Here is a 288,358-nt window from a genome sequence, read left to right on the forward strand (position 1 = left end):
AAGACTTTGTTTGTAAGTATGTATGTACAGTATGTTTGCTCTCATTAAGTAACACACACTCACAAGCACACATACAGACTCACAAACACACACACACACACACACACACACACACACACGAATGCTGCCTTTGAAAAATGAAAATAGAACTTTAGATCCTTCTGTCATGGAATGTGATATGCAAGTTTCTTTCAAAATTATCAGAGAAAGTCATGATAGAAAGGTGGGAGCTTTCCTATAGCTATCAGTTCATCACTCAGAATGGCATAGAATAGCCTACAACACCTTTCTCTAAACGCTTAGCAGGACGGAGAAAAAATGGTTGAGTATAGTTTTAAGTATAAAATATTAACACTAGTGCCTGTATTGTCCATTTATAGTCTTTAAACAACAGCTTTGCTGCTTAACTAGTGTAATGAAGGCAGGTGAAGGCAGAGGAGGGGTGAGGATCTAAATGCAGTTTATTGGCAAAATAACTAGACAAACAACACTGGAACAAATAAAACGTCCACAATGGGAAAATAAAACAAAAACACAAAAGACATCCAAGGGCTACACAGGCCGGAGAAACATCCACGGAGGGCAAAGGTAACATGATCTACTTTCAAGGATTGACAAGGAATGGAGGAACAGCAGGGTTAAAATACACAGGGGTAATGAGGACTAAACGACAAACAGGTGAGAACAATGAATGAGTGCTGGCAGTGATGAGGACCGGGAATTATGGGAATTGTAGTTTATGACAGGTGATGAGTGAAACACGGGGCAGACAACAGGGGATCGTGACACCTAGTTAAAAACCTGCTAATTTCAAGACGTTGACATCACGTCAGGTCGTAAGACGCTCAAAGCACAAGACGTTCTGTCAGACTTTCGATCGGCCTGTCAGGGTTTTGGCATAGAGTTCCCTCCATACTGAGGGTGCTTGTGACATCTGTAGATGGACGCGCTGGGCTCTAGCACAAGCTGCAGTATTTGACGCCTCAGAAGACAAACAAAAATAGGGCAGATAGACACAAAAATTGGTCATGTGAGAACATTTCTAAAGTCTAACTCGGACTAAATTGCAAAATGCATTGCTGTGGACTGTAGGCAAATGAAAGGCTTATGTTTATTGAGATGGACATAAAAAACGATATGCTTTATTGACATCTAAAGCCACTTTTTTGTACAAAAATAAAAAGAGATAATATACAAAATCACATCTGGTGCTCAAAAATTGCCACAGGTGTTAGATGCATTCAAAATTTTGGATATTTCTCTATATGGTGAAAACATAAATCATAGAACACCAGCAATCTGATGAAGGTTTGTTTGGGGTACTATTGGGTTAGAATAAAGGCTTTTTAATTTTGAAATTCCACATGAGTACCTGGATGTGGATTTAGGTTTCACCATATAGGGAAACATCCACAATTTATTTTTTTTATTTTTTTTTTTTTGCCATTTTTGTATTGTCTAATCAATGTTTTACTCATCTGCCACAATAATGGAATGCCTTTGAATTGTCTGAATTATTATAATAATTATATATATTACTGATGATAAACTGTATATAATATTGATATATGCAATTCATTTCTTACATTTTAATTGATTGATTGCCTTTGTAGTTTAATTACTTTTAAATATAACCCTAACACAAACCCTAAACCTAAGAGTACTAAGACCAAAACAGTGTTCTTACACTTACTTCTTAGTAAATTTAATATTTCTCTTTTTGGAGATCAAAAGGAATGTGACACCAAAGGCACAGTGTGGGTAATTGTCGGCGCATTAATTTTGCCACATAGCACCACTTATCCAGAATTTGGCACATTGGTTCTGGCTTGATCACAACAAGCGTCATCATGTTGCGCACACATCTCACTATGTTTATAAGACCAAAACGCTTAGAATGAGTTGTGACTTGAGTTCATAGCTTGGGGACCTTTGTGAACTAGCATGTCAATTTGTTACTACTATTGTTATTTTATCAGAGCAGCTTAATTCAATAAATAGGCTTATTTTCATACTTCACCATTCATCTAATTCATCTGATCTAAATCAGTCTTTAGTGGATGATGTGACTTTAGCATGGTAATATCATATTTTCACACTTAAATTCCATCTTAAATATGTGTGGGTAAAAAGAAGTCACTGACAAAATGTAACCTTGCTGCCTTTTGAAGAAGAAAAAACATGTATGAATCAATCCACTGTTGTTTCTTTTTCCATGAACTTGGAGGACAAGGTTAGCATGCTTGGAATACTTGGTTTGTCATGGAAATTAGAAGAGAAAAGAGGGTAATTGTTTGTCAAGACTGGAAATCACAATTTAATTTAGTAAATGAGAGTTTTCTTAACTCTTTCCCCGCCAGCGTTTTTAAAAAAAGTTGCCAGCCACCGCCAGGGTTTTTGACGATTTTCGCTAAACTTTAATGGCCCGCAGAATATTTTCTTCCATGAATATATGAAGATGCTATATATCACAATAAAGATCTGAGCCTCTGCTTTTAGGCAAAAAAAAAAACGATTTTATTTTATCTTCATTTGTTCTTAAGGTAATTACAAATGTACACAAGACCAGTGATGTATTGTATAAGACAAAATACTTTTAACTGACCATAATGAGGCCATTCATTCCCTACTCATGGGCAGGGCTAGATTGGTAATCTGGCATACCGTGCATTTTCTCGGTGGGCCGACGCACTTTGGGGGCGATCAGGGGCGGACTGGCCATTGGGAGAACCGGGACTAAGCTGAAATGAGACTCATTATGCAGAACGGGCCACAGTTCGCCACTGATTGTTTTACATACAGTGCGTGGCTGCACCTGCAGAAAGCAAGTGGGCGGGCAAGAGAGAGATTTATTTTTTAAGGACTGCACACGTAAGGTGCTTCTCAAATGGAAGGCTGCAGCCCAGTCAGGCTCTGTCCTTCCTTGACCAGTACTTCAGAGTCTGTAGGTCAGACTCCTCAGCATTCAGTGCTAGTAAGGTGTAGTAAGTGTGCATGATGAACCATAAACTTAGAATCATGTGATATTTTACTTAGTTTAGAAAACCCATATACTTCAGAAAATGAGAAATATGGCCTTAATATTTTAGCAAAATGTTTTATTCTCAAAGCTAGATTCACTCAAAAAAGCTTTTATATAATTCATTTTGCAACACTGATCTTAGAATTTATATTCAAACCCCTTCAAATATGAAAAACCTAACCCTAGATTTATAAACTTATAAATCTTTTTAAATTCATGTAATTGCCCTTTAATTAATTGTATTTATTTATTAATCAATTTGTGTTTTGTATCTTCTGATTTGTTGTATTGTCTAAACTTCTTGCATTTTTCTACATATTGTCTTGGTGCAAATGCGAATAAAAACTTGAAAAGAGAAAGAAAAAAGTAAGCAGCGTCATAAAGGTTTCCACCTACGTGGTTTAGCAACTCGTTTCCACCCTTTTTAAAATAATTTGGGACATGTGCAAAGCATTGTGGGTGATTGAAGTCCACAAAGGTTACACATGATGCATCCTCCTAAATATGGCAAAGAAGGCTGGAAACAAGGCTGCCTGAGGGTGAGTGTCCTCACAATTGAGACAGCCTTCGACGGTGCTTGATGGCGTGGCAGCTGAGATATCCAGCCTACCAAGGCTGCAGCCAAACACCCTTAGTCTGCCGCTCTCTGTCAGAATAATCATGTAAAGACAAGTGAACACAAAAACTGGTGCGAAGTATCAAAATCACAGAATGTATGAGAGTCCTAACTGCACGTCAATATGAAGAAAGACAAATTCTAGACATTTATGTCCAATTTTGAAATCCCTGCCGGATGCATTTTTTCAGGTCCAAAAAAGAGGACATGTCTGGGAAAAAGAGGATGTATGGTCACCCTAGGTTTGCCAGACCTAGTAAGAGTGGGTATGTTAATACTGTAGGCAATCTACTGACTGTATGTATGATATAGAGATATGGAAAGCATCACATTCTCATTAACATCTGCTAAACATCTTAAAAAGATCCATCCTATTTACAAACAATCACATTTATGAATGTCTCAAAGACATCACTGAATGTCTTTTTGACATCCTTTTTACTTGAGTAAAAAATGTAAAAACTAGCCCCAATCTCCCCCATTGCTGACTATTCACGATTGACCCCCCTCCCCACATACACACCTTCACTTCACATCCCACCCCCTCCTGCATAGACTTGTGTTGTTCTGATCTCTGGTCAGACTTGAGTCATTTCAAACACACAGATGCTACAGACAGACTATCAGACTGCAACATTCTAAGAAGAATCTTCATTAAGATAATCCACTAACCAGATAAAACTGAATTATACTGTATTAAATACCAATACTGTATTTAACTTCATCTGATGAAGAAGATGGTGCTGTCTTTGGGAGGCCAGTTTAAAGGCCTTTCCACACCAAATGCAATGCAATTATGAGAGTTGAATCACAGGCGAATGGCCCTTTCCGTTATGCCTGTGATCTGCTAAGTGTTATACTGAAAAGCCATTTTTAGTTTGTTTAATTTAAGTTATACCTTTGAGTTGAAATCCCAAGTTTCCCGTTTCCTCCTTTCCCACCCAACAAACCTTCTCACAGTGAACCACCTGCGCTCTGAAGGGTGTGGTCAGGACCTTGGGTACATAGCCTTTTCTGGGTTTGACAGTGGCTTTTGAAAGTCCAGGGCCAAACTACAAACATGAATTGTCAATTGATAATGCATGGAAGTCACCTGCCCATTTTACTGAGGCCAGAGCCAGCAGTAGTGCGGTCTTAATGGAGAGCATGCGCAAATCAACAGAGTCTAAAGGCTTGAAGGAGGGCCCTGTGTGTGCTTTTAGGACCAATGTTAGGTCCGAAGTTGGGACTGTAGTTAGCAGAGTTGGATCATCTTGCTCATCTAAGGAACTTTATGATTAAATCACGCTTGCCTAAAGTTGTGCTGGCTTCAGGTGCGTGATATGAGAATTTCATGTATAGGGCAGTTTACTGGGTCTTTGCCATGTGAAAGACACCAATCAGTGAACATTTTAGCACATAGAGGCTTCTCATGGACGGGGCTCTGGCCTGTAATATGGTGTTCATGACTGAATGCATCAGTTTGATACATTTAGCATGCTCCGTTCAGGGGCCATACATGCAGGTCCCACAGCTTGGGCTGAGGATGTCAGATTGTGCCTTGTGCCTGACAGAGGAGATCCCTCCTCAGCAGGATTTCTCACGACGAGCTGTTTAACATCTCTATCATTTCTGGAAACCATGGCTGATTGGGCCATTTCTGCGCAATTAACAGAACTGTTTCCATGTCCATTCGGACTTTACCGATGACAGAATGAAGGAGGAGTACCGGGGGAAATCGCATACTTGCGTTTCGCTGGCCATACATGGGCCAGCATGTCATGGCAACATATATACACCACTACTGTTCAAAATATATTGAGCTCTTCGACTGCCCTTGAAAGAACGTAAAGCATCTCCTTGTCTGTGGAACGTACAGCATCATCCACTGACCACATGCCTGATGCATTGAGAGACATGTCATCGTTTTCATCCCCAGCGTCAGAACCGCCATATGGGACGGCGCGTGAGGCAGAGTCATCCCTTAGAACGAGGGCAATTCGTGAGCGCAGCAGCTTGAGACTCAAGCCCTCGAAGTGAGGGCAGTATGTCTCCATGAGAACTGACTCTGCATGGGCACAGCCCTGCTGATCTGATGTCAGGATGTGCCTCTCACACAAGGAACACTTACGGAACAACATCTTTAAAAGACGCGAACATGTAAGCGAGGCTTGTAGATATACACTGGCAGCCAAAAGTTTGGAATTGGTAATTTTATTAACTAAAGTGGCATTCAACTGATCAAAATGTATAGTCAGGACATTAATAACGTAAAAGAAAAAATACTATTAAAATTAGAAAAGAATGTTCAGAACTTCTTAAACTACTTCAATAAGTTCACATCAAAAAATCCTCCATGTGCAGCAACGACAGCTTTGCAAATCTTGGCATTATAGCTGTCAGTTTGTCCAGATATTCAGGTGACATTTCACCTGCACACTTCCTGTAGCACTTGCCATAGATGTGACTGTCTTGTCGGGCACTTCTTACGCACCTTATTTACATTTACATTTATGCATAAATCGACTTACAGTGCACTTATTACAGGGACAATTCCCCTGGAGCAACCTGGAGTTAAGTGCCTTGCTCAAGGTGGTGGTTGTGGGGAACCGACAACCTTCTGCTTAACAGTATAGTGCTTTAGCCCACTACGCCGCCACCACACCTTGTAGTCTAGCTGATCCCACACATACTCAATGGGGTTAAGATCCATAACACACTTTTCCAATTATCTGTTGCCCAATGTCTGTGTTTCTTTGCCCACTCTAACCTTTTCTTTTGGTTTTTCTATTTCAAAAGTGGCTTTTTCTTTGCAATTCTTCCCATAAGGCCTGCACAAGGCCTGTGTTGAGCGGGTAGAATTAAATTAAGCTGTCAGCTGAGAGGCATGTGAGGCATCTATTTCTCAAACTAGAGACTCTGATGTATTTTTCCTCTTGTTTAGTTCAACATCTGGCCTTCCACATCTCATTCTGTCCCTGTTAGAGCCAGTTGTTCTTTATCTTTGAAGACTGTAGTGTCCACCTTTGTATGAAATCTTCAGGTTTTTTTGGGGGGGCAATTTCAAGCATTGTATAGCCTTCATTCCTCAAAACAATGATTAACTGACAAGTGTCTAGAGAAAGCTGTTTCTTTTTTTGCCATTTTTGACCTAATATTGACCTTAAGACATGCCACTCTATTGCATACTGTGGCAACTCAAAAACAAACACAAAGACAATGTTAAGCTTCATTTAATGAACCAAATATCTTTCTACTGTGTTTGATATAATGTCAAGTGATTTTCTAGTACCAAATTAGTAATTTAGCACGATTACTCAAGGATAAGGTGTTGGAGTGATGGCTTCTGGAAATGGGGCCTGTCTAGACTTGATAAAAAAAAAAAATTCAAATTGTGATGGTGCTGTTTTTTACATCAGTAATGTCCCGACTATTGTGATCAGTTGAATGCCACTTTGGTAAATTAAAGTACCAATTTCCTTTCAAAACAGCAAAATCCATACATAATTCCAACTTTTGGGACTTTTTGGACTTCCGGGTTCGACTACAAATTGACGTCACAGCTGAACAGCTCTATTGGTCAGGGCATTACTTCGTTGGACAAAGAAAAAAAATCAAACCATCAGTATGGCAGGCACTTTTATCATTTAATATTCAGATTCGACTATCCATAATTATGTTTTGACTAGTCAAAACTCCAGTTACAGATATCTGTTGTGCATATTTGACTTGTAGTAATTCACATTTAAGATATCTACAATGAATTTCTGACTATTCATAATTTACATTTAAGATATCTGCAATGCATTTTTGACTAGTCATCATTAACATTTACGATATCTGCGATGCAAATTTGACCAGTCAGATATCTACAATTGAGTATTTCCCTAGTAGAAATTGTAATTAATTGTAATTAGGAAGATCTGACTGCGAATAATTTAAAAGAGATATTCTTACTAGTGACAATTCCTTTACAGATATCTAAAGTACTTATGCAAATTGCCTGCTATGCCCCGCCATAAACCAAAAAAAAACAAAAAAAAAAAACGATCCTACCTCGGAAATGTTTGCCGTCCGCCATTTTGTCTTGTGAAGAATTCATCTTTGGTAACACTTTACAATACATGTGCATTAATAAGCATTAATTCATGCTTAACTAATGCACAGTTAATATTGAGTTAATTCATGACTCATGATTAACTAAGCCATTCATTAATGATTGCCACATCAGCAACTAATAAAGAGTCTGATTAATATATTAAGTCATATATGAATTGCTATTAATAAAATGTGTCATCATGGATTCATTTACTGACAACTTATTATATGAACTAATAGTTTTAATGAATGTATTATTTACCACAACAATTACTTAATGATGAGTTAATAGGCATGTGTCTCAACAAGTGACATAACATACATAATTAACATAATTTTGTTAACATAATTATATATTTTCAAACCATTAGTTTATATTTCATTAAAGAAAATGCTGATACAGCCAAAGTACTGCCTAAAAAGTCATGACGTGAGAAGTAATTTATCATTAATGACCATCATTGTACATTGCCTTACTAAAGAAAAAACAGAGGAATGCAGATCTCTGCTTTTATTACTTTGTAAGCAGTACATTGGCTGTATCAGTGTTTGTTTTAATGAATCATTAACTAATGGTTTGCAAAGATATCATTATGTTATGACTTTACTTGTTGAGGCACATGACTGTTAACTCATCATTAAGTAATTGTTGTAATTAACATATGATTTGCAGTAATAATGCAGTAATTAAGCATGTATTAATGTGTATTTGGTGGAAGTTCAAATACATTGCTTAAGTTCATTGTGGTAATTAACACATTAATTAACACTATTAGTTCATAGTGAATTTATCCACAATGACACATTTAATTAATAGCAATTCATATTTGACTTAACATATTAATCAGACTTTATTAGTTGCTGATGTGGCAATCATTAATGAATGGCTTAGCTAATCATGAGTCATGCATTAACTCAATATTATCTGTGCATTAGTTAAGCATGAACTAATGCTTATTAATGCACCTGTATTGTAAAGTGTTACCTGATCTTTTAATGTTAGTATTGCAAGTTTTGTTTATTTTAAACCAAAAAATTTACACATTTTACAATTAAAAAATCCAATAACAAGGAAGAATGAAGATGGAGCACAGTAAAAATGATCTGTATCAGCCATCATTCCCAAATAAACTCAAATAATATCAGAAGGGACCCCGACATTATCTCACAGGTCAATTTCACATTGCATGTCTACAGTGGGCATGTAATTATTAGAACATAACTTTATTGATCCAAGTCTCATCATTCCAACACAGCAGTACTTCTCTCAGTGTTGCTGTTACACACTGCCATCAATAGACTATTAACATTTTCATGTTGTGTGTCTGGACAATCACAAATTAAGCTGTGTCATCATTCAGAGCTTGTGCAGATGCTCTGGAAAAACTGTGCCAGCTGAGCCAGACGGCTGCTCTCGAATCGCTCTCGCGGTACTTTGATGACATAGGTCATGGTGACACAGCAGTGGCACCTTGTCAAGTCAGATAAAAATTCTAACCAACATGCACTGCTTCAATTCCAGCAATGATCGTCTGAGCAGCTCTGCATGAAGTCATAATGTCTCAGCATTTATGTTGTGTCAACATTGATTAAAGGCCTGTAATAAAAGGCATAAGCTAAATGCTGTTTTGGATTGAGTGGGCTAAATGTTAAGTTTGAAAGTGTAATATGTAATATATTTACTGTACTAAAGCATAAAAATTATCATAATATGTTATCAGAGATTTCGGAAACATGGCAAGATGAAATACTGGCTTTTTCTCGTTTCGAAGGCTGTGTGCTTGGTAGGACGTGTCCTTTGAAGGCTGCAGTATACCGAGCGTCCTCCTTTAAACAAATCTTGTTTAAATGAGATGGCCTTTGTAGGACAAACAGAATGTAACATGGTTGCTATGACAGCACGCCACTCTTTAACAAGCGCAAGCGCTTTGAGTGAGAAGGTAACAAAGTCCCATTAGAAGAGAATGTATGAGGTAAATTTATTTTAGAGAGAGAGAGTTATATTAATGTAAAGAGAAAAGAAAATAGATTTTACTGGTGTAATTTTAGTCTAATACTTTATTTGAATTATATGTTAATATAATAGTACATATTATATACTCTGCAACCATCTACTGAGGTACTTCAACTTGGGAATTATCATTACTTGCATTTAAACATCATATTTACAGGCAAATAATAATAATATTTTTTTTTTTTAATTTTATTAAAGCTAATTCATGCAGTGGCCCAATAGCTGTCAAGATTTAGGGCTGTGCTAACTAAATTGTAACCAATAAAATGAAAGCCAGTGTATGCAGTGACCGAATGGTTGTCAAGATTTAAGGGTAGGTTAAATTCAAGGGCAGCCAATCCAGTTTGAGAAAAATGACAAATAGGAGGGACCATTTCCAAAGGTGAGAAATGTACATGTGACTCAGGTGTGATACTTACTGTGGCAACAAATGACCATGACATGGAAAGAATCGTCATTCACTGACTATACATCCGAAATGGTATATAATCAGATGTAAATGGACCTGTGGAGTTTGAGACTCCAGGCCAGTAGATTTCTGAATACGCCAGAAATTCAGCGGTTTATACAGGAGTCTACTGGTCTGAACACAGCTCTTTTCATGCAATGGTATATGCAGTTACTACACCATTATTCTGGCAAAACGCCTGTTAGGTATTGTCGTGCATTTAGAATTAGCTGTGTGTTCTGGCAAAATACAAAACTTTTGCAACCAACATAGCAAATATTGTATTATATTAGTACACATGCTCAATGCTTTTTGAGCTCTTACAAGCAATGGACTGCTTGCTTTTGTTGTCACTGCTCAGGATAGTTGCTAGTTAAGGGCATGGGACTTTACATGTTTTTGTACCATCAGCCAATCTGTGTTGTCGGGGTGTCATTTACTTGAAGCTCCAGAGTAATTAGTCACATGGCATTCATGACTCAAAAGAAAATGGAGAAGGACTGGGAATGCTAACGGATATCTCTCTTCAGGTTATATAGACCTCCTTGGAATCTCCAACTCATTTACTCAAGTTAACAAAAGCACATGGGTAAAGACATTCACTGTTCATAAATCATTTGCGTAAGCTCACAAAGTGGGTTGTGCAGTGTTGAACTGGCTTTAAAAATGAGCTTTGATTTTGAAACAAAAATTGTATTCACTGACTGTGTGTCTTCTTGTTGAAAACTTTGTTGACATTAGTCCATTTAGATGAGCAAGGGCTACAGAAATTGTACTGATATTGTATTGTTGCCCTCTAGTGGAGAAACACTTGGGACCGGTTGCACCAGACATGTGTAAATTTAAAGCATATCAGCATCTGCAAATGTAATCACATTTTTTTAAAAAAAAGGTGGAGGAACGAGTATTGTGTATGTAAATTGATATATTTTTCTAGCATGTATAAATATTTAAAATAAAATGGTACATTTGATTGTTCCAAGTCAAAATTACAATGTTATGAATATATTATAGTTACAGTACATTTAGAATTTAAAGCATCCTTCTACTGGTTTGTCTAAATACAGTGTATTTTATTTTAAGGCAGTGTTAAATGTTCAAAATCATTATTTACATTAGCTTAATATGTTGAACAAATATAATATGGAATGGTGTGAGAGCATAGTTCACACATTTCGAGTATAAACTAAATATTGATCATTAACCTCCTACTAATTAGGGGCGTCTTGCTCCATTTCCTCCCAGCTCTTCCACAGAAACAGGCCCTGACTCTAACCCTTGGTGACCAGAAAGGAGGTAGCTTATAGCCATTAAATTGGCTAACTCCATCAAAATGTCAATTGATGTGAATTGGTATAATCTAGGGCTGTCAGTTTCATTAATTTTACATGTGAATGTGAATATTTCACAAAATACTAACACATTGGGAAAGGTAAAGCCACTGGATTGTAAAGAACACTGATAAAGATAAATCTGAAGCAAAAGCATAGGGTGAAATGGTTTTTACCTGGGTGTTATGAGTTCAAAGCTTTTCCAGACAGACTGTTAATAATATTAGTGGCAGCTACTCCAGCATGAAGTCCGGCATAATACGCCATCTTGTGTTTGTTGACATTGGCACAGTCACCATACACAGCATACATATTGTCAAAGCCTTCCACTTGCAAGTGCTTTTTCACCTTCAGAGCCCCATTGGCTGCTAGAAATGCACCTAAGATTAAAGAGAGTTATGAGTTACGTGAGGGCAAAGCTTGACAAAACAAATTGGTAATCTCAAATTTGACATATCACACAAATAACATTCCCTAAGCGACAGCACAGAGCACAAGTAGGTGATCCACCATCTTGTGAAGGTCAACATTTCAGATTTATAGTTTATACAATATAGTTTGTGCTATTAACAGAGGTCATAAAATCTACTGTTAAATTATACTTGAGATTTTATAGTTTATAGTTATTATGTGCTTAAGTTTATGGTGTGTATTGCTTGTATATTCTGTTATCTGATCATTTTACAATGACATAGGCTTCAATTACTTTTACAGTTAAATTACATTTTAAGCCATACATTGAAACCAATTACTGTGCAAATGATGACTGTTTTATAGTGCATGTTTATTTTTGTTAGTTTTACTCTTAGCTCACTGTATTGGCAACACATCTTTCCATGTATGTCCAAGAAAGAGTACCATGATGCTGTTTCACACTCCTCACAAGAACACATAAATAGAATTAGTAAATTGTGGCAGCTATAATTGTAATCTTAAGTATTTATTAGATTAATTGTGCAGCTAGTATATGATGATATATGATGATATGTAAACTCGGGTGGCACGGTGGTGCAGCGGTTAGCACTGTCGCCTCACAGCAAGAAGGTCGTGGGTTCAAACCCTGGTTGCCCCGGCCTTTCTGTGTGGAGTTTGCATGTTCTCCCCGTGTCTGTGTGGGTCCTCTCCGGGTACTCTGGCTTCCTCCCACCATCCAAAAGACATGCAGGCTAGGTTAATTGGTGTCTCCAAAAAAATTGCCCTAGGTGTGGATGTGGATGTGGATGTGGAGGTGAGTGTGAGTGTATGTCTGTCTATGTGTGGCCCTGCGATGGACTGGCGACCTGTCCAGGGTGTCCCCTGCCTTTCGCCCAATGTTAGCTGGGATAGGCTCCAGCCCCCCGCGACCCTGTACACAGGATAAGCGGTTGACGATGGATGGATGGATGGTATGTAAACTCTGATTTTGGAGTGTAAATCTTGATTCCTGAGGACTGCAAACTTTTCGCTCCATCACAAACCAGTCCGCTAAAGTAAAACCTCGACAATACTATACAACAGGCTTACATGAAACTGGAATTCTCTGCCGAATTGTTTGACCTTTATTTCAAACCAAATTTTACCATGACTGGATATCATAATTTCTACAATCACAAATAATCATTATTCATTATCGATTTACTCACTGAATAAAACACTGACTCAGACTGGAGCTGTATGCTTCAGAGTTGATCCTATTTCCTGTGCAGCAGATGACTAAATAGGCTGTAATCTGCTCATTCTTATTAGTCTTATTAGTAATACAAAAAGGCATGCCATGACCCCTTTAAACATTCAAGTCATTTTTAATCATATACCACTTTTCACAGCACACATCATTTCAAAGCAGCTTTACACAGCAAGCCAAAGGCGACTGTGACAAGGAACACAAAAGTGAAGCATCAAACTTCGACAATTCAGCCCAATCTGCTCAAAATACAGACCCGTTCAAACTTTTTGGAGATCATTTTAGGCTTAGGTGTTCTATGTTTAGGATTGAAATGGGTTAAATTCTGAGAATGCAATTAGTCCTCTTTTCTAAATTTACTGTATTTGCCAACTAAATTGTGATTCGTACACTGTAAAAAATGTCATATTAATGGTAAAATACTGTAAAAATGCTACAGAAATAAAATGTTAATTGATTAACAAATATTAACTGTAAAATATACAGTAAAATGTTTTAATATAGTTGAAAAGACAATACAGCAGTTTTTACAGTACAATTTGGTAAAAATTACATTTTTAGATGTAAAAGTATGATTTTCCTGTATAATTAATGGTAAAATTATTATTACATTATGTTTAACAAGAGAGTACATGTACTTTTTACAGTAAATTATTCCGTAAAAAACGTAAAAACGTAATCGGCCGTTCCCAGAAAGCCCTGCATGACCCATCATATTTCATTATATTTTATTGGAATAATTATGTTTCTTCTTATTTTTTATATCAGTTACTTACATTGGGGTGTTCTGTTAATGAACACGTAAGCGACTCTTTTAGATATACACTGGCAGCCAAAAGTTTGGAATTGGTAATTTTATTAACTAAAGTGGCATTCAACTGATCAAAATGTATAGTCAGGACATTAATAACGTAAAAGAAAAAATACTATTAAAATTAGAAAAGAATGTTCAGAACTTCTTAAACTACTTCAATAAGTTCACATCAAAAAATCCTCCACGTGCAGCAACGACAGCTTTCCAGATCTTGGCTTTATAGCTGTCAGTTTGTCCAGATATTCAGGTGACATTTCACCTGCACACTTCCTGTAGCACTTGCCATAGATGTGACTGTCTTGTCAGGCACTTCTTACAGCTAGACTGTAAGGTGCTTACAGTCTAGCTGTTCCCACACATACTCAATGGGGTTAAGATCCATAACACTCTTTTCCAATTATCTGTTGCCCAATGTCTGTATTTCTTTGCCCACTCTAACCATTTCTTTTTGTTTTTCTGTTTCTAAAGTATTTTCTTTGCAATTCTTCCCATAAGTTGAGCAGGTAGAATTCAATGAAGCTGTCAGCTGAGGACATTTGGGCAATTTCAAGCATTGTATAGCCTTCATTCTCAAAACAATGATTGACAGACAAGTGTCTAGAGAAAGCTGTTTCTTTTTTTGCCATTTTTGACCTAATATTGACCTTAAGACATGCCACTCTATTGCATACTGTGGCAACACAAAACAAACACAAAGACAATGTTAAGCTTCATTTAATGAACCAAATATCTTTCAACTGTGTTTGATATAATGGCAAGTGATTTTCTAGCACCAAATTAGCACAATTTCATTGTGATGAAATGCATCCAGGACGTCAATAAGCATAAAGGGTACCCCATGATTTTTGAGGTGCTAAGCAACTGCAATGCCACCAAAACCACCACCAACAATCACCACATGGACATTATGATCAATGGACAACTGCCCACCCATAATGCTTCCCTACCAAAGAAAAAAAAATTCCCTCTAAAAAATTAAACTGAAGGGATAAAGATTACTAAAAGAATAAAAGTTATTTTCTGACTCTGACTCGTTGGTAAGTTCCCCATTTACATATTCATATTTTTTATTGATCCAAACGTAATCCAAATAGCAATAATTTTTAAACAGACAAATGAGTATCATAATATGGAAATTCATTTTAGTGTATTTATATATTGTGTTGAAATGATCGTAACTCATGAACTCATTGAAACTGATGATAAAATCCATGCGAGCTTGCCGCACTTTCACCAGCAGCTGGCGTGAAAAAAGTAAACGTAATTGTAATTGGTAAAAACATCAAACTCATCAAATAGCCATGTGTCCTTGGAAAGCTTCCAAAGAGTAACCAGCCTAATTGTTTTACTCATAGACAAAAATATAGTGAGTAAAAGCTAAGTATATATCTTTGACATTTATGTTTCGTGTGAACAGGTGTTACTTATGTGCCGCATTTTCGCTTATAACTTCATGATATAAACTGAAATAAACAGAACATAAAATATCACATACCATTAATTAGAGGAGGTGATTATCTTTCAAATGAGCCCACACACAATGTAATCGGATGCATAGATCATTAGATAACTGACACAATGCACAATGTGCACACAACATCTGTCTATCTATCTGGCATCTTGCAATCTGGCTGAAAACAGGTTAGAATTCCTGGATCAGATGACTTCATCTGAAATGATGTAGCATAATTTAATTAATCAGATTGGGTTCAAATCAGTGCAAAAATCATCCATATTTGGACAGAGAGACACGTGATTGGTGACTGTTACATATGGTCACCAGCAGATGGCGCCAAGTATATAACACAAACTCGATGCAGACTCATTGAAGGTACGCATTCTATGAAATCTCATTACTAACATTATGTCTGGATGCTATGAAAACCTTTAGTCATTGTTCAAGGTTATATAAAAAAACAGTCTAAAAACTAGCCCTGCACTTGGTACTAGGTGCAGTACCTACTCCCCTCTCTAAACAATGGAGGCTAGAGTATTTGCACTCTAGCAGTGCTACAACCTTGTCCATGTGCTCAAACAATCATCGTCAAGATCCTCCCCTCCCTCTAGTGGCGGCTGGTTTAAGTACACAATTTTCCAGCCTTTGCTAATTGTAACAAACCATTATTTAAAACAAATTAATCCTCACCTCTCCATTTTTAAATACAAGATCTTTGAATAAATACATAAAAATGAGATAAAATGAGAGTTTAAAATGAATCCAATAAATTCAATAAATAGGACGAATAAAAACATTTGTACTATTTAACCACAATATGTTTTACAAAATTGAGAGTAAAACAATGAATAAGTCCTTTGAACTCATTAGAATTCCATGATGAGACCGATTCACAAACTCACCATCACACATGTGTAATTAGTTCTTATGTACAATTATTATGTTGTATTTGTTTGGAGAGGCTTTTTGACACATGGAGATGTTTTTGGACACTACGATAAATTATTATTTTTAATGCTATAGCTTTTGATTGCTTTGTTGAATCAACAAAATGTTACTCAGTTACAGTTGGCATGATTGGGAACAAAAAAAAGCATTTATTCAGAGCCACCTTATTTACACCCAGAGATATTTAATGTCAAATCAGAAAAATATGAAGAGGTTTCATTTCTCAGCAGCTTCTGCTGAGTCTCAGAATTTATCACAATCTATATCATTAAGAAATATAAAACGATGATATCAAACAATTTTTTGTCAAGTTACAAGCCTTTAATTTTGGACATGCCACTGAAGCAGTAAATCTTAAAATAATAATAAAAGATTTATTTTTTTTAAACTCAGAGCTTAGTAGATGCCATGCTTTAATTTAGTTTAGCTAGTTTAGTTTTTAGTAAAAACAAACAAACAAACAAAAAACAAAACTGTTTGAGCCAGTTTGCAAAACATTGCAATCACAGAATGATGTCTGCCGATGGGTGCCGCTATAATAAAGGCTCTGAATCATCAGACAAAGACACAAATGACCACTGGAGATAAGATGATGTAAACAAACCATGAAAACAAGACCATGTAAACGAAAGTGTCTTATTTTTATGTAAACTTTCATTTGATTAATATATTTGTCCCCTTAGAGCAACTTTAAAAAATGCTAAATGTCGTGTCACATGTTCACATTTAACTGTTCTAAATGTTTTCTTATAGGGGTGCAGTATCGTGCACCAAAATGAAAATGCAACGCCAGTGGAGGTCGTGTTTGACCTGTAGTCCCTTTGAGGGCAGCTCACTGGAGTCGACCGACCGCCTGACCAGCAGGGGCTGCAGAATGGTGCATCTCTGAATGAGCACGAACGCTTGGGACCTCCCAGTACAGACGCTCAGGGCATGAGTGCGAGTGTCTGTCCGGCGACAGTGTGCTTTTACCCGGGACACTTTTCTTGGATGTGTTACTTATGGCCCATTCAAAGAGTAAATGTTTCTGTCTATGGTCGTTAACGATGTGACCATTTTTAGGACGAAACTGCAACTAATACTGAACAGAAAGTGACTGTTACGAAAATGGAGGCAGTGTGAGTTTACAACGGTAAGATGGTTTAAATTGCACTATTGTCTTCCAGGCGTATGTGTTCAGTTGATCGCCAGCGCGTCGATAAGGACATGCAATGCGTGTTTAAATGGAAAGTACCACGATCCAAAGTATTTTTTTTTTTTACTGTGTTTTACACTAGTCTTGTCCCTGTTCCCATGGTGAAGTGATACCAAAACCCGCCGAGTGCTGCATTGTGGGATAGCCAGAGGATTAAATGTGCTGTATGTTTATATCACTATTATGCTTTGATGTTCATTCATAATAATTAAAAGTTTCACGTTGAACGATGTGATTCCTTATAATGTAGCTTTGTTTTTACTTTAGATAAAAGCATCTATATACATTTGACCTTACAGCAGGGGTGTTTAAGATGTTGAAAGGAAGACCAGAAAGGACTATAAGTGTCTATGCTGGCTTAAAAACTCTTACTTAAAGTATGAGATAGGAGCTGTTTTAGGTCTTGCTGACAGCAAAATATGTTTTTTAAAGGAATAGTTCACCCAAAAATTAATATTCTCTCATCATTTTCTTACCCTCATGTCATCCCAGATGTGCTTGACTTTCTTTCTACTGCTGAACACAAATAAAGATTTTTAGAAGAATATCTCAGTTCTGTTGGTCCTCACGATGCAAGTGAATGGTGACCAAAACTTTGAAGCTCTAAAAACCACATAAAGGCATCTTAAAGGTAATCCATAAGACTCCAGTGTTTTAATCCATGTCTTCTGAAGAGATCCAATCAGTTTTGGGTGAGAACAGACCAAAATGTTACAACATTTTCTCTGTAAATCTTGACATCAGCAGTCTCCTTGGCGATTATTATTTCAAGCTTTATTTCTAGCACCATTATCTAGCACTTTCTTATGATGTGTTACATTCATACGAGCAGACAGAGAAGTAAGTTTGAAGTTTGGAGCACAAGATATATATATATATAAATCTTGTGTAAATTGTCAGTTTACGCTAAGCTAAAATGCTATTTCTAGCCATTTTACATACACATGTTACCAGACACGATCATATTTTTTTATCAAGAAAATTCACGTTAGATCAATATTTTTGTTTTTGTAGTAAGACCTTTAATATTAGGGCAAAAATCTTATTTTTATAATAATATTTGTATTGTTCTCTTGTAAAAATATCTAAAAATCCTTAAAACAAGATCAGTTTGATTGATCTTGTTTTAGAAATAACACTGCATAAGATATTTAGGTTTTTCAGAGAATGTATTTTTAACATGTATTTTGTCTTACTGTACTGGCAGAGTCTTTATAGTCAAAACAAGTGAAACAATCTACCAGTGCTGAAGAAGTAATCCAAAGTATTTACAATACGTTACAGACCTTGAGTAATCTAACAGAATACGTTACAAATGACATTTTACAACATGTATTCTGTAATCTGTAGTGGAATACATTTAAAAAGTAACCCTCCCAACCCTGTGTACAGAGATATCAACCTCCGCGCTTTTACTATTGTAGAGAGCTTAATGGTCAACTTGGATCATGTGAATCTTCTCTGGCCATTCATATACGGCTGATGTCAGTTGACCGCATTCAGATTTTTATGACAATTTCGTTGCACTTTTTCTTGTGGTAGATGTTAAGATATATCTATGTTAGTTAACGTATCTTGGTAATTAATGTTTGTGGAATACGTTTCAGTGAGCTTGTTGAGCGCGTTACCGTGGAGACCACGCATAACTCACCACTCACCCCACCGAGAGCGAGAACCACATTATAGCGACCATGAGGAGGTTACCCCATGTGACTCTACCCTCCCTAGCAACCAGGCCAATTTGGTTGTTTAGGAGACATGGCTGGAGTCACTCAGCATGAGCTGGATTAAAATTCATGACTCCAGGGGTGGTAGGGACTCCCAGCCCCCCCATAGACATCTATAAAAAAAAAAAACGGTCTCTTCTCTCCTCGCCAGTGATCCGCTGCATTATGCATTTTGATGCTAACCTTGTAGACTCCCCTTTAGAATGGCTCTGGCTTTGCACATGTGTCAAGAACCAGGAAGTGTAATCAAGCTTAAAATCATGATTGTGCCTAGAGACTGCAATGGCAAGATGTACAGTGAAAAAAGGAATTATATATTGGTCTTTCTCTCCTGAATGGATCCCTTCAGAAGACATGGATTAAACCACTGGAGTCTTATGGAATACTTTTATGCTGACGTTATGTGCTTTATGTACTTGGTCAAAATTCACTTGCATTGTATGGACCTACAGAGCTGTATTTTCATTTTTGGGTGAACTAGCCCATTAAAAGTGCATCTCAGGTCTTTTTTCCCTTTGTCTTTGTCTGGCCTATGCCATTATCAAAAGTCATTTAAAACTACTGATAAATAACCCCAGTATCTCACTGGATCAAAACACTGAAACACTTGGCACCGTGGAGCATTCGACTGTAGTTGTAATAGTAATGGACTTTATTGCCAATTGTGCCGATACAATGGGATTCTTCTTCAGCACACTGATCTCTCTTTGCAAAACAAAAGACACCTCAAAGCTACAGTACAATAGGTACCAGCAAGATAGCAGAAGAAACAAGAAAGATGGTGGAAGTACAGGACAAATGTTGGCTATGTTCAGAGGGGACCAAATGTCTGACCTGGTGAAATTGCTTCTTCTATGCATTTTTCTCATTTAATAAAAATGGAATATTTAAAAAACGTATTTTATTATATTAGCAATAACTTGAGTGACAAATTGAACATCTTACATGAATTACAGAAGTGATAACTTTTTGGTATGTCCATCTTTTACTTTAGTTAATACGCTAAAGTTTGTGCAAAACCTGATGATGCATTTTATATCAACATGATTTGAGAATGTCGAGAAGAGCATCCTGTGTGCTACAATAGAAGCAATGAAATCTGACCTTTTGTACAAAGTAGTGAACATGGTCAATGTTTTAACCAAATTTAACCCCTTAACTCTTCTTTGTTTTAGATTAGTCAAAACATGAATAAATAAATGAGCAAATACATCATATCCTTGTGATTAGATTGTCAGATCAATGAAGGGTATCGATCAAATCAATAACCAGCTATGTAGGGTAGTGTGCATGGTGGTCATACATGCAGTCTGCTGTGATGAGGGATTGACCACTAACTTCTACTGATCATTCTACTTTCATGTCACAGACCTCGCTAGCTGTGCAGTATGTGGTGGGATGGATGAGGAGGAGCAGAACCGCTATGTGGCCCAGTTAAAGGCTGAGTTTGACACCTGTGACACCACTGGCACAGGTTACCTTGACAAAGAAGAGCTTACTGCCTTATGTCACAAGCTGAGCTTAGATGCCCATCTCCCCTTGCTGTTGGACACTCTGCTAGGACCACAGCATTATGCCAGGGTAAGATATTCTCCAGTGTTGGAATTGTGTCCGGGCTCTTAGGAGTCCCCCCAACTAACGAATACTGTTAATGTTACCTTACAATACCTGCTCATATGTTGTAAATGTGACTGTTTGGCACAAAGGTAAATGCATAGAAAATTATAGTAATTTAAGTATACGAAGTGAACAATCTTAAATGAACAAAACATTTTTGTGTTTACTCAGACAATGTAAATATATGTTTTCAAGCTTGTGCCACATTATAGACTTTAAGCTCTCTTGTGTCTTTTTGCAGGTGAATTTTGAGGAGTTTAAGGAGGGCTTTGTGGCTGTGCTTTCAAGATCGTTGGACTTCAGTACTTCAGAGGAAGAGAGCAGCTATCTTGAACCAGGTACTCAAATGACAAATAGAAGACCTCTATATACGTATGCCTACAGGGTTATCAAAGCTTTCAGGCCTGTATCTATCCTTATGATTTTTGATGCTAGTTAGTCTGGATCTTGGCCTCTCTAGGTTTGTTGATGATACATCTTGTGTGTAACTGATGTAACTTTGGTCATCTGAAGGGCTTCTAGGCTGCTGGTGATACTTTATAAAGGCTTAAATGCATTTAGTTAAGTGTGGTTAAGCATCTGCATGGTTAGTTATGCTTAAGGCAGGGTGGTTTTAGTAAACAGTATCATAATGCATGCCTATGGTTATAAGTTCATCACTAGTTTTCACTTCTACTTCAAACATACATTGGCTCCAAAAATTATATGGTCAATTAAAGGTGGAGTAAGTCATTTTAATCCAAAACATTTTTTGTCAAATTCCACAAATATCTCTTCACGGTCCGTTAGCTGTCTGTTCTGAGTGTGCGCTGGAAAAAAAATCTGGTGTTTGTACACAGCCCTGGCTCTGTAAATGGGGAAAATAAACAAAGTGGGTCAGACTGATCCACACAACACTATTGCACGTGCATGTATTTGGGCGGCAGAGCTTCTGAAGGAGCACTAAAGGAAGGGGTGTGTTTGTTTGGCTGTTGAGTTCAAAAACCAACTTACTCCACCTTTAAAGCCACACTTATAAATGTAACGTCATTGCATTAGTTAACAAAAGGTCACACCAAGTAGCATTTATTTTAAACCAAGCAAAACATTTCACGAGAAGTAAATGCAACCTATCTAATGCAACAACATTTATACATTTTCAAGTGTGTGGCTTAAGTGTCCAAAGGCTAAGAAAAATAAAAGAATGTAAAAAGAAGAACATAGGCTCATTTTTGCCCAAACCTACAAAGAATGTTGTTCAATTTAAGGCAGTCTTGGCATTTTTAAGAAGACAAAATACAGACATGTCTTCTTGTGTGTGAAATAATTTACAATAATAGCTCATACTATCTTTAAGCACCTACCAAATGATTGTTATTGGCTTGTTCAGATTTTGAGTGAATAATACCAATGCTGGAAGTATTGCACAGGGCTTCAGTAAACGAAATCCAGGATATCATAGTTAAGGTATTTCATTACATTTTTCAGTGTGTCTGATTATATTTGCAGTTTTTTTCAGAGATAAAAGTGCATTAAATGGGATTGGTCCATTAGTGTATGTTATGAAATCTGCTCACGGCTGAATTTACCTTTGCGAATGGTAAAATTTCGAAACCTGTAATGAGAAATAGATTTTAAGCATTGGGCTTGGGTTTGGAGATGATGCTTTTAGGTTTTCATTTCTTTTCAAAAATAGGAATTATAGGAAAGTTTATGACTTGCATGAACAAATGCAATCAGTATTTTTCCCAGTAAAAGTATCTCAAAGCAAAATTGTAGAAGCTTGTTTTCAGAGAATATGTTTTGAATCAAAATTATGTTTCTTACCCCTTTTGCAATTTGTTTTATCTTGTTTTAAGCATAAATCTCACAAAATGTATATTAATATTAATATTCATTATATATATATATATATATATATATATATATATATATATATATATATATATATATTTGCACAGTGTGAATATTTTAAATCATATCCACAAACTGGGTGGATTCATATTATAATCAGTGTGTATTATTTTATTTTATTTGTCTTTATTATAAATGAAATATTTTCATAATCTGTCTAATGCATCATATCCTGTTTTTCTAGCAGTCCCAGAGGAGGTGAAGCCTAAATATGTGAAGGGAGCCAAAAGGTATGGACGACGATCACGGCCAGACAAGACTGACTTCGAGCTCACAGCAGACTCAGAAGACTCCCCACCATTTGCGACAGACAAAGTAGAAACAAATGGTTTGAGGAGAGCCAAGCTCAGGCGCTCCACCTCACTGGAGAGTGTTGAGGTAAAATTAATGAAATTTACATGATCTTTAGAATTAGTCTGTCCCTGTTGAAAAGACCACCATTGCTGGTCACCAGCATATGTTGTGTTTAGATGCTGTTCCCCTGCATGGGATGCTGGTATTGCTTGATGACTGATTTTATTGTACAAATAGTCTGTCACATTTTATTCAAACTTGAGATTTAAATGTGGATTTGAGTGCAGATAGTTGTCTTCATAGGACTGTATTCAAATGGGTATTGTTAAATGTAAGTAGCACTTGAGGCATTTATCAATTGGTGTTGTATTGTTAGTCAATTGAATACCTGAGTCAGTTTGATTTTGGTGAATGGATCTGGGCTGACCTGCTTTTCAGAGACAGGAAATGTGGTCATTTGGAATGTGCAAGTAGTGCAGCCCCCACCATCACCATACTTTAGTGTTACTTTTGGCTCAGGATCAAACATGGTTCATTTCACATTCCCTCTTATTTTCTCTCGTTCTCTTTCTCCAAAGAGCAAGATTTCTGTATTTTCTGTGTCTGTGCTTTTTTTCTGGAGTCATTTTACTTGTGTGCAGACAGGAGAGCCAAAGCAAACCTGTGCTGCTGGATCTCTTGATCCGTACGCTTGATGATGATGTTGTTATGTTAATTTTAAAAAGTTTTCAGATTCAGTATTGTCTTCCCTTGGTACTATAAACAAAGGATATCACGATAACAGTTGTTTAATGAGGGAAGGAAAGTTCAATTGTTTAAAGATGTATTTTATTTTTTTAAGGAACAGGCAAGCTTCACTATTCATTCTTTGGGGTAGGAATGTAAACAAACCATAAGGTTTAAACTAAACCAAAGTCCCTTTCAAGGCAAGTCAGTCCACTCGCGGCCATCTTTGGAACTCTCCCAGGCAGCATTTTTTATTATGTAAACAAGCGGCATAAAAGTACAGCCTAGTCCTATCAACTTGAATAGGGAAAGACCAAAATCTCAAAAATGGTTGGTCAAGATTATGATCAAAGAACATATTTCAAATCAGCTGCCAAATATGGTATCATGCATTGTGCTTCTTTAGCTCATACCATGCTAAAAAAAAACGCTATTTTTCAGGCTGTTCCAGCTAATGCGCATGTGCGGACTTGAGTTGATTGACAGGCGACGATGTCCTTTTCTAGTTCTGTTGGCCATTGGGTATTCCAATTTCAGTGGAAACTATCCTGCTATGTTTGTGCTACAGATATAAATGATACCTTAATTTTCAGGGCTGTTAAGGAGAATAGTTATATTACAAAAAGTCCAATTAGAAATTAAAGTAGAGACCCGATGCATATCGAAGGAGCAGAATAACATCATAGAGACTTGGGTTGGGCTCTTTTGACTTTGGTCAGTAAGAATTAGCAACCACCCAGAACATCCTAGCAACCACCTATGCCACAGTTCTGGTAAGCCTGCAGGTTTGTTTTGTTTTTTTGTCATTTTCTCTTCCTAGTGTTTCACTAGTGCATTCGACTGGCATGATCTGTGTTTTCATGGGAATGCTCATTGTTCTCAGGGTAATGCCAATCATGCCACTGATTGCTTGTCGAGCAACACCTGTTCCAGCCTGATTGCACTCCTTACATATGCCCTCATGTTTCTTAGCCAGATTATTATGCTAAATTGAATACTAATTAGGGTTGCAAAGTGGTGGAAAATTTCCAGAAACTTTCCATGGGAAGTTAAGCTGGGGAATTTTGGAAATATTGGAAAAAACTTTAGGCCCTTGGCTATATGCTGCTGCATCTTTGTGGCGTTCTTAACAGGTCTTTGCACAGTATTTGCAAATATACACAGCATTTCCTTCTACATTGGTGAAATGTATCCACACATCAGATGGTGCACGTGGCATTGTTCTGTAGAATAAGATTAGAAAGAAGCTTGTAAAAAAAACTAATGCACAGATATATAAATAGTTAACTAAACAATATTTTACAAGTATTTTGTACAAATATTTTACAATCGATGCTGTACAAATGACTAGAAATAGGCTAGATGAACACTCCTCAATCTGCATGCTAAATCAAACTATAACCTACGTTCTTGTATGATAACAGAAAACTGGCTAGCAGAAGAAACTGCATCACAGTTGAGCTAGCTAACACCACGATAGCTAGCCTTTTAAATTGTCAATGAAATAGTGTTAGCTATCTTACATTGCATATCTGATTTACTGGCTAGCTAGCTACTGTATAAACATATTTTGATTTAGAATTTTCTAGTTAAACTTTAATACCGTAGATCAAATATATTTACCCTAGTAATATCATCAAAACTTACTTGACTGGATGTTGACCTTGAGCTTAAATGCAGTAGTGTGCATCAATCGTCCTTCTGTAGTAAGTAGCCTGCAGTAAGTAGTGTGCTGTGTGTATGTGATTGAGGAATGCGCAGGGTAGAAATTCCACTGAATTTGCATTAAATCTGGTTGTTTGGGTTGTTTACTAAATTTAATTTCCCTGTTATTGGCTAACCTGCAAATTTCCAGTTTATTCACGTTAATTCCCATGGAAAGTTTCCAACTTTGAAAATTTTGCAACCCTAGTACTAACCTTGCACTCTTTGTCAAGCTGGCCCTGTCTTGTCACTCTGCTGGTTTGCCCGCATTGCTCAGGTTGTGGTTTGCCTTCCAGTCCTCGCTGAGTTCAGCCTGGTAATCCACAAAGGAATTCCGCTCTATGTCCACGTGCCAGGGATCTACACTACTTTGTTGCTCGCATTGTCCGCTGGACATCTCTCTCATCGGCAAGCTTCTATGGAGGACGCTGCCAAGCTCCTCCTGACTTCCACGATGCACAAATTCCTCTGACGAACACACTACTCTCTACTCTGTGCGGTGGCACATTACTGACTTTATTAATAAATATTTTTGGAACTGTTACCTCTGCTCTTGGGTCATTCTTTCCAGCACCTACAGTATATGCTACAAAATAATCTGGCCACAACATAGACTCCAATCTTTGCTCTGGCCTTTCTCAGCTGGGAGTTCTGCTGGGACGTCTGCAAGTCCAGATCTCTGTCACTAACCAGGCTTTGTATTCTGGACATTTTGAAGCCTGCATTCCGTATCTTACACTGTATTCAGATGAGGCTAAATCCTGCAGCGCATTCATCTCACAGTGTTCCCTGTTCTTTACATTGCAACTCTCCACTTTCGCCTCGGACACCATTAAGGTGGCTTGTGTCATTACACTCCTCACCAGTAGGGCTGGTCAATGGGGCACTGGTTTGTGGGACAACTGACATCCCATCTGCGCTTCATTTCAAACATTTATTTCAGAGCTCCTCCAACTGCTGCCGGTCCCTTCGAGACCCTGGTCACACATAGCCATGGATTTTGTAACTGGTCTCCCTCCCCTCTCATGGCAACCCAGTCATTTTGACTGTAGTGGATCAGTTCTCGAAGGGGGCTCACATTATTCCACTCCCTAAATTACCTTCAGCATGGGAGACAATGGTAGCAGTCATTCCACATTCATGGCCTCCCAGTTGATGTGGTTTCTGATAGAGGCCCCCAATTTATGTCACATTTTTGGGCAGAGTTCTGCCGAAAGCTGGGGGCTTCAGTGAGTTAATCCTCTGGGTTCCATCCCAAACAAATGGACAAGCTGAGCAGGTGAATCAGGAGCAGGAGAAAGTTTTGCGTTGTGTGACATCACATAATCAGTATTCTTTGAGCGATCATTTAGTCTTGTTCGAGTACACCCATAACTCCTTGCAGATGTCATCTACGGGTTTATCGCCTGTATTGTTTCGTAATTTGCTCTCCCTCATGTTTTGCAGGCGCGCTCAACTGGCATGATCTGCGTTTCCATGGGTACGTGCATTGTTCATGCTACTGAATGTAGCCTGAACACCTGTTCCAGCCTGATTGCACACCCTACATATGCCCTCATGTTTCTCTGTTTCTTTGCCAGATTATTATGCTAAGTTGAGTACTAACCTTGCTCTCCTTTTCTAGCTGGTTCTGTTTTTTCACTCTGTTGGTTTGCCCACTTTGTTCGGGTTGTGGTTTGCCTTCCAGTCTTCACTGAGTTCAGCCTGGAAATCCACAAAGAAGTGCCAATTTTTTTTAACTTAATGTTACTGAGTTTATATTACAGCATAAGTAATGACTTTCGTCATGTCGAACTAAAATGAAGTACCTAATTGTTACTGTGTTAATGGTGTGGTTAAATGAATAGTTCACCCAAAAAAGAAAATTCTCTCATCATTTACTCACCCTCACTTTCTTTCTTCTGACCACAAACAAAGATTTTTAGAAGAATATCTCAGCTCTTTAGGTCCATACAATGCAAGTCAACAGGCTCCTAAAAGCACATAAAGGCAGCATAAGCATAACAGTAATCCATAAGACTCTAGTGGTTCAATCCATGTGTTCTGAAGCAATCCAATCAGTTTTGGGAGAGAACAGACCAAAATATAACTTATAATAAATATAAAATATAAATTTTTCACTATGAATCTTGATATCTGCAGTTTCTATGGCAATCATGATTTTAAGCTTGATTACACTTCCTATTGCTTGACACATACACAGACCACTAGATGGTACTATAAGAAGTGTATATTGAGCTTGAAGTCATGTTCACCAAAGAGACTACCGATTCAAAGTTTTGGTCACCATTCAGTTGCATTGTATGGACCTGCAGAGCTGAAATATTCTTCTAAATATATTTGTTTGTGTTCTGCTGAAGAAAGAAAGTCATACACATCTGGGATGGCATGAAGGTGAGTAAATGATGAGAGAATTTTCATTTTTGAGTGAACTTTTCCTTTAAGGCTTGTGAGACTTCAGTCAGATACATTTGAATACATGAATACATTCACTTCACTAGGTCATTGTAAATGGTCCTGTGGTGTAGCTAATTAATTTCTAAAAATGGTCCATTGTTAGATCCAGTATCTTAGTAGATCTCTCTCTCCGTCATAAGATATCCAAATATCAGAGTTTTGTCTGATAACCAAAACCAGTCAACATCAAACCTTGTTATGTTAACTCTTCTACCAGCCCAAGAGGCAGACAGAGTCAGCAGGGGAATATAGCAGAAGGCAGAAGACGATGTGATGGTAAAAATGAGCAGATTTTATTGAATAATCTTAGTTGTGTCTTTTTTAGCGCTCAGTTTGACTTTTGCGTGATCAGCACTAACTCAACAAGTGTTACAATGCCAAGCAAAGACAATGGAAAATGACTGCTTCACAACATCGTCCTGTGACGTGGGAGACCTTGAAATGGAGACAGCTCTTTATCTCTAACTTGCAAAGACAATACAGCACACAACATGAGATTAAACTGTAAAAGAATATAAAATGAAAGGTAATAAGTAAAAATGAATATAAAGTAATGAGTACATATGTAAAAAATGTACAGATGTATATTTGTCCTTTTGAAGCCGCAGACACACAGGTTACCATTATAAAATTAAATTAGATCATTATGTAGTCTCTCATTTAATTTGAGGTCATAAAACTGCATGCATAATAATTAGAAAAGAAAAATCTAAATACTATTTAAAGATCTTTAGATATCTTGTAGCATGTCACACCACAGGACATGTCAACTTTCAGAATTTCATGTCCACTACCTATAAATGTAGTGTAATGGTGCTTTAGGTTGAGAGTTCTTGGGCGAGTATTGTAGGTCACAGTCTGTGGAGGAGTTAACCATCAAATTCCTTTGCTAAGAAAGCATGCTGGTCTATCAGAGTACAGTTTATGTTGGCAGTGACCGGCATTTGGTGTTTTTAAACCAGTCTGCCAAGCTTCATTTGGTCCAGTGTGTTTTAGTGCTTGTGTGTTCAATGTGTTGTATGTGTTCAACCAGGATTAGAGGTCTTTTTAAGTTGGTCTGGGTGGAGCGCAGTGTGCAGAGCATCAGCTGTGGGCAGAAAGCTTGATAATGTGAAGTAAAACAAGGAAAGGGTTTAGCTATAATTTGGCATGGCGTTTCCTTTAACTGTGCCTCTCATTTTAGAAACACATACTTGAATTCCAGAGCTCTCCGTCTCTCTCTTTCTCTCTCTGGATGTCTCTCCTTTTCTGCTCTGTGGCATTCTCTTTCTCCCTCTCCTCTCCCCACTTTTTCATTTCGATGTTTGAAATATTTAGATCATTTATGTAACCCAGTGCAGGCCATTTTTAGCGGTTTCTAAAGCCACTAGCAAATCAGCACAACTGTGTAAAAGCAGGATCCATCTCATCATGTATCCATCAGTAATCTCTCATTTTTCTTCTCCCCTTTTCTTCCCAATTTGGAATGCTCAATTCCCAATGCGCTCCAAGTCCTCGTGGTGGCGTAGAGACTCGCCTGAATCTGGGTGGCGGGGGATGAATCTTAGTTGCCTCCGCATCTGAGACGTCAATCCGCTCATCACGTGGCTTGTTGAGTGCGTTACCGCGGAGACATAACGCGTGTGGAGGCTTCACGCTATTCTCTGCGGCATCCACACACAACTCACCACGTGCCCCACCAAGAGCGATAACCACATTATAAGGAGTTTACCCCATGGTACTGTACCCTCCCTAGCAACTGGGCCAGTTTGGTTGATTAGGAGACCTGGCTGGAGTCACTCATCCACATTTTCTGGATTTGAACTCGCAACTCCAGGGGTGGTAGTCAACATCTTTACTTGCTGCAGTAATCTCTTTTAAATAATTAACTGAAACACAGTTGAAGCATTATGTAAAATACTTTAAGCTTTTTTTAAGCTGTCTCTACTGGGGTGCTTGTAATTGTGATTACATAATGGTTGTCCATGGTATAATTATACAAAATTAGTTTAGCTTTTCCTGAAGGAAATACCAGTGCTGGCATGGCAGCAAAGAAATTGCATTAAAGTTTAGGCATAAAAGTGATAATTTAACCAAAATTTATAATTCTCTCATAATTTATCACCCTCATGTCGTCTCAAACTAGTATGACTTTCTTTCTTCTGCAGAACACGAATGAAGATTTTTAGAAAATAATTTCAGCTCTGTAGGTCCATACAATGCAATTGAATTTTGACCAAGGACATAAAGTCAGCATAAAAGTATTCCATAAAACTCCAGTGGTTTAATCCATGTCTTCTGAATTGATCCATTCAGTTTGGGTGAGAACAGACCAAAATATAATTCCATTTTCACTGTACATCTTGCCATGGCAGTGTTTTTAAAAGGTGTTTTTGTTTTGGTCCAAAACATTCAAGCTCCAAATACATAAAAACAGCATATAAGTAATCCAACATCTCGGTTGGTTTAATCCATGTCTTCTGAAGCGATATGATTGAGAAACAGACCAAAATTGAAATCCTTATATTCACTTTTTAACTTCTATAATCTGAAATATTACCAAGTGAAACAGGAATTAAAGCAAGAAGAAATGTAAAGCAGGATCTGATTTTGTTCATCAGAAATTGATTGTATTATGAAAAGTGGGAGTTCCATACCAGTATGGAGCCAGGTGGTATGAGGGGAGGGGTTGAAAACATAAAAAAAAGTAATGTTTAACCCTTAAATGCATGGGTGTTTGCCAAACATTACTGGGGTCTTTAGGGACCAGCATGGATATCTATCAAAATGGATCTACAAAATGCCCAGAGAGTCTCAAATGTTAATTTTCAAGACAATTAGATAATAATATAATTTAATATATTCTGATATATTTTGCTGTTTTTTCATATATCAATGAAATGATGCAACAAATATAGAAGTTTGTGAAATTTATGCTTAAAACAAGATAAAGTTGTTTGCCAATGGGGTAAGAAAACGAAACTTGTTTTCCTTTTTAAACAAGTTTTTTTTTCTTATTCCATTGGCAAATAGTTGTTTCTTATAATAACCATAAACATTACTACATTATATTAGATCTTATTTTAGATCATTTTTCTTTTCAACTAAATTTAAGAACGGTTCGATATTTTTACTGGGGGGAAAAACTACCTAAAAACCCTAACCAGATTATAGGAATGAGGAATATCAATACAGTACCACTTTACAAGCACTACATCAAATTTGTGAAATATATATGTGAAATGAGGAAGCAAGCTAGATGGAATTGTTTGGGGCTGGACAGAGGGTGATTAGTCCTACTGTGTAGATTCACAGCCATGAGCACATATTCCTGTCCTTGTATCCTTCTGCATTCTTGTGAGCAGAAGTACTGCTTGTTTATGTAAATTATTGAACTGCCTCTTATGAATATTGCACACAAGCCTTTTCACCTTTTCTTGATGCATAAATTATTTAGATTTGGTTATGACATTCAAAACACATTTGTATTTTCACCTGGCAGTCGCTTAGGAATGCTGTTAATAAATTGTAATCATATTTTTAGAAGATATTTCTGTTTCTATATTCTGAAGGTATTTCTGATTGTTTGGTAGTTATTGAGTACACCCCATTTTATACTAGCTACAATCTTCATTTTTGGGTGAACTATTCTTTTAAGTGAATTCTTTTAACTTCATCTACGCTATTGAGTGGGTGAGAAAAAAAGGGGTGGAGATCGGCAATACAGAGATATGACAAAGTGTTCTCTCTGAAAAACAATTTTGGCCTGTTATGTAATGTTGTTTAAAGTTTCAAGCTGATGGTAATGGATTGTGGCTTGTCCTATATTCAGCAGTGTATCTCTTGTTGCTGGAGGCTGAACTGTGTACTGTTTTGATCCGTGTATCCTGTTCTATATGTCCCCTGCATGTGATTTTTGCAATACATTGATTAAACCACTGATATCTTACAGGTCAGTGACTTATTGAATGAAACTATCCACCACTGGATGGCACTAGCATACAAATGGATTATTGATGCACAGTGTAATGCCTACCTGTAAAGGAAATTACATGCACCCTAATACTTTAAATTTTGTATTTAAAGAGACAGTAAATAGCAATCGTAAGCCACATCCTAATACATTCTCTGTGCCAGTATACACAAACACATAGGCTATGTTTTGAATAGCATTTTAGCACGCTACTTTTAGTGTTTCTGCAGTATGCGGTGTGTATACTGTGCATTGTATGCACATTTTCTATGTGACCTACTGCTACATTTTACAACATGTCTAGTGAACAAGAAAGCTGGATATTGCACAGTTGTTTATTGACTTATGCTGCATACATGTGCAATCAGAATAATCCTATATCCCACTTCTGAAGTGGTAATTATGAGTAAGTTGTGTTCAAGTGTTTTGTTGTCGGAAAGAACAGGAAACATGGACGACTCCAGGTTCATGCATACATATTTCTTGAGAAACTTTTATTTTGACACCATAACACATATTTCTCAGCTTGCTGACAATATTGCAACTTTGTTCAAATAAAAGCTATTTTCACGGTGTAAAAATGTACAACATGCATCAAATGGTTGCTGATATGCATAAATGAATATTACCGGAATGGCAAGCGCTAATAATTAGTTGTATTTAGAAACCTTACTCTCCTCCGCCATGTTGGAAGTTTACATCTCTTCCCAATTCAGATTTTAATTAATGATGCATATTGGTAGTTTCATTTTTTTAGATAAAAGTGCAAGCCACTTTCTAAAAGATTCAGTGTATACTGCTCAGTATGCAGTAAGCTTGGGCTAAAAATGTATTCACGATATGATGTAGTGCAAAGCTGCAATTCATTAAATGAGAAAGATTCTCTGCACGCACTTCTCGCTGCACGTTCTGTATATGTGAAGCTCTGTTCTCTGTACTGTTACACATACTCAAAGCATGTGGGAGTGAGGCTAATTTCACATTTGTTTAATTCCAAATAAATATATAAAAAAATATATGCTTGGCCGCTAAAAATTACTATCCAAATCTAAAGTAACCTCATAAATCTGGGTTTTTGTGGACAGGAGTGTGGAGCAGAGTATTTCACTGCATTAAAAGGCCATTGTCAACTCTACAACTTCCTTCAGTGTACTGCCAAAATAAAAGCTTCTGCCAAAATAAAATGCAGGTTAATACAAGCAGCTAGTATTTAGGTTCTGTGTCAGTTTGCTTTTTCTTGTACTACTTGTAAATGTTGTTGTATTATGGCACTTTTCCACTGCACCTTACGGTTCGACTCGCCTCAACTCTACTCGCTTTATTTTCTGAGCTTACATTTCCACTGCAGTTAAGTGCAGCATCAACGTGGTTGGGATTATAGGATGATCGTCATAGTTGCGCCACTTCTACTGCTGTGACATCATCTTAAACAGGACACAAACTGACCAAATCAATAACACAAACGCTAGCTGTTAGCTACTACCTCATTGTGCTGCATAAAGCAGTTGTTGCATGGTGATTTTACACAAGTGTAACAGTTAAATTGGCCTGGTTATTTTAGAAGCAAGCTTCCAGTAGCTGGTCAACTAAATAAAGTGAAGCTTTCAAGCAGAGTATAGAGTTAACTTAACAAAACGTACCATCCACCATCGTGGCTGAGTCCAGCACACTCTCCCTCCCATTGCTCGCCGGTTTAGATAGCGCCAATTTGGTTGAACAAATTCCACTTCTCTTACGAGAGGTTCTTTCGTATTGCGTAAGCTAGCTTACGCTACGGGAAAGATTAATCTTTTCTGAGATATTGAAGCCAAAAAATTATCCTTAATTTTTGTATCCATTGTCAACGCAGTGCGGCAGCTGCAGACCTTGAGCGAGCTAGCTAGCGAGTCTTTCAGATTCAGATAAATCCCCGTCACAGGCCATTCTTGAGATTCGCCTTCGACGGCCAGGTTTATCAATACACCGTCCTTCCGTTCGGCCTGTCCTTAGCACCCCGTACTTTCACGAAGTGCATGGATGCGGCGCTCGCACCCCTGCGGAGTCAGGGTTTGCGAATTCTGAACTATTTGGACGACTGGCTGATTATGGCTCAGTCACATATGGAGCTTCTGTCTCACAGAGCAGTTCTCCTCAGCCATCTGAACAGTTTCGGTCTTGCAGTCAATTGGACCAAGAGCTCACTACAGCCCAGTCAGACCATTTCCTTCCTGGGAATAGAACTAGACTCCGTGGCAATGACGGCTCGCTTATCTACACAGCGCGCGACGCCGTGTTCAGCGACTAGCCGCATCTTTTCAGATGAACAGCCTCACGCCTCTGAAGAAATTCCAGAGAGTGCTAGGTTACATGGCCTCAGCCGCAGCAGTACTTCAGCTGGGTTTACTGCACATGCGCCGCTTCAGCATTGGCTAAACACCGGCGTCTCGCCGGGCTTGGGCCACAGGCCGCCAGCCCATCAAGGTGACTCAGACCTGCATATCAGCTCTGCAGCCCTGGACAGTGGCCGAATGGTATCAGCGGGGAGTGACAATGGGAGCTGTATCTCGCCGAAAAGTCATCTCGACAGACGCGTCCAACACAGGTTGGCGGCGGTCTGCGAGGGCTCTCCGGTTTTCGGCCTATGGTCAGTTCAGGAAAAGCTCCTTCACATAAATTGTCTGGAAATGATAGCGGTCGAGTACGCGCTGCGTGCGCTTTCTCCCAGTCATTCAGGGTCACCACGTCCTGGTCCGTTCGGACAACAGATCTGTGGTATCCTACCTAAACCGTCAGGGCGGTGTCAGATCCAGGAACCTCTTCCATCTGACAAAACGCATACTGAGTTGGTCCCAGTGCCACCTGCGCTCGCTGAGGGCGACGCGCGTGCCAGGCCACCTGAACGACGGCCCGGACAGACTGTCCAGAGACAATATTCCCCAGGGAATGGTCCCTGCACGCTCAAACAGTCCAGACGTTATGGCACCTATTCGGCAGAGCAGAGATAGACCTCTTTAGCGTCCAAAGAGAACTCTCACTGCCCAATATTTTTCTCGAAGCGAGGACGCGCTGGCCCAGGACTGGCCCAGACGCCCGCTTTACGCCTTCCCTCCCGTCTCGCTATTGCCACAGGTAATGCAGAGGATCAGGGAAACGCGTCACTCGGTGCTCCTCATAGCCCCGCGTTGGGAGAATCAGACATGGTTCCCGGAGCTTACGCAGCTGTCACTGACAGCGCCGTGGCCCATCCCAGTGAGAGCAGATCTCCTCTCTCAAGCTCGCGGCACAATCTGGCATCCCCACCCAGAGCGCTGGGCGCTGCATGCGTGGGTGATCAACGACTACCCGTCGCTCTGCCAGAAGGAGTAATAAACACCATCATACATGCTAGAGCCCCTTCCACGAGAAGACTCATGGAAGACTCAAAATGGTCTGTGTTCTCAAAATGGTGCACCGACAGAGACCTGGACCCATGGACATGTGGGGTGTCGTCGCTGCTCGTATTTCTACAAGAGCTGCTGGATAAGGGCAGATCCCCATCCACGCTCAAAGTGTATGTGGCGGCCGTTGCGGCGTTCGCTGAACCCCTGCACGGCCAGTCATGGGGTAAAAACGAGCTGGTCATCCGGCTTCCTCAGGGGAGCTAGAAGGATGAACCCCAGCGCCCCCATCGGTTCCTATCTTGGATCTTTTTATAGTTCTCGAAACTATGAAAGCCCCCTTTCGAACCACTTCAATCCGTGGATTTGAAATACCTTTCACTCAAAACCGCTTTTCTGACTGCCCTGTCATCAGTCAAACGTGTGGGAGACCTTCACGCGCTGTCTGTCAGCGCTGCGTGTCTTGAGTTTGGACCAAGTGACTCCAAGGTCATTTTAAAGCCTAGACACGGCTATGTTCCCAAGGTGATCGGTACTCCTTTCAGAGCACAGGTCATTTCCCTATCGGCGCTGCCAGCACCGGATAGCTGAACGCGACGCCAATCTCCTTTGCCCGGTCAGAGCACTGAGATTGTATACTGCGCGCTCCGCTGCTTTCAGACGCTCCGAGCAGCTTTTCGTTTCGCTCGAGGGCGCACCAAAGGTCTCACCGCCTCGAAACAGACACTATCTAGATGGATAGTGGACGCTATTGCTGCTGCATACGCGTCAAAAGACCTGCCATGCCCGTTGGGCATTAGGGCTCACTCCACTAGAGGCATGGCATCCTCGTGGGCATGGTCCAGCGGAATTTCCATTCACGACATATGTGTGGCAGCGGGATGGACTTCCCCTCCACCTTTGTCAGATTTTACAATATGGAAGTGCCCGCTCTGCAGGCAAAACTACTAGCGGTTTAATACGCTACAGCTCCCCTGGTGAGCTGCACTGATGGGACACATTCCACACAGACCGGCACCGCCGCTCTGTCGTTCCGGTCCTACTATGTGCTTATGTATTACACAATCAATGACCCGCATTCTTGCCGGCCAAATATTATTTCCCCACTCATAAGGGCTCCCCGGGTCCCCCTTAATTCCCTGGGGCTCATACAGTGGATGCTTGGCGCGACGGCGTTGACAATGGGTTCCGTAGCGTAAGCTAGCTTACGCAATACGAGAGAACCTCTCGTAAGAGAACGTATCGGTTACCTAACGTAACCTCGGTTCTCTCTAGATGAGGGAACGAGTATTGCGTAGCCGGCCGTGCTTCGCGCCACGGCGACTTTTCGCTTCAGTCAATGAAAACCAGGGTTCCAGCCTACGAACTACGCTTATATGCACTCTAGTCACGCCCATTTTGGCGGGCTTTGATGCAGTGAGCGCGGACGCCTCTCATTGGATGCGAGTTCGCCCAAGCTCGTCTATAGGTTGCAGCAGTTGCCGCAGAGCAACCTATGAGCTCGCTAGCTAGCTCGCTCAAGGTCTGCAGCTGCCGCACTGCGTTGACAATGGATACAAAAATTAAGGATAATTTTTTGGCTTCAATATCTCAGAAAAGATGAATCTTTCCCGTAGCGTAAGATAGCTTACGCAATACTCGTTCCCTCATCTAGAGAGAACCGAGGTTACGTTAGGTAACCGATACGTTTTCCTTGATGGTTCTGTAGTCACTTTTTTATTTTTTTACTTTTTCCTACACTGTTGGTAGGTCCGGTGGTAGCCGTGTGGGCCAACAGCTGAGACATTTCCTGAGAGACTTTTTTGTTTTGCTCATTGCTAACGAGTGGACCGTCTGCACCTCGTTTATTGACCACAGCGTGGTTTTGCGCACAGACATTTCTTTTTCCACAATTCGAAAGTTGCATAAACAAATGATACTGTTTTCGCTGTTACTAACTTTAAAACTAGTGGGTTGATGTCACGTGTCGGAAATCCAGTGACGCTGGTAGTGACGATTCTCTCTGACCAATCAGTGATCTGCAGGATTTTGACGTCACATTTAGTATCGGCTCAGCTCGCTTGGAACCTTGACCGAGGTGGTACTAAAAAAAGTATCAGGTACCATCCACAGTGGAAACCCCCTAAAAAGCGAGCAGAGTCTAGTTGAGTAGAGTTGTATCGTGCAGTGGAAAAGCCCCATTATTGTTGTTTTAATGGCTAATTTAACATCTGGCCGAGGGACAACAGTTGACAATTAGCCAGTTGGCTAACACTGACACTTTTACAGTGATGTCGATTAATGTGCACTGTCGCTCAAAATAAATGTGGTCAAATAAATGTTAAGAAAATATTACAAAAATGTGGTGCTGTTTTATAATAATAATAATAGTTGTTGTTGTTAATATTATACAATACTATATTTCCATAATAATTTCTTAACTTAATAGTAACTTATTATTGAGTTCCAACATATAATGATGAATGTGGGCTGAGACCCTATCACAAAGTCAACAAACAGGTGTGACTCAAGTGTGAACACCATTTTTTTCTTAACAGTATTTCTATTGGCAGTTGGGCTTGTTTGCCCATAACTTAATTTTGTTCAAAAGGAAACACCTATTCATTGTTTTTTATGTTAATAATCATATTGCAGTTCAAATTGCTATCTCAATATTTTTCAAAATAACCGCAATAAGATATTTATATGCTCAAATCGTTCCACCCTACAGCAAGTATTCCATTCGATTCTAAACACAGCCATACACCCATTTACATTTTGTAGGCTACTGCTACATTTAGTTGTATTACATTTGTCTTTAATGGTGTATTTGTAAAATGCTCACAGTAGTGGAACTGTTAAATATCTATGTTCGACTCTTAACATCTCTTATGTAAGCTCTTTTACATCATTAGAGAAAGATTTAGCAGGGTTTATGTGAACATGGTTTAAGCCCTTTAGTGTGAGTATGCAGTGCCTCTGTGCTGATGTGAAGAATTACATTACTCTTAAACTTTCTCAGTCTGCCAGTTGTTCCTGTCCAGTGTAGCAGAAGTAATGATGGGAGGGTCTTAATACTCAACACATCAGTCTAGAGGCAATACCTAAATTCAAGAAACTAGTTGTGCTTTTTGAAAAATAGTCTTAGTTATTCTTAGTGTCTTCAGTGTCATACTACTTTTACTACAGTATATAGTATGTATAAGGTGCACAGTATATGGACAAAATAACTTGATGACCAATGATGTAATCTGAATTATCCAGATTCTGTAATTAACATCAGCTGATTTAAAGAAGTAAAAAAAAAATAGTTGGCCCTATTATTTGATCAGATTGCCAAATATTAAATATCAAGTGTGTAATTTATGTACCTTAACATCACCAAACAGAATTTGAAAAATAACTTTTTTAAACACTCCCCTTGTCTGCCATTGGTCATACAAATAGATAGTCCTGCCTCAAAGAAATAGAGCAATGTTTGACAATGCTGTAGTGTTTACACTTCAGGAAATCAACTTAAGAATGGCTTACTTATAGTTGTCCCTGCATATTCAGCTGGGAAAGGAGAAAATATCAACTTTAAGATGTTTTTACACAAAATTGGAATAGAATGCAAAATACGCTTTTTTTTTTTACTTTTGAGATGAAAACCGTACATCAATTAAATTGGCAACTTGATGAGGTCATGTGGTAACCATGAAGCATACAACTGTTTGAAACATTTATTGTTGCATAAAGGTTTCACATACTATACAGTTTGAAGAAAAAGTATGTGAACCCTTTGTAATAGCTGGTTTTCTGTATTAATTGGTCATAAAATTTGATCTTATCTTCATTAAAGTCACAGGTTTAGACAAACACAATGTGCTTAAGCTAACAATACAATAACAATTATTATCTTTCATGTCTTTATTAAACACATCCCATTAAACAGTGCTGTGGAAAATGTAAGTGAACCCTTGAATTTAATAACAATTGATCCTCCTTGGGCAGCATTAGCCTCAACCAAGCGTTTCATTTAGCTGAGTATTAGACCTGCTCAACGATGAGAAGGAATTTTGGACCATTCTTCCTTACAGAACTTTTTCAGCACAGCCATATTCTTAGGATGTCTGGTGTGAACGGCTCTCTTGAGGTCATTTTAATGGTCATAATGTCTGGGCTCTGACTTGGCCACATCAAATGGTGGATTGAATATTTTTGATGACATACTATAGTGTATTTACTTGAATGTTTAGGGGCATTGTCTTGCTGCATCACCCAACTGAGCTTCAGCTGGCGCACAGCCACCCTGACATTATCCTGTTGTTTATCTTGATAAACTTGGGAATTTATTTTTCCCTCGATGATGGCAAGCGGTCTAAGGCCCCAAAGCAGCAAATCAGACCCAAATTATGATGCTTCCTCCACAGTACTTTGCCATTGGGATGTTTTTGTGTGTGATACCTTTTTTATGCCATATGTAGTGCTGCGTGTTCTTCACAAACAATTAAACATTGTTTTTATCAGTCCATAAAACATTTTCCCAGTAGCGTTGTTGAGTTTCAAGGTGGTCTTTGGCAAACTTCAGATGCGCAGCTTGGAAAGCAGCGGCTTCCTTTGTGGTGTCCTGCCACGGACATCATATTTGTTTATTGTTTTCCATAGAGTAGACTCATGAACAGAGATGCTAACCAGTTCCAATGATTCCTTCAAGTCTTTAGTGGGCAATCTGGGGTTCTTATTTACCTCATTAGCACATGATGAGCCCTTTGAGACATCTTGGCTGGACGGCCACTTCTAGGTAGAGTAGCCACAGTACTAAGCCATCTCCATTTATAGACAATTTGTCTAACTGTGGACGGATGAATATCTAAGCTCTTCGAGATAACTTTTTAACGCTTTCCAGCTTTATGCAAAGCAACAATTCTTGATCGTAGGTCTTCTGAGATCTCTTTTTTGCAAGGCATGGTCCACACTAGCAGATGCTTCTTGTGAATAGCAAACTCAAAATGATGTATTCAATATGTACAAGAACAATACAATAATTTGTGTGTTATTAGTTAAAACAGATTGTGTTTGTACATTATTTCAATCCAGATTTTAAGACAAAATGATGCATAAATGCAGGTAATTCCAAAGGATTCACATACTTTTTCTTTCCACTCTTTGTGCAGTACATTAGTATTTTGTTCCATAGTGATATTTTAACTGTTAAATACACTATTTACAGACTCTCAAGTCAGATGAGGATACAGGAAGCAACAAGGAGTCCACACACAACTATTTTGTGGCACAAGGTACAAAATATTTCTGTTGTGGAACAGTGCCATTAATTTAGAAGGTTTGTGCAAAAATAAAAATGTGGCTCTATTTCTATAAAATGTAAAACCTGTATACCCAAGGCCAGTTGAATCAAGATGGCACAGGAAGTCCTCAGCATTCCCCCAACCCTCAACAGGAAGTGACAGATGGGCAGGTGAGGACAGTATGGGAGGAGCTGGGGGTTGGAGCCGCAGGATCATTAAACCGTGAGGAGCTGTCACTTGTCTGTGACCACATTGGCCTCAAGGACTTAAAATCAGAGGTACAGTCATATAACATTCTGTACTCTAAAGTACTCGCATCAACCATGTAAAATACCAAGACATTTTCTTTCATTTCTTTCATTTTCTATGTACATAGATTTCTGAAGTACATAGTATGCAAAATATTTTCTACATTTGCCAAAATGAGCCGTATACAGTAGAGCACCCATTTCTAATGTGACAAATAAAGTAATTATAGACACGATTTTTAACATTTATTTTAAATCATTATTTGATAGGGTTGCCAAAAAACATTATGCTAAAAATGTCATTAAAATTGCAAAAGATGAACATGGAATAATACCTATAGTTTCACCCACTTTAAAAAAACAATTGTTGGCCGTATACAGCACATACTGCACAGTATAAAATAGTAAGCTAGTATTCCATTCTGAACTTAGCCACTCTGTGCTGCTTCTTCGCTACTTCTTATACATATACAGAGATTATAGAGACATTTACAGTAGTTCACTGTATCTGTGCACAGGAGTTAGATGTTCTCTTCAGGAAATTGGACAAAGATCAGGACGGGAGAGTCAGTCTCAATGAGTTCCAGAACGGGTTATTCAGACAACACGACCATGCACCCATCTCTACCTCCACCCCTGTCCGACCCAAACCTCAGTGGTCTGTCTCAAAGGTCAGGATCAACTCTCATGGTCATGTTAATATCTGCTTTCTATTGCCAAACCAACCAAAAGGAAACTGTGTATGTGCATATGAAGTTTATGTTCAAATGAAGGCGTTGTTATGTTCAAACTACTACAAACTACTAGTCAAAATTTTGGACACACTTGACTGAATATGTTTTTCATGTTAATCTTAAACACATTTCATCTGAAAGTTTAAGCTTAAATGTTTGATACTAATTTTGTAGAATAATATAAAAAGTATTTATGTACGGATTTCTTGACAATTTTTTATTTTTTATTTTATAAAATAAAAAACCAATTGAGAAAATGGACAGAAGCATCCCAGGTGGCACCTCATGAAAATGGTTGAGAGAATGCCCAGTGTGTGCAGAGCTGTAAAAGTGACTACAAAATAAAATATTTAAATAAAAAAATACATAGATATATACAAATATATTTTAGAATTATTATTTAACACTTTGTGGTCACTATATAATTTCAATACTTTAAATGTGAAAAATAGTAATAAAAATAAAAGAAAGAGCAGGTGTGCCCGAACATCCGGTTATATGTGAGTGAGTATTTACACAAGACTTTTTGCACAAGTAGAGCAAGCACATTATTTTAACATGATCAATTCTGAGAGAAGCTTGAAAATGATTTGTAACAGCCATAAACGCAACATGAATCCCAGACTATTGCTGCCTTCATGTGCTATCAGAATGATCCTACTTCCCACTTCTGAAGGGGTAATTATGAGTACGTCGTGTTCAAGTGCTTTGTTGTCAGAAAGAACAGGAAACATGAACGACACCAGGTTCATGCATACATATTTCTTGAGGAACTTTTATTTTGACACTACAATACTATTCGCATAGCTTGCTGACAATATTGCAATTTTGCTCGAATAAAAGCGATTTTCACGTATAAAAATGTACAACATACATTAAATGGTTGCTGATAATCAGAAATGTATATGACCAAAATGGCAAGCGCTAACAATTAGCTGTAATTAGAAAACAATATTATTTTTCATTTCAGAAACTCTCCCCTGCCATGTTGAAAGTTTACAACTCCTCCCAACTGGGAAACGTGGATATTAAAATTATCTTTGAGTTTCCCAGTCATTCATGTGCAGCTACTGAGAGGGAAAGTCTTATTTGCGATAATACCAATATTTTTAAAGTATACATATTCCAGACATGACATTCAATCTTGAATAGTACCGGCATTAGTCACACTCTTTTAAAGGAAAATAATGGAAATATTGCAAAAATAGCGGTTTTTAATGCATTCCAGACAAGGAAGTTTGTAACAGAGCTGATTTTATACAATAAATAATAGAGTAAAACTTCTGCTACCATTTTTCTCTCAGCTATTGATCAATACTGTTGCTGTTCTCTGAGAAAGAATGAACAACCAAAGCTTCTCCAAGATCTTTTGGAAAGTGTTTTGTGTTTTTATAGCAGACAGACAAAGAGGCAGCTAAATGATTGCCTTCTGCCTGACTTTCAAAAAGGATTCATTTCAGAACTTACACGTTAAGCCAAGTTATTGAGGACTGCAGAGACTGGAACCAATTAACTTAATTGGGAAGGTGGAGCCTCTTTTTTACTCCAGTTCTTAGCAAAGCGCACATCATGTATATCTGTTCCATGGCCAAACCTGTTGGTCGCTCTGAGGAGATGTATTGCACCACAAGCCTCATACCTGCACGCGGTGTTTTTACATGGGAATGTAAAGACAGTTTGGAGTCCTTTAATGATGACATTTCTGAGGTAAATCACCAACAAAGGGATTTTACCCAGTGCAACCAGGCAAACAAATAAAATAAAATAAAACAAAACATTCAGATTTTCACACAAGGTTAGTTCACACACAAGTGAGAATTCTGTCATCATTTACTCACCCTCGTGTCGTTTTGCATCCATATGGCTTTTTAATATTCTTGGAACAGAAGAACATTTTTTGAAGAATGTTGCTGCTCTTTCCTATACAGTGAATGGGAACTGAGGCGGTCTCTGAAATATGGTTTAACATTTCTGTCCCACAAAAGTAAAAAAAAAAATGATGGCAGAATTTAAATTATTCTGTGAACTGTACCTTTTAAGGATTCTGTTTGCCAAATTTAGATTTGAAAGATTCTACAGATTAGTTTAAATGTTCAATGGTTCAACAAATACCGAATTGAAAGAATGTTTTGCAGTGACTGGAACTAAAATGAGGCTAAGCCAGCTTAGGGGTTACGACAGCAGAGGGACGTTTATTAGTGGTCAGTGCAATCATTTTGTTCGTGATTGAGGCTATTGCTCTGGCATTTCAAGGACAGCATTGTGTGGAGGGAGTGTGAGATCAAATTTTTCTGTGGTTTTCTTTACAGATTTTAGAGAACTGACTTTGCTGGATCATTTTGTATTTTTCTCATGTCGTTCCCTCTGCTCTCTCAGGCCCTTGAAGAGCGTGTGGTGCGTTCCACCTCCCCTTCATTACTGTCAGCCACTGTGGGTCAGAGGCTGTTGACCCGGCTGGATGATGGATCGGGATGCACGAGCCCAGAGAAAATCATCTCCCTCTGGACGGAGGAGGGCATTCACAACAGCAGGGATATTCTACAGGTAACCGAGTACTTTGATGTTTCTGCATAGATTAATGTGGATGAATGGCTACCAAATGACTACCCATGAGAAGACGTATTTGGTTTGTCTGAAGGCAAGCATCACTAATATTGTTCAAACTTGGGTTAAGAATTGAAACGCTTAACAAAATTATAACAGTTTTGCTCCTAGATTGTCCTGCACCGTTTGTGTGATTGACATGAATAATACCTCAAATCGGGCAGCTTATTAAGGATCTACATGTTTGCATAAAAATTGGATCATTGTTTTACTATACATTTTTGCATTGTGAACCTGTTTGCAGACTCTGGACTTTTCTCTGGAGGAGCGATTGTGTCTGGCTGAACTCACTCTGGCCCTGGACAATGAGCTTCTGGTCAGTGGAAACGGCATCCACCAGGCTGCTCTGGTCTCCTACAAGAACGAGATCAACTACTTGCAGTGAGTGTCACTTGCTGTGAAGTGAAGAGCATGGCAATTTGAGTGAATGGTTGCACTGTAGTGGATCTGTGTTGTATCTTTGTCTCCACCTGGAGGTGATAAGATGCCATTGTGTCAAAAAGTATTATTTATGTTGTATAGATATCATAGTTGAAACAATTACAAGGTGTCTTTTGATTTCTTGTCCAAACACCTTAAGTATTAAGGATATTTCACCCAGAAAGGAAAATGACATAATTTACTCACCCTGATGTTGTTCCAAATCCATATTGCTATCGCCACTCTTTTACATATAATGAAAGTGAATGGGGACTGGGTCTGTAAAGCTCCAAAATGACAGAAAAGAATAAAAAACAAAAAGTGGTCCGTACAGTACGGCTTATAGAAATGGTTGACCCAAAAATTTCAATTCTGTCATTTACTCACCCTCATGCCATCCCAGATGTGTATGACTGATTTTCTAATGCAGAAAAGATTTTTAGAAGAACATCTCAGCTCTGTTGGTCCTCACAATGCAAATGAATAGTGATGAAAATTTGAAGCTCCAAAATGTAAATAAAGGCAGCATAAAAGTAATCCATACGACTCCAGTGGTTTAATCCGTGTCTTCAGAAGCTGTTCAAGTAGTTTTGGGTGAGAACAAACCAAAATGTAACTACATTTCACTGTAAATATTAAAATTGGTCTCCTTGGCGATCATGATTTCAAGCTCAATTACACTTCCTATAGTACCATCTAGTGCTCTGCGAATGCGTCAAGCACTTGGAATGAAATCATGCTGCGAGACTGCAATGGCAATATGATTGGATCGCTTCAAAAGACATGGATTAAACTTACATTTTACATTTATGCATTTGGCAGACGCTTTTATCCAAAGTGACTTACAGTGCAATTATTACAGGGACAATCCCCCCGGAGCAACCTGGAGTTAAGTGCCTTGCTCAAGGACACAATGGTGGTGGCCATGGGGTTAGAACCTGTGACCTTCTGATTAACAGCCCTGTGCTTTAGCCACTACACCACTACCACTCCCACAAAACTTCATTTTGTTTGTTTACAGCAGAAGATAGTCAATCACATCTGGGATTGCATTTATAGGTGAACTATTCCTTTATATTACTCAAAGCAAACCCTCACATCAAAATATGATTCTATAAAACACATAAAGAGGCATGGTGTCGACGCACCATTTTAGTCCATACATCTTTGGCACTTTATTTTAGAGCTTTGGCAGAGGGCAAGATTATCAGTGAATAATGGCTTCAATTTCAGTTTGTTCCTCAAGCGAAGCTATTGTATGCTGTCAGAAAAATATAATGCGTGAGTCATACAGACTATTATTGTGCTTTTTGACATTTTGTATCTTGAATTGATCGGTCTCTATTCACTTGAATTATATGGAAAAGAACTTCCAGGATATTCTTCAGAAATTCAGAAGAGAAAGTCTTCGAGTAAATGGGTGAACTATCCCTTTTAAGATATTTAACTTGTTACAAAAAATGCATCAGAATGAATTATCTTATGGTGTGCTGGTTTTGTGTTCCAACTTTAGAGTTCTTGCAGACCAGGCCTGTCAGGAGAGGGACAAGGCCAAGGCTGACCTGGAACTGGCTGACCGCCGCAACCTGCAGCTGGTCCGAGAGGTGGATGATCGCCATGCCACCATGGAGTCTCTCAATGAATCTAAAATCAAGTAAGACTATTCTGCTCTTGGATGCACATATCTTCCACAGATGTGACCACATATTGTACAAGTGTTTTACAATGTCCTTGTCTCTTCCGTTGACGCAGGGGTCTGGAGCAGGAGTTCCGGGATAAGCTTACAGCACTGAGGAGTGAGTCGGAGTATGACAGTGAGGTGCTTCTAGAGCAGGTAGAGAAGGAACGGGAGAGACTCCAAGAGGAGATAAAACTGCTCAGGGCTCAGGACGCTAGTCTACAGGAGGACGTTTGCACTGCTGCCAAGGTAACCAAATTTATGTTTGTCATGATTTTAAAAGTCTTTTTGGTCTAAAGGCTTCTGCTTAAATGCTTGACAGTAGTATGTAGATAAATGCAAATGGTGTTTGCATAGGAATTTCTTTACAAACCAAACATTTTAAAAATGTTTTTAATGGCCTGTACAGGATAGAGAATGAAAAGCAGTCAATGATGAATGGCACATTTGGCCAGTACATGACGAAGATAGTATTATTAAAGGTTGAGTAGGTATTGTATGTAGCAGATTGCCTGGGACAATGGTCAGTTATATAAATAGAGAGTTGTATAAATAGAGAGTTGTATAAATAGTCTTATTCATCTAGATACACATACCACACAATTTTCTATTTTGCCATGGAATATTTAACTTGGGAACAATATTGTAATGGTATAAATAAGCCATCATAGTCTTCAGTGCAATTGACAACTGTCCCATTACCTTACAATCTGTAGCTACAGAACAAGACTCGTTGAAGAGGTGATCTGCCGTAGTTAGTGGTGTATATTTCTTTGAGCATGTCCGTGTGGTGTCAGGTTAAATAACTTCAGCTCTGTTACAGGAGAACAGTCATTTGGAGGAGGAGGTCAGTCTTCTGAAGGAAAAGCTGTCTGAAGCTGAGAGCACCGTCTCTAAACTACAGAAACAACTAGACCACCTGTTACAGGACAAGGTGACACATCTGAGTATCCGTTCTGTTTGCTGAAGCTTGTATCCCTTCAACATTAATAATTTCATTCTTTACTGATAATTGATCTGTGCTTGTTTTAATGAACAGTATGGTGGCCTTGATCCAAATGGGACAGGACTGCTAAATCAAGAAGAGCACTTCTCAGAGATCATTAAGGATTATGAGCAGCAGTGCAGGGTATGAGCGAGTCAGAGTATGTGTATGGCATGGTGGTTGGGTATTTTCTTGAAGTGAAGGGTTTTTGTGCTTTGGAGAGTTGTGCTTTGACTTTGACTTGTTAAAAATGGCAATTTATCTGGCTTACAGTTTTTAACTGGTGGACGATAATACAGGCAGGAAACAAAACTCTATAGATTTACATTAAGGGAGGGGCCCAAGTCATTTCTAGGGACCAGATTATCACATAGATTTGGGGTGAAATTTTTGACACTTAGTAAGCAATTACCCATAACACCCTAGCAACTACTTATAAATACACTTGCAACATAGTAACATGCTAGGCACCATTCTGAACACCTTAGCAATACCCTTGCAACAAACCACTTCACTGTAGTATCATTAGAGTTCAAATCTTGATTGAAGTTGCTCTTCGAGCATTATAGAGGAGTGTTTGTGAACCACTTTGAAAGCCTGTCATTATTTTGAGCTGTGAATTAAATGGTTTCGCAAATTCATAACTTTGTCTTTTGCTTTTGTGTGTTTCTAAATGCAGAAAGGTTTACATATGCAAATGACAGTTTCTTTGCCCCACAAAAATGCAGGAGTTGCAAGACAGGAATGACGAGTTACAGTCAGACCTGGAGCTGTTGAAGTCTCAGAGCTCAGGAAGGAGAACCAGACGATCAAGGGACAGTCTCTCTGGTCATACATGGTCAAGCCGAAAAGCTTTAACCACTGAATCAGATTCTGGTAAATTCACCAGTTGTATATTGCATTACATTCAAAGTTTAGTTGGCTGTGAATTTTATTCTGTACCGGTCTTGGTTACTTTTATAGTAGACCGTTTCTCTTTTGAATTAAATGACTCTCCTGTCTGTTTTGTTCTGTAGATGATCCTGAAATGAAGAAAGGTACATCTCCTCAGGTCAGAAAAAAGCTTCAGGTCACTAACAAGAATGGTGAGGAATTATGAAAAACAAAAGTTATTCTTTATATATGAAATACTCTTGCATATTTGTCATGGTTTGCTTTGGTATGTCTTTGCAGCTTTGGGTTTCTTAGAGAGTTTGTCTCCCCCTGTGAGCATCAAGACAGAACTGGCCATGGAGCAGCTGAAAGAAAGATACGAGCAGGAAGTTCAAGACTTAAAAATCCAGCTGGAGACTAAGGTAAAAGCGTAACATGTAACCACTTTGTAAATCCTCCTAGATGTGCACTTGCCACAGGTACTAGTTAACCCCTTAAGTTAGCTCCAAGTCATGGCAAATAATTATCCATTGGAATGGAGCTGAAGTTAACTGATGTTGTAGAGTGAGATGTCTATTTTCTTTCACCATTCAATGTCATTACATATTTTACATGGAAACAGGTGAACTTCTATGAGCGCAGTATGGAGCTGATGCGCCAGAATATGGAGGTTGAGAGAAAGGACATCTCGCAAAGCTTTAAGCTGGAGATCAGTGAATTGGAGGACCAAAAAGCCCAGGCGGAGGAGCGGGCAGACCAGATGCGACAGGCTATAGAAAGACTGGAAGCAGAGAGGGGTAGGACTGCAGGAAGATTCATGGGTCCGGAGCAGGAACGGCGCATTCAGCGTGAGCAGGCTGAATTGGAGCAGAACTATGCTCGTGAGATCAGTAACATTGTATTGCGCCTTACCTCGGAAAAAGAACAGCTGGAGGCAGAACTCAAGCTGAAAATGGACCAGGAAGTGCTGCTTGTTAGGTAGGTAGATTCTTAAACATTTTCCGGATCTTAAATCTGTCAGGTTAAGCTCTGTGAAGAGCTACAGCTCATCCACATTTGATGGTGAACTGATCTACCTTGTGAGAAGCCAGTTGGTCTGTGCAAATGCTGAGACGGTCTTTTAGACTCCTATTCAATGTTGTGATATTATCTCGTGTTTCTATATGGGTGCATCTCATGAAACCTGTCAAGAACAAATCAGGGGGTCATATTTCTCCCATCAATCAAAAAGGAATTAAGAAATATATTTTGCCCCTTCAAATCTTATTTTCATAAGAATTGAGCATAATTCTTATTACCATAGAAATGAAAAGTAATGTTTTTATATTCAAATGATAGTATTTGTTGTATTCATGTATTTTAAATGTATACACTTTCACACACACGCACACGGTACTGTGCAAAAGTCTTGGTCACATAAGATGTTTCACAAACATTTGTCTTAAGATTTTTATTTATATCTTCAGCTTTAGTGTGTCCGTAGTAAATGTACATTTTAGAGACTCAAACATTCCTTTTGCAAATAGAAAATATTAGAATAGAAGAACAGGGAGCCCTGCAACAGATGGTATGGCCCCCAAAGTGACCCCTTCTGAACATCGAGTCAGTCTGGGATTACATGAAGAGACAGAAGCAATTGAGACAGCATAAATGGATAGAAGAACTGTGGAAAATTCTCCAGGAAGCTTGGAAAAATAATTTCACCCAACAACCAAGAAAAACTACGTCGGTGTACTTGGGAGAATTGGGGCTGTTTTAAAGGCAAAGGTGGTCACATCAAATATATAGATGTTTACAGGACTTCATATGATGTTAATTTATCAATGGAAACTATTTATGGCATTATTTGTGTGTGTGTGTGTGTGTTTGCGCGTGTCCGTCCGTCCCCCTTTTGGCTGTCCTTCTGTCGGCTGGTCTTCCCCGCCTCCTGGGAATCTGGTAGTAAGAGAGGGGTGGGCCAGAGAGCGAGTCCAAAGAAAAAGAAACTCTGGTTCCCAAACACGCTGTCGACCGCTGCTCTGCCAGATGTGCAGCGGTTCTCCGTGACGCCAGGTGATGGCACTGGACCTCACCTCCTGGTGGACAGCAGTGTGCTCCTCCCGGCGGATGGCAGTGGGGTCCACCGCCTTGTGGTACTGGAGTGGTTCACCAGTCCTCCTCTGCGTCGTGACCCTCCATCAGCGGCAAGGGCTCTCGGACAGCACATCCCTCCTCCCTCCCGGGTTTTGGCACCAGTGTAACAGATAAGGTCTCTATCTCAAGGGAAAGGAGGCGGGAACCGGATTAAAGACTATTAATAAAACACTGAAGAATTTCAACAAACAATGATGCCAAAACGCACCGCGTTGTGCGTCTCTCTCAAACTGGCATCTCTGGCTCCTCTTTATCCCTCTCCCAGCTGATTGGGAGGATTCAGGCACTGGGTATATACTGTATATATGACCTGTACATGTTCTGGACAGGTTTCATGAGATTTATCCATTTACAATACATTTTTTATACTATTCTCAATGAAGAGTAATACTGTACATCTTGATATGGACCTCACCTTCATTATCTCCAAGAGAGTGTCTCTGGTACAAATCCTAAATTGCACTTGACTTGATGAACAATTTCATGTTTAATTGTATGTTCATTCTCTTAACCAACTTGCCCACACACTAAAATGAAAATTTTCCCATGGGAATTTAGTCATCAAAATGTAGCATATTGCTGTGTCCCAGGGAGAAGGCAGAGCAGCAGTTATTGCACATGAAGGCTCAGCACAACGAGGCTCAGCGCAGCCTACTCCACCAGCTGCAGGAGCAGTCTGAACGGCATCACAGAGAAGTTGGTGCATGGGAGTCCCGAGTACAGGAGCTTGAACAGGAAGCACGCAGGGAGCGTCTCCACAGCACTGAGCGTTGGGGTGAAGAACAAGCTCAGATTTGTAGTAGGGTTGCACAGGAAAGAAAGAAACTGGAGGAGGACCATCAGGAAGAGGTCAGGCAGCTGAGAGAACATATCCAATTCATGGAAGATCAAGCTGAGCTTGCATCCAGAGCTGAGGAGGAGTTGCTCACACTACAGAAACGGCTAGAAGATAAGCTGGAAGAGATGTGCGTACAGCTGGAGGACAACACCGTTTCCATGAAAGCCCAGGATGCCCTCATTCAGCGTTTGACCTCGGAGCTGCATGCCAATGAAAAGGAAATGGAGCTTCGAAATGAGAGAGAACAAAAGCTTGGTGAAAAACTGTCTCTGGTAGAGCAAAAGCTTAAAGTCGAGCGAGATAGGAGGCAAGAGCTTCTAAGGCAAAAGGAGCAATTACAGAAAGATAATGAAAAAATTGTTCAGGATAAGTTATCGCAGCTAGAGGAGAAACTTGTACAGGAAAAAGAGAAGGAACAGGGACTTCTTGATCAAATATCCCATTTGACAAAAGAGATGGAGAACCTGAGGTCCCAATCAGAGTCTTGGCAGAAAGAGATTGAAATGATGCAGGGCAGCAGTAGTCATCTATCTAATGCATTTGTTGAACAGCAAACACAGCTGAGGGAACAAGACAAAGAACTAGTAGAGCTTCAAGAAAACTTGTTAAAAACACATGAGGCATTGAAAAACCGAGATGAAGACCTCTTGAGACAGGCTTCCGAGCTAAACGCCATTGAACTGGAGAGAGACAGACTTCTAGAGGAGCTCAAGGGTCAATGCAGTGTTCTCAAACAGCTACAAATGCAGGTCAATAGTCTCACGGAGGAATGGGATCAAATGAACACGATCGAGCAAAACCTTCGATGCTCCCTTTGTATGGAGCAGGTTAAGGTTGCAGAGCTCCAAACCCTTCTAAACTCTGAGCAAGAAGAGACAAGGCGCCTTGAACAAGAAAACTCTAGTTACCGGCAAATTGCAGACCAGCTGTCATCTCAAATAGTTGAACTGGAGGCTGAGTCAACGAAAGTTAAAGAGAATATTGATAAACTTACACTGGAACTGCAAAACAAAGAGCACCAAATTCAAGAATTCAACTGTCAGCTGGAAGCCAAAGCCGAAGAGATGGATTTGCTCTGGAAAGAGGTTCAGCTAAAGATTAACCTGTTTAAGAACCTCAGTCAACTCTCAAGTCAGGTTCAGCTTTTGACCAACCAATTGGAAGACAAAAACAGAGAGCTGTGCTCTCTGAGGGAAGGGGCTGACAATACCAATAACCAGCTGCAGCAATCGCTGATGGACTCTCAAGCAGAGCTTCAGCAGATGGAGGAGGCATTTGAAAGTGAGAAGATCCAATTTAAAGAACAGCTTCTTGAGATGGAGGGGCTCGTCATGGCTTTAGAACTGGAGATAGACCCAGTCAATCCCCACAGGTTTGTGGATCTCTGGCTGGTAGATGACCGTCGAAATGGACCAAAAACACTAACCATTGCTGCATTGATCAATTCCATTTCTCCCATATGGATGCCAAGAGTTGATTGCCTTAGAGGCAATGTCATCACTCACTACTATTATGTCTTACCAAGAATGTTTGTCACAGAATGAGATTTTATTAACCATAGATGTGTGCTTTTTCAGGCCTCGTGCTGCATCTCACTAACTGAATGATACTTTGCCACTGACAAGCATGATTCAACTTGCTATGATTAACAGTTACATATTCTGACTGAAAGTGTGTTCTTGCATCCTATTAATTTTAAATATTGTTTTGCTTGCCGCCGTATTCTTTCGCAACAGTAATTTTGAATTTGAATGTTTTTCAAAGATCTTTGCTCCTGAAATTATACTTAAAATTAAGCAGGCGCTTGTAATATTGTTTTAGTGAGTCCTGTTCTTACTTTCGGTTCCTGAATCTAGGTTGAAACTCGATGAGGCCAACTCTGAAAATAGTGCACTGAAAGATCGGCTTGCCATCTTACAGCAGGATGTCAAGTTGCTTGAAGAGGAGGTGGACAAAAAGAGGTAATGAATTCATCCACTATGACTTACAATGTACTGCGCGACATACAGCCTAATCGTTTTGCCATTTGATTTCACTGCATATTTGCAGGAGGACACTTGAGGAGATGGAGAGAGATTATATGAAGAATCGAGAAGAGGAGGAAAGGCTGCACAAAGAGGCAAGATTGGCAACAATAAAGTGCTTTGTTTAGTTTAGAAATTTTAATAGCATGGATCTGGGATGTTGGATGTTGCATAAGAAAAATAATTTGCATTTAAGATTATTTTCGGGACACTTGAGCACATTTTAGCCTATAATTATTATTATTATTACTATGTTTTACAGTTTATTCATGTATTTTTTTCAATGATTTTAAAATGTAAAAAAAAAATGGACCATGTTGAACAATATTTACAACAAAACAATCTGAGAAAATAAAAGGTAGTACCAAGGGAGTATTATTATGATGTTTAAATACTTTTAAGTATTTTTTTTTTTTTTTTTTTTAATGTACACATTGCTGTTCTAAAAACAGAATGAGAATGCAGTAATGAGAACTGGGGGGTAAAATGTGCATCTGTCTTGAAAATAATGTAAAATAACTTAATGGTCCTATGAATACGCTTCATTTTCTTTACACAAAATATGTCTTTTTTTTTTATTATTATTATTATTTATTTATTTTTTTTTATGTAAAATTGTACCAGAACATAATTTTTTTTTATTTATTTTTTTATGGGTTTTGTGAGAATAACCCAGTTGCTGCTCCTTTCCTGTCATCCTTTTATAATTATTTTTCTCCATCAAAATAGAATTCCAAATATCGAGAAGAGGTCCTTGATCTCAGTGCAAGAAACCTGAAGCTTAGCAGTGAGAACGCTGAACTGAGCTCCCAGCTCTGTACTGATCAAAGAGCAGTCCAGACGCTGACTGACAGGCTAGCACAGATGTGTCAGGAGAACGATAAGGAAACTGCCTCTCGCAGACAGTTGCAGGAAACTCTACAGAAGAAGGAAAGCGAGACACTAAAGCTCCAGGAACAATGGCAAAAAGAAAGGGAGCTTCTTGAGAGTGAACTTAAAACTGCCAATGAGAAGGTATGGTTGCATTTTTTTTTTTTTTAGTATATATCCGTTTAAGATGAGATATTATTTCAAATTAGTTTGGCAAAGTTGTGCAACAGCGACATGTTTGAATTACTGAAACTGCTGCTTATTTTTTAGCTCCAGCATTTAACAGTTGTTGAGTCTGCATTGACTAGTCAGACTCTAAAAAACCAAGCACTAGAGCAAGACAAGGAACACTTGTTGAAGGATATAGCAGATAGAGATCAGAAGGTGAGATCCTTTAATCTTAATTGAATGGAGCACTTTTCCCTCAAGTGAATATACTGAATATGTCAATGCTAAAAACACCATATGTGCTTATTGTAGCTAGAAAAGCTTCAGGAATCTCTTCGCAACTCTGAAACTCAGATAGAACAGCTCAACTCTCAGCTCTTGACTATGTGGCAAGAAAAGGATTTCCACATCCAGGAGGTAGCTACACATCAAAAGATGCTGCAACAATCTCAGGAAAAGGTAGGTTTTTTTTTTTTTTTTTCACATAATGGTTTTCTTGTTGTTTGTTTGGAATCATTTGATAAAAGGAAGTTATTAACATTGTTGCATAAATCCAGGTCCAGGAGCTTGACGACAGCATGAATCGACTGCGCAGAGAGAAAGACCAGTTACATCAGACCCACAGGCTTCAGGAGGAGAACGCAGTCGATGTTCTACAGAAAGAGTGCAAGAGCTTGCGAGCACAGAATGAGGAGCTTCTTTATAAGGTTTGTCAGAAAGAACTAATTGCTTTGCAATGGCCATATACATTATTATTTTTTTTTTCATATTGGCCTCAATTCATGTAAAATTGGATTTTATTTATAGTTGGCTCAGCTGAAGACTCAGGAGCAGGAACTTCAGAGGCTGACACACGAGTGCCACACTTTGAGGAACACACAGGCAGAGCTAGAGACTGCTAAACACAAGGCAGTTGAACAGGTTTGGAGAATCATGCCTGTCAAAATGCAGTTCTGAACAAAAATGTTCCATTAATTTGTGTAAACAACTAACTAGAGATTTGGTTTAATTTTTGTGTCTTGCATTTCTTCGTTTAGGCACTAAGGGCTGACAGCGCTCTGTTGCTGATCCAGGCTCAACATACACGTGAAGTACATGAGCTGCGAGAACAGGTGGGGTCTGGCACCCGAGAGCACCTGGCCCACCTGCAAACTCAATTGGCCGAGCAGCAGCGCAGGACGCATGATGTAGAAGATCTGCTTCGCTCTCGGGCCAAGCAGGCCAATGTTCAGATGGGTCTTCAGCAGGTACACTTGCACACTGGTCAACTTTAAATGTTAAATCTTTGTGCCATATTATAGGGAATGGATATTAAGAGAGACCAGTTTTACCAATTAATCTGTGCTGATAGTTATCAGTTATCAGGAAAAATCTATGCCAATAGGTTGTTTTTATTAATATTCTTCCGGTGTTCTTCTGGATGACTCTGGAGGATTCTACAGTTAGAACATCTTGGTTTTACATTATAAAAGTGGCCTCCTAAAGGTCAAATAAAAATCACTGACACCTTGTTGGAAATTGCTGAGTTGAAGTCTATCATCCATGACAATATTCATCCATATTTTTATCCTCACTTTAATGCATATTGTGTTATTTTGATTAATCAAGTGTTCTAAATTGAATCAAGGTCATGCAAAGATCATACGGAAACATCCCTTGTTAGCATATACATCTTGTGAATATTTAACCTTATTCCTTATTAAACCTCATCAGATCAATTATAAATGTATAAAACCCTTCATCTATTGAATATATTGTATAGGCTATAAAAATAAAAAGCTTATTTTGATAAATGCTTGCATATAGAGGATTGTAGATGTCTTTGTCATATCAAAATAAGAGTCCGTGGTGTATTTCGGGCTTGTTTATAGTTAAAAGTGCTGTCTTATGCACCAAATTTTCTTTTTCTGGTTAGTATTGAGATTTTGGTTGCCAAATAAACATTAAAATAAATATTATTAATTTTGAACTCTTGTTTACCTCTATGTTTGTGACCGATTAATCTGTTATCTGCCTTTTCCACCACCAACCTCTTGTGTACATAGAAATGCATGCAAGGGCTTATGACACATTTTAACATTGGATCTTTTACATTTTCTCCTTGCTCATATATTTCATGTTAACATTGAAAAAAAAAAAAACAGGAACAGTATGAGAAATTGATGGGGAGCATGCAGGAGCGCATGGATGAAGTTGATGCCAAGCTGAAAATCACCCGCATGATGCTACAGGAGAAAGTCCACCAGCTAAAAGAACAGGTATCCTTAAACAGATTTCAGCCAACTTGAGAAAGCGAGGCTATGTTTGGAATGGAAAACTAGTTGACTACTTAATACTGTACTGTATGCATACACCGATCAGCCACACCATTACAATCACCTGACTAATATTGTGTAGGTCCCCCTCGTGTCGCCAAAACAGCACCAACCCGCATCTCAGAATAGCATTCCGATTCAATTTCTTCATGGGAGTGGCTGCTTTGTTCGCCATGATTATATGATTGGTGGATCGTTTCTGTTTAGGATCATGGGTAGTTTTTAGATTTTAAATGAAATAATGCAGACTAATGGCTTCAACTGAAATATACAGTACACCATCGATAAATCACCTTGGCTTGAAGCTCAGTAGGTCTGTCTTTTAAAGTTTGTACATTTTATTATTAAAAATCTATTTTCCTAAGAAGAAAATGAGTACAGTATGTAGAAATGTAGTAGTATGTTCATATGCTGTTCCAAATGGCATTTATTTTGCCTAGTACTGCAATCTTCCCACTTTGACTTAATCTATTTTATGTTCCCAATAGCTGGCCAAAAATACCAAGTCAGATGTACTGCTGAAGGACCTCTATGTGGAGAACTCTCAGCTCATGAAGGCACTACAGGTGACCGAGCAAAGGCAGAAAAGTGCAGAGATGAAATCCTTCCGCCTGGAGGAGAAAGTGATTGCCCTTAATAAACTGCTGCGCAAAATTGCCCCAGCATCCCTCACTGCTTAGAGCAGTTTCCTTCTACAAGCCTTTACCTGTTGTACTGGACTGCAAAAGACCCACCCTAGGGCACTTTTGTGTTTTGGTGCAAAATAAGTGTTTTTGTAAAAGCAGTAAGCAATCTTTGTTTTGAACTGCAGGTGCAAATAATGCATTCTTGCATTTACATGTTTTACTTCAATCATGTGCTACCTTCAACAGTACCAAATGACAAATTGTAAGTTCATTTACGTGTTATGGTCTCTTCAGAGGCAAACGAATAGCAAAGAACAAAATCTTTGAAATACGATTAGTTTTGATTGTCAAGGACGTTACATTTCTAAGTCCATTTGCTCTTTGCGTTAACCGTGACATAGGGTACGAACTGCAGGTGTTAACTGTTGGATCACGTCAGGCTATTTGGTAAAAACAGAACCATTCTTTTTACATTTTAATGCCTGTTTAGGTGCAATAACCAAAAGCACAGTATTCCTACAATGTACAGTTTTGATACAAATGCTCTCTTGAAATTGCACATTATCAATCATGATGCACTAATGTACACTTATAATTTATATCAAAGTGTTGCAAGAATTGCCTCTTTTGTACACCTTGTTTATACGAGCTGGCTAATCATTGGGAGAATAAAGCATGACACCACTGAGTTGTAAATGCATCATGTATCCACTAATTACTGTACAGAAGTTTTACCTGTGTACACAAGCATTGCTCTCTGTATGCATTCTGATTGATTAATCAGATAATTACATCTAAATCAGATAACTGCAAGAAAAGAAAGAGGACAAGGACATCTTTTTCTTAGGAAATGACATGCTCTAATACACCCTGCCGGATAAGCTGCTCACATTTCCATCTGGGCAAAAAGTGCTGTGAAGTAGAGAAGAAATAAAGGGTGGAATTAATTTAGCAGAGTAGAAAAAAAAACCCATCTAGGCTAATTTATACATTCTTTAAAGAATATAATTACCTGGCTATTTTTCTTCAGGAGAATAACAGTGCCATCATCTATTTCAAATTCTCCATGGTCTTTTAGACAACGCACCTAAACAAAGGAATGAAAAGCTACATCAACCCTGATAATGTTCCCATTTAATTACACAGAAACAAGTCACAATTGAGGTTAAATATATATATTAAATGCTTCAGAAAGAAGCACATTTTGCACAAATTCTCATTATTGTAATGTGTCTAGACGTAAAGTAAAAAGCTAAGTCATAAAATTATTTAAAATTTGAAGGCAGCAAAACAAACTGCAAAAGTATAAAAATACTTAAACAACATTTTCCTATTACACTAATGGGAATTTGACGAGGACATTTTCTTGTCATGAAAATTATAGCGCAATGCAACAATCTTATACTTGATTTTATACAAGCAAAATATTAATGACTGTGTGAATCTTACAAAAATGTGTCAAACACAATCACTGAGCACTTCATTAGGTTCACCAAATTATTCATGCAATTATCTAATCAGCCAATCGTGTGGCAGCAGGGCAATACATAAAATCGTGCAGATACAGGTCAGGAGCTTCAGTTCATGTTCACATCAACCATCAGAATGGGGAAAATCGTGATTTCGATGTGGCACGATTGTTAGTGTCAGACAGGCTGGTTTGAGTATTTCTGCAAATGCTGATCTCCTGGGATTTTCACGTACAACAGTCTCTAGAATTTACTCCGAATGGTGCCAAAAACAAAAAATATCCAGTGAAATATTCTGCGGCCAGATATGCCTTGTTGATGAGGTCAACGGAAAATGGCCAGACTAGTCTGAGCTGACAGAAAGGCTATGGTAACTCAAATAGCCGCTCAGTACGATTGTAGTGAGCAAAATATCATTTAAAAAAAACACATCAAACCTTGGTTGGGCTACAACAGCAGACCATGTTGGGCACTTTATTTGGACCATAGTGTTCCTAATTAAGTGCTCTGTGTGTGTGTGTGTGTGTGTATTTTGTGATTCCATGGGAGATTTAGACATGCTCCTGAGCATTTATTTCACACTTCCATTAGTTTTCAGATCACTCACCTCAATGTATAAACTTTTAGGGGGCTTCGTATCTTGTGTTATGTCCAAGCCTTCCTCTCCCCCAAGTGACCTCATGTAAGTTGCCAGGGACTTTTTGTACTGATTAAACCACTCCATCTGCATGTGATTTATAGATCGGATTACACACATCAGTTCAGTGCTATTGAATTGAATATACATAACAATTGAATGCGTCACAATGAACATTCATTTTACACACTAAATGAATCCCCACCTCTTCAGCACACATATGAAATCTAATGGTTGTGGGCAGTACACTCCCATACTCCCATCTGAGAGCACGGATTCGTAGGAGGCGATCATAACTGTGGGGAGAAGAAGAAACGGCTGTTTGAATGCGTGTACAGGGTGAATATCAGTAAACTACAGTGAACGACTTACAGGTATGCGGCTATACAGCGCTGGTTCCTAAGCAGGCAGCAGTGGCGAAACTTGATGCTTGGAATCAGCTCACTCTTGCCCTCTGATTTTGCTTCATTCCTTCAAGAAATCAAACCACAACCATGCTTTATAAATTAAACACACAATAGAGGCGGGCGCACCCAATTGTTTACTTCTCACAGACACTTACACATCACTCTGATTATGTTCATACAGAGCTTTCATCTCCTCCAGAACTTGTCGAATACCATCTTCCTGTTGGAAACGAAGAGAAACTGGCCTTAAATTGATACGTTACAGAAATCAACGTTACCCATATGTTTATTGTAACTGTTTAAAAGTGCAGGGCTTTACTTACGTTAAACGCGGGTAATTGACCGTCGCCCATCCGATGAAGTTCTCTGATGAGCTCGACTGCCTTTTCGCAAAACATTATATATGTGTTTAAAAGTCAAAAATGTCAATATTGTAACGATGCAGTCTGTGCTAACAAATGTCAAGTCGACGCTTGAGGTGGATTTTCGCGGTAAATTTGTGTTATGATCACGTGAGCTTCCCATACTACGGAGAGTCAGATAGGACATTTTCAGCATTGACCCACTTTGCAAATATACGTATGCATATTGTTGTAGCCGCACATAGAAACATATATTTAAAAAAAACCAATTGACAATTGTTTTTCTTAACTAAAGAAAAATAGTGTCACCTTAAAGAAATGTTGTTTTAGATGAAGCTACTCTTTATAAACAAACGCTCTGCCCCGCACCTGCCGGGTTTTTTGTTGCCCAGAAAAGAAACGCTGTCTATGCTTCGGTCAAATTGTGTTGAAACTGCATGTAAAAGTGCTGTTTGTGGGGTTGGAACACCCAGTTTTACACAGATTATTGGAGAATGGGGCCTCTTTAAATTTCCACCAGATCGTTGCATCAGGAAAAACACAGGATTTTACATAAATTATGATATTTTAAGGGTCATTGTAATTATCACGTCTGCTCTATTAGACACGACCCGCAACAGCTGTTGGTTGATATCAACTTTTTTTTTATGAAGAAATCACGTAAACTGATTGCAAACTGCTTTTTTTTTCCATTTCCAAAGTGCTGTCGCCGTCACAAATATGAGGTAAAATATGATCTAACGATTAGATGATCAATACCACAATATACTATAACAGGAGGAACAGATCCCATCTCCACCACCGCAGAACACGGACTACTGTTTGTGAAAGGATAAGTGAATACAAATAATGTCCTGCTGTGAAAATGATGTCTTTGCATTTATTTTGAATGCAGTAAATTATATTGTTCAATCGAAACGGCTTTTATTAAATTTTGATATGGAATATGATCATAAAGAAGTACGAATATTATTATCATCATTTATTTATCTTCGTAAATTATGATTTCAAAATATACTACAATATATGTAAATATAATAACATATTTAAAATGAAAAGTTTTATACTATACTATATTTTAGGCTAGTTAATGCACTATGACCTATGAACATAAATTTAAAACACATTTTGGAAAAAATACAAATTGAAAAAATATTTCCATAAAGTCTAGAATATTGTTTGTTGTTAGTCCATGATACCTGGTGACAAGGGACATGAAAAATGGTAACAAATAAACCCTTATTGTAAAGTGTTATCTTCAATAACCATCAATATTTTATTATTTGTATTATTTAATTTGTATTGCAATATTTATTTATCATTATTTTCTATCTTATATATATAGGCTATTATTAAATGTTGTTATTATTGTTACTATATTATAATTAATTTAAATAATTAAGCAAACCTGAATGTGTATCAAAAATATAAACAGAACAAATGGAAAACGATTAAGAGATTAATCTGAGAACATTTTTAATTTTTTTTTTTTTAGAAAAAATCTACATCTAATTTATCTACTGTCCACCTAAACTTAATACATTTAAATTCATCCAGTCTGTAGAAGGCAATGCAGTCTGGTGGGGGGAAAACAACTACCACACATACCACTGAAATTACTGTAATTAGCAAGCCATTAGTTTACAGAAAACATTGTGAGAGCTAAATGTGCACACCACTGTGTGAATATACAATCCAGCATATACAAATTTGTTTAAAATGTCATTTAATCCAGTCTTGTCCATGAGTGTACTGTACATGTCTGTTTTGGTGTAGTACATTTATAGGTGGATTACAACCATAAGCATATGTTTGTGTTGCCTTGAACACTTACAGAATAGTATCCACACGCTGATGGATAAAAACAATAAGTTTTCCTTTATGCAATAAACACTTTATTAGCATGAAGAGGATTCTACTGCAATTAGCAAGGAGTCAACGTCTGAAGAATATCCTCATGCACCACTTCATTCCCACAGAACTGGAACCTTCAAGTAATAAATAAATAAACAAATAATTTTGCACACAATTTTGATTACTACACATTCATCTCACACATATTTTTATAACTACTTCAGAAGACAGAAAAGTAGTGTATAGATTGAATGTTCAAGTAATGATGAAGGACATTCTGCCATATAGTGGCAAAAAGGGGGCATGTCTAGCCCCTTGAGCACTTAAAATTTGGTGGCACCAAACTTGGGCAGTAGAGGGTTGATTACACAGTTATTCCACACAAACTTCACATGGGTCACTTCACCTACATCCTTCACTGTGTCAATATAGACCTCATAGGTCTGACCAGGCTTCAGAGTTCCTCTGCAGCAGAAAAGAAGCATAACATTTTTAATAAAAGCAATTCTGGAAATCAAATGGCAATCCTCTAATACAAACTACATTTATTTTGCCGTTACTTCTGAAGGAGAGACAGGACACATACTTGTGTACTTGGTACTGATAGGTGTTTTCTCTCGGACCGTACAACGGCACTTTAATGTATCCAGAGTTGCTGAGGGTGCCATCAGTTGTGACTCTCACTTTACAGCGATAACCTTGAGACAAAATGTTGTTAACATTTATTAAATATGTTGAAGGTCTATTAGATACACAGCCAGACATCAGATACATATGGGAGAATGGTTTAGCGTCACCAGTGTTCAGGTAAAATTTGACCTTTGCTACACCACTAGGCATTGTAAATCTGTCGGCACAATGGCCCATGAAAGGACATTCACCATCAGTCCATGGGAAGCACCATCCCTCAGATACAGATTTAAAGTACAGTATGAAGCTGAACAATATGTAAACAAAACAGTTATCAGTTCCTTTTTAAATCTATGACAGTGCATTCCTTTCCTAGTTCTGTTCATCCATGGGCATAGATTCCGGGGGGGATAATCAACCACAATTATCAAAACTAGCAAAAATTTAAATGAGAATCCTGTTTGTATGAGTCATTTAATGTTAATGGGCCCTGTTGGACCATTTATGGAATAGAACTGTGGATTATCTTTACATAAAATGCAACACTGGGATGGAACTTTTTGGTGGAAACTCATTGGAAATACCCTTTAGAAACTACCCATGTCAATAGCTCCTATGTGACTCCAATGATTACCGTTTGGTCACTCCAATTTAAGTCGGAAAATGTTGTGTTTTAACGCCAACAACACCTTTCTACCTCTTCCCCTGTGCTCACTGAAATGTCTCCTACCGAAGACTATTTAACAGAGATGGGCCACTTCTATTAAACTGGAACAGTCAATGGATGTAGAAAGGAAGCCCCGCCTTACAGGTAAAAGAGCCACATTTTATATAAATACATTGCCTGTCAATCAACTCGAGAACATGCATTCGCATTAGCTATCCAAGCTGGTAAAATTGTGGGTTTTTTTTGGCGTAATATGATGTAAAGAAGCACAATGTATTGTCATATTTTACTGCTGATCTTTGATCGTAATTTTGACCAACCATTTTGGAGATTTTGATCTTTCCCCATTCAAGTAGATAGGAGCTGTACTTGTATGCTGCTTGTTTACATAACAACAAAATTAACAATACATTTTTTTTTTCAAAAATGTACCAATTAATTGCTATGAAAATTAACAATAAATTGCTATAAATAACAATAAATAACTACATACAAAAACATTTTATTTAAAAACAAAAATGACTTTGCTTTGCGGGGCCCCCTAGTGGCTCGGGGCCCTAAGTAGCTGCATATATCGCTTATATCTAGAAATGGCCCTGATTACGGAATAATCCATTTCAGATGAACATGCACCTAAATGGCACATAAAATGCTTCACATGTTGGCCAGTCTCTTCCTGAGTGGTTCTTGGACAGAAAAAGTTGCAATGCAGACGTTAAACCACATGTCAAAATTCTGGCTACACAAGACAACAATCATGCAGACAAGGCAAATCTGGAGTTTGAGGCATTGTTTGAGGCATTGTATGTGTCAGTGTAACATAATAATAATCCAATTGCAACAGACCACCCATCTCTCAAATGTCTTGTTCTGTATCTCTAAGGTATCTTAGATCGGCATAATATAAATTGAAAAGGAAAGGATGGCAACTCTCCGTGCTTTACAGTGTGGGAACAACAGAGTTTATGGTTGTGAGCTAGATGAAGGAATAACACGCAATGGCATTTATGAGAGGAGCAAAAAGGGAAATATCATTCCTTGTGGAGATCAAATGTGAATCAAATTAAGTCATGCTCTGTGCCTTCTCCACAGTTTGATTGGGACGCCTCTCAAACTGGGGATAACAGTATAATTAACAGGGACAGCTGCAGATATGGTCCCTCTGTCAGCAGCCACAGCAGAAACCTGTTCACTGGGCATTTGCCCAGACCGATCTCAGCAAATCAACTTCCAAACCATTGAAACAGTTCACAGCCATATCAGTGTCTTGTGGTACAACAGGTGGTCCTTCAAGTTCTCAGTTCAACCACTCCCATTTAAAGTTCTCTCAAGTTTTTTTTTTTTTTTTTTTACTATAAACTGCCTTCCAGCTTAAAGGGATAGAACACCAAAAAAATAAAATAAAATCATAATAATTTACTCACTCTCATGTTTCTTTAAACCTGTTTGATTTCTTCACTGGAACACAACCGGAAATGAAGAGAAAGACTGACAGCCTTAGTCACCATTCACTTTCATTACAAAAAGATGCTAAGAATCTGCTTAACGACTCCTGTTTTCCACGGAAGAAAGTTGGTAACACTTTACATGAATGTTCCTATTTTAAGGGTTTGTAAAGCTGTTTATTAATGACTAATAAGCCATTTACAAATGCATTATAAATCATTGATATGCTGTTATAATAACATGAATAAAAATAGAGACTTTTGTGCAATACTTGCGAAATAGTGAGACATTTTACTTCACATGTTATAAATGCTTAATAAAAGCACTTATTCAACGTAAATTACCTATGAAAATGTACCATAGTGTGAAGTGAACACATATGAAGGATTTATTTATGAGTTCCCAATTTTAGAAATGTGTACATAACATTTATGATTTGTGGTTATGCTTTATTATATTATCTATGCTATGAATGAACATGAAGACCTGAACAGTGTTTTTGCAAAGGACTATAGAAGACTCAATGTGATAACAAAGTTAGTCAAGACATTACAGTAATACATTTAAACGCAAACCAGACTGTAGCAAAATGGCATAATCCCTCATTTTAATCTCACTATTATAATATATTTTTGCTGCATTGTGATATAAATCATGAATTAGGTCATTTAATTTTTTGATTTAATACAAGAATGAATAACTGTATTTATGAAGCAAATATAACATGCTCACTATTCTGCAAGTATTGCATGAAAGTCACCCCTTTCTTTCATGTTGTTATAACCGCATATAAATTATATATTTTAAAGAACTCACATAATTTCTTCACTGTAAACCATAGATAAACCATATATAATAACTTTTTAAAAAACATTATTACATTCTATAAAGCTTAAAAGATTATTAAAACTGCAGCGCTGCCTATTTCCACCATTGAAATCTGCTGCTCGAAAGAACCCGGAAACACATTTTCCAGCGGTGTGACGTTACAGTAATTTAATCTATTCCTAAACATTAGTTAACATGAACTAACAATGAACAATACTTTTACAGCATTTATTAATTTTCGTAAATGTTGATTTCAAAATATACTACAATATATGTAAATATTATTACATTTTTAAAATGAAAAGGTTTATACAGCCGTGGCCAAAAGTATTGGCAGTGACATCCATTTTGTGTTTCGCAAACTTTTCTGCTTCAGATGTTGTGGTGTTGATTCACATTGTTTCTAGATTATTGTGCAGAGTGATCAGATGCATTTTAAATAATTGCAAAAAGCTTCATTGGCCAAAAAAACTTAATCATAAAAACCAAAATTTCACAGTTTTTTTTGCCCTGGCGCCAAATGACCAGCTAACATCATTTCACTAATCATATTAGTAGCACCTGGGAAAGTGTGAATGAGTTCTAGTCAGGTGAAATCACTCCATCATTCTGATTGGATTAGAAGAGCAGACTGATTTCTATAAAAGGAGGAAAGAATTGCTTCCAATCATTGTGTTCTTGTTTCGCAATGGTTACCTCTAAAGAAAGATGTGCAGCCATCATCGCTTTGCATCAAAATGGCCTCACATGCAAGGAAATTGCTGCAAAGAATATTGCACCTGAAAGAACCATTTACCGGATCATCAAGAACTTCAAGGAGAGAGGTTCAACTGCAGTGAAGAAGGCTTCAGGACATCCCAGAGTCTCCTCCTGGGGAGCCAGCTACGGAATCGTGTCACCACCAGTGCAGAGCTTGCTCAATATTGGTAGCAGGTTGGTGTGAGTGCATCTGCACAGTGAGGCGAAGACTTTTGGACAATGGCCTGGTGTCAAGAAGGGCAGAAAAGAAGCCACTTCTCTCCAAGAAAAATATCAAGGACAGACTGAAATTCTGTAGGAAATACAAGGATTGGACAGCAGAAGACTGGTGCAAAGATATTTTATCTGATGAAGCCCCCTTCTGACTGTTTGGGATATCTGGAAAATCGATAGTCCAGAGAAGAAAAGGTGAACGCTACCATGAGTCCTGTGTCGTGCCAAAAGTGAAGCATCCTGAGACCATCCATGTGTGGGGTTGCTTTTCATCCAAGAGAGTGGGCTCTCTCACAATTCTGCCCAAAATCACTGCCATGAATGAAGAATGGTATCAAAACTTCCTGCAAGGACAACTTCTCCCAACGATCCAGGAGTAATTTGATGATGATCTGTGCATTTTCCAGCATGATGGAGCTACACAAGACAAGAGTGATAATGAAGTGGCTCGGTGATCATTACATTGAAATTTTGGATCCGTGGCCAGACAACTCCCCGGATCTTAATCCCATAGAGAACCTGTGGTCAATCCTCAAAAGGAGAGTAGACAAGCAGAATCCCACAAATTGTGATCAACTACGAGCACTAATAAGGTAAGAATGGATCGCCATCAGTCAGGATTTGGCTCAGAAGCTGATATCCAGAGGTTATGAAGAACATGGGTCAACACAGTAAATATTGACTCTTTGCATATATTGAATGTTTTTTCCAATAAAAGCCTTTAAAACTCAAGAAATGTTTATCATTGTTTTCCAGTATACCATAGAAACATGTGAAAAAATGATCTACAAATACTGAAGCAGCAAACTTTGCAAAACACAAAATGTATGTCACTGCCAATACTTTTGACCACGGCTGTACATTAACATTAGGCTAGTTAATGCACTATGACCTATGAACATTTTGGAAAAAATACAAATTGAACAAATATTTCCATAAAATCGAGCGTATGTTAATGCATTTGTAAATTACTTATTAGTCATTAATGAACCCCTTTATAAACACTTATCAAAGATAATTTAAACACAAAGCAGATTGTAGCAAAATGACATAATCCCTCATTTTAATCTCACTATTTTAATCAAATTTTTTCTGCATTGTGAAATAGATCATGAATTAAGCCTTTTTATGTTTTTGATTAATACAAGATTGAATAAATGTGTTTATTAAGCATTTATAACAGGCTTACTATTTGGCAAGTATTATATGAAAGTCACCCTTTTTATTCATGTTTTTATAACTGTATATCAATTATGATTTATTAGTTGTTAATGAACCCCTTTATACACTTAAAAAAAAGAGTACACGTGTGTAAATTGTTAACAGAAAGTCATATGTGTTTGGAACAAGAGGGCAAGTAAATAACTTTTGGATGAAGGTTTAAGGGAAGCCCTTTAAATCCTCAGTCACATTTAAACCTAAGGACTCTTATATATTATCTTACAACTTACAAACATCCTCTGCTTGGTTTGTACTGTCAAGGCCAAGATAAAATCTCACTTACAGACTCAAACATGTCTTTGTTAGAGCAACGTTATCCCATAAACCCTTTGGGGTTTCGGATACTGTCACTGTAGTACTTATAGGCTCTCAGATGGTTGCAGGCAACAAAGTCGCAAGTACCTGAAAAAGAGCACAAGAGTACAAATAACAGAGTGAGAAAGAGATAAGCAGAATGAAAGGATGAATGAAAATGAGGAAGATGGATCAGAGAATAGGGTCACTGGGATTTGTCTTGGTTTCTCACAGCATGAGTTATCCATCATGTGTCTAAAGAGCTTCAGCCATGTGACTTTGACTCCTTCGATCTTTCTCATCGACTGGATCAAACAGAACAGATTCAGCTGTGGCCTACCATTCAACCCCTGCTGGAATTGCACAAATGTTGCTACTTGAGCCACAATGTCACCCCCCTCCCCCCTCCCCCAACCGCTACACCCCTCCAGCTGATTTAAAAAGAAACCTGCTGTCATGCCCACTGATGTCCTGATGTGTTGGTAAAAATGATTCAGTAAGTCACTGTTACATATATGCATGACAGCAGAATCAGATATTAACTTCTTTATAAAAGGAAAACATTTTCTTACTGGAGCTGATTTTCAGGGTCATATTTTTACTATCCATATAAAAACTCAGTGAAATTAATTGAATTCTGAAACTGATTATTTCAATGGTGCCTATAAAATTAAATTAGTATAACCAACTCATACATTATACAATATGTATAACTAGGCATAAATTAAATATGTTACATTTTTTGAATGTGTAAAATGAGGAATTCATTGAACATTTTGAAATTAAATTTTTGTCACTTTCTGTGGCATTTTTGACTGAAGCTCCATTCATTTCTGACCCAGCATGACAGTGATCTAGTTACAGTGTATGGTAAGTTGCTAAAAAAGTAATCCATTACAAATGATTAAATACTTCTCTAAAATTAATTAATCAAAAAGTAATCACATTACTAGTTACTTTACTTTTAAGTTACTTATCTTATCTTTTAAGTGACCTGGTGTCATAGAATCAAATTACTATACCTACATTTTTCAAAGTGAGTTTTACATTCGCTCAATTACACAATGCTATCTTATAACATTAAAACACTTTTACTATAATGTATCATTTGAAAGGCGGTACATTTTAATGCTTGTATTACATAACCAACAATATTTACAAGCTTACTTCATAGTTACTAAGTTGCACAGTAGCACAGCTGAACGATGAACGGCACACAGAAGAGTCCAGCAAAGCATGTGAGTCGGCACATGAGCTGAAAGTATCATAGAAGCGCCATGAAATGACATGGTTGCTTCTGCTGTTGTGTTTTTCATCTCACATTTGCTTTTATGACAGTATCAGTTTAGGTTTAGGGTTTAGGGTAGGGACATTGGTTTAGCTTACCACACATTTGTCACTATCGGTTTAGGTGTAGGGTTTAAGGTTTAGGGTATAGGGAGGTCAGTTTTGTTTATTTTAAACTCCAAAGAGCATTTACCTTAAAGACCTTTTTGTGAGAACATTTAACTTGCTTTTAGCGCCCCTCAGTGGACATTTGACCTCCAAACTGCAGCAATACATGTAATGAACCATGTCATTTCATTTTGCTAAATGTTGCCACATAATTTTCAGGACATCAGGCTGTTTTAATTCATTAATTGTACTTAATTACCTTAATTTCAAGTAAATTACTATAATCGGAATCTGTTGCACTCCTTTTAACTAAAAAGTAATCATTGATGGCATCAACAAAATTGCCTGAAAACACAACGAGAGAAAAGGCTATAATATATATGGCAGGTTCTCATAATGTAACATAACAAATAACAATTACTGTTTTAATTATTTATTTACTGTAAGAGTAGTACCTTACTAAACAGTATGTGTAATAAAGCTAATGTGAGCTGTGTGTGAGATGGTAGCTGTGACCTTGAATGATGTACTGTTTACCATCTGTGTGAATTTCCACTCCGATGACAGATGTTTTTATATGAAGGGTGTCTGTTGTGAGACTACATTATACATGTTTAAAAACTAGTAAAACTTTTTAGGTATTACTTTATCATTCAATGTTTAGCCAAACATTTATCTGGGGTAAACATGAGGATTTCTTGTTCCTACTTGCCTTAAATATTGAGATCATGTTGGCCACCAACCACTCTGATGTTGTTGGCTGCCTGTGTGTTGAGTGTCTGCCATCATTTTTCCAGTCCACACATATACAGTTCACATCTTCAGCTGTCAGCATGAGCTGTATATCAAAAGAGTGCATTTAAATGAAAAGATTTGAAAGCACTTCTCCCAGTCCATCCCTTTCCAACATGAACCATGAAAAAAGTGCATATACCTTACACATGTCAACAAGCCAGTTCTCATCTCCTTTGTCTAAATATCCTTGGATCATAAATCTGGTGTTTCTGGTTGGCTTGTAATTGGATGTTGCAATAAATTGCCTATTTGAAATCTCCTAAGAATGGAAGGGATGAGACAAACATAACATTTTTAAATTGAATACAGTCTTAATAAAACAGACAGTATTTGAGACGTCTGCTTGCCAGATAGTTGACTGGATTTTCCCGTGTGAAGAGGAGGAAGCATGTGCTGATTTTCTCCGGGCTCCAGTGTAACTTGGAGATAGGTCTTTCATCATCAGAGAATCATCCCAGGTTTCTGTAGCATACCTCACCACCTAATAAAATAAACATGACCAATAATAGATCTATGTGTGGCTTAAATGTCAGAGAGACATTTATAGATCCATGTGTTGCTTACCGTATGCTGCTCCAGCTAAGCAGCTCACAAGTCCTGCAATCTCCAGCAGCCACATCTGAAACAAAATAACTATTTAATCTATCAAAAGCAACTAAAGCTTAAATACTGTCAACATATTACCAAACAAGCACCTACTTCGATGATGCCAAGCTTTATTAGTTTGAGCTCCTTTTAAGTTGTGAGGCCCACTTTGAGAGGTGAGAAAAGCCCAGGTGAGGGCTGAGCAGGTGGTGGCCCATTCTGATATGTAGGGTATAACGGATCTAAAGGCCCAGTTTAAGGAAAATTTTCATTTTTTCTGGTCACAAAGTGTATCAAAATTGAAAATGTTCAGAAATACATTTCTTTTTATGGAATATTGATAAAGCAACATAATTTTCTGTGAAAACAAAAAAATTATAATGGAAGTTTTTTTGATTAAAATTCATTAAATAATAAGGATAAAAGGGCCCTCATGGGGATTATAGTGATATTGTGTAAATGGGGACAATATAGCTTTGTTGAGTAATACATTAAGATAATATTTATTAAAAATAACAATTAATAATAATATTATTTGTATTTGGCATTTCATAACATATCAAGAATTCTATAAAGAAACTAACCTCCATGTGATTGGATCAGTCAATGTGAGCCCACTTTGAACATTTTTCATATCAAATCCACTCCACTTAAAAGAAACTATGTGTTTGATGGTGCCTTTAGTCCATGCAACAGGGGTACTATTTGCCCCAAATATTATCTTTTCACTCATTGGACAGTTGTCAAAGTCTTTTGATTTAATCACCTTGAACAAAACTGAATTTTTTCATAAGCTACGTACACGCATTTTTAAAAATTATTAACTATTTGATCAAACTGCCTCAAAATCAAACTCTAGACATTGCATGCAATGATCTCATGGATCAGGGATGCTTTGCAGTATATAGTCACAAACAGGAAAGTACTGTGTTTGTTTTGTTGTTGTTTTGTGCTTTGGGAGAAAATCTAATCAAATGAGACTTTTAACCGTACTGCATAATTTGCCTAAAAATGAAGTGGAACAAATAAAATCTTAAATGAATGAGAAACTGTAATGTATAGGTAATAATAATAATAATTATTATTAGCCTATTATTATTATTATTATTATAAAATTATGAAATTGAAGCTCCAAACTATTTTAAAAAATAAGTTTAATCCATAATTTAATAAATCGACCATCTTTCTCTATCAATTTCAGAAAAGTTGATATATATTATAATCACAGTCAGTAAGTTTAGATGATAATTGACAGACCTGAGATATTGTTGAATGATCAGGTCAGCTGATCTCTGCAAATGTGCCAAAATTATACAACATTTTATTTTGTGAGATGAATAAAAAGACCCCCCTTTTTTCTCTATCTTTAATTTTATATTTTGGATTTATGTTTTCATTTTCGTTTTGTTACCTTTGTATTGTATTTGTAAGAACTGCGACATTACATACTTTGTTGTATTGTGCTTTGCTTATCGTTTATTTATTCTGCTTGAATTGTCGTTACAAATGCATATTTTATTTTGATCAAAATAAAATAAACAAATAACAAAAATAAAAAAGTGCTCCCTCCAGACAATGACAGTGCCACAGAGGTGCATTAAATACCATTACCAGTAGATGGCAGCAGAGTGCATTAAGCCAACTCGCTCTCTCTGAACATAGTCTTCAGATGTTTATTAGCTAATAAAATCGAGAGCGTCATAATTATGAGAGATGTTCCTGACTCATACCTAAACAAATTATGCTTTTATCACTCATAATTTCTCGAATTGATTATCTCACCATTTGGAATTCTAGAAAATGGGACTCATTCGTATTTGGCGCCAGTATGTTTATATCATTGAAGCCAAACGGGTAAAGTTGTATAGCTTAATTATCTCTCTGGTATTGTAACAATCTGTCGTTATGAAGGTGTACACGCACATACGTTCATTAAATGAAAGTAAAACAATTGAGGCGTAGGCTGTAATTTTTACTAGATGAGGTACCTAAACGGCGACGTAGTAAGTGGTGCTCAAACCCAACATAATCCTATTTGAAAATAACCTCAAGGGATTTTTGTCTGTGAGATGCCTGTGCAAGAGCTGGTTTATAAATGGTGTCTGCTGTATTGTAGGCCAAATGGGTGAGGTCAAATTTCTCTAAAGACTCCAATGGTTTTGCAGGAAGTGCATCTTCTGTAGCTTCACAATAGTGTTTTCATGAGTGAATACTGTAGAACTGTTTCAGACTTGCAAAGTTTATTTGAAATCCATGAGAAATAATCGATGTTGGGTTAGGAAGTGATTTCAGTTCATTTAGGCCATCGCCCGTCTTTGTTTTGCCCTATTTGCTTCAGAGGTAGCTTGAATATGCATCTCACCTGCAACTAAGAGTCTTCAAATCAGGGCCGGTGTTCTTGGATGCGATCTTTGGGGGGCATTTTGAACTTTAGGGTGGGCTATACACCGATCAGCCACAACATTAAAACCACCTGCCTAATTTTGTGTAGGTCACTAAAACAGCCTCAACCCCCATCACAGTATCGCATTCTGAGATGCTATTCTTCTCACCACAATTGCACAGAGGGGTTATCTGAGTTAATGTAATAGACTTTGTCATAGGGATGGGCGATACCCTTATTTTCTTTTCGATACGATATCGATACCAATACCAATACCTGTAATAAATATAATTCTTTGGTTAAAACTAGTAACTTAAATGATTACTAAATTGTTTTATATATTTATAGGCCTAAGCAGAAACATATTAGGCTTCTTTGTTACCTATTAAAAATTGTAAGTATAAGCAACATATAAAACCACCAAATTTAACCAACCATTATATGGTTACCATTACTAAAAACAGTAATGCTGTAGCAAAATCATGGTTAATTGAATCAAAAACTTGGTTACTTCCAAAAAACGAAAAGTAAGAAAACATGGGTCACTACTGTCATGGTTAGTACAATATTACTACAGTAAATCCATGGGTAAGTTTTCAAAAGTGTATCATTTATTAACAAGGATTAAAGATCATTATCAATGTTTTAACACCTCTGAATTTAAATAAGCCTGTAAAAATGGTCACACAATTCCATTATAATACATGTCACGTCTAGGTTTGAATAACTCTGCGCTGACTGAAAGGGTGAGCGCTGTCTGTTGGTGTATTTTAGCATTTCTGTGCGTCAAGATGAGCGGAAGAAAAAAATAGTACCTGTGCTATTCAACAATTTTCCCAAATAATTATTCTTTTCCACTTTAAAGCTTATGAGATGCATTTATATTCATGTTATCTAAATAATAAAATCACTAGTTTAAAAAAATGTTCTTCAGAATTTATATTTTTATGTGAGGATCGATATTATTGATACCACATCAGTACTTTAGTATCGATTCAAAATTGATTGGGGCCTGTCTATCTCAGTGGATCGCTGAGACGGGAGTCTGCGAGCTTGCTTGATTTCCAGTTATGGCCTGTTATGTCAAGCAGACTCGGGAAGAGCCCGTCTAGGAATTTTACCATGTCTCGGCCTTCCTCATGCTCAGGAATTACTACAATTCAGACGTTGTTTCGTCGATTATGATTCTACAAATCCTCCAGTTTTTCCCAAATGCGTTGCAAATCCACCTTGGTCGCTAGCGGGTTAGCAGCTAATTCCCTCTCCGATGACTCCAGATAATCCGTTTTTCGATGTCCCCCATTCTTGTAACCAACTGAGTGAATTTCGTCTCCATGGTCATAACCGATCGACGTATAACAGCAAGATCCTCCAAGTCTGCAATGACCTTCGCCAGCATTGCCAACATACTCGGCAGTTGACACTGGATCTCCCCTACCGCACCATCCAAATTGTGTCCCTGGTCTGCGGCCCTGTCTGGGGTATCAGCTTGAGCACGTATGTGTCTTTTAATACCTCCAGAGCCCGAGGATTTTGAATTCATTTACATATTGTCTTCACAGAACAGTTAAGAATCAGGGTGTATCGAATCTCAATGGTTTATGAAACAAATAGCAATAAATCTAGCAAAGTGCGCAGAGCTCGCGGTTAACACTTCCAATCCTCGCATGGCACCATGCGACTCGCCAGGGTCAGGAGCTTCAGTTAATTTTCACATCAACCATCAGAATGGGGAAGAAATGTGATCTCTTTGATTTGGAGCGTGGCATGATTGTTGATGCTAGATGGGCTGGTTTGAGTATTTCTGTAACTGCTGAACTCTTGGGATTTTAACACACAACAGTCTAGAGTTACCTAGAATGGTTCTAAACACACAAAAAAAACATCCAGTGAGCGTCAGTTCTGTGGAAGGAAATGTCTTGTTGATGAGAGAGGTCAACGGAGAATGGCCAGACTGGTTAGAACTGACAAAGTTTACGGTTACTCATATAACAATGCTTTACAATTGTGGTGAGAAGAATATCATGTCAGAATGCTATACTGAGATGCGGCACAAGGGGGGCCTACACAATATTAGGCAGGTGGTTTAATGTTGTTGCTGATCGGTGTAGGTTCTATCTCTGTCTGACCAGGTGGGTCTCCCTTGATCATCATCTGAGGGGGGTGGGCACAAGAAATATTTAGGGGGGCAATGCCCCACCTTAGACCTAGCCTGAGAGGAATAAAAGGTAAAAAGGCTGAGGGGAAGAGTGCAAGATAACTGTCAGGTTATTCTTTAGGATTACCTCAGGAATTTTAAACCTGTTAATGTATTACAGTTGGGGGTAAGGGCTATGGCATAGACATGATCTTGAGGACAAAAAGGTTTAGAGTGATTAGAACTGTAATTCAGACTTAAATAAAACATATGTGTATGTGTAATCCACACATGATTGAACTAGGACACATCACTGTTCTTTTGTTGTATACTTAAGGTTTGCAAAATAATTTTGTGTTTTTTGTTATCGTCAAGGCAACATCAGTAATGATCCCTATTCAGTTGAGACAGGAGGGAGAGTGAAACTACAAATAATTGTAAGGGAGCAGATATTATCTTGCCTTGTATCCTCCCAGGAGTGAAATGGGTGTGAGACGTTGTGTGGTCTGTGAATTTACACCTGCCTCAGGCTTCAGTGCATGTGGTTACTCAAACCATTTCTATAAGTCTGTCTAATAGGCCACAAATAGGAATCGCGACTAATCACGTAATGGCAGATTATCACCTGTGAACGCCGCCGTTTCTTGGGATAATGTCTTTTGGAAGCTCGTTAGACAAGAGGAATTTGGGCTGTAAGCAGGCTGCAGTTGCCATTTATACAATCTGCTACAGTTTTAAAAATGATGCAATGGAATTTTCTTAAAAGGTTTTAATGTGAATTGTATAATTTGGTGTTTGTTCTCCATCTATTTACCACATATTATCCAATAACAAGAGTCAGGATTATATTAATGCAAAGGATCAAGAAGCAGGGGTGTAAAGTAATTGAGTAAAAATACTTATAATTATTATACTTAAGGATTATATTTACTCGAGTGCAATTTAAACTGAATACTTGTACTTTTACTTAATTACATTTCCAAAGAAAAAATAGTACTTTTTACTTCTTACAATTTTATTTAAACTTGAAATGCACTTTAATTTTTGCAGATCATTTTCTTTCGTCTTACTGGACTGAAGCCACCTTTTCACAGTATCCGATAAATGACAGATGACAGATCAGAAGTCAGTCATTTTCAAACGAAGTGTCACAGAGTCTACTGTGTTGAGTTCCAACCATCTGCAGAAGCAGAATTTCGGATCTGATTTGAGCTTCGGATACGTTGAAATGTTTGTGTGACTAGACCAAATGTGACCGCCCGACTGAGAAACACTGATGGTTTTTCTAAACACCTGCCACTTCTACAGATTTGACAGTTATGAACTCAAAAATAATCATTAACTTTAATATATATATATATATATATATATATATATATATATATATATATATATATATATATGATTATTTATATATATATATATATATATATATATATATATATAAACAAAAGGCTTTTGCAATTAAATGTGTACATGTCATTTATTTCTACACTTGCCTTCATATTTAAATCATATCTATGAATTTCCTATTTGCTGAATTATTATTGTTGTTGTTGGAAATAATAACTATAAAACCAGTAATGATAATGATAATAAAAATAATGGAGTAAAGGTTAATTATTAACTTTATTGAATTCATTCTTCTGCTCAACACCCAGGTTTGGTAGCAAACCTCAGAAAACTATTCACAAAACACGCAACATTACAAACTTTCTTCAAATCTTATTTTGAATTTTTTGTCTCAAGGGGCTGGGTGCTCTTTGCCTGACTGTGGCAATAAATAAAATGATGTGGTTCATTACGTCTCTCAGGGCATTTCTGAAGTGAAATGTCCACTGTGTGGCACTAAAAGCGAGTGAAATGTTCTCCCGAACTTTCGGCTCACACATCGACTCGCGGACTCTTCAAGAATCATATCTCGGTCCTTTTTATATGCAACACACTATCAGTTGAGCTAGAGTGCAATTTGATCACACTTCAACAAGCTTCTAAATGTAGTTGGTTATATAATACAAATGTTAACATTAGTCATGCGCTATAGTAAAAGTGTTTATATGTCACAAGATAGCATTATGTGAGGAACAGAGTGAAAAGTAAGTGTTTATGAACTGATAATCTGCCTTTTTTCTGGTGATTTGAGTGAAAGGGGATAAAAGTCATTGTTGTTTTAGCGCCTCTATTGTTAATTCCACCAGGAATAAAATTCTTTTAGCAAAAATTTAGTTATTGTAATGTGATTTTGTGACCAGGTTATGAATGCTACTGGGGGAGAAATATGACAGAGACAGTAAGAAGGCGACTTAACAAACCAATCGAATTTAACAGCATCCTCTCTCACACAATCTCCTCTTTTGATTTAATTCTATAAAACAAAAGTTACTTTTTACTTTTTAATACTTAATACTTAATAATGTGAATACATTTTACTTTCACTCAAGTATTTTTTTGGCTAGATACTTGGACTTTGAATTAAGTTAAATTTTCACTCAGTATCCACACTGTATATATATATATATATATAAGTATATACAGGCTTTTTATAATGGCAAATAAAAAAACTAAAACAGAAAAATGGCAGTAAAACTTAGGCATATAGTTCAACATTTTGGTTAAAATCTGCCCTGTTTATACCCTGGACCCTTGCCGAAATGTAGTTTTGTTGTGTTCTGGTAAACCAACAGCTTCAGTAAAAAAAATGTGATTCACAGAAATTATACTAATTTAGTTTTGATTTGAACTAAACATGAGTGGTGGTGGCATAGTGGCTAAAACACAGGGCTGTTAATCAGAAGATCGCTGGTTCGAACCCCACGGTCACCACCATTGTATCCTTGAGCAAGGCACTTAACTCCAGGTTGCTCCAGGGGGATTGTCCCTGTAATAATTGCACTGTAAGTCGCTTTGGATAAAAGTGTCTGCCAAATGCATAAATGTAAATGTAACTATGATTTGAAACCAACATACAAAACCACTGCTACTGAAAACAAGCACTTGTGAAATGGTTTTATTTTACTTCGTAAAGAAATGCACATATCAGTAGCACATTGGATCATTTGAAGGGGATGTTAGAAGTGTTTTTCTCATTTTCAAAGTCAAACATTATTGATGAACAATAACAGTAAGATTTCAAACATTCATTAAGTTTACTTATCATTTGCCAAGTCGTGTAAACAGGTCATGAAACAAGGATTATTGAGACTGGAGACGCTCCATCTGCCTTTGATCAATTTGTCTTGTTAATAAGTCTGGAGAATCAGCCAGGCAGACTTCAGTTTCTTTAATCCTCATTTGGAACATAGTATAAAAAGACATGACAGTACTTCAGTGTATCTGTCTGTATTTTTTTATTATTATTATTTTCAATACTAATTATTATTACAAAGGCAACCTGTTCAGGCTTCAATTACATTTATCCAATTTTCAGTTTTAGTTTGATCTTAGTGCCCTTGACATGAATTCACTGTACCATGGATTTAAAAAAGAATTATGAAACCTAATTAAACCATAGTCCTCCAACACTATATGCAATTCCTAAATGGGGGACGCAGTTCTTGATATAAAACGCCATAGCATTTTGGGAGTCTTATGTAAGTGATGAGTTTTAATAATAAGCTTTTCATTATATTAAAATGAGTCAGTCTTTGTGTATCAAGTTTCATAATATCCTATTCTAGTAGTCCTTTAATGGTACTTCACTCAAGAAATATTAGAATAAGTTACAAATTCTGGCTGAAAAGTATTTGATTTGAATGAATAATTATTGATGTTTTGTAAAGCGCTTTTAGAAGGAATGTTTATTTACAATCTGATAAAGAATATTTATGAACTATCAATGAACAATACTTTTAAAGCATTTATTAATCTTGGCTAAGGGTAATTTCTACATTATAGTCATACAGTACATACTAATACATTTATTCAATTAAAAGTTGTATGATTAATAATTAACCAAGATTGATAAATGCTGTAAATGTATTGTTAATTATTGTTTATTTATAGTTCATGAGACTAATGAATAAACTAATCTAAACATAAAGAACTATAATGTAGTGTTACTGAAATACTGTATATTTTGTTGTCTTTCAAAGCTTTTTTAAGATTTTGTTCACACTGATTAAAAATGAATAAAATCAACACCAATGTGAGAATGAGCTGGCCTTTGTGAATGTTAAGCTGAAGAATTAATTGACCAATCAAAATCTTAAAATAAAATCTATTACCTAAGTTTGAAGGTGCATCGATTTCTCTGACCCAGTCAATAACATGTGGTTTCAGGATTTTAGCAGGTCATGCCCATTGTAAATGTGTTTTCTTTTCAGTTCATAGTCTGTTTTGAGAAGTAAACACAGGGGACCAGAGGAGATTTACCCTCCAGTGAGATATTGATTTAGAAAGTCAGGGTGGATCATCAGTGTGACCGCACCTCACCTCCACACACACATCATTCGTTCCCACACAGACAGACTCCACTGCCTTTACTGTGTGACCAATACATTTACAAGAGTGCCTCACCTAAATTCGATTTGAATTGCTAAACGGTTACACCAGAACAACTTTATTGTAATTGTATTTCATTGTCACACTATTGCTTACTTGTATTATGTTGCCTATACTGTATTCCTTTCTACACTTAACATCAAATTTGTGTATTTCAAACTTTGTACTTGCATGATGCCTTATACAGTTATTATAAATCTGGCGACTGAGAAGAATAACTTTTTAGCAGAAAAGAAAAAGTTTTTGTCACATATATTAGATACTGCATGTATATTTTTGCAACACAAATAAATCATAAAATTTATAAATCTTTTCATGTCTGTGATCATCCTATAAAAGCATATCTGGTTTAATGGTTGCACTTTACATTAAGGTTGTCGACATTTGCAAATGCATTAGTATCGAGAATTAATAATGAAGAGCGTTTTTTTTTTCAGCATTTATTAATAGTATTTAAAGTTACGGGGTTTATAAAAAATACAATTGTTTATTGTTAGTTCATGTTAGTTCAAAGTGCATTATTAACTTTCAAACTATCAAACTTTTTGATGCCAAGGACCCCTGAACATGATGACATTTTTACTCTGAAATGTTCCGCGGACACCTAGCACCGCCTTGCGGGTATGCCCGGACCCCAGTTTCAAGACCCCTGCATTAACTAATGTTAACAGATACAAATGTTTCATTTAAAAAATGTATTACTATATGTTGAAATTTTAATTTAACCAAGATTAATAAGTGCTGTAAAAGTTTTGTTCATTGTTAGTTCATGTTAACTAATGTTAACAAATACAACCTTATTGGAAAATGTTACCTTTTTAATAAGGTGAAAATTCTTGGTAAAAATGTACAATACGGTTCTATTCTTTAGCATTAGTTAATGCATTAGGCATCATGAACTAACAATGAACAATATATTATTACATCACTTATTAATCTTTGTTAATGATATATAATAAAAATACAATTATTCATAGTTAGTTCATGTTAGCTAATAATACATAACTTTTGATTTTAGAAATGTATTACTGTATGTTGAAATTAACATTAACCAAATTAATTAATGCTGTATAAGTATTGTTCATTTTTAGATCACGTTAACAATTTTTTTTAACAAATATAACCGTACTGTAAAGTGTTAATTATTATTATTATTTTTTTTTTTCTTCATGAAAGACATGTACATTTAGTCGAAAATAAGCTATTTAGTTGTTTTCTAATGGTAAAAATGCTATGTCATTATGTAATCTTGGCAGAATTCCTTCGGAAATAGAATTCCTCCCATTACAAGACAGTGAGTGGCACTCGATGGAAGCCCCTCCAAGACTGTAGGTCAAACAGATCAGTGACAGGCCAAAAAGAACATCTATATCTCTCTATCTCTTGCTCTCCCGTACCGTCAGTTCTGTTGTATAATGTTGCCATGGATCTGAGGTTGCTATGGTGTCACAAGGACAATGTGTTTTGCGTTTGACCATGTTGGTCTTGGCCAATGTCATAAGCCAATCCTGAAAGTCATTTGGATAGTGACTGAACACTCAGTCAACGGTATTTTCTTTCAAAGCAGGATTATTCATAAAAACAAATAATCGTTTATTTTTATCTTTAATGAGACAAAGCAGGCTACACCAGAAAAAGCTTGTTTTATAACAACTGCACTCTCACATACATTATATTACAGTCATAGACTCCCTTTTTAGAACACCACACAAATCTATTTACTCAATGGCTTTTTAGTTCATTCTTTCCTTAAAAAAGAAAAAGAAAAGAAATGCAAATTTTCTGCTTTTTCTGTACTTCTTTTCTTTTCTTCTGAAACTACTCACTGCTAGGGGTTGTCTTGTCATCTTACAACAACCTTTGACCTTTGACCTCTGACCTTGAGTGAATGGAATTCAAAACAAAGATTAAAATTCCTTGAGGAGGTACATCATGGTACATCAATCTAGGCTTTTCTCTTGAGGAACATGCTCCTCTCATCATTAAAATATTACATTTCAAAGATATCATTGTCACATACAATACAGAGTCCATTATGTACACCCTCTCGCCTGTACCAATATCACCTCATGTGCCTAGAATTGATGGTGATCAGTTATTTGTGACTTGCAAGTTCATTCCATGAGTGCCGTGAAAGTATTTAGGTCCTTTTTGTACTTCACTCTAATCATACAGTGGACAAAAGCTTTTAAACAGTTGGTCGGTTCAGCAACAAAGTCTCTGCATGTTCATGCTTGAGTTCTTTGAGACATGGTCCATTGTGAGGTTAATTCTCTCTTTTCCTCGTGAAGCCTCTTCCTGTAGCGCTCCTCGGTTCTTTCAGAAAACCACATTTTTTTTTAAAAACAAGTCCGCATTGCAGGGTGATGCCTCAGAGTCAGATGTGGAGTTGGCTAGACAAGGGCTTAAAGTTTGGGTTGAGGTTGTGTAGGAACAGACACGGAGACTTCATACTGGCCGGTCCACAGCATACTGGCAGGGGCTTAAGTTGGACACAGGGTTCTGCACGGTCGGGTAAGCAAAGTTGGCGTGCTGCTTGGCCTTGAGCCGGAGGCTGGCCAGACTGGAGTTACAGGTGTCTCTGTACATGTATGGGCTGGCCGTGGTGGCATAAGGGCAGGCAGCTGCTGATACGGCTGCAGAATTGAGGGTGGGGCTGTTCAGGTTGTTCAGGTTTCCCAGGTTATTGAGGCCAGAGCCGGGCACCCCTGCCACCGCCGAGGGCACCATAGAGGAGGCCATGTTCATGGAAGGGATGGAGCTGGGTGTTGAGAACATGGGCTGGGAGGACAGGGGGCTTACATTCATGGAGTTAAAGAAAGGAAAGCTTTTGGCTGACAAGGGGCTGCTAGCCAGGCTCTTAGTTGCCCAGTTGTTGTAGGAATAGCCCGAGTACATGTCATCGTACGGCTGCATGAGTCCATTGAACTGAGCACCAAAGCCATTCTTACAAAGCTCAGCTTGTTGGTTCCTTTCTCTCTTCCTCCATTTGGCGCGGCGGTTTTTAAACCACACCTGTTTGAAAGACAAAGAAGAAAAAGTAAAAATCGGTGTTTACAATGGAGGTGTGACAAATCGGAAAATGTAAAACTGCATTTTAATAAGTAATGCCATTCAGTGTCAATTGTCACAAAATGTTTTTGTTTAGTAAGCACATGCATTCTCCATTTTTAATATAGTACATACAATTTCTGTATCATAGTGTGCTCCTATAACATACTTAAATCTGACACTGTAACTTTAATGTTCTGATTTTTTTTAAACACTTTTTCTTTTCTGCCAGGCAAAATTAAACTGCTTGATTTATTAAACTAATTTATTCATTTATGAGTTTTCTCTGTGAGAAATGTCATTAAAGAGCTTCCCTCACATTTAGTCAATTTGACAGACTATTCTTAGAAGATATTAGGTGGATTAAAGTTTTAATGTAGAAATGTAAATGAATATATTTCATTTAGCTCTCTCTGTGAAATTATAAATCTGTTTCCTTGTCGATCTCTTTCCACTTTAAAAGTTCATAGACACTAATTAGCAAGGAAAATCTAATTAGCATTGTTATCAACTCTAAAATGTGTGCCATTTTAAGTTAGTAAGCACTAAAGACAAATAATAAACTGCATGATGGTTTTTATCTTAACTCATGTCCCAGTGGTTGATATTTATAAAAAAAAAAAAAAACATGAAATATATATTTTTCTTTAATGATAGTATCATTAAAACTGAATTGGAAATTTTTTATCATGACTTCATTATTTAATTTTAGTACTATTCAAATGCCTGTTATGCTTATATTTTACTGTATTAGCATTGTCCCAGACCTAGACCTTGAATATTAAAGAATGAAAGTCCATTATACAAATTATTACATGTTCAAAACTATGATAATCTAAGCAAAGAATGGAATAAATACATTTTTCAAAAAGTACCAGCACACCAAACTTTTCAAATGTTGCCCCAATAATTTTTTTCAAGTTAGTGTACTCGTTTACCTAATCAAGGTACATTACAAACAAGGGATGTTTGTAAAAAAAACAACAACAAAAACTAAATCAAGGTAAATATCACTAATTATGCTAAATTGTGCAAAAAAGTGTGAAAATATGTATGTATTATAATAGATAATGTATTTAATTGTGTATATTTAGGATACATAAAATGTGAATTATGAAATTATCAAAGGAAGCAATTATTTTTTTGAATTATTATTATTTAATTTTTTAATGCCATTTCCACCACATAATTCAATTAAACAGGATACAGAACTTGAGGTGGAAATTACACTTTGTTGGGAATTTTCATGACGTTCAGAAAAAATACATAGACGGTTGGAAATTGCAGACAAATGTAAAGAGATTATGTAAAATATTATTAACATGACTTTAATATCTAATAATCCACAGTGCTGAAAGCGTCCTGCAAAGTTAAAGTAACACCTGTGAACAACATGTGTAACATGTGTAAGTACTGTCAAAGACTTAAAGGAATATTCCGGGTTCAATACAAGTTAAGATCAATCAACAGCATGTGTGGCATAATGTTGCTTACCACAAAAATGTATTTCAACTCATCCCTGCTTTTCTTTAAAAAGGACATAAACAAAGTTACTGTGAGGCACTTACAATGGAAGTGAATGGGGCCATTTTTTTTTAAGTTTAAACAGAAATATGAAGCTTATAATTTTATAAAAGCACTTGCATAAATTTTTCTGTTAAAACTTGTGCATTATTTGAGCTGTAAATTTGTTTAAATTTTGATTTTTACAATCATTTTAGGGTTTGATACTACATTGTCATGGCAACAAAGTTGTCAAACTGGCTATAACTTCACACAGAAAATGTTTGTATGTGATTTTATAACACTAAAATCATGTTAAGTATATCCTTAATGTCTTGTGGCTATACTTTTGAAATTGTGAATATTTTAACATTTACTGATTGGCCCCATTCACTTCCATTGTAAGTGCCTCACTGCAACATCGATTTGTTTTTGTTTTTTTAAAGAAAAGTAAGGGCAAGTCTAAATACATTTTATTTGTAATCAATATTATGCCATAAATGCTGCCAATTGAGCTTAACTTGAATTTAACATGGAATATACCTTTAAATACCTCTGCGAAGGATTGTCTCCACAAATTAAAAAAATAATCTCATATAGTGATTGAATATTGCCATTCTTGTATTTAAATATCAATCAGCCTTTCTGGGGGAATATTTAATGTCATCTGTTATCCAGAATACTGTAAATGATCCCAGTTCATATTAGGAGGGAATACCTTCCTCTGTCAATGTTCCCCTGACACATTGGCAATGGTGTTTAAGCCTTACCCAAATAACTGAATGTCAAATATAGCTAGAAGCTCAGTGTGTTCCTTCCCGTAATTTTGGCATACAGTAGGTAATTCTTAATTCAGTCATTTATGTTGGATTAAATGATGGTGTGCTTCTTGCCCCTCATTATCAAAGTTTTGTCCAAGGATGTGTTTTACCAAAAGAATGGTGTGCAATGACTGTTAAAAAAAACAAACAAACAAGCAATCACAGCATCATATGAAGAAGAAACCTTAATTTAGAAAATGTCCCAGTCATGTGTGGTCCATCGTGGAGGATATTTAAAGCAGCCTGTGTCAGCCTGGCATTAGGTTAGGTGTAATAGAGAATAAATATATCACCCCTATCGCCCAAACTCAGTGAGATTAAAGGATGAATGACCAATTAAAACACATTAAAAGTAAATAGAGCAAAAAAACATTTGTGTCAATAAGTTAGTGTTTGTTGAGAAAACCCCAAGTCCAATGCAACCAAACATTTTACCCTTTGTAGTCTGTACCATTTTTTGTTTTATAATTAAAGTAATTGCAAAATGAATTCAATTATGGTGTGGGCTACAACACTGTATCTCTAACTCTGTTGTTCTTTCAAAATAACAACCAAGACTGTGTGGTATGTGACCTTTCCTCTGTCCAACATGAATTTGATCCATTAGATGAGAGCCAGCCAAAGAGGCAGCAATTGTATTGTCATCCATCAGAATGGGAGCCCACCTGCTCTCTTTTGTGTTGCGTTTCACTGACTAAACTTCTGTTTTTGTGGTTACGGGGGTTTAGAATAATAGCTGATAATAAGCTAAGTTACATCACAAATCTCAATATAGCTGCTTTCTTGTAAAACAGAAAATCCAACAGTCGATACCAAGCTGATCTAGATTTAGTCTAGTGTTTAAGTGTTCCCGAAAATCCTGGAATAGCCCAGACCTATGTTTATGTCCCATGGTTCAAATGGGCACATTTTTATTACACTCAGTATCCAAATTCACCTGATTAGCAGCATGGTGAGCATAACTGCGTCAAAGACAGATTGTCTACCACAACCGTTTTGATCAAAACATCTTTAAAAATGTTTGCTGTATGCTGTGTTTTAGTTGACAAGGACACATACCCGCACTCTTGCTTCCGTGAGGTTGGTCCACACAGCAATCTCCTCTCGTGTGCTCATGTCAGGATAACGGTTTCTCTGAAAGGTGGCTTCTAGTTCCTGGAGCTGCTGGCTAGTGAAGTGTGTTCTTTGCCTCCGCTGCTTTTTCTTTAAAGAGACATCTTCTGGGTTTGACTCATCCGTGTGATTCTGATGGGACTTTTCTGTGTCTGTGCAGATTCACAGGGAAGAGCAATGGTTAAACAACAGACCCACATAGGCTACTTCCCACTTTACTCATGCATCGTGCATTTGAGGTAAAAAGCAAAAAAAAAAAAAAAACCTGCCATACACTGAAAAAGATGAAAACTAGTAAGATTTACTTACTAGTTTTTGCACACAGCTTTTCTAAGTACATTTTAATGGTATAAAATGAACCAAAATCTACATAACATGATTTACTTAAATAATTCCGTTAATACAGTAACTTTTACTTACAAGTATGATGTATGTGATATTTAAATATAATTTTAAAAATGAAGTGATCATTTCTTATAAGCCAGTTATATCATGTTTCATATGATATATGAACGCCTTCCATTGAAACTTATTGTATGCTAACTTATTGTAGTCAACATCACCTGGCATTACAGACAATAGAATCATGATACAGAGCTGTGCATGCAGTCCTCAACACTTGGTGCACAAAACATGATGATGGTGAAAACCAACATGCCATTTTTGTTATCACCAATGGGTGATTTTGAGTTGAAAATGAACTACAGACTTCACAAAATAAGAAGTTTCCAAATAACAACAAAATCAACTATTAAAACAGTGTAAATAAATGTGTAAACAGTGAAACCATGCAAGCTCATTAATTATTCAAGCATGCTGGGAACACCAGCTTCAAAAAGTTACATAAAATTTACTTATTTTATTTACCAGTGAAATTTAATCAAATTAGTGAATTGGCATATAACAAGGTTTTCTACTTTAGGATTACTACATGATGACATATTGTAAAGATAACAAACAATCATAAATAATATTTACTAATAAGCTAGAGCATTCATTTTTACATGTTTGAGTTGAGTATAAATGTACTCAATATTTCCAAGTTCATGCTTAAACTAACATTTTAAATGTAGAAAGTCCTTAATCTTTTTCGCTATATTAACCAACAAAAAAATCTAATAAAAATCTGTGTCCAAGATACTATAAAATAGAAATATGCAAATAGCTATGCATAAACATATATGTGCTTAATACAAAAAAGTTGTTAATTCTGTATGACTTGAAAACAAGAACAAGATAAAATGCAGGGTCAAAATCTTCCTTCTGAGGTGAGAAGTTCTGCAAATTCAAGACACCGAAAAGGCTAAATTAGCAGGCCACATAATCCTGGGATCAGCCATTAGTGGCAGGGCAGGTTTGGGGCTGTTTGGCAAGAGCTTAACTCTCTAGGAGCAGTTCTGACTAATCAGCAAGCTTTCCAGGACTCCACAGGGCCTTCAGGAAAACCAATAAGACATCACGCTGCCATCTGTCAGCAGAAACCCCTTTAACTCTTACTATTTCATCTGATAAGCAGAAACCGCAAATCATCTCTATCATTGTGTGCCAAAGAATTACATTAAATTAAAGAGTAGCATGTATAATTTATTATAACTAGTCAACAGAGATGTAGAACAAATTGCTAAATTAAACGATTGTGTCAGCGAAATCATCAAATCAACGATCCTTTCAATTGTACTCTGAATCCAAAAATCGCTCATTTTTTTCAGTCAATTGCATAACCTCCTTTAAATTACTGATGTATTGTTTAGCTGCAGTTCATTTGATGTTTCATCTGAATATATATGTCAGAAACAATACATGTTTTATGTTAAAGAAAAACAAATCCTGTTGTTTTTACAAAAAAAAAAAAAAAATGAAAAAAAAAAAAAAGGCAGCTATGGTTGCAAGAATAATTATGTAAAAAATACAGTAACAACTTTAAAAACAACCTGTAAATTTGACAGTTTAAAAATGTTGTAATTTACATGATCACGCTGGCACTGCAAAAAAAAAAAAAAAAAATCATTATAGTAAAAATAAGTCTTAAATATTATCCTTCTGAAACTGTAACTATCCGCTTTTCATTTTATAATGTTTTTAATCACCGTAGTGACTACAGAAGTGCACATGATGACATGAAGTTCATCAATAATGGCTCTTCCAGGAGTAACGACCAATAAACATGTAGAGACAGAGCTCAGTATCACTCACACAAACACTAAACACCATCAGTGTAACACATGTGAAATTAAAATAATGCAGTAAACAACTAAACTACATTAACAGAACACCCCAATGTACGTAACTGATATTAAAAATAAGAAGAAACATAATTATTCCCATAAAATATAATGAAATATGATGGGTCATGCAGGGAATTGTGCAATGCCTGATTATTGTTTTTTTTTTTTACTGTAATTTTAACAATAATTTACTGTAAAAAGTACACGTACTCTTGTTAAAATAATGTAAATTTGTACCATTAATTATACAGGAAAATCATACTTTTACATCTAAAAAATGTCATTTTTACAACATTTTATTGTAAAAACTGCTGTATTGTCTGTTAAAATATATTAACATTTTTACTGTATATTTTACATTTAATATTCGTTAATAAATTAATGTTTTATTTCTGTAGCATTTTTACAGTCGTTTAGCGTTAATATGACAGACATTTTTACAGTGTGTTTTTAAGGGCTCATTAGATATGGATTTATGAGTTCCGCCGGAAGCTGCCTGAAATTAAACCGCGTTCATCTTCATTCCTTAAACACTTAAACACTATTTAAGCGATATTAAACACACAGTAGGCTATGTTTAATTAAATGTACAGTTAGATTCATATTTTATTTGGGATTATTTCATCCCTGATGTTCTATGTTTTTATAGCCTTCTGTTTGGGGTCCCATAGACTTATAGCGGGATAGGCTGTGTAAAAGATAATAGTTGCCTAATTTTGGAATGAATAGTCTAAATTATTTTACCTTCAAATACCAAAAAATTAAGAATTAGCCTATTTTTTTTTTAAAAAAGTGGAAAGATAACCTTATGTTGAAACTTTAACCTGTTTAACAATAAAGTATATATAGTTTAGACGTGCACTTAAAAAAGTTATATTTCTATTAAATTATAACCTTAAGCTAAGATATAACTGCAATGTACATTCGTATTCATTCACGTTCATTTAGCTTATCCACTTTACAGATTTACAGTCCCAATGTAAACTCTCAGTGTGATTGAGAAAAGCATCTGCTTTTAATTGTATTTATTTATCTTCAAAAAGGGAACAGATTTTTCGGTAGGCCTAATGGTTAGTCAGGGTGATAATCGTTTATTATAGCATAGTAGGCTACTCAGTGTAATATCAATAATTGTAACCAACCCAAAATAGGTCAACATATAGACACAAATTTTCTCGTTTTTAAGCACTATAAATGATATTGCTTATTTCATATTTTCTTGCATTCTTACAATTGCCTGCGCGTGTTTAAACGCTATTAAACTGTATCGGGATAGGTTAGCCTATATAATTTAACCTACAGATAGGCCTACAGAATGTATTAACAGTAAAAATAAATGTACAGTATTTGCTGAACTTACATTTCCTATTGTTTTTATGACTGTACAACCCTCTGTCGTGCAATGTCGCCGTGCACTTCAGTGCATATGACATACAGACATCCCCTTCTTAGAGCTTTACGATCCACAGGTGTTTAGGTTTTTTCGCCTGCTGACTTAAGTAATTTGGATACCAAATTTGAGGCACAGGAATGAATAATTTATGCAACCTTCCTTTAGCACGTAATTGGGTAGTAGGGATCATCTCCTTCACATGGCGACTCAATAATCAGTGCACTGAGCACCATTGTAGGCTGTCCAACATCTGTAGGCTAAATCGGAGGCCTGGATTCAAATTAGCCCATCTTATTCAAACTATACAGCCAAAGACGTGGGCCTGTTATAAATCGCCCATTTCAGCTTGAACACGAGAATAAACTGAGGGGAAAAATAATAAAGCGTGCCATTAAAAATGCACAATAGCATGTGTCCATGCAAAAGCATTCAATCTTGTCACTAATGCTAACACAAGAAGACGAGAGTTTAAATGGGAAACTGAGGCTATGCATTCTAATAATAATAATAATAATACGCCTGCAAATGAAATAATCATATTTTAGGATATCTCACTTTTAAGAATTTGACCTCATTTTAGCATACTTTTGATTAATGTACACATGAATATAAACTGACCACTGTTGTCTTGGCCTTTGCATCCTGGATCGTGCTGAGGAGTCCCGGAGTCAGAGAGAGACAGTGCCGGGCTACGGGCCTCACCGTCCGCAAGAAGGTTAAAATCCATCACCTCGACCGCCAGGCTCTGCAAACAACAAAGTATCATTTTTACATGCGTGACAATTCATCTCAACGATCCATCATACACACAAGACAAGAGACTTCATTGTTCACTGCAGGTTTACAGAGACACATTTATTACGATTTGTGATAGACACAAAAGCCATATTTTCAAATACACATTATTCAATTAATACATTTGATCTATTTTTCTCAAATATAATTTTTCATGATATTGCATTGTGGCTTAGGAATATCAATAACCCAAAAAGTTGGCTGCATGATAACATTTCCGTGGTCAATACTGTCATATTAGCCTGTTTATGCACATTTTACATGATAGAAAAGAAATATAATAAATCCAAAGTACAAAACAGGCAAGGTGAATTGTTACTTGTCTATACATTAGCTGTTTTAAATAAATAGCACACTATTAGGCCACTTATTAATTATATTGTGGTAATTGTCTTTTTTGTCAGATTTCCTGTGCAAAAGATAGAAAGCGAGACGAGCACGAAAATCGACAGATTAGACATAATTAACCAAACGCAAAATAAGGCTATATATGAATAAATCGAAGCATACATTTCGATTTATGCATACCCAATTTTAAAAATTGAAAAATTCAAATGTTCATATATCAAATGAAATGTAGTAAGATCGACGCATACAGCCTACTTTGTATTGCAAATCTCCAAAATGTCAGGTAGGGTGCATTCGTTTACAACTGTACTTCTCTGTGTCTGAAGACGTTTTGAACTTGGCTTCATGACTCAAAGGCTTTGTTACCAAACAGCTTTTAAATAACAGCCTCCTAATAGAGCCTAGAATAACAGCATGTCTATTCATATAACGACAGTTAACAGCTTACATACGGAGACACAATCACTCTCTTGCTGCGTTTTGAATCTGTGATGAGACTGTTTTAAGCGTTAATGTGGGTCAGAATTCATCAAACGGATACCGAAAACCGGAGCGCCCGAGGGGAGTTTACAGGACTGAACGCAAATAGTCAGTCTCCTCCACATGCTATTTTCTCCTCTTGTTTAAAAGTTGTTCAACATTGTAAAAAGTGTGCTGGCTTGACCGATGAAACTTGTATTTTAAAATAAGATTTTACATTCATATTTTTCTTCGCACGATATTTATCTCATGTCGAAATTCTCATTTTTTAATCACGCCTTGATACATATTTACTCAAACAAAAACAAGCTAGTTCCTGTTCCCCGCCTTCCAACAACTGTCAATCACTTCATATTTTAAAGAACGTTTGTTTTACTGTCTGTCAGTTGGAGCTTACATAAGCTATGTTATGGTATTTCTCATTTTTATATCTAATTTAAAAAAAGACGTTCCTCAAGCATAAGGAAAATACCCTGCCCGGGTTTCCCAAAGCACTGAGCAAAACACTAAAGGCATGTAAATTAAACAAATAGGCACGTTTCCCAAATGCAAGTAGAACATCAAATCGTTTGTAAATGAACAAAGAGAGCCTCGGACCACTCCTAAATCCATTACATGCAACCTAAATCCATTTTTGTCCTTGCTCTCACAGTTTATCACAGACCAAAGTACACAAAATAAATGATGTGAATTCATTTCGAGTAAAGTCAACACAATTTCCGATTAAAAAAAAAATATAATAATCGTCTTAAAATCAGTATGACACTCCATGCCTCGATTTACATCACAGGCAACAGGGTAGGCCTATAACTTTATGTAGTCCAACTTTGATAAGCATAACTTAGCAATAAAAAGAAGACATGCTTGATACTATATTTGTTATTTCAAATCATTGTCATTATGACCATGCAATAATTTCTACACCTAAATGAGTGAATGAATCTTATTAAAAAGAACATTTGAGTGAATCTCACTCTCTCTGGCTCTTCTTCATCACCCTCTTCTTCCCACAATGGCAGATTCAAATCTACTCCAGCCTAGTGTTTAGTCACATAATGGCAGTCACAAGTAGCTATTGTACAGTGCTTTGAGGTGCATCAAATTCAAATGAATGAATGCAACATATGTCTATATGGTGATATGCGTATAGTTCAATATACTGCAATGCTTGTGCGGCTGAGCAATCTGTGTTTAATAAACTAAATGGTAACTTATGGTTCGAGTGTACTTACATTACATGCCTAAGTTTGATTTGGGCACACATTTTTTTAAACCCTATCTTACCAAAGCTGGACCAGTTGTTTTTTTGACTATATCCAGTGATGTTTCTATTTGTCATATTTCCACTGGTATTTCTATTAAAGTGACAAACCTTAATAGAGTTTAAAAGTTTTGGCCTGAGTGCATCACCTGACAACCCCCATAACTATGCACTTATTTCTGCTTAATGATAAGCAATCTACGTGATGATTTGCAATAATATCATTAGTTAGTGGAATAACAGACTATGCCTTACAAGTGAAAAAACAGGAAGAGATCAGTATTCATGAGGCGATAGACCCTCGGGATGTGGGGATTACCAGTGATGATAAATAACAGACGAAGATACATATTAGTATGAATGATTTAGAAAGATTTCAGCCAAAAGATAAGACTAGGGTCTGCCTTATTTCAGGTCCCCAAAATCACATTTGCAATCAAGTATTTAACAATTGATTCTCAGAATCTCTGATATTACACATGCTGACCGATTCTGTGATGCACTATGTTCAATTAATATAGTTCAAAATTTGTATGCATAAGAAATTCGAATATGACCTAAAAACAGTCACACAGTCTTAACCCTAATCTTATTTGGATAACAAATATGTGCTTTGCCAAAGCAGGGTATCCTGTTAAGTTATAATGATTTGTTTTCATGAGCATGCCATTTCTATAACTATTCTGTGGTGCAGTCAATAAATATAATTAAGATACCTACACAATTTAAAAAGATCCCTAATACTAATATTTACTTGTACTTATTAGACTCTTGCCTTTCAATATATTCCTCCATCAAAATGTCACTTTCTAAGCTCGATATAAAGAACACAATCTAAAATCAAATCTCTTTGTTATCTAATAACAATTTGAGTAACTTGCCTTGTAAATGCAGCTGACTTATGAGGAGGGTATCATGAGAATGCTGAATTACAATCAGAACTATAGATATATTTACACACATGCCCAGAGTGACTTTGATAAATGGTTATCTGTCAGGCAGGCTGCTCAGATACTGTTCTCTTTGGCCAGAGCTATAGGTGACGTAAACCGACCCCCAGGGAAGTGTGGCATTATTACATTTCAAACTCTGTCAAGGGTCCTAGAAGGATTGTAGGCTAACAAGGACAGTGATCAAAGACTCTATGCAAATGCCAAAGATGCATTGATTGATATGTTAAATGTAAAAAATCGAGGGACCGAAAGGGAAAGTGATCAGGTTTTTCTGACTTTGGTTCATCTCTAATGGTCATATCTTAACCAATATGATACAAATATAATAATAATAATAATAATAATAATAATAATAAAGACGTTTGCTTGGATGGTAATTGCAATGGTAGATTAAATGTTAGGCTGATTTCTAGAAAGCATGAGAGTGTGGTATTTAATAGGCCGTGATTTCGTTTGGTTTATTTTAATTATTGAAATCTTTTTAATGTGAATTTGGCCAAAGTCTTGTTTTGAAAGCCATGAATGAGTGTCCACCAAACTTTGGTGGCACACATCGTGTGTTGATGTCTCTTGAAAAAAGGCTTTTTAGGCTTTTTTTCCACATGCAGATTCGTACTGACATAGCTCAGGGATTACAGGTCAGTGTGGGGGTCTGTTTATATACGCGACATAGATCGCATTAATATATAGGCCTATATATTTAATAAGAGAAAAGATAATGGAGGTAAAATCCTCTCGTTTTTCGGAAGATAGGTCCATCTGTTGGTTCGACTGAGGAAGACAGCATACATTTCCACAGGCTGCTGCATTATCTCAGGAATTATTCATAAACGCGTTCGGAATTAATTCCTTGGATTAAGAGTTGATTAAGATGTGTGTCACTTTGCTGTCTGAGAACTTATTAAGGGCCCACTCGAGCCGGCGGCAGATGGAATTTTTCTCAGTGTTTGCAGATGTTAATTTCTCCCCTCCTAACAGCCATTTGCATTTGCCTGTCAAAGCGCGGCTTTTCCTACACGCAGAACTCCAAATATCCGTGCACGAGACGCTCATCGCAGAATAAGATCGCTCGTTGTTCGATTACACTCCGCGCGCTGTATTGATCGTTCAACTGAGAAACTAATGCGGAAAAATGTTCAAATGTTTTTGATGAACCTCGCATTTCCTAAAATTCTAATTGACTGTAAGCAAAGTGTATTTATTATTATTAGAATTATTATTATTAGAATTATGATCAAACATAAAACTAATTTTTATGAGAGTATTTTTTACTTAAACGAAATGCCATGAGTTTTATATTTTTATTTAACTTAAAACACACACACACACACACATACATATATATATATATATATATATATATATATAGTTCTGCATGAAAGCAAGCACTGAACATAAAAATATAAATACATATTGAAGCAATAAAAACAAATGACAAATGGGGAAAACATTAAAATTAAACTAATGATCAGCTTTTTTTTTTTTTTTTTTAAATAGGTTTAAAACATTGTAGATATATTATGACAAATAGCTTAACGGTTCGGTAAAGTTTTTTTTTTGGCTATTTTATATGCCGCATTTAAATTAAGATTAGATTTTAGAGTAGCCTATTTTTGCATCATGGTCGCTTTTTACAAAATAAAGGGCCCTAATTACAATAAGAAGGACATTTAGGAAAAGGAATTAAATGATCGCAGAATACTTTTCTATATTTGACTTTTATGAATCGAATTGTTTTAAAATATTCTATGAATCACAAAAAAATTATATATTTTTAAACGTAATAGCTGATGTAGCTAATAATAATAATAATAATAATAATAATAATACATAAATAAATAAAAAAGAAAGAAAGAAATGTAGTATTTTTCTTATAGTCTCTTGCCGTTTCGGTGCACCTGCCACCTTTCAGTTTGGGTATATCACGTAAATGTCCTGACTTATATAACAAACAATCCTTGAAACCCGAGGTCATGTGATGTGCAGCATGTTAGAAAGGGAAATACGATGGAGGAGAAATGCGGAGATATTTGGACTGAGGTTAATTTATTGTTGTTGTTTTTGTAATTCAATATGTAGGTTAAGCACAACTGTAATAAGACAATAGTCAAGACCAGGGAACAAAAGTTGAACTTAACGCAGATAATTCCAGAAATAACCAAATCGCCCTTCTATATCAAAAGGCACAAGTTGGCTTTAACTTACTTTATTCATCTCAGTGGAAAGTTGTTTCATACAACAAATAGGCTACCAGCCATGATCGCATCGCTCCCACAACCATGAAAATCGTTTTCAATGTGTTAAAAGTTTCACCAAGAATCTATTTAAGTAGGTTTTTTAAAATAATAAAATATACAGCATCCTGAACTGATGCAGACATCATGTAGAACTGATCAACAAATACATGTCTATTTTCTTAATGTAGCTAATGAAGCAATGTGACCAAGTATAACAATTGCTCATTTCTGATTGTATGTTGTAATCCATGTTTAGATTTAAATTGTCTAATAAACATGCAGATCAGATTTTTACCTTACCAGCTAATAATGCAAACCGATTCACTTGAAACACATTGGTAACCTGCATTTGTTACCTTAAGGAGCTATTTCTACTGATAAGACTCTTCAAATTTGTTTGGTTGGTGTAATTTATGTATTCTGATTAATTTAGACATGTTCAATAATATTTTTAATTTGAATCAAACCAGAAAATGTACCACGTGAAGCATATTTTTAGATTAAAATTTCCCTATACATAGTTTAAACCTAATAAACAGCTTTCTATTTCTATATAGTGACCCTGGAAATATTGCACTGGAGTTTGAACATTACCACATCAACTTCAGCACGCGGTTTATATCTCGTGTTGCCCAGTGCTCTCTCCTGTCAAAACTCATGTTCATGACCTGTACACGTATAGCTGCGGATCTTTTTGTCTCAAACAACACGTCTGGATTCGGGTAACTTGATTTATGTGAGACTGAAAGGAGACACAATCTCCACAGCTCCTTCATCGAGCACAAATCACCACAATGACTTTTATCTACTTACATGTAATCCCGGTCAAGTGCTGGTAATCCTCGAAAAATATATAACTTTGTCGCGTTTTAGCTGCTTTTCTGAAATGATGCAGACGTCATGTAGAAAGTTCCTTTGGATGAGCACATGAAAAGACACCGTTTCCCTCTCTCTGTGTCTCGGTGTTGTCTGTCATAAGTTTAAGCGGCGAGTGAAGGCTTGATCCCCATGCGGAGGAGGACGGACTTTATGCTAAATATCTTGTGCGACAGGTCCGCGACAGAAAGAATGCCCACCCCTACTCTCTCTCTCTCTCTCTCTCTCTCTCTCTCTCTCTCTCTCTCTCTCTCTCTCTCTCTCTCGCTCTCTCTCTCTCTCTCTCTCTCTCTCTCTCTCTCTCTCTCTCACACACACACACCACTCTACACAGTAAATCAAAGGCTACGGTCAATCGCTTGGACTGCTTTTTCCAAAACGTTAAGACATGATAAAGACATGCTTATTTAGATTTGTAAAATTGGTGTTATTTCATGGCATCATATTTTACAGAGACCGCCTTTTCCTTTCTGTTACAGGAAGTGTTTTGTCTTCTTAGGAATGTATTTCAGTGTATCCATACATAGAAACCCATTGACTTCAGTGAATCATGTTAAAATAAGAAACAAAAAGACAGACTTTCAGTCATTCGTTATTGCCCAGGAAAACCCTTTGTATAAACCCTGGGTATATAGTTTTTCTGAATTGCTAAAGCACTAAACTCCATTCTCTGAACCAACTGCTCAGTGGCCTAAACCCATTTGTCAAATCAATCACCCTTTTTGCAAAACTCCAAACCCATTCTCACTCACTAAAACACTTTCTGCAGTGAGTGTACTGTAATGTGTTTTACATTTTTACAGTATTTAAGTGCTGAATATACAGACATTCAATACTGTATTTCTTGCAGTACTTACAGTATACTATATATTCACTGTACTACTGTAAGTTGTGATTACTGTACTTTTTTGACAGTAATTGCAAAATGCAGTAAACAATTTTTATTCTGTAATTTCATTCCCTGACGCTGTGTTCTCCATTTTTTATGCAGTGTCTAATAAATGCAGTGTTTATATATTGACTGGCTGCGTGTATGATCTGAAAGCTTTGGTTTTGAACACAGATGAAATGCTTTTGAGGCAATTGTTTGATTTAGTCAGAAGAGTCAGGGGTTTTGTGAATGTAGTTTGAAGATTTAGTTTTGTGTTTAAAATTGTGATAAAATTAGCAATTCAGAAAAACTGTAACAAATGTTGACCTTTGGTGACAACATGCCCCATTAGAGAGGTAAGTTGTTAACAATGGGAACCTGCCTTTAAATAACCTTTTATAGGCTTTTCAGTCAAATTTAAACAGTGAAACAATTATCAAACACAAACAATTAATGGAACATCAAAAAATACATTCTGATAAATAACCTGTATTACAACATAAAACACATTTTACATCCTGCCCCTAATAAAAAGTTACTACCTTCCCTGAATTGACTGATGAAAGACTGACTGAAGACAATTGAAAACAAAAAACTGAGAAAATCAACCTTCTTTATATAGTTGAGTCTTGCCCGAATGCATGCTGGTTTGGTTTTATCGTGTTCATTTGTTTACCCTAGAGCTTTAAGTTTGTAGGATAGATGGAGTGCAAAATAAACTATGTATTTAAAACCTAAAAACAAAACCACTAATTGAGAAAACAAGCATTTGTGTAATTGGACTTTTGGCTCAGAACCTTTTTGTCACTGAGATTTAGCCCTTGTGACAACTAACCCCAATCTCCCCTATTCATCCATTAAATAATAAAAGAAAGCTAAAAAAAGGAAAAAAGATTGAACTTAGATGTTTAAATTCATCTCCTACACTGAAGCTGTGGTGTACAGTGTATATGATTATCTTGTAATAGCATTACAGATTCAGTGCTTGTGCTTGATTATTGTGGATTACCTCATACAGAACTCATAATGAAGATACTAACCTATCCTCTTGAGGCCCTGGCAGTTCTATATACTATATTAAAGAAAGAAAATGAATCATAACATTTATAAAACATGTGAACAATGTAAACACCTGTTTTTAAATGTTAAAGGTTACAAGGTCCTTGCAACGCACACAAGAACCATACAATTACAGATGCTTCTGTTCAATTTTAAAGATGCATATGTTAAAGAGTAATGCCTATCAATAGTGTTTGATGCTTTTTGATACACATGACCTTTAATGTATAAAGAATAAAGGTTAAATAGATTTCATGCAGCCAAACTGTACTACCCTCCTTAGGGAATTACTTTTCTGTCACCTGAACTGTAGTCTAGTTTCATGGGAAAGAAGAATCTAGAAAGATTCTGTATTTATTTAAGTACATGTTGCTCAGTGCTGTTGCAAGACATATTGGTAATTGCTAAGGTTCAAACAGTGCGCCTGTCCTTTCAGATGGAAAACATTTATACAGAGAAATGATGTGATCCAAAGTGCATTTGAACAGCGGTGAAACACTTTCTTATGATGTGTTACATTCATACGAGCAGACAGAGAAGTGTGAAGTAAGTTTGAAGCAGAAGAAATAGAAATATACCTTGTGTAAACTGTCAGCTTTATGCTAAGCTAAAATGCTATTTGTATATACACGTTACCAGAAACACAGTCATATTTTTTTATCAAGAGAATTCACTATTTCTGTTTTTCTAGTAAGACCTTTGATATTAGGGCAAAAATCTTATTTTTTCTAATCATTTTTGTATTGTTTTCTTGTAAAAATTTTAAAAATCCTTAAAACAAGATCAGATTTATCTTGTTTTAGAAACAACACTGCATAAGATATTTAGGTTTTTCAGAGAATGTATTTTTAACATGTATTTTGTCTTACTGTACAGGCAGAGTTTTTATAGTCAAAACAAGTGAAACAATCTACTAGTGCTGAAGAAGTAATCCAAAGTATTTAGAGTATGTTACAGACCTTGAGTAATCTAACGGAATATGTTACAAATTACATTTTACAACATGTATTCTGTAATCTGTAGTGGAATACATTTCAAAAGTAAACCTCCCAACCATGCTTGCGGTTATACTTTTGAAAAAATGAGTATTTTAATGTAAAAATGTGGCTCCCATTCACTTCTATTGTAAGTGCTTTACTGGAACCTCGATTTTGGCTTTGTTTTTCTTTAAAGGAAAGAGGGATGTGTCAAAATAAATTTTTGTGGTAATCAACATTATGCCACAAATGCTGTCGATTGATCTTAACTTGTATTGAACACAGAACATTCCTTTAACATAATTTTCAGCCTTTTGAGAGAGCACATATCTGGATAAAATCTATGAATCAGCTTAAATTTGATTTTTTTTCACTTTGTTGACTACAAGACATGTGTGAGGTAAAGGCCATGCTTTCTTCCAAGGAATATCGTTTGCAATACAATCCAATTGGAAATCACACAAGGAATAGAAACCAAGCAAATTATTTTCTTATTATTTTTATTTGAAAGAAAACTGCACTCTGAAATCCTCTCTGCTGAGGACATCCCTCTGTTTCGTCATCAGTGAAACTCAACCAGCCTTGATTGCGTGTGATTTTAACAGAAGACCCGCCCTATTTTGGACGCTTATTTATTTTACCTTATAAGAAACACTGTTAATGACTAACTGAATAACTAAAACATATGAAAACGTTAAACGCACACTTACAGATAAACAAATGTTTTTGACTCTTCAGGAATAACAAGTTAACCTCTTTTAAACACAAGGGAAGTATTGTCCTGTAGTCAAAAGATAATTGGCTAAGAGAGCTGTCAGGTGACAGGAAACATCACTGTTGTGTGCGCGGCACGATTTCCACGTCAGTAAGTTTGCCTGTGGAGGAGATTACCCAGCGGTGGCAGAATATTTATCTACCCATCAGTAAAACAACAGGGCATGACAACACCACGTGGAACTGTCTAAAATGTAAGTTTTAATTCAGCGCAGTTATGGTGTGGTTATTATATAAACACCCTGACTTATCACTTTGGCAGCCTGCTAAGCTATAGGAAATGGATCTAAACGCCATTTTGGATACTCTTGTCATAGTGACAACAACAGTGTTTTCATGGTTTTCTGTGTTGACAGCTGCATTCTTGTAAAAAGAGACGTGGAATCGTATAAAACAAAACGAGAGGTACACGAGGTCGCATTTCACGCATTTTTATGCGGAGTTTTACAGCCGAATTCAGTGTGACAACAGCTTGCTAGCTTGTTGACAGGTTGTTTAGCTGAATATTCTCTTCTGTTGTTTATTTGGAAGTCGTTTGGTTTCGTAATTCACAGTTACATCTTGAAGTGGAAGAACGCTTAAAACTGATGTTCATATTCTGAATTACTGGTCTCTTAACGTGGTCTGGTTTGGTTATGACAAGCAATGCTAGCTGTCACAGGCTAGCAGGCTCGCTGATCGGATCGGCCTACTCATCAATTCAGCTACAATCAACATCAACCTTTGCACATCTCGCGACTCATTGTGAAATATCGCGGAAAGTCTGTTTGTAATCAGAGAAGGGTGGCGTTTTTTGATGGAGTCAGTGCACTTGATGACTGTCATGATGATGCTGTTCTCAGTAGCATCATGATGCTAAATGTTACTACGTGGCCATCAACACTGCTCATTACATGGAACTCATCCAAAGCCCATTTTTGCCTTAAGTTAAATGCTTTTCTTTATGTCTTTGGTAGCTTGATTAAACTAAGCTTCAAGAGCTTATTTTATTGGATGCTGAAGCAAAGCGGTGATACCTTAACATCGTCTTCACACATTGCCATGATGCTTATGAATAATTGAAATGAGACACAGTGTTGCACATTGCACTATGTCCATGTAATGCTAATCATGATCTATGATCTGCTAACAGTATGATTTAGATGGGAATCCAGAATGCTTATTTGAGATAAGCCAAATCTGGCAAAGCTTTCTGCTAGGGCTGCGCGAACATGACAAAAATCATAATTTTGATTGATGTAATTTTCATGAAATTACTGATTTTGCGTGGGGTCCATATGGCAAGCCGTATTCTTTATGTAGCCTACACTTCAATAAACGCTTCTTAGAAATTTGTTTTTTAAAGGGATAGTTCACCCAAAAATGACAATTCTCTCATCATTTACTCACCCTCAATCCTAGATGTGTATGACTTTCTTTCTTCTGCAGAACACAAATTAAGATTTTTATAAGAGTATTTCAGCTCTGTAGGTCCATACAATGCAAGAGAATGGTGACCAGAAATTTGACGCTCCAAACAGCAGATAAAAGCAGCATAAAAGTAATCAATATGACTCCAGTGGATAAATCTATGTTTTCAGAAGCTATACGATAGGTGTGGGTGAGAAACAGATAAATATTTAAGTTCTTTTATTTACTTTAAATCTCCACTTTCACATTCAGACGAAATCTTTCAGATGTCTGGCCACCATTTACTTGTATTGATACTAAGGACCAACAATGCTGAGATATTCTTCAAAAATCTTTCTTTGTGTTTAGCAGAAGAAAGTCATACATCTGGGATGGCACGAGGGTGAGTAAATGATGAGAGAAATTTCACCCAAAAATGAACAATCCCTTTGATGGTAGCGTTGTAGTTTTGTCATATCTGATTGGTGTATGTACACAATGAGCATGTCTATGATTGGTTACAATGCTCAACCTGCTGATAAATAAGTTGTTAATAGAAAATGTTGATGCAAGGGAAAGTAGATCAAAGTTGTATGCAGTAATTTACACTTTTTACGATAAGGTTACTACATTACCTGATGCTTTTCACAGAGATTACCTCCAGCTTTAAGATCTGGTCTGAAAAAAAATGAGATAGTTGAAAGACCACCATGAGCTCTTTCACTGGAATGATCATATACAGTATAATGTGCATGTATCTCTCTCTTGAATCAAACAAAGACACATGATTGGGGCTGAGCTGATAGACTTGTGTGTGTAATCGCATATTTTTATTTCTAATCTAGATTCACTATGGTGGACAAGAATATATATATCGTTCAAGGGGAGATTTCTGTTGTTGTTGCTGCTATCAAGAGGAACTCTAGATGGAGTACCCACACTCCTTTGGTAAGTTGCCCAATTTAGTTAAGTCCCCATGAATCCGTAAAATGTCTTAAATTCAGTTTTCCAAAATTTAAATGATATAACAAAAGTCTTTATATTTATTTAAAGAGGTCTTAAATATGCTGGCAGAACGACAGTAATTGTGATATGACCTAATGTGATTATCAAACTTCAAAAGAATACGATTTAATTAAATAAATGCATGCGCTGCATCCTTCAAAGTGAAAACGCGGCACTGTTGTATTTTCAAGCATGTGGGGGCTTGTGAGTGTTTCCAACTGTTGCAGAGGCATTATTTCCCCCCCACCTGTATTCTGACAGGTCCCGCCATCTCCTTTCGGAATGGCTACTATGAGGTACTTACAAGCTGTCTGCGACTGGGCAGTTGAGAAGTTGTTCATATAGTCTTAGTAATCATAAACAGAGGGACATCATATAAGTTGTAGAAAAAAACCAGACACTATGTTTGAAGTTCTGTGCAAATTTTAAATGGTTATTTTAGACAAGACAAGACAAAACTATCACATGTATTTAAATCAGCTGTTTAAAGCTGTGTCGATTAATATTATAATGGGGACAATGTAACTTCGCAGCTTCCAGTGTATGAATGTGTGTGCGTTTTTACTCTTTTCTGTCTTATACAACTGAAAGAACTATTTAATATACAGTAAATTCCATACAGCTAAATATTATAATAAATGACCTTACAAAATTTTCAGTTCTAATAGTGTCTATGTGCTAACCATCAATTGCTATGTGCTTATCTGATCAATCTCTTTTCCACAGCATTCTCTAAAAGGGCTGAAATAGTTAATTGCAAAAAATACATATTCTCTCATGGGAAGTGAGGGTTAAATTGATATTTCTATATTCTTATATTTGGCATACAGTGAAACCATAAATGTATTGAGCCAGGCAAAATCGGTTTGTCATAAAAAAATCGGATTCATATCACTCATTATTGTTCATGATGAAGTGATGTCACATATAACAGTGTTTTTTTTCCCAGTACATTTATTCAGCCAGTTAATATTAATAAAAATAAAAACACAAACAGTTTTTCTTCTGTCAAAAAGGCAAAGTATAAGAAGGTGGATAAGATAACCATCCAATCAGAAGGCATCGTCAAGCTGGTGACCTAAAGACGACTTTCATCCAATTATTTAACGTCTTATTATATCAATAGCTGGAGTTGACAAAATATGGGTTGGGTTGGGTTGGGTTGGGGAGGGGGGCAATGCGTTTTGGAGCAGTTCACAATCATTAGGCCATATAAAAAATGTATGATAAACTATCACTAAAGATCGCTGTTGATGTTGATATAGTGTTGTTGAAATATGACAACGTTTAATTTTAATTGTTTATATTGTTATACGCTGTAGAGTTTTGTAGGAGTGCACATTTTATTGCAGCTGGAAGCAGTGAAATGCAAACATTTCAAAATTAGACCCCGGTATATTCCAAAGTTAATGTGACTTTAAAGTTAAAAGTTTCATTCTATTAATCATATACCCCCCACCCCTCCCCCAATTTGGACTGTTGTAGCCTCTGTCTGGCCCTCCCCATCACAAGAAGGAAAGACTAGGAATATTTAATATAAGCTAGTAATTTAAAAACAAACTATTGGTAGATTAATTGTCTTTCTTTTAACACATTATCATATCCGCACAATCCAATATCGGTGGACCTCTAATTTGTATTTAATGTGATGTATATGTGGAAAACATGTCTTGAGTATTTTAAATTTGCTTATAGCCTACCCTGTTTTGCTGATGAGCATTGTTAAGACCATGCTGAATGGGTGTCCTGACTGTTTAACTAAGAGTCTGCGATACACAATTTATTTGGCGATTGTGTTGGTTTGTTTTGGTATGGGGTTACAATATTAATTTGATCTGTTCAGGTCTAGAAAAAGGTCTTAAAGTCTTAAATTTGATTTGAAAAACTCTGCAGCAAACTTGCAGTAATAGAATAGAATATGTTCAAAGTTTATATTTATACATATATATATATATATATATATATACACTCACCTAAAGGATTATTAGGAACACCATACTAATACTGTGTTTGACCCCCTTTCGCCTTCAGAACTGTCTTAATTCTACGTGGCATTGATTCAACAAGGTGCTGAAAGCATTCTTTAGAAATGTTGGCCCATATTGATAGGATAGCATCTTGCAGTTGATGGAGATTTGTGGGATGCACATCCAGGGCACGAAGCTCCCGTTCCACCACATCCCAAAGATGCTCTATTGGGTTGAGATCTGGTGACTGTGGGGGCCATTTTAGTACAGTGAACTCATTGTCATGTTCAAGAAACCAATTTGAAATGATTCGAGCTTTGTGACATGGTGCATTATCCTGCTGGAAGTAGCCATCAGAGGATGGGTACATGGTGGCCATAAAGGGATGGACATGGTCAGAAACAATGCTCAGGTAGGCCGTGGCATTTAAACGATGCCCAATTGGCACTAAGGGGCCTAGAGTGTGCCAAGAAAACATCCCCCACACCATTACACCACCACCACCAGCCTGCACAGTGGTAACAAGGCATGATGGATCCATGTTCCCATTCTGTTTATGCCAAATTCTGACTCTACCATCTGAATGTCTCAACAGAAATCGAGACTCATCAGACCAGGCAACATTTTTCCAGTCTTCAACTGTCCAATTTTGGTGAGCTCTTGCAAATTGTAGCCTCTTTTTCCTATTTGTAGTGGAGATGAGAGGTACCCGGTGAGGTCTTCTGCTGTTGTAGCCCATCCGCCTCAAGGTTGTGCGTGTTGTGGCTTCACAAATGCTTTGCTGCATACCTCGGTTGTAACGAGTGGTTATTTCAGGCAAAGTTGCTCTTCTATCAGCTTGAATCAGTCGGCCTTTTCTCCTCTGACCTCTAGCATCAACAAGGCATTTTCGCCCACAGGACTGCCGCATACTGGATGTTTTTCCCTTTTCACACCATTCTTTGTAAACCCTAGAAATGGTTGTGCGTGAAAATCCCAGTAACTGAGCAGATTGTGAAATACTCAGACCGGCCCGTCTGGCACCAACAACCATGCCACACTCAAAATTGCTTAAATCACCTTTCTTTCCCATTCTGACATTCAGTTTGGAGTTCAGGAGATTGTCTTGACCAGGACCACACCCCTAAATGCATTGAAGCAACTGCCATGTGATTGGTTGATTAGATAATTGCATTAATGAGAAATTGAACAGTTGTTCCTAATAATCCTTTAGGTGAGTGTGTGTGTGTGTGTATATATATATATATATATACTGCAGACCTGCATAACATAAATTTAAATTTTTTTTGATGCTGACCATGGAGTCGATTTTTGTTATAAGGGCATATGCAAGGGCTTTATCATTCTCAGAATTCATATTTAAATATTATTTACATTTTAATATTATTTCATTCAGTGAGAAGAAAAGGTATGTGAACCCTTTGGAATTACCTGGTTTTCTGCATTAATTGGTCACAAGATTTGATCTTATCTTTATCAAAGTCACAGGTATAGACAAACACAATGTGCTTAAGCTAACAACACAATAACAATTATTATCTTTCATCTCTTTATTGAACATATACCATAAAACATTCACATTGCTGTGGAAAATTAAATGAACCCTTGGATTTAATTACAGTTGATCCTCCTTTGGCAGCATTAGCCTCAACCAAGTGTTTCATTTAGCTGAGTATTAGACCTGCTCAACGATGAGAAGGAATTTTGGACCATTCTTCCGTACAGAACTTTTTCAGCACAGCCATATTCTTAGGATGTCTGGTGTGAACGGCTCTCTTGAGATCATTATAATGGTCATAATGTCTGGGCTCTAACTGGGCCACATCAAACAGTGGATTAAATTTTTTTGAAAATGTACTGAAGTGTATTTACTTGAATGTTTAGGGGCATTGTGCTATTGCATCACCCAATTTCTACTGATCTTCAGCTGGCGCACAGCCACCCTGACATTATCCTGTAGGATATCTTGATAAACTTGGGAATACATTTTTCCCTCTGATGGCAAGCGGTCTAGGCCCTGAAGCAGCAAATCAGCCTCAAATCATGATGCTCTCTCCACCATACATCACCTTTGGGATTATGTTTTCATGTTGGTATGCAGTTGGTATGTCCACAAGACATTTTCCCAGTTGTGTTGTGGCGTGTCAAGGTGGTCATTGGCAAACTTCAGGTATGCAAGACATTTTTCTGCTGCTGCTTTTGTGGTGTCCTGCCATTGACACCATACCTGCATGTTTTCCATATAGTAGACTCATGAACAGAGATGTTAACCAGATCCAATGATTCCTTCAAGTCTTTAGCTGTCACTCAAGGGTTTTTATTTACCTCATTGAGCATTCTTCATTCAATTCTTGATCGTAGGTTTTCTGAGTTCGCTTTTTTGCAAGGCATGTCTATGTCAACTGATGCTTCTTGTGAATAGCAAACTCAAAATGTTTTGAGTGCTTTTTATTAGTCAAAGTAGGTCTAACCCACACCTCCGATTTCGTTTCATTAATTCGATGCCAGGTTTGACTCTAATTAGCTTTTGTTGACATCATTAGCCTAGGGGTTCACAGACTTTTCCAATGTACAGGGTGAATGTTTGAATGATGTAATCAATATGTACAAGAACAATACTATAATTTCTGTGTTACTAGTTAAAATAGATTGTGTTTGTACATTATTGTAACTTGGATTAATGTCAAACCAGATTTTAAAACAAATTTAATCATAAATACATTTAATTCCAAAGGGTTCACACATACTTTTTCTTGCCACTGTAACTCTTATTTAAATAACCTTAATATATCAAATGATATTGTTTCAGAAATCGTAACCTCCCTAATTGCTACTATCCAAAATGAAAAAATAACTAATATGATTCTTTTATAGGATGAAGAGCAGGACCCACTACTAAATGGCTTCAGCAACTTGAAAGAAGAACTCAATAAGATAAAAGGTTAGACATAATCTAATTCTTCATTACTGTAGATCAGTTTAAATAACTGTGTGTCTATGTCTATTTGGGGTCAGTTATGTTTATCTAATCTGGTAGTTTTGTAATAGTGGCTTTCACAGATGTTTTTTTTTTTTTTTGCTTCAGAACTTTCTTCCTAGTAATAAAGATTTGTTTGATTAAAGTCTTTCACACAAACAAAATATGTAATTGAATAAGTTATCTTTGCATTTCTTCATAGCACCTTTTCATCTTTTCCTTCATACAAGACTTTATGTGAACAAACCACATCCAAACTTAACTGACTCATTTGGCATTCACAAAAGTACTTTTTTCCTGCTACAAAACAAAAGCATATTTAACCAGGTGTATACTAAATTTCCTCTGAGAAAAGAGATGGCCTTTTCAAATGTCAATATTATCTTTCTCAATGTCTTATTATTGGGCTTTTATGCCACCTCGTAATTTTTGGGTCCCATGGAATCTATGTAAGTGTTTGTTCGTTTAGTTAACCAAATGCCTCTTAATGAATAGGACTGCAAAGGTAAATGTTATGCAGTGTTGTGCAATTGTTTCTCTGTTCAAAAAGAATGGAAAATTCCTCTCTTACTATAATGCTTTTGGTTATGAAGGGGTATTGTAATCATGTTATAACACTCCCAAATCGGTCTTGAATTGAAATTGATACTTATTTGTTATTCACCATTACTTTTTATGATATCTCCCATGTCATGACAACTAAATAAGAAGACTTTTAAAGGCTCTAAGTAATTGAGCAAGCGGAGAGAACGCCAAAGGTTTTTTTTTTTCAAGCACTAATTTGTTTCCACAACACGGACATTATAGCTATAGATTGTTTATAAAATTTCAGTAAAATCTTTTGGACTTAACTGTGAAGTGTGTGTTAATTTAATTTTATTGTAACCCATGCTGCTTCACATGCAGAAATAATTAAAAGTAATCCATTTTTAGATAGATGTTCCCAGAAAGCGCTAACATTGTGCTCCTATTCACTATTAAAACATTGCTCTGTTTTTTCTGAAATCCTAGCCAGCCAGAAGATGCAACATTGGCTTAACCAATGGTGTCAATTTGTGGTGAGACTTGTTGGTCAAACAGACAGTGGAAGATGGGAGGAGTGTTCAGGAAACATGTTTGGTAACAATCACTGTTTTTGCAATTCTGTTTGGTTCCGCAAAGGGCGCAGAAATTACACACTTCACCTTTAAGAGTTCAAGGTTCAAGTAAATTTTTTGTAACATTGAACATGATTAAAACAAGCCCTTCAGGCTCTCCGAGTAAGGGTGGCACACATATTCCTGAGTAACATAAATTCCCTTTAGTAACTTCTTGCTGTTTCTGAATATCCTTCTCTGCATGCCTGACCTGAGTCATCATAGTGAATTTCTGTTTTTTCATTAATGGAGGGGTGTGAGATGATGAGATGTGCATTAGCTCTCTGCTCTATCTGCATGTCATCATGCCTCTGTAATGGAAGCCCTGGATGGGGAGTCCTCTCTCTGGAGAACACTGCTGCTCTGAGATCGACAGGAGCGCCTGTGTCTTGACACAGGGTGAAATGTGCCAAACTCCCCCTCTGAGTCTGACCTACAGCAAAGGCCTTGTTAGAACTCTTGCACTGTGAAACAAGTGTTTGTTTTCATTCACCTCTTCATAGTCTTTCATGGAGGATGTTAGCTTGTTCTGCAAGCCTATTGGTAGGATGTAAATGTCATCAATCAAGAGATTTCTAGAAGTATTGAACACATCTTTTCATATTTGTTGATAAGTTGGTCCCACAGTGTATTTAGGAATTTTTTTGATTTGCAGCCATGGCTACATGTTATACCTGTTGCCATATCAAGAAAAATTAGCACTGTTCTCTCTGATTGCCTTTTCTTTACTTATGATTATTTAGTCTGCACACCTATTTGCCTAATATAGGGCCTAAAAAATGCAAGTGCCTAGTAGGTAATGCAGGAATATTGCTCATTCACTTTCAAGAACTCAAGATAGTATACAAGTTGAAGTGGGTAGAAAAGGTTGGATCATGTTATATTGTCAGTGTTTTCTCTTGAATTAAGTTTTATGTGTATCTATTAAATGGTGTTGGGTGGACTTTAGTTGCCCAGCTGTCTTCTTAATGAAAGCCTACTAATTCCATTCACATTGTGGCAATTTTATCTTGGCCAACAAAAAAAGCTACCACCAAAGGAAATGTGGATTAGCCCCAAAGATTTACTGGCCACTTTTGTTTGCTTGATAAAGGTTCCTTTCTCCTTCCTCTGCACCAGCCGTTTGATTGGCAGGAACATGTGTTGTATGGCAGCAGAATGCAGCTGGAAGTATATCATCTGCAGTTTTGGTTGGGTAAATATAGCAGGGAGACTTGTCAACCCAAGAGATAGATTGTTCTGGGAAAGGAAGTGTTGTCTCTCGTTCCACAAAAAAATTTACTCTTGAATGAGACCATTTTAATATTTCTGAGACAACTAGTTTCCAGTCCTGGGTTTAGTACATGTACTCTTTTTCTTCTCCACCTAAACACACCTGACGCAAGCAATGCATGGTAGGCTAGTTTCATGTGCCATACATGAAACAGACAGTTGTTTTCCTCCACAAACTGGTTTGAAACGGCAAAGTAAATGAAAACCAACTTTTTCTTCCAACATACTCTCACTGAGAACTTTATTAGGCACACTATACTAATACTAGGTAGGGCCTCCATTTGGTCGCAGAACAGGAATATGGATTTCACATGATGTTGGAAACATTTCTTTGAGATTCTGGTCCATGTTGACATGATTGCATCACACAATTTCTGCAGTACATTCATGCTGTGAATCTACGTTCTACCACATCCCATAGGTGGTCTACTGAATTCAGATCCAGTAACTGGGAAGACCACTGAAGAACAGTGAACTCATTGTCATGTTCATGAAACCAGTTTGAGACAACTATTGCTTTGTGTCAGAATTAGCCAAGATGGGTAAATTGTGGCCATGAAGGGATGCACATTTGTACAGAGTGGTTATCTGAGTCACCATAGCTTATCTGTCAGTTTGAACCAGTCTGGCCATTCTCTGTTGACCTCTCTCATCAACAAGTCATTTCCGTCCGCAGAACTGCCGCTCACTGGATGTTTTTTGTTTTTGGCATCATTCTGAGTAAACTGTAGATACTGTTGTGTGTGAAAATACCAGGAGATCAGCAGTTACAGAAATACTCAAACCAGCCCATCTGGCACCATCAATCATGACATGGTCAAAATCACTGAGATCACATTTTTTCTCTGTTCTAATGGTTGATCTGAACATGGACTGAGCTCCTGACGCGTATCTGATTTTATGCATTGCACTGCTGCCACACGATTGGCTGATTAGATAATTGCATGAATGAGTAGGTGTTCGGGTGTTCCTAATAAAGTGCTCAGTGAGAGTAGTATATGTTGATGGTTGTCATTAAGTATTTTAAAATATACTGTAAGGACCCATTTGACAATTAACAATACAATGTTTCTGATTTGTGTCCCTTGTCTTGGAATCTCAACCATGAAGGTGGTGACCGATTTATTAATAATTTGTTTTAGCTGGAGTAATTAACACAAGGCTTCTTGAGTGAGCTGCTGTGATATACAAGTAGGTGAATTGCGTTGGTGACCCAGGGCTTTGTCCACATTTTCTGCTCTGATTTTGGGGCAAAATGTGTGGAATAGATTTAAATGCATAAAAATCTATTAAACTAAGCTGAGAGTACTACACTAAAAACATAATCAGAAAAGCCAGAATATCTAATAAAAGAACACAAGGGTCAGAAAATATGTAGAACTTTATGAATTATGGGTGTTCATGGTTGAGTACTGTGTGGCAGATTTAATTGTGATCCTGCTGATAAGTCATTCACACCTTTTAAAGTTTTAATAGAAATAGAATTGCATCTAGAACCATTTTTGAAAATATATAATATTTATATGTTTGCCAGTTTAAATATTGAATGTAAACATTACTCTTCTCTGTTGACAGGAGAAGCCACTCGGATGTTCTTGTTAAGCTTTAGCTACTATAGAATTACAAACAAGCAGTTTGAGGTGACAAATGAATGACAGTGCATACTTGGGTTGGCGTTATTTTGGCGTTGGCATTTAGACTTCTCCCTTTTTCAAATCCACAAACAAACTGGGTTTTGGTGGTATCAGAAAATTAGATTTGGATCGGTTGGCTAGCTTGGTGGACGACTGCTTTATGGATCTATTGGTTTTGTAAGGGAGATATTCAAGCTATGAGATGTTCTGTTTAACACCACATTGAGAACTAGGATTCAATATGGGGTCAAGTAATTCCAGTGGATATTTTTCATATCGGCTGTCTCTACAGCAAATATTGTACTGTTGAGGCAATAGGAAGGGAGATGGAAACAGCGCATTGAATGAAGATGTCTCACCTGCTTGTATTCAATTTTATACACTATTCAGCCCCAGCCTTACCCCTTTAAAGCTTTGAATCTTTCTCTCCCCTCTCCCCTCCCTTTGCATCGAAGGTCAGGTTTTTGACAAGTCTGTAGAGAAAGCTGACGGACTAAATCCTTTCATTTCTATTCATACAAATGCAGGTTTAAAGATGACACCCAGTAGATCCAATGCCAGAGCTTTGTTTGATTGACAACTCTTTCACTTACTCTGTACTACTAGCCTTTTCTCTCATGGGGTTTTCTTACTAAAGAAATTCATAAGTCCATCTTTAATAAGTCAGACCACACAAGTTGATGGTTGTATTGCAACTGAGTTTTATAGTTAACATTATAGTGATACTTTGATCACAGGTCTATTCATTTCCAGAACAAAGAACTGTTGAGGATTTTTTTAATGGTGCCTTGTTGATCAAGAAACTCCTTGTGCCCTTGACAGACCCTTAGGCGTACAGCATTTGAAAATACTATTTGCACGGTCTTGTCTCCATAAATCTGTTCCCAAATTTAGTCTACACTTGACAATGTTGATGTAATATCTGATAATGTTTCTATTATATTCCATTATCAATATCTCAATGTTTTTCTTTTCTAATAATTGGATTGTATGGTTGAAAGTTTTTAAAAGTCTCACATTTTAATAACTTTCAAAATAAGCAACATGGGAGTAAAGCATAGGAGAACCTGGTAATAGTCCTGCATATTTGTTCCTAGACTTTAAGAAAAATTCCGGTTTCAATACAAGGTAAACGTGCTATATGTAATAATTTGACTGTACTAAATCATAAAATGAACATAATATGTCATTAGAGAATTAGGAAACATGCCAAGTTGAAATACTGACTTCTCAGATAACAACGCTACAGCCAGTATATTCTACTTTGAAGTTTCCTTTCCGGGACGGAATTTCTGTTTATTTTTTTGGCCTTTGTGATCCCGCCCGCTAGTATTTCGACACCACCAGGTTGCCACATTTGAACAAGTTTGCAGGCAAACAACACTGCGCGCTGCAGCCTTGGAAGCCAGCAAATGATCTGGATCAGAGATAACAGATTCCACCAGACCTAAAAAGCCTCGACATCCGTCTAAATACCACCATGACCAGAGGCATAGTAAAACAAGGATAAATATTGGAGACTTATTCAGTTTCGCTCGTTCCTGATGCGTGTCCTCATTCGGGCAACCGCATGAGCTTCAAGTGTGGGGCGGGGCAGTCAGCTCTCCAATATTTTGAATTTGGACTGCAATACCCATTTCAAATGCTTGTTGTCAATCATACATATAGCACCTTTAAGCTCAATCGACAGCATTTGTGGCTTAATGTTGATTACCACAAAAAATGATTTTGATTTATCACATTTATTTAAGAAAGCAAAAATTGAGGTTACATTGAGGCAGTGTTATTGTAGTCTTGGATTTTTTATTTAGATTTTATTTCTATTTTATATCAATCTGTTATTACAAATTGGTTTTAGTTTTCTCAGTTTCAGTTTAGTTTATTTTAGTCTTAGTATTTTTCATGGCTGCCAAAGCAGAAGCATTTACTGGTATCATTTAAAAAGTCTAAAATCATTACATTTCTCAGGGCAGTCTTGTGTTACTTCTTGTGGTTTTTTTCATGTTTAATGTGGATTGTAAATGTTGCACATTTTATAATATAGGGTGAATATGGATAAAGTGACAAAGGATATTTAAGCTTGATCCCCATTGTATATCCATGTATATTTCCTTAAATGATTATAAATCATTACTAAACAAATCTTTAGAAGTAAATACTTAAAGGGATTAAAAGTCTCTTATAATTTACTGATCCTCGTGCCATCCCAGATGTGTATGACTTTCTTTCTTCTACTGAACACAATTTAAGATTTTTAGAAGAATTTTTCAGCTCTGTAGTTCCATACAATGCAAGACACCATGGTACAAAACCTTGAAGCTTCCAAAAGCACATAAAGGTAGCATCCTTTTTTACCAGAAATCTTGACATCAGCAGTCTCATTGCCGATCGTTCCTGTAGACTGAAATTGCAAGATTTATAGTGAAAAAGGAGTTACATTTTGGTCTGTTCTCACCCAGACCAAAGATTTCTTTAGAAGACATGAATTAAAAAATGTACAGATTACTTTGTTACTTTTATTTTTTATGGACCTACAGAGCTATATAATACAGATTAATTTCTATAATATCTTTGCTTGTGTTCAGTAGAAGAAAGAAAGTCAAGCACATCTTTGATTGCATGAAGTGAGTAAATAATAAGAGAATTGTCATTTTTGGGCTAAATCTTTATTTATTTATTTATTTTTTATACCTTTTTGAGGTTTTAAATTGATTATTTTACTTTGGGATGTGTGGCAGAGCTAATATCATGACCACCGGTGAGAAAAGCAATGGTAAAGGAAATTACATAAATTTCAGGTGCAATGCTCGTAAAAGTTATATTATGGTTTATGATGTAAAAGTGTTACAAAATATAAAAAAAATATACTAAATACTTAGTAGATATTTTCTAGAGAATCATATTCCCTCTGGGATTTGGTAAAAAGAGGGTCTTCAAAGGTTCTACTTCTCAGTATTAAGAGTTTCTTCATTATGGCTTTTGTCGTAAAAGACATCCTAAGCTTTCTTTTAAAGGTATGTCAGTTTGTGTGTTTGGATCATAATTAAAATGTCCAAAAGTGTCCTACTTTCCCAAAAACTAAAACTAAACCTGAAATGAATCTGAGGTCATTTTTATTTTAGTTAGTTTTGAAGTTAAGAAAAAGTTTTTTTTTTTTTTTAATAATTTCAATTAATTGTATTTTAGTTTTCATTAACTATAATAGAACTGCATTGAGGTACTTACAATGGAGGTGAATGGGGCCAATTCTTTTAGTGTTTAAAGGCAGAAATTCGAAGCTTATTGTTTATAAAAGCACATGTATTCATGTTATATAATGTAACAGGTTTGTATTCATGTTAATTATGTATTATTTTAACAGTTAAATTGTTTAAATCATTGTGTACCGGGATTACAGGATTTACGGCTTTATGTTGTCATGGCAACAAAGTTAGATATAACTTTACACAGAAAAGGTTAACAATATGTTAACATGCTTATTGTTTACGTCTTATGGCTATACTTTTTAAACAGTGGGTATTTGAAACGGTTTTTGGATTTGCCCCATTCACTTCCATTGTAAGTGCCTCACTGTAACCCCCAAATATTTTTTTAGAGACTATGCTTAATTGTCATGAAAATAATGCCACATTGCAAAATGTTTTAACTTGTCCCAAAAACAGGCTTCAATATCTTTTGTTTTGATTTTGTGCTGAAATGTGTTTTCTTCAGATTCACTCATGTAGTATCCTCTGTCTCAATGTTAAAGTGCATGTAAAGTGTACTGGAACTCAAGGTCAAGTGTGAGCTGTCTCGAAATCACAGCTGTGCCTGTGTGCTGCTGGCCCAACAAGGGTTTCACCCGAGGCATGTGGGAATATCCTGCACTCTTGAGGCCCTGTGGACTCCTCTGCCATTTGATATCGGCATATATATCATACCTAAATGAACAGCAAGAATGTGCTTTGGCAAACACAGAAAAAAAAAGCAGTCATAAATCAAAGTAGACAGCCACATATGTAAATATGTTTACTTATGTTGGCATATGTTGCCAAGAAATGTCCCCAAGTGATACTTTGAAATAAGTTAAGTTAATGTGATCTGCAATGATTCAATAATAAAATAACATTTCCCACACTTTATGGATGTATCTTGTGGAAAGATGCTGCTGGCCAGCACAAAGTCCTCCCCTAATCTTTGCATTTCTAAGAATGATGATGTTTCAATCAAGGGTGACACTTGGTAAGCTTGGATGATGATTGCATTTCACAAAACATATGGTGTAAATGGCTTCATTTTTGTTAAAGCTGAAGTTTGTAATTTCTGTGCCAACGAACAAACGAATTGCCCTGTCCCAACTCACTACATTGGTTGAGTCAATGACCACATTTACATGCACTTTACAGGGTTTTTTCAGAAAGTGGCATTCTGAAACGTCATGTAAACGAGAATGCCATTTTCCTTATACTGTTTAAGGGAATACGAGCAAATGGTTTACATCATATCAACAAGTCAACACAGCAGAAATAATTCAACATTTCTGGGAGTACTGTGGGAAAAGGGAAAAGCACATACACCTTCATACACTCCAAATTTAAAATATTGAGTACTGTTCCTCACGTCCATGTGCACGCACTCAAATACATTGGAAGAATCCCTGAGTTAGAGCGAAACTCTACTATTGCAGTACAATTCAGCTTCAGGTCGCAATGAAAAGTTAGGGAAACAAACACATCAACAACGCTGTAATATCTTGAAATAAAGAGAAGCAAAAGAGAACAAAATAGCGAAGTCTTACGATGGATCCCATGTTTGTTATTTACACAAGTTTGCAGGGAAATAACTTGGCTGTGGAGAAAGAGGCTTACTGACTGAACTGCATGTGTATAAACAGGTGCTCCAGAGACTATTGTGTGTTTTTGTGAGAGTGAAGACTTTGACAGCTCTAAAGTATGTATGTATGTACAAATGTACATACGTGCATTCATACATTAAATGTTTGTTGTCTGAGCAATGAAGACTCAGGAGGCAGCGAACTGTCAACTTGAGTATTTTTATTACTGCGCGTTGTTCATAAAAAAAAGGCACTTAAAAAGGCACTCAGTGGCCAAGTAATCGCACACATAAAGGCTTCTATCGAGCACACATAGGTACAGTCTCTCTCTGCCACTCTGACACCTCATATGAATTTTATGTCTCCCTCCGCCATCACTACAACAAAAAACATGTGTTAGAGATAATTACAACCCTGGTGATGAGCCTTATTGCTCTCTCTCCATTCTAATGGTTGATGTAAACATTAACTGAAGCTTCTGACCCGTATCTGAATGATTTTATGCACTGCATTGCTGTCACAGAATTGGCTGATTAAATAATCTCATGGATTATTGTTGGTGCCAGATGGGCTGGTTTGAGTATTTCTGTAACTGCTGATCTCCTAGGATTTTCACATATAACAGACCGTAGAGTTTACTCAGAATGGTGCCAAAAACAAAAATCACTCTCAGATAACCACTGTACAAATGTGGGGAGAAGAATATAATCTCCGAATGAGATTCTAGTTGCCATTACTTTATAATATACTACAAATCAATGCTAGTTTCTGATTTAATGTGGCCAATTAACTTTGTCTCAGAAATAGTCTTCAAGGGAGTGGGAGGCAAAAAAAAACTCCATAGGAGTCGACCACTCGTGACCTTGGTAACATCATCTGAGAAGCCAAACAAGTAGAGCGTGAGTGTTCTCAATATCAAATGTGATGATTACTCCAACTGGGATGTCACCCAAGGTTTTGCATTACAAAATAAAATTGAGTGAACAGAGTAATCACTTCAGCAGTGGACAGGACATACATATATAAGGACATATCATTTCATAATTATTTGAGGTCTTTACTTTTAAATTCAGCTTTTTGTTAGGTTCTGCTTCACACATTGATCCTACTCAATTGTTAAATCTGTAAATAAATCCAAATTACTCAAAGTAGTAGTTACATTTTCACTAGTTTGAATGGTGTGACCGATTTTTGTCTTGGATCTTACAAAGTGAAAACAGTAATTCTCTGAAGAACTCTTAATATTTACCTAATTCAATAACAAGTAAATGACAAGATAAGATTATTCATAACAACTTCACATTATGTAACACTTGAGTGAAAAACAAAAGACTCAAAACAGTAAGACTTATAAAACTGATAGTTCCAGCTCCAAATTTCTAATTGAATGAGCCATGGTTGGAGCAATTGTAAATTATACAATATATGCAAACCTGCCCACCAATTAAATATTGTATATTAATGCAATGAGTTGCAACATTGCTCAGCAACCATAAACATTTAATCTCTGCTTTGCGTTGTGCCTAACAATATAATTCCTTATGAACTGTCATTCCGCCAGCCCTAATATGTTATATCCAAACTATAGAGCTTAGTCGGTGTAGATGGCATATTTAAAATTTCACAACTGAAAAAGAGGCTTTGAGTGATAGACATACATTGGGAATACTATCTAAATATATACTTCACATCTAATAATCAAACCTCATGTTGTCCACATTTGTTTTCCACTAAAATCTTTTAGATGTTTTTTTTTAAATGATTCATCAGCTGAAATATCAACATTAAGGTATTAAACAGTTGAACAGGCTGTACGTCTATCCCTCACATCCTCGTTTTAATTTGCGATAAAATAAATATGGTACCCTGACTAAGGTCTATTATCATTAACCTCTAGTGCTAAGCTGAAGGTTTAAAGGTAAATTAATCTCGATGTGAATGTCAAAGAGATGAGATAGGAGCCTAACCTGTTGAATAGCGAGAGTTTCACTGGAAGGAATTAACAACTGCTGTTCCCTGAGGAGAGAGGCCTCCTTCCATTACGCCAAATCTGGCATCCTAGGTTTCCATCACAAAACAATTATCAACTGTCCCTGGGTCCTCTTCGCCACATTCGCCTGCCTGTCTTAATGAGAGATAAGAAAAGAGCACGGAATACAGTACTTGCTAATGTTTTAACCTTGCAACTGATCCAACACATGGTTGATTTCTGGGAATTGTTGACAAGCCTAAATAATTATGTCATAAGTTAACTGGTACCATTGTTCTTTCTATGGTAGTTCGAGAAACCTTGCTCTTAACACATGTCCATTTTTATCCAAGTTGCTGTGGATGTCATGGGTTGTGTTGTCAGACAAGCGCTCACTGTATGTCTCAGTCGGTGCCTAGCGCATCACCTCAATGCAAAAATGGTGCAAAAGTAACTGTCGGGCTACTACTACTATATGCAAATTAATGGTTATTGAAATTATGTTCCATTAACTAACCTGTTTCACTGGTTTAGCATTTTTTACAAATTCATTTTTAATTACTGAAAATGTTAATATTGACTAGATCAAGACAATATCAAATGTAGCCTGCTGTATTGGAACGATCTTACAAGTGGGAGGGACATATTAGAAACCTTATCAACTTAATAAATATTATTTAAATGATGTAACGGTACAATAAGTTTAGTGTGTGTGTGTGTATATATGTATATATATATATATCTCAAATATGCTGATTATTCATATATCCTGTCATGTAAATACTTTATTACTGAGTCCAATTTATTATCCTTGTAACTCCTGCATAAACATATCGTATTGACTGATGGAGCGTAGTAAATAAATGAATGATTATGGCAATATATGGTTTGTCTCAATTTTCCAAGCAGTCTCTTGTATATTTATGTTTATTATAGAGAAATGAAAAATGTCACTGCAGCTGTCATTTTGTCCATGCTGCATATACAGAATATGCTTTCTGCCTCATTGTTTGAATAGTATCCACATGAGAACACGAAGTAATTTTTGTAACCACTCGATGATGATTGAAAGTTTATATAGTATACTGTATGTAGAAGATTGTGTAATTTGTAATGTTTACATTCTGCATCAATAGCAAAGATTCATGGCTCTAATGCTTATACATGGCCATAATATGCACCTGTTACCCTTTATTGTTGTATTTTGTGATGAATTAGAATTTCTTTATTTATTTTTTGAAAGTATCCACATCAGGATAATGAAAAAGTTTTCCTGTCGATGGCTTGCTCACTGTCACACACACACACACACACACATACACACATCTTTACCACGCCAATGACGGAACAAGTATTGGAAATGTGGGCTGTTTCTATGAAAGATGCTTAAACTGTGGTGTGAGAGTTCTACACCCAAAAGCGATTTATGGGCGATATTTACACGTTTAACTGTGCACTATATAGCAATATCTTCCCTTCTGTTCTTTTTAAAGAAAGTCAAATGATTTCCCTGAACTCTTCTCTTGGCTATTTTAGAAAGTGAGCAAAACTGCTGAAAGATCTGATTGGGGGATTGCCTCTCTTGATGTCTGGCAACCCCGAATGTGTCAAAATATAATTCTGATCAGCTATTGATATTGATGTTATTTAAAGTCTGTTATTTATCAAGTGTAGATAATTATAATATTTTACTTGCGTGATTCGTTTTAAGTAATAAATGTCAGTAACACAATTGATTTAAAGGGATGGTGGTTCTAAAGGGGGATGGTTTTTGCCATTTCTATCAACATGGGAGATGGCATCCCCCATCAACTTGAGCCCTGCTTATAATAAAAAACAAAACAAATAGGTCTATGATAAATTATAACATGACAGATGTTTTCTGTCAGAAATGTTCAGATAGAACAAATGAAATATTTTTTCTTATAAAATTCAAAGGATATGAATCATGTATATCACTTTGAATGTACCTTTTACTGGGCCATTACGTTTCCTAAAGACCATATAATTGGATAAGTTTCACAATCACTACCTGTTTAATTTCAAGTATGAGTGGGTGAAGATAGAGATGTTTTAATTGTTTCTCTGATTTAAATTTGAGTAGCAAAAAGTCCAATTAATTTATATGAATCAGTTTAAACTGTCCGTTTCAGTGAATCGATACCAAACTGATTCAACAATTAATTGGCGTCATCACTCAAAATGTTCACTGAAGTCCCTGTGTAGCTTTGTTCATGTATTAAAATGTTAGTGTGCAAATTCTATAGGTGCAGTAAGTACTTCATTATTAAATAAATATTTTTCTCCAAAACACATTGTACACAATTATTGACTCACCTAGAAATTCTTATGCTTAAAATATATCTGAAGTATATTCCATTCATATTTTAAAGTACCTGGTTGACTAGGAACATGAAACTTCAGCCATGACTTCCTGTTACACAGGGGTATAAATATGAGGTAACACTCAGGCCAAATAACCTTAATCATCAATCACAGTGGGCTAGACTAAAGAATATAGTTCTGATGTGTGGCAAAATGTTGTTGAGCTTCACAAAATAGTAAGTGGCTATAAGAACATAGCCGAAACATTGAAAATGCCCATTTCCTCCATCAGGGCAATAATGAACAAGTTACAATCAACTTGAGATCTTAAGAATCAGCCTGGAAAAAGACGCATGTATATATTGTCTCCATGCAGAGTGAAGAGGATGGAAGTGGCCAAAGAATCTCCAAGAATCACAACTGGAGAATTGCAGAAAATAGTTGGGTCTTGGGGTCAGAATGTCTAAAAAAAAAAAGATCAGACATCACCTACATCACCACAAGTTATTTGGGAGGGTTTAAAGAAAAAAAAAGACTCTGCTCTCATCCAACAACAAAATCAAGCATCTTCAGTTAGCCAGACACTACTGTAACTTCAGATGCGACCGGGTTCTGTGGTCAGATGAAACATAAAGAGTTTTTTGGCAGCAAACACCAAAGATGGGATTGGCACACACAGAGATGAAGTACCCAATGCCTGCAGTTAAATGTGGTGCTGGATCTTTAATGTTTTGGGGCTGTTTTTCTGCCAGAGGTCCTGGACATCTTGTTTGGATACATGGCATCACGTACTCTATCAAATACCAACAGATAAAAAAATCAAAACCTGGCTGCCTTTGCCAGGAAGCTTACAATGGGCCCTGGTTGGACCTTCAAGCAGGAAAATTATCCAAAACAAACATCAAAATCAACACAAAAATGGTTCACTGACCACAAAATCAAGGTTCTCCCATGGCCATCCCAGTCCCCTGACCTCAACCCCATAGAAAATTTGTGGGGTGAACTGAAGAGGAGAGTCCACCTACATGGACCTCAGAATTTGAATGATCTGTGGAGATTATGTATGGAGGAATGGTCTCAGATCCCTTTCCAGGTGTTCTCTAAACTCATTAGGCATTATAGGAGAAGACTCAGAGCTGTTATCTTGGCAAAGGGATATTGCAAAAAGTAATCAATAAAAGGGTGCCAATATTTAGGGCCAATGCATTTTGGAGAAAAGTATTTATTTAAAACAATTGTTTTTCCCCTGTTTCAATATTAAGGTTAGATTTTTATGATTGTTTTTTTTAAATGGAAGGTCAAAAGGATAAATAATGTAGATTGTTTTTTCACAGACTTCTTTGCTCATATTTACCACTGGTGCCAACATTTTTGCCCACAACTGCATTTATGCAATATATAAAGTATTTGATATAGATATACAGCTCTACCAATAAATAGTAACTCCAGAGAAACTGATAATTTTTTCTGAAGTTGAAGTCAGAAGTTTACATACACCTTAGCCAAATACATTTAAACTCAGTTTTTCACAATTCCTGGCATTTAATCATAGAAATCTTTCCCGGTCTTAGGTCAGTTAGGATCACTACTTTATTTTAAGAATGTGAAATTTTATTTCTTTCATCACATTCCCAGTGGGTCAGAAGTTTACATACACTTTGTTAGTATTTGGTAGCATTGCCTTTAAATTGTTTAACTTGGGCTTGTGGGAGGCTTTTGGGTAGCCTCCCACAAGCTTCTCACAATAATTTGTTGGAATTTTGGCCCATTCCTCCAGACAGAACTGGTGTAACCGTGTCAGGTTTGTAGGCCTTCTTGCTCGCACACGCTTTTTCAGTTCTGCCCACAAATTCGGATTGAGTTCAGGGCTTTATGATGGCCATTTCAGTACCTTGAATTTGTTGTCCTTAAGCCATTTTGCCACAACTTTGGAGGTATTCTTGGGGTTCTTGTCCATTTGTAAGACCCATTTGCGACCAAGCTTTAACTTCCTGGCTGATTTCATGAGATGTTGCTTCAATATATCTTCAATATATAATTTTCCTTCCTCCATTATGCCATCTATTTTGTGAATTGCACCAGTCCCTCCTGTAGCAAAGCACATGTTAAAATTTTTTTTTTTAATGACTTCAACCTAAGTGTATGCAAATTTCTGACTTCAACTGTATGTGTTTGAGTAAAATAAACATGTTTCTTTTATTCTATAAAGTACTGATAAAATTCCAAATGCAAATATTTCCATTTAGAGCATTTATTTGCAGAAAATGACAACTAGTCAAAATAACAAAAAAGATGCATTGTTTTCATACCTCGAATATTGCAAAGAAAACAGGTTCATATTCATTTTTAAACAACACAATACTAATGTTTTAACATCGGAAGTGTTCAGAAATCAATATTTGGTGGAATAACTCTGATATCAGCTTTCATGTTTTTTGGCATGCTCTCCAACAGTCTTTCAAATTGCTATTTGCTGACTTTATGCCACTCCTGGCACAAAAATTCAGCTCCGCTTTGTTTGATGGTGTGTGACCATCCATCTTCCTCTTGATCACATTCCAGAGGTTTTCAGTGGGGTTCAGGTCTGGAGGTTGGGCTGGCCATGACAGGGTCTTGATCTGGAGGTCCTCCATCCACACCTTGATTGAAAACCAATCCTCAGAGTTGGGGAACATTGTCAGAAGCAAGTTTTCCTGGATAAACTTGTACATGGCTTGATTCACGTGTCATTCACTAAAACGAATCTCCCCGATTTCAGCCTTGCTGAAGCACCTCCAGATCATAACAGATTTTTCCCTTTTTTATTGTGCCACATCTGCTTTAGATGTCACGTAGAGTGTATAGCCTGTGGACAGACTCCACTACAGTTGCAAAGCTTTGGCATAAATCATGTAATACATTGTTTCAAGTTGTGCTTTTCTGTAGGTGTGCTGAAGTGTTGCTTGAGCACTGTAAATCCAGAGTACATGCTTCATATGTAAGTCATCCGTCCCTGTGGTAAGTTTAACACCCACAGCATTGTACTGGTGTCACTCGGGGTGGCGGCTTGCTCATCATGTCCTCTGTATGCTACAATAAAATGCTCCATAAGTTGCGATGATGGATGCTTGTCTCCTCTTTGACATGTAGCCACCCAGTGCTGGCTAGTAGCTGTAAATCTGGCCAGTTAACAGTGCTCTAACCGGGGACTGACAGTCGGGGCTTAGGCCCGTGTTAGGTGGGGATGCAACTGTTGTCCTGTTTCAGATCCTCTCAACAATGTGCTGAGTGCATAGAGGGGCCCAGCACACCATTAATCATGCTTTAGGCCGTGAAAAGCTCACAGGGCAGGAGTACGTGTTTATGGAAGAGGTGGAGGTGGCATTGCTGACAGGAAAAGAGGACAAGAAGATCGAGCACAATGAGCCGACTGACTCCATCTGGCTTGAACATCCCCAAACATTTAACCCCACGAACCCTTGTGCTGTAAAGAGGAAACTTTTTAAAAAAGGTGTGTGAGCTGCAAGGTTAAAACAATTATATGGACAAGAGAAGCTAAATAATGTAGACCTACCTCTCTTATTACTTATTAGGTGTCTCTTTCACTCACTTATTGTGAGATTTGGAGTGATGTAGCCTTATAGAGTCGGTGTTAATTTTTACAGTTTTTTTATTTTAGTAATAGTTTTAGTCTTTTGACAAAAATGTTCTTTAGAATTTGATAGTATTTCATCATTTCATATTCATACATTTTAGTTACTCTGACTAAAATGTCATATTTTATTCAACGAAAATAATATCTTTTAGTTGATGAGAATGGCAAAATGACAAAAACGAGGGTAAAAATGTAACAGACCAAACTTGAATTTGAGTTAATTAACCCGTTTTAAGCGGTTTGTTTTGCGTTCAGTGTGTTCAATTCAAGCAGTTCAAGTGGGGAAATATCCAACATATTGTATTATTGGATTAGATGAACAATATCTAATATCTTCTATAAACAGATGTTTCTCTAGATGTTTTTTATTCTGTTTTTATCTTGCACTGTTAATATCTTGCAGTGCTGTTTTTCCTTGTCATGTTTTCTTCAACTCTATGCTTTAATAAAATAGTTTATCATCACAGTGCATCTTTTTCATTGCATATTCTTTATAATTAACTAAACCAAAAAACCCTTCGACAAAAGTTTACATCCATAATTTCGTTTATGAGATTAACACTTGAGTAAATCACCCAAAATGAAAATTCTGTCATCATTTACTCACCATCTCATTTCAAACCTATATGACTTTGTTTTGTAACACGAAATGTTGGACAGAATGACAGGTTCAGTTGCCATTCACTTTCATTGTATGGAAAAAAAGATGGTGACATGAGGATAAGTAAATGACAGAATTTTTATTTTTGGGTAAACCATCCCCTTAAGAGGGATGGGATCATACATCATCTCTACATACTTGCACACATAGCTGAAAAAGAACAACAATTATGTCACTTGAGCTTCATACAACTATGATTTTCAAAGACACTATCCGCCCTTGATACAATTTATAACATTCCATCGGGCGATTATATTTAATTTTATCAACAAAACCCATTTGCCAATTTCTTGTTTCGTTGAATGACCCCAGCCGCCATCTGAAAGTACCGTAGTAGTTCTACACGGCACTGAGGAAAAATGTATGTGTACTTGAGGCTGTCAAAATAGTCAAGCTCCTTCTGTAGAGAATGGCGAAGACATGCAAATTGACTCAAGTTACACTGGCAGCTTTTGTTGTGAGGTCTGCAGTAATCCCTCATCAGCGCAGCAGATGATGATTAGCAAACAAGACTGCTTAATTACTTTCTGCCGTCTGAATTAATATCACACTCATGTAAACAGAAGTTCTGCTGGCTGGTTTGAAAGCACTGTTTATATTAAGCATGAAATGTCCTTCAATTGAGCTTTGAGGCATGACAAGCTCATGTAAGGGGTGTTTTTCTTCAGTGTGATGTAGGGCTTTCAACAGGGCTGAGAAACTTAATTCAAAATGTTCACTTAAATGTTACCAAAATATAAAAGTTAGGGGGAAAATTTAGAAGAGATTTTTAAAATCAATGTTTTTTCCTAAGTCCTCAAAAATATAAGCAAAACTGCACTTACATTGTTTATTGCAATGAAAGTGCATTCAATTTGAAATGAAAAAGCATTTCATTTTAAAATCAATATTTAGCTAGTTCATATTCACAAATCTTAACTAAATAAGTAAAATGAGAAATTAAATGTTCCAGTAGCCAGTTGTTAACTTAGTGTTGCGCGGTCAACCTAGTGTCACACAAGGAATGTTACTATAACAAAATTTTTGCAAACTGAGTTTTACGAGCCGCATTCTACTTTTGCTGCAGTTTCTTGGTGAAATAAACACTAGATGCGCTACAATGTGTGTTTTTATTCACTTTTACACAAATCACGGGTACTATGGCTGTTCATGACTTTATAAACTATTATTGTTCGCTCCGTTACACACCATACATTTTATATGTTAACATATCAAAAACCTTTTGACCCACCTTCATTTACACACTTATTATAACATGATTTGCTTTTACTCCTTAAAACATCCATCTAATATTCACCTTAAAAACTATGTCTGATTAAAACATAATTACACTTGCTTCTTGGCTCCCCTTGCTGGACGTTTCACAGGGAAACTGCAGCCAAAAGTGTAATGATGCATGTAATTTTGGTTTGCATAAATGTTGCCTTTGTCAAGGGAATTTCGTGAGATCAGGCTACTTATGGTATACTGGTGCCATGCTGCTACTATGGCACTTAAGCTACAAAATATTGGTGGTACCACAGTGTTTTTTCATGAATTGCTGTCGTATGTCCGGTAGTAAAATGACCAGATAGTAGTGTTCGGTTAAACTCAGCAATGGTAATGGCATGTATCTGAGCCCAGTGCTGTAGTACAGATTGTTAAAAAAGGATGCCATATTAAGCGCAACAAAAGGAATAGAACGTTTAGGACTACAAAAGGAATAGGACTTTTTATTTTAAATTCTTACCTTTTCTCCCCAATTTGGAATGCCCAATTCCCAACCTGCTCGAAGTCCTCATGGTGGCATAGTGACTGGAGGATGAATCTAAGTTGCCTCCGCGTCTGAGACGTCAATCTTATCATGTGGCTTGTTGAATGCACTACTGCGGAGACCTAGTGCATGTGGAGGCGCCCCCATACCGTACAATTGAAATTTGTTTTGTATTACAGTTAATTTTTTTGTGTTTGTTACGGTAATGAGAATAAGGGAATGTATGTGTGTGTGCTTGTCAAGAAAATGTCACTATTCAAATAATGTTAATGGTCATTAATTTAATAATTTAGATTTTGGTTAACCCAAATTGAGATTAACCCAAATATTCTGATATAGCAGGAGATAAAGCAGGACATTTACTGTGTAGTTAAGTGTGTTTAGTATAGAGGTCGACCGATATGGGTTTTTTCAGGCCGATGCCGATCTTTTGAAATCCGGGTCGGCCGATTAATGCTGCCGATTTATTTTGGCCGATATTTGGCCGATATGTGCTTGTTTTTAACCTCTTATTTGAACCTTTTATTTGAAAGATAAAATGTAACACAAATAATTACTTAAGATAGACAAAATTTCTCAACAAATACATTTATTGAACACTTGACCAATCTGCACTTGTACACTTAAATTAAAAATGTATAATGTAAAAACATATTGTATAAATAATGTATAACAAATATATTAAATAAACAAAGCAGGTGTTACGAACTGCTCTGAGAAACGAAGGTTGAGATCCAAATGCAGCTTTAATTAAGGGGCAATCCAGACACGTAATCAATATTCAGAGCATCCAAGAGAAGCACAGGCATAACTAGGGATGGGTATCGTTAAGGTTTTAATGGTATTACTACTCTTACCGATACTGCTTATTGATCCGGTACTTTAACGGTATTCTTAACGGTTCTTTTTGATATATATATATATATATATATAATTACACAAAGATAAACGTTATATAGGCACAGTGATTTAATTTCAGGAAGGTCTACTAACATTACTGTTCAGGTGTGGTCTAAAAAGAAATCAAATAAAGTAATCAATTGTAAAATAACACTGCATAGTTTATCATAGATAGATTAGTGCTTATTAATGCAGAAGTTATTCATTCAAGATCTGTAAGTGATTTTCTCTTTGCCTTTTATTGTTTAATTCGCAGTAATGGCTCAATCGTCAGCATGTTCATTAGACCGCTTCCCCTTTAAGACCGAGTCTAATAGGCTCCTGATGCGCCATATTTTCTCCCAACTATTTCCATAACTACATCCATTTAAGACATAAACTGTGTTTAAGTGAATCTCCAAGCCGGTCGTTTTGATGTTTAGACGCGCACATGAAACCCAAAGTAGTCTATACTTTGCTTGTCTCGTTGCGGTCTGTTTCGGAGCGCGCGCCGCCTTTGGAATGGTATCTCTTGCGCTCTTTTTATTATTAAACGCGTCCCTCAATTTAGCAACAGTAGCTAGACTGCATTTTACAACAATCACCGATCGTGCTGATTCTGACATTAAGTTTGAGTTTTAGGAAGAAATGTCAGTGCACCGCTGTGAAGGGAAGGAAGTTATTCTTTTTATAATCTTTGGAAGGCGAAATCTAAAATAAAATCAGACTAATATCACAGATCTAAAGTGTAAACAGGCTACGTTTGAATGTTTAGTTCTGTCACTCATTAAGCAGGACTCGTGTTGTGCTCGCTGTGGCAGCGCGTGAGAGTGATCTCTTTCTCTGACTGCGAATAGCCAAATTGCATCAAAGACAAATGGTTTCATAGAATTATTATACATAGAAATGGCTGGCGAGATAAAATAACTTTCTCTTTATAGCAATAATAAATGTATTTTCTTAATTTCTCCAGTACCGACAGCAGAACCGATAACGTCCGAGCTTACCAAAGCCAGTCCTTCACTAGCCTATAATGCGTTGGTATCTTTTTTATTACTTATTTCTCTGCATTGAGTGACAACCCTCTCAAATATAAGACACACAAACAGAACAAATAAAAGTCTGTAATTACAAAATTCTTGCTTCCTTATTGTGACATGATAGCAACCCTTCTGCTGTGATAATGCAACTTCAACTACTCTATCAATATCCAAATTGCGTTTGTCGCGTTTTTTCTTGAAGTTGGCAGTAACATATCAAATGTTTTTAATTAAATATAAAGGAGTTATACAAATGTAATCCTTCCTGTTTTCTGTTAATCCCAACTGGAACTTAGCTCCTTTCTTAGGCACTGGATGAGGTCTGCTCACTCTGCTGGAAAATGACTCTCGGCTGACCGATTAATCGGTCGACCTCTAGTTTAGTACAATGTTGTTTAATAAATAATAACTTAAAATCAGATTCAAGATCACTTTTAAATAAATGGTCATCTCAGTGCATCTGGGATGTTACAGGCCAGTCTGTTTCCATGCAGTTGTACTTCCTTAATGTGAAATGTCAGCCACAATCAGTAGAAGGATTAAATTTTTTTGTGTGGCTGTGTTGGATTGTTCTTTAATGTTCTGTTAAGTATATTCTTACAAGGTGGTAATTGGTCCAAGGACCAGACTTGTGATAGGTTGCCTCCTCACTTGTTACCACAGAAGGAGAGGACATTGGCCCCTAATAACTCCACACTGAGAGCTTAGGACATTCATAAAGCGAGATGTATTAAGGTGGGTTTTGAAGAGTTTCAACACCTCTGCCTTTGCCCCTCAGTCCTGATGAGGGTCCACTCTAAACCTACATGCCATTGTGTGGTGACATGTTGATGGGGCAGTCTGCATTTCCAGGATTCACAAAAATGACCAGGTATCTGCAATTTTTGGAAGTGCCATGTGCTAGCCTTCAATGTGCAAATCAGAGTAGTGCTATATTTAACCAACACAAGGCTGGGGTATGTTTAGCAAGGGGTGAGCGGCTCAATTTGAGCTTTTTTATAGGTTGTTGTCATCAGCTGTATTGTCAGCATGGTTTCATATCTGATCAATCATTTGGAGAAAAGCCAGAGTTTGCATTCTTAACAGAATTTCCAGTAAACATGTTTCTCTATCCTCTTGAATCCCAGTAAAGCAGTAAGGTGCCAAGTTAAGAATTAAGTATCATGTCAGATATTGCAGAATGCAACATTTTTAACAGCAAACTATTGCATTTAAGAATCACAGTAGATTGCTGTAGGAATTTGGCTGTAAATGTACAGCAATTTTTGACAGTGTATTTCAGATGTTCTGTTTGCTGAATGCGTGCATCTGGTCAGTTTAAAGCTAAGCAGAACTGCCAAAGAGGAAAGGTGTGCTATTAATGGTGTCCAATTTCTTTTAGGACAAAGGTTCAATGTAACATTAGAGCAAGAGTGGAGATTACTCAGATTTTATTGACAATAGAGAGACTTACTATATGATGCTGAGAGGGTTCTCTTTTTTTGCAAGCCTGTCAGACTGGAGAAATCAAAGTGCACAGCAGACTAGCAGTACACTAAGCCCTGGTAGAGGGGGAATGGTCTGGGATGGGGGTTTGCAGAAATAAGGGCCAATATTAGTATTTCACAGGCAGTGCCTTGCTTGTGTGGCGTTCAGATCTTAAGCCTAGGGCGTCCCTGTGCGAATCCCAGACTGCCTTTATGGACTGAGCTAATAAACCTCTCCACACACACCCCGAACACAGCTGCTTGTTATTTCATGCCCCATAAGGACCTTGTGACCACTAACATTCTAATACACATATCTAATTAAACAGGCATTGCCATGTGCATTCAAGTCCAACTGTCTTGTTTCGCTCCTTGCTCTACACACACACACACACACAGATTGACATGCTTATTGGCGAATAAAATTCAAACTGCACTCGCCATGTCAATGCTAGGACAAACACACTTCCTCAGCATCACCCATACAGCATGCACACAAAGGCTTTAGTTTTATAGGCAGATTACATTTCTTTGAGAATATTGAATGTGTTTTATGTTGCTGTAATTTTCTACACTTTGAGGTTGTTAATCCATGGTATACACTCACTGAGCACTTTATTGGGAACACCTGTACACCTACTTAATCAGGCAATTATCTAATCAGCCAATTATGTGGCAGCAGTGCAATGCATAATATCATTCCGATATGGGTTAAGAGCTTCAGTTAATGTTCACGTCAACCATCTGATTGGGGAAAATAATATATTTGGAGCGTGGCATGATTGTTGGTGCCAGATGGGCTGGTTTGAGTATTTCTGTAGCTGCTGATCTCCTGGGATTTCAACAGCTACAGTTCTGCAGAATGCACAGCACGCCAAAACTTGAGGCAAATGGGCTACAACAGCAGGAGACCACGTCGGGTTTCACTTCTGTTAGCCAAGAACAGAAAGCTCTGAAGCTTATGTTTTTAGCTGACAGAACTGGAACCTGACATGGTCTTCTGCTGTTGTAGCCTATGCACCTCAAGTTTCGACATTGTTGTGCATTCTGAGATGATATTCAGCTCACTACAATCGAGTGGTTATCTGAGTTACCATAGCCTTTCTGTGAACCAGTCTGGCCATTCTCTGTTGACCCCTCTCATCAAGGCATTTACATCTGCAGAACGACTGCTCACTGGATGTTTTTTGTTTTTGGCCTCATTTTGAGTAAATTCTAGAAGCATTAAAATCCCCGGAGATCAGCAGTTACAGAAATACTCAAACCAGCCCATCTGGCACCATCAATCATGCTATGGTCGAAATCACTGAAAATGAAAAGGTTCCCCCATTATGGTGGTTGATGTGAACATTAACTGAAGGTCCTGACCCATATATGTATGATATTATGCATTGCACTGGTGCCACATGATTTGCTGATTAGATCATTGAATAAGTAGATGTACAGGTCTTCCTAATAATGTGGTTGATGAGTGTATGTAACCCTTTATTTTTTGAACAGCAATGGATGATGCAATTAAACAAACTAATTCATTAATCTTGTAACATTGTGCATATAATAACCGAATGTGGGCACATGCACATGAATCCCATGGCCAGTTGATGGCATGTTTGTGATGCAACAGATGGAGATGTTAAAAGAAACAAAAACGATTTTATAACATGCGCTAGTCAAAGTATTAAAAACGAAAACTAAAAATATTTTATGAAAATTTCTATTTCATTTCAGTTAGTCTTGAAGCGATGTATGATAGCTTTTGGAAAAATTTTAGTTTTAGGTTTAATTTGGTTTTTCTAGGTTAATTTTTTGAATTCAGTTTTAGTTTCAGTTAACTATAATAACCTTGGACAATACATTTTAAGGCATGATTTTCAATCGCATTATTAATTTAAACCAAAACAATGAGGACTTTAAGAAATTACTGCATCATTTTCTGTTATAGTATACATTTCTGTAAAGCTGCTTTGTGTGTTGTGAAAAGTGCTATACCAATAAAAATGACTTAACTGGACAAGAGTTGGGAACCGAGAACCAGTTTAAAAACACTTGGGGGCTGTATGATTTCCTGACTTTCAGTTTCGTGAACGGTTCGTAAATGTGCAATTTTCCACCAACAGAGATTGAACATGGTTCTTAAATACTCTGACAATGTTTCCTGAAGCTTAACAAGCATGAACAAAATATGGCACCTCTGTTGGCAGGAGTTTACAAAAAATTGCAGAACAATATTGTGCTGGTTGCTAACGTTTTGCCAAAAATATCTAACACCAAAACGATTAAACTGCTGCCGTCTGTGTTTATTGTTTCAGCCACGAGGCACCAATGTTGCTAGGGGTGTTAGCATGTCAACCATCATTACTTCAGTAATGACTAATGTATTCCTAACAGACACAGAATGATCATTCATACAAACTTTGTAGTGTGTACATGGCCTTTGTAATTTATAGGTTAAGTGTGTAATTTCGGTGCCACTAGAAGCACCAAATTAAATAGTGGTTTGTTTGAGTGGCTCAACTTGGCCTGACAGGTTTGTTGAGTCTGGTGACTACCTGATTTGACAAAACACACCTCAGTAAAACTGACATCATCCAAAAACTAAAGCAAAATATATTGATATTAAACCACCAGTAAAACTGACTGGTCGGTGAATGACAGAGTTTTTATTTTTGGGTGAACTATCCCTTCAGCACTCCCATAGCAATGTACAAATAACTTATTTCTGTACTGTAAGTGTCAGTGGACAAATAGTACAAGTCTGTGGCTTTCGTGCTGAGTTGTCGGCCTGTGGTTTCTCCTGTTAAGCTGTGGCTGTCAGTCATTTCTCAAGCCATCTTCTCATTCTCTTCACCTAATGAAAATGACTGTGGGCTTAATCTGAACAGGAGTGGTCAGATATTTCCTTATGCTTTGCCTTTCAGTTTCTTTAAAGACTCTAGAAGTACTGTAGTAAAATCTATGAGATGTATTTGTTACCACCACTGCATAATTCACACTTTTTTAATGGAAGTTGTCCAATGACTCATGGATGCCAGTCACTTTCAATTACTCTTCACTGAAATGCTATGAAACAGCTCAACTGTACGATTAAGGGCCTTATAACACTGCCCACTGTCGGCAAAGAACAGAACGCTGGCAAAGTCAGTAACATTCAAGTGGTGTGCTGGCATTAAAAAAAGCAGCTCCTATTTTAGAGCAGCAGCTGTGTTTAGAGCAGAGCGCGTCGTAAAGGTGACACGAGTCAAAACGTTCTTGTTGGCGTCGTGGTTGTGGGGGGAGAAACAGACACACTCAGATGATTAAACAACTGCCAGCCTTTAGTTTGGGGGAGGGGTCGGGGCATAAATATTCAATCAAAAGAAGATACATGTGCGGCCGGTCTTTTAAACCTGTTGACGAGCCCTTCTTAAATAGAATCAGATCAACGCCGCCGATTACAAATTTTGACAAAAGCTTTTATGCTGACAGGGACTGGAGACTGCAGCCTGGGCACGGCCCCCACAGCTGACTGGGGGACATGCTAACAACCCAGGACAACAAGGAGGTGATGACTGCTCTGAAAGCAAAATAGACCTGCTTCTGTACCACCATGCCAGCGTCCCTCCCCACGCGCTCATGCTTTTTTTACTGCCTTGCATGGTGCGATCCAGGCTGTACAATTCTGCTTCCACTTACAGACTAAGACTGAAGAGCATTTGAAGATCTTGACATCGCATTATGAGTTTCTTTGGAAAATCTGGAGGAATCTAATTCAACGGTTTAATAGCCAAAAGGATTTCATAAATCAAGAAATCCTAAATGTAACTTTTTTTTTTGTAATGAATTAGAACAATTTTGGGGTTTTGTTAATGTTAGCCAGATCAAGTAATCAGCTAATATCTGACATTATTGGCATCGTCCATTTTGAGGGCATTGGCCCAACAACAGTGTCTGTTTTTCCAAATTACAGGAGTATTACCTCCCCCTTGTAGGCCTGTCATGATACATTATTGCCTCATCACAATTATTTTATCTAACCGTGATTATTTGAGAGATCTGCAATTATTGCACAAATGTTCTTGTTCATTGTGGGTTCATACATGCGGTAGAGGTGTATCGATTCACTCACGATTCGGTTAGGTTCACGATACTGAACTCACAGTTCAGTTCACTATTCTTTAAACTACACCTGCATCAATAATTTTTTTATTATTATTGTTACTGTAAAGACATATGCAAAACAGTTCCTCTCCTTTAAAATGTTGCTGTTTACTGTTCTTAAAGGTGCTAAATCATCCATCAGAAATGTACTGTGACTAAAAGCAGAGACTATTTAGCAGAGATGGTCCGTTTCTATTAAAATGAATGGGAGAAATTGGAATGCTCAATGGTCAACAGATGTAGAAAGGAAGTCCTGCCTTACAGGTAAAAGAGCCAATCACCATTTAGATACAGACATTACCTGTCAATCAACTCGACAGTGCGTCATAATCAGTCATCAGTCTCTCTAAAGCTATATTGGAGAATTTTCTTTGTAGTGTGTTTAGAAACAATTGTTGGTTGCATTTTGGTTTATGTGGCTGTTCTGTCATATCGCCCGCTCTAACATGTACAGGGCAGTCTTAGGGGGCTTTCACACTAGCACTTTTGGTGCACACCCCGGTTCGAATGACGTCAGAGTTCGGTTCGTTTGGATGATGTGAACGCTGTCTTCCGAACTCGGGTGCGCACCCGCGAACCGTACTCTGGTCCGCTTAAAAAGGTGGTCTGGGGTACGGTTCATGTGAACTCCAGTACGGTTCGCTGCTGATATGAACGCAATCGAACCAAACCGCGGAAGTGAACCGCTATTGATGACGTATAATGTGGTCGTCAGTCTCACACGCGTCACTTTCAAAATGAGCGGAAAGGGTTTACTTTGTGCGCGTGTGTGTGTATACACTTACCTTGACGAAAAGCGGGATTGACGCACGCTCACGCACTGCAAGCAGAGAGATGATTTCTGCTTGCCTTCGCAAAAATTGTCTTCGGCGGACAGCCCGCTGTCTTTTGAACGATTTCAGTATTTTTGCGGCAGACAGACGCAAGTGTGTTTCTGTATCTTGATGTTGAAAACAAAACCAAAGGTTAAAAAAAAGAAGAACAAATGTGAACCGAGCAAGTCTGTTCATTGAATTTTGACGCCTTTTCATTTTGCGGTTATCAAGCAACACGATTACGCACCAGCTGCAGCTTGATGACGCAAGCGTACCGCGGTTCAGATACAAATATATAATGTGAACACAGTCCATCGAGGGCAGGGGGGAGCAATCGAACTCTGGGTCGGAACAGGCAATCGAACCAAGTGTGAAAGCCCCCTTAAGCTATTCCAGCTATGCACATAAGCCAGAGTTGGTTTAAAACTGTAGAAATTCCTGCCAAACTGACAGTGCTGGCTGTTGTTATGAGTGATGAAATCTTGACCCTGAATTTATGACCTGGGAACAGGCTCGGAGACTCTGTTTTTCTTGTTTTATTTTTTAAAGTGGGTTGAAGGGGTGGGAGGGGTGAGGTCACAGTGGGTTTAACTTATGAACGAGTCGGATACCCTGTTACTGTTTAGTCAAGTATAGGTTGGGTTAATCCTGGGCTCAATGCGCAGATTCCATCAAACTCAACAGCAAAGATATATAGGTTTGGACTATATAGCAAGCCAACAAACTACACGTCTTTCTACAGTGCTCTGACTATTGGTGGGCTAACTGATGTAGATAGGCAACAGATTACTCATAAAAAGGTTCTTTCAGCCTTTTGATTACCATATAGGCCAAGATCTGAATTGATCTTGATATGATAAACTAAAAAAAAAAAGTTTTGCTGGGGAACTTTTGCAAGAAACTCCTAATTTTCTTTGATCTCATTGTTTATGAATGGTAGAGAATTTCTGGTTCCTTTTTTAGATTGATAACTCTGTCTCTTAAAGAGGCCATATTGTGCCATGTAGTGTCATGCTGTTTTGGACTGTCATTACATGACAAAAGCTTCTTCAGCGGTTTTATTTCATTATGGGAGGCTCTTCAGATTTAGATGAAATTGTTTGATCAAACTTAATGTAAAATTTATCATATGTCAATGGTGAATTGTAAGGAACTGATCAACTATTCCACTTAAGGGTCCCACAATATTCATCACGTCTCAGTGAGGCACCTGATCTTCTGCCTATGATTGGCTATCTCTTCCCCAGCAGACTTTCGGCCATTTTCTTTTAAGGTGACAAAGGGGATAGCCAATTGTTTTTCTGTTTTTCAGAGGTGACATGACCATTGGCGCAAGTGGGCGAGGAGGCCCACTGTTGCCATAGCTAAATATACATCCCTGACAGCTTCATAATAGGTTCCAGGAAGTTCAGTTGAAATTAAAAACAAAGCAACATTTCTAGCTGATTGGTTTTGAAAGGCCATTTTTCCTTGCTGAATGGGAAAAATGTGGACTTCAGCATTCCATGGCAATGATGCCAGTCGGTTTGGATAGACGCAGCCTTGCGTGTGCAGAACGAACGGGCCGAGATGGAGATTCAACAGACTGCATAAACCCAATTTTTGGGAATGTATTTTGTCACAAGGAACATAAGAATAAAAAAAAAACCTAAATATACATTTGTTGACACATTTCATGAGTTTGATGTATTGCGGAAGAAGAAAATAAATGTTGTTTTTTGAAATCCTTTACATGGTTCATCTAAGAGTAAAATTTTTTTTTATAACTGGCTATGAAGGAGTCACTGAATTGTCAGAGTGGGAAAATAAATCTAAATCAATGTCATGTTTTTATCTCTGGACTGACCGGCTACAAAACTGGGCTAGTTGACAAGTGTGAAAGGGAATGAGGGTCTCAATTATGCACTTATAAACTAAGCCTAGCAAAGCCTGTAATGTAAGCAACATTGTGTCAAGTTTAGTCTGAAATCTTCAGAGCATTGTCGGCATGTGTATTCTGACCGCTTTCAAGAGGGTGTTCTGAAAATGTAACATATTTTTTTCTTTTATTTGCTTTGGCAATTTGTACTTTTAAAGAAATTGCATGGTTTTACACACAGACTGCAATTGTGTTTTATTTTATTTTTTGAAAAAGCTTTAATTGAAGAATTACATTTTTATTTTGATTATATTCATAATTAAATTAATTCAAACATTACATTTTTTTTGTTTTGTTATTTAAGTAGAAAATAGACTGTATTTTTCTGTACTGTATAATTTTTAGCAAATCTTTTACATATGTTCGGTATGTGTTTGTCTGGAAAGAATAACAAATCCAATTTACTTGGGTTGTCCATTGTGCAAAAATTTTGCTTGCCAGAATGTACTTGCAACTAGAAGGGTTTGAAAATTTTTTATGCTTTGTACATAGATGTTTCAGCTCGATGTCCATTTGTTTAAGATGTTCTCATGTGAAAACAGAGCTTGAATGTTTACAAACACCTATCTTACTATCTAGGAAGAATTTTGTCATGAATTCATAAAGATAATGCACTCCCTGGCCAGGAGCCCATGTGTTCAGCTGTCCTACATTACTACACAGTATGGTGGAAGAGCCACTTAACGCTGCACGGTTTAAAATTACCGCACTGCTGGCAAATGGCTGTAGTGTTCTAGTCCACCGCCACTTCTGTAAATTGTGTTTGTATTTTTTTGCTTCTCCGGTTTGGGGTAAATTATGTGCTGAGAGATGTTTTATGACAAACAGCAAGCCCCAGGGAAGTGCACTTTAGACATCACTAGAAAAGGTTGAGATGGTATGGGAATTTGGCTTGAGTACTTTTTGCTCTTCAAACTCTCAAACCATGAATGGAAACTAAGAGGGAGTTGAGGCCATGCACAGTCTTGAAGTCATTCTACAATTCCTCTTCCCTGGAACCTCTGTAGTACTGTATCTTTGTGTGTGCGTATCTGTGTAAGTCTGCTTGGTTTTGAGTGTTACAGTAGTTGAACCGAGAATAGCTGATGCTACTCTTGGCTTGCGGAGAGCACATTGTGCTCTCTCACACCCCCATTCCATGGAAGGCTGGTTACAGTATTGCAGACATGCTGACCCACAGGGGAGTAATTTATGACAGTTGTCGCCTTGGTCTGCTAAGCTGCGCTGGGCATTGCCCACCACTCTCAGCGTAGCATTTCAATATCCCGCTGAGAGTAAACTCGATAGGCTTTAATGTTTGCCCACTGTGGAGACCCTATGGTATCACTGCACAGAAATGTTGTCCCGAGCCTGTGTTGTCCAAAGTCACCAGCTGTTACCATAGAGAGAGATACAGAATCACAGTTCTTTTGGTCTGGGTGGATGATTACACTGATTGTTCCTGAGAAATGGTTTTGTTTGCCCAGTATTAAAATGACCGTGCTATGTAGATGAAAAACTGTTTTTGTAAAATGAAAGGCATTTTATTTTGTTATTTTGTTAACTTTGTCTGAACATAACATTAAAACATTAAATTTAATCTCAAATATAACAAAGTTGTAGCCCTGTTCCGAGCTGCCTAGACTCTATTTCAAGGCATCATAGCATTCTCCTGATACATACTCCAGCATAATTATATTGCATTTTTAAAAACCTTTTTTGGCCAAATTCACATCGTTTAAAGGTTTACTCTGTAATTCTTTTAACACGTTTTGCTTATAAAGAAATGAATAGAAATTTTGAAACGTATGTATACAATCAGGAACACTCATGTGAGATGAAGAGTTCAGTCAAATCAGTAACCTTATTAAAGCTCTTTTTATTATACATGTAGAGGGTACCTTCATGGGGGTAGCCATGTTAGCATCATATGACCAGCCAAATACTACATTCTTAAGATCAGTATCTCATTGGACACTTTCATTCATGGATTAAATTAGTCCTGTCTTACTGTTAATAGTGTATTTCTAACTGAAAACGAATCTGTTGAATGATGCAGCATCCAGGCCACTAGGTGTCATTGTAAACCAATGTAAGCCACTTTGTACATCTTTAAGGATAAGGCAATGCCAGAATGTTTTGCAATGAGTGGGAAAAAAATCAAGATGGTGGAAGGAGGCAAAAGAAGTTGTCGATTTAACACTTTAATTTTATGCGAGTAAATACAAAAACACACACAAAAATAACTCCGTTTATCATGCCTCTTGGCCATACATAATTTCAGTAAAAATTACTTTTCCTAGCAAAGGACTTATTCAAGCTTGATGTAACACCATAATGTTTTTGAGTTTCAATCAGCAGCAGACTGTCAACGCAACTCCAGCTGTACAGGCAGCAAACCACACAGCAGCTCAAAGTGCGCCTTAATACAGCAGGACGCATGCTTGCATTCTAAAACTGCTGGGTGGGGCAGCTGGATGGATCGAGATGTGTTTGTCAAAGTTTTAAATTATGTTTAACTTCACACAACGTCCTAAAAATGCAGCCTTTGTGGTGCATTTTCGCAGCTTCGAAAGCGCCCGTCTAACGCAACAAAAAATGAGGGGGGAAAAATAGCAAAAATTGATCCTGTGAGGATTGACCTAAAGTGTAATTCTGAGAGATTGACAGACTCAATTGTAAAATGCAGTACTATGGACTGTAGGCCAGTAAGATTTTTATGGTCAATGAAATGGCAATAAAACAAACACCATTTTGTTTTCTAAAGATTTTGTCCTGTCTAATCAATGTTTTACTCATCTGCCTCAATAATGTAATTGATATATGCAATTAATTGTGATTACTTAGATTAATTAATCGGCACATCATGTAATTCGCTAAAAAACTAATAGATAGACAGTTCTAATTACATTTCATTCAATAATTCAATAAAGTATTGTAAAACAACAATTCAATATTTTTAGCGAATCACATTTTAGCTTAGTAAGATGCAAATTAGATGCTAACGTCTGATGCTTAGCATTGTATTTGTGTGGTGCTTTTAGTTGCTGCGAATGTGAAAAGCATTCCAATCAATCACTTTAATTTTCATTTTAGTTTGGATGCTGGCTTAGAAGAAAGCTGCCTATATCGACTGTAGACATCGACATCTCACTAGATTTTGGAGCTCTTTGTATAAATATTTTGCAAATATTTTATGTAAATTTGTTGACTACAGCTAACACTGACATATTTCCACCAATGAGTGCATTTGGCATGAACTTACGGCCATTATGCATAATGAGCAAACAACATGAAAGGTCATGTAAACACCTTAAACTGTGCTCTTTTATCTGTGAAATGTTAGAAACGTTTTAAGCAAATTGATTGATTGGCACACTTGGATTTAGATTTTTTGTACATGTGTAAACAGTCATTGACTCACATATGAGAGTCCAGACATGAGGGCGGGTCTGCTCAACCCCTTATAGAGCCCTTCATTAATGCTCTTCAGCTCTGTTTTGGCTGTTCCTCACACGGCCCTCTGCCCTCTCACTTACTCTCACACACACACAGCAAACTGAAACAGCTCAGATTAAGATTAATCCTCCTTAATGCACCGGCTCATAATATAGTCATTAGGTGACTTGAGCCTAATCCAGCCTATCTAACCAGCGTGCTTTATAAAACACACACACAGGATTTGCTGTCAATGCTTGGAGGCTGAAAACACAGCATCACATGTAAATACAGGCCAATCTGACACTTAATACTGATTAAGGCTTCACTGAATGGTAAATATAAATGAAGAGCTTGTGTTGAGCTGGAGTGTGGATGGAGGCCTTCTCTGGGGGAGAAAGCATCCACATAACATTAGGTGAGTTTATTTTTAATTATAGGGCCTTTTTCATTTGACTAGCATCCTGTGCAAGTGTACGTTGACATGGTACTGTGAATTAAAAAAAAAAAAGAGGAGATAAAAGGTTATGAACTTCATCGGTTTATGTGGAATGCTGCTGATGACCGGCTTTGAATCCCCTGCGCTCTCGTTTATAGTAGTGTCCATACAGCCTGCAGTAGGAGCAACACAGCTGGCTTCTCTTAAATTGAAGAGGTTGAGTGAAAATTCAGCACCCTAGAGATTAATCATCTATACTGAACAAAGAGCTCTGCTTGACACTGGCCAATGCCAGGCTGCGTTAGATAACTCACACTGACAACTCTGGTGCATAGGACTGACAAAACCTAACTCCTGATTTTGAGGTACTTGTTGTGTAGTTTCGGTTTTCATGAAATGTAAAAAATATTTTCCAACCAAGCATCTTTGTCAGAGATATTTTGAGTGGTAAAGAAAGTGCTAGTCTATTTTTTCAGCACTGTTGTGATTTTCATGTAGTAAAATCGATCAGAATCATGAAATGATGCAAGTTGGATTTGAACACACATCACCAACTCAAGCACCCCAGCTCAATTTGTGAACGAGTAAGTGAACGATTTTGAACAATTTGTGAACGAGTAAGACGCGCATTACTCCAACTTTCTTATTCATCCTTGTTGAGATCAAGGAAGAACTTTTGCAAGATTATTGATGTTTTGCATGAATCAGGATGTTGCAGGTTTTGTGTTAAATTAAGTGTGTTGTTAATGGAAAACAACAACAATTATGCAAAAATAATGACCATTTTCATACAAGTTTCAAGCACTCATTCTCTGACCTTGTTTGGACAAACAAGTAGCCTGCTCCGAACTCGAGCAATAGAGTGCAACAGTGATAACCCCCCCCATAAAAGAGTTCTGAGCCATTAACCAAACCAATCAGATGCTACTATTCTACATATAGAAAAATATACAAATTTTAACGATAACTTATAAACCTTTAAAGACAGACCTACTGTGCTCATAGATGGTATATATTTCTGTTGAAGCCATTCTGCTGCGTTATTTTAAAAACATTTTATAAAAATCGTGTTTGATAGTTATCGAGTTGGTCTCCCTTCACCCTTAATCTACTCTAATATGTTAATAGGTTAAGTACACAGTGTTATGCCTTTGTCTTTATGTCCAACTTTATATACTTTTTTTTTTTTTTTTTTGTGATGGTGAGATTCACCTCGGAGCTGTTTGGTTTAGTTTATGGCTCTTTTAAAGAAAAGTCTGTGTAAGAAATGAATGGAGAAGTATTTCCGGAACCCAGGCAGCTGAAAAAGTGGGCTGGCACTGTTGCGGTCTATTGATTAAAGGTTCCTGATTATAGGTATTGAAAATATATATTTTAAGTTAATGCAATATATTCAGATGTCATTCACAATGTGTCTCGGAAGCGGGCAATCACTGCGTGGCTCTTCTTTTTGAAATGAAGTTAAAATAATGTGAACTGAAGGCTTCAATAGAAGCAAATACTGTACCATTGATTACAGCCTCAGTGTGCATCTGTCTTTAAAGGTTTATTAGTTAGGCTAATATAGTTAGTAATTAGTTAGTTTACTGATTCATTAAAAATCAGTTCCTCTATGGAAACAATGAATAGGATTTTTACTCTTGAAACCCGACTGTTGCGCTCTAGTTCTTGAACCAATGTTATTTTGGGATGTTCATACAAAAACAATTTGCAATTCCATTTGGTGCCACTAGTGGCACAGAAACTAAGAAATTAACTTGTTTTAAATGCAATTATATTACTCTAAGATAGGGTCTAAATATGATTTGGCTACTGTATTCATAGGCATCCAGTACAAAAGCAAATTACAGGATGCACGAAAGCTCATAAATTAATTAAGAGATCCTGATTTATGAAGTTTTGTCAAATTGTTTGAACACAGAAGTGCACCCTTTGAAAGCTGCTTTGCCTTGCCTTTTTTCCTTGTGTATACAGACTCAAACAGCAGTCTAATTGTAGGCAGTGCTTGTTTTAGTATGCGCCTCGATGTCTATGGCTGTTGTGTCTTTCTAACACAGTAGCTAAGGCCTGTTGTCTAAATCTACAGTTAGTGCATGGTTCAGGATATGCTCTCACAACCCATGGGAATGCCATTAGTGTGGAGCTGAAGGAACACAGCAGGTGAAACAAATAAGGCCCAGATTTTTTTTCTCCCTCTCGTCACCTTGCTTTTTTCTCTTTCCTCATTCTGTTCTCTCTCTCTCTCCCTCTCTCTCTCTCTCTCTCTCTCTCTCTCTCTCTCTGTCTCCCTCATTCTTTCCGGTGCAGTTGTGTAGTCATCAGGAGTGGTGTGAAATGTGCTCCGAGCCGGAGCATGTGTGGTGATTTATCCTGCCGAGCTGACCACTCTTCCAGGCTTAACCCCTCACTGTACGCCACCCAAACCCTCGTGGCCCCCCCCCCCCCGTACCTTACTTGAAACACACAGAAGGGCATCCGTATTGGTGCATATTCAAAGGATGCAACAGAAACTGCCAGTCTTGTATTTGCTATTTGTTTTTCCTTAGAGTTGATCATTTGGGGCCCCCTTGGCTTAAGGTCACACATGGGCACAGTCTGCATTTCTAAATAAATAACGAGTGAATCAGAATATCAATGGTGTGAAATAGTTATTGGGAATAAAATGTCTTGTCTCTAAATGACTTGCTAGGTTAGCAGTGATCATGTAGCTGTTTAAAATGTTAAGTCATCGAAGAGATGTCACCACTTTAGTTAAGAGGTGGGGTGTCTTTACACCCATTTTGTTTTCTAAAGAGTTTTTCCTAGTGCGGTTTCCAAATTTGAACTGTAATACACTGAATTGTGTCTACAAACATAACCAGTCAAATGTTTGGACACACCTACTCATTCTTTATTATTGCTATTTTCCACACTTTATAACAGGGATGTTCCGATACTATTTTTTTTGAGAATGAGTATGAGTACCGATACATAGTTTTAGGGTTTTTGGTTCTCACCGATAGCGAATCCCATACAGGTTTTTTTTTAACTTTTTTTCTTCTGTATTCCATTTTAATAGTTAATTTAAATTTTATCATCAAAAAATGGTGCTTAAATGCATTCATTAAAACTTTAAAAAAAAAATTCTGAAAATTCATTTTTAACATAGTTTTGTATAATTTTTATCAAATTATTCTTTTACTGTATACAGAACTTCACAGCAAAATCCAAAATACAGCATTGGAGTTATCGTTGTCAAATAAAGTGCTGCAATACAGAGCATCGCAGATGTGAGATATTGCTTAAATTTAATACAATTACTGTCGAGTTATTATTATTATTATTATTATTAGTAGGCCTAGTATTACAGTGAATATTACATAACTATACAGTAGTGATCTGTATTTCTGTCATACGTTTTCCCCCTTAAATTTAGCTTTTATTTTGACGTGTTTCTATGTTATGACGGTAGCGTTGCAATCTGGAAAAGCCAGTTGCTACTTGACCCACTGTGATTTATTAAATCGTAAAAGGGTACTTTTTAATTAAATAAATATGTAGTCTGTATGTGCCTCACACTAAATAATGAATTAGCTCTCTGCTTGCTATTATCTGCTATAAACAATTTGCGTATTTCTCAAGATGGTGTTTTTCATGTATGAGTCAAGGAACTCTAAAAGTTATTAGCACTTTGTGTCCTCACAACACCGGCTCAACACATTCACAAACACTCACATTTGAAACGTGCAGCACATGCAAACTATATATTTATCTCATTAAATCGCAGCATTTGCGTTTAAATAATCTCACTAGGACATAATGTGTTTTTAATTTGTGTGCTGAATGTTTATGTAATGACATTTGTACGTCATATAGTATCAGTTTTGTAGTATCGGGGCATTTTTATCGGAACATCCTTACTTAAGAATAATAGTAAAGACATCAAAACTATGAAATAACATGACTTAAAGTATGGCAGTTATGCAATGATCATATTTTATATTTTAGCTTTTTTAAATTAGCCATCGTTTGCAACGTAGTCCTGGAATGCTTTTTGGACAGTTTTGAAGGAATTCCCATTTATGACACATTGACTGCTTTCCCTTATCTACTGTATCTGGTCCAATCATTTCCAAGTTTTGTCAAGAAATTCATACATGGGCACAATTTATATTTGTCTACAAAACTAATTCAAAGAATTTCAGCATATGCCTTTTAGATGAAAATTTTTTTTACGATCATGAGAAACATAAATTCCAATCAAGTGTGTTCAAACTCTTTACTGGCAATGCACTTTAAAAAGAAGCAAGTGACATTTTGAAATTTGCTGCAGCTTTGCTTGATTATTCAAGTATCAAAACTGAAACTCTTGCCACATTTCACTGTATCATGCAGTAAATCAAATTTGAACGCTACTGAGATGCACATACATGCTTCCTGAAGACTCCCCACCATGGACTTATGGAGCCCAGGAAGTAACTTTCAGCTACACATTCCTCAGGAAGTGCTTGGTGGAGACACACTCACACATGCACAGCGGAACTGGAATCCGTATGCTTGCCATCTCTCAAATGTTTTAATACAGCATGATAAAACATCCATTATTTATAAGGTGATTGAGCGTAAAGTATTTTGAAGCACAAGATCATCCATCATAAGCAGCCAGCAAGCTGTGAAACACATTACTGTATCGCCAAGCCTGCTCTTCACTGCCCAGCTCTGCTCTGTGGTTGGGCCTAAATAATGTGGCTTCTGTTCAAAGTATGCAGCATAAAAAAAAATACATTTTGTTTGCAGGATAACAGGTGCAAGCAAGGCAGGGAATGTCCACTAATTAAGTCATGGTTAATGCATCATGTTTGGACTGGGGCATGTTTGTTGATTTCATATATTTCCCAATACATTCCCAATAACCAAATCTTTTTTCGGTACTGTTTATTAGTATATTTTACATAAATATCACAAATTACATGTTTTGCAAAAGTTGATGTTTGTGGTTGGCCGATATTTAGACAATTTGTGACCAATATAATGCAATATATTTTATATAATAGTAAAATGTAATGATGACAAATTAGATGCGCACAAACTTTTACTCAATATTTACTAAAAATTCAATGATTTTTTTTTAATCTCAAATACAGTTTATAATCTTTTGACATGGTTGCCAGTAGATTTTGGAGTTACAAGTACACATGGAGCAACTAAAATTTTTGTTAATTGGTCAGCACAATTATTGGCCAGTGCAGATAATCTTAAATTGGCTGATATATCGGTCTGTCATTTATAGTTCCTGTAATGATTTGAGATTTTCTTAAAGCTGAAGTGTGTGATTTCTGTGCCACCAAATTCAATTGCAAAAATAAACATTGTTTTCAAACTGCTTTATGAATAGACCCTTCAGGTGCTATTGTTGGAACTAACAGATAGTCACGCCCCAAACTCATGCTGTTGTTGAGTCAATTTGTTGTATAGGGCTGGACAGCTGCTCAAAACAAAAAGAAGAATGCTGAAAGTGCCACAGAGCCACAGTTTTCTTTTGACAGTTCTTACAGTTTTAGACTGCAATCTAAAAATTAACATATCAAAAAATTACTCTCCTTTTAAAGGATTATTTCTCTCCAAAATGAAAATTCATGTCATGATTTACTCCCCCCTCATTAGTACTTTCACAAAAAGAAACATGATGCAGGAGTCACGTGGACTTCTTTTATGATACTTTTTGGTCCTTTTTTTATTTTTTATTTTTATTTACAAGAAAACATCTCCTTTTGTAGACCACATAAGAAAAAGAGTAAATGTAGGACATCATTTTCATTTGTGGGTGTACTATTCCTTTAAGAGTTTGGCCAAATCAAGAGAAAAAAGCATGTATGTTTTTACTCCAAAACACCATAATGATTTTACTGCCAGACTCTGATAGTTTTATCAACACTTCTTAAATGTCGAAGTCATTTAGAATTTATTTATTTTTTTATAATTAATGCACATGCAGCATCCTCATTTTCTTAATCAACTCTCCCTCTTTTCCTCCCTCCTTTTAATTTTTTTTCTCACTCATACTAGCAGTATTTAACCCCTGTCAAACCTAGCTGCATTTGAATCTGCTTGAAATGACTGGAGGGCAATTTGAACAAAGCCCTGCAGGTCAAAGGTCGCTCCAGCCCTGCTGTTTATTTGTTTGCTTTTGTCACTCAAAATCTCTTTGGCATTTTTTTTATATTAGCCTCAAGGTGCAGCAAACAAAAGCCTCGGCCGCCCCTCGAGTGCAGGAGAGAGTGATGAGGTACAGGAGAGAACAGAGAAGACTAGGATTAGGTCTGAGGGCTAGCTAAACAGGCCAGTTGTTTGTCTTTGGGAAGGGAAGGTATTGCTGTGCTGTCACTTTCTCATAAAAAACACACTCGTGCTGTGTGCTCATGGTTAGTTGTGGTTTAATGTAAGATCACTTCTGCAGACCATCTTCTTCATTAGCTCTTACCCACTTTGCTTTGATCTTAATGAACAGGCTGCATCACACACAATTCATGTTATTTATGATGGCCCACCCTTTTTTTTTTTTTTTTTTTTTTCATATTTTAGGTGTTATAGTGCTGGGAAAACTTTTGTTTTTACAAGGTTTTTTCTAAACTTCTAACTAAGGCCACATCCACACTAATACTTTTTATTTTATTAACAAATGAATATGACTACGTTTATGCCTCTCATTCACACTAGAACGGTGTTTTCCTCACACAAAGTGGAGCATTTTATAAACTCTCTCCAATTGCACATACTTGGTGCATAGTGTGGATGTGACCTAATGTTGCGTTTCATGCCGTGTCTGAATTTTCTGTAATTACGAGATGGCAACTCAGTGATTCTACACAGAGCTGTTCACATCCTCGAATCTCAGAAGTTATTTGTTTCTATGGCAACACTCACAATGCCAAAACGGTGTCATTATTATCACTCATTTATTTTATTCACCTTTATTTTCTTGCAAAATGTTTAGCAAAGAAGTGCATGTTCTATTCACTACCTTTAACTGTTTAGGTCTCTGCCATTTTGGTTCTTTTACATGAGTTTAATAGAAATCTGATTTAACAACTTGTAATTTCGAGTTCTTCAAAAACAAGAATGCTTTTTACAAGTTGTAATATTGTGATTTAAGGTAATTCTGACATACTTGAACACACATAAGTGTTACACTTTTTTAATTAATTCAGCCCAAGCCACTTAGTGTACATAATCCATTCAAACTTATTTTGAAAAGAATTTTAGGCGTCATCTATTTTAGCTGCGATGGACTGGCGACCTGTCCAGGGTGTCCCCTGCCTTTCGCCCAATGTTAGCTGGGATAGGCTCCAGCCCCCCGCGACCCTGTACACAGGATAAGCGGTTGACGATGGATGGATGGATGGATCTATTTTAGTTTTTGTGAACATTTATATTTTTCAGCTAAACTTCAGATTTAGTTTGAAATCTCTATTTGACTTCTATTCAAAAAGCATTCAAAATGTAACATCATAGTAGTATTTTAATACTGAATTGCAGTTGACATTAAATGCATGTTACAGTACTTTATAACAGGGACTAAAATGGCTCAAAGAACAAAAACAGATGAAATTTTTAGCAGAACGTAACTGAAAATCAGAACGAAGTAATTTTCAATTATTCCAGAGTGAAAGCATTATTTTGAAATGCTGATAACCGGTTATAACCAGTTAATTCCGTTACAATAATTTTTTCATGAAAAAGGGTTTATCACAGTATATTTTTGGAACTACACCACTTCATGTTGCCTGAAAAAATGAAACGTGCTTTGATCCAGAAGGAAACTACTGTATCTCACATTTCTTTGCCTAATTGCCCATGTGGATGTCGCATTCTGTGAATGAAGACCTTTCTAACAACTACAGTATGTATAAATGCCACATATACATGATTAGACATTATTAGAGGTAGAAAGTACTTTTTTCAGTCCTCTTCATTTTTTTTTGAAGAGGATTTGATGCTGCCAGGTTTTGACTCCGAAACAGCTCTGTAATAAAAATTATACTTAACCGTTAATTAAATGTATGCTTGTTATGATTTCTGTTGTGGTAAATCAAATTTGTTTTTGTTTATTTTGGGGCAAGTGGCTTATTTTGAGATTGTTTTTCCAGACCAGTACTATTGCTTCTCTTGTGATATCCAGCAATGCTGCAATTGGTATTTCACCCACCCCTTAGTGCAGAGTACTGTCATTTTACAAAGAACATTTTTAACAATTCTTTTGTTTTGTTTTTCTGGTAACCATTTGGGAAGGAGGCTGCGGAACTTTTTAACCAGAACGGAAAAATTCAGTTTTTGCTCCGAACAAACTGAAATGAAATGTTTTGTTTTTAGTCCCTGTTTAAAAGCTCTTTTTTGAGATATATATATTCTAAAGTCTATTTTGTTTTATTATGTTGATGTATTGAAGCTGTTGTGTATGTTTAGAAATGGCAAATGAAATGCCTAAATTAGATGCACCTCAACAGCCTGAGCGCTATAAATGCAAACAATATTTAATTCCCTGACGCTAAAATACTGCTGTGATATCACACTCTAAGGGAGAAACATCTTCAATGAGTTACTTTTAAAGCTCTTGGAAAAGTTTTAATTTCTCTGGGGCTTTCAAATTGCCTGTTTAGATTATGGTGAGCATTGTTCGACACATTTAAAAAAACACCACTGTGGGTTGAACAGAATGACCATTTGGAGTTCCATAACATTGTTGGAAACTAATTGCCCTGTTCGACAAGTGCCAATTTTCTTCAAGAGATGGGAGAGATGAGGCTGGCGAGAGCCGCGTTGGCATGCGTGTTGCGTCAAACACCTCCCTACAGATGGATCAGTCTGTGTTTTGGGCCTGAGATGAGAAGTCTCCCTGGGCTTGCTTTAGCTGTGCTGGCCTTGTTAGTTCGCACCCTCTCCCACAGCATTAGAGCAGGCTGCTGGAAAGACCTGGGTCTAATTCCACCAGCAGATCAATAACCATTAGTGTTTGGTTTTGGGCTGGTCGGTTGGTTACGGGATGACTCATCTTCCCTGCTCGCCCATTTTCGCAACCTTCGTGGTCTGGGGGTCATTTTGTTTGGAGGTAATTTTCACTGCAAGCTTGGGAACTGTCTCAATTGAGTCTCAACTTGTGCTTGTTTGTTTAAAGTGATGAGTTAGAGAATGTATGAAAAGGGTTGATGCACATTTATTTGTTCATTCATTCATTTATTCGAAGAGTACAGAAACGTTAGAGCACAGATTAAAAAAAATTGACAAAACCTACTCAGTTTTGCTAAATAACACAAAACATCTGTTACATACGTAACCTCGGTTCCCTGAGACGAAAGGAGACAATACGTTTGATAATGCATACGTGGGGGAGTGTCCTTCCACATAGCCTTGTTGAATCCTCTCTACAATAATGGCAATATTCTAAAATTGGCTATGGTGTTTGAGTCCCCCTCCCCTGTTTGCTATAAAAGCAGGCGTGCAAACACTATTCTTGAGAATTTTCTGACTAGGGGACAAAGGAGCACATCCCCCATATGCATTATCAAATGCATTGTCAGTCCAGAACGTGTCCATGTGAACAAAGGCAGAGCCGATGCCGTGAATGTTGTGTGACGTTGTGATGATGTAGGTATTTTGCGACAATTTAAGTGGGGGAGCTATAGTGAAGAATAATAAGGAGAAAGTTTGTGTACAGAGTAGAAGCTAAAAGAAGACAACCATGGCTGTGAACTGGAGTGATACTGAGACCAGGGAGTTACTCACAATCCGTGCAGTCAAAGAAATCACCCGTTAGCTCAGTGGTACTGTACGCACACAGTTGTTTATGTGAAAGTAATACTTGCCTGGTGTGGCATGCCAGCACAGAACAATAGCTAATCTGTGCCGTGGTTCAAGGGGTTTTCACCAGTTTGTGGTTTTACATCTCAAGGTTTGCTCAAGTTCCCGGACAACCTCCTTATCGCATGAACACATTGGAAAGAAGTCCTGGTCAAGAAAAACCTTGCCATTTGAGCACAAAACATGTTGTAAATAAACAACATTGTTTAAAAGGTACACCTGATGTCTGATCACCCGCCATGTTGTTCAAAAGAATGTAAACACTTCCGCCGTTGTCTTTGAGGATGCATACATTAGACATTTCTCTTTGTTCTTACGGGACGTTCCTGGGATGTGTGTGAATCCAACCACAGATTACAGGAACATTCTGGCAGCATAAATGAACAAAATACCGCAATGCCAGAACTGTTGCCGGATTGACTTTTACGGCATTTTGTCAGGAATCTCTGTGTGAAAGGGGCTATATTAACGGTATAGCAAAGTCCTTACTGTTTGACACATTTCTATTGACAAGCAGTACATTCTGTTGTACCGTCCAGTCCTAAGGTGCTTCCCAAATCACATACTTCTGCACTATTCTACAGTATTTTGTAGATTAAGTAGTATGTTTAAACAGAAAATGCAATAAAAAGAAGAGTTCTGCGAGTACCCGAATGTTGTACTACAATTGAAAAAAGGAAGATGGAATGCCCGACACTTAATGCACTCAATGGTCATGGCTTGCCTTATGTAGAGGAATGGGTGAAGTACACTGGCCATGATGCTGGCCTAACAAAATAATTTTAATAAATGTTGGATATGGCAACTAGTAACATGTCTGTGAAGACAGCACCTTGCAAATGTGTGTTGAAAACTTTAACATCATCCCACACTAAATATGTATGAATATGAAAAACATTCATTCAGACGTTGAACTGAGTAGTGCTAACACACTGAAGCTAACAGCAACACATTGCATGCGTTTGAAACATCACCATCAGCTAAAAAATAGCCAGTTCTTCCATCTTGTAAAAAAGCATTAGTGTTCCTTTTGGGACTATACTACACTTTGAAAATTCACATACTAGATGGCAGAATACATGGTGTATGGTGCATTATTTGGGAAATAGCTCTAGTGCCACCTTCAATTAAAATTGTGTTAAATCTCACAACTTTGCAAAATATACTGTCAATTATCTGTAACTTATTTAACGTTTTAAGCTCTGTGACATTGAAATACCCATTTGTTCCTCCTCGGGATTCATTTTAATCTATTAGATACAATTTTAATGTACTGTTCTGCTGCTACATTCTTTATGTCTCAGACCCGCAACCGCTAAAACTGTGCTTTGTTTTAAGCCCTTTCTGCACCAATGCCAATTGATGTGCATGTGTAATGTGCACCATCTGAGTCTTCTCCTGAGGTGCTCCCAGGGGCCAGAGGGTCTGGGGCTATTTGCAGTGGTTCCAGCCACATTCGGCTGCTCAGGCCTGCTCTGTTCACTCATCAGTGTTTGAACCTATGGCAAGCAAAACAGAATTGATAGCAAAATGCACCTCAGTCTTAACTCCAGTGGCCAATACTTTAAATATAATTGTGTTTGTTAAATATGTTTAATAGCGGTGCATTATAAATAACGATTTATCATTATAGAGCACCGTGGCCTCTGTTTCACTATTAATACCTCTGCTATTTATGTAGAGGCACAATTGACTCTTAAGGGAGGTTGTTAGGAGCTGGGCCATTTCTCAATTCTCAGAGCATGTTCTCCAAGGACATGAACATTCTTCGAGACTCAAAACCCTTAGCTGGAGCATACATGAATGGGTGACCGACTTTAATCCCTTTTTTATTTTTGGCAATGTCGCATAGAGGTCACCCTAGTTAGTGTGTGATCGTCTCACCATCGTGGTTCAACACCTCGATTTCTTTATTTCCCTGCATGGCCCTGGAGATTGCTCTGAAGTACAGAGTCATATTTAGCCTTTATTTAAGAAGATTGGTGCACGTGAGGGGATGGAGAGGAGATGGGCTGCTGATGAAATGCCTCTGCTTGCCGATTGCTGGCCGGATCAATACAACACAATTGAGTTCTCCAATCTGAGAGACTAGCTGCAGTGAAGGTGGCACTTACTGGGTGATCACCTCTGATGAAGACTTTATTAGCCTCTATTGACAGATTCATCTGAGATCCGTCTCCCTTCATCCACCCCCCACACACTCCAGACTCTCACTTTCACTGTAAAGTAATATAGTCTAAGCCCACCTTTAAAAGATTCTTGGGTTGATGAAATGGTTAGTTATTTTAACCTGTGTTTTGAAACGTGTCTTCAAATAGATTTCAAAGTAACTTTTTGTTATTCTTTTGTGGCCCTCAAATTTTTATGTATTTCATGAACTGAGGTTAAGTTGTAAGCACTTGAGACACTTGTTATCAGATACTGCAGGACTGTCAAGCATTTTCACTGTAGAAACAGAGCATTACTGATCTTTTCCCTTCTGGGAATACAAAGAAAACATCAATTTCCCCAAAGAAAGTTCACAACAAAAGATTTGCTTTTGGAAGCAAGTCTAAAAGCAACCTGGCCGCAGATAAGACAAAGTGTGGAAATTTTCTAATTATTTTGTATTTTATCTCCAAACAAGCCACAGGCATATTAGATATCACAAACTAATACTCGTATATGCGCTCTGTAAAATTGGCTGAGGCTCGTCTTGGGCTTTGAAGTCACAAGTTGTTTTTTTTGCGTCAAAGTAGCTATTCGGGGGAGCCCTAATCCAGTCAGTATTGCTATGGCAAGCAGCGCCTCAGCTCGACACTCGCAGCAGGTTTTCGTGACTCCGCTAAGTTTTCCATTGTTATTTTACCTGGTTTGTATTTTGTTACCCTTCACCCCCCTCTTGGCTGCCATTCTTAGTGGGGCTGTTCCCTGAGCCTGGGTGGATTGGCTCGAGGTGCTTTCCCATCCACAAATAAAGAGCTCTGTGGAGATAATGAAGTTTGTTGCATCCTCGGCCGCAGCTGTGTTTTTTTGGCTATGTTAAAGTTAAGGTTTTATGTGTGGTGGAGTCTGGCTTATTTCCTATGAGAGCTCATCAATAACCTCAGGACTGCAGGCCTAAATTTGTATCGGCATGTGGGCGTTAATTTTTTGTTTTCGGTTTTCTCATACAAAATTATTATATGGGATCGGAAAATGTTGATCAATTTATTTATTTATTTATTTATTTATTTATTTTTACTACAATTTAAGCATGCTTAATCCTCATGTGTGTCCTGCACTACTATTTAGGAGTGGCACTTCGCTGCTGCTGAATCTACAACGCCACAACAATATACACTTATGAGACAAAATATTATGACCACTCGCAGTTGAAGTGAATAACGTTGATCATTTCCTAACAAGCCCACATGTCAAGGTCTGGGTAGATTAGATGGTAAGCAATCAATTAGTTCTTATAGTGAACATGATGAATGCAGGGGAAATGGGCAGAAGACCTGAGCGACTTTGAAAAGGGCCAAATTGTTACGGCCAGACAACTGAGTAAGAGCATCTCTGAAACGGCAAGGATTGTGGGGTGCTCCCGTTCTGCAGTACTGAATATCTACCAACAGAGGTCAACTCAAGCAGGTTTTATTGTCATTTCAACCATATACAGCTAGTACAGTACACTGTGAAATGAAACATTGTTCCTCCAGGATCATGGTGCTACATAAAACAACATAAATCAACATAAAACAAACACAGACCTACACGAGACTACACAGAACTAAATAAGACCTACACATTTTTACATAAAGTGCACGTGTAAACGTGTGCAAACAGTACAAGATGGTTCAATAATTGCTAAAACAAGACAATAGACACAGTAAGAGACAGTGCAGCACCGACCAGTACACAGTTCTGATGTGAAAGTGTTTGATAAAACAGGTAGCGCAGAAAGATATTACAGGAGGGACAAACCACAAACGACAGGGTGTTGGGCACCCAAGGCTCATCGATGCACAAAGGCAACGAAGGTTATCCTGCCTGGTCCGAACCGTCAGAAGGTCTACTTGGAACAAGTCACAGAACATTTTATTGATGGTTGAAAGAGGAATGTGTCACAACATACAGTGCATCCCACCATGCTGCATATGGGTCTGCGTAGCCACAGATCGTCAGAGTGCCCATGATGACCCCTGTCCACTGTCGGAAGCGCTTACAATAGTACCGTTGGAAGCGACAAGCCGGTGGAGGGAGTGTGATGCTCTGGGCAATGTTTTGCTGGGAAACCCTGGGTCCAGCCATACATGCAGACATCAGTTTGACCTGTACCACCTACCTAAACATCGTTGTAGACCAGGAAGACCCCTTCATGGCAATGGTATTGCCATGGTATCCATATGCAATATGATATCCATATTGTGGTGTGGTGGTGGTGTAGTGGGCTAAAGCACATAACTGGTAATCAGAAGGTTGTCGGTTCGATCCCCACTGCCACCACCATTGTGTCCTTGAGCAAGGCACTTAACTCCAGGTTGCTCCAGGGGGATTGTTACTGTAATAAATGCACTGTAAGTCGCTTTGGATAAATGCATAAATGTAAATGTAGTATTCCCAAAGTTCAGTGGCCTCTTTCAGCAGAATAATGCACCCTGCCACACTGCACATATTGTTTGGGAATGGTTTTAGGAACATGATTAAGAGTTCAAGGTGTTGGCCTGGCCTCCAAATTCACCAGATCTCAATTCGATTGGGCATCTTCTCGACAATAATGACTGCCCGATGGTCCGGGACCAGTGTGAGAGAGATTCGGGCCAGTTACTAGAACTGTAATTTGCCCGATAGGGCCAGTACTGCATTTATAACATTAGTTCAAGCAAACAAGTGAGAGAGCACAAAAATTACACTGAGCGAACAAAGTCTTCTAACCGAGGAGTGAGCGCGAGTATATCATTTCCTCCACAAAACTCTTTGCTTAAAAAATTTGTAAATGGCAGGACGGTGGTTAATATGATGTATTTATGAATTTATATCTGTAAAGTGCTTCTATGGGATTGCATAAGGCATAAATCATATCTTGCAAATAATAAATGATATTACATTTTGGGGAACATTGTCTTAAAAACATAATGTATGTAAAAATGTTTTCTCTTCGGACACATTTTTAAAGCCATGATGGTAAAAACATCTATTTGTAATTTTTATGTTTGGGCCAGTGAAAATTTTGGCAGGACCAGGAAAAATCTGAAGCACCAGCCCAACCGGGCCAGTAGAAAAAATCCTTGGTATTGAGCCCTGAATTCTGATCCATTGCGGCTCCACCTCGCATCTTACAGCATATTAGGCAGGTTGTCAAAAATGTTTTGGCTCATCGGTGTATATACAGTACTGTGCAAAAGTGAGATGTTTCACAAAAACCTTTTGTCTTTTTTTTTCTCCCCAACTTGGAATGCCCAGTTCCCATTGCGTTCTAAGGTGGCGTAGTGACTCGCCTTAATCCGGGTGGAATCTCAGTTGCCTACGCGTCTGAGACTTTCAATCCGTGATTTTATCACGTGGCTTGAGCGCTTTTCCATGGAGACATAGCGTGTGTGGAGGCTTCATGCTATTCTCTGCGGCATCCACGCGCAACTCACTATATTCTAATTCTAGGAGAATTTGTGCTGTTGTAGGTAAAGGTGGTCACACCAAATAATGATTTAGATTTTTTTATGTTTACTGGAATTTGTATGATGTTAACTGATAAATGAAAACTATATATGGCATTATTTTTTAAGAAATTTTTACAAGTGCTTAAAATTTTGCACAGAACTATATGTATTTTAGCTGAGTTGTGAGAAAGACATAATGCAGACGACAAGTAGGCAACACAACTCTATTCCATTGTCCTCGCTGACTGCTTGCAACATTGCTCGATTGGCTGCAGTTCTTCTTAATGAATAAGTCGAACCAATTGGTAAATCAGTCTGACTCAAACACTGGCGTTATCGGCCTGAATAGGGATGGGCAATAAACCGGTTAAATTGATATACTGGCAGAAATGTGTCAGCTGGTTGAAATGTTTGAGTATCATTTCGGTCACGGTTATGCAAAATGCTGTCACACGGTTGGGAATTTCTACAACAAACATGGAGAGAGAAGAGATTAAGTAAATTACCTCAGGAATTAATAAATAAAACCTTTTGTCAACCTTGTATTTATATCTAGTAAAAAAGATTTCTGATGCTATCCAATGGAAGACAAAATCCAGCCTACACTTATATCATGGACAGAATCAGTGAGACATCTCACTTTCTCACTGTCATCAAATGACTTTCTCATTTACTAATCCACAGGACAATATGTCTAAATTGTTTACTTTTTTGTTACATTTGTAAGGTTTCTGAAACTTGAATCAGTCTATTTACTGACTGGTTATTTCTATGACAACTTGTAATTGTAATGATATTTTAATAAATAGAAACAATAATATGTTGGATAAAATAGCAAAAATAAATTGGCTATAATAACAAAATCCTGTAGGAGACTCCAGTATGATGAGAAAGAGGCTTTAATTTTTCCAGCAACTGTTACTTCAGTAGGCTAGCAGCAGAGCTCTCCCACCCCAGTGAGTTCAGTCATTTTCATTAATGCTAAATCCTACATCCTACACAGATGCTTTAAAAAAGAGCTCTTGGAAACAGAGTTGTAATAAGATACCCAGCTCTACCAAGGTGAATAGGAAACAGCTCTTGCTTAACCCGCTCTCTTTCTCTCACGTTGCATCTTTTTCGCACATACACACACTGTTCGAATCTACAGTGCATCCAGAAAGTATTCACAGTGCTTCACTTTTTCCACATTTTGTTATGTTACAGCCTTATTCCAAAATTGATTCGATTCAATTCATTATTTTCCTCAAAATTCTACCAACAATACCCCATAATTACAAGGTGCAAGAAGTTTGTTAAATACTTTCCGGGTACACTGTATGTAATGCTGACTCTGTCAGTGATTTACAGTATGAGGTTGTTTGTTCTGACCAATTAAATAATTTGTCTCAGGCACTAATATTATTGAATTTCTAGTATCTCATTTGTTCTTATTGTTATTTGTTTATGCCAGTAGGTTGAGTGGCTCTTGTCTGACCTTGTGGCTTGTCTTTTGTCTTTCCAGATCTTTCTGAAGTAGTGCCCAATGAGTTCCTTAGACCTTTTCTTGAGGTGGTCCGCTCAGAGGACACAACTGGACCAATCACTGGCCTGGCACTCACCTCTGTCAACAAGTTCTTGTCTTATGGCCTTATAGGTAAGTTTCTATAATGCCAGAGAGAAACTGGATATTGAAAATAAGTTATTTTATTCCACCATATTGTCATGAAGCCTCATCAAACATAATTAGCGGTTATTGCTTATGCAAGCATCACTGTTATTATTGCTCATACTTTGGGTTATGGGGACTTTAGGCTAATGATAGGCTTATGTTGAAATCAGTGGAAATATATATATATATTGCATTCTAAAGCCACTTTTATGTATTTCCTTATCAGCACTGTATTTGTCTGTCACAATAATGTAATGTATATTTATTGATCTCAATTATTATATTTATTGTATATATTATATTTAAAAGTGATGATGATTTAACATATTCATTTATTGCCATTAATTATATAACAATCATAGCGGTTAAAAAATATACTCCATTAATCATGCCTCCTGACGTGTACATAAATTCTGTAATAAAAGTGTGGATTTTCCTATCATACAAGCCACAAGTGGGTGGAGCGATCTTCCAATGTTCATCACGTACGTGAGACGGTATTAGAGGTGATGTCAGCAAGCGAAATCAGACTTATTCAATATTGAAGTACATTTGTTTTCGCACTGCATGAATAGGTGGCAATGCTCCTCAACAAACCTCACAAGCAGCACAGCCACGGAATGAGAACCGCTCACTGAGGAAGCACAACAGGTCTACGAAACACAACAGAATACAGGAATCTTGAAACGTGATTTTCCAGTACTTTGATGTAACGACGCAGTGTCCTAAAAATGCGGCACTTATGATGCTGAATACCAGTGACACGCTCCAAACGCATCCATCTGAGGAACGCACATGTAAATGGAGCGACAATTAAAATTAGCGCAGATAGAATGCAAGAACGCATACTATGAGAAGTGGACACATTAACAAAGTATTTTTGTCAACTCTAGGCTTGTTCAAATATGAGATTAAAAAGACCAATATATTGAGTTCTTAAGGCATTTTTTGTATTGTCTAATCAATGCTTTATTAATCCATATTATATTATTATAGGCCCTACATATTATATTTATAAATATTTGAATTATTATGCATTATTTATTTGAATTCTGTTTATTTGGAGGCCTTGCTCAGCAAATAATGATGTATGCGATTAATTGCGATGAATTAATCGGCATGTTACTTAATGAATCTGATTCGAATTTTGAATCGATTGATGGCCCTAATTTAAATATAATTAATTATTATATACTGAATCATTTTTATTCGACAAATATTGATATGAATTTAATTGCGATTTGATTAGATTAATCGGCATATCATGCAATTAATTCAATAAAACATTTTATTTGATTGACAGCTCTAGGAATCAGCCTTGTTGCTACATGTTAACATGTTGCTGACATTCTACACATTCAATAAGTTTAAAGGGGTCATGTCGGCTTCATCCATCTCCACTTGTTTTTCCTCTTCACGCACAGAAAACAATAAACTCCTCACTATAATGTGCTCCACGTTTTAACATCTCTGCTGTACACAAACATCATGGGATGAATTATCTGTATTTGTATATTAACATGTAGTGGTCAAACAAACTTGGAAGTATGCAAAAGTGAAATTAAAGTAAATCCGGAGTGCTTTTAAAATGACGCGCTCAGCAAACGGAACCGAATGAGGCATATTTGTTACTCTGAGCATGAGATGAAGTTGTTGAGCACAGAATCGCTCTGAATACACTGTAATAATGCTTATACACAATACAGAGCAGCATGCATAGACTTCAAAGCAAACAGCTTGATTTATCTATTCATTGAATTAAATTGTTGTAGCCCTTTGCGGTAAAATAATTCCACAATGTTATACAGTGATTTTAATTTAATTAATTGTGCAACCGTAATATATAAATGTGTGTGTGTGTGTTATATGAATATATACTGTATATATGACCGTTAAGAACACTACAGTAGTAAAACAAAATATAAAAATGTGAATATGCATGCGCATTAAAACATCCACTACATCACTAAAATCCAATACGCATGGAATTAGATCCACTATGTCATCGCGCTACAGTCTGCAGCAAGGAGTACTTGGGCAAAATGGAACGGAACCCCTGTTTGTTTACTGTTGGAGTGACGTGCCACAACGGACGCTTCCATGAGAGAGAGCATCATTGATTATAGCATCGGGTGTAGACAGGGTGTGAGTGCTCAGCGATTCCTGAGAAAAACTGTTGATTTTCTAACTTAACTGCCAAACAAACTAGTGTTGTCACGGTACCACAATTTCAGTAGTCGGTACCAATACCATTGAAATCTCACAGTACTCGATACCATTTTCGGTACCAAAGCAAAAACAGGTTACTAAACAACACTCTTTTATTAACAAAGTTAACAAAACATTAGCAGCAGAACTAAGAACAGAAATATGCCATTGAGCAACACTTTAATTTAAATATATTATTTTTGAATTATAACAAAACTGAACAATGTATGCTTAAAGTATTTTTGCTTCAACTTTTAATTTAAGTTTTTACCAAGTACTAAAAAACCCCGAAATAAACAAGCATACAATAGAATGAATAAAAATAAATTTCTAAACTAATGTGCAAAGTGCTCTCTTATTAATAAAGCTGCATTTTGCCATTTTTCTTCACGATAAGTAATGCACAGTGACGTATATTATGATTAAATAAGTCGCGAGCCATCGCGTTCTAATCTAGCTGCATTAAGCGTGCGCTCGAGGGACGAGCGTCCCCGAGGCAGAGTCTCTCTCAGCCGGGTGCAGTTTCAATCTCTCCCCTTAGATCGGGACATTCGCGCAACTCATTGAAGAGGTGCTTATAACACAGAGAAATGCTAGTTTCTGAGTTTAAAGTTATTAACATGACTTGCTTCTGTTTTATTTGAACTTTAATAAAGCTATAACACATTAAATATAACTGCATTTGTAACGCCGGGATGTTTCTTTTAAAGAGCTCCGGCTCCGCTTATTCCACAACGAGACAGCTTCTGAATTTCCTTCTTTTTTTTTCTTTTTTTTATAATTCCCTAATACTTTGGGATCTACATAAAATGAAGCTGTGAAAGTTTAGAGTGCATCTGGACTGTGATCTGTGTAATTCTTCTCCTCAGTCAGGCGTGAACTGCTGCTCTCACGTGTCATTAGTTTAATATGATTTCATGTTACGTTAAATGAGATCAAACGACTATTCGACAATGACATTTTTTCATCATTTTTTTTTCCCGCCGTTGTTGATAATGTCGACTAATCGTTTCAGCCCTAATGCAAATGATAATATGCTTTTAAACTCACCTGCTTTATTTGCTTGAATAAATCTGGGTGTCTGTCTTTCAGGTGCTTTATTATGTTTGATGTGTTTCCTCCTTTCGTCAGAAAATTGCAAAAGCACCGTTTACAAATAGGTTTTTGCTGATCAATGATGTTTCCCTTTTCATTAGCCTCAAATACAAAGAATTTCCAAACCTGGCTTTTTCCACTTTTCTTTTCGACTAGATACTACATTTTTTTTCAGCCCACCCACGGAACTGAGAGCTAGCAGACAGTGAGGAGATATTTCCAGAATTTGACAAAAAGTGTATTGATTAGAATTACTTAGTGCACCTTTAAAGTTGTGCTTGAGATTAATAGTATAATATATTTGGATGCAGTGTGTTGGATTTGCATTATGTGTAAACCGTGAAATGTAAATTTAGAATGTTTTAGTGCTTTTTTTCCTTCTCTTTCGATTGAGTTTCAAAAATGGCTGAATTTGAGGGGCTGCACGCTGTTAGCTAATCATAATAGAGGGCATTTACATTGAAGTTTAAAGGAGGAGCTGAGGCAAAAATCAAGCTTTTCAGAAAGATTGTCAAAGACAGGATGGACAATTATCATATATTACAAAATCATTTGATGGAAGAAAAAAAAAACTTTACTAACATTATCAGTGGACCTCAGGGAAGCTATAAAAAAGAGCATTTCCGGTAACTGTCACAATGTGATTGTTCCTCAGCTCCTAATTTATCTCAGTCTGTTAGTACGACTTTGCAAAAATCAGACTGGTACGAATGCAGTCGGACTAAAGCTTAACATTTAAAAAGGAAACAAATTTGGTTTAATTTGATTTAAAATCAAACTTTTAAAATGCAAGTAAACGTACAGACTGTTCCTGATGGGTGGACCTCACTGACGCAGAAGAGGTTGGTTTTCTACAGTGCTGATAAGTACAGACTGTCCTCATTCTCATCAGAAGAACATGCTGCCTGTGATCTGTAAAACCAGCACACTTTTCCAGATGCCAGGCATCTCTCATTTTTCTTCCTCCTCCCATGAATAGTCGGAGTTGTTGTATAAATGCTATTCCAATACTTGTCAAGCAGCTGTATGGTTTGCACAAGCGAAGGCATGTTTTATAAACCAAAGCGTTAAATGTGGTCAAACTCCCAGCACAATCCCTCGAGTAACGGGCCAGAAATCGCATTCGATTTAGACTGTGTCCATTTTTAACCCTGACTTACATATATGACTCAATAATAGATAGATTAGGTGATAACATAGTTTAACAAACAGTAGGTTTAAATGACTGAGTTCACATTAAAACCCTGGATTCAGAATCTCATTTAACAAACCTTTATGATTTTGCCAAATTTAAAGCAAATAAATGTTTTGACATGAAATGAATAAGAAATATTTAAGACTCTGCACTATTTTCAGGTCACTGATCAAATAAGCAAATATGTGGCAATTAGCCTGTTTACATGCACTGATTTCAATCTAAATTCAGTTTATTTAAATAAATCTGACAAGGGAAGAAATCCACATTTACGGAACATTTGAAATAATCACATGATTCTCTACTTTGGAAGTCCAAACCGCGAAGAGGCACGTGCGCACATTAGAACACCGGGTAAGGTGTTTACATGGCACGGCAAATCGGCACAATTGAGAAAAATCTACCTGTGTCGATCGGGTTTTTCAGTAGCCTTTTATTTATGCCGATAAAGGAACACAGTTCATTACGTTTACATGACCACACACGTTGTCAGCTTATTAAGCATAATCGTGTAAGAACGTGCATACAAACGCTCTCATTGACTATATGAACCACTTTGTACAAAGGTCAGATTTCCTTGGTTTCACTGAAGCACACAAGATGATCTTTGGAACATTCTTAAATCATGCTGGATAATATGAATCATCAGGTTTTGCACAAACTTTTGGAGTTCATATCAGCATGAGTGCAATTCAGCTTTTCACTCAAATTGCTATTCTTGTAATGTAATTTGTATATAAACAAAACACTGAGAAAAATGTCATATTGAAGCATTTTCAAGTGCACTCAACTTTTTGGACCCTACTGTTTAGTTAAATGTTTAACATATACTGTATTAAACATAGATTTCTATATTATTTCTAATTTTGTAATTATATAGAAATAGACACACATATTAAATAAATGAGCCCTGGACATCCTGAGAGCTACTGTCACCCCAGATTCAGCTCTGTTTCTAATGTCCCATAATGCCAGCATTTCATCATGAAGCTCAGGAATGGTTGCAATTGTAATCTGCACCATGGTTCTTCAAACGTTGGCACTCTTTAGCTGTAGGATACAAGATATCGGTCACAAACATGCACGGACTTCCTCTTTTCCATCACTCTGTGTCTTCATATTCTTTCACAGAAATACTGTATAATTTACTGCAAATGCTTATGCTTTATTATAGTGACATGGAAAATGTATTAGTTTTTCAGAGTAGAGCTTTTTGTCCTCCTCTATTTCTCTCACATATGTATTTTTATTTTCTGTCACACACACAGAACACACAGCACTGTGCTAATCCCAGGTGAGCACTCCTGACGAGCATGACATATTAATGCACTCCTATGAGTATGTGATTAAATGACCTTTAGGTTTGAGAGGCAGTGTGCTGACTGATGGGTTATGCTCAGTCAGACTCCACTAATCTGCCATGATGAGTGACATTATCATTACTCCCATTTAGCATTCTATAGACATACAGCCTCACACTATAGTTCTTCCATTTAAAGCTCTGTTTGATTTACAACTCACTGTGGTGAAGGGGTCCTCACTTTGGATGCTGGTTATAGGCTGAACCTGCTACCCCCTCATAGCCGAATTAATTAAAAAAAAAAAAAATAAATTGTAGTATGTGTGGGTGAGATGGCAAAGAATCTCTTTATCCTTTTTTATTTGTTTTTTTAACAATGATGCAGTGTTTGATTCTATTTTTTCTTATTTTATTTTGTTATGTATGTAGAAGGCATTACATTATATTTAACAAATGAAGGCAAGACACTTTTTTTCATGAATTACATTATTTTCTTACTACTTGTCCTCTGTTATATGTAATGGAAATGTTGAAAATGTTTATATAAGTTGTATTTTTGTATCATCAATAGTATTCATATACATTAGCAGTGGCAGCAATCTATCAATCTAATCGAAATTAGTGTTTTTTTCCCCCCAACTTCCACTGAACGTACATTAACCATACATACTTTCTCAACTACTCTTTGAAAGATATATCAGAATGATTTGTTTCTGTTTACTTCCTGATTGTGCAGTTTGCAGTTTTATATATATATATATATAGCAGCTAAAAATATATTCTTTTATGTTTTTTAAAAACAGGGATGCAAACTACTCACTTAATTTTTTTGTTAAACAATTATACATTGTATTTATTAAAATCATTTCAAAGGGTACTTTAACCTTAAACACTTAAAGCATTAAAATCAACAAACTAATCAACTGCAAATATACCCCTTGAACACCTGCTATGACTTTCTCACCTTTTTTTATTCCTCATGAGTGTTTGCATCCCTGTAAAAACAAGAAGAGGATGTTGTCATAGTCAAATCCCCATACACTTGGTATCTCTGAAACGCCGAAGATGTCCTCCTTAAGATTCACTTGGACTTAAAACACTCTTAGTGAAATTGAAAAATGTCAAAAACCCACTGTGTCCCAAACGTTTATTGAAGTGTATTTGGAGAGAGGTGCAACTCACTGCCGTAACATTACAGAGACAGAATACTGCCATCTATTGGCCAGACAAATAAATTCAGCGAACTGTCTTATTTCGAATTCTCAGTCATTTGCCTGCTCCACTTTGAATTTGTGACCAGCACATGTGTCGAATTTTTGGTTTCAGGCCAACCAATCATACCAAACACTCTCCTTGCTATTTTATATATATATTTTTTTTACTGTGTGCAGTGAGACCCGAGACCCTTTTGCACACTGGGGGGTCTCTCTCTGTCACCAAACACACACACACACGCACACACACACACATGCACACACACACACACACACTTGGAGAATTCATTTGGTGAAGGCTAAGTCCCCTCAATCTCAGGCCTGAGGTCGGTGGGCTCGGGGGGATGGCCGTATTGACAGATATGCACAACCCATTTTTCCCACTCTCCCTTTCCCACTCCGCTTTTTCCCAGGCAAGTACTTAAACCAGAGTTTCACTTACAGACTGCCACTTATTGTGCTGAAAACTACATCAGCCGATGCACATGCATCCACAGATATTAGGGTCCAAAATATATATATTTATTTTTTAATTATTAATGGGTATATTTGTCCCCAGAAATGTATTTTCAGTGGCATTTTTATCTTGATTTATTTATTGGAGTTGGACTTGCCATTGCCATTTTCAGAGGTTTTCCATTAGATTTTTTTCTTGAGGAAAAAAACAAAACCTTCCAGAAAAAAAAAAAAACCAACCAGATAGATAAAAAGAGCTATTCACTTCAGGGCCATTTTGGCCCTCACATTTAAAATATCGGGGGCATTTTTGTCACTTTTTGTGGCTTTTTTTGCCCAGAGCTCTGGCTAATATCTGACTGTGCCCAGTTTTGAAATGACAAGTCAATAAAGCAATTAAAAAAAAAAAAAGGAACCAAACGTAATGGAGGAGACCGGGCATATTCTTTTTTTTTTTTCTTGAAGAGCCAGGTTGTTGCCCATGCACGCTTAGTTTCAGGGGAAACACACGCACCCTTTTCCGTGATGAGCAGTTCTTTTACTTAAGGGACACCCTGCTGTGTGAATGTACCTTGTTTATTAACCTTTTAGTACACGACAGCTGTTTGAACCTCTTTGATATACACTCTCATACACATGCACAAAGACCCTCCAGCCCCACCCAGACTTCAGTAATTTTAACAATGACTTTCACGTTTGGCTGCGTAGACTGTGCCAAGTGAGGATTAGTATTTTAAATGACTTCTGATGTTGTGCTAAATAGAATGTGGCTCTTGTTTCCATGGAGATCGGCTGTTTGGATGGGGGTCCTGTGTTTATTGGGGGCCTGCTTCTTTATGGCTGTTCAATTTACTCATGCTCACTCGACAGATTTTCACTCATAATTTATTTAAAAAAAAGGTAAGGGAAGGTCTAATATAGTTTTATTAGAGTAGTCATTACGTACCATGTCTTCAATAGATTGTACTGTTGTTTAAAGTGTTTTAGGAACTTTTCACTGATGAAACATTGAAAAAACATATTTCCAAGATATTTCAGTTTTTTGATTTATCAGTTTTATACAGTGCATGTCATTGAAGAGACGGTAACCCTCACAAGTTTCATTCCCATCAAAAATCAACGATGGCACTTCTGTGTATAAGGTCTAAAGTTTTGTGTAAATTAGTGTTTATATGTAGGGTTTGCAACCGAGATCTGGATCTTATTTAGAACTGGATCCATAATAAAAAAAATACCGTAACAAACAACTTTCAGTTCCGATAATGGTTCTCCAACATGCATTCTTCCATCAATGTGGACAAAAACACCATGCTTAAATATTCTCTCTGTATTTCCTGCGTTACCATTCAGTGGCACTGCAACACTGCTATTAAATCTACAGCAGGACCACCAGTGAAGTCTGATTCCCGAACGAATGACTCTTATGAGCCGTTTCTTTCAAATATACAGCTTAAAACTTAGTACAACCAGTGAAGTCCTATTCCCGAATGAATAACTCTTACGAACTGATTCTTTTGAATCTATAGCGCTGTACATACTGCACAACGAGTATAGGCCGAATCACCAAGAAGTGATTCTTATTAGCTAATTCTTTTGAATCTACACCACACAAAAAACAGCGCTTTGTCCCAAATGAGTGACTCTTATCAGCTGGTTCTTTTTAGTGAATCAACAATGAATCTTACTTGAATGCAAGTCATCAATTTCATCATGTCCAACTTGAAAATGATCAGGTATTGTTACTATATGTGTACGTAATCCGAGCTAAAATATATTATGATTCCAATCCCTATGTACTTGAATAGTAGTGTACATTGAAATGAAAAAAATGTATCTACTATTAATATATTATGATTAAAGAATGCTACTTTATCTGTTATTTTTCGATCCAAACAGGAGGCTTCTCTCTTTTAGTTGAACATAAGCGTTTCCTTCGATTCTGTAGCAAACCTATCCATTACACCTTTTTTGCACAATGTCTTTCATGGTAATATTAGTGAATATATAATTACTATATATAGTACACACATTAGTTCATTAATTAAATCCAGTTTCTTTTCTGTCATCTTATGACAGCAGCAGAATAAATGCACATGGTGGGGCGTGGCTTAGTAGATGGTCCACACTCACTGTTGTATGAGAGATTGGAATGATCAGCCATTTCATACTACTGTACATGATGACGTTATGCATAATCCTTATATACCGGTCGTTTCAAACAATATATTGCCCACACCAATACCTATGCAATGACCAGGCGAATGTTAAAGAGCTGGTTGATTTGAAGCCCTAGACCTTAATAACAATGCGTGCACTCATTCAGTGTTCAGGATAAAGGCTGTCCGTGTCTCAGTCTCTCTCTGTGTGTTATTTGCCTGCTAATAAGTGGAATGCACTCTTATGGCAAGGCTTTACCTGCAGTCACAGCCCCGGCCTCCTCCCCAGGCAGCCTGCACTGAAAGAAAAGCAGCTCTGCTCTAGCCTGCTATCTGGCCCAGCTTGGGTTTCAAAACAACGTTGCCTAGACAGCCAATTTTGCAGGCCATCCACAAAAGCACACATCTGGTGATTAGATGTCAGATGGTTGTTTGGCACTCTTCACACAGAGCGTGGTCAGTTGATAGCGGTGTGGGGGATGAACCGGTAACCAGGTTAATTGTGTAAGATTAATCATGTAACCATGGTCATGTCATTATGACCCACATACAACTTATCTGGCTGAGAATCAGACTCTTTAATGAGATAGTGAGGGGGAATATATTAGGATATGTTTAGTTTGTTTTAAAGTTTGCTGTTCCTGTCCTCTACAGATGCCAATCATGAAGGGGCAGCAGAGGGCATCGAGAACATGGCTGATGCTGTCACACATGCTAGATTCGTGGGTACTGACCCTGCGAGTGATGAGGTGGTGCTGATGAAAATCCTTCAGGTAACATACTTAAATCACACAAACCGTTGTGCTCTGGCATGTTGCACAGTTGTGTTTATGGCGACCCTTTGAAAGTATAAAAAAAGTCACATAAATAAATAAACCAAACAAATACACCACCACTCACACTTGAAGCAGGCCATTTTAGTAAAAAAAAAAACCATGATTGTCTATGTTTGGAGCCACGGTGACTTTTTCCTGTCAAAAGGGGGCAGAAAATCATAACAGACAATTAGCCTACATGTCTTGCCGTGTAACCAACTTAATTTAATTATTGTTATACTGTATAAGTACATTAAACAAATTAAGAAGTTTTCCAATTCAAAGGAATATTCTGGTTTCTATACAGGTTAAGCTCATTCGACATAATTTGTAGCATAATGTTCATTTCGACTCGCCCCTCCTTTTCTTTAAAAACTTTTCTTTAAAAAAAAAAGGAAAGGTTAGTAAGCAATTTTATCAAACTAAAAGCATGTTACCACACATATTGTTTACCTCTTGTGGCTATTCTTTTGAAAGAGTGAGTATTTGATGTTAACAAATTGGCCTCATTCACTTCCATTGTAAGAGTCTCACTGTCAACCAGATTGTTTTAAATAATTATTTTTCTGTGGTAATCAACATTGTCACAAATGCTGTCGAACTTGTATTGAGAACCTGGAATATTCCTTTAATGTGAGCAGAATTCAGTTAATGTGATTAATTGTTAATAATTGACACCATTTTCTCTGCAATGTAGAAAGTAGCATTAAAAGCAGAACCACCAAAGTATAGGTATTTGCAGGTGTTGTTCTAAATAATAACATTTTGGTACTGGTACATCCCTAGTCATCCTATTATTTGCATACTGTGCACAGCAAATAGTAGTGTGATAGTATGCTGTTTTAAACATAGCCATGCAGTTACTTGCATGGAAAAATACATAAATTGTCTTAAGTGTTATCAAGTGGCTTCAGTACAAGTCATTGTTTTTATTTATCCAGGTTTTAAGGACTTTGCTGCTGACTCCAGTAGGAGCCCATCTGACCAATGAGTCTGTTTGTGAAATCATGCAGTCCTGTTTCCGTATATGCTTTGAAATGAGATTAAGCGGTAAGTAAAAAAAAGAGAGAAGAGATTTATACTTTTCACTTTTCTCAACCATTTTGCTGGTCAGTGCTTGAATCTCCCTCCCTCAGTTTGTAGTCCTGTGCTCTCAGGACGATGATAAACCCCTGCTCTAATCCTGACCAAACACAGACTGGACTCTGAGCCCCCAAGGTGCTGCTCTTATCCTCTGGCCTAATATGTCCTTCTCTTTCTCACCATTGCTTTTTTTCTTGTTTTTTTTCCTATTTTCTCATCACAGAGCTGCTGAGAAAGTCAGCTGAACATACACTGGTCGACATGGTGCAGCTGCTCTTCTCCAGGTAACTAAAGAGAGAGAACGAGAAGAAAGGGAAGAGGGGATGGAGGGATGGGGATTAGGAACAGAGTCGTGTTCTTGCTGTTCACATAATCAAACCGAACCCGAGACCAAACACAACAGGAACTGGGTCTGTCTCCGTAACGGGCTCCGGTTTCACTCTCAGGCCTCTCTCAATTACCTCCGGAGGTTTTCAGCTACCCACACACAAACACACAAGAACAGGTGAAGGCTTCGTTCTCTGACAATGCAAAGCAAGGCTAATTACTCTTGAAGGATTAAGCCCAAAGTACACTTCAATTCTGACGTGAATGTTCAGCATCTGGGTACAGTCAAACTTAAGCCTGTCAAAGTATACTCCAAATGACTATGCGCATACACAGGTGGTTTGTCAATACAGGATATGACTGCTGTAAGACATCGGACTATTTCTCTTCAAGTATTTTGAGTTTAGTTTGAATTCAGACCCATAAAGATGCCTTTTTAGTCCTTCAGACTCGTGTTGTACAAATGCAGGTATAGCCTATTCTCCCCACCCATTCACTCTTGACAAGCACATCCACTGTTGTTGTATTTACCTTCGTCTCCTAATGTTTAACGGTGATCATCTTCTAGGGCTTCTTCTTGACACCAATGCCTCAAATGTGAGTGTTGCCACCTTGCGGACCCACTAATTAGTGCAAATAATTCCAGGCGCATGCATTCTGCACGTTTAAAGACTCTCGGTTAGAAAAATCGGGCTAGGTGCGTTTAGTGCTCGAGCAGGATAATGAGATTTGAGTCACATCCTGTGTCTGACTGAAGTAAATTTTGGGCTTTAGAAAACTTAAATATTTTATTTGTATATCGAAATGACACAAGAATATTGCTTTTCAAATACATGATGATATGCAGCAATATTGCATATTCCTATGAAAAAGTTGCACTTTCCAACAAATTCTTAGCCCTAAATGTCTGGTACAGATGAAGCTCGCTGATGTCATTGTTTACATGAAATAGCACTTTGTCTCTTTGGATAGAAATCGGAAGAATTTAATGATCCTGGTTCTGATTTTGATTCCAATTAACTATTACTGTTCCGTAGTGATTCCCAAAATCCCACCACCATTAATTGGTCCTAAAATAAACTAAATTACTAAACAAAAACAATAGTGTTTTTGGTTATTTATATATATATATATATATATATATATATATATATATATATATATATATATATATATATATATATATATATACATATACACTCACCTAAAGGATTATTAGGAACTACCTGTTCAATTTCTCATTAATGCAATTAACTAATCAACCAATCACATGGCAGTTGCTTCAATGCATTTAGGGGTGTGGTCCTGGTCAAGACAATCTCCTGAACTCCAAACTGAATGTCAGAATGGGAAAGAAAGGTGATTTAAGCAATTTTGAGCGTGGCATGGTTGTTGGTGCCAGACGGGCCGGTCTGAGTATTTCACAATCTGCTCAGTTACTGGGATTTTCACGCACAACCATTTCTAGGGTTTACAAAGAATGGTGTGAAAAGGGAAAAACATCCAGTATGCGGCAGTCCTGTGGGCGAAAATGCCTTGTTGATGCTAGAGGTCAGAGGAGAAAAGGCTGACTGATTCAAGCTGATAGAAGAGCAACTTTGCCTGAAATAACCACTTGTTACAACCGAGGTATGCAGCAAAGCATTTGTGAAGCCACAACACACACAACCTTGAGGCGGATGGGCTACAACAGCAGAAGACCCCACCGGGTACCACTCATCTCCACTACAAATAGGAAAAAGAGGCTACAATTTGCAAGAGCTCACCAAAATTGGACAGTTGAAGACTGGAAAAATGTTGCCTGGTCTGATGAGTCTCGATTTCTGTTGAGACATTCAGATGGTAGAGTCATAATTTGGCGTAAACAGAATGAGAACATGGATCCATCATGCCTTGTTACCACTGTGCAGGCTGGTGGTGGTGGTGGTGTAATGGTGTGGGGGATGTATTCTTGGCACACTTTAGGCCCCTTAGTGCCAATTGGGCATCGTTTAAATGCCACGGCCTACCTGAGCATTGTTTCTGACCATGTCCATCCCTTTATGGCCACCATGTACCCATCCTCTGATGGCTACTTCCAGCAGGATAATGCACCATGTCACAAAGCTTGAATCATTTCAAATTGGTTTCTTGAACATGACAGTGAGTTCACTGTACTAAAATGGCCCCCACAGTCACCAGATCTCAACCCAATAGAGCATCTTTGGGATGTGGTGGAGCGGGAGCTTCGTGCCCTGGATGTGCATCCCACAAATCTCCATCAACTGCAAGATGCTATCCTATCAATATGGGTCAACATTTCTAAAGAATGCTTTCAGCACCTTGTTGAATCAATGCCACGTAGAATTAAGGCAGTTCTGAAGGCTGAAAGGGGGTCAAACACAGTATTAGTATGGTGTTCCTAATAATCCTTTAGGTGAGTGTGTGTATATGTATGTATATATATATATATATATATATATATATATATATATATATATATATATATATATATATATATATTTATTTATTTATATTTTTTAATTGTTTTTATTACAACATTAAACATCCAAATGTGTACCTTTAACCGCATGTTGTCAAATTAAATTACAACCAGTCTGTAATTACACTTATTATAAAACGGTAGCAGTTCTCAGTTCATTTTGAGTCAGACATGACAAAAGTAATGACTTGTGGTAAGTCTAAATTTTGGAGTTTAAGTGTCGTTTTGACCAAAGAATTGCTATAAATCATTAGTTCACAAGTCGGACTACATTGATTTCACTGTGTTTTTGTTGTTGCGTAAGAACAGCAAGTACAATGCAATAGAAACCCTGTCTATCTGTCACATCACATTTAATTCAGACTGAAAGCTCACAACACAGCTAAGTTTTTCTTTTGCTGTGGCACTGTAGAGTCGTGTAATTGTGGTACAATAAGCACTGTCTGAATATTTTAGTATGTGTTCCATCTACATTGGCGGTAAAAGTGCAGACTGTTTACAGAACCAAAAGTCTTGAAAGTAATTTGATTTAAAATAAATAAATAAATTCAATTTATTTGTGTTTGTTTTTAAAAACTGAGCCATTTCTGAATATAAACCATTTCTTAATTCCCATCTCTATGTATATTTCACTATATAACAGAAATATTTGATTTCTTAATGTCATGTACATAGTGTTAGTCATATACAATCTAGAAATATATGCATTTTAATTTTAGTTCTGACTTGGCTTTTATATAGGCTAACATATATAGCACAATAATTGTGGTGTAATTGTGAGTGGAAGCCCTTCGTCTTGCTGTGCAGGTCATAGTGTACTGCTGCTGTAATGCAATAACATGATTATGGGGTGGCATTTATCAGAGGTGCGTATCCACTCACATTAGACTTCCAGTCACATCCCGCACAGACGAGGGGATGAGACCACGGAACACATCACACTCTACCATCTGCATTTAGATTAGGGACGTACAGACACGTGTATACACACACACACACACACACACACACACACACACACACACACACACACACACACACACAGAGATATGCAAAACAAAAACTTAATAACAAAATTCAGTATCTTATGAAAGACTAAATGAAAGAGGAACGTATCGTATTTCATTATTGCTTTAAGGAAAAGCATCGGAATAGTATTACAGTATTTTGATCTGAATTTTAAATTATGCAAACATCCTCTGTTTGTTTTTATAATTGTATGCAATATAAACATCGTTTATATGAGTAGCATTGATTTATAATTTTTAATTAAAACTGATGATACCTTTTTATCTGTGATACACACACACACACCAAACGCATACCACCTGAGTTTGCCGCTCCCATTGTGCATGTTCTTATTGCTCAGACCCTCTTGTCCACATCACCTTCACAATGAGGGTGTGAATGGCCTTAATAATGAGTGTGTGTGTTTCTGTGTGTACCTAAGGCTAATAAGCAGTGGATGTAGTGTGTGTGTGTGTGTGTGTGTGTCGAGAGAGCCAGAGTAATGAACAGCAGATCTTATTGAGTGCTCAGAAGGAGGCTTAAGCAGCCTGCTGAAAGCATTTGGGATGTTAATCTGTTGGACTCATAGATCATCCCATAATCAAGCCGGCAAGACAACACTCCATTAATGCAGAGCAGAGTTAACATCAGGACCCGTCTCTCTTCCAGCCTGCCTGTGCAAGCGGTGACATCTCACTCGAGGAAAAGCAGTAGTGTCCACACACATGCACACAATGCCTTTTGCGTCTGAAAACATCTTCCATCTAATTCGGCTAATGAACCAGCACACCGGGTCAAAAGTCATGCCCTGGGAACAAAGATGGTGGCTCTTCGGACATATTAAGTCCCCCGTTTTGTTTTAAGAGAGGTTTCGTGGAATGAAAGTTCATAGGGTATTAATTAAACTGCAGTTTTGAGAACTAGATCTGGCCCCTGAGAAAATGTACTTAAAAGTTTGGAACATGAAAGCAAAAGGAGCATTTTGTTGGTGATTATTAGAGTTTTGCCTCAGAAACCAGGTTTTACATTGGACACCAAGAGGTGACCCAACACAGTACCAAAATCGTTAATATTAGAGCTGTCAGAATGAATGCGTTAACGCATGCAATTAATTTACGCTTTTTCTTAAAACCAGCATAAACTGATTGGTAGGGCGGAACCTTTTTAATATTCACAACACACACATGCAACTGCGCTTCCCTGTCAGTGATAAAAGTATGGAGAATTGTTTGATGTATGTTTTGTATGTATGTTTGTACGCTTGTCATGTGGAGTGCCCTGGCGCGAATAAAGCATTGTGTTGTTACATATTGTTTTGCTTTCCTAAGTTGGAAATAAATCCATTTTGACAGAAAAAGAAGTGTATATATATATAATGTCTAATTTCAGCACTTTCAAAATCAGCGATTAATTGCGCTAAAAACTTTAATCGACTGACAAATATTCGAACTTTGAGATTTATTCATAATACCTTGAACTGCACCGGCCCAACAATATGCAAATTTATTGAGAATTTGGTTTCTAAATGTCTTTTGAATTGCGACAGTTTCATGCTGCACGAAGCATTTTGTTGTCGACACAAACCAAGTTTGTCCTTGTTGCAATGGAACTTTTGTCACCAAGTGACAGATGAATTTGCACCAAAATACTGTAGAGTTTGATTAGATGCACAGCCTTTGACATCAACAACATGAGATATGGAACATGTTTTCTACTGTCTTTTAAAATGGGATCCACCAATTGAGAACCAAAGATATAGTGTTTGAAATCCATCTGGGCCTAATTTTAATGTGGGTTTTTAGAAAAAAAAAATGTTCTGTAGGTTTTTAATAGATTTATGAATAGTTCTAATATTATAAAACTTTCTCTCTGAGACCTCTCTTCATTGACAGCACCACGGCAAAATAAATTCTGTTTTAGTTGAGTTGTGAGTCCGTGTTCTAAATGAAAATGTATGTGGTTGCCACAAAATAATTCAAAGAGATTAAATCCACAACATATCTTTCTGTTGCATTGTCTTTGCAGGTTGTCCTTGAAACTTAGGAGCATGTAGGAAACACGGTTATGCATATATCATAAAAGCACGCAAAGAACTCTAGAGCTGAATTTTTTTGTGCTGTTTCTGCAGATTACCACAGTTCAAAGAGGAGGCCAAGAGTTATGTGGGCACTAACATGAAGAAGGTAAATATGAAATCTCCCTAGATCTCATCTGCCTCTCTTCCAAACCATTTACACCCATTTTCCTCATCTGCACTTTTTTCTAACTTTATTAGCTTTGTTAGCTAGAGGTCTCCATACCTCCAGCCGAGGTGATTGAAATGGTATCTAGTGAGAGGTAAATGTGTTTTTCGGCCACATTGATCATACATTTATTTTAGTGTGGGGTTTGTATTTGAGAGACCCATGCTTCTTTATACCGCAGTTATTCAGGGAGACAAAATCCACTTTCCCTGTGTTCTCATACCTGATTGTTGACATCAAGTTCATCCTTGCCCATTTGCCTGTTCTAACTCGCAGATTCCAGGCTGTATTCTGGACGCACAGGATTTTATTAATGCAGATCAGCCTAGAAACACCAATCAGACGGGCTTAGAGAGGGTATAGCACATTTACATGCATTAAAATGGCGTTTTTTATCGGGTTGCAGCTAGTGCATTTACCTACACTGAAACGCATGGCTTTATGTTTGAGTGCATGGTGGGGAGATTTGCTAAGGAATTCTAGGAATCGCTTGTCATGGCAATGAAACAATCTCATTGCGTTTTCAACTAAGGATGCATAGAAGTAGCTATGGTTTTTGTGTACTGTTAAGCAAAACTATCAATTGTTAGAATGAGAATTTCAGTCTTAAGAAAGACTTTGTATATGATAAGAACAGTGATAGTTGATTAGTGTTAAATGAGCTTATGTAACAATATGGGCCCACATATTTATCCATAATTCTACAGTTTTGTTAAAGTATTTTTTTGTCATTTGTATTTTACTTTCGATATTTCAGTGTATATTCATTTGAATGGGTCTTTTTAAATCTCATTCTCTGAAGACCTGAAATTCTTTTTGACTGCCATTTTGCATGCTCTGTGTTCCTGTTCTGTTAATTGCATCCATTAACTTTATTCTTGGTTAGTCTGCCCAATTAATAGATGTTTGTTTGTAATGTATGCTGAGGTGCAACACCCCCTGTTTCCAAAAAGTCATGCATTGGGTTACGGTCTTTCATTGTGTGTGAGTTACTGATGGTGAATTTGTGTGAGGCCAATTCCTCACGGGAACTGCATGGACGTGGTCTTGGGATACGTGTCATATTATCCAATGTGCATGATGTAGTTGTGTATGTGCTCCCGTGTCATGCGTTTCCTTCTGATCTTGTGACATGTCATCACTAATCTCGGGGCCTGCCCCTTCTCTCCTGAGGCTTACAATATCTTATGGAAAAACAAACGAGTGCAGGTAAGGAGAAGAGATCGCAGTCACCGATCAGACTTACAACCCCTATGTATTTAACCTATCAAAGTGCTTTGCCAGTATTACCAGGTCCAGTTCTTTGTTTTATTTTGTGTCATGTTCATGTTAGAATTGACTTAATACAGTGCTTCAAGATTTGGAAGTTGGTAGAACAAGCTGAGACAAGCATTACTCTGGGAACACTATTATACCTTTCAGTTTGTGGATCAAATGGACCATTCACACTGACAGACATTTTATAGCTTGAAGTCATCAAGTGTTTATCTTTCGAAAGTCTGATCAGAAACATAATGTATTGCCAGTAAACATAAGATTTCATACAAGTTAAACAACCCCCCCCCACACACACACTTTATGGGTATAAGGATAGTCACCTCAGTATACATACAGACCACACATTTTTTTCTACGAAATGACATCTTGATGTATGTGTAATGTGTATCCATCTATTTTTGTGTTGGCATTCTACTTATGATGATTTAAGGTGTCATGAGATTTGCCTTACCCTTCTATATTGGACACTCATTCTTTGTGCAATGAACTGATGAGTTATGCTTAATTTAATGAGACTCATGTTTGTTTTGAAGTTAAAGATGAGAGCCGGTGGAATGAACGAGTCGTCCAAGTGGAAGAAACAGAAACGTTCACCCCGCCCCCCTCGTCACATGGTACGCAGTCCCTCTGGGCAGTTGGATTCAACCCATTCCAGTACCCTCACCAACAACATTACAGGTACAATGAAATGCCAAACACTTAGTTTTGATAGAGATTGTTATGGAATACAGCTTAACCCAGTATAACCCAATGAATGAAGACAAAAGTGTGCATCATAAATAACAGGGTCGGTATCTTAAATCAACCCCTTTACGATCATTCGCAAGGTGTCTTTTCTTTTTTCAAAGCACACTGTCATTGGAACAAGAAAAGTCCAGTCACCCCTATCCTCAACCCAGTGTGTCTTTATTCAGGTGGAGTTCCATTCATTGAGCAGCAGAGTGGAGGTTCTACTACGTTTCCTGGTTCAGACAGTGCAGCTTCCTCCATCTCCAGCCCCACCACTGATAGTGGCCTGGACACTGGTTCTAAAACCACATCTAAGGAAGATCTCACAGACCTGGAGCAGTGCAGCTCATTGGCCACCACTCCCATTACACCTTCAGCAGAGACAGGCAGACTTGAATCACAGGTAACCCCTGGTCTCTCTTGACTGTCGGCATCAAGTCTGATCCATTTCGTAATTTTATGTGGTAAAGAACTGCCCACTTAAAGCTAATTTGTACTTACTGTTTTTTTTTTTTTAGTCCTCCTGAAAAGTACGATGAAATGCACTGACAGTTTTGTTCTATTAAGGTGTTTGGTGATTTTGTGCACATGCCTGAAATTTTTGACCTAGGGTGGAAATGCGTTGATGATTTGTTAAAACTAGTCACGGTGTTGTTTGAACATGACATATTTTATTTTCCTCAACAAACTAAATGTAAAATTACTTTCCGCATAGTATAAATGGCTTCTTTCACCCAGGGTGCTTTAGTTCATTCAGGGGGAAAAAAGTTTGGCTTCTTCCATTGTATAAATTAGGCTTTAGACAGGTAGGGGCCACATCAAACCACAATTTTTAACAGACTAAAAGATTAAATTGTAAAATGTTGTTTAGTTGATGCATAAGGTGTCCGTGGATTATTAATTTTTTTCAATAAAATTTACAAGAATGAAAAAGGAAAAGTGTATTTTAGGTGCTGTCACTGGTCACCATTTTCTTTTAAGTTTTCCATAATTTTGTAATAAAGGTTTTACCTTCACTAGTTCATGTGAAATGGTCCTGTGAGAAAAAAGTCAATTAATATCGTCATAAAAGCTTCATGCATTACAATGATAAAGGACTATAACACGTCATACCACAGGGCATGTACATTTTCCAAAAGTGTTTCATGAAAGCTACCATTAGACTTTGTGGCCACACTTTGGTTAATCCAGCTACCAATACAGAATCTATGGAGGACTTTAAAATGTCCTGCATGCATGTTTAATGAAAAAGCCTTAGTAGGCCTTGATACTTCAGTTCATATTTCAAAAGTACATAGGGGCCTATTTGACATTTTTCACTATAACAAATAACAATGCAATAAATAATGATAAAAGTTATATAGTTAATTATACATAATATACACTCACCTAAAGGATTATTAGGAATACCTGTTCAATTTCTCATTAATGCAATTATCTAATCAACCAATCACATGGCAGTTGCTTCAATGCATTTAGAGGTGTGGTCCTGGTCAAGACAATCTCCTGAAATCCAAACTGAATGTCAGAATGGGAAAGAAAGGTGATTTAAGCAATTTTGAGTGTGGCATGGTTGTTGGTGCCAGACGGGCCGGTCTGAGTATTTCACAATCTGCTCAGTTACTGGGATTTTCTGAGAACATGGATCCATCATGCCTTGTTACCACTGTGCAGGCTGGTGGTGGTGGTGTAATGGTGTGGGGGATGTTTTCTTGGCACACTTTAGGCCCCTTAGTGCCAATTGGGCATCGTTTAAATGCCACGGCCTACCTGAGCATTGTTTCTGACCATGTCCATCCCTTTATGGCCACCATGTACCCATCCTCTGATGGCTACTTCCAGCAGGATAATGCACCATGTCACAAAGCTCGAATCATTTCAAATTGGTTTCTTGAACATGACAATGAGTTCACTGTACTAAAATGGCCCCCACAGTCACCAGATCTCAACCCAATAGAGCATCTTTGGGATGTGGTGGAACGGGAGCTTCGTGCCCTGGATGTGCATCCCACAAATCTCCATCAACTGCAAGATGCTATCCTATCAATATGGGCCAACATTTCTAAAGAATGCTTTCAGCACCTTGTTGAATCAATGCCACGTAGAATTAAGGCAGTTCTGAAGGCGAAAGGGGGTCAAACACAGTATTAGTATGGTGTTCCTAATAATCCTTTAGGTGAGTGTATATACATATAAATATGTATAAATTAATATGCATTACATTATAAAGCACAGAAGTTAAGAATTAAAATATACAATACAAAAAGTGGTTTTAGAATGCAATATAATGTTTATTTGCATAATATTGAACATGAGCAATCATTGGCATACAGTTCACAGCAATCCATTTTGCAATTTAATTCGTCAATCGGTACGAGATTTGTTATAATGGCTTGTCTAAGGATGCGTCAATGTACACATGCATCTGACAGATGCTTTTGTAGCGTCTCGGGTGCTTTGCGTCATAAACATACCGTTTTTTGGTCGCTGTGTCTCGCTTAATGCCCCTTATAGAAAACAGGTGGTACTCCATTCTTGAATTGCTTATATAGAAGCAAAAGTTTTTTATTACGATCCAGAAACAGGATTAATTATGTATTATTTTAAAAGCGTTATTATTTATATAATTAATCACTCTGAATTAACGCATTAAATTGACAGCCCTATAATAATGTTTTCACAAAATGTTGTTCTGTTTAGAAGAAAAATTTGAAATTAGATTTTTTTTAATTAATTCTAATTTCTAAACAGAACAACATTTTGTGAAAACTTTATTGTAGGGCTGTCAATTTAATGCATTAATTCAGAGTGATTAATTATATAAATAATTCCATGGTGTATCTGCCCTATTTTTAGGCATCATAGGCTGTTCCAAAAGGTAGGTATCTTAATTATGCTGTCTCCTAAGATGCCTCATTTTGGCCAAATTCTAAAGTGTCATCATATGTATACTTGGTAGGCGATCCTAGAATGCATCTGATTACAAAGTAATTAGGTACTGTAATCTAATTACGTTTTAGTCAAAAAAGTAATGTAAAACATTACATTTTAAATTCTTGTAATCGGATAACAGCTACAGACTTTCAATGAATGTAATTACTTTTAAGTACATTACTTGCACTAAAGTTTTGCACTAAGTTAATATGTATAATACATTTAAAATATGAATTCATATGCAAGTCTCTTAGTATTTCTGTGACTGCTGAATTTGAGGAAAACCAAAAACTTTTCTAGGAAAAGTGATTTTTGAAAGTAAAATAATTAGTAATGTGATAAGTTTTTAGATTAATTAATCATTAAAGTAATCTGATTACATTTTAGATAATTATTTGTAGTGGATTACTTATTTTTAGTAATTTACCCAAAACTGGTGTTTTGTATATTTAAGCTCTTTAGAGTATTATGTTGTTCCTCTCGCCTCACCTCTATTGAAATCAGTTGTCAAGTATCCTGTGTACTGTGCGTGAGAAGCACTATTTGAATGATGCACAGAGCTGCTGCCTATGTAGAGCATTCCAAATTGGTCACTTATGAGTCTCCATTTCAGACAGCGAGGCAGCTTACTAAGTTTTGGAACAGATCCTAAGAAACTCCTTACAGCTAGCCTCAGAATTGATTGTTGAGTTGTTGTTGGTTGATGGTTTGGTGTATTGTGCCATTAGTCTGAGGGAAGGGAAGTGGAGCGTTCCCAATCGGCCTCAGTGGAGTCCATTCCTGAAGTTCTGGAAGAGCAAGACTTGTTGGCTGACCAGTCTGATTTGGCATCGGTCCACGACATGGACTATGTCAACCCCAGAGGAGTGCGCTTCATGCAGTCCACCCAGAAAGATGGTAGGAGAGCTTCTTAAATCAGGCCCACAATTCTTATCACTTTGGCTACATGGAAATGTGATTTGACTGTTTTTCCAGGTGCTGCTCTAATCCCATACGGTCTTCCGTGCTTGAAAGAGCTCTTCCGGTTCCTCATCTCCCTCACCAACCCACATGACCGCCATAACTCGGATGTTATGATGCACATGGGTCTGCAGCTGTTGAACGTGGCCCTAGAAGCAGCACACATTGCCCCCTACCAGTCACTGCTTTGCCTGGTCAAAGACGAGCTATGTAGGCACCTAATACAGGTGAGTGCTTATAGTTTGATTGGAGTTTTTGGATCTTGGGAGGTTATCTTGGCATGTTTTCAGCTGTCGTAACCATTCACTCTGTGTCTCTTTGCAGTTGTTAAGTGTGGACAGAATGAATCTGTATGCTGCCTCCATACGTGTTTGCTTTCTTCTCTTTGAAAGCATGCGAGAACATCTCAAGTTTCAGCTGGAGGTATGTAACTGAATAATCTATAAATGGGGAAATGAACTCCATCACAGATACATGAAGTCACTCTTTGTACTTATCCCACAGATGTACCTGAAGAAGCTGATGGACATCATTACCTCAGAAAACCCTAAAATGCCCTATGAGATGAAGGAAATGGCCTTGGAGGCCATTGTACAGATCTGGAGAATCCCTAGCTTTGTCACTGAGCTTTACATAAATTATGATTGTGATTTCTACTGCTCCAACCTGTTTGAAGACCTCACCAAACTGCTCTCCAAGGTCAGCCTGCTCTAACCTCAGACGTCTTATAGTTATTTTTCCAGGAGCCCTTTTAATACACTTTCACAAGCATAAAACCCATTATTGCACCATACCTTCCTTAATTTTGAGGCCTTACTGAATGAAAAATTACCTGTGTTTTGTATGGTTTTGCAGAATGCCTTTCCAGTGTCTGGGCAGCTCTATACAACCCATCTTTTGTCACTTGAAGCTCTATTGACTGTGATTGACAGCACAGAGGCTCACTGTCAGGCCAAAGTTCTCAACAGCGCAGCACAGCAGGACCAATCAGAATCAACAACAGCTGAAGGAGAAAGTTTGAGCAACACCATCACAGATTCAACCACAGGTTGTCAGAATTGGAGTCTCAGTATATACAATGACACAATTGATGTTTGTTTATTAGTGATTTTAATGCCTTACCAGCTTCCATGGCTGTTTTTATGGCGATCAGAATTGTTGTAGTGTTTCAAGAAAGAGCTCCATTGTTTATTTCTCAAAATGAAAAACTCTTCTTCGGTTTACTCAATGTAGAGGCTGGCAAATCTGTCCCCAGTTTTAATGGGCAGAATGCTGTTGTGTCTGAGGCGTGGGCTGCCTGTCCTCCAACCAGTGGGTATTTGATGGCAGAGGAAATGAGATTAGGCAGGCAGGACCAGGAGGACACAGACTCAGGTATTTTTCTTTAACCTGTGAAATCCAATAAACAAATAAGGGGCCGTTCACACAGGAAAAGTTCTTGCATGTGTCTTCACAGTTTTTGACCTATTTTTAATGCATCTTTTTTTTTTTTTCTCAATTAATGTAGTATTTTTTTATGTCAAGTTTTAAAAACGCATTTTGAGATGTCTGCATTCTGTTTTATTCCGTTGAGCTGCACCTAGCTGTTTTTAAAATAATATTCTGGGTTCAGTTCAAGTTGAGCTCAATCGTCAGCATTTGTGGTATAATGTTGATTACTACAAAAAATTATTTAAACTTTTCCCTCCTTTTATTTAATAAAGAAAAAAAAAATTTGGTTACAGTGAGGAACTTACAATGGAAGTGATTGGGGCACATTTTTGGAGGGTTTAAAGGCAGAAATGTGAATCTTATAATTTTAAACTCAAAACTTATTTGAGCAGTAAAGTCGTTTAAATCGTTGTTTTTTTTTTTTCAGTCATTTTAGGGTTTGTTAACATAACATCGTCATGGCAATGAAGTTGTAAAATTTTATATAACTTTACACAGAAAAGATTAGTAAGCAATTACACTAAAATAATGTTACACCTAAAATGTTTATGTCTTGTGGCATGTGAGCGATGTTTATGGATTGGCCACATTCACTTCCATTGTAAGTGCCTCATAGGAACCCAGATTTTGCTTCTTTTTTTTTTCTTTTTAAAGAAAAAGAGAGGCAAATAAATTTTTGTGGTTATCAATATTATGTCACAAATACTATCGATTAAGTTGAACTTGTACTGAACCTGGAACTGTCCTTTTAAACACAATAATGAAAGGCCCTTAACACAACCTATTTATTGATTCTCTGTAAACGTTAAAGGAAATAGAGCTACCAAATGCTTCTTTTTCTTAATCAAGCAGAAAAGAAAATCCCTAAGAAGCCACAGCGGTTCACCAGCTGCCTTCCGGACTCTCAAGAACTTCTGGAGATCAAGATCAAGAAAAAGGTGCTCAAACTTTCATCTGATTGTTCTTTAAAATTTTGGTTTAGGGAATATTAATAGCTCATTCGACTTATAAATTTGTCCTTAAATTACATTTTCTTGTTGTTTTTGTACTTTAAAGCTTCTGATCACAGGTACAGAGCAGTTCAATCAGAAGCCGAAGAAGGGCATTCAGTTCCTGCAGGAGAAAGGCCTGCTCAGCATTCCCATGGACAATAATGAGGTGGCTCAATGGCTGAGGGATAACCCCCGATTGGACAAGAAAATGATCGGAGAGTTTATAAGCGATCGCAAGAACACCGACCTACTGGACAGTTTTGTCAAGTAAACCTCCTCTTTATAGCATGTGTCTTGGTGTGAAGGTAAGGCCAGCTGCCCACTAACCAACTTAAAACACCATGATACCAATAGGGGATGTTACAACTATCTAAATGCTATTTCGTGAATCTCATGAAAACTATAAGGGAATGTCAAATTTCATCCCTAATTAAAAAAAATCAATGAAGCTCACGCACCTGAAAATCGGTATCGGTAGGTGCGTAAGACGAGAGCTATTTATGTGTGACCGAAACATCGGCAATAAAAAAAATGTAGTTGATTTTGCAAGCTATGGTAGTGTGCGGGATTTTTTTCTTTTGTCTTTATAATCACTAAATCAAAGAAAAAAACAAGAAATACTTGTAATTGTATTGATTATTTTTATGGCAGTTTAGTACATTTTCCTTCAGTTCTCATAAGTGTTATGTGAAAAGAAATCTCATTCTCATTTATTTTGTGGGGGGAAAAAGTAATGCTATATTTTTTTACATTGTAAGTTATTTCTAAATACATTGTAGTGTTTGTTGTAATAATGTGCGTTCAGAAAGTGTTCAGACCCCTTCATTTTTTCACATTTTGTTATGTTGCATTCTTATGCTAAAATGCTTTAAATTATGTTTTTTCACACCAATCTACACTCCTTACCCCATAATGACAAAGCAAAAAACGGATTTTTTATAACTTTGATATTAAAGAAATATCACATTGACATAAGTATTCAGACACTTTGCTATGACACTTGAAATGTAGCTCAGGTGTATCCCATTTCTCTGGATTATCTTTGAGATGTTTCTATACTTTGATTGGAGTCCACCTGTTGCAATTGATTGGACATAATTAGGAAAGGCGCAAACCTTTCTATATATGGTCTCACAGCTTAAAATGCATATCAGAGCAACAATCATAACGGCAACACTCCACTGATCTGGGCTTTATGTCAAAGTGGCCAGATGGAAGCCCCTCCTCATTGCAAGACACATGAAAAAACATCTAAAGGATTCTGATAAAATGAAGATTAAGCTGTTTGGCCTCAATTCCAAGCATAATGTCAGAAGGAAACCAAGCACCGCTCATCACCTGCGCAATATCATCCCAACGGTGTAGCATGGTGGTGGGGTGTCATGCTGTGGGGGTGTTTTTCAGTGACCGGGACTGGGGGACTGGTCAGCGTTAAAGTGAACACAGCAAAATACAGATATATTCCAAAGCGCTCAGGACCTCAGACTGTGCCGAAGGTTCACTTTTCAACAGGACAATGACCCTTAGCACACAGCCAAGACAACGCAAGAGTGGCTTATGGACAACTCTGTGAATGTCTTTGAGTGGCCCAGCCAGAGCCCGGACTTGTACCCAATCAAACATCTCTTGAGAGATGAAAATGGCTGTCCACCAAATGGTTCTCATCCAACCTGACAGTGCTTGAGAGGATCTGCTGAGAAGAAAGGCTGAAAATCCCCAAATCCAGGTGTGCAAAGCTTGTCGCATCATACCCAAAAAGACTTGAGGCTGTAATCGCTGCCAGAAGTGCTTCAACGAAGTACTGAGTTATGGGTCTGAATACTTATGGCAATGTGAAATGTAAGTTTTTCTTTTTAATAAATTTGCAAAGTTATCAAAAATCTGGTTTTTGGTTTGTCATTATGGGGTATGGAGTGTTCATTGATGTGAAAATAATAATAATGATTTAATACATTTTAGCATAAGGCTGCAACATGACAAAATGTGAAAACAATAAAGGGGTCTGTATTCTTTCTGAATGCATTTTTTACTCATTATAAAAGTTTTGCCCCTAAAACATTTCTAAGTAATTTGTAACATATATAAAAAGTTTGAGCACTCACATCAGGTGAAGACTCAAGTCACAATAGTAACCTTTTAAAGGAGAGGGTCCCCTGATGGGGGCTGCATGTTAGTGTCACTTGACCAGCTGAATACTATTCTCTTAATCTATGTTACCACCCTGTTATTGGACTCTCTTATGCATGGATTAATGAATCATGGTAACTGTGAATATTGGATTTCTACAATGGCATCCATAACTGAAATTATTGCATTTGAATGATACTGCATCCATGCCGCTAAGCATCAGTGTTATTACAAGATGACATATTTAAAACATTACTGCGTGCACCTTCAATTTAGTAATTGTATTACAGTATTTTTAATGGTGTACTGTTAAAATCTTACTGTATTAAAGTTTAAAAAAATCAAATGAGAATCTTTTTCAAAAATAATAGGAATGTGAACAATGACACAGCTGTTTCTGACATTTCTCACTGATTCAGTGTTACAATTCCTGTTCTCTGCCAAGGACATAAGAGCCACCCAAGTGATCTGTTGTTCTCAGAGGCCACAACAAGAATAGACAGTCTAAAAAATTGTCAAACGTTTATGCAAATTTGGCAAATGCCTGAAAGTCGCTGGTAAAATCAGTTGGTGGGCCGCTAGCTTTAGATGCTCTTCTTGCTAATGATTAATTTAAATTATTGAGCTCAAAGTGAATGTCAGTTGTTATTTTAAGGCCGTCTTTCTCTCTCCATTCCCCAGCACATTCGCCTTCCAGGGCCTGCGCATAGACGAGGCGCTCCGTTTGTATCTGGAGGCATTCCGTCTTCCTGGCGAAGCACCTGTCATTCATCGCCTCTTGGAAACCTTCACTGACAACTGGCATGTAAGTCAGCTGCCAGCCAAAAACATACACACAAACATGCTCTCGTATTGGCAGGGACACATATAAATACAATCAAAGGGAACACACAGACATGCTCTTTAAATAGGTTGTAGGTTAGCTGCTGTCACACACACACACACACACACACACACACACACACACACACACACACACACACACACACACACAGGCATTCTTACAGTTCTTCCATTACCAAACTCCAAGGCAATCCTGAACACCAACTGGCCCCGTCATCAAGTAATTAGGGACAGCGAAAGACAGTGTTTTGTTTAGAGATCAAGGAAATGGAGATGGAAATCGCAAGGAATTTACCATTCTTAACTATTCCACTTAACAATTTTTTTTATTACTTATGAAGAAGAAATATTTGGAAAAAGTATGCAGTATTGCATTTGCAGTCTGTGGCCAAATAATGAGAAATAATGATTTTAAATTGATTACAATCCAGTAATTTATGCAAACTATATATTAAATAAAAATACTTTACAAACAAGCAAAACACATCTTATTCATTCTTAATTACTTATCATTTTAATTATATTAGTTCACTGATTACCCTTTTAACCTTTAAAAGAGCAAGAGCATAAAGATACTTCTGAAAATTTTATTAATTTTGTGTTTTCTAACACATTAGGGCCCAAATAAACAAACATTTTCATGTTTTTCTTCAAACTATTACTTTTAATCTTAATTGAACAGCTTGTAGAAATCATGATAGAAAGATTTGCCTCGAGGTCAGCTGCCTTCTCAAAAAAATGCTGCCTCTTTACTTTTAAATTGCGAGTTGATGTCAGTTTATGTACATGTCACATGACATCTGTATTTGCAGGGACACATTTTTAATATTTTCACAAAAATTCTCAAATGTTCACATCTAGTCTAGTATACAACAAACCTTTTAGGTTTTGCTAACACTTTTCGCAGGAAAGTTTTTGTTTTACACTTAACAAATTAAACATTTCTACATTCACTGAGCACTATATTAGGAACACTAATACTGGGTAGGGCCTTCCTTTGCTCTCAAAACAGCCTAAATTCTTTGTGGCATGGATTTCACACAATGTTGGAAACATTCCTCTGAGATTCTGGTCCATGTTGACATGATTGCATCATGAAATTTCTGCACATTTGTCAGCTGTACGTTCATGCTGTGACTCTACATTCTACCACATCCCATAGGTGTTCTACTGGATTCAGATCCAGTAACTGGGAAGGCCACTGAAGAACAGTGAACTCATTGTCATGTTCATGAAACCAGTTTGAGTTTTGTTTTGTGATATGGTGCATTATGTTGGAAGTAGCCATTAGACGATGGGTAAATTGTGGCCATGAATAGATGCACGTATTCAGCATGCAACAATACTCAAATAGGTTGTGGCATTCAAGTGATGATTGATTGTTATGAATGGGCCCAAAGTGTGCAAAGAAAACATTCCCTACACAATTATACCACCGTCACCACCCTGGACTGTTGACCCAAGGTAGTTTGGGTTAATGGATTAATGCGGTTGATGCCAAATTCGGACCCTACCATCTGTGTGCTTGAGCAGAAATCGAGATTCATCAGACCATGCTACGTTTTTCCAGTCTTCAGCTGTCCAGTTTTTGTGAGCCCGTGCCCACTGCAGCTTTCTGTTCTTGGTTGACCGAATTGAAACCCAACGTGGTCTTCTGCTGTTGTTGCCCATTCGCCACAAGATTCGACGTATTGTGCATTCTGAGATTTACAGAGTGATAATCTGAGTTCCCGTAGCCTTTCGGTCAGTTCGAACCAGGCTGGCCATTCTCCATTTGACCTCTCAGAGAACACCACTGCCACTCACTGGGTGTTTTTTGTTTTTGGCATTATTCTGAGTAAATTCTAGATACTGTAGTGTGTGGAGATCCCAGGAGATCAGCAGTTACAGAAATACTCAAACCAGCCCATCTGGCACCATCAATCATGCTACTGTCAAAATCACTGAGATACATTTTCCCCCCTATTCTGATGGTTGATGTGAACATTAACTGAAACTCCTGACCATATCTGCATGATTTTATGCATTGCAATGCTGCCACACAATAGGCTGATTAAAAAAATAGCATGAATATGTAGGTGTACAAGTGTTTCTAAGGCCCCTTTTCCACCTGGTATTAGGATGCGTTTCGGGTGATTTGATCACATGTGGTCAGCCCTAAATACAAGTCTAAAATTGGCCTGAACCGTTTTGGGATCAGATAATAAAAACCAAATACGAATCAAAAACGCCTGTGACCACATTGCTTATGTGGTATAAACACTAATTCGTCCTATATGCGTCCTGGCAGTACTGAAGCACCACCCCTCACCTGTCAATCAACCGATGCACTTAAACAAGAGTTTAAAGTTTGCTGGTTACGAGTGATTTTAAAAGGAAAAAAACATCCATTCTAAAATGTTAAAGCGGATACATACACAGCTTCATGGATCTTCTTTAGTGTTTCTGATATCAACACAGATGACAAGCACGAACACCTGAAGCTACTTTAATACAGGTAATCCACTAAAATAACAGATAATTCTGCTTAACATGTTGTTTGTGCTTAGATTACATTTAAACTGCATCTGGGAGAAACAGCACGCTGGTTTTTTCACGCTTTCTTTGTCTTTACTGACTTTCTTGCTCTTTATTATCATGCAGTAACACTGACATAGTGATTGATGTATGTTGTCATGAAACAGAGACCCTCCAAATCCGAACACAAGGGGTCACAGGAGATGCATTTAAGTGACCAGGTAAACAGCAATGTGTCTCACCTGACCACGTGTGATTGGATAACCCGAGATGCATAGTAATACCAGGTGGAAACAGGGCCTTATAAAGTGCTCAGTTAGTGTATATTTCCTTCATGTACATACACTTACTCAGCACCATAAAGTTCTTCCTTACAATTACTCATGAGCATAATACATTTTTTTAATGCATTCCATGAAATAGTAGCAAAAAAATTACAATAAATGTAATTGTAACATAATTGAAAATCAGTAACTGCAATCCGATTACAATAATTTAAAATGTAATCTGTTACATTACTTTTCTTTCTTTTTTTTATCAAATGCTATTAGATTACAGTAACTAATTACTTTGTAATCCCATTACACATAACACTGGTCATTAGTCATGCAGATAATCAGGGAACAGGAAAATGTTGTGATGATCAGTGAGATATATACATCTGCCTTGCAGACAGCAGCTCAGGCAATGCTAGGACATTTCCAACATGCTCATTTACTCACATGCTAAAAGCAGCTCTCTGAGTGACCTGGAAAGTATTCATAGTACTTTATTTTCTTACTCTCAATCACTACGAATGAGTTCATGATTATTCTGAATTGACATGGGGGGTGTTTGTGCCATTCCCTGATACAGCAATGTATCAAAACTAGAATGGATTCAGTGTCTGACATTTAAACTGGTTGGTGATCCCAGAGGAATTACTGTGCCCTTTCATATTTTTCTTGCAGTAAATGAGTCTGTAAAGATGAGTGTACATATTAGGTGATTTGATGTTGCTATTCTTACAGTCTCAGACAATTTTATGGCCTTGTTCTCTTGTGTACAGAAAGTGAACGGTAATCCTTTCCTGACAAATGACGCTGGCTTCGCCCTGGCGTATGCGGTAATCATGCTGAACACTGATCAACACAACCATAACGTTCGAAAGCAGAACATCCCCATGACATTGGAGGTGAGTGTGGTCGATACAGATTCTGTCTACCAATTGGAACAGCCAGAAGTCATTCACATGTTCAGGGCCACACACAATCTTTCTAAGTGAGATCAGTATCAGCTGTATGACTTAACAGTGTAAGTGTATTAAGTGTTAGACATGTAAGTGGGTTATGAAACCATCTGTCCAGATTTGCCACCCATGCAGGTTGCTGTTATGCAGCCATGCCTAAAAGACATGCTTTTATGTGCATTCAAGAACTGGCCTCAATTTATTGGAGCTTTGAGCTCAGATTAAAAAAAAAACAAAGAAGCTGACCTCAGCAGTTACACATGTACAAACATTGCTATTACCAACTTTAAATATTTTATCTCATAAAACGCATGCTTGTATAGGAACCAAAACTGCAATCTGCTTATTCTCAAAGCTAAAAAAGATAATCAAAAGAGAGAAATAAGAAATTATGTTTTTCTTAAACAAATTAATCCTATTTTTGGGTCTATAAAGATTTTTTGCATTATGATATTATTTTCATAACTTTTTTTTCCAAAACATTTTCCAGTTTCCTCTCTGGACTACAAATATTGTTTATTTATTATTGTTCATTACTGTAATGTTGGAAAAAGTAGTATTATATTATTTTTATTATAGTGTTATTCAGATTGTATTCTTTAGTTATTAATATTATAGTGAGTTTAGTGTATTATGCTTTAATGTAATTAGAATATATTTCTGTATAGTATTTAAATATGAATGCATCTATAAGTTTTCATTATGCTGCCTTTATGTTGATTTTAAAATGTAAAACATTCACTTGCAGTATAGTTTTTGACTGTAGTAAAGAAAAAAAGGACTGTATTGCACCAATGAGAATTGACCCTGAAATGTAAAAGACCATGGATGATGAAATCTTTTAAAAAGAACTGAGACACAGCACCCATGGACTCCCCAAGTTTTCCAAACATTAGCACCAGATCCATTTAAACAGATCATCGCACAATAGTATTGTAAAGGAATACAACAAGCAGTGGGAATGGTAATCAGCAGGTATTCAGCATGAGCACAGAGGGGATAAGTAGCAGCGGAGTGAAAGGCGAGTAGCAGGAGACGAGGCAGGACTGGGCTTTTGGCAGACAACGAGTCCAGCTGTCTTGTCTCTGTGTCAGCTAGCCTGTGTGTCTGTCTGGAAAATGCTGTCCTGGCAAGACCCTCCTCCCTCTGTTCCTCTGTTTACTCCTCTGTTTATTTCTCCTTCTGTTCATCCCTTTCTCAGGGGGAGCTCAGGTTTCCCTTGCGTTACCTGCCATTAAGAAAGTATGCAGTAAAACAGTGGCCTAACGCCATCACTCAGCAGTGGACGTGTGTGTGTTTATTTGAGCTGCGGTTGGCCTTAGACCAGTCCGCTTAACACTAACACCTATTAAGTGACACCAGCAGTAATGAACTGAGGCCAATTATTGAATTTGAAAGGCGATAGTTAGAGGATGTTGCTGTAATTGGTTGGAATGAAAGCATTTTAATTGGTTTCCTCCCCTATTTATTTGTTTTGTCTAGCAATTCAAGAAGAATCTAAAAGGAGTGAATGGAGGGAATGACTTTGATCAAGACATGCTGGAAGATATCTATAATGCTATCAAGTAACTTATTTAATCTATTTAATTTACTGTATTTATTGAATTACATGTGGTATGCTCTTTGTAATGTGTTTTGAGTATCTATCTGTCTATCTGTCTGTCTCTATCTGTCTGTCTGTCTCTGTCTGGCTGTCTCTATCTGTCTGTCTGTATTTCGGCTTATCTGTCTATCTTTTGGCCTGTCTGTCTGTCTGTCTGTCTGTTTGTCTGTCTGTCAGCCTATCCATCCATCTTAATGCTTAAGTTATGTATAGTATTTTGATTTTCTCTTTCATGTTGAGCTTTTGTAATTTTGCATGTGTAATATAATTGGTTGAAATTAAATTGACAATATAAATGTGTGAAAAAAATGTCACCAGTAACACTGTGTTTGCTTTGAACATCAGGCTACTGTTGATAAACCACGAGTATTCATCACAGTTGAAGTCATATGTTTACATACACCTTAGCCAAATACATTTAAACTCAGTTTTTCACAATTCGTAACATTTAATCATAAAAAACTTTCCCTGTCTTAGGTCAGTTAGGATCATACGGAAGAGGATTAGGGCCAAGCAATAATAAAAAAAAATAAAGCCAGCTCGAGATTAAAGTCATTATAATGCGAGATTAAACTCGTTAAATTTCGAGGAAAAAGTCGAAGTACAATCTTGAGAATAAACTCATTAAATATCGAGAATAAAGTCATTATAATGCGAGATTAAACTCGTTAAAGTTCGAGGAAAAAGTCGAAATACAATCTTGAGAATAAACTCATTAAATATCGAGAATAAAGTCGTTGTGTTTCGAGAAAAAACTCATTAAGTTTAATCTCGCATTATAATGACTTTATTCTCGATATTTAAGAATAAAGTCTTAAATATCATATTTAATGAGTTTATTCTCAAGATTGTATTTCAACTTTTTTCTCGAAATTTAACGAGTTTAATCTCGCATTATAATGACTTTATTCTCGAGATGGTTTTATTTTTTTATTATTGCTTGGCCCTAATCCTCTTCCGTAGGATCACTACTTTATTTTAAATGTCAGAATAATAGTAGAGAGAATTATTTATTTCAACTTTTATTTCTTTCATCACATTCCCAGTGGGTCAGAAGATTACATACACTTTGTAAGTATTTGGTAGCATTGCCTTTAAATTGTTGAACATGGGTCAAAACTTTTAGGGTAGTTTTCCACAAGATTCTCAAAATAAGTTGCTGGAATTTTGGCCAATTCCTCCAGACAAAACTGGTGTAACCGACATGGTTTGTAGGCCTCCTTGCTCACACACGCTTTTTCATTTCTGCCCGCAAAGATTCTATCAGATTGAGGTCAGGGCTTTGTGATGCTATTTCAATACCTTGAATTTTTTGTCCTTGCCACAACTTTAGAATTAGGCTTAGGGTCATTGTCCATTTGGAAGTCCCTTTTGTAACTGAGCTTTAACTTCCTGGCTGATGTATTGAGATGTTGCTTCAATATATCCACATAATTTTCTTTCTCATGATTCCTGCTGCAAATCACCCCCACAACATGATGCTGCCACCCCCATGCTTCACGGTTGGGATGGTGTTCTTCAGCTTGCAAGCCTCACCCTTTTTTCTCCAAAAAGTACGATATTTTTCCCCATGTAAACTGTAGTCACGCATTTTTATGGTGGTTTTGGAGCAGTGGATTCTTCCTTGCTAAGCAGCCTTACAGGTTATGTCGATATAGGAGTCATTTTACTGTGGATATAGATACTTGTCTTCCTGTTTCCTCCAGCATCTTCACAAGGTCCTTTGCTGTTGTTCTGGGATTGATTTGCACTTTTTGCACCAAACTACGTTCATCTCTAGGAGACAGAATGGGTCTTCTTCCTGAGTGGTATGAGGGCTGTGTGGTCCCATGGTGTTTATACATGCATACTATTGTTTGTAAAGATGAATGTGGTACCTTCAGCATTTGGAAATTGCTCCCAAGAATGAATCAGACTTGTGGAGGTCCACAATTTTTTTTTCTTGGCTGATTTCTTTTTATTTTCCCATGATGTCAAGCAAAGAGACACTGAGTTTGAAGGTAGGCCTTAAAATACATCCACAGGTACACCTCCAATTGACGCCAATTAGCCTATCAAAAGCTAACTGCCTAAAGGCTTGATATCATTTTCTGGAATTTTCCAAGGTGCTAAAAAGGAACAGTTAACTTAGTGTATGTAAACCTCTGACCCACCGGAATTGTGATATAGTCAATTAAAAGTGAAACAATCTGTCTGTAATCAATAGTTTGAAAAATTACTCATGTCATACACAAAGTAGATGCCCTAAATGACTTGCCAAAACTGTAGTTTGCTAATATGAAATCTGTTGAGTAGTTAAAAAATTATACATGTTGAGTGTATGTAAACTTCTGACTTCAAATGTACCACCTGTTATAAACCACAGTCCCTCATGTCCACAGTCTTTAAGTGCATGGATGTATTGGCTGTCATTAATGATGTATACAGTGGATCAGATGGGATAAGCTGTGTGTTGTCCTGCAGGAATGAAGAGATTGTGATGCCCGATGAGCAGACGGGGCTGGTGAAAGAGAACTATGTGTGGAGCGTTCTCCTGCACAGGGGGGCTACGTCTGAGGGGATATTTGTCCATGTGCCCGGCAGCAGTTATGATCGTGATCTTTTCACCATGACCTGGGGACCCACCATCGCCGCCCTCTCCTACGTTTTTGACAAGAGCTTGGATGATGCCATCATTAGGAAGGCCATCGCTGGGTTCAGGTAAGACCAGCTGGATAACAGTAGTATATTGAAAATTCGATTTCAAGGCCTAGAAACAGTCTGTGGACATGTCCACAGATTCTGCGCTGATTTTGGAGGGAAATCCACTGAGTTCTGTGGAAATGGATTGAAACATGTTACAATGTGTTAAATGGAGCTGAAATATCTTCACACATTTTCATAGCTGAAAGAATAATCAAAATACCTAATTAGCCATAATACTCTATAAATAAACACGGGATGTGTGGAATTTGGTAAATGATTGGAATCTCAGTTCTCTGGAAATCAGCAGAGTTTCTGCCTTGTTGGCAAAATGATCTCTAAGATATTAAAGGGGCCATGACATGAGGAATAACATTTTCCTTGATCTTTTAACATACACTGATCAGCCAAATCATTAAAGCCACCTGCCTAATATTGTGTAGGCCCCCCTTATGCTGCCAAAACAGCGCCAACTTACATCTCAGAATAGCATTCTGACATGATATTCTTCTCACCACAATTGTACAGAGCTGTTATCTGAGTTACCGTAAACTTTGTCAGTTCGAAGCAGTCTGGCCATTATCGGTTGACCTCTCTCATCAACAATACATTTCCTTTTACAGAACTGACGCTCACTGGAAGTTTTTTGTTTTTGGCACCATTCGTAGTATATTCTAGAGAATGTTGTGCATGAATATCCCAGGAGATCAGCAGTTACAGAAATACTCAAACCAGCCCATCTGGCACCAACAATCATGCCATGGTCCAAATCATTGAGATCACAATTTCCCCCCATTCTGATGGTTGATTAACTGAAGGTCCTGACCTGTATTTGCATGATTTTATGCACTGCGCTTCTGCCACACGATTGGCTGACTAGATAATCGCATGGATGATTGGCTGGTTTGAGTATTTCTGTAACTGCTGATCTCCTGGGATTTTCAAAACAATCTCTAGAATTTATCCGAATGGTGCCAAAAACAAAAACTTACACAGGACACCTTCATGTGTTTGTCTGGATTTAAATATTTTGCTACATAGATGTGCACAGACGGATGTCTTTGACTGCTTGATACATATCTCAGGCTGCTTTTATAAGACGTGGCATCAAGTAATTACTCTAAATAGGAGAAGCTCTTTATCATGTAGCTTACCACAAACGTGTTATGGACGCATTCTTTTCTTCCCTTCCATATGCGCTATTTTTAGTTGTTGGTGTATGAAGACATGAAGGAATGATACTGGAAACAGGATGTGGATGTTTCTTCAGCGTCTTTTAGAGTGGATAGTGTGTTCGGCTCATAACAGTCAATTCAAGCTTTGCAAAGGAATTGTTATTGAAGGATGTGGAAGTTAAAAACACTTTCTTCTGTCTACACCGGTCTCCTTCGTTGACTTAGGGGCTGTAGCCTGTCTGCAGAACGCGTCAACACAAACTTTCTAAACCGTTTATTTGTGTTGTTGGCAGTAGTAGTGCCATCGCGTTGAGCGCAAAATGGAATGGGATATTGCTTTTGTAATATCGGATCCACGATAACTGCCGCCATCTGGCATTGCATGCAAGACGACTATTGCAGCATTGCGTTTGAGAGGAAACAATACTGGGGGTTGTCAACAGGTAAAGTAACTTGCTATTAATACATTATAATAAAGTCATTCATGCTCTATTGAGATGTAACAAATGCTTGATGTGTAGTTTAAGAGTTAAGAAACGGAGACAAACCCATGTTAAGACAAATCCTGAAAGACGTAAAATTACTTAACATTAATCAACTCGAAAAGCCTTGGATGATGTTGGAAATATGACGGTTTAATTTAATTCTCTGTTGGCTGTGTTTTTGTAAAGTTGCTGTTCAGGTTGATGCTCATGTTCCAGTGGAATGAATGGCAATATGTCAGAAAGGCATCCGTATACCAGTGCAGCTATTAACAAGATCCCCTTGTTTAAAATCCCCTAAATTATATTAACATTTGCTATTATACTTTATTTTGCTATGAATCAACATTTACGTGATTACTGCTCTGTGTAAATTAATTATCTCTGCGACACCGTTCGAGCAAAAGTTTCATGTAAACACAGACATTCATGTGGCAAAATACTCATGTCACAATGAACATGTCCAAAATAGTTTTGTGTCAGATGACAATTAGAGCATTGTTGAGATTTGCATGTAATTTGCTGCAAGATAAGCTGCAGATGTGCTGCTCTCTGTAAAACAAATAATGTCAGCTCTGTCAGCAGGTGTTTCGTGAGGCAGCTGCTATAATCTAAAGAGTGACGAAACATCATTTATAATTCTGACGACATTCAGGATGGACTCTGAAATCGCAGAGATGTATTTATTGTTTTTCACTTTCCTGAGAATGTATACTTATTCCAGAAAACTATTTGCCTTTTAGCTTATTAAACAATACCTAATCCTTTAAACTGTAGGTCTAGTTTAAAATGGAAGACTTTTGAAATCACATTTGAAATCAGAGGTTGTCAAATTATTTTGCCTATTATATTTGTTGTTGTTGTAATTATAAAAAACCATGGTATGTGATTATTATTGTAATATAAAATGTTTGCAAATTTTTTTTTCTCTGTTTAATATTTTCTCTCCATAATAAAGATGAAATAAAAAATATATTTAATTGAAAAAAAAAAAATCAGCTCTGCATATCGGTTATCGGATATGTAAACATACAAATTATCGTTATCATTTTTAAAACATTACTATCGGTCGATCTCTATTTAATATATTCGGATGCAATGTGTTGGATGTGCATTATGTGTAAAGGCTAACATTTAGTCTTATAATGTTTTGGTGCTTATTCAGTTTCTTCCAGTTGAGTTTCAAAAAAGGCTGTATTCAAGGGGCTGCATGATGTTAGCCAATCATAACAGTGGGCGTTTACATTGGAGTTTTAAGAAGGCACTTAGGTCAAAACTGTGCATTTCAGGCAGAGGGCCAAAAACAGGGTGGAAAATTATAATTTATTACTAATGCAAAAAAAAAAAAAAAAAAACCTTTACTAACATTATCAGTGGACCTCAGGGAAGATAATACAATTATTAAAAAAGAGCATTTCATGACCCCTTTAAGAAACAACTTTAGCTGTGTCCAAAACTGAAGTTAGCTGCAACGCCTTCCAGTCAGTCAATAATAGACAGCATCTTTGTATGGAGGTACCTCCCAAGGAAACTGGCCATCCAAGGCACTGTAATGCTCCATCTAATAAGCTAAAATAAATTAATTTGGGCTTTAGAGATAACAAAACAAATATTTAATTATATCTACAATGCTTCTTTTATTGGTAGAAATTGAATAATACGTTGGGAAAATATGAAATAATATTTCAAGTTTAGACCGTTTGAATCATTAGACCTTAAAGTGCTTCAGAGTTCATGTTCAGATCGCTATGGTATTTATGTACACAAATGTTTACATACATTCTAGATGGTGATTTTATCTCCCGTTTTATTTCAGTAAATGTGCCAAGATCTCTGCACACTATGGCTTCAGTGATGTTTTTGACAACTTGATCATTTCGCTCTGCAAGTTTACTACTCTCAGCTCTGAGGTAAGATCTGAGCCACCCTTAACAGATGTGTTTAGTTCACTACAGTAACTTAAAGTGGCAATTCACCTATCAATTTCCTATTTTACTCACCATCATGTCGTTCCAAACCATATGACTTTCTCCATTCTACAAAACTTCTCTTCTGTTCCACAGAAGGAAGTCTTATGGGTTTGGAACGACACAAGGCTTAGTAACAGTTTAAATTTTTTGGTGAATAACTTAGAACTGAGTGGCCTCTGTGTGTGTGTTTAGTCTGTAGAGAACCTGCCCACTGTATTTGGCAGTAACAGGAAGGCTCAAGCCGCTGCCGACACTGTTTTCAGCCTGGCCCATCGTCACGGCGACATCTTGCGAGAGGGATGGAAGAACATTATGGACTCTATGTTGCAGCTGTTCAGAGCTGAGCTTTTACCCCCATCCATGGTTGAGGTGAGAATGAAAACTTGAAATCTCCTAACAAACACTTCTTGTGTAAGAGAAACCAAATGCATATTGAAGGTACAGTGACAGTGTTCTGACAATGCTCTTATAGAAGGTTAAGTTGTTCTATTTACATCATTCAATACTGCCATCTACTGCCTTACAGGAAGAGTTTGCATGAGTGATCTGCTTTGATATGCCAAAAAATAATTCGTCATTCTTGTTTTAAGGTTGAGGACTTTTTGGACCCGAATGAGAAGATTTCTTTACAGCGTCAAGAGACACCGTCAAACAGGTACCTTTAAGTCTTTGTTAGACACAAACTTGTATATTTGGAAGTGGGACTGGGAAGCTGGGTGATATTCAGTATCTAAAACACACACACACACACACACACACACACACACACACACATAAAATGGAAAAGGTATTAAATCATTTTCAATTACATGCACAAATTAAACAATACAAGTAATTAACACTTCTATTATCCTTTACATATTGTTGCTTTCAAAATGTAATTGTCATTTTAACCACAGACGATGAATTCAAAACTGGCATTATTACAGCCCATGGCTCAAAAATGCAGGTTTTAGGACTACAGCCTGAACCACCCAGTAATGATATGCTTTATAGGAAACACAAAGGCCAAATAAAAAGCACATTAAAATAATTTTGATATTCACTGTTATTATGATATACATCTCAGCTTTTTTGTGCATGACTTTAATTGTTGCGATTCCTTTCTGTCTGTGTGTTTCTCTCAGGGGTGAGTCAACAATGTTGAGTTTAATGAACTGGTTAACATTGAGTGAGCAGTCTGGGCACAGAGGTCCCTCCACTGAGAACCAGGAGGCCAAACAAGCGGCCCAGCTCTGCATTAAGGTACACCTCACACATTTCACTTACAAAAGGTATTTAGGTGTGAAGTCAGAGTGAATCATCTCATGTGAACAAAAGACTGTTCAAAGGCAATTTTCCCACATTTCTCCTTCCTTACTGTCAGCAATGTGACCCGGAGAAGCTGATCACAGAAAGCAAGTTTCTGCAGCTGGAGTCTTTACAGGAGCTCATGAAGGTGAGGTCTGCTTTTCACAAAGCATGTCTATGACATCAGCTCACTAGGTTTTGGAACAAAATCTGAGTGTATATACTAAAGAAATAATTTTCTTTTGATATGTGTCTTGGAGAATTGTTTGTTATGTAACATTTAACATTTCTAGGCTCTCATCTCGGTGACCCCTGATGAGGAAACAATGTATGACGAAGAAGATGCTGCTTTTTGTCTGGAGATGCTGCTGCGTATTATTCTTGAAAACAGGTAATGTATGCATGTCTTGTCAATAGGCCCCTATAGCACTGTGTAAAAACTTTGCATTGCCATTATAACGGAGTAAGATCAGGATGTGGTGTCTTTTAGGTTTTAAAAACAGATGACTGTGTGTTTGCAGGGACAGAGTTTCATGTGTATGGCAAACAGTACGGGATCACCTGTATCAGTTATGTGTGCATGCTACTGAGAGCTGCTTCCTGGTGGAGAGAGCCGTGGTAGGATTGCTCAGACTTGCTATACGTTTACTGCGGAGAGAGGACATTGGCTCACAGGTACAAACATGGACACACAAATTCCCACTTCCTGTTGTTGTGTTGGCTGTGTTACAACCCACTTAAAAGGCTATAACAACAAATTGAAAAAAGGACAAGTAGTACAAATTGCAAGCGATTGGTATTTTATTAATTGCTACAGTTGGGGGTAGCAAACTTAAATTTGCAATGTTACTAACTGAACTGAACACAAACATTTGCTGATTGCCATACAGTTACAGTTGATAGTGACTCACTTTAAAACAAACACATAAATTACTCAAAATCAATCCTGCTTTTGGGAAAAGTTTTATATTCCATTTTATTAACCGTTGGGACCAATTCATTTATACTCTCTTGGATAGGTCACTCAAGATTTAAGAACACACATACATTTTAATTACCAGACGAAGATCCCCCATATGTGCCTCATGACAGTTCACTGTTGATGAAACATATTTTATTGGACTGAGATATTTCTAGTCCTCTGAGAAATATTTTTTATTCTGCTGAAACCCTTGAAAAGGTTTTTAACACAGTCCAGAATCAGTTGTAGAGTTTTTATTAAAAATCTTCTATAGGTATTTAAGTTGTTTAATCTAGTATTTCACAATCTTTTCAAAAGTTTGGAATCACTAGAAATTGATGCTTGTGTTCACCAAGTATGCATTACATTTCCAATAACATAGGGATGCAAAATACACACCTTTCAGCTAAATTCACCTTTTCTGAAGCTAATTTGCCCAAAATGTTGGGTAGAATATTACACATTTTACTTAATAAAATCACTTGAAAGGGTTACTTTAAGCTTAAACACTTGAAAACAGCTTTAAATACAACAAACAAGTCAACTGGAAGTATGCATCTGGAACACCTGCTATGACTTCCTAACCTTTTTGACTTCTCATGAGTTTGCATCCCTCATTAGCAAAGTTGCTAATTATTATTACTGTTAAAATAGCTGTTTTATATCTTTATTCATTTTAAAATGAATGAGTCCCATTTTCAGCAGACATTACTCCAGTCTACTTAGAAAATGCTGTCACCTAATCTTTGAGAAATCATTCCTATGTGCTAATTTGGTACTCAAGAAACTTTTTTGTTTTGTTTTGTTATTTGAACAGTTAAAAAAGTTTGTGTTAGGTAATGGTATCTGAACATTGCAATACAGTGTCATTTTCATGATGTTTAAGTTCTTTTGCATATCCTGCAAGTCACTTTGCACTTCCAAATGAAAATTTGGTTTGAAAAATGGCTGAATGGAAATAAATTAATGGAAAACTTTATCTTGACAGAAGTAGATGGCCCAGAAACACAAAAACAAGAGGAAAAGTACATCAGAGTCTCTAGTTTGAGAAACCATCCCCAAAGAGGTCCTAAACTTGCAGCTTCGATGACCAGTACATGCCAAATGCCAGTTTAATCTGTGACTATAAAGAGTAGACTCTGAGATGCTGGCCTATTAAACAGAGCTTCAAAGCAAGCAACATCTAACACTGGCAAATAAGGAAAGGGTAGAATGGGAAAAGGAACTTAAACGTTGGATCTTAAATTATTAGAATTGAGTATTATGGATGGATGAGTCTGAGTTGTCTGAGTCTAAACAAGTTTGAGGTGTTGAGCTGCTGTTAGAAAAGTCTCATCATAAGATGTGGTATAATTTCCTACAAACCAATTATATCTGTGGGAAGTGCTTCATGGGATTAAACTTCATCTGAATATTTTAATAAACTGACTGCCAAAATTGGTCTCATTGCTTCAATTGGATGATTCATGAATAAACAAAGCTTGAAGAATACATCATTTATTAAATAGAAATAGTCATTTGGAACATTACAATTGTCTTTACTGTAATGCACTGTGATCAATCTTTGGTGAAGAAAAATATAATTTTCCTACAAAAACATAAAGAATATGATCAATCTTAACTTTTGAACTGTAGGATGTATTTTAACCTGGATTTTGTCATGTAAACAAATAGCCCTAGAAGATGACACAGCATTAAAAAACTAAACAAACTTTAAAGCTTATCAATGTTTTAGAAATGTCATTATTAGTCCATGCAACCCATTTGTGTGTGCATGAGAGTGCATGAGAGGAGGTCAATTACAATGACTCTATCTAAAACCTTGCGAGTTCATGTGTTCACTCTGAACACACTCTGTGTTTTTGCTACATCTGGAAAGATGTACAGTTGAAGTCAGATGTTTACATACAGCTTAGCCAAATGCATTTAAACTTAAAAGTTTTTCACAATTCCTGACATTTAATCATAGAAAACTTTCCCTGTCTTAGGTCAGTTAGGATCACTACTTTATTTTAAGAATGTGAAATGTCATAATAATAGTAGAGAGAATTATTTATTTCAGCTTTTATTTCTTTCATCACATTCCCAGTGGGTCAGAAGTTTACATACACTTTGTTAGTATTTGGTAGCATTGCCTTAAAATTGTTTTGCTTGGGTCAAATGTTTTGGGTAGCCTTCCACAATCTTCTCACAATAAGTTGCTGGAATTTTTGCCCATTCCTCCAGACAGAACTGGTGTAACCGAGTCAGGTTTGTAGGCCTCCTCGCTCACACACGGTTTTTCAGTTCTGCCCACAAATTTTCTGTCAGATTGAGGTCAGGGCTTTGTGATGGCCTTTCCAATTCCTTGAATTTGTTGTCCTTATTTTGCCACAACTTTGGAGGTATGCTTGGGGTCATTGTCCATTTGAAAGTCCCATTTGGCTGGCTGATGTCTTGAGATTTTTCTTCAATATATCATTATCCAGATAATTTTCATTACTCATGATGCCATCTAGTTTGTGAAGTGCAACAGTCCCTCTTGCAGCAAAGCACCCCCACAAAATGCTTCATGGTTGGGATGGTGTTCTTCGGCTTGCAAATCTCACCCTTTTTCCTCCAAAAATAACGATGGTCATTATGGCCAAACAGTAACATTTTTGTTTCATCAGACCAGAGGACATGTCTCCAAAAAGTAAGATCTTTTTCCCCATGTGCACTTGTAAACTGTAGTCGTGCTTTTTTTATGGTGGTTTTGGAGCAGTGGCTTCTTACTTGCTGAGCAGCCTTTCAGCTTATATATAGGTTAGATGTCTTGTCTACCTGTTTCCTCCAGCATCTTCACAAGATTCTTTGCTGTTTTTCTGGGATTGATTTGCACTTTTCGTACCAAACTATGTTCATCTCGAAGAGACAGAATGTGTCTTCTTCCTGAGTGGTATGAGGGCTGCGTGGCCCCATGGTGTTTATACTTTCATACTATTGTTTGTACAGATGAAAGTGGTACCTTCAGGCATTTGGAAATTGCTCCCAAGAAGAATCAGACTTGTGGAGGTCCACAATTTTTTTTCTGAGGTCTTGGCTGATTTCTTTTTATTTTCCCATGATGTCAAGCAAAGTGACACTGAGTTTGAAGGTAGTCCTTAAAATACATCAACAGGTACACCTCCAATTAAGTACACCTCCTATCAGAAGCTAATTGTCTAAAGGTTTGACATAATTTTCTGGAATTTTCTAAGCTGCTTAAAGGCACAGTTATCTTAGTATATGTAAATTTCTGACCCACTGGAATTGTGATTATAGTCAATTAAAAGTGAATCAATCTGTCTGTAAACAATTGTTGGAAACATTAGTTGTCATGTACAGTTGACTTCCTAATGACTTGCCAAAACTATAATTTGCTCATATTAAATTTGTTTAATGACTTCAACCTAAGTGTATGTAAACTTCTGACTTCAACTATGTATCAATTTGGAGTGATTACCTCTAGACCAAAGTAAGGAAGTATCGGTGTATTCTGTTATGAATAGCGCTGAGCTTCCAAATGAAGTCAAGTTATTTTATTTACATAGCGCTTTTCAGAACACACATTGTTTCAAACCAGCTTTACAGAAAATTATGCTGTAACATAAAATAAGCTGTAATATCTGAAGTTATCATTGTGCGGTTTAAATTAATAAGGTGATTTGTAGATTATTTAAAAAAATATTTATCTTTAAGCCCCCAGTGAGCAAGTCAGAGCTGACTGTGGCAAGGAAGACAAAACTCCATAAGATGTTAGTTTATGGAGAAAAACAACATTGGGGAAACCAGGCTCAGCTGGGGGAGCCAGTTTCCCTCTGGCTAAACAGCATGAATATAATGCCAATATTAGTTGGCAGTTCTATATGTAATATAAGTCATGGTTTTAATTAGTATACTAAGTAGATGTTGGTGGCCAGTGTTTAAACTAAAGGATTTTGTATGAACTGTAAGATTAATGACAACGTTTTTGAAGTCCATCCTGAATTGACTGTAGAACTGCAAAAGATGCATTCCATGACCAAGATAATGCAGGTAGAGGTCAATGAGGTGCATTGTAGTTTGGCTGGAATCTTGTGGCAGTTCATTTACGGTGAAGTCCTTCCTAAGTCCAAGGTTCAGGCAGTCGCCAGTGAAGTATCACATTTCTAATGGCTGCCGTTGGCAGCAGTTCATTCTCTGTGAAGTCCATCGTAGTAGACTGAAGTGATGTCTGGCTGTCATAGGCTGCAGTTAGTAGTCATCACTAATCAATTTGTAGCTAAGACTACACAAGTTCTTGCAAATAGAAATATTGCTCAAGCAATGAAACCAGATTAGCAGAAAGGAGTGATGCTGAATGGCGCATAGAGAGAAATGATACCCAATGAGACTTATTTTATGCACTCAGAGACCTACTAACCTTTTATTCCCAATTAACCAACCAGCCCAGCAACCACAAACATACAAGTACACAAACATGCACACAAGAGATCCATCACAGCGGCATTAAAACCTTATTGCATTTTCTCCCTCTGTCTGTACAGGTTCTCCTCTCTCTTCGTTTGTTGTTGATGATGAAACCTCACGTTCTGTCCAGAGTCAGCAGAGAGGTGGCTTTCGGCTTGCACGAGCTGCTTAAAACCAACGCTGCCAACATTCACTGCACTGATGACTGGTACACGCTCTTTTCCCTTCTGGAGTGCATTGGGGCTGGGGTCAAGCCTCCGGCTGCCCTGCAGGTTGCCAATACCAACCCTGACAATGACACAGGTGATTCATTCATTCTGACGTTTTTCCAACCATAGTATCTGTCATAGTCATCTATGATGTGAAGTCAGTTTCCAGATGTGTATTCATACAGTGGCTTATCCTTTTGTTTCAGGTGCTCAGTCAGATAGTGAACTGAGTTCATATCATCATAGTGAAGTTAGTCTTAACCGGGGCTACACGTCTGACTCTGAGGTTTATACAGAGCATGGGAAATCTAGAATGCCCCGTTCAGCTACTGATGTCGAGGTGGGCTGGCTAGTGGTGAGTGTTTACGAAACTTTTTTTCCTCCAAAATCTTTCAATTGATCACGTTATACTCTGTTCTGCTTTATTAGTCATCAAAGACCAAAAAGGGCCAGATATTTGTCTGTAATATCTCTTTGAGTAAGCATGTTTTGTTGAGGGTGACCCAGTGGTCATATGGTTTATGAATGTTTTGGGTTCAATACAAGATAAGCTCATCTGTGGCATGCTATTTATTTACCACAAGTTAATTTCAACTCATTGCTTGGTTTGTAAAAGCAAACAAAAATTGTTCAGAATTATGTATTTACAATAGAATAATATTGGGCAAGGATTTCAACTGGAACAAACGTTGTTGCTCCAGGTATTGTCCCTGCTATATGTAGACAATGCATTTGTTTTGGATAGAAGTGTCTGCTAAATAACTGCTTATTGTTTTTTGACAGGTGGGTAAAGATGATCTGGATGTTACTAAGGCAGCAGTGGCACCAGCTTCAAAGCCCCTGACCCATCCTCTCATTAACCAGTACAGTCTGACTGTGGGGCAGGACATGGGACTGCATGACACCAAGTCCCTCATCAAGTGTGTGGATTCGCTTTCATTCATCGTACGCGATGCCGCCCACGTCACTCCAGAAAACTTTGAGCTTTGTGTTAAAGCCATACGAGTGTTTGTGGAGGCTAGCCTTAATGGAGGTATAAAACAATTCAACTATAGCTCATTGCAGCTGTGCATGATTGCGAGATTAGAATTGCTTTTATATAACAGTACTATAAACAAGATGTTCTATAATATTGTGAAACTTATATTTTAGACATATTATGGCCAGATATTTTGTCTATTTGCCCTCCACTTATCAGGATCAACTTGGTTATGCTCCAGTTAACATGCTGCTACTCTTATGAAGCATTCAATGTTACCATTATACAACACAATGATTAAAAGTTACATTTCATTTTGTTTCATTCCAAACAAACCTTCAAAAGTTTAAGAAGCTTGACTCCTTTTGGGATTAGTGTGTCTGCCTTCCTTCCATTGCTCTGTAATTGGATGTGTCAGTGCCTGCAAGCTCTTTAGTGCTGTATCATGAGTTGTGCTCCACTGATGAGTTATTTACCCCCAGGGGCAATTCGACTGAGTGTGCCACATCCATCTATCCGGGGTGGTCGGTTATCTACAGTAGGCTTAGTTGAGACTCTTTCAGCAAATTATTGCTCTTCTTCCACATTTAGCAGGGCCTTTTCATGAGTTAAAGGCCTCTGTTTACTTGAGTAGATACGTGCTGTCAACAGGAGCTTACATGCTCACTTTGTGGGCAACTGATCAAAGCTCAGAGTTTTTAATGTCTAATGGAGACGGCAGATATTTGCTTTAGTCTCCATTCACAGGAAACAGAACACAGTATTTTTGGATGCCATCCCGAAATTGCCCGAGATACGTCTCATCAGAGACAGGTTCTTCCAACAGAGTAAATGAAAGGGTGTGAAGATGAGTTCGGAAAAACATCGGCACCTGTGATTCACTCTCATAGCTTTGTTTGCAGAAATGATCAAGCATCGCTGTCTTTTACTGTGCTTGACAGACACGGGAATGGAGCAGCATGAGCTTTATTTGATTTCCCTTTTTAGTCATTGATTGTTTTCACGCCCTCTGCAGGATACCGCACCCACGAGAAGAAAAAGAGTCACAAATATGACTCCAAATCCAGCCGGCTCCGAAAGAAGCCACGAGAGAAGGAAAGCACATCACGCCGAACCAAAGCATCCAGTCAGCGGCCCACCCGTTCCCATAGTGACGATGAGGAAGATGAGGGCGTGCCGGCCAGTTACCACACGGTGTCTTTTCAGGTTAGTCTGGACGTAAGTACAACAGCCCTTTCCCTAATACCTTTATCTGTCCATCATCATGTTAGCTGATCTGCTTGCTGGGGGATGGGCATGCTGATTTTTCTCTTTTTTTTGCCCCCCCTCCATGTGATTGTTTCACATTGGAAACTCCGTAGGAGTAAAACAAATATTTGTGCTTTATTCCATTTCTGAACTATCAGAATTTCAAGTTTTGATACCACACACACAAAAAAAACACTCCTTTATTTAAAAAGATGAATAATAGAAGTTAAATGTAATGTAGACTTTAAGTGTTTCTCAGTTAATTTACCATGGCTTTAGTCTTTCAAGTAAAAAATAGTGAACAATCAGAAATATAAAGAACAAAGAAACAAATTGCAACAGAACAAATAGCAATAGTAGAAACAAGAACAATAGTACCTGAAGTGCCTAAAGTTTTTCAGGTATCTAATAGCAATATCACATATCCAAGTAAAGATTCAGTAATTGAAAATAAAAATGCGGTAGCACTTGGGTACAGTACCGAATTCAGTTGGTACTACCGATAAGGAGGAAAGTTTTTGTATCAACTCGGTACTGTATGATAGGTACTTTTGATATCGCTATGATTCTAAAATCAGACTAAAGTATTGCTTATTTTTTGTTTTGTCAGTCATATAAGAATCTTCTGGCAAAATAAGCCAATGAATCATCTACTATCTTCACTGATTATATCTTCACTGTTTGACCTGACCATTTTCACTTTAAACTCTCACAGGGACCAGTATTTCATCTTTCTCCTTAGAAAGTATCAAACTTGTGTTTAAAGTACATTTACAATATAAAATATGACATTTAAAAGTAATTTGTGTTTTATATAAAGAAAGTGAAGCCTATTTTTACGCACATTAAAAAAATGTTTTTGCATTGTGACTATTTTCGTGATAATTATGCACATTTTTCCCCCTCCACCTAATTCGCATTAGCATACTGTAATAATAATAATAATAATAATAATAATAATAATAAAATACTGTAATACAATTATGACATTTTAAAGTATAATTGTAAGAATAAATTAGGTATATTGTACTGAATTTAATTTAGGCTTGTTTAAATAATAATAATTAAAAAACTACATTTTGTCTGGAGAGCATTGATTTTTGTTACTGTATTGCGGGGATTTTTTTCATATATTTTTTGTCTCGATGCAAACATTTTTCTATTCACTTGGTGAATTGTTTTTTTTTAAGTGTCTTAGCCTATCTCCATGTGTCTATGTGTTTTGTTTTCCTGTCTTTCTCAGGAAAACAAAATGTTGCCTTGTGAAGAAAAAAGGACATAGGCTCAGGATAGCACTAAAAAATAAATTATAATAGCCTAGTGGTTTTTTTTTTTTCCATTAAGGGCTTCTGTACTAATGTGTAGCGTAAGAGTTTTTTTTTTTTGTTGTCTTTTGTTGTGTTCTCTCCACCTGTTTACATGTTATGTCTCAATAGTGGTTGCGTAACAGTCATTTCTATTGTGCCCATGAATACAGTGAAACTGAGTCTGTTAGAAAAGTAAATATTAATTTAATATACCATTAAACTGATTTGTCCTGAATGTCTAGTGATTATTAAAACATCCTGTCTGCCCATGTAGCTGTTAGACCTGATGCATACACTGCACACAAGAGCAGCCGGCATCTACAGCTCTTGGGCAGAGGAACAGCGCCATCTAGAGTGTGGTGGCAGAAAGATTGAGGCTGACTCTCAAACATTGTGGTCCAGCTGCTGGTGTCCTCTGCTTCAAGGTCAGATAAAAATAATTTAAATTATATTGTCAATTAAACACTTATGGATGCATGTCTCTGATCATTATAGTGAAGAAAAACATAATAAACATTGTGTGATATAATCCTTTTAACATATTTAGAGGGAGCTGGATCATCAGTAACTCTGTGTAATGTATGTTTTTGTCATGTAGGTATGGCTTGGTTGTGCTGTGACGCTCGGAGACAAGTCCGCATGCAAGCTCTCACCTACCTACAGAGGGCACTACTTGTACATGATCTACAAACTCTGGATGCGGTAGAGTGGGAGTCCTGCTTCAACAAGGTAAACTAGTTAAAGGCTAAGATTTTTTGTTAAAACATGCATTCTAGAGCCTTAATGAATAAAGCTGAGAAGTAATGGTGATGGTGTCTCTGTCTCTATTTTCTCAGGTCCTGTTTCCTTTGCTGACTAAGCTGCTAGACAGCATCAGTCCAGCTGATGTGGGCGGCATGGAGGAGACCAGGATGAGGGCCTGCACACTGCTTTCTAAGGTTTGACTTATGACTTCTTCACTCATTGCCTAGTCGCTTACACTTTAATTAATAGCAAAGTCATTATTTTAATATGCGGTGTCATTTTTTTAACTTAAGTTTGATAAGTGTTTTGTGTGTATAAATGTCCTCCTCAGGTGTTCCTTCAGCATCTCTCTCCACTGCTGTCTCTGCCCACGTTTGCTGCTCTCTGGCTCACCATTCTAGACTTCATGGATAAGTACATGCATGCTGGCTCCAGCGACCTGCTGGTGAGAACCTCTCAAATGTCTGTCCAGAGTTAATGACTGATGTTGATATTTCAAGATATATAGTAATTTACCCAAAAATGCTAATTTTGTAATATTTACTCATATCATTCCAAACCTGTATGCTTTTATATTTCCTGAGGAACACAATAGGAGAATTTTTAATGATCTTCACACAGCTCTTTTACATATAAGGACAGTTTGTAGTGACTTTGGCTTTCAAGCTCCATAAATCATAAAAGACACCATTAGAGAACAATAAAAGTAGTTAATGTGACTTGTGTGCAATATTTCAAGTCTCCTAAAGCAATACAATAGCTTTGTGTCAGGAACAGGCTAAAATGCAAGTTGTTATTCACTGAAAATGTTCCCTCCACTGCTGCTCTCAAACCTAATTTTCCACATATTTTAAATGGTGCGCACCAGTTCAGTTTAGTTATGACACGAACCAGTGGCACACACTTTGTGCAACGTGGACGGAAATGACTTGTTGATGAGAGAGGTCAACAGAGAATGGCCAGACTGGTTCCAACTGACAAAGTCTACTGTAACTCAGATAACCGCTCTTTATTCTGAGATGTGGGTTAGCACTGTTTTGGCTGCACGAGGGGGACCTACACAATATTAGGCAGGTGGTTTTAATGTTGTGGCTGATCGGTGTATATACAGTGCATTCAGAAAGTATTCAGACCTCTTTAATTTTCTTTCACATTTTGTCTTATGCTAAAATGCTTAAATAAAAAAAACATTTCCACATCAATGAACACTCCACACCACTTAATGACAAAGCAAAAAACAGATTTTTGATAACTTTGCAAATTTAGTCAAAAGAAATCTGAAATATCACATTGACGTAAGTATTCAGACCCATAACTCAGTACTTCGTTGAAGCACTTCTGGCAGCGATTACAGCCTCAAGTCTTTTTGGGTATGATGCGACAAGCTTTGCACACCTGGATTTGGGGATTTTGTTCCTTCTCTGCAGATCCTCTCAAGCACTGTCAGGTTGGATGAGAACCATTTGGTGGACAGCCATTTTCATCTCTCCAGAGATTTTTGTTTGGGTTCAAGTCCGGGCTCTGGCTGGGCCACTCAAAGACATTCACAGAGATGTCTCTAAGCCACTCTTATGTTGTCGGCCCAGTCTGAGGTCCTGAGCACTCTGGACCAGGTTTTTATTAAGAATATCTCTGTATTTTGCTGTGTTCAACTTTCCTTTAACCTTGACCAGTCCCCCAGTCATTGTCACTGAAAAACACCCCCACAGCATGATGCTACCACCACCATGCTTCACCGTTGGGATGATATTGCGCTGTTGATGAGCGGTGCCTGGATTCTTCCAGAAAAGCTGCTTGGATTTGAGGCCAAACAGCTTAATCTTCATTTCATCAGACCAGATAATCTTGTTTCTCACGGTCTAAGAGTCCCTTAGGTGCTTTTTTTATGTGTCTTGCACTGAGGAGGGGCTTCCATCTGATCATTCTGCCATAAAGCCCAGATCAGTGTAGTGTTGCTGTGATGGTTGTCCTTCTGCAAGTTTGTCCCATCTTCACACATGATCTCTGGAGCTCGAACAGAGTGACAATCAAGTTCTTGGTCACCTCTCTTACCAAGGCCCTTCTCCCCCGATTGCTCAGTTTGGCATGGCGGCCAGCTCTAGGAAGAGTCCTGGTTGTTCCAAACGGCCATTTAAGAATTATGGAGGCCACTGTGCTCTTGGGAAACTTCAATGCAGCCAAAGTGTTTTTGCAGCCTTCCCCAGATCTGTGCCTCGACACAATGCTGTCTCTGAGCTCTGCAGGCAGTACCTTTGACCTCATGGCTTGGTTTTTGCTGTGATATGCATTTTCAGCTGTGAGACCATATATTGAAAGGTTTGTGCCTTTCCAAATCATGTCCAATCAATTGAATTTGCCACAGGTGGACTCCAATCAAAGTGTAGAAACATCTCAAAGATGTTGCACCAGAGCAAAATTTCAAGTGTCATAGCAAAGTGTCTGAATACTTATGTCAATGTGATATTTCAGTTTTTTCTTTTCAATAAATTTGCAAAGATATAAAACATGATTAATGATACATTTGTATCTATTATATAAATCAAGTTTTTTAAAACAAAAAAATATTAGAACTTAAAGGGATAGTTCACTCAAATGAAAAATTAATAATTTATTCAGTATTCCTTTTTAAGCTGAAAATGTGCATCTGTAACTAAACTTTATCTAATGAACAAGTGTAATGACTGACTTAAGTTTCACAAACCTTGAATACAAAACTTGTTTCATTTCGGCATGACTGAGGACAAAGACTTGCATTTCAACAAGCGAATCAGACATTAATTCATCCACACTGACTGATCAAACCCATACCTTGTGAACTGATGAGTCATTTGGAGTGATTCATTAAAAGTACCGGCTCATAAGAGTCATTTGTGAATCAGACTACACAAGTTACGTTGATTGTTTTTAAGGTCACTCAGCGAACAAAATACGATACAAGGCTGTGTGTTTTGCCTCTATTTCATGGTACACCCTTTTTATGTCACCACGTTGAATTCAGACCTTAAGCTCACAGCTTGGCAAAAATAAAATTTCTTATAAAACTGTGATGCTGAGATTCTGCAGCATACGTATTGGGCCCGTGGGACTTATGTTTGAAAAATGTTGCTTTACTAACTGCAATTTGCACCAACTACTAAAAAAATAAGCTTGTTTTAATCTTTTGAACGCAGATGAATCGGTTTTGTTTGTGTTTTTGGTGAACAGCTGGAGGCAATCCCTGAGTCTCTGAAAAACATGCTGTTAGTAATGGACACAGCAGGGATCTTTCACTGTGCAGACTCTCGCACAGGCTACTCAGATTTGTGGGAAATCACCTGGGAGAGAATTGACTGTTTCCTGCCCCGTCTCAAAGAGGAGCTCTTCAAACAGGCTGTCATTCCAGGTACAATTCACACAAACACATTCCTTCCCATACTGAACAAATAAATGCTCATATTTAATCCATATTACATTCATTTGTGCAGTCTTGGGTTAATTGAGGTTTTCTGATTTATGCACAGAACCTGTCTGTAATGTTCCTGTGGAGCCCGTCCCACTCCCTATCGCTGTTACCCCAGCCTCTCCCCCTGTGCCAGCCCCCTCACAAGTGCCAGCAGCCCCTGCAGAGCCAAACATCTCCAGCAGACCTGCGTCACCTCAGGACATGCCCACACCTAGTGCCAATGGTGATCGTAAGCATTATTTAGACATACGGTTATGATGCTGTAACTTTAAATTGAAATGTTATGGAAAACTGATAGTAAATCTTATCATGATACTAAAGCTGAGTGATATGTATGGTGTGGTGGTAGAAATGTCAATGCTGAGTTCCATAGTGTGGTTTTAAAATTCTGACACCAGGCTGAAAAAGTCTACTCCGCAAACTGTCACAAACAAGCACATTAAGATTTTCATCACATTAGTATAGAACTTACTCATACTGTGATAAAATTTGGTCATACCACCCACCCCTAATGGATACAAACTAAGAGGCTTACCTTTCTTATATGATTAGGTATTTAATAGCCTAATGCACAGTGAGATCCATGCTGTAACAGTTCGGGAAAGGAGGATGAGGGAACCAGAGCAACAAACAGCAAAACTCCAATCAAACAGAACATCAAATTGAAAACACAGCAACATGAACTCACACACAGAGCAGCCGCATGTGTCTCTCTCTCCCTCTCTCTGGCGTCCCTTTCCTCCCTCCCCCTGATTAGGCTACTCAGGGCCTGGTGTGTATCCTCATGGCCCTGCCACGCCCTCCTCCTAGTCACACATGTGATTATCTAATCAGCCAATCGTGAGGCTGCAGTGCATTCAATCATGCAGATATGGGTTAGGAGCTTCAGTTAATGTTCACATCAACCATCAGAATGGGGAAAAATGTGACCTCAGTGATTTGGACCATGGCATGATTGATGGTGCCAGAGGGGCTGGTTTGAGTATTTCTGTAACTGCTGATCTCCTGGGATTTTCATGCACAACAGTCTCTAGAATTTATTCACGATTTGTGCCAAAATCAAAAAACATCCAGTGAGCAGCAGTTTTGCGGACGGAAATGCCTTGTTGATGAGAGAGGTCAACAGAGAATTGCCAGATTGGTTCGAAATGACAAAGTTTACTGTAACTCAGATAACAGCTCTGTACAAATGTGGTGAGAAGAATATCATCTCAGAATGCTATTCTGATATGCGGGTTGGTGCTGTTTTGGCACCCGAGGGAAACTACAAAATATTAGACATATTAGATTAGTGGTTTTAATGTTGTGGCTGATCAGTTTGTAGCAATTGACCCTTCGCTAAGCCGCACCATAAAAGCGTTTCTGATCAATCCTGTCTTAGCAACTGTTACCAGGATGCCATCACTCGGACACATGTTCGATATTTTCCAATGAGAGTTTACAGGAGTAATGTATGTTCGATTCGTTTTAAGCAGGATTTGATCAAAATGATAAAAAAATAAATAAAACACGATGTTGCCAGGTCACTTGTAATAGTAACATGAGGTACCCAGAGAGGATACATGCAGTGTTTTCTTTCTCTTTAAATAAATGTCGAGAAGAGCATCTGTAATAAGCCTCATTCCAAATTAACATGTATAACATCAGCAAGGACACCTACATTTGCTCTAAGTTTATTTCAAATCTAATAACTGAACAGGATTTAATGTATATATTGTTTCAGGTCTTAGTAAAGGTGATTAGTAAATAAAGAGTTCACTGCATCATAGCGTGTGTGTTATGAGAAGTTATGAGCAGTTTTGTTTACTTACATTATTTTTATCAGATGTTGAATCGCTATCAAATGACACTTCTCTTTCCAAGTGACTGTGATAATAATTTTTCTTTGTTCTGATTCACAGTCTCCACAGTTTTCAATAAAATTACTGTAATTTATCAATTTCTTTGACAAAAAAAAAACAACTGTTAGATAAATATGCCTTTTAATGTCACTCTTCATTCCAGCCCAATTAAGAATATTATCCAAGAATATTTTTCCAAAAATCGCTCTGTTGATGGCAGTCTCCCATTCATTCCAATGCGAAGTTCTGCAGTACTTTTCAGAAAGAGCGACCATAACCAAGGAGGGCGGAGCTTAGTGAAGGGTCAATTGAACTGTATAGTTCAGTGGGCCCTTTTGTTAACTGGGACCCACTTTATATTTGGTGTCTTTATCTACTTTGTACTTAAGCATTTGATACAATGTACTTAATATGTACATAAGTGTTGTTGAAATGTACTAACATTTAATGTACCTGCATATAATTACATCTGTAGTTGCGCTGTAAACCCTAAACTCAACCCTTACCCCAACCCTAATCTAACCTACTCCTAAACCTACCCGCATCTCAAACTCAGTAGCAGCAAATGTGAATCTTGTTAGAATTTTTTAGAATAACATGTAGTAACACAATAAATACATTGTAATTATTTTAATGTTAGTACATAGTCGTTAAAGGCACCTAATATAAAGTGGGACCGTTATCTTTTTGAATGAACATTTTCATAACGTACCAAGTTAGATGGTTCCCTGTACAATTCACAGCATTAGCTGAGAGAGAATTCAAATGAATCATAATTTAATCAACTTGTATAATAATCAGAAAGTAATTAAGAGCTTGTGAATTGGAATCAAATAATTTTTCCTTTATGTCTTGTGCTCAAAGTGCTCTAACCTTTCAAGGTATACTACCTGTATGGATGTGTTCTTGCGTTTTGCGATGCTCTTTAGTACAGTTAATGCCAGGCATGTGTGCAGATAACGTGCAAAGACAGTCCGCCACTCACATACCCTCACATACCCTTTTTGTTTGTCCTATCAGTGTTCATGTATTTGAATGACACGTCTTTTTCTGCTTCACTTCCTCTTTGCAGAAACGGATAGATCGTCTCCAGTTCCTCCCTCAACATCTCCAATACCCACTCCAGCAAAGAAGAGACCTACAGAGTCTCCACCCCCTCTCAGCCAGTCTCCACTCATACTGCAGCCCCTCGCCTCGCCACTGCAAGTGGGTGTGCCCCCCATGTCCCTGCCGATCATTCTGAACCCCGCTCTCATACAGGCTACCTCACCTGTACCTCTGCTTCCCCGTCCCTCCGCCGAATAACCCAATCACAAACAGCGGGTGTGAGAGTGTCATCGCATTTGAAGGAGAAATACAGTGAAAGAGAGCCATCTTATTTTACTGTTCTTCAATCTTGCACTCTCCTCCGCTATAGCCTTTGAATAATGTAACAGAAGGACTTGAATAATACAGCGTGAGAAAGAGGACATTGACATGCATGGTTGCCTCTCCTCATTTCAAACATCAAAGCGCAACACCCAGACTGGAATGTCCTTCAGTTATCCATGTTACATAGATAACAATATTTATTTAAACCATGAAGGTGCCACTGAAATATGGAATACAATTCATTATTTATGGGAGTAGATTTATTTCAGCTGGGGTTTTGGTAAGCTAATAGTGCCTGTCAGGGTGGATTTACATTTTTAAGTACTTAGTTCTTACTCATGAGGTTTACTTGGGCAGAGATCACAGAGAATGGCTGATTGGCAAAGGCAGGATTGCACCAGGTCCAGATAATGAAACCATAAAAGGACTTTAGCATTAAAGCTTTTATCAGAGCTCAAACTAAATGAACCGGTACAATTGATTTGAAGAAAACCTGATTTATTTTGAACAGTTCGTATTGTTTCTTTGGCTTTTACACTTTAATTGTTTTGTTTTGCTGTAAATTATTACAAAGAAAACAGAGGAGTAACCACCTTGCCGTACATGCTTCATTATTTGGAAAATTACGTCTACAAAATGGTCCTCATTTTTAAAAACAATTAAATTGTGCTTGTACCAACATCAGATTTCAGTGAGATCATGCAATTACTCGTTGCACTCCTCTAAAACATTCCACATTTTTCAGTGGTTTTCAACTTGCAGTTACTAAATGAACAAGCAGAATTCTGAATGTTAGGTTTTATCTTATTTTTGATATCTTAAATGGAGATAACGTTGTTTCTCACATTTATGCTGAATCATTGTGGCAATTCTGGTCTTTAAACGCTTTTTGAGAATTTATCCAACAAATTACCTGAACGACAGATCAACTGCTGTTCTTTCAAAATCAAATGATTTTGGTGGGGGTTGCCACTAAAGAAATGTTCCTGGTTCAGTACTAGTTAAGCTCAGTTGACGGCATATGTAGCATAATGTCAATTAGAGCAGAAACTATTTTGACTTGTCCCTGTTTTTATTTAAAGCAAAAATCAAGGTTACAGTGAAGTAAATGGAGCCAGTCCATAAACTGTTTCAAAAGTATAGCCAAAAGACCTAAACAATATACATGTTAAAATGATTTTAGTGTGAAAATTGCTTACTAGGTTTACTGACACTACGCCGTCATGGCTGCGAAAGTTGTTATATTGAATACACATAAATAAGTTTGCGATTGTATCGCATACTTTTGAAACTAAGTGTATTTTAACGTTTATGGATTGGCCCCATTCACTTCCATTGTAAGTAAATGCCTCACTATATCTGCAGTTTTTGCTTTTTTATTTGATATAAACAGGCACCGTGTCAAAAATATTTTAAGTGGTAATCAACATTATGCCACTACTGCTGCCAATTGAGCTTAACTTATTAACTTGGATGTATTAAATCTGAAACATTCCTCTAATCATATTCCTTTTTATGGTGATTTCAACTCTGGAACCGTGAGCACTTTTACTTTTGTATGAAGTCATGAATTCTTCGTGAACCTGAGACGTTTATCCCAGAAGAAAGCTATAAAATGTACTAAAATAAAAGTTCTCAGACCGGCACTTCAGCGTGCATTGTCAAGACCACCCACGACCAGCTCAAGCTTTCCACAAATACATTTGAAGTGAATCTGACCTGTAACTCATGGTGGTTTCTCAGTATAAATGTGTTAGGACGCTTCAGTAGCAAGGCTCAAGAAACTATAGAATGACTATAGAATGATTCTGTAATTTAATGTTGATCATCACTGCTTTGGCACCAACACAAACCTATGGTGGCAGTGGATGGGACAGACTTTATTTTGTATGTGCACTTGTACTACATTCTTAGATATATCAGGAATTCTGTAGTCAACAGGTAATTAAATGGAAATAATCTGTATATATATATATGAAAAAAGTTATTGTACTTTTTACTGTGTAATAAATATATGGTCAAATATCCTAATTCTGTGTCATTGTGAGTTTTCCTCCTGTATGTCATTTATGCCTAACATCTTGTGTATTTCACAGAAGAAAATAATGTGGGTTTGGATGTACGTAAGTGTGAGTAAATGATTGGATGAACTGTTCTTTTAACTTGCATATGAGGGTGGCTCTGCAACCTCGGGCACTTTTATGTCTCAGGGGTTGAATTTTATTAACACACAGATTTCATTTTTTGTTTTTTTTTTGCATGAAGGTCTTATTAAAGGGGCACTCGGTATGTCCTAAAGACATGCATTGTAATTTTGCAATATATGTAGGAAATCATCACATTAAAATAAAGACTGCAGTCATATCAGTAACTTTATAAAAGCTGTGTTATTCTACATGGAGAGGGTCCACACATGGGGGCTGCATGTTAAGATCACATGACCAGCTGAATACTGAATACTTAATCTCAGTAACTGACCTGTTATTGGACACTTTTACTCATGGATTAAAGTAATCATGACTGACTGTGAATTGTGAATTTCTACAATGGCATCTGAAACTGAAAACTATTGATTTTAAATTATGCTAAATCCAAATCACTAGATATCAGTGTAAATCCAAGATAACACAAAGACAAAAGAGGGTTAGGGTAACTGAGTGCACCCTTAAAACTGACTTGGGAACTTTTTACCATGCCTTCACTTATTTTGGTACTTTTCAGATTCCTCTTATGTACAGATGACTGTTTTAGCCTTGACCCAGACTTTTAATATTCATTTATGAAGATCCATTTAAAATATACAAATTACATATTAAAATCTATTATAATCTAAAAAAGTGAAATCAATATAAACAGACTTTTAGAATTAGCAGACGGGCCACTTCTATTAAAATGAATAGTAGGGATGGGGAGTTGACTCCAAAAGAGTCGATTCCTCTACTCTGACTAGTCATGGAATCGGAGTCGACTTTAGATGGGAATCGACTCTTTTGTTCTGTCCAGGGACCAAACAAGAATTGTTTTTCATTTCAGTTTGTTCTGGTTCAAAAGTTCTGCAACCTCCTTCCCAAATGGTTACCAGAAAAACAAAACAAAAGAATTGTTAAAAATGTTCTTTTTAAAATGACAGTACTCTGCACTAAGTGGTGGGTGAAATACCAATTGCAGCATTGCCGGATCTCACAAGAAGCAATCGTACTGGTCTGGAAAAACGATCTCAAAATAAGCCACTTGCCCCAAAATAAACAAAACATTTGCAAATGATCTACATAGAAATTTTAACAAGCATAATTGGCATGCATGTATATGTGGTATTTATACATACTGTAGTTGTTAGAAAGGTCTTCATTCACAGAATGTGGGGAATACAGATATGTGTGATGCTTTCCTTCAGGTTCAAGGCACGTTTAATTCTTTCGGGCAACATGATGTTGTGTAGTTCCAGAAATGTACTGTGACCCTTTGGCCTTTAGTTTCATGAAAAAATGATCAGAACATAATTAACCAGTTATTACCGGTTACCAGCATTTATAAGTTATGCTTTCACTCCAGAACAATTGAAAATAATTTTGTTCCAGTTTTTGGTTACATTCTGCAAAAAATACATGTTTTATTATTGGTGAGTGGATACAATGACACCCGGGATGGAGAGGTGCGGCGACCTTGGTGTGCGCACATGTTAAGTTTGTACAGAGATGATTTCACCTCTCCAGAACTAAATTGTGCCAAAAGATGACTAAAACAGCAATTGCGAGTGGAGTGGCCAATGGGGTCCATGGTGGCCACGGCCACCCCCTAGCGCCTCCACTGCAGAGATTATTTAGCAGCGATGGACCACTTCGATTGAAAGGAATGGGAGAAATTGGAACACTCAAACAAGGAGCTCTGAGTGCCCAAAGGTCAATGGATGTAGAAAGCAAGTCCCATCTTACAGGTAAAAGAGCCAATGTCCTTTTAGATACAGACATCACCTGTCAATCAACTATAGAACGTGCATGCGCATTAGCTATACAAGCTGGGAAAATGTCATTTTTTTATATAATGTGAGGTAAAGAATCACGTTTTCTGATACCAGTACTGTCAGATTTTGATGATTTGAAATGTTCTTTGAAATATGTTCTTACTGTTTTTGAGTTTTTGGTCTTTCTCCATTCAAGTAGATAAGAGCTGCACTGTCATGACTTGAAATAACCTCCCGAGAGCGTTTCAAAGATGGCCGACAGTGGACTGACTTGCAAGAAGGACTTTGATAAGAATCAGCGTTTCTTGCTCCATTAATAGTTTGAGTTTGGGTGAGAGAAACTGATCTTGTGGCAGTATAATTTAAGGAATGCACAATTTTCAATCTGCATTTTGCAATTATACATTTCTTAGCTTTTTATATGTGGTGATATTTTTATAAGTACATTTTCAAAACTGGTACACTGTAAAAAAAACAGTAAAGTACTGGCAGCTGTGGTTTCCAGCATTATACTGTTAAAATACGGTTTGTTACCGTTCTTGAAATTAACAGCAAGTTACTGTTTTTGACAACTACAATATACAACTGCAATTTAGCTTCATAATGCTGTTAAATTACTTACTGTCTACTGTTGTTGAAATTAACAGCTATGTTCCCAGCATGCACTGCAGCATGAAGAATTTACTTAGATTTTTTACTATTTGCTGGTTTATTTTGATGTTGTTTTTGTTGCAGTCTAAGAAACTTGTATTTTCATGTTCAGCTTTTACTCTTTTATGTAAAAGTTTGTTTGTTAATTGTCACCATTGTTGCGTTTTGTATGCCGAGAGTTGATATCTGTGTGTGTCTTGATATCAACTTCTGTTATTCTGTAAGTTCAATGCCATTTACGAGCTAGGATCAGATATTCAGTCTGACCTTAAGTTTTGTCACAGTGCCCCAACTCATGTTTTATTTAAACACAAATTGACTGGCCGGAAAAACATAATGTAATAATAAAGAAGGTCTGAGGTGCCAGCTCAAGAGAACACTAATCACCATAATGGTGACTAAAAAAAAACTATTGATAACAAAACAACAACACTAATTAAACTAAGACTTCTATTAAGTCTGAATAAAAACTTTTGTACATGTTTTTTTTGTTTGTTTTTAATTTTTGTAGCCCCAATGCATTCCCAAAACATGAATACTTATTCAAGCGCAATGGGTATGTCACCATTATATGGGTATGTCACCATTATAACCCACAATGCAGTGCTATGCTGTTATTTTACCATGTGCAGGTTGTTGTTGTTTATTTGTTTTTATCATAAAAAATACACTGTTCAATCTTGGCAAAACTGTACATTTAATATGTACATTGCTTCAAAGGTTTATTTTTTATTTTTTTATTTGATTTCTCATAAGACAGACAAGTGAAGGCTGATGTGAGATGATAAAGAACAGAGGAGTTGGTCAGAAGCATCATGATATATATATATATATATTTGTTTCAAAATGTCACTATAGCTTTCACCAAGATGATATCACGATTTTAAATGTTCATTTTCCCCTAATGCCTTGCATAGAACAGCTATTTACTGTAAAACTAGTCACTTCACAGTGAGCCTGCTCTTGATTTCCCAGAATGCAACATTTTTAACAGCTAACTACTGTATTTAAGAATCACAGTAGATTGCTGTTGGAATTTGGCTGTACATTTACAGTAATTTTTTACAGTGTAGAATATAGGTCCAAACTGATTTGTAACAAAGCTAGACATTCTTTCAAAACATGCTCTCAATTTTCATGATGTTTATATATGTTTACTTTCCACATTGTCATTAAATTGTAATTAGAACATTTGTTTTAATCACCTAAACAGATCGGTATGGTCTTCTTTCAGTTTAGTACTTTAACATTTCAGTAAATATAATCGCAAACATACAACCAATATATAATTGTATTGTTTTTCAGGTTCACGTGGCAGTGAAAGATGTATTTGAGGCATACCAGTGAATGAATATTGAATATGAATATTGATGGTAAAAGTTTTTAATAAATGTTCACATTCTTTTAATAATATTTATTTCAGTATTGACACTGACAACCACCCCTGGAGTCACGAGTTTGAATCCAGAATGTGCTGAGTGACTCCAGCCAGGTCTCCTAAGCAACCAAATTGGCACAGTGGCTTGGGAGGGTAGAGTCACATGGGTAACCTCCTCGTGGTGGCGATTAGTGGTTCTCGCTCTCAATAGGGTGTGTGGTAAGTTGTGCGTGGATCGTGGCGAGTAGCATGAGCCTCCACATGCTGGAAGTCTCAGCGGTGTCATGTACAACGAGCCACGTGATAAGATGCGTGGATTGACTGTAACAGAAGCGGAGGGAACTGACTCTTGTCCTCTGCCACGTGGATTGAGGTGAGTAACCGCACCACCACGAGGATCTACTAAGTAGTGGGAATTGGGCATTCCAAATAAAAAAAAATTATAATAATATTTATTTCAGTGATATTTCAAATCTTTCCAAATTTTACAGCATGTTTGTGTATTCTGCACTCTTAATTATTTTGTTCCATTCAGGAATAAGCACATCCTTTAAGAAATGTCTTAGCTGCGGAATGGAGTACCATTACCAAGGCTGGGACCAGGGAATCCACAGCTTTGACAATCACATTCTCATGGGTCTCCACTTATGTTTGGATTTAAGGGCATCACTACAGGTATGGTCCCTGTGTATTTAGAATGAGTCTTTGTTGCACAAGATGCTGAATCAGTGGTCTTTTAGGACTTAAAACCTAAATATATATATATAGAGAGAGAGAGAGAGAGAGAGAGAGAGAGAGAGAGAGAGATATTACAGCCTGTTGAATGATGGATAATTAACCTTGCATGTTTTGGACCCATTAACACCAGTGGGAATTTATTATTTTGGTTAATTGTTGCAGGTAATTGACATCAAAAAGTATAACATTTGTTTATGTTTGCCAATAGACTCATAATGCAGCAGGCAGGGTTTTAAAGCAATGGAACTTGCAGCTGGTTTAAAACAAGCTCCACACAACTGGCTGTTTCACGGATACCTGCATTATGAAGCATCGACGCAACATGACAACAAATGTGCATGCATCAATTGCGGCTCTCATCCCCCTGTGGTTATTATGGACCTTTATAAAAAGGGTGTATTCAACATGCCAGGTAAGAAAACAAATGCATAAAAGCTATACTGAAAATATTAGTTTTTACGGTGAAGGACAAAAGATGTTGGTTTCTGGTTTTCTTTCACAGTGAGTGAGGAACCTGATCCAACTGAGTGTACTGGAGAAGTTAATGTCAAAGACTTTTGGGAGTCTGTGTCCTTGAATATAATTTCCCATGAGTTCGTTAATGATAAGACACGGCTTTCATTTGTCATTTATATCGTAGATTTATATCATGGCACTATTGAATGCTTGATTATAATTATATGACTAACACTCTACAATTGATTAATTTTCATGACACAAACAACAGTTAGTTAGTTCCAGTCCTTGATTGGGCAAGTTTTGCTCCAAGTGCTAATACTAAAATAATTATCTCACGGTTTACTCACGCTTGTGCCATCCCAGATGTGTATGACTTCTGCAGAACACAAAATAAGTTATTTAGAAGAATGTGGCCACCATTTACTTGCATTAAATGTAGGTGAATAAACATAAAAAAGGCCGAATAAAAGTAATCCTGGTTAAATTTTTGTCCTCAGAAGCAATCACTTTTACACCTGAAAGGGGAACTAAACAGGTGCTGCTTAGGAAAGTAAAAGTGGAGATTTATAGTAAAAAGGGGCTTAAACATTTATCTTTTTCTCACCCACACCTATCATAACACATCTGAATATAAAAATGTATCCACTGGAGTTGTACAGTTACGTTTATGCAGACTTTGTGCTTTTTGAAGCTGTCTGGCCACCATTCACTTGCAATGTATAGACCAACAGAGCTAAGATATTCTAAAAAATCATTAGTTTGTAGGGGGCCTGGGTAGTCCAGTGAGTAAAGATGCTGACTACCATCCCTGGTGAGGTTTGCGTGGATGCCGCAGAATAGCGTGAGCCTCCACACGCGCTAGGTCTCTGCGGTAACATGTTCAACAAGCCTCCGCCACCCGGATTGAGGTGAGTCACTACACCACCACAAGGACTTAGAGCGCATTGGGAATTGAGCATACCAAATTGGGGAGAAAGAAATCTTTGTTTGTGTTCAGCAGAAGAAATAAAGTCATACACATCTGAGATGGCAGTAAATTTACAATTTTTGGGTGAGTAATGGAAGATTTGATTGATGTAAATATTTCATTTACTTTAAGAAATTGCTCACTACAAAATAAAAATGTAATTTACCCTCAGATTTCAAATTATGACTTGCCTTGATTTTTTATTACATGTTAGGCAGGATGTAAGTCTGTCAGCATTCATTAAAGGAGAAAAATATGTTTGAGAAAATAATTTTCAATGAGACTGAATGATGACTTTGAATAATTTCTTAACATCTCAATTTGTGTTCCAAAGAAGAGAATGTCATATTAGCTTGGAGCAACAGGAGGGTGAGCCAGGGCTGGACTGGGAAGTTTGAATACAAATTTCAGCGTTCCCCTTTTAAGTAGACAGGAGCTGCACTATCATGACCAGAAATAGCCTCCCGAGAGTGTTCCAAAGATGACTGACTTGCTAGACTTTTATATGAAGAATTTTAATAGGCCTACTGATTATTTAAAAATGTTTCCTGTCAATTTTTCAAAAATTGCCACTTTCCCACAGTTGTGGCATAATTTCTGCCACACCAAATCATTTTACCCAATACATTTGAATACATATATATTATATATGCATCCAGAAAGTATTCACAGCGCTTCACTTTTTCCACTTTTTTATGTTACAGCCTTATTCCAAAATTGATTAAATTCATTATTTTCCTCAAAATTCTACAAACAATACCCCATAATGACAACGTGAAAGAAAATGTATTGAAATAGTGAGGTGAAGTATGATGCTACAAGCTTGGCACACCTATTTTTGGGCAGTTTCTTTCATTTTTCTTTGCAGGACCTCTCAAGCTCCATCAGGTTGGATGGGGAGCGTCGGTGCACAGCTATTTTCAGATCTCTCCAGAGATGTTTAATTGGGTTAAAGTATGGGCTCTGGCTGGGCCACTCAAAGACATTCACAGAGTTGTCCCGTTGCCACTCCTTTGATTTCTTGTTTGTGTGCTTAGGGTCGTTGTCCTGTTGGAAGATGAACCTTCACCCCAGTCTGAGGGCCAGAGCGCTCTGGAGCAGGTTTTCATCAAGGATGTCTCTGTACATTGCTGCATTCATCTTTCCCTCGATCCTGACTAGTCTCCCAGTTCCTGCCACTGAAAAACATCCCCACAGCATGATGCTGCCACCACCATGCTTCACCAGTTGATGAGTGGTGCCTAGTTTCCTCCAGACATGACGCTTGCCATTCAGGCCAAATAGTTCAATCTTTGTTTCATCAGACCAGAGAATTTTGTTTCTCGTGGTTTGAGAGTCCTTCAGGTGCCTTTTGGCAAACTCCAGGTGGGCTGTCATGTGCCTTTTACTGAGGAGTGACTTCCGTCTGGCCACTCTACCATACAGGCCTGATTGGTGGAGTGCTGCAGAGATGGTTGTTCTTCTGGAAGGTTCTCCTCTCTCCACAGAGAAATGCTGGAGCTCTGTCAGAGTGACCATTGAGTTCTTAGTCACCTCCCTGACTAAGGCCCTTCTCCCCCGATTGCTCTGTTTGGCCGGGCGGCCAGCTCTAGGAAGAGTGACGGTGGTTCCAAACTTCTTCCATTTAAGAATTATGGAGGACACTGTGCTCATTGGGAACCTCCAATGCAGCCAGTGTTTTTGCAGCCTTCTCCAGATCAGTGCCTCGATACAATCCTGTCTCGGAGGTCTACAGACAATTCCTTGGACTTCATGGCTTGGTTTGTGCTCTGACATGCACTGTTAACTGTGGGACCTTATATAGACAGGTGTGTGAGCCTTTACAAATCATGTCCAATCAACTGAATTTACCACAGGTGGACTCCAATCAAGTTGTAGAAACATCTCAAGGATGATCAGTGGAAACAGGATGCACCTGAGCTCAATTTTGAGTGTCATGGCAAAGGCTGTGAATGTGATTTATTTCTTCCATTTTTTATTTTTAATACATTTGCAAAGATTTAAACAAACTCCTTTCACGTTGTCATTATGGGGTATTGTTTGTAGAATTTTGAGGAAAATAATGAATTTAATCCATTTTGGAATAAGGCTGTAACATAACAATATGTGGAAAAAGTGAAGCGCTGTGAATACTTGTATACAAAGTCAACAATATCAAGAAAATCAAGGTAAATATCACTAGAACAGAATATTTTTTTTTGGGCATAGTTTCTAATCAAGCTATGTAAAAAAAGTGAAAATATGATTTAATTGTATGTATTTAAAATACATCAAATGTTAGCTGTAAAATTTGCCTATGCAAGACTGAGGGATGTGAACATTTTATTTCAAAATTTCCATCAGTGTAATTTACACCACAGAATTCTATTAAACACAATACAGACTTTGAGATGTGGTGGAAATGATGTGTGAAAATGTTCACGACTAAGAAAAAAGAAAAAAAAAAAATCTTTTGTGGCGCATGTACATACAGTGTTGGACATAGTAGGCAAATATAAAAAAAAAGTGTCATTGTGAAAAATGTTTTGATGACACGTGACTTACTAGAATTCCTCAGTGCTATAAGCCTGATGTTGAAGAAACACCCCTGAATAGACCCCAGTTAATTTACCACAATTAACCCACAAATTAAGTTACTGTTCAGTGACAGAAGACAGCTTGACGTGTGGTGTAAAACATTTTTTATTTCAAAGCAGAACAAGAAACACTTTTTTTTTTTTTTTGATAAAACAAAACGATCTCAAAAACTACATATGATATCTAGCCAAAAAACAACAGTCAAAAGTTCAACATGGAATGTAAAAAATGATCAGTCTAAGAATAAAAATGGCAAACAATGAAGATTAAGTCGATCTAATCTAAATGAATGTCTTTTCTTTAAAGCAGAACAGTGAAACATAAATGTGTACAGTACATCACTCACAATTATCCTTGTTTTAACACCTCCAAATAATCTGTTTTTAAAAACGTATACCTACAACATCTTTCACCAAGCTGCACTACACTTCACTTACTAGCCAGGATGCATCATCTGCTAAAGCTTATGTCAGTACAACTCACTTTACCTTCCAGCAATGTTGAGGCAGATAAAACCAGTCAAACAGAAGCTATAACAGAGTAGCATCAAGGCTGTTACACTTTCAAAGAAATCAAAGCCATGGTTGAATATCACTTGCTGTCCATCTTGGCCATCTCCTGCAGGTATATCCCAATGCTCTCGCTGTCAAACAGCACAAAGTAAATGTTCTTCAGAGAGGAGGTGGTGGCTGACACAAAATGGTTTGAAATGGCCTTCAGAATTAGCTGGGCTGCTGTTTGCTTTGGGAAACCATTTCTGTGGGGGGGGGGTATAGAGGTGACCTGATTATTTTGATATCATCACAAAGAAATAGAGCCATACAGTAAATAATGGACTTTCATTACAGCATTTTCTGCAGTTTATCCTCTAACAAAGCTTCACAAATGTCAAAAAACAGAACCAGACATCTGCTTCAAGGGGCAATTTAAGTCATTAAAGTGTTTTCAAGGCCCTGTATTGATTTCCCTCAAACATTAGTTAGTGGTGAGCTCTAAACCTTAAATGTTATCATATTTGTTTATCTAGAATCTCTTTTCTCTGTGATATTTCTGTTCTAGTTTCTGTACTGCTCTAGCTTACTCTTCAAACTTGGCATTGTAATACTGCAAATATTGTTGGCTTGGCTCTTGTACAAGTTGCTTTTTATGTTCCTTATTTATGAGTAGCTTTGGATAAAAGTGTCTGCTAAATGATACCATGCAAATGTAAACACTTAACCCTAAATATAAAACACATGCAGTCAATTCAGCACCAACCACTCAACATACAGTCTCCATTCAAACTTTTGTTTTGTAGATCCTTTTTTAGCCTAAAGTGTGCAATCTATTATTATTTTGTGTAAACCTTAAACTTTTTTTAAGAAATTAAAGGGGCCATGACATCCTTGTTTTATTATTTTAATGTGTTCCTTGAGGTTCAAATATAATATTTGTAAAGTTTGACCTCATATACCGGTACTTGTAAAATATAATAAGTTTCCACCCTCATTCAGAAACATTTGGTTTTGGTGCTGCTACTCCTTTAACACTTTAATGCATACCTTGGGTCTTTAGTGACCGGGACCTCATTCCACCCCCTATACCTCATCCATTTTTAGGAGTTATGCCCACAACTCTTTAGTCTCCCTCAACCTTTCTCTTGTGTAACCAAAAAATACATGTATAACTGCCTAATTACCAAAATTGTATATTGTCATTAAAGACTCTATATATGTAATAGTATCAGGGGTTTTTCCCTGCTTCCATAAATCATATTTATATGATTATTTCATATCTGTATAAGTTTACTCTCAAGGGATATCTATTTCTTTGTTATTACAAGACAAATGAGTACAATATTCACACAAATAAACACTATATCACATTGATTTTCTGTGTGACAATGAGGATTATCAGTATCCCATATGTGTGTACAAATACATATTAATAGGCATGCGTGCTTTCCAATTCACTCAGTTGCTCTTCTGTTTAATAGTCTGGTATAACAGCATTGGGAGACCACAAGAGGGTGATATACATTTACTGAAGCCAGTCGTACACCAGATGAGAGGCGTTGTGGATCTAGTCATCACCATACACACAAACGGTATGAAGGTTTTTGTACTTCAAGAATGAACATAGCGACTTTGATGAGTTTGCAGGTTAGTGTATGAAACTGGTGTAACTGCGCAAACTGAATGATTCGAAATTATTATGCAATTTCTCTGTATGTAGCTTTTACTAGGTCAAGCTGTCAAACCACAAAAAGACTTGTAACTGAAAATACATTGCACAATATATCGTCCAGTGAAGACTTGAGTAAATAATCTTTGTCCTTTGATAATTATACTGGTTGAATTTAATAGAAAACTATGCGAGTTGCACTCTGTAGCATGGCAGAATGTTGAGAAGCCTCCAGAAACGCGTACCTTTGTAGAAAATAATTGTTTCGAATTTTAGGAATGAGTCATGTCATGAGTCAGGTGTGCGGCTCCCCCTAATTTACCCTTCCGCTCACAGTTTATAAAAGTTGTGTTGAGAAAAATGTCTGAAGAGACAAAGACTAATGAGCAACAGAAGAAAAATAGCAATACGCAGCTTTATTAATACAAGTTTTTTTTTGTTTTTTGTGTGAGATATATATAAACAGTACAAACACACACACACACATATATATATATATATATATATCTCACTAAACTCTCTAAACTAAATTATCACCTAAACTTTTGCACAGTACCGTGTACACACACACACACACACATATATATATATATATATATATATACACACACTGTCTACAGATAGATGATATAATTATAATTTGTTTTTACAAAAACATCATCCTGTGTTGCTGCAATGAAACACAAGTGTGCGTCCTGTCTACTACAGAATATCAACTACACCGTGTAGTCGAGCGATGGCCGTGAATGCCCCCTTTTTTCCTTGCAACAAGCACATATCCATAGGAAAAAATGTGCTATGGATTGTCGGATGATGTGCAGTCTGGGAGGATCTTGATAGATGATTATGCTAATGGATGACAGGAGTTGCTTCTAAACTTTTAGCCTTACGATTTTTTGTGAATACGGGCCCATCTCACTGCTCACCACTACTGAGAGTGCTACAGAAGAGACAAGGTAAAGTAGGCATTGATTTGTTGATGTGGAGGCAGTCAGGGGCAAATGTCTACCAGTGTAGATGTCATTTAGCAGCTTGGTTTCAACAAATGTTCTTTTGGCAGTGAGGAGGACGTTTTGAGTTCTGAAACTTACAGCATGTTTTTATAGCACATTTGTCATCTTATATGTCAAAAGATCAAGGACAATTTGATTCTTCATGTCATGGCCCCTTTAAAGTTTAAAAATCTCCCTTGAAATAAATTGATAAAATGTAACATTAATATTTGCATACTGATTATTCTTTTCTTACTTGCATATATATTTAATCATCTTTGCAGGACATTTGAAAATAAACTTCATGAAACTTTTCAATTACACAGAACCAAAGCCTAAAACCTAAACTTACCTAACAATTTACCACTATTCCCTTGTTGCATTGCAAGCACTGCTACTTCCTTCAGGAAATGCAATTCTAGTTAATTATTGATCTGAAATCAACCAACTGCAGTGGCTTGAAGGCACACGTGCTAGTTTTAAAGAGTGAAGTTTAAGTTAGTGTTGTGTTGTTAAACCCAATCCTGATGCAAATAAAAGCTGTAGCTCACCGTCCAGCAGGAAGTGAGGGGAAGGCCACCGATTTGAGCTTCTTCTCCTCGGCAGCAGAGAGACAGTTTTTCACCGTCTTCTCGAGTTGATCCTCACACTTCTCCGAGCCCCACTGAGGAACATGACAGTGGATGATGAAACGTGCTGCCATCCCATTGGCCTGGCTCACAGCCACTGCAGGGCACAGGGAATAAAACAAACTAGGATCACAACACCAACGACAGAGCGAGAGATGTTACTTAAATATCTTATAATGGGTTTCTTCCCTCTTTTACATTTTTCAGTCTTGAAATATATAACAAAGTCATTTCCTGCTGCTGTGAACACGTACACTAGCCTGCTTTCTCTCTGCATGTGTCAAAGAGTGTGTGTGTGTGTGTGTGTGTGTGTGTTTGAATTTGACCTGATGCGACCTCCAGGGGGGCCTGGGTTTTTCTCAGCTCCTTAACGGTTTCTAAGAAGTCTTTACCGCCAGCCTTCTCCAGAGCGTTACCTGTATCACAGAAAATATAGAGTACACTTGCTACACATATCTAGCATTAAAGGAATATTTAACTCATAAATAAATGTTTTGTCATCATTTACTCACCCTCAGGTTATTTCAAACCAGTTTGACATCCGTGGAACACAAAAGTCTCAGTCACCATTCACTTTCATTGTATGGAATAAAGATGCAATGAAAGTGAATGGTGACTGAGGTATTCTGCCTAACATCTGCCAAGCAACCACTTGTGCTCCATGGAAGAAAGAAAGTCATACAGGTTTGGAACAAAAGGTGAGGATGAGCTTCATTTTTGGGTGAACTAACCCTGTAATTGTTTACTAATTATATGTGAGTTATATGCAATCCCACATGGAATTTGGACCTGCAACATTTAGTTCTATCTATAAGAATGTTTGTTTTATGTTTGCATGCTATGGCCTATCGATGAATGTTAGTGTACTGACCAATTCCCTCTTTCAGATCAATCTCTGCATTTGTGGGGTTGATGATTCCCTCCACTTTGATCGTTCCGATTTTGCCGATTTCACTCTCTGTAAGAGATAGCTAAAAAAAGAGCCCAAGAAAGGTTAACTTGTTATTGCAACATTAAGTCAAAAAATCACAAAGTTACAGCTGTAACCATCTACAACAGCAGAAATTATAAATGAATGGTTGGACAAACTGAACAAATACCATACCATAGTAGGGCTGGGCAATGTATCCAATATACATGATATACTTGCAATGATTTTCCTGCGATACGAAATTAAGCCAACATTATGAATATCACAATGATTTTAATGGGCTTTTTATGTGGCCATGAAGTTTCCTAAAGACTGCCATTACACTAGTGTCTCTGATTTAAACTTCAATAGGAAAAATGGCATTAAGAGTTTGTAAGTTCAATTTAAATCTGTGAATCTATTAAAAATGGCCGGTTCAATGGATTGATTTAACCCTTTAAACTCAGATGGGAGAAATTATTTTTTTGCCGTTGCTTGTATGCTGCGTTTTCACTTGTAACTTAAGAGAACATGAAATATCACAATGTGTATACCTAAAGTATACTTAAAGTAGTTGATTATCTTTCAAACGAGCCCACATACAAGGTAATTGGTTGCATGGATGATTAGATAATCCACACAAAATCACAATATTACATATGGCCACCAGCAGTTGGCGCCATGTAAATAACACAAACTCAATGCAGACTCATTGAGTCAAAAGTCACTCATTATGTGAAATCTCATTACTAAAATCATGTCTCCATGCAATGAAAACCTTTAGTCATTGTTGTAACATACCTGCAAACTCCTCAGAGTAAAAAAGGTGACAGTATCGCCGGGGGGGATGGATGATTGGATACCCGGCTAACGATAAGCCTAGCTAACATTACAGGGATATTCCACCATTTGGGGAACTAAGCTCATTTTCCACCTCCCCTCGAGTAAAACAATAGTTTTTGTACCGTTTTGGAAACCATTCATACCACTTTTAGCATAGCTTAACGTAATTTATAGGCAATACTAGGGGTGGAACTGTACACAGAAGTCAAGGTTCGGTTCATACCTTGGTTCAGACATCACAGTTCGGTACGATTTCAGTACAATGGAGTGAAAAGCAAAACAAAAATATAGATAGCATTTTTATCATTGTCTTAAGCCTTGTATTTTTTAAATGAGTTTTATTAATAAAGGCTTAGAACCAGTTTATTTGTAGTGCACTGACAATAGTTGTATACAATTAGTTTATTAATAAAAATTAATAAAAAGACCTTGAGATATGTTTGGTAATTGTACCTGAATGAATTTAAAATTAATTTCCTATATTTCAGATCAATATATTTGTTTTCCTTAATTTTAATTAACCCTAACTTTATTCTCATCTGAATTATAAATAATTGATTTCCGTATAATATAATACTATCATTAAAAACACATTTGATTTTCTTTTTTAAGCAACGTAGAATGTGTAACTTAAAAATAAACAGATTAGTGCTCTGAGGACAAGAAATGAAAACCAATGCGATATGATGAATGTCCAAAAGATAGAACCTACAGACTGTTTTGAAATGGGGTTGGATAAATGTTTTGCTTTTAAAACTGTGTGTGTGTGTGTGTGTGTGTGTGTTTTTGGTTGGGTGACAGTTGTAGGTTACAGTTTGACAAGAGTTTAGAGTGTGACAAAAGCACAATGTTGTATTTGATTGCGAGTGTACACAAATATGTAAACACTTTGCAGTTTGAATGATGTCCTGTATTAACAAAATGATGGAGTATGTTTTTGTTTCCAATGTTCGAACGCGCCCGCGCGCCTCTCTCTCTCACTCACACACTCACACTCACACTCACACACACACACACACACACACACACACACACACACACTACAGCATTACAATCTTGACATCGCAGCCTGTTTATTATGCTGCGTTCACACCAAACGTGAATAGAGCTAAATTTATCGCTATCTAGAGTTTTATTTATTTTTTTTCCCTTGTATTCTCTGTGCAAATTCGTGCACCGAACCGTGACACCCGTACAGTTTCGGTTCAATACGAATAACTTACATGTACCGTTCCACCCATAGACAATACAATATTACTGTAAATTATATCACATAAAAAGCGGTAGCTAACGTTACTTGAATCAAGCAAACAAATAGCTTTTGTTTTAGCTCCAAAAAGCTTGACTTACCTCGAATTTCACATACGATTCCTACACGTTATGAGTTTCCATCAGACTCGCGTGGTTGACGCTGTGTGCTTCAAGATTCTGACGCAAGTGCTAAGATTCCGATTGGCCAAGAGAAAAAGTGCTAAGATTCCGATTGGCTCAGAGAAATGTCAATTATAAGAATTATCCAATAATGTTTCTCAATTCTAGCCTCCATGGCATGCAGATGAAGGGCGGGCAGCACACCCCCCCCATAAAAAACTCTCAGGTTCTACGCGATTCACGTAAATGACCCAATTGACCAAGAAAACGGCGATTTTCGCCGAAAAGCGACAAGTTTGCAGGTATGATGTGTATTAAATGTTTTACGTACAATTATTATGTTGTATTTGTTTGGACAGACATTTGGACAAATAGAGATGTTTTTGGACACTATGATAAATATATTTTAATGCTATAACTTTTGATTGCTTTGTCGTATCAGCACAAAGTTTTTCTCAGCTACAGATGACATAAGGAACAAAACAGAAGCAGTTTTTCGGAGCCACCTTATTTACACCCAGAGATATTTAATGTAAAATCTGAAAAATAAAAAATAAAGTACATTTTTGGCTCAATTTTTTCTGTGATTTGTGGGTCAAGACACTTGACCCAGCTTGTTTTTTTTTGTAGAGTTACAAGCCTTTAATTTTGGGTATGCCACTGAAACAGGAAATCTTTAAAAAACATCTTCAGAGCTTAAAGGGTTAAAACTTTGATTCAATGATTCGTCGCGCCATCAATCAAAAACGTTCATGCAAATGTTACTGCATTGCATTTTTCATTTTAGGAATGTTAATGAATTTGATCTGTCATTACTATTTTGATCGATTAAGCTTATTGATCATCAATTCATCAATTTCAAGTAATCACAGTAGCAAGAAGAGAAAAGACTGTGTATACAGTCATCAGACACTAGTAAGCACACTAGTGCTGCATGTCACGTCCTGTCAGCAACACAGAATAAACAGACATGCATCCTTAACTTGCTTGTACAGATGAAGTGGGCTCAATGGAGCCTTTCTCTTTAAATGAACATTGTTTACTGCATTAACTGTGATAGTGTGTTAAAGTACATCATGAACATGTATAATTAGCAACCCTTGCAATTTTTTATACATATTTAAAATTAAAAGGTGAAATGTTGTTTAATATATTACAATATTTTAAAAACATATGTAGGTAAATATAATTCTGGATTGTGTTGGCAATAATGGATGATTGTTGAAAAAAATTAATAATAATTTACCCTTTTCAGAGCAAATACATATATATTGAAACATTAAATACTGTCAAAAGGGTAAAAAATATAGAGATTTCTTAGGTGTTTTGCCCAGCCCTATTACATGATTTATGGTCAAATTTAATACGATTCCTTTAAAATCTAAAATAAGTCTTAAAATAATAAAACTTGACAATGTGTGTTTATCATGGCTACTTCCTCACCTTTTGTCCAAGGAACAGGCTCTTTGCAGAGAGAATAGTAAATCCCTCTCCTGGTCCATCCTCCACTGTCATGTTGGCATCTGCTTCTTTGTCATTCTCTGTGCTTTTCTGCAAAAGGACATTTTTTATTTTCAAAGATAAATACAGTATTAAAGCAACACGTTTTTCCTTTTCATATTTATTAGATCATCTTCAACTTGTCCTGCACTTACCTTGGGTTTGCGACCTGGTTTTCCTTTGCTCTTTTTGTTGGGTTTCTTTATGCCCTTCAGCCGATTCGCCCTCTTCTCTGGAACAGCCACCTGAGTCTCCACCTTCACCTTGCCTCCTCTCTTCTTGGAGAGCAGCTCAGGATGGATCCGAGGAAGAACTCCACCATTTGATATGGTCACCCCTCTGAGCAGCTATTCAGAAATGCAGAATAACAATTTGCTTAATGACAACAGATTAATATAATACTGAAATTGCTAGTCAATGGAAAATAATTCATATGGAAAGTATAATAATAGTCTGCTAAAAAAACTAAAGGGTTTAATTACAACACTGTTTACCTTGAGTGCACTATAAGTCACTTTGGATAAAAACACCTGCCAAATGCAAATTTAACAACAATAGATCTGGGGTACTAATGCAAAAATGGTGAATTCACCACTAGCAGTTGTGACCTGTGCACATATTTCTGCTCTATTCCCATTGTGCCTTTAGGCAAAACCCTGGGCCAACTGCACTTTGTTAAATGTTGATGCTCAATATTAACCCTAACAGCCCTTGTAATTCATTACCTGGTTGAGTTCCTCATCGTTGGCCACAGCCAGCTTGATGTGTCGTGGAGTGATTCTCCCCTTCTTATTATCTCTTGCTGCATTTCCAGCCAACTCCAAAATCTCAGCTACAAAAACATTTGTAATGATGCAACAGTGGTGCCAAAATGAAAACAAGACTATGGCAATGATGAACATAAGATACAGTTGTAATGGAGGCATTATGCTTTCTTGATTCTTACCTGCCAAGTACTCAATGACAGCTGCCATGTACACAGGGGCACCCATGCCAATGCGATACTTATGGGTTCCTGTGCGCAAGTAACGCATCATTCTCCCGACAGGAAATATGACTCCTGCCCGGGCAGAACGGGACAGCTTGGTGATCTTTTTCTTTCCTCCTCTGGCTGACATCCTGCCTTTGCTGTGGTGAATTATTTAAAAAAAATATATATATTAATAACAACATTATACATTTCTTTTTATATCATTTTATTTGGGGTCTTTTTGCATTAATTTACAAGCAAGTAGAGTGCATACAGAAAAGTGGGGTAAAATGGTGAAATAAATAATATAAGGTTTTAAATGAAATATAATTTTTTGAGCAAGAAAACTATTTTCCAAGATAAATAAAAAGATGTATCTAATCCAGAAGTGAATGACAAAGTGGACACACCTTCTCTAGACTCACAGTGCCACTGGATGGAGTACCTACAGTGGAAAAACATAAAATGATTAATTTGTTAAGATCTCTGGAAATGATTCAACAGTTTGTCTGTTTCAAACAAATAATGGCCCTATGGACTACTCTAAGCACACTTTATCCATGTTAATGACCAAAAAAATTAAAAATTAAATGCATGAATAACTAATATATTCACATAAATAGATTACAGGTTAAATTGAAATTTTTTTTTAGATGTCAATCCAGTTTAATGAACAGGGTGGGAAAAAAAGGGTAGACAAATTTTAATGGGAAAATTAACAACTACATGGTCTGTGACTGATATTATGTAAACATATTTGTAAACTTATATTGATGATTTTATTTCTGTAAACAAATATATTGAAATTTTAAAATTACATCAATTTCCCTTATATCTTCTCATAACATGGTGGGAACGTTATACTTGGCCAACTCAACAAAATAAAGGAAAACATAAATAAAACAAAAGAATTGTAAATGTCAAATAACTCAAAATATTTTTTCTGTAAGGCTGATGTCCACCTCTAGCGTGTGTGATGTCATTTCCTAACATATCTTCAATTGAAGGTCATAGTATCATGACATAACAGAGACAATAAAGCAAGGGACACACAAAAAACTCCACTATTAGTGTTAAAATTACACATTTACAACAAATGAATACATGTTAGTGAGAGAATGTAATACATAACTCTCAACTGTATATGAAGAAAATAGAATTTTAGCACTTATTATGACGTGTAGCACTGGGGACATGAGGGAAAGTTTACAGTTATATACATGTTTTATTTATTTAACTTTTAGGCCCACAGCAGTGTGTAAAATTCGAAATTGTCTTAATTATTTTTTTACCAAGCCTATTAAAATTGTAATCGGGTGAAATTAAACAATATAAATACCACAACTTGTTCTGGGGACTTAAATGTCACCGAATCGTAGTAATGACCCAAACGTTAAAATACTCACGGTTTCAACCGTAAAGCCACAATACATAAACAATATTTTTGTTTTGACTTAAGTGTGATAAAAGCACTTACTAATATTTGCTGTGTAAAGTTATATCCAATTTTACCACTTCGTTGCTATGACATAATGCCCTAAACCCTAAAACGACGATTTAATCAACTTAGCTCAAATTATACATAAGTTTTAAAAATAATTATTAATTTTTCTGCCTTTTAAACCCTCCAGAAATTGGCGCCATTCACTTCCATACTGTCACACAACAAACAATCGTAAACGTTCAAATGTATTTAAAATAATGTTTTTGTTTTATTTTAATTAGGGGGTGAGAACCGGACGTTTCCCATTTAAATTCTTCATAAGCACTACTTAAAAGGTACATGTCAAATGGTTTTCCAATTACAAAGATGACCAATTCACACTTTGTTTGTTTTCGTGAACTAAAAGGCACATTTGCAACCTAACACAAATATGACACGGGCTCTGTTGAAGGCACGCAGGCAGTTTATAATCTACAGTCGACGGAGATCTCCACAGTCTGCAGCGACCCCGCAGAGATATACAGGATTAAAGGCGCAGCACATGTTTTAAAAGATAAAAAGCGAGCAATTATAATTACGAAGGGCAGTTTTTTTGTATAAAGGAACATATTAGACCCGCCTTTCAGCCAGTAGCGACACTTAACAGTATTGTACTTTCCAAAGATCCGCTACATACTACGTAAGCGCGAGGCCATCACCGAATAATGCACTGCTGCTCAAAGGCTTCGCCTTATCTTCATTGCTTTTTCTTTCCAATTAAACTGAACACAGATGCGCCTGTTTTCAAAATACATTAGGTCGTTTGCAAATGCCACACCAAATATTGTCTTTTTAACGCCGCTCCTCCCACATCAGCTCACCCCCATTTTGTTTTCACTCGGCTGCATTTACATACAGCATAACACCCGATCTAGATCGCAAGCGAATAATATGAAGCGTCGCGACATGACCAATGCGTTCCCTTTATAATCAACGAGTATGCCTAGTGTGCAAGCGAACAGTTTAGACAGCTGCGTTTTTATAACGGAGGCGTTCGAGTTTTGGCGCGAGCGTCGCGTACAGTGTAGACGGAGCTCGAGCTAATCATGAAGAGCGAAGTATTCGCATGCATAGCGCTTAGTAACCCAACATCGTGTGCCAATATTTACCTGTTTGCTCTCTACAATCGCGTCATGTACGAAATATATCTGTCCTCTGACAGGCGCAAAAAACAGGAGTTGTTCCTGGTCTTATTCCTATTCCCTGTCCTTGTGTGTGCTCAGTCTCTACTGTGTTCCTAAAAAAGAAGAAAAAAGAAAAAAAGACAGAGAAGCAAAAACTACAGCAGCCAGTACCACTGTAGGTCGATGGAGGCAGGCTTTAGCCTAGTGCTGCTGTTTCTAAAATAGAGCGAATCCGGCGTTGCAATGCATTGTATATTATAGTATATTATACAGCACTAATGTATAATTGTGCGAGGCATGCTAAAATAATTAGTCACTGACAACTGCAGGTGTCTTAGAGACGATATTGTAAAATCTGGATTTTGCATTATATATATATATATATATATATATATAATATATATATATATACTTCCATATATATATATATATATATCATATATATATATATATATATATATATATAATGCAAAATCTAATATGACCAGAGCCCTTCCACATAGTTGAGCCAACAAGGTTAACCAAGAGCTCTATACGAGGATAACGAAGCAATGCATAACGCGCCGGTTCTATATACATTCTATGGCGGTTCACTGGCGAGGAGACAAGAGGCCGTTCTTTTTAATCGGATGCCTATGGAGGAGATGCCTCCCGACGCGGAACAAACTGCTTTTGTGAGGAAACAGTTAATTGCTTGATGAACTGACCACCTGTCTAATCTTCAACATGTCTTACACCATAATTCCTTTTGGAGAGAACTATGTGTAGAGTTTATTACTAAATACAATTGCTGTTTTATGAGGGAAGTCAATTATGATTTTGCGACAGGTAGGTGTCACTTTACGTTTCTCTCCGTTAATTTGTATGGTATCCACAAACGGTGACTTACTGTCGTAACACTCTAGTTGACCATTACGCTGTCTGCTATGGTGAAAGCGCGGAGGTTTAGAGTTGAGAAGATTTCTGACCGTTCTGTCTCTCCTATAATGTCTCTGGTTTTTATCTCAGTATAGAAGATTTCTGACCATACGGTCTCTCCTATGGTTAAAACATAATTTTAGAGCTCATTTTAGAGCGTCGTTGTTATGTAACATAGAAGATCTCTGTTTCGACCGTATGCGATTGGTTATTATTTTTAGTTCCGGTAGAGGGCAGTACTGTATTGTATTTCTGGGTATTTCCCCAGCGCCAGACAGACGTGCTCTGAGATTAAGAGTTAGGGTTTAGGAATAAAATGTTTTAACAAAGTCTATTAATAACATTAGTAGACAATATTTAATAGTTCAAACATTGAAATAGTTAAAAAAAGTCATGAAATGTTCATATATGTCATGTTCTACTGTTGGTTGTTGCTGGTTACCACTGATCTAAGCCTGGGGTGTTCAACCTGAGGTCCGTGACCCCTAGGGGCTTCACGGTGCTACTGCATGGGCGACGTCATTTACTTGGATAATAATAATGTGTTAAACAAAAATGCATTTATAAGTCAACTTCAACTCTAAAGCTAAAATGTGGCTTGATTTGGCTAATCACGTTATTAATTTCCTGACTATAAATTGGGATCAGTTGAATGCCACTTTGGTGAATTAAAGTACCAATTTCTTTCCATAAGAGCAATATCTGTACATCATTAACTTTAGTGCATTGACTTATGTTAACATAATACAACTTTTGATATTAAAAATGTATTAGAAGATGTCCTGGGGCAACAGTATAATGGACAGCATTTCTACAGGGTTGGGCAGGTATATATATATTCTGAATATAAAGGATCATGACATTCAGACACACCTACATGGCAAAAAAAAAAAAAAAAAACTTGACTGGATGGTTTAGTCTGCATTGTGTGGTATATTTCTTAGCTACCATAGAGAGACTTTGAAAGTGATTTCCCCATCCCTCCTTACCTCCTTTAGGGGTAAACTTTCAGGGATAAAGCCTTGCATTTAGAATGGGCCCATAAATATGCTGGAAGAGAGAGATGCCTGCTCTTAGTCAGCAGCCACAGACTGAATTATCTAAACACCTGGTTACAGCAATATAAACAAAGAACTGGTGATGACTGGACCAGGCCTACAGGCATATACTTACAGAAACTCATTTAAACAATTTGCTTTGTAGAATAAATCTCAGACTTCTTTCATAACTTCATGCTTTTTAAGACAATAAAATTGGTTGGCAAGATGAAGAAAAAATAACTTCACTTTAGTGTGACCCATGATCAGAAATTAACGGGCTTTGGGCAAAAATACAACAAAGATTTAAAATGTGTGGACAGAAATGTTGTAGCCCCTGTTTAAAAACAAAACAAAAAAACTTGTATCTAACATTCAATATATTTCATAATCTTCCATTCTAGGCTGATCTATGTATTAGAAGGAGTCTTGAGAAGTAGAAAAAAACAAGCCCTTATACTGTATCAATTCCAGGGTCCAAATATTGCCCCATAATAAACAAAAGTTAATTTCTGGCACTGGTGTGACCTGTCTTTATACTTGGGGTGAAGTCTGACATTCATCTTATAGAGTTATATATTATATCAACATGGCTGACTCTTTCTCATTCATGTGGATGCAAAATGCAGCTGTTTTCGAATGATTTCCATCTGTGTTTTCTCATTGCTGTTTGGTGTCTTGATGGTGAATGAATGTTCCCTTCTTGTTTATTTTAGAACTCTTACAAGTAATACAGCACTGATATATACCTTGTAATTCTCTGTAGAAGTGTGAGAAAGTTATTTATTTATTTTATTGGGTGAACCTGTATATGGATTCATCTTGTCTGCATTGCTGTTCAGGTACTTATGCTTTTGTATTCGTGATTTTACAAAATAAACATTTTAGAGAGATTTTTTTTATGAAACAGAAAACATTTAACCATGAACAATTAAGCATCAAATGGCTAGTTCAGCGTGGTTTTCCTACATTTAAATTTTTTGTACTGTAGAATTCAGAGAAGGCATAAGACCTCCCCAAAAATGGGTTGCAAATCTATTCTGATAGGGTCATGCATAGTTAGGATATCAAAATAAATAGGTTTATTATAAAAGGAGGAAAAACACTCCACGTCTAATGTAGTGGATGCCGGTTTCATATATGTCCAAAGCCTGTGTGTTCAGTGAAACCCTGCAGTATTTTGATAGAAACTAGCTTAATTAGACGGATGTCAACATGGACATGCTGCATGGCATGCCCTCATCCTACAACAATATGACTACACTACCTTAAATATGGGTTCACTTGCAACAAAGACATGCTGTAGTTTGAGCTGACCACAATGTATTTTGATTGGCCAAGCATTCAACAGACTTGAACCAAACCAGAGCATATAAAGATAAGCTGTTAAAGCAGTTCATGGTAATATTAATACACTTTTGTAGAGTAAGCAATTCTGATAAAATGTTAAAAAAATAATAATAATAATTTAAGTGTTGTAAAAATTGTGTCCTGAAGCAAAACCAGTTCAGAACCAACACTGTATGGACCGTTTATGGTGACTTAATACATTTTTGATAGATTGGAAATATGTTGGAAATGCTTGTGACTGGGAAGAGAATGTGGTTTGTGAATGTGTCTTGGGTGTGTGTGTTTACCTGCTACTGGTCAGTTTACATCAGTTTTTATTATTATTATTATTATTATTAATATTTTGGTAAAATTTTCTATGAAATTTATAATTCATGATAAAGGCATTATAATGCATTCATAACGTATCATAAATAAGTGTATCTACAGTTATAATACATTATAATACTTAACTGATATACCTTAAAGAATATAATGAGTATATAACACAATCAACTTCCAATATATATATATATATATAAACTCAGGAAAAACGAAATGTCCTCTCACTTTCAACTGCTTTTATTTTCAGCAAACTTAACATGTGCAAATATTTGTATGAACATAAAAATATTCAATGACTAAGACATAAACTGAACAAGTTTCACAGACACGTGACTAACAGAAATAGAATAATGTGTCCCTGAACAAAGGGGGGGTCAAAATCAAAAGTAACAGTCAGTATCTGGTGTGGCCACCAGCTACATTAAGTACTGAAGTGCATCTCCTCCTCATGGACTGCTCCAAATTTGCCAGTTCTTGCTGTGAGATGTTACTCCACTCTTCCACTCAGCACATTCCCAGACATTTCTGGGGGAATGGCCCTATCACTCACCCACCGATCCAACATGTCCCAGATGTGCTCAATGGGATTGAGATCCGGGCTCGTCGCTGGCCATTGCAGAACACTGATATTCCTGTCTTGCAGGAAATCACACATCGAATGAGCAGTATGTCTGCAGGCATTTTCATGCTAGAAAGTCGTGTCAGGATGAGCCTGCAGGAAGGGTACCACATGTGGGATGAGGATGTCTTCCCAGTAACGCACAGCGTTGAGATTGCCTGCAATAACAAGCTCAGTCCGATGATGCTGTGACACATCGTCCCAGACCATGACGGACCCGCCACCTCCAAATCGATCCCACTTCAGAGTACAGGCCTCGGTGTAACGCTCATTCCTTCGACGATAAACGCGAGTCCGACCATCACCCCTGGTGGGACAAAACCACGACTCGTCAGTGAAGAGCACTTTTTGCCAGTCCTGTCTGGTGAAAGTGGATTTGTGCCCATAGGCGATGTTGTAGCCGGTGCTGTCTGGAAAGGACCTTCCTTACAACAGGCCTACAAGCCCTCAGTCCAGCCTCACTCAGCCCATTGCGGACAGTCTGAGCACTGATGGAGGGATTGTGCGTTCCTGTTGTAACTCGGGCAGTTGTTGTTGCCATCCTGTACCTGTCCCGCAGGTGTGATATTCGGATGTTCCGATCCTGTGCAGGTGTTGTTACATGTGGTCTGCCACTGCGAGGAAGATCAGCTGTCCTTCTTGTCTCCCTGTAGCGCTGTCTTAGGCGTCTCACAGTACAGACATTGCGATTTATTGCCCTGGCCACATCTGCAGTCCTCATGCTTCCAAGCAGCATGTCTAAGGCACGTTCACACAGATGAGCAGGGACCCTGGGCATCTTTCTTTTGGTGTTTTTCAGAGTCAGTAGAAAGGTCTCTTTAGTGTCCTATGTTTTTATAACTGTGACCTTAATTGCCTACCGTCTGTGAACTGTTAGTGTCTTAACGACCGTTCCGCAGGTGCATGCTTATTATGTGTTTATGGTTCATTGAACAAGCATGGAAAACATTGTTTAAACCCTTTACAATAAAGATCTGTAAAGTTATTTGGATATTTACAAAATTATCATTAAAATACAGTGTCCTGAAAAAGGGACGTTTCTTTTGTTGCTGAGTTTATATATTAGAGCTGTCAAAATTAACGCATGCAATAAATTTGAACAGTTTAAGACGTACATTTTTCCTTAATCGCGATTAACGCATTTACTGTTAATACAGCATAAACACTGGTGTGAAGGGCAGAACCTTTGAAATGTGTCTGCCTGAAGTTATTACACTGGTGCGCGCATGCACACACACACACACAGACACACACACATTGGTGCGGCTATCCTTATGAGGACTCTCCATAGACATAATGATTTTTATACTGTATGAACTATAGATTCTATCCCCTAACCCTAACCCTCACAAAAAACTTTCTGCATTTTTACATTTTCAATGAAACATTGTTTAGTATGATTTGTAAATGATTTGATTTATGGGGACACTAAAAATGTCCTCATAAACCACATTTATAGCATAATACACTTGTAATTACCAGTTTGTAACCTAAAAAAATTTCCTCATAAACCACATAAACATGAACTCTTTTTTTCACTACGTAGACTGAGCCAAGTGGCTCATAAGTGATATTAAATTGTGTTGTACCTCACGGTTCATTGCAAAACAGATGTAGTCGGAGTCTGACTGAGCAATCCGTTGTTGTTTCAATCATGTTAAAAACGGAGGGCAAAATTACTAATCTACTAATCTACTAAACTACTAATCTTACTCTAATGTGGTTGCAGTCAGTGTTGAAATAATTTAGCAAGATAATTTAAAATTTTAGTGCTATGTCTCTTTAGTGACTTTGTGTTGTACCTCACATGTCATTTCAAACAAATGTAGTAGGACTGAGTCGTATGGACTGATGAACAAATTGTGTTGATGTGTCTGCTGTCATTCACATTCTATAACTTAATTATAGTCTTAATTATAATGCACGTTTAGAGAAATGAATTATTAATTAAATTAATTATCAAATATGTAATCTTTTTTATATCACCAAAGAGAGAAAATGAAAAAAGTGTATTAGTGTTTACATTTTAAAATATAACACAGCATATGGGCATGCAGGTCTACTGTAAATTAATTGTAAACTACACTACAAAAACCCATGTCATTTTTCAATCATTCATTCACAAGGCATGCACTTAGTCTCTTGGTTTCTGCCATACCAGCTCATCATCATGAGAGATTATTTTGCATGATTAATAATAGATTCTTTCATTGACCAAGTTTGCTTTATGCATGCCGTCTGTATCTGCTCATTCTATTGATTACTCTGCATTTTAGGAATTTAGTCTTTTTAATTTATGCCATCAACAATAGCAAAAAAGAGGCTGATGAACTGATGAAAATTGTTATGCCATTCTTGAGATAGTTGCGGTGCTTTCACTCGTATTCTATATTGATTCAAATTCATTTCTTTGAAGGACATGAACAGTTAAAACTGACCCATTGTGCAATACACAGCTTAGTCTCTTTATATTTATCCAACATATCCTACTTCTTCTGACATTGCATTCCCTTGCACATCTGAATATAACTGACTTGCATTTATACATGCGTGTATACACTATATAAGGAATAATTGAATAGGCCAATAGAGTCAAATATTCCACTTATACCATGGTTAACACACCTTAAGACATCGTTCAGGTTTTTATCTCAAGAAATGTTCTGCTTTTCCTCCCTTAAACTCTCTTGTGAGTGGAACTACTTTCACCACAGATTAAGTACATCTCAAACCTTCGTTGCTAATTCGAAAACGTGATGTTAGAACTAGCAACGGAGGATTGTGAGACTTGCGCTGCTTTACTGGGGCACTTTAACCAATGTCTTTGTTTTAAATAGCTTGAAATAACTTCAATAATTTGGCGAAGAGATATGGAACCGTTATGCAGTCAAGACCTGCAACTACTTAATAGCCATGCATTTACTTGAAAAATATTGCACACCTTAAAACGTGGTGTGTGTGTGTGTGTGTGTGTGTATATATATATATATATATATATATATATATATATATATACATACACAGAGTATATATTGTCTTATTTTTTATTTTGATATATATACTTTCTCTATAAGTATATATATCAATTTTCTATTCTGTTTTTCATTCTGTTTTTTTATTATCTCTGTCTTGTTGTTTTGTTTGTGCACTTGAAGCTTCTGTCAACAAGAAAAATTCCTTGTGTGAGTAAGCATACTTGGCAATAATGCTCATTCTAATTTTGATTCTAAACGATTATCTCTCCTCCTCGCTCCAAAAATGTGTGCTCCATTATCTTAAAAAATTACTTTCTAATTGACATGGTCACAGAAACCAACACAAGTCAATAAATTGTCTGTTAGAGAGGAAAATAAGGAATATTTATCAAGACATACAGTCTATAACTGTTAATACTGTACTGATGTACCAGTGCATGAGCACCAAACACACGTCAGTTTCAGCCTTTACAAATCCCGATTTGTTCCTCACTTTTAACGTAGGATATAATCCATGGAATTCAGGATTGAATTTCACATACAACTAGGAACTATACAACTAGGAACCAACTAGGAACAACTACTCAACTATTCAGTATCTCTCAAATAATGATAACCAGCAACGACGACCACATCTCCTATCATGTACTGTATGTCTATGAAAGATGAACAAGCCAATGAGACTATGTTATGGGCGGGGCGACACATGTAGCTCCACCCCATATGCAGTCCCTTCTCATTCTGAAGGCTGCAGTCAGGTCCTTCTGGACTAAGCACTCAATGGAAAAGGAAACGGTAAAGAGCACTGCTCTTAAAGAGGCAGAACCAAATTCTACCTGTTACACAGCCTAGCATAAACTAATATAACGCGACGGTCCCAAAGACATTTTATGGTAACATGCTAGTTGACCGTTACGCTCTCTCCTTGATAGAGCGGTGGAGGTTGTAAACAAAAGAATCTCAGCACACGCACAACAGTGCTTCTGTGATAAAATGATGGAGAAAGGAGCTTTTAGCACTGTTTGAAATACAAAACAAGCCCAGATGGGACTTGAGATAGAAATCAAGTATGTTTCCAGCTGTATAAGATGTATTTTAATTACCACAAGAGCACGTCAAATCTTAAATATCACCAAATTGCAGAATGAGACGTTTTATTTGCAAGCGCTCTTCATGTGGATTTCAACACGCTGCTGGTGTTGCTACCCTGACACAGGTGCTGTAACTGTTGTGTGTGTATGTGCAGAGATTCATTTGTTTACTGAGATAACAACCTCCGTGGCTTTATCAAAGGAGAGAACATAACGGTCAACTAGCGGTTACCATAAAATGTCTATGGGATCGCTGTGTTATACAAGTTTATGCTAGGCTGGTAGACTCAACTTGGTAGAAAGGCTCTAGTATGTGTTTTGTGAAGTGTGAGTCAGTGTAATGACTTCAGGCGGACACATTACAAAGGTTTCTCCCTTCACACCAGTGTTTATGCTGAATTAATGGTAAATGCGTTAATCGCAATTAAGGAAAATGAGCGTGTTATACTTTTTTAATCACATGCGTTAACGCATTTATTCTGACAGCTGTTTTATATTAGATTAGATTAGATTAGATTCAACTTTATTTTCATTGTGCAAAATACAAGTACAGAGCCAATGAAATGCAGTTAGCGTCTAACCAGAAGTGCAAATAACAATATGTATATGTATATATAAATATGTAAGTATATACAGTATGGGTTTTTTTTGAGTGCAAAGTTATGATGTAGAGAAGCAGAGACCAGCTCAATGCAAATGTCTATAATACAGTACAAGGTGCAAATGAAGAAGCATAAACTGAAGGTGCATTGTACAGAATGAGGTATAAATATGTAAATGTGTAAATATATGTATATGGCCGGTGACCATAACAGTGCAAGCGGCATCAGGAGGTAGAAGTTACGTGCAAGGGAATGTGCAAAAAAAAAAAAAAAAAAAAATATATATATATATATATTTTTTTTTCTTGATAGAGCGGTGGAGGTTGTAAACAAAAGAATCTCAGCACATATGTATGTAAATACACATTAGGTATTGTATAAGTGCTGTCATGCAAGGGCAGACTAGTATAAACAGCCATGAGGCTTAACGTGATCATATACCATTATAAATGGACTTCGCCTGCTTTAAGTTACAAAAGCAATGTGTTCTTATAAACAGCCATGACAAACTTGTAGGTCCCACTTTAAATTAGGTGTCTTTAACTATGTAGTAACATTAAAATACATACAAAATTAAGACAAAGTACTTATTGTGTACACATTGTTCTGCAACATTTACAAGATTCACATTTGCTGCTACTGAGGTTGAGGTATGGTTGGGTTTAGGAGTAGGGTTAGGGTAAGGGTTGGATTAGGTTTAGTGTTAGAGGTATAGGTTAACAATGTAAAAACAGATGTAATTAAATGCAGGTACTTTAAATGTAAGTACAATGCAACAACATGTATACATAAGTACTTATTATGTACATTTGTGTTGTTGCATTGTACTTACATTCAAAGTACATAGTAGTTAAAGATACTTAATATAAAGTGGATCCAACAACATACAATATATTACAAGTTAAGCTTCTGTCATGTTAAAATCCATTATATTCTAAGGTATAACTATGAATGGTTAAGTATTATACTGTATTATAATTGTGGTTACAATTATTTGTGAGACGTTATAGCACAATATTAGGCATATTATGAGACATTACAAATTCATAATAATGCAGTTATAATGCATTTACTATGCATTATAATTATGTGCATCATAGAAAGTGTTACTGTGTTAAATGGTTTTGCATTCATTTGTCCATTTATTTGTTATGCTGGGGAATGTTTGTATACTTAATCTGCATGTGTGTTTTGCACGAACACTTATAGATCTGCAATTTCTGTTTTCATCCTTATCTGGGCGTGCTAGGCCAACATAATTCTAAAAACAACATCCTGGTTTGTACAATATGCTCAAATGGGCACATGTATTTGTTTATTATCTTGTCTTTTTATGTCTTAAAGGCCATTAACCTCTGTTCCTCAGGATGGTGTTTCCCTCCCTGTCTTCATGCCCTCAGGATTATTATTATTGAGCAAGTGGAACCGTTGTGTTTCATCAGACATTCATCACATATGTTAGTTAACTATTTTTCATCAGGGTGACAATATCTTAGCTATTTTCACAATACTGTAGCTTTTTAGTAACGGCATCCAAACAAAATGCTACATTTGTGAATTATGAATGCAACAACAGAACAGAGGGAGGAAATCAGATGCTCACCTGAATGGTCTAATGAACTAATGAACCAGTTGCAATACACAGTGCAACCTTTGTTTAGTGTTGTTAACAATTAATTTAAGTGATTCGGTTCATTAGGTCCTTTCATGTGTATGCACTAGTTCACATAAATGACTCACTGATTAACTTGAGCCCCTGATCAGCCTTAGAGGGACTTTGCCTTCTTTTTTGAAGCAGAATGTTTAGTTAATTACGCTGTTTATTACTATATTTCAGCTTAAATGACATAGTGTCTTTCCTAGTTTATATAGTTTATTATTTTATATTTCTGTATATAAACTATATATTTCAATATATGTTCAATATAACATTGTCACCCTAACTAAATAATATCCTCTGATTGTTAAATATATGTTCTTCTTTAAATAGCTTCAATGTCGTTAGCTACTTTTTGTTAGTAGCTTGTATACTGTAAAAAAATAATCAGAAATTTTAACGGTAAAAGACTGTAAAAATGCTACATAAATAAAATGTTAATTGATTAATGAACATAAAACTGTGAAATATACAGTAATTTATTTGAATGTATTTTAAAAGTAAATTTTTTAGATGTAAAAAGCATGATTTTTCTGTATAATTAATGGAAAAAATCTACATGATGTTTTACAAGAGAGTACATGTACTTTTTACAGTAATTTATTGTAAAAACAGATTTTTACAGTTTCATGTAATTCATGTAATTACAAAATGTACAGTTTGTTCTGTAAAGTTGTTTACATTTTTACTGTATTTTTACTTAATTATTGTGGCAATCACAGCTGCCATTTTTTCTTTTTGTTTGTTTGTTGTAAAAACAACAGGATTTGTTTTTACAGTGTAGTGTAGCTCACTGCATTTTAAAGAGTATCTTGACTGTACTTTTACTACTTTAAATTAAGCTTACAGTTACAAAGTATCTTATCAAAACTGCCGATAATAACAGTATTATGATAGAGTGCACCTTTTGTTAAATAACATGGAATGACTGTTGGTGGAACCAAAATCATTTCAAGTACATTGGTTGTTTGGGGTATACTTCAACAGGACAAACTGTCCTGCCAGTGGTATGATTATACAACATCCACCCACAAAATAACCTCATCTCACAACTCCATCATGGCTACATTTGCCAGGGATTTTAGGCCTCAGACAAGTATGCGATGGACTGTCTCCCACTCCCAGACCAGAATCCTCCAAAAGAGAACACCCATAAGGATGCTTGGCTCCTTTTGTTTAAGCCGCCCCCTAAGGGCCAGTGTCATTGCAAAGGGTCCAAAGAGAGTCCCAAGGCAAAATAGCTTTAAAAAGAGATAGCTAGGGAGGGTAACAGAGGAAGAGTTTCAGATTACACTCAAAGGTGGCTGTCGTGTCAAAATAGGCCTTCAGAGTAGCGACAAACCGTGGGCCAACGACCTTACCCCTTTGCCAAGCCGAACATTCCTATAGGATATTTTTAGAGGTGGCATTTAAAGTTGGCAAAGTTTCAATCCCAAGGCAATCTGCAATATTTCCTGTTCCTGTAAAGAGGGAGTTCTGGGACACAAATGCCCACCCAGACAGGGCCTTTCTAAAACTAGATATAATTTTATACATTTCTTGGTGTAAATTGCAGTTAAGTTTACAAACCTATACAAACTGTGCTGTCCATCACTGCATGTTGTTATCATTAGCAGAAACTAAAACAAAAACTCTTTAAAACATTTTTGTTTACTGAAATAAACATAAACACTTAATTGGTAAAACTGAAACTAAGCTAAAATATATTTTCAGGACTTTAAAATTAAACAAAAACTTAACAATAATTGAATTGTACCTTTAGATTTTGATACACAGTAGGTAAAAAATGTAAACCTTTACAACCCATACATTTATATAAAACATGATTTCAATTTAATTCTTCAATATATATATATATATATATATAATATATTGTGTGTGTGTGTGTGTGTGTAATAGCACTATCTTCACTAAATTAAAAACACTAAAGTTTTGCATTTCTTTTGGGATTTTGTAGAATTTATTTACCTCTAAATTACTCCATTCATGTTTACATAAAATAAGCATATTTTATCTTATCCTCAATAAAATAAATTTTCACCTCAATAAAAACCTTAATTTCAGTCATTTCTTAAGATTGTTAAAAAATCTAAATATACAGCTCTGAAAAAAATATATCAGTTTCCACTGAAAACCTCTGGAATGTGATCAAGAGGAAGATGAATGGTCACACACCATCATACAAAGCTGAGCTGAATTTTTGTGCCAGGAGTGGCATAAATATACCCAAAAGCAATTTGCAAGACTGGTGGAGAGCATGCTAAGATGAATGAAAGCTGTCATTCAAAATTCATCATGTACCCACCCTCACCTACCTTCTGTCTTCTGTAGAACATACACAAAGATCTTTAAAAGAATATCTCTACTCTGTAGGTCCATGCAATGCAAGTGAATGGTAGCTAGCATTTGAGGCTCAAAAATGGAGATAAAGTCAGCATGCACATTATCCATACGACTCCAGTTGTTTAAGCAATGTCTTCTGAAGCGATCCAGTTGGTTTTGGGTGAGAACAGACCAAAATGTAACTCCTTTTTCACTCTAAATCTTCACAGCAGTCTCCTTGGTGATCATGATTTCAAGCTCAATAACACTTCCTATAGTGTCATCTAGTGCTCTGCACATCAGTGTAATCAAGCTTGAAATAACGATAGTGCCTAGAGACTGCAGTGGCAAGATGAACAGTAAAAAAAGGAGTTATTTTTTTGATCTGTTCTTATCCAAAACCAACTGGATCGCTTCAGAAGACATTGATTAAACCACTGGGTGCACCAGCTGTGCGTAAGGGCTTAGTAACAACCAGTTAGTTTGTAACTAAGTCAGTGCTTAATTTGGTTGCACCACCTGTTCCTAAGGCAAGACTTAACTAGTAGGTCGTAAGCTCTTTGTAAAGTAATGCATAGTAACACATATATGAATAGCAACGCATAATATGACATTTACCTTTATTGATCCAATAAACAGCCTTCAAATTTGTACACAGAAGTATTAAAAAGCCATGCATTTCAGTTTTAGCTAGTTACGGTTGATGTTCAAACCTTGTTTGCTCACGTAACTGTCCAGTGTAAAAAATTATATCCCCATTCAAATATGTTATGTAATAAAACAAGATTTAATTAATGGTATATTTAGCCTATGTAAATAACAATATTCAATAACTGTATCTAAAACGAATAAGGACAATAAATACATGTTTACTTATACAACAGGCTGGAAAAATAGACATATATTTATTTTTAATATCTTATATATATTGTATATGTGGAAACTTGACACCATACACATGAAAGTGCACCGGTAGATCGGTTTCATGCTGAAGAAGTAAGTCTTTTACATAATGTTTTCTCCCATAAATGTAAACAAGTATAGATGCCAACCTCATCATATACATGCCGAAAGGATTGGAGCCTATCACGCTAAACATGAGCACATTGATGTCACTAAATGAGTCAGCCTTTTTATTCCATCCATTACTCCTGGTCGGAGGCTTCCGTAAATATTTCATTTATACGTATGGTTATGTCCTACCTAAGTTTAATGGTGCAACGCTCAAATATTTAGTAGTGCGTAAATTGTGACTTAGTGCCCATTTATGCCACAACTACACTAAGTTGTAACTTAGCTGGTGCAACTGGCCCCTGGAGACTTATAGAATACTATAAGTACATTACATTTATGATGTCTTTATCTCCTTTTTGTAGCTTCACAGGCCTGATCACCATTCACTCACATTGTATGGACCAACAGAGCAGAGAATCTTTAACAGAGCAAAAAATCTTTATTTGTGTTAAGCAGAAGAGAGAAAGTCATACACATCTTAGATGGCTTGAAGGTAAGAAAATGAAGAGAGAATTAAACTTTGTGAGTGAACTAACCCTTTAAGGGTCCAGTCCAAACTAGGGCAACATACATAGTCTACAAACACACTAATGTACTGTAGATCTGTGGAAAAGCTGGGCGGTTGCTTTGATACATTAATGTGGATAGAGCCACTGTGACCAACAGATCATTAATCAAACTTTGCTATTTAAACTTGCCATAAATTGTACACAGCAGTTTGACTTGAAACAAGCTACTCAAAAATGAGGCAAGCTAAGCTACAAACTACTCAACAGAAAAATTAGTTAAGCTAAGCTAAAAGTTACACTTCAGAGAAATTAGCAAGTTACACTACAAATTACACTCCAAAAGTATCTTGCCACATTTACGTTATTTCATATTTGTATCAACCTCAGATGCACGGAGCATGCTGTTATAGACAAAGCATCTAAAAGACTTATTCACATGATGTTTATCAAAGCCTTGGTACATTATATTACAGTTTAGTGCAATACAGTATACAAGTATACAGTGTGGTGCAATATGTACCAGTATGTGCATGTAAAAAAAACAACAAACAAACATGTAAATTCTTATTTAGACATACGATTTAAACAAACCCATGTGTTCAACATTTAAAGTCACTATTTTTACATTTAATTTTTCAGATTTAGACTACTACCTCTACCTCTATCCAATCCCATTTAAACATGTGTGTGTGTTTGTGTGTGTGTGAGCACATCTGGGCAATAACAATTTGATGTCTGATGGTATCAGATGGTAATACCATGGTACTTTGATATACAATTACCATATTTATGTAGCATTCTGTATCTGCATGGTGCTTCAAAGTACTTCAAAGAATACCTTGTTACTACCATGGTAATTTGATATACGATTACCATATTCGTATACTTTTGTATTTACATGGTGCTTTAAGGTAATTAAAAAAATACCATGGTACTTCACTATATTACCACATTGATATACCATTTTATTAACATGGTGCGTCCAGGTAATGGTACATGTCCAAAAAAACATGGTAAGGCTGGTACTTTTTGATGTGTTTTCATGGCTAATGCGTGTTTTGATACTCTTTTGGTTGTAAAATGTATTTACCTGCAGAAATTGTTCACAAGCTGCACATGTATTGAAGTTATTAAAAACGTTATTCATCATTGGCAAACGATTCGTTTCCATTGATTGTAGATCCACTGCAACCATCATTATCTTTATTTTTGTTTTCTAAAATACTCCATGAGCTTATTGGCAAGTGAGAGCGTACGCCAAATGATTCAGCAGCATGCGCGCAAGCTTTCAGAGTCATTCAGATTGAATCGTGAACCGATCCAGACCGCTTTCCTGCCACATGTGACCAATTCATTTTAAAGAACCGACTCGGATGAGAAATTCATTTGTGATCAGACATCTTTAGTTTTGATTCATGACTAGTGGAAACCAGTGATAGGAAACGCTGGGTACAAGGCATGATGTAGCGGTGTAGCCTTTCTCAACGCTTTAAAAATGATTTAAAAATTAGCGAATCTACCACCTCGCTACTCAGAAATGTAGTAAAGCTAATAGCTTCGCTATTTGTAGAGAAGCTACTGTCCATCACTGCATGAATTTTATGAAACGGTTGAGAGGAGATTTCATCAGTTGGTGCAGTAGTATCTGCAACTTAATATGTTATTAGATCGCTGAACTTTACATATGAAATGTTTATTAATGGGCAAAAATTAAATAACGAAATCTTTACATTTCTTCTTGCCAAACAACATCAAATTACGTTAGACACTATATGCTTTTGTCTGATCTATAATAAAGCTTCTGACTCAATTTTATTTGGCCCTTTCCCCACTTTTATTTTATTCACAAGTACAGTAGATCACAGGTCAACATGGTTAACAGGATCATGTTGTAAGCCAAATTCAAACTCACACATGAGCTCCCAGACTCCTCACACTGTAAAAAAATGCACTAATCACTAGGCCACGTCTCTGTCATGCCTCTGACTCTTTTTTGAATGCATATTTTTGATCATTTACATCCCACTCTTTCCCCTTGGAGAGCGTTGGATTTGATCCATCTCCATTTCCATATCTGCTCTCTATAGAAAGCAAACTGTCATTTATCTTACTCTTCTAATGTCTGCTCTGCATTAAAAGAATACCCTCGACTGTGTCCACAGGGAGACATAGATCACTGCAAGTGTCTGAAATGAACAAGACAGCTTCCCTGTTAACAAGAGTGCCGATAATGTAACTGGCCCTAATGTCACAGATGCTTGAATAAGTGCCTGTTTTTATGCTGGAGCTGGGATGGACAGGATAGTGATGAAAGCATATTTCCTATTAAGATAGTGTTTTCTGTGACGTGGTCTAATTGACGATGAAAGGCTGAACGGAACTGGCATAAGCAGAGCTGAGTTTATGATCCTGGGACAAAGCAGCGAGTTATATACGCGTATAGCTTTTTATTTTCACAAAAGAATGACATTAGGATTGTAATGATGTCTTCTCCATTACCTCACATTTACCAAATGAGGTTAAAGGGTGTAAACTTGTGAGATAATGTAATTGTAAAACACTGTTCACAACCCAATTGCTTCCGTAGTTTGATGTATTTCTGAGTGAAATTGGCTATTCAACAAGAAAAAATATATGGCAGGACATGATTTTATCCATCGGGAATGGATGATTGTGAAAAGTGGCTGTAACATAACAGTCTAGAGCTGTTTGGAGGGAACGGGTTGAAATGCAAAAGGGTTTTGTGACTTCAGCCAAAAAGGAAAATAATTTTAGAGGCGGAGCAAGTTATTTCATTTTGAATAAGGATGTGCACAATAAGAGTGTTACAATTTTTTGTAACATTAAAAAGTGTTTTAAACTTGTAAATTACATTTCATACTCTATATTGCCATATGACACTATTTTTTTATATTACTCTATGCAGCTATATTTGTTGTTTGGAGAGGTGAAGCATATTATCATTCAATGCCATGCACTTTGGGTAAAAGCATACTTAAAAATGACTTAATGACAATTTGATATACTTGCATATGACACATCAATATGAAAGCGAACATGGTTCACTTTCATATTTAATTAGCAATATATTTAATTAGCAAATGGAAACTGAAAACAATCAATGTATTACAAGAATAATACCAGTGTTAAATGCATTGAACGCAATAATAAACACATATAATTTAAGGCATTTTAGTGGTGATGCAATTTTTTTTGGCATTTAAAAAAGATTTAACCAAATGTTTCCTGCTGAGAAACCGATGGAGTGCGTACTCCAGGTAGGGAATGAGGTTTTGCCCCAAGTGAAGGAGTTCAAGTACCTCGGGGTCTTGTTCACGAGTGAGGGGACAATGGAGCGGGAGGTTGGCCGGAGAGTCGGGGCAGCAGGGGCGGTATTGCACTCGCTCTATCGCACCGTTAGTCACGTAAAAGAGAGCTGAGCCGAAAGGCAAAGCTCTCGATCTACCGGTCAATTTTTGTTCCTACCCTCACCTATGGTCATGAAGGTTGGGTCATGACCCGAAAGAACTAGGTCGCGAGTACAAGCGGCCGAAATGGGCTTCCTCAGAAGGTTGGCGGGCTTCTCCCTTAGAGATAGGGTGAGGAGCTCAGTCATCCGTGAGGAGCTCAGAGTAGAGCCGCTGCTCCTTTGCGTTGAAAGGAGTCAGTTGAGGTGGTTTGGGCATCTGGTAAGGATGCCCCCTGGCCGCCTCCCTAGGGAGGTGTTTCAGGCACGTCCAGCTGGGAGGAGGCCTCGGGGAAGACCCAGGACTAGGTGGAGAGATTACATCTCCACACTGGCCTGAGAATGCCTCGGGGTCGCCCAGTCAGAGCTGGTTAATGTGGCTCGGGATAGGAAAGTTTGGGGCCCCCTGCTGGAGCAGCTGCCCCTGCGACCCGACTTCGGATAAGCGGTTGAAGATGGATGGATGGATGGATGGATGGATGGATTAACCAAATGTTAAAAAGTAAGTTCACATGGTCAAAGACACCGTTATTGAGGAATACCTGGAGTGGAAGATCAATAGACCACTTTATGTAAAAATTATAGTAAAAATAAGTTGTTGGCCGTGCAATTTTGGACCCACACATGCATTCAGGGTTTAAAGTAAATAGAGTCAAATACGTTTTATGTTAACTTAAAGATTTTAATTGGCGTTTAGTTGCTGTTCTTTAACAACAATCCTTGTGTGTATATTTTTGATGTTATACCCTTTCTCCTTTCCCAGATTAAAATGCATAGACTGGAAGTAATCAATTTGTAGCTTGATTTCCTCACAAATGTAAATATTGTGACTCTGTTGCACTTTCACATTACTCTGTTTGTTTTAGAATCCCAATCAGCCCAACATAGCAACATCCAATCCAATAACGCTCAACTAATGGTGTGAGTTTGGGGTGGGACTATCAGTTCAAGCAATGGCTTACAGGGGAGTGATATTTTTGCAGTTCCGTTTGGTGACGCTAGTTGCACAGAAATTACACTTCACCTTTTAGATATTGTAAATAGAAACAGCCTCTGATCTGAATTGTTTTGCCATGATATTTTACCAGACTGATCTCACAGTGAAACTGTAGGTTGACTTTCCTGTAGATAAAATTAGTCTGTGCTTACCGAAATGTTGAACACTAGTGGCCAAAGCAGTAAGTGTTGTCAGGTGTATGGGCAAGTGTGCCATTTCCAGGGTAAAATGTCCACAGAGTGGCGCCAAAAGAGAGCTATTTTCAGCTGTACATTATGTACTATAGGGAAGAGGAAAACATTTTTAAAAAATGGTCCCTCCCAACCCAAACCCCAAACCTAAACCTAGTCATCCAAGGAGTAGATATGTAATGTTAGAGGGAAAAATGTAACCTCTGAATCGCGCTCGTCACTGATTATGCGAACATGCTGTCTTCCTGGTTTGAACTCAGGATCCGAACCCAGGTCTCCCACGCTGCTAATGCAATGCACTTCTGGTCAGGGAAGGTAAACAAGCTGACACAAAAATGTCTGATAGGAGATGCTGCTTGTCATTGAGTCTGCATATTGTGGCCGATCCTAGAGTACCGGAACTCTAAGAAACAATGTGCTGACTTCCCGTGTGATCGTGTTGATTTTTTTCTGTATTTGTACAAGCTCCGGTATTTGACTTAAACATAACTAATATCCTTTTAACCTTCAAAACTCAACCTGCAAATATTTGCCAATACTCTTTTAAGGTTTTAGTTGCTTGACCTGAGAAAGTGTCGACCCTTCCCTAACACTCACTCGATACCAGCAGGAGCATGTGCCGTTCAGCATTTGTCAAACCTACAGGAGCTTTGGATCTGGCCAGCTTCCTGCTTTAAGCTTTGCATCCATCTGGAAAACGAGTCTGGCTCATAAATCAGAGGATCCAGCGAGATACGCTATCATGGACTGCCTGGCAATAGGACCCGACACAGAGATGGAGGTCTATCATGAAAAAGGGAGAAGAAGTTATGACAGCAACATATAGAATTGCCCTCACAAATACAGATGTTTCTCGAAGCTCAGGAGCTCCTTTCCCAGCTACAGAGTTCCCATCTGCTGAATCGCTCAGATCACCTTTTCTGTGTACCCCTGTACACTAGGTGCTTACCCAAGATAAACAGAGGTATGCTGTGTAAAATGAAATAGAAGTGAACTGAAGCAGAACATTTGAGTCTATCAACTGACTGGGAAGAGGTCATTTGATTGTGTTAACAATTCTAGTTCTAAATTTAGAATGTTTAAAAATCCTTCAAATAAATGGTTCCCAACTGGTGGGTTGTGTCCCAAAAATGGGTCAAGGATCTGTTCTTAATAGAGTCAAAGATATCAGGGTTATCACTTTTAAAGGTAAGAGAAAACAAATCTAATATAATTTGTTGTTGAGGTCAAAGGTTGTTTGTCCAATTAAACAAAGTATTTTGGCCCTTATTAGCCTTGTTTCCTTTATCGGACCAAATGAGGGCATGCTAGTGCATACCAGGGCAAGTTGTGTTCCCACTGTCACTTCAGGGGCTTCTTCGGGGCCAACGCCGCTTACCCTTGAGCCAAACAAGGCCAACTGGGGATCGAGATGGGGTGAGTGTCAAAGGCAGAATTTAGTCAGGCCAGAGGGTCAGCACCAAGATACTCATTTCCCAATCTTTCATATCTAGCTACCAGCTTACCTCAACAGATAGATGGAGAATGGAGAATCATCAGTACTGGAAGTAGATGAAATCAGGGCTCTTCTGAATATTTGGGCTGATGAAAATGTGTAGTGTTAGATCGACGACGTTTGCCGCAACGAAGACTTAAGTATACTCTCGCCGATCTTGCCAAGTTGTGTATCCAGTGCACAATGGTACAGGTTCAGGGAAAAAATATAAAAATGTGAGCACAGTAAAAATCTGTGTTCATTTCGAGGGTTAGCTAGTCTCCAGAGTCTGATACCTTAGCTTGACATTCCCTCTTGCTTGTGAAATGGGCGGGGTGTGTGATGTTAGTACCAGGGTGGCTTATTAATGGGGGTTTTAGTGCAATGCTGCAGGGCTATTGGCCCAATGGTGGGAACGCAGATCGATTTTGTTCCGCGGCTTGAGGTCCTAGGCCACTGGCCCAGGCTGACCAGTTGATAGCTCTAGCTTGCACTGGCCTGATGGTGGAAAAGCGGCTATTGATCTGTCACCAAATTAGGCAGATGCCAACATGGACAGGTTGCGTGACATGCCCTTAACCTCGCCATATTGTTGGGTCTATGCAGTTTATGCATAGGTAACATGCATAATACATTTAATATTATACATTTCAGTGTTTGATTTAAGAGAATTCTTGATTTCTTTGGTATGATAAACAATTTTGTTAATGTCTTGGGTTGCCACTTTATGTTTGATGCAAATTCTGTCCTGAAGGAAAACCAGTTGAGAATCACTGCTTCAAAATGAACAGCTTAGCTATTGGTTTAAGGTAGCAGTACAGTGATGGTATCAGATGATAATACCATGGCACTTTGATATATCAAGTATTATGGCACTGGATGATTATCATATACTATTCATATACCATGTAATCCCTTATCTAGTATTTCAAAGAATACAATGGTATTGGTACATGTCACTAAAGCATAGTAATACAACAATACATTTTGTTAGTGTAGCCTGTCTTGAGATGTGCAAATCTACCAGTTTCATAAACGTCTCATCGGTCGGTTGTTTGAATGAATAGTCGACAAATTGGTGTTAAGAATAATGCTTAATTAGTCTCCATTAAAGTAATAAGTAAACACTAGTTTTCTCCAAGAAACAACAAATGATGGAGTACAACAGCTCTCACAAGCTGTCAGACCTTTACGAGGTTCCAACGGGAAACTCTTGATGAAAAAAAAAAGATAAATGTCCTTCGACTGCCACTGTTGTACCGAGTTCTTGCCCACAAGTCACCATCCGATGCATCCTCGATTTCAAGGACACATCCGGGTAATTTCCTGCATTCTCAGTACTTGCGTTCTTGAGGATTGGAATTTCAAACTTTGGCAGTGGATGATGATGTAGTATGAGTCTACGAGAATGTAAGAACACAAAAGAATGCACAATGAGAAACAGCCTAAGTGCAGCACATAAAAGGACTAAACCTAAAGCTTTACAGAGATTAAACTTCTTGCAGAGGGTTTTACTGTGCTGACTGTTATTCACTGTTAAGCACAGCAAGCTATAATCACATCAAAATGCTCTCCAAGAAGTTTCGTCTCTGTAAAGAAGTCAATGGGAAGGAGGAGGCGAGAACCTACTTGATAATATAAATAATATTTTAATGAATAACTTAAACCAAAAGACAAACACACATGACGGACATGTCCGTAAACTAGCTCTCTTGTCGCACCACCGTCTGCCATCGGCCTTTATCCCTCTCGGAGGCTTAATTAGCCTGCTAAGGGACTGGGTGTGTATAATCACAACCTGGCCCCGCCCTCCACCCTGCCACAGTCTCTTAATTCATTTGACAATTGCGCCTCCCATTAAAACCACCACCACTAAAAATATTGATGTTAGAAGTCAACCCCTATAATCGACTAGTCAGTTGTTGGATGACTAGGGGATTTATCGACCTAATCCCTAATTTATGTCTCCTGCATTTTGTTTTGATGGAATATATTAATACCTTAAAGATAGAGGAAGTGAAAGTCCTGTGTACTGACTATCTCTTGACAACTCTGAAATGTCCTGTTTAGGTCACTTGTTTATTGGCTTGTTGCTTTGATGGGCAGTTACTGCAACAACATCACATAACAGTGTTGAATTTCAAAGACATGGCGGCATGCAGGCACTCATGTGTACATCCCTTTGAAGCCCATTTCTAGTATCGGATACAAACAATACTGGATAACTATAGAGGCAATAGGTATTACATGGAAGAGCAGAATCTTTCACATATGACACTGTAGACGCTGTGTATACTGCTAAACTCTAAAACAGAGAATGGACACTACACAGGCTAAGGAGTTGTACAGGACTAGATTAAAAACAATGACATAACATTTAATTATAGGGGAGACCAGGGCTAGTTGTCACAGTTTTTACTCAGTTAAATATTTCTCAGGGTAGGTTTATTTTTGAAAGTCATACCTTGTCTTGGATTAAAAAAAAGCTATTAAACATTTCCCACAGTTGATGCCCAGGAAAAAAGAAACAGATCATATCGACACAAGCTAAACTTTGTATAGTTTTGTATATTGGGGAATGTTGTCACTCTATATGGGGTACGTTGTCACAATTGGAACCTCCCATTAAACAGCCTATCATAGGCTTTTCAGCAAAATGCAAACAGTAAACATTTATGGGGTTTTCAAACTTTTTGATGTCAAGGACCCCCTTCCTGAAATATAAAATCAGCTATACGTATATTAATGTTTTATACTGTGTGAGAGAAATAGTAGCCCAAGCATGATATTATAAAGACAACATGTTGCAAAATTAAAGCAAAATTAAATAATGACTTTTATATTGCCATAGCAATATGGAAGCAAAAAAAAATGAATATATTTTTCAGATATTATTATTAAAGGAATATTCCGGATTCAGTACAAGTTTAGCTATTTGTGGCATGATGTGGATTACCACAAAAATGTATTTCAACTCATTCCTCCTTTAAAAAAAGCAAAAATCAGTGTTATAGTGGAAGTGAATGGGGACAATAAAAGTGAAGGGGGCCAATTTTTGGAGGGTTTAAAGGCAGAAATGTGAAGCTTATAGTTTTAGCAAAGCACAAAATCTCAAGTATTATTTGAGATGTAAAGATGTTTATATTGTCATTTTTACAGTCGTTTTAGGGTTTGTTGACATCCACATTGCAAAAAAGTTATAAAATTGGCTATAACTTTACACAGAAAAGGTTTGTCAGTAATTTTGTCACACTATTATAATGTTAACACACTTATCCTTTATTACTAAGTGAGTATTGAAAATTGGCCCACATTTACTTCCATTACAAGTGCCTCACTGGAACCTCGATTATGGCTTTTTTAAAGAAAAGGTGGAACAAGTCGAAATAATTTTTTTCAGAAATCAACATTATGCCACAAATGCTGTCTATTGAGCCTAACTTGTATTGAACCCGGAATATTCCTTTAATAATGAAAATATGATCTGAAATAATTTTCCTTGTATTAAGTTGATAGAAAATTGATTGAAACAGTAAAAATGTCACCTTGTGGCCCCTAGGGGACCCCCAGACCCCAGTTTGAAAACTCCTGAATTATGAAACACGAAATAACAAAAATGCCGTTGTTTTACTCAAAATATTATAATGAATTACATTTGATTGATAATTACATTATGCCATTTAAAATACATGTAACAACTATACAAAAGTGACCACTTGTCCCGACCTGACACAAACACATTCTACTACATCATGTTGACCATTGCATCAATGCTATTGTGATATTATTGCATCCACTTGTTTACCCAACAGCTATTGCAAATATATTCATTCATATTCTTTATTTAACATTCATTTATCTAATTAAAAGAGTTGATGTAGGTGTTTGAAACCAACACTTTTTTGCAATTGGATGCTAGACTCAAAACCTTTAGTCTGTGAGGAAATGTTCTGTGGAACCAAACATTTTAAACAATATTGATCAGTGGATTAACGCTTGTCAATCTATAGTCAATTAATATTCAACATAATATGAATAAAAACAAAAATAATATCAATCAAACATTTGCTCTCCCATGTGTACAGCGAGTCTCTCCGCTCCTTCATCGGGTTGAATATAATCCTGCTGTTCAATCCTGTTTTAAGGTCCTTCAACAATTTGGATTGCATCGATAATTTGGCAAAATTTTTAAGTTTTTCTTCACCTGTTGCGTTAACCACAAGCAGGCTTTTTGAGGCACTAACCTGATAAAAGCTGTTTGGCTTGAAAGTTTACCTCCTCTGGCATTCATACCTCTTCATACAGTGATTTAAACTTGACTGGGCTATTACATATAAAAGTAAAGAATATAGATATATATATTTTTTACATTACATGCATCTAAGTTACGCAGGTTAATAATTTAATTGATTAAACCACTGAATATTAAAACTGTTCATTGAATTGTTGTTGTTATGTTCATTTTAAATACATTTTGAGGAGGTTCATCCTCCCTTGCCTACTCTGACGGACCACCACTGCTTATAGTAGAGATTTAGCCATTGTAACAACAAGCACATTTTATTATAAAAACATGAACTGATTATGAATGTTATTCCTCCATCTGTTGTATTTTCATGAACTGACTTAACTAGAATGTTGGCATTTAAACACAGCTTTGATGTAAATATCACTATAAATACTCATGATAGTGATTGTTCTTGACCCAGTAGGGGGCATTCTCACATCTGAGGCTAAGGAATGATGTCTGAATACAGAAACAAAGACTGATGACATGAGCTCCATTCATTGTGTCTCCACTTTTTTATAGATGTGGCTAACCACACTGCATTTGTAAAACATGTTCAGTGACCTCTGGAGCCAAATCGATAATAAGGTGGTGACCTGCTGGCAATGCAACCCGAGAAAAGTCCTTGACCCTGGGAGAGGAAGAGTTTATAAGCCCTAGGGCATGGCCAGTTTTGGCTCAACTGTGGCTTTAAGGTATGCAATGCTCCATTGCCTTTAATGGCCCTGAAAAACTGCAAAGTGAGCCTGCTGTGCCTTTTAGCCAAGCAACGCATATGGAAATGACACACCTGTTGCCCAGTCATACCAAATGAGATGTTGTTATGCTAGCATTGTTCTTGCTGGGAGATATTCTGTATATGTGTATATATATATATATATATATATATATATATATATATATACATACACACACACACATGATATGACAATTAAGCACATTCCCCCATTTCTATAATTTTTCTTACATGCTTTGATCATTTTCTTAGATAATAAGTAGAGGAAGAGAAAGTGAAAAGGTCCCATATTAAACAGTGTATTACAGCTCCAATTTTAAATTATGGATTGAATACATCAAATCAGATATAATTCCAGCAAATAATTGCTGATCACCAGATTGAAGCTGGCAGCTACTGCAGCCCTGCCTGTTTGTGAGATATGAATACAACTGTGGAACAGTAACACCTGTCCAATCCTCCATCACCAGACCCTCCAGCAATCTGACACAGCATGCTAACCTGAGCAGGAATTTCACCCTGTGTGACCCTGAGGTCAAAAAGAGCATGTCTCAATGACAGACCTCTTCAGTACAGCCTTGTCCCTCCAGCCTTAACGGCTTCCAATGTGTCTTGTCATGGAGTGAGTGACCACATTGAATATCTGGGATCTACTGTAGCTGGATGTAAAATAAATATTTTCAGACATTTTTTACTATTCTGCCCAACATCTCATTTAAAATAAAAGGGGGCATTTCAAATACTAAGAAAATCTGAAATTCATCTACATTTTTTAAAATAAACTTTTCACCCAAATTATTTTGCCAGTAACATAAATTAATGTTCAATTTGTTAAGGAATTATTAAGGGGTTCATTAATGACTAGCAATTCATTTACAAATGCATCATAATTCATTGATATGTGGTTATAACAACATGCATAAAAGGGTGACTTTCTTGCAATACATGCCAAATAGTGAGCCATTTTTACCTCTCACATTATAAATGCTTCAAAACACCTGTTCAACATTAGTAACCTATATACAAATGTACCTTAATGTGAAGAGGACACCAGTGTTGTAGTACTCGAGATCGGTCTTGGTCTCAAGACAACTCTTTGAAGGTCTCAGTCTCGGAATCGGATGCATTTTTACGGACAAAGAGGACTCTTTTTTTTTTTCCAAGACCAGTCAACTGCTGGGATATCACAACATTTTACTGTGATAGGATGTAAAACTTCCTACTTCAAATGCAAGCAATAACTTGACTCATTTCTCATTTGGAATTTCTGTTACTGCTATCACCCCTCGTCACCCCCCTTCACACGCACTCCAAGAAAGTGAATGCGGGAGACATGTGGCTGTCTGAGAGATGTCACACAAATCTTCTGTAATACAATTTGGCTACCTAAACCAGTTTCCCAACCACTGTGCCCACTAGTGAGAGTTCATCTGCAAAAAAGCATCCAAAAGAAAACAGACAGCAGTATGTAAATTCTGCATTGCAATGCTTACTGAGAAGGCTGGGACCATGTCAAAATTTTATAGTCACTTAGAAAGGAAGCATTAAGAATGGAGTGGTTGTGGCATAGTGGGCTAAAGCACATAACTGGTAATCAGAAGGTCGCTGGTTCAATCACCATTGTGTCCTTGAGCAAGGCAACTCCAGGTTGCTCCAGGGGGATTGTCCCTGTAAGTTGCTTTGGATATAAGCATCTGCCAAATGCATAAATGTAATGTAAATGTAAACTAAGTGTAAATGATGCTAGCAAAGCTAGCTAGCTAATTTTAGCAATCTGCCTCTGTACCAAAACTCATCTTCACCCCTCACCCAAAGAGATTTAGTGTATATTAGCTATAAACATTAGCTAACTTTGTATACTGTGTTTCAGGGCACTAGTTTCAGTTGCTTGCCAGCTATTTGCCACCTAGCTAGGTGTGCAATCTACCTAATTTAGTTAACATATATTGAGGGATGAAGCTAATGCGGTGTTAACTTTGTGAGAGACTGAGGCGACAGAGCATGTGTGACAAAGTGTTGTTTCTATGTTATGTTTTTGCTTGTGTTAAACAATGACTAGACAGGCCACATAAAGCTATGTAGTTAATATATATAAAATTACATTATATCAATGTTAGCTAATGTCAGCTCTGACATAAATATGACATGCCGTGGTACCGCTCCCTCTCTTGGGTGAATGAGCCAGAGATGTGACTGCAGAGAGCGGAGAATGCGTAATTCATCTCCACTTATTATACAAATTTACATTTTAAATAGGCTGCTTTGCCTGGCCAAAAGCACACTTTACTTTAAGAGTGCTAATTTTGAGTTTGAATACACATTTGTAGATCAAATATATAACTTTTTGCCTTGTCAAACCCTAGTGCTTGTGTGTTTTAAGTGTCATGAGCTCCTCTCTCTCTGGCTCACTCAATCACTCAATCTTTCCACACTGGGTGTTAGATACTTAAAAGAAAAATACACATCTACCCTTTTTCTGTGGAAGATTAATCACTATAAAGATGATTGTTATGGTAAGAAAATTAACTGGTTTGGCCATATCATACCATCTCAAAAATATTGTGATTGACTTGATTTCAACCCTTCAAAGTCTTGGTCATGACTTGGTCTTGGTTTAGGTGGTCTTGACTACAATACTGGTGGACACATACACCAATCAGCCACAACATTAAAACCACCTGCCTAACATTGTGTATTACCCACTCGTGCCGCCAAAACAGCTCTGACCCGTCGAGACACGGACTCCACAAGACCTCTGATGGTGTTCTGTGGTATCTGGCACCAAGACGTTAGTAGCAGATCCTTTAAGTCCTCTAATGTTGTGAGGTGGAGCAGCCATGGATCGGACTTGTTGATCCAGCACATCCCATAGATGCTCCGTCATATTGAGATCTGGGGAATTTGGAGGCCAAGTCAACACCTTGAACACTTTGTCATGATCCTCAAACCATTCCTGAACAATTTTTGCAGTGTTGCAGGGTGCATTATCCTGCTGAAAGAGCCCACTTCCATCAGGGAATACCATTGACATGAATGGGTGTACGTGGTCTGCAACAATATTTAGGTAGGTGGTACGTGTCAAATTAACATGCACATGAATGTCAGGACCCAAAGGTTCCCAGCAGAACATTGCCCAGTGCATCACACTGCTTCCGCCGGCCTGCCTTCTTGCCATAGTGCTTCCTGCTGCCATCTCTTCCCCAGGTAAATGATGCACACACACTCAGCCATCCACATTATCTAAAGCAAAATGTGACTCATTAGACCAGGCCACCTTCTTCCATTGCTCCATGGTCCAGTTCTGACACTTACGTGCCCATTGTCGGCTCTTTCGGTGGTGGACAGGGGTCATCATAGGCACTCTGACCGGTCTGTGGCTACGCAGCCCCATATGCAGCAAGCTGCGATGCACTATGTGTTCTGACACCTTTCAATCATGGTCAGCAGTTTTTCAGCAATTTGTGTTACAGCAGCTCTTCTGTGGGATCGGGCCAGATGGGCTAGCCTTTTCTCCACATGTGCATCAGTGAGCCTTGGGTGCCCATGAACCTGTCACCGGTTCACCGGTTGTCCTTCCTTGGACCACTTTTGGAAGGTACAAACCACTGCATATGGGGAACACACCACAATACCTGAAGTTTTGGAGATGCTCGGACCCTGTCGTCTATCCATCACAATTTGGCCCTTGTCAAAGTCGCTCAGATCCTTACGCTTGCCCATTTTTCCTGTGTCCAACACCTGAAATTTAAGAACTGACTGTTCACTTGCTGCCTAATATATCCCAACCCTTGACAGGTGCCATTGTAACGAGACAATACATGTTATTCACTTCACCTGTCAGTAGTTTTAATGTTGTGGCTGATTAGTTTTGTAAAGCATTTATTAAGGAGTTGCCAACATTAGAAACCTGTGCATAAAGCACGAAGACCTGAACAGTGTTTTTACAAAATTACTTTTGGTAACTCTCCTCCACCCTCTAAAGGACGACAGCAGTGCCTCCTTGGATGGATCGGAGGCAGACCTCCGGCCCCTTGAGGACAGAACGCCCCGCTGCGTTTTTGGTGGATGGTAGGGTTCTCCCCCGCCCCTGGCAGCAGTAACCGCTCCAGGCGGTTGGTTGGGAGCCCCTCTTCCCCTTGCGGTCGGCGTCCGTTCCTCCGCTTCCAAGCGGCCGGGCTTTTCAGTCCTCCGGCGGATGGCCACAGCTGCTCCGTTGGGGTGGATGGTAGTGGCGAGGACTCTACTACGGCGCATCCCTCCTCCTTCCCGGATTTCGGCACCAGTGTAAAGGGATTAATGGAAAGGAGGAGGCGAGAACCAGCTTGACGATATAAATAATAGTTTCATGAAGAACTAAACAAAAAGACAAACTCACACAGGTGTCGGACAGCTGTCCGTAAATCTCTCTCTCCGTCGCACTGCAGCTTCCAGTCAGCCTTTATCCCTCTCTGAGGACTGATTAGCCTGATTAGGGGCCGGGTGTGCGTAATCACGACCCGGCCTGCCCTCTGCCTTGTCACAGCCTTGTCACTTATCATCACTATATCACACTATAATAGTCTATTTCTGCTACGATGTGAACAAAATCATGAATAAGGGCATGTTATGTTTTTAGTTAATATAACAAGTGTATTTATTAAGCATTTATAACGAGTTAAAATGCTCACCATTTGAGAAGTATTGGATAAAGGACAACATTTTATGCATGTTGCTATAATTAAAATGCATTTGTTATTAGTCATTAATGAATTCCTATTATAAACCCTAACAAGGGAAGCATTAAGTAAAAATTTTACCAAAAGTTTTTTAAATTAGAACAGAATGTAAAATTTAAGTGATTTCACTTGTGGTTTTAAACTTTTGGACCTCACTGAATACGTTTTTTTTAACAGAACAATTTATTGTGTATTCTTTGCTGTAATGTAATGTTCTTTTTCACAAGAACTTATACAATACTTTTATATGTTGACAATAGAGCATGTTATGGATATCCAGTGAACGATGAGAAAGCTGCCAAAGAAAACAATTGCAATCTCAAGACTAACGGGTGGAAGACGGAGGCCTCTCTATTAAATGGTATCTCACTACAGCATGGATGACAGGTCCTTGAGAAAGAGGGTGATTTGTGGATGTTAAGGAAGGGGTTATGGTACAGCAACCCTGCAGGAGGCCCAAAGTAGCTCTGCAGCCTTTGCTTGCCTAAAGATGTAGATGATGAATCCACAACCTCACTGCATGGTCCAGAAGATGTGACACCTCCAGGTGGTAACTGCGTACACTCATCTGAACTCAAGACATTTCTCTGTGTGCTGACAGTGCAATATTAAAACCAAAGCATTGCGTATTTTCCCACAGTCAATCTATGTCTTCTTTCAGCACAATACTGGAACTTTTAAGGACCCCATGAAATCAAACTGAGTTTTGTGGCTTTTAGGCCATGCCTTAATTACTCAAACTGCACTACACAGATGTTTGTCTAATCAAATCTCTGTCTCTAGAATAAGAATGTCACTCCTCCTGCAATGGACCATACTGTAAAAAAGTTTGTTCACAAAACTTAACTTAAGCTAGTTGTCTTTTTGCTTTATGATATATTAGTTATATTTACAAAAAATATTAATTTCTTTCAATTTAAGAAGTTTTGTTGAGACAACTATATAATCCATTGACAAAACTGTTATTTTTATTTAACTTGATTTGTTCAAATAACTTTCATATTGTGACACTCATGGCTACCCAGGATGCATGAGAAGTCTTGATGTTAAAGTTCTGATTAAAGAAATTAAGTTGGCCTGAAATTTTACTCCAAAAAAGGTAGTTGATACAACTAAACCTTAAAATCAGTTTATTGGCTATTTTAAAAGAAGGAATGAGCCCTTCAATATGTCTCACCCAAGCTAAAACAAATTGCTCTTTAGCTGATTTTTCGACATGTTTATAATTCGTTTTCTTAACTTAAAACGAATATGTATTCTCAATAAAAAACATGGAAAGAACATAGTTGAATTGGGTAAACCCAACAAAATTAGACGTGTCAGCATCAAATAAATGTATTGTATTTGTTAATGTGCTTACTAGTGAAAGTGAATGTTAGCATGCTAAATATATGCTGGTTGGAAGCACTACAGAGTGTAGTTTAGTGACTATGCTATGGTTAGCACAGCAATTGCTCAATGATGCGAACAATCAGTTTCATGTGTAACATCTACTGGTCCTCATCGTTAGCTCAAACTCCACTCTTCACCATTATGCTAACCCCCAAAACTCCAGCATAACAGAAACTCTTTTAAATTTCAACATAACAAAACATTAAACAATTATCCCACTTTATATTCATCTTGCACAAAAACACACATGAAATAACACCTAATTTTAACATTAACACTTTTTATCGAACCCCCCCAGCCCAGTATCATCAATGCTACATTATCACTATGAATACTACATTAAAGTATTCATGTTATCCCAACTCAAATGGATTATGTCACGGCTCATGTGAGTTTTTCTATTTGTTCATCATGCCACTGAATTAGTGTGTTGAGCAACACCTGTTCTCCCCTAATTCACTCCCTTCTTAAGCCTGTCATGTTTTCAGTCTCTTTGCTAGATTGTTGTTTGATGTTGAGTACTAACCTCATGTTTCATTGTCTGTCTTTGTGTGAGTGCATGGTTTCGGTTGAATTCCCTGCCGTGTGCTCTTCGGTCTGTCTTGTTTCATGTCTCGAGCATACTGTCTGGATTGTGACTTCCTGTCTGGTTCGGTTTCGGTCTGTGTCGGGATTCAGACACTCGTGCTCCATGGTCTGTCTGTTATTGATGTGGGTGCATCACGTTATGTCATCTTGGCGGCATGCACTAGCATCAATAATTTATGTCTGTCTCTTGCGAACACGGGTGTGCCTCACGCTGCGCTCCTTTTGCGCAGCGTGCCCAGGCCGCGAGCTGTCTTGTGTTTTATGTCCGGAGCCTGGTGTCTGGATCCTGACTTCCCTGCCTAGTTCAGTATCGGTCTGTGTCGGGATCTGGACACTCATGCAATCTCTCTGCCTAGTTGGTCCTGGCTCATGTATCTGTTGGTTGCACGCCCGCATGTAGGGTGTGTGGTTGCCTTCCAGTATTACTGCATGTCAGCTGGTCTTCTACGGAAGATACCTCGTCTCTGTCAGGAGTTAAGTTCGCTAATCTCTGCTGGGCTTTGTTCTGCACCTCACTGAGCTTCAATGGAGGATTCTATGAATTGGATATCGCTTCCCGCTGCTGCAGTCAGTGTCAGGATTTTCTACATTCCTTAACCCAGTGACTGCTCATTACTGTTAATGAATCCTTTGAACTGTTCCTCTGCTCTTGGGTCTGTTTGTCTCACTATTGTTTGTTTCAGATTAAGTAAACCTCCAGTTTAAATGGACAGAATGCTATCAAATCAAGTTGAGAATTATGATTCATTTTATTTAAGTAAATTGAACAAGCAACAACCATTCTTTTTTTGAATGCGTTTCCATAGTAAATTCGTCACCACAGGTCAGAAAACTGTACTTGTCATTTGATTTCATGGGGTCTTTAACTTTTGAACGCAATATTTTTGTATTAGGCATAAAACGAATTATGTTTTCTAAAACTGATATTATAGTGTAAGCTGTGTTTTCTTTAATATCTTTCTAGACCAATGGTTCTCAACTAGTGTGTTGTGAACCATAAATGGGTCGCAGGTCTGTTCTGAGATGTCTGCAAAAAGCAGAGAAAAAACAATGAAAATAAAAATAGGAATATGGGTAGATAGGAAATCAAAATGAAAATGCCTATGAACATCTTAATGGGAAGAGAAAATACTTCCCATATCTTTTGGTTTTGATGTCAAAGGTGCGTCCATTGAAACTCTACAGTATTTTCATTTAAATTCATCTGTCACTTTGTAGAACCTGGTCAGATGCAGTTTATGGTTATATTACAAAATTGCAATGTTAAGGATATTTTTGTTTACTTTTGTACAATAAACAATTTCAGTACTGTGTTGTATAGTCACTTGTTGTCCAGAGGAAACCTGAAGCAAACTAGATAAGAATGAACTTTTGTAGACAATATACCTATTTCAGTATTATGTCTCTTGCTATATTAGTTGTCCCAGTGCACATTTACATAAGAAGAGGTCATTAAATAACTTGGAAAGAGTTTGACCTCTTTACAGTTTCAGTTGTTGTGTTTTTGAGGGACAGGCTTAGTAAGTCCAGTTTTGTTTTTTATTTGTGGTCTACAATATGTGGAAGCAGCATGCATCTCTTATGCTTTTATTGTAAGCCATACATCTAAAAAGCTGAATTAATTTTTTTTCTGAATTTCCTAGTATTTGTCTTGTCTCTGGTTTATCAGGTTTCTTCACTCCACAAGTTTGTGCAATCAATATTTTAAAGGCAATTTTAATTATTCAGTTTTGATATTATGGCTCACCTACCCGAATTAAGTGTAACTCCTTGTATGTATAAAGAATCCAAGGTCAGCAGCTGCAGGCATTTGAGTTTGTGCGTATCATTCTTCCACTCCAAATTTTACAGCAGCAAAAAAAAATAACAACATGTTCATGGTTATTTATGGTCCTGTGTCAAAATGCTTTAGTAAAAACATATTTTTAAATTATTGCTTTAATTATGATAAAATGATACTCATTTTCACACTGACATTGACACATTAAAGAGGGAAAAGATGTTGCCCTCTTTTCCCATTTAAGAATTTTCATGATAATTACAGGGAAGAGGAAAGGTACAGGATTACAGAGCCAAATACAGGATTAATAGTTTTGGGATTAAGATTTGAGCTGATCACATAGCCCAAACATCTGGTTTGTATCAGGGTTTTTTTTATTCGTTTTGTGTGTTCCTCCTCCTCTGAAATGTGTAAGGCAGATACATAGATTCTGGAAATGGTGTTCCCACTGAAAAACTATTTGCTGGTGAGACATATGTTAAAATGGTTTTAGAAGAGCTAGTGTATGACTAAGTTAACCCAATGCTCCAAAATACGGAGGACCCCAAATTGCCTTTGAGACTTTTGAATATACGATTGATCAACATCAGCAACTGAGAGCTTTCTTTCAGTTATTCAAAAACAAATATTAGCACAGCCATGAGTGTTTTATATGGTGCACCCACTACACATCTTTTCTAAAGATGAAGTGTGTAATTTCTGCACCACTGAACGGAATTGCAAAAATAATCATTGTTTTCAAACAGCTTTCCAAATATGGTCCAGGCTGCTGTTGATCAAACATACAGATAGTCCCGCCCCCAACTCACACCGTTGAGCCAGTATTGCTGTGTCGGGCTGGACAGGGCTCTAAAAACAAACAGAGGAATTTGTGTTTACAGTTTTCGAGAAAATTAAGCAACAAATGGCTTACTTATAGTTGCCTCTGCATAATATGTCACTGCCCAGTCAATCTGTCAGTTTGAGTTTTTGCATCATCGTCCCATGTCTGTCTTGTGTTTCATTGTCTGTCTTTGTATGAGCGCACGGTTTCGGTTGAATTCCCTGCCGTGTGCTCTTCCGTCTGTCTTGTTTCATGTCTCGAGCATGGTGTCTGGATCGTGACTTCCTGTCTGGTTCAGTTTCGGTCTGACATCCTGACACTCATGCACCATGTTCTATGTCTGTCTCTCTCAATTGCAGACATGCATTGTGCTCGATTTGGGCTGCACGCCAGGGTTTCGAGTTGTCTTTACGTTGAGGTGAGGTTTGGTCACTTCGGTCTGAGATTTTGGGTTTGTGTGTGGCCAAACTCTCACAGGTGTCCTGGCTTGTTTTTGTTTCCTGATGCGTGCATCGCAATGTACACTCAGGTTTCTTTTAGTGTGAGAATGCGTGGCATCGCTTTGTTTGGCGTTGCTACGCATTCTCTCATCTTGTTTGTCAGTTGGCATGAGCGTATATTGCCTTATTGTCTTGGCGATGTGCTCTCATGCCATTTGGGTGTTTTGTTGTCTTATGAGAGCACTTGGATTTGTTTTGTTTCTGTATTGCCGTTTATCTATCTGTCTTACATCATACCCCACCTCCTTGGTTGCACATTATTAGTTTATTGTCACACCTGGCCTGTCTTGTTAACCTGCTGATTTCCCTACCTATTTTAGTCTCCTGATGTGTGCTGTCCAGTGCCAGTTCCTCTTGTGTATTCAGTCGGTTTTGTGTTTCTAGTCAGTCTAGTCGGTTGATACTGTTTCCGGTCTTGTTTTTTGTCCTGTTAATCCCTACCGGGTCCAGTTGGTCCTGTTCTCCGTTACCCTCTGCCCCAGCCTGAATTTCACTTTTCCCCCTACGGGGTAGTTTATATTTATATTTTCTTAAGCATCAATATTCCCTAATCTTGAGAGAGAACCATTATCATGCATCCCTTTATACCTTGTTCATCTTTGTCCCTTTCTTACCATACATAAATTCTTCTGTATTTACCTTCTTGGTCATTGCACTATTCCCTAATGTTTTGTTATACTGTGTTCCAAAAGTCTGAGGGGTCAATCAGAATCAAGGCATTCGTGCATTGAAAAACAAAAACTAGATGCAACCCAACGAATAGTATAAATGCATGGTTCTCAGGATGCATTTTTAAGTTGAAGCTCTTTTAACTTGACATGACGTCTAAAAAATGTGATGCTCATGTACAAAAGCAGTGAACAAAAAGCGAGATATGACAATTAAAACAGCGCAGCTGAATGCAATAATTTACCTGAATTGAAGAATTTCTTTGTATTAGGTATATTTAGATTTTTAACTGTAAATATCCCTGAGCTCTTCTACCATATCTTCAATGCTTCTACTCTGTGGTTGTTTACAATGAGGTAGTATGTGGTTTAACCTCAAACTTCATTATGTGCTTAGTAGATATTCCTCATGTTCCCCAAGAGTTCGCCCTCTTCTTCCTCTTGTCTCAATAGATGCAGAGCACCACTCTTCCCAGTCACCAAAGTTATCTTCAGCACAGCTCAAAGCTCAAATACTCACCACACTATAATTACAGTCTGGCTAACATTTCAAGGGATGTGCTCACTTGAAAGCATTTCTGTTCTTTTTGAAATGATATACTGCCTGTCCTGCGGCCCTCAGAACTAAGAGGGAGATGAAAGGTCCCAGCCAAGAATGTGACTCTGTCACAGAGAAGCTTTGACCAAAAACCTGTGATGGACATGAAAAGACAAATATAATAAATAATCTGACCATTTTCCATCCATCCATCCATCCATCCATCCATCCATCCATCCATCCATCCATCCATCCATCCATCCATCCATCCATCCATCCATCCATCCATCCATCCATCCATCCACCCATGATTTAGATTTTTTACTTATTATATAAAATTAGAAAAAAATCATTAATATGTTGCACTATTTCTAGGCACTTATTACATTTGTGATAAGCTATTGTTACTATGTTAACTTTGTACAAATGTTAAGATTTGATGCACACATTCTTTGAGAACATCATACTGGATTTCATGGATCATTAGGTTTTGTCTATGCATGCAGTCAAGGGGACATACCAAATACCACAAAATTCTAAAATACATGTAATTTCTTAATTCAGCTTTTCACTCAAATTGCTGTGATGATAATTTAATTTATATAATTTAATAATCCAAAATATAAGGGTGTAACCCTTGTTTTGGGCATACATTTTTACTCTTAACCCTAGAATGCATATGCAACTTCAACCCCCTTAAAGGAATATTCCAGGTTCAATACAAGTGGAGCTTAATCGACAGCATTTGTGGCATAGTGTTCGTTTCCACCCCAATAAAGAAAGAAAAGTACAAAATTTAATTTGACTCATCCCTTTCAATAAAATTGATCCCATTTGTCCATACAGAACAAACCCATACAATCTCAAAATGAATCATGCATTAAGGCCTTAAAACTGATTATTAGCAAAATAGGGTATCTGAACAGTTGAAAATACCAAATAACTGCAAATTATCTTAGAATTTATAAAATTAAAATTAAATCTAAATTTTCAACTAAAATTAGTACACATGATAGAAGACATATTAATTGAGAAATACCTTAAGTTGCAGATCAAATAACCATTTCATTTAAAAAGTATCTTAAAAACTAGATGCTGGGTAATTTTTTGACTCACATACTGTATGTGTTCTATGGTTAAGCAGACAAAAAAGTAACTGTTTTTGTTCCCCTCAATAGGTCCTAGGGTCCAATTATATACCCAAAAGGTTTATATATTTTAAATAGATGCACAAAAAAATAGTCCCCTTGAGGGTTCCTTAAGGTTTTTCTGAGAATATACTAATATATATATATATATATATACAAAAAAAATGAGATGTGTGATTCAATTAAAAATATTGTTACGGGCAAAGGTTTATGGTCATCATTCATTGATATGTGTCAGATAAACCACAAGTTTAAAATGCGTCACAGAAAGCTATGCAAAACATTTAAGGTCTAAAAAAGCAGCAGAGTTATGCAGGTATTTAATGGGCTGGCAACATCTTATTGGAATGTGATACAGGATGTAAGATAATTCCTGATTCAGGCAGCCAATCAGGAATTGAGTCACTGAGATTTTATGGCTCAGCAGTGTCTATTGGAAATGAGTAGAACATTTAGCTCCACCCCTGTGCTTTGAAGGTTCTCATATCTCTCATGCCACACATTGAAGACAAGGTGTAAATAACTGTACCGATGAAGAGTTGAAAAATGAACGTTCAACTCCCAGGTCACAGCATCTCTATATCACACATCGAACCATGACAAAATAAATGTTTGGCTGCAATAAACTGAAATGTTTTTTTTTTTTTAAAGAGCTACAATACTGTTTATGAGAGAATTTACATTTTTTACTTGTTTGCAACATGGTGCAAAAGGGGATGGTTGTCAAACTTTTTACTCCTGCAAATATTTCTCAACCCCTTTGGATTTGGACCCATAGAGGTCCAAAGGGGGACGCTATATCACAAAAAAGTTTACACTTAAAACATTAAAGTCTCTGTATACATAAATCAGGCATATGGGGTATAATTTGAAAGCTTAGAATCTCAACTTGTCAGAGATAACACTTTTGCATTTATGCTACTTTAAATAACAAAATAAGGCCTCAAAATATTAATGTTGAAAATTTCAAATGTTGAAAGTATTAATGTTGAAAATTCATGTTGCATGTAAACCCATAATGTAATTAATGTCATCTGGCATTTTCATTTACCTAGCATCTACAAACACCATAGAGTTTGATTGGTTGCATGAACTTTGACCTCAACAACTTAAGATTATATGATTGGTTGCATTTTATTATTTGCATTTAGCATTACCCCCCCCCCCCCCCTTGCTTGGTATCTATTAACATAAACAGTTTTCATTCTCTCAAGTAAACCTTTTTTTTTAGCACTTTAGTAGAAAATTCCTACTTTAGAGCTGAAATGGAATATTTTAATGATCTTTCTAACTCTTATTAAAGTAATAAATATTTAAGGAAAATTATAATGGTAAAGCGTAGCAAAAACAGCTTTAAAACAAATTTCACGTTGCTATCATTAGGGTATGGTTCAGCTAGGCATAATACTCCTAGATGCCTGGGAACTATCAATTACACAGCTTTAGCACTCCAATGGGCTGGTTGCTAACCCCCTCGGAAAGGGATGTTTGTGTTGTCTGTCCACCTTCTTGACAAGTGTTTCCTGAATTGTGCTTAGAACCTCTGTGAGCATGTAATTTAATGGAAAGCAAAATGAGTCAGTCCCTAAAAATACTGTGAGTATATGGGTGAGAAGCACATTGAAAAATGCATTTCACAGTTTTTTGTGTGTGATAGAAGGAATAGGGAAAAGCTGTCATTTTTTGTTTTTGTTTTTAAAGGTACTGCAATCTTTGACTGTGCGATCTATTAGCAGGGAGGAGAATTTATAGAAACAACTACTTAAATATTGATATATTTTTCACCCACACCTATCATATCGCTTCTGAAGATATAGATTTAACCACTGGAGTCATATGGATAACCTTTATGCTGCCTTTATGTGCTTGCATTCTATGGACCTACAGAGATGAAATATTCTTCTAAAAATCTTTGTTAGTGTTCAGCATTTCTTTTTTACTACATTTAAATAGCTGGCAATGGAGAAAGATGCTTTGCCCTAGAATGGTGTATGGCCTCTACCACCAGCAGGTCAATGCTAACCAGCCAATCCTTGACATCTTTAACCAACCCGACACAGCAAAACTCAACCATTGGTGTGTGTTTGGGGCAGACTATCAGTTTTGTCTGACCAATGCAAAACAGGGGGAGTGTTTGGGAAACGCAGTAGAAATGATGTAACGATAGTACGAAACACTACTGCAAGTGGCACCGTTATTCAGATCACTGTCATCTAACAGTCTACTGAGAGTAATAATAAGAATGTTTACGATTTAGAGTACTTATCTCTGTCTTACCACATCAACAGGGCTGGAACCTTTCTTTGGGTGCCTCTGTTTCCCCATCTCCTTCTCCTTTAGTTCTTCTAGATCAGACTGCCGCACCAGCATGGCTGTTAAAATCATCAGGTCAGCCTGTTGGAGGGAGAGTGAATCACTTTGTAATAACAGACGTCAGCAGGTTTAAGGGGGAGGTCTGAGCTATAGTACCTGCTATAAATCACCTGCCCACTGGCCGCTCAAGTGTCCACTTTGGTGTGGATGGCAACGTGTAATCTGCACTTCTTTAGGACTGTTGTGCGTGCTGTTTGATTTACTGTGAAAATTTTTGAGAGACATCCTGTTTGCCCTTCATTTCAGAACAAGGCTACAGTATTTACTTTGCTATTCAGCCTCAGCACTTCAGCCAGAACTCTAGTGATTAATGGCAGTAACTCAAAGTGTGTTCATTAGTTTTGTTGTACTTGTGGTGTTAAAACCACATTATAGGTAATCAAGTCAAATGACTATTTAACCTTAAATTAATTCTGCTAACCATCCATAAAAAGAAAAGGAAGTAACAAGAAACTCATAAAAACTTGGTTAAAACAGTTGGCCTAGCACTTAAACCTGGTATTTAAAAAAGATTGCTGCATCAGCAGCGAGGTAACCCTAGACATATTTACCCTCTTCAACTTCCACTTTCTAGTGATTTGCAATTTGATTCTTAATTATTCTGTATTTACTTTTTATTTTGTTTGTATTATTTTTATATAGTGAAATGCTTGGAAAAAAACAAAGTGGAAATTTTTGTTCCCCTTCTGTCACTCACTCGACGTTGTGTCAATGTAGTGACACTAGGGGTCGCTCTTGAGAGCCCTGAACACCTCCCATTCTTTGAGAAAAGGCCAATGAGAATTGGCGAGTGGAATTTGCATGCCACTCCCCCGGACATACCGGTATAAAAGGAGCTGGAATGCGATTCCATTCAGATTTTTTCTTCGGAGCCGAGAGGTTGTACAATAAATTGTACTGTTGTTTCATTCTCCTTTTAAGAAGCGTATGCTGTTGAATATACACCACATTTCAAGCGGCTTTCCCTCCTCCATTGAGTGCAGATTTTGCCCCTGGGCGCTTCAACAGCACTAAAAGAGTGTATATTCCTGCTAAAGAGTATATTTTCTCCATTAGAGCACACACATCGACTTCGAACATCTTTTTAAAGACGCGTCTTTGTAAAGATGCTTTTCCGTCTTTGTGTGATTCCTGGATGAGGTCGTTATCTCTCCGTTTCCGATGGCCATGAGCACTGCCTCACGTGTCTGGGCAGCGATCACACTGAGGCAGCGTTTGAGGATGGTTCATGTTCTCATTGCGAGAATATGCAAGTGGTGTTCGCTGCAGAGCAAGCTCCTCTTCGCTAAATCAATCTTCAATCTAGGAACAAAATGTATAATAAGATATAAGATACAAAACTGAATTATAGTATCCATCCATCCATCCATCGTCAACCGCTTATCCTGTGTACAGGGTCGCGGGGGGCTGGAGCCTATCCCAGCTAACATTGGGCGAAAGGCGGGGGACACCCTGGACAGGTCGCCAGTCCATCGCAGGGCCACACATAGACAGACATACACTCACACTCACCTCCACATCCACATCCACACCTAGGGCAATTTTTTTGGAGACACCAATTAACCTAGCCTGCATGTCTTTTTGGATGGTGGGAGGAAGCCGGAGTACCCGGAGAGAACCCACGCAGACACGGGGAGAACATGCAAACTCCACACAGAAAGGCCGGGGCTGAATTATAGTATATTAATTTTAAAAAACACTTTTCCCCACAAAACTTTAATTGGTTGAAAATACAAGACATTTTTCAAACCCTAAAACTACAAGACAATACAAAACAAAGTTTACAAAACAATATTTACCCAGATCTACCCTATCAGTTAGCTTGTTGAAGGTGAGGGCTGTGCAGGCAAGACACACAAATATTTCTTTTATCATATATTTCCTGCATGAAAAACTCCATGCCCTCAATTCTCTCAAAGGTGAAAAGGAAGGGAGCCTGGATTTTGTCCTCATCCATTTCACCTTCATAGAAAATAGTGTCAATAAACAGGTCCCACATTGTTATGGCCAACAAGGCATCATCCTCGTTAGAGCAAACTAAACTCGCAGTACCTCACGAGATGATCGGAGATCATTTGCAGCATTCTCATAGACTACATTATTCTCGCAAACAGTTTTCAGTTGAATGAAATAGAGAAAAAGGAGCGATGACTCTTTGCGGTTGTTTCACAAGACAGGGTCCCATTGCAAGCAGTGGATCTGAACAGTGAATCAGACACGAGCATTGACGGCTTTTCTTTTGTCTGTTCCTTAAAAATATAATAAAGTGTGTTTCTTCAAACACGTCAGCATTTCTTGTCATGTGTCACTCCGAGACACCTTTTGCAGGTAGATGAGCAAAATTACTCGTGCATGAAATGCATTTGGAGAGGAGCTCGCTAACTGGATTGAGTCTCGTCGTATTTTGCGGGTGCTATATCACACCCTGGTTGCACATAAAAAATAATGAACGTTCATAAAATCGCTCGTAGAAATTGCTCTTAACAGCTAAGATCAATAGTTATTGGGAAACGAGTCCCAGAACTCTATGAATTATTGTGTGTTGGGGAAGCGCTTTCATTGCACTCAGAGCTCACTGCGCACTCATATCAAATCAGATGTGAATTGGCAGCTTTCATCTGTTCTTCAAAATATTATCACGTTTCATCAAACATGCGACTTTGTGTCTAGTTTCTTGTTATATAGCTCTCCAAGAAGTCTTAAAGGTAGCCTGCCACAGTGGCTGGTACATCAGCAAAATACTCGGCATGAAAAATCTGCGTTTGGCGGGTGTTCCTCTCAAACCTTGTTCACCAGAAGTAGGTTGAAAAATTTGTGAGAAAGGAAATCAAAACAGTGTCATTGAACAGTGTCACTGACTTCAAGCTTTGCAATTGCACCCACACTTTCTGTTGTAAAAGTATCTCTAGAAAGTTTTAAACATTCATGTGTTGGTGAATGATGAGAGACCGGGTGAGCCACTTGATTTTTAACAAAGAGCCACATGGGGTTCCCGACCCCTGTCATATATGAAATGCTATTAATTAAATGTGAAATAGTGGATTCATTCCCTAATAACTTATTATATGAACTAATAGTGTTAATGTATTTTTTACCACTATGAGCAGAAGCCATGTATTTTAACTTCCACCCAATATGGGTTCACTAATATGCATTAATACATGCTTAATTGCTGTATCATTACTGCAAATTCTTGTGTTAATTACAACAATTAAAAAAGATATACAAAATGTGATATATGATTTGTGATATTTTGTGATATCTCTTTTTTATATCTGCATCCTTCTGTTGTTGTTTTATTCTTTAGTGAGGCAATGTTTTTGGAAACCGATGTTAAATAAACAGCTTTTATATAGTCCAATGATGATCATGAGTTCTCAAGTCATGACTTTTTAGGCAGTACTTTGGCTGTATCAGCATTTGTTTTAATGAAATATAAACTAATGGTTTGCAAAGATATAATTATGTTATGACTTCACTTGTTGAGGCACATGGCTATTAACTCATCATTAAGCAATTGTTGTAATTAACACATGCATTTTCAGTAATAATGCAGTAATTATGCATGTATTAATGAATATGAATGTACCCGCATTGGGTGGAAGTTCAAATACATGGATTTGGCTCATTGTGGTAATTAACACATTAATTTACACTATTAGTTCATATAATAAGTTTTAAGGAATTAATCCATGTTGACACATTTAATTAATATCAATTCATATATGACTTAATATATTAATCAGACTCTTTATTAGTTGCTGATGTGGCAATCATTAATGAATGGCTTAGCTAATCATGAGTCATGCATTAACTGAATATTATCTGTGCATTAGTTAAGCATGAATTAATGCTTATTAATGCACCTGTATTGTAAAGTATTACCAAAGCATGTTGGTAATGCCCTGTTATGGTGATTCTATTGTAAGGAACATGGAAATAGAGACTCCAGCCACCATAGTACAATGCATTTCGGGTGCCAGAGTGTCTGATATGAAATACAATTCAAAGTGCTGTCTAATGCTACATTTTGCCAGTCATAGATCACTTAAGATAATAACAAAGAGGTGTGTGAACTTGCAAAAATGATTTCAGACATGCTCTGGTCCCCTCCCTGCTCATCGTGGTGACAAGGTTTTTAGGAGATCAGTGTTGCTGAATAGCTGGATGTATGAGTGGTGTATGAGAATAGCATAGGATTTACAGAGAAATGGACCAGTGTTTGGGGTAGATCTGACCTGCTAAAGAAAGACAGATTATATTCCTCCAGGGAAGGTGCCGTTCTCCTCTCCAGTAATTTGACTCATAGTCTTAATAGTGATAGTGATTGAATAACTGGGGTCCAGTTCAGGAAGCAGACAAACTGGCTAATCTGAACGTCTGCTAGCTGCCTTGAGACATCACAAAGGTCACATAAACTGCAACACATACAATCTGAATCACCTTAATATCATATAAAGACCCAAACTAGCAAACACAAAACTCTCACTAAGGAGGTCATTTAGAAATAAAATTGATTGATGTCAAACTTGAAAATAACACAAAATTTAAGATGAACATTGTGTAAACAAGGGCTACTAAATATTAGATTGCTTTCATTCGTAGCACTAATTGTAAATTAAATGATTACAGATCATAGTTTAGATTGACTCTGTTTGACTGAAACCTGGCTTAAACCAGATTAATATATTAGTTTAAATGAGTCTACTCCACAAAGTTATTGTTATAAGCATAAGCCTCACCTAAAGGTTGAGGAGGAGGTGTTGCTACAATTTACAGTGATGTTTTTGGTGTTACTCAGAGGTAAGGATATAAGTTCAGTTCTTTTGAACTGATAATGCTTAATGTGACATTGTCAGATATAAATAAATAATCTCTGTCATTTTTTGTTCTTGCTACAGTATACAGACCACCAGAGACATATTTTGATTCCCTTACATAATTTTCTGATTTTCTGTCAGATCTAGTAGTTACTGTGGATAGAGCTTTAATCATGGGTGACTTCAACATTCACATAGATAAAGAAAATGATACACTGGGATTAGCAGTCATCGATATTCTCAACTCCATTGGGGGCAGACAAAATATGACATCAGGATCAACTAATCGCAATAATCATAGATATAATTCTGTAATATGGAATGGTCTACACCATGTTATCGATCAGGTAGAACTGTTCGTTTGACCACTAAAGATAGCTTCACTAATAAACTTCCAGATTTGTCTCAAATACTCAGTAAACCAAAGAATTTAAAACAAATTGATGTAATCACAGAAAATACAGATACAATCTTTGATTGATAGTGCTGCCATTCTTCGATTAAAGAAAATTAAATGTGGAACAATGTTCACACTAATGCGCAAGTTGAAAAAGTGGAAGAGTACAAAATTAGAGGTCTTTCGTGGTGCATGGAATGATGTCTCTAGCTACAGAAAGGCTCTAAAATCTGCCAGGTCTGCATATTTGAGCAAAATCATAGAACATAAACACAATAATCCTAAGTGATTATTCAGTACTGTGGATAAATTAGTAAATTAATTAGTAAGAAATAAAGCTTTGACTGAATCAGATATTCCATCGCAGCACAGTATTAATGACTTTATGACTTTCTTTACTGATAAAATTGAAATCATCAGACACAAAACTGGAATCATGCAACCATCTGCAATAGCACCTCTGAAGACAGTATCTCATATTATTCCCCAAGTGCAACTATTATTATTCCCCAAGTGCAATTATTCCTGTGCTGTCATAAGACAGGAAGAGCTAAACAAACTTATAGAAACATCAAAATCAACAACATAAATGCTAAATTCAATACCAACCAAGCTATTAAAAGAAGTGTTTCCTGTAATCTCAGAACCTCTTCTTAATATTATTAACTCCTCATTATCCATAGGGCATGTCCAAAGAACATTTAAGATAGCAGTTATTAAACCACGTATAAAGAAACCACAGCTTGATCCTGGAGATTTGGCTAATTATAGTCTGATCTCAAATCTCCCATTTATGTCGAAAATACTAGAAAATGAAGTGTCCTCCCAACTATATACATTTTTACAAAAAAATTGTATATATGAAGAATTTCAGTCAGGATTTAAGCACAATTATAGTGCAGAGACTTCAATTATCAGAGTTACAAATGACTAGCTTTTATCATCTGATCACGGCCACATTGCACTTCTAGTGCTTTTAGATCTTAGTGCTGCATTCAACACCATAGATCGTGAAATTCCCTTGCATATGTTTGAGAATTATATTGGCACTTGTGGACAGGCATTGGCTTGGTTTAGGTCCTATTTATCCGACCACTACCACTTTGGCTGTGTAAATGAGGAATTGTCAGATCAAACTAAAGTTAGTCACATTGGATTAAAGTGCTCGCTAAATTACAAATAAGCAAATTAGTAATAATATGCAGGTTTTACACATTTGAGTGTACAGTAAAAAATAGTAAAATAAAGTGTTTGTTGTGTTTTGACCCATGGACTACAGAATCCACTCTGTCCCTTCCTTGAAATTTAACCTTTTTCCATTAGCATCAGCCACAAGTGCCTTGAAAGTGAAGCACAGGTTTTCAATGGGAAGAACTCACCACACTGTCTCATACAAACCCAGCTTTAATATAAATTGTCTTTTTGTCCCATAAACACTGTGGCCCACATCTGCCCTGCATTTGAAATGCTGGCTGCAATTTTTTTGGTAAGCAGATGTGTTCCTCTATAAACACTGTAAAATTTGAACTGGTCTTGGGCAGACCTGGCAGGACCAGGGTAGTAATATCTGCCTCTTCCACACATTTTTTGTTTTTACTTATTTACCTTAACATTCCAAATCTCATTCTATAAGTATAGAAGTGTAGGTATAAGCTGTATATATATTGGTATGATAAAAAATAAGTTAGAATACAGTATGTACAGGCAGGTCCAAATGTTTGAGGCCACTTTGAAAATCTGTGATTTTTTTATTTTTTTATTTCATTTGAAACCTGGAAATAAAGAGTAGGTTTTAGGATTTTACCATTTTTAAACAAAGAAAGGTTATGACGTAAAGTGAAAAATAAATATTTAACATTCTTCTCTTTTTCTTGGTCACTAATCAAGAAGAAGAATCTTTACAAGGATCTTTAAAGGATTTCCCATTAAAATTTTAGTTTTAACCAAAGCTACCAGTTAACAGGGTACCACCAGTTGGTGACAGAACTGATCAGGACACAAAATGAATATGAAATTGAAATGCTCTCAGGTAATAAAAGCTCATACTCATATTATTTTTTCATATGATTTTTTTCAAATGATCTCCATAAAAACAATCCACCCACTGGGTAAAAAAAAAAACCATGTCTGCTTCTTTAAGTAAATGTATTCTCTTTTCACAAAAGGCTGGGCCTATCTATCACCCATATTACTTCTGCTGACATCCAGGGTCTGCCAGCTGTTTTCACTTTTCCTTAAAAGTAGACTATTTAATGCTTAAGCACACTGCACTCTCCTGTGATCTCCTAAATAACTGATGGATACCATCCAAGTCATCCTGTAGGGCCTTTTGAGCTGTGGAAACAAGGCAGTATGTCTCACAGCTGAGGCCAATCACAGCAGCACACTCTCAGCTATGAGTATTTATCTTAGAAGATATGGTGTGGAGCATTAGAATCTTCAAACAAAAGCCACCTTATGACTTAAAGCTTTGGGCAAAAAGAAACAATTATCCAGACTAACTTGGAATGCTCATTAACTGTGTTTGAAAAACAGGTGCATGATAAGATTTGGGTTTGAATCTTAAAGGAATAGTTCATCTAAAATTAAAATCCATCATTTACTCAGTCTTGTTCACTTATTCGCATATTCACACTAACCAAATAAACTAACTGGCTACAAGACATGAGAATTTGGTGTATAGTTTAGTATATATAGAATAGTTTTGCATAAAGGTCATTGGTAAAGTCTACATTCTCCTTGACTGATTCCCTGAGGCTAGAGCAAGACTGCTCTGCATTTGTGGTTTTTGGGGACATGCATTGCACATATTGACAGTAGATGAAATTCATTCCAGAGGAGAATTCGGCACGCCAGGTCCAGCATCGGGTGTGATTGCACTCCTCCTTGGCAATTTAAGTATGCTGCCATCAAACCCAAAATCTGCTAGAGCTGTTGCAGTGGCAGGGCTACCCCCGGCTTGAAACTCGTCAAGCAATAGAGGATAGATTTAAAAAAATGTTTTATCCCATTTTCTCCCAATTTGGAATGCCCAATTCCCACTACTTAGTACGTCCTCGTGGTGGCGCAGTGTTGTCCGTTCAGATCTCAATGTGATAGCCCAGCACGTCTGTTTGTAAAGCTCTCAGAGACAGAAAAACTGCAGGCAGTACTAAGTGATATATGTACCACAAAGTTTGTGCCGCTGTCCAGGTGCCAAAAGCCAGATGACCATCACACAGAGCTCCCAGCCTGTTTTGGACACATCCGTTGTGACAACTTTGCATTTGGCCACTTGGCCAAGCACAACACACTTGTGATAGAATGCAGGTGTTCTCCACATAGCTAGCATGGCTAAGCAACAATGCATTGACACAACGTGCAATAAGCCCAGAGTGCTGCCATCAAACCCAAAATCCGCTAGAACTGTTGCTTGAAACTTGTCAAGCAATGGAGGATAGATTTAAAAAAAATTTTTTATCCCATTTTCTCCCAATTTGGAATGCCCAATTCCCACTACTTAGTAGGTCCTCGTGGTGGCGCAGTTACTCACCTCAATCCGGGTGGCGGAGGACAAATGTCATTTGCCTCCACTTCTGAGACCATCAATCCGTGTATCTTATCACGTGGCTCACTGTGCATGAAACCTCGGAGACTCACAGCACGTGGAGGCTCATGTTACTCTCCACGATCCACACACAACTTACCACGCAACCCATTGAGAGCGGGAACTACTAATCGCGACCACGAGGAGGTTACCCCATGTGACTCTACCCTCCCTAGCAACCAGGCCAATTTGGTTGCTTGGGAGACCTG

The 288,358-nt window shown here is 37.3% G+C and overlaps 5 protein-coding genes and 1 pseudogene across 11 annotated transcripts; 2 read left to right on the plus strand and 4 right to left on the minus strand.

Moving 5' to 3' along the window:
- Positions 1-17,314: 17,314 nt before the first annotated feature.
- On the plus strand, positions 17,315-57,172 carry ninl (ninein-like). 3 transcript variants are annotated; one of them, XM_052151369.1, is made up of 28 exons: positions 17,315-17,521; positions 20,681-20,892; positions 21,170-21,266; positions 23,006-23,199; positions 40,502-40,568; positions 40,674-40,855; positions 41,344-41,496; positions 43,936-44,103; positions 44,408-44,544; positions 46,097-46,237; positions 46,336-46,510; positions 47,085-47,195; positions 47,301-47,390; positions 47,975-48,122; positions 48,263-48,331; positions 48,420-48,541; positions 48,742-49,097; positions 50,843-52,462; positions 52,947-53,051; positions 53,140-53,209; positions 53,844-54,128; positions 54,255-54,368; positions 54,465-54,611; positions 54,710-54,859; positions 54,960-55,073; positions 55,190-55,399; positions 56,297-56,410; positions 56,956-57,172. In XM_052151369.1, exons 2-28 carry the CDS (start codon positions 20,710-20,712, stop codon positions 57,145-57,147), a joined length of 5,514 nt encoding a protein of 1,837 aa, XP_052007329.1. In that variant the 5' UTR covers positions 17,315-17,521; positions 20,681-20,709; the 3' UTR covers positions 57,148-57,172. The 3 variants fall into 3 exon arrangements, with proteins under 3 accessions (XP_052007329.1, XP_052007330.1, XP_052007331.1); XM_052151370.1 differs by having other exon boundaries at positions 23,009-23,199; XM_052151371.1 differs by lacking the exon at positions 50,843-52,462.
- A 706-nt stretch (positions 57,173-57,878) lies between these two features.
- On the minus strand, positions 57,879-60,084 carry gins1 (GINS complex subunit 1 (Psf1 homolog)). Its single transcript, XM_052151372.1, has 7 exons — positions 59,930-60,084; positions 59,762-59,826; positions 59,572-59,670; positions 59,405-59,495; positions 59,170-59,286; positions 58,106-58,180; positions 57,879-58,005 (listed from the first exon to the last, which is right to left on the minus strand). Exons 1-7 carry the CDS (start codon positions 60,002-60,004, stop codon positions 57,937-57,939), a joined length of 591 nt encoding a protein of 196 aa, XP_052007332.1. The 5' UTR covers positions 60,005-60,084; the 3' UTR covers positions 57,879-57,936.
- A 1,808-nt stretch (positions 60,085-61,892) lies between these two features.
- Positions 61,893-70,689, minus strand: LOC127660584 (inactive pancreatic lipase-related protein 1-like; annotated as a pseudogene).
- A 10,584-nt stretch (positions 70,690-81,273) lies between these two features.
- Positions 81,274-96,848, minus strand: pitx3 (paired-like homeodomain 3). 2 transcript variants are annotated; one of them, XM_052151421.1, is made up of 4 exons: positions 91,180-91,259; positions 90,400-90,526; positions 86,110-86,315; positions 81,274-82,690 (listed from the first exon to the last, which is right to left on the minus strand). In XM_052151421.1, exons 2-4 carry the CDS (start codon positions 90,506-90,508, stop codon positions 82,124-82,126), a joined length of 882 nt encoding a protein of 293 aa, XP_052007381.1. In that variant the 5' UTR covers positions 90,509-90,526; positions 91,180-91,259; the 3' UTR covers positions 81,274-82,123. The 2 variants fall into 2 exon arrangements, with proteins under 2 accessions (XP_052007381.1, XP_052007380.1); XM_052151420.1 differs by lacking the exon at positions 91,180-91,259 and adding an exon at positions 96,669-96,848 and having other exon boundaries at positions 81,275-82,690.
- A 3,624-nt stretch (positions 96,849-100,472) lies between these two features.
- Positions 100,473-218,560, plus strand: gbf1 (golgi brefeldin A resistant guanine nucleotide exchange factor 1). 4 transcript variants are annotated; one of them, XM_052150922.1, is made up of 41 exons: positions 100,473-100,606; positions 102,647-102,749; positions 107,648-107,714; positions 158,015-158,146; positions 168,440-168,558; positions 169,542-169,650; positions 169,907-169,967; positions 175,629-175,683; positions 176,020-176,100; positions 177,555-177,699; positions 177,936-178,153; positions 181,413-181,581; positions 181,660-181,871; positions 181,969-182,067; positions 182,149-182,343; positions 182,500-182,692; positions 182,878-183,018; positions 183,925-184,013; positions 184,132-184,334; positions 186,876-186,999; positions 190,603-190,728; positions 192,265-192,347; positions 194,849-195,085; positions 198,541-198,634; positions 198,887-199,063; positions 199,285-199,349; positions 199,822-199,939; positions 200,061-200,132; positions 200,278-200,375; positions 200,506-200,659; positions 205,472-205,697; positions 205,810-205,958; positions 206,387-206,636; positions 207,598-207,800; positions 209,412-209,562; positions 209,736-209,866; positions 209,974-210,075; positions 210,213-210,326; positions 213,086-213,263; positions 213,382-213,552; positions 216,237-218,560. In XM_052150922.1, exons 2-41 carry the CDS (start codon positions 102,654-102,656, stop codon positions 216,467-216,469), a joined length of 5,640 nt encoding a protein of 1,879 aa, XP_052006882.1. In that variant the 5' UTR covers positions 100,473-100,606; positions 102,647-102,653; the 3' UTR covers positions 216,470-218,560. The 4 variants fall into 4 exon arrangements, with proteins under 4 accessions (XP_052006882.1, XP_052006879.1, XP_052006881.1 ...); XM_052150919.1 differs by lacking the exon at positions 176,020-176,100; XM_052150921.1 differs by lacking the exon at positions 176,020-176,100 and having other exon boundaries at positions 207,598-207,788.
- Positions 218,561-227,338: 8,778 nt separating this feature from the next.
- LOC127661174 (core histone macro-H2A.2-like) lies at positions 227,339-239,392 on the minus strand. The gene is made up of 10 exons (XM_052151783.1): positions 239,237-239,392; positions 237,055-237,089; positions 236,621-236,802; positions 236,400-236,506; positions 235,830-236,021; positions 235,618-235,725; positions 231,922-232,021; positions 231,377-231,466; positions 230,973-231,147; positions 227,339-228,023 (listed from the first exon to the last, which is right to left on the minus strand). The coding sequence occupies exons 3-10, from the start codon at positions 236,790-236,792 to the stop codon at positions 227,858-227,860; spliced, it is 1,110 nt and encodes a 369-aa protein (XP_052007743.1). The 5' UTR covers positions 236,793-236,802; positions 237,055-237,089; positions 239,237-239,392; the 3' UTR covers positions 227,339-227,857.
- Between the last annotated feature and the right edge of the window lie 48,966 nt (positions 239,393-288,358).

The sequence above is a fragment of the Xyrauchen texanus genome, chromosome 20 (assembly GCF_025860055.1).
Source record: "Xyrauchen texanus isolate HMW12.3.18 chromosome 20, RBS_HiC_50CHRs, whole genome shotgun sequence".
NCBI classification, from domain to species: Eukaryota; Metazoa; Chordata; class Actinopteri; order Cypriniformes; family Catostomidae; genus Xyrauchen; species Xyrauchen texanus.

Excerpts from the sequence above, each read along its gene's own strand:
- ninl (XM_052151369.1), top strand. The coding sequence starts at position 20,710 with ATGGATGAGGAGGAGCAGAACCGCTATGTGGCCCAGTTAAAGGCTGAG. Across the intron at positions 47,196-47,300 it reads ACCACCTGTTACAGGACAAG|TATGGTGGCCTTGATCCAAA; the intron begins GTGACACATCTG and ends TTTAATGAACAG. Across the intron at positions 49,098-50,842 it reads CAGGAAGTGCTGCTTGTTAG|GGAGAAGGCAGAGCAGCAGT; the intron begins GTAGGTAGATTC and ends GCTGTGTCCCAG.
- gins1 (XM_052151372.1), bottom strand. The coding sequence starts at position 60,004 with ATGTTTTGCGAAAAGGCAGTCGAGCTCATCAGAGAACTTCATCGGATG. Across the intron at positions 59,827-59,929 it reads GTCAATTACCCGCGTTTAAC|GAAGATGGTATTCGACAAGT; the intron begins GTAAGTAAAGCC and ends CGTTTCCAACAG. Across the intron at positions 59,287-59,404 it reads TTCATATGTGTGCTGAAGAG|ATGGAGTGGTTTAATCAGTA; the intron begins GTGGGGATTCAT and ends AATCACATGCAG.
- pitx3 (XM_052151421.1), bottom strand. The coding sequence starts at position 90,508 with ATGGATTTTAACCTTCTTGCGGACGGTGAGGCCCGTAGCCCGGCACTG. Across the intron at positions 86,316-90,399 it reads CAAAGGCCAAGACAACAGTG|ACACAGAAAAGTCCCATCAG; the intron begins GTCAGTTTATAT and ends GAATCTGCACAG. Across the intron at positions 82,691-86,109 it reads TCACGGAAGCAAGAGTGCGG|GTGTGGTTTAAAAACCGCCG; the intron begins GTATGTGTCCTT and ends TCTTTCAAACAG.
- gbf1 (XM_052150922.1), top strand. The coding sequence starts at position 102,654 with ATGGTGGACAAGAATATATATATCGTTCAAGGGGAGATTTCTGTTGTT. Across the intron at positions 107,715-158,014 it reads AGAACTCAATAAGATAAAAG|ATCTTTCTGAAGTAGTGCCC; the intron begins GTTAGACATAAT and ends TTGTCTTTCCAG. Across the intron at positions 184,014-184,131 it reads AGATCAAGATCAAGAAAAAG|CTTCTGATCACAGGTACAGA; the intron begins GTGCTCAAACTT and ends TGTACTTTAAAG.
- LOC127661174 (XM_052151783.1), bottom strand. The coding sequence starts at position 236,792 with ATGTCAGCCAGAGGAGGAAAGAAAAAGATCACCAAGCTGTCCCGTTCT. Across the intron at positions 232,022-235,617 it reads GCCTGTTCCTTGGACAAAAG|CTATCTCTTACAGAGAGTGA; the intron begins GTGAGGAAGTAG and ends CTCTTTTTTTAG. Across the intron at positions 228,024-230,972 it reads CCCTCACTTCCTGCTGGACG|AAATGGTTTCCCAAAGCAAA; the intron begins GTGAGCTACAGC and ends CCCCCCCCACAG.